Here is a 263,765-nt window from a genome sequence, read left to right as displayed (position 1 = left end):
GGACGCATGTGGATTCTGCTGAATGAAGACATCAGGTAATCTCTCACAGTTCTCTTGTTTATCCTGTGGTGTACAATTACTTTTCAAAGCCATTCTGCACGCTATTTTAATAATCCGCATGCTGCATGGAGAGAACTTGGCATCTCTTCAAAAACTGAACTAAAGAAATTATGTTAAAATTAAGGACGGTCTTATACTCTAGGAGTTGCTTGGCCCTTAACAAATCCAAAACCTCCATTGGATCCCAATCAAATTTCAGGATTTTTGTCTGGAGACTTTTGTCGTTCTCAATCTTTTTGGCTCCAAGGTCCCCCATTGTCCACAACATATTCAAAGACTCCATAACTTTTTCAGTTGTTAATGTTTTACTGGAAAATGGTTTTTAAAAACAAATGCAGTCAAAAATTATATAAAATATTTTACAGTTAAGCACAGCTAGAAATATATAATATATATATATTCATAATTATTAATCATGTTAATTTTGATAATTTATGTGATTTTTAGGTCTAGGAAGCACACCAGTTTCTTAAACCCGTTGTAAAGGGGGTGAATAATAAAAAAATATAAAAAAATTATTAGATTTTATTTTATGTTTATTTTGGCTTATACTGGCTTATTACTGGTACTATTAGTATATAATAGTACATATATATATATATATATATATATTTATTTATTTATTTATTTAAATAAAAAAAAAATGCTTGTAAGTAGGCTAGTAATCATTACTAATTAGTGCAGGTATTATTTTTGAGTTCATCAACAATTCTGTCACCCTCATGTTGTTGTTCTAAACCTGTAATGTATGTTTCTTTCTTTCTTCTGTGGAACACAAGGTGCTATTATTATTATTATTATTATTATGCAGAATAAGCCATTTTAGTAAAAACTTTTTCTTTTCTTTTTTTTTTTGTATTTGAGGGAGAATTATGCAATGGAGGTGGAGGCTGTCAGTCACTAACAATCTGCTCTACGTGTCTTTTGTTTTCCACGGAAGAAAGAATGTCGTACAGGTTTGAAATGACAATTTGGTTTGAACTATCGCTTTAAACGCAGGACGCTAAGCCCCGCCCACTCATACACTTCATGTGTGACTGATGGAATGATTTCTCCAGGTAAATCTCACCTGGACGGAGGAGTTTTGGGATTTTCTCAGGGATGTGGAGTGACTTAACAGCTATTCATCAGTTTTCGAAGGAATATGACTTAATCATCAAAATTAAAACTCTGACCTGCAGCTTTAGTTTGAGTTTGTCGACAATGCAGACGCGGTTTAGTTTGATTTGTGTCCTTTTGTTCTTCATTGCAGGTAAGTCAAAATCAAATCTCATCATTTATACCTATAAATGAATATATTATTATTCATTTTATTGTAAGTGACAGTCTTTAACATAACTCAGACTGAGTAAAAAGCTAATTCGTCTATTATTATCACGATATCAATACGCAGCACATTTACGTTGTGACACATTGCATTTCTACTATGGCAACGTCATAACAACGTAGAATTGTAAGATAATGGTCTTGTTTATGGATTGTGATACTGGTTTACTGGAAATGGATAATATAACTAAAATTCAAATTTTATTTGGAAAATTTCATATAGCCTACATAAAGAAAAATGTATGATAATAAAGTCCTTCTGAAGTGAAGTGATGCATTCGTGTAAGAAAAATATCCATATTTAAGAGTTTATCGACTAAAATAACTAGCTTCCGGCAGACGTTTATTTACCCATTAAATATGGATATTTTTCTTACACAAACGTATCGCTTCACTTCAGAAGGCCTTTATTAACCCCGGCGTAATCATGAATGGGTGCGCTTTGATAGACTTCCAAAGACATAGCCATTCACTGCCATTATAAAGCTTGGAAGAGCCAGGACATTTTTTAATATAACTCCGATTGTATTCGTCTGAAAGAAGAATGTCATATACACCTAGGATGGCTTCAGGGTGAGTAAGTCATGGGCTAATTTTCATTTTTGGGTGAACTAACCCGTTAAAGGCACACTATGCAGTTTCCGTTTTTCTCAAACAGTGTGGAGTACTTGTGTTTAAAGGCACACTGTGGAGAAATTGTGTTGTGGCACTGGGTCGTCTGATATCCCTCAGGACTACGTGATGAATACACCTCACAACACCTGAGTTCAGCTGGCAAACTAGTTTGTGAGGCAAGCTAGGGCAATAAAACATAATGCAAAAAACACGTAACAGCTCTGATATTCGAAAGCTAGCTAGACATATGTGGAAATTATTGGACTGGTCTAATTATCAGCAATGGATGAATGAACAGCATGTAAAAAAATGACATACTACAAGCAAGCGCAACAACATACAACATAGAATGCAAACAAGTTTACAAATAAGAGATTTATTTACTGGCCACTTCATGCGTTTTCTCAGATCGGATTTCTGATTTATCAAAACAATTCCATTTACACCTGGTCACATAAATGTGTTTTTGCGAAACGGATTTAAATCCGATCTTCAATTCTCGCGCTATATGCAGATTTAATGGAGTGCACGTCACCGAAAGCAACAGATATGAGCTGCATTTTAATGATCATCAGCTAAAATTTCAAAATCAAAGACCGCAATAAGAGAGAGCAGTAACAGCCCTGGTAAGATCATTTAGTTTCTTTACTTTTAATGATGATGATTGTGTGATAAGCGTCTGCGACTTACTTTCACTTTAATTTGCGATAGTTTGCACGGTGGCTTGATGAATCGATCAGCTGCGGTAATGCGTGTTCCAGTAGCGTTGTCATATCTAGCAATAAGATACGCTCTCACACGTTTTTTTTTTTTTTTTTTTTACATTTTTGGGAGGAGTACAATTTACATATGTGGTTTCAACAACCAGATGCACACTTGTCCAGTGTCGTCTGGAATGCGACTCAGACCTCCTCCTGAAGTGGTTTGAGCGGTCGGATTCAAATCCGTCTTGAATGCGTTTCGGAGGACATTTACACCTGGTCTTTTCACGATCAGATAGCTATCCCATCTGAGAAAACGCATGAAGTGGCCAGGTGTAAACAGCCCCATGACAAAAACATACGCACGAAAGCCGAAAACAAATGTTGGTTGGCCTCTCACGTCCATAGACAGTATATAAACGCTCACGTCCAAATTTGAGGAAGTGGTGGGGGAAGTGACGTATGCCGTAAAGCAGTCGAATTTTGTAGTTCTTTTTGTGCTCTGCCATGATTCACGTCTGAAATGCGAGCTAGTGTCTTCCAGAGAGGCTCTTCATATGCATAGATAGAATATATAAAGGCTAGATGTCTCGTGCGCGCTGCTGGCCAATGGAGGTCGACGTCCGCACGTGGCGGCCATCTTGCCACAGTGTGCTCGCTCACTCGTTTAATGGTGCATGTACTTTTAAATAACCATAACTTGCTCAATTTTCTACCGATTTTCAAACAGTTTGGTTTGTTATAAACGTCAGAGATGTAGTTATGACACTGCATACATACACTGCATACATATGAATAATTATAACATACATGTTCAAGCATTCGTAATTATAGCCACGTTAATAACGTTTGTAAGAAACCAAACCGTTAAATCCGTCAAGATTTCAGTGAGATAAGAGGATTTGTGTGCATGCTGATCATTCACCTTAATTCACAGCTTCACTGTGACAAGATGGCCGAACGGTGATGCCGGAAGTGACTGCGCCATAAGACATCTGGCGTTTATATATGATATCTATGTTCATATGTTGTTGATGTATGTGATGTCGTGCCGTAAAGCAAGTCCGTGATTCTGAGATCTCGCCCCCCCCATGGCTGGTTTTGTTTAAAAGTACCAATTCAACGTTGTTGACAAATTTACCCACTTTTTGAATAACATAAATAATCACATTGGGATGTAATGGTTAAGGTAATTTAATGTTGTAGATTTCAGGGTTAATCTGTACATTGAAGAAGCAAAATCTTAGATGTTTTTACTTGTACGCTTGAAACACCCACAACACTGTAACATCATGGCAGAGTTTTGCAAGAAGAATTATTGCTCTTTTTTTTGTCCCCTAATACTATAGGTAACGTATGTTATCTGACCATCTCACCCACGGGACCCGTATCGGTTGAAGCTCTTGTGGGCACCAATGTGACGCTCGGTGTGTCTCACGCTGGTGTCTCTTTGCCTGAGGTCATGTGGTTTATGGGAGACCGTCTGATCGCCAGATGGACCGTTGGTGACGACTCACTTTCAGGTGTTGATTTAGACGTTTTAAAACCAGAACAGGACGGATCCCTCACCTTCAGAAATGTGTCCCTTAGTTATAATGGGACATACACTGTGGAAATGACTAAAATCGGGGAGGCAAAGGTCAGCGCTACTTTTGACCTCTTTGTTTACGGTGAGTATGGAGAGTATGGCTGAGAATACAGTATGTGTGTGTGGTAACATTATAATTAGCGATAGACAGTTATTGATTGTTTATATTTGGCTGTATTGATCAATAACTGATTAACAAAACCTACTGGTTTGAACGTGTAGCTAGCAGCCTTGTCAAATAGATTTTTTTGGATAAGTATTTTGGGTAATACTTTATTTTACAGTGTCCTTGTTACATGTTACATGTAATTACCATAGTAATAACAGTAAATGATGCCTAATTACATGCAACTAACCCTCAACCTAATCCTACCCTACCCTAACCCTATAGTAAGTACATGTAGTAACTTAATATTACTCAGTACTTAAATATATAACTACACTGTAACAATGACACCTTAAAATAAAGTGTAACCATATTTTGTAAAGCGAGTGTTAAAAATGTAAATTTCTCAAGCAATTCAACATAAATCAAACAAAAAAAGTACAGTAGCCTAGTTTGAACCAGTGTAAGTTTTAAAATAAATTTTACACTCCTATGGCCAACTTTCCTTACCAAAATGTTTTTAAATCAAATCATATTTCAAGCGATTCAAGCCATCATGGCGAACAGCGCTCATCTGAATTGTCTCGGCTGAAGGAAATAATCCATTATGTATCGGCTTTAATACATCAGCCTAAATTTTCTTATCGAGCCGATTATAATAACATATAATAACGATATAACACAAATAACGATACCAATATGTTGGCCGATATATCTTGCATCCTTAATATGTTCATGAATAAAATTAAGTTTTTCCTCTTTGTCGCCATCTCTGTTCGAAATCTGCAATTGCAGTTATTCGCGGAGTTATCAACTGTACGTGGGTTGTGCCTCGGCGCGGCACAGCGCGGATGAATCCGATGTTTTGAGGGGAATGTGCGGCTGTCAGTCGCCGCCGGTGTGGATCCTGGCATTCGCAATCACAGATTCTACTTTTTGGAAGTATGACCAACATAATAATTTTCACCGGAAAATGTCGTCTGAACAAGTAACATCCACTTGTTCGACCAACTAAGGGAAGAAAGCATTGCAGTAAATCACGCTGATTAAATCTAACGATTGCTTATCATATCGCGTCAAACTGTGCAAATTATACTTTGTTTTCAAATTGTTAATGTTAACAACATCAGCATTGCGTGACTAATGCTCTTCCGATATTATCCTTGTTTTCGCATGGGCCGGTTGCAATCTCTTTTTTTCTCCGAAGTCCGAAGTCTTTCGCGTTTGTTCGGGTGAATCTCCAGTTGTCACTTTCTGGATCCGCCATCAAACTGATAAGTCTAATTATATCAAGTGCTGTGAGAAAAGGCTATAAATCTCCACCTCCAGCATCCTCACACGATGACTAGCCGAGACTCTTCATTATGTGGACAGATGTGACGTAATGACACAAAGACATGCTCGAATTTCCCGCGGAAATCCACTTAATACCACTGGAATTAAAAACATTATTACAAGCTTACCGTTCTGAATCGAGCTAAGGCAAGCAGAGTTTTGAACACTGGCTGGTTATGTACTTTTGCTCAATTTTATTTTGGATAATTTTTAACCCAAAAAAGCTACGGACTGCAGCTTTAAGCAATAATTATTTTAAAGCACTTATATTGAGCCATCGCTTCTCCTAAAGTTTCCTTGTCCTTTCCTTTCCTTGTGAGTTGGTAAGTGTGATTAATTTCCATGAGTCTCTTTCTCAATAGATATCCTCATGAATGCATCCCTGCACACTGATTCAGATGATGACGCCGTTGAGGGTGAAGCGAAGTTCACCTTGTATTACAGCACAATGCGAGGGGAGGCCAAAGAGGCGAGGTGGTGTTTTAATGGGCTCCAGGTAAAAAATGCATCTCGTTATTCCATCGCTGGAAAGAAACTCACGATTAACCAGCCCAGTAGGAGTGACGCGGGTCGCTACTCCGTATTACTAACCAACCCGTTCAGCAATGAGACGCTTCACAGGAACATCACGGTGCTGTGTGAGTATATATGGGAATGTTTATGACTCTAGGATCTTGTTACCTTAGGCAGAATGTCATTAAGATGCTTCTACTTTCCCAACAGTAGCCCGTTTCATTTCCCACATCTTATGTTCCCTCTTTTGCTGCCCTTAGATGGACCAGATAAGCCAGTTCTCAAGGTCAGTCCCACAAAAGCAGTCTTTGTTTCGGGAGAGTCTCTGTTCCTCTCCTGTCGGGCCGAGGGTGAACCGGCCCCCTCCACATCGTGGTTTTTCAATGGCGAGTCTATTGCAGCGTCTGGAACCGGAACAGTCCATCTCACCAATCTTAAGACGAGTCAAAGTGGCGTTTACACTTGCGTGATGGTCAACACCAGAACTAAGGCCACACTTCAGAGAAACCTCACTGCAATTATCTATGGTACGAGTTTGAAGTTCAGATTTAAGGCGAGACACGGCAGGCAAAAACATTTTCTTTTTTTTTTACTGGTCAATTTTGAGATTTTTCGATATTTGTCTTCAATAATATGTCTTCTGTCAGACTTGTGGTGAAAAAAAGTCTGAAATACACATTTAGGTCTTTATTTTACTACACTTTGTCTGTTTGCGTCTGTAGATTTCTCATAAATTCAACAAAAGTTGGCGTTCTTAATCAACATGCTGCTCCGCGATCTCTGTCTGCACCGTCATCACATACACCGCTGGAAAGCTCTCTCTCTTCTGTACAATGCTGTCAGATCCAAATATGGTAATTTCCTTTTTATCAGCAACCAATCGTGAAAGTAAAAGGGCTGAATGCGCAATCTCACTGGCTGATGATCAGAGCCGGACAGTAACGGAGTACATTTACTTGAGTACAGTACTTAAGTACAATTTTGAGGGATCTGTACTTTACTCAAGTATCATTTTTGGGGAGTACTCATGACTTTACTCAAGTACATTTGAGAGGCAAATATTGTACTCTTTACTTTACATTTCTATCCATAACTGTGAGTACCTGTTACTTCTTCTTCCTCTAAAAAAAAAAAAAAAGGAAAAAGAAACATCTCGGAAACCCTCAATTTGTTGTTTCCCTCTCAAATGTGATTGGATTGTGCAGGCGCCACTGATTGGGACAGCCTATCAGCAATCACCTTCAGCTTTCCGCCAAAGTCAAACTCCATGGTCAGATTTAGATAAGAGACGAAACCATGGACGAAACAATGGATGAAAACGCAGCAGGTCCATACTCTCGGATTTTTTTCCCCAGGATGGTAGGGGAAGACTCATGAATATTCATTAGGGAAGTCATCCCTGATTGGTCTTAACCCCAGTGACGGGTAGGTTTAGGGGCGGGGTTAGGGAGGTCATAAGACCCCCAGTGACGGGTAGGTTTAGGGGTGGGGTTAGGGGTAGGTCATCAGACCAATCAGGGATGACTTCCCTAATGAATATTCATGAGTCTTCCCCTACCATCCTGGGGAAAAAAATATGGCATCCCGGGAATGTGCCAACCCGTGGCCCCACCTCGCCAGACTATTTCAATTTTCTGAACAAGTTAATGATAGTTTTCGCTTCAAGTGTTTGCTGTGTTTACCAATGTAAGCACTGTGGCAGTAGTAATGCAATATTTAGAAAATGTACTCTTGTACTCTTGATACTCAAGTACTTTTAAAAACAAGTACTTTAGTACTTTTACTTAAGTAGACATCTGACTGTAGTACTTTTACTTGTACTTGAGTAAAATTTAGCAAGGGGTATCTGTACTTTTACTCAAGTAATGAAGCTGTGTACTCTGTCCGCCTCTGCTGATGATAAATCTTTAAAGCCCGTTTTCTCAAAATGACTTTTCTCTCATTCTCCAAGTCCAAAATCTCCACTTCAGCAGCACCGATATACACCAAACTTTCCAGTCTTGTACCTAGTTATATTATGAAGACATTTACAGAGGGATTTGTAAATATATTATTCCTAGCCTGAGTTATATAACATTTTATTCCAAAAAACATGGCGAAAATCATTTTTTTAAGGCTATTGACAGTATATTCTGAAACAAAAGTAGATATCCATGAATCCCTCTGTAATTTTTTCCCCATCTAATATGTGAACACAATGAAAAAATAATTTTTAACCTGGCTTTATCCAATACTCAGATTTCGTTTTTTTAAATATATGCAAATTAGCGCATATTTAATTAGATATTGCCTAATTTGCATATTTAAACATTAAATTACAGAAAACTTGTAATACATTTTTTTCTCATCTTAATGTAGGTAATCAACTGGGAAAGTTTCATGGTGATATCTGCTAGTTAAAAATTTTAAAACATCTTCGGATGGCTTGATATTTTTTCTGCTGACGGTGTTTCAGACAAGAAAACATCCAAAATATACATTTAAGTGTTTATTTTATTTTATTTTATTACATTTTACAACTTTATCTTTAAAGGCTGTGAGTTTTTTTTTATCTCCATGTCAGCTGCACTTACATACACCAGACTTTACAGTTTTATTCATATCTATATTCCGAAGGGTTTTAATAGAGTTTGTTCATATATCATTCGTCTGATTTATATACAATTTTAATCCTAAAAACATTGTGAAAGTGTATTTGTTTTCTGGCTGTTGACAGTAGTTTTTTAGGCTATTTATTGGGTGATGAAAAGAGATCCAAAATCCTCTCTGTAAAAACCTTTTTATCAACAAAATGCCAGTAAAAATCAGTGTTGGCGAGTATATAAAACGGTGTCAATCACCAATGCAAAATTGTGAGAACGTGGACGTAAACAAACGTGAGCGACGCCAATTTCAAGTCTTGCCAATTTAAATATTCAAGCTCAAAAAGATGCGAAAGGGAACTTGCGTCTCTGACGGCGAGAAAATACTAAGCTCTCTTTTTCTTGCGCTTGAACAGACATATTCAAACAAAATTATGTTAAAATGCCTGTCTTGGCAAGTATCCTTGTAAACATAGTCAGTTATGTCTTAACTGAACGTAAAAAGCTGAGAAATAAAACGCATATGTAACAGTTTTAGACTGTGGCTGTCAAATGCAGCTTTGCGGAGTTCAACAGCTGTGATATAAACTAAAGGCTATTGGCTGTTTTTAAAAAGGGGAAGAGTTGCTCGATTTGCCCTGTCCTGTCTTCCTATTTCAGTGGAAATTACGTCAACATTGAATAATGCTGCAAAAACTTTCAATGGGATTTTAATTTTAATCAAACAACAAAAGACAAATAACTATCACTTATTGCTCTTGACTGAATAACTTTTGTAACTTTAATAAGGATTAATCTATGTTTCATGGCTGGTAAAAAATATATATATATGGCTGGTGTGACAAAAAGTGAGACCTAGTCAAGTTATGGCTTTGAGAGATGTCTTCTACTTTACATTTGGAACAAATCAGATACTGTTTGAAGGGAAAATTTGAGCAGTTTGACAAAATCTGGTACCATTTTAGCTGTTATCTAGAAACCATGTGGATTAATGCATCTTTTTGTTAATGTAATGTTTTAACATTGCTTCATCATACCTTTTCAAGTCAATGTAAACAGGTCGGGTATGGGATGGTTTGTTTATATGTTTTTTTTATTATTATTATTATTTGTGAAGAGACATCTGTAAGATTGTAAAAAAAAATAATAAAAAAAATGTAATTGTCTTCCAATAAAACTTACTTGACAAAAAAGTAAGACCTGTGTGAAAGGGATAGACTTACAGCCTCGTTTCCATTCCTGTCTAAAATTAAATCTGGCGCTACCTTGGCTAGTCTTTTAGGCAAGTCATTTAAAGTTAAACCAGTCTGTTCATATGTTAGTCAATACGGATATGCTCTTATCAACTCTGCTTTTCATCCTGGCAGAGGCTCCCTGTGGCGGGCCGTCGTGTTCGGTTCAGACAGTGAATGGAGCATTGCTGCAGTTCCTCTGTCTGTGGCCAGGAGGCGCTCCAGAAGCACAGGTGTCTTTCCCCGGCCTGAGCCATAATGCCAGTGGATACGGCAATTACAGCATCACTATAAATGACACTCAGAGATTACATGGACAAGAAATCATCTGTAAAGCTGACCATCCTCTGAATCAGACACAATGCAGTGTCATTCCCCGTAAGTCATGCTCTGTTTCTCACGTACATATCAAATATCTATGGTGCAAATCAACTCTACTTGGAATTTTCTTGTATTTTTAGAAGTTATTTTATGGTGAATATGAAGCAGAATTAATTTGTAACAAAATAATTAATATTGCAAATTTAGATGATGAACTGAGTTGTAGAAATCACTCTTTTACTCTTGCTATTAAACTTTGTGTTCTGCCTACATAGGCAACATCTGAACTGAAATGTAACCTAATAAGTGATCAATTTTCCATATGTCGTTAAAATAGTGCACAGAAAAATTTATTCAGTTTTAATAATTGCAAACAAGTTTTGTTGAAGTGTGTTACTAAGCTACACAATACCCTAATAAGAATAAAAATACATTGCACACACTTATTGGGTTACAATTGTGTATTGTAAAAAAAAAATTGGTAACACTTTATTTTACAGTGTCCTTGTTGCATATGTTACATGTACTTACCATAGTAATAACAGTAAATTATGCATAATTACATGCAATTAACCCTCAACCAAATCCTAATCCTACCCTAACCCTATAGTAAGTACATGTAGTTGCTTAATATCACTCAGTACTTAAATATATAATTACACTGTAACAACCAAAATTTTCAATGCATTTTTATTTTGAATGAATTAAATGTATAATTAACATTTATCTTGCTTCATCCACTTTGGAGGCCCATACCTGCAGAAATTATAAATAAATAAATATTTTATATTACTGTGTATATATATATATATAAAATATTTATTTATAATTTCTGCAGGTATAATTTCTGCAATATATATATATATATATTGATGTCATGTAATGATGTTGCAGGGGCTCCTGTGGATTTTCTGCCTGTAATTTTAACCAGCATGAGTGAAGATGAACGGACGATGGTTGTGATCCACTGCTCTGCTGAAGCCACACCTCAAGCCCTTGTGCGCTGGATCAAGAATGGAGACCGCTTGCAAACTGGGGCCAAATACCAGATCAGTGCAAACACAACTCAGCTGTTTATTCACGATTTCAATGCCACTTCTTCAGACCTGGACACCTACACATGCACTGCCATCAACCCTCTCGGAAACACAACCGTGGACACGGCGCTGCTCGGTATGGATTTATCATTAGCAAAAATGAGTTGTTTGAGCTTTCAGATGTCTATACCACTTAAAAACTTGACCAAATGCATTGTGAGCTTTAGGCCAATATGGAATCAGTCAGAAACAAAATATATTGACCGTGCAATTCAGAAGTAAGTTTTTAATTATTTTTTAAGAAATGAAAACTTTTTTCAGCAGGGATGCATTAAATTGATCAAAAATCACAGTTTCCACAAAAATATTAAGAACTGTTTTCAACACTGATATCGAGCAGCAAATCATCATATTATAATGATTTCTGAAGGATCATGTGACACTGAAGACTGGAGTAATGATGCTGAAAATTCAGCTTTGATCACAGGAATAAATTACACTTTACAATAAACATCAATCAGCTATTTTAAATTGTAATATTTCACAATATTACACTTGATTTTAAGGTGCCCTTGTTACAGTGTAATTATATAATTAAGTCTGAGTAATATTAATTAACAACGTACTTACTATAGGGTTAGGGTTTGGTTTAAGTTAGTTGCATGTAATTATGCATAATTTACTGTTATTACTACAGTAAGTTAATGTAACGTGTAACAAGGACACTAAAATTAAGTGTATTTAATTACTGTATTTTCAATTAAATAAATGCAGCCTTGGAGAGCAAAAGAGACTTCGGAGCTTCCCAAACTTTTGAACACTAGTGCATGTCTTTGAATTCTATTAATTCTATTCTGTTCATCCACAGTAAATATTGATAGTTGTGTTTCTTCTCAAAACATGCAATTTCAATCTTTTTTTAAGGCCCTCAAATCTCAAATTCAAGTGTTTCCCTGAGTGATGATCAAACAGAAGTAACTCTAACGTGGCATGTTCCTCTCACCTCTGTTATTACAGGTACATGCAAATATTCACAGGTTGCATCCATTCTAGCTTTGTTTGATTATTAATTAACATGTCGTTTGCATTTCAGTGCATATTAAAAGGTTCATTGTACTTTTGAAGGCTTTGATATCCAGATGAAGGGCCCAGAGCTCTCAAGCCCGTCTCAACCCAAACGCAGCATCATGACAGACTTCCACACCATCCGACTGATGCCGGCCTCGGCTAGAAACACAACCGTCTCAGGAATCGACCCAAAATCCCCTTACTACTTCAGGATCATCCCTAAAGCAGGCAGAACCGCAGGAGAACCGTCACAGCAGCATCGGATCGGACCAGGTGACATGAATCACAAACTGAATACGCTTTAAAGAGCTCACCTAAGCATGAATTAATTACATTTTCATTGAGCTTTAGAGATAAAAGAGCTTTATATACTATGGAAAAGGCATATTTCGGCACTGATTGTTTTATCTATCGGATGCCGCTTTTTGAAAAGGCTGTTATTGAAAAATAGAGCTGTTAAATATATATATATATCAGTCCAAAAGCAAACTTGTGTGTTTTTGCGCAGCTAAACCTTTTTGCAATGAGGCCATTTTCATTAAAGTCAGAGGCAATAATACTGAAAAAACAGCTGTTTAATTTAAGCATCAGAGAGAGGGTGAAATAAAAAGGCCATGAAAAAATAAATTATAACTATTTGGACACAGAAACACATTTATAAGTGGAACTCGGGAAAAAAGGTTTGTTTTTGAAAGAAGTCTTATGCTCAGCAAGGCTGCGTTTATTTGATCATAAATACAGTATAAACTGTGAAATATTATCAAAATTTTAAATAGATGTTTTCTATGTGAATATAGTGAAATGTAATTTATTCCTGTGATCATAATTGTCATCCAACAAGCTTTTCGAACCTTTTCAGTCTGGGTTTAGAATGGGACACGGTACAGAGACGGCCTTGGGTCGTGTTATGAATGACCAGCTTCTCTCAGCTGACTCTGGAGCCTCTACGATCTTGGTCTTGTTAGATCTCAGTGCAGCTTTTGACACAGTGTGCCGTTCTATCCTGCTAAATAGGCTGGAGAGTCTTACCTCACTGATCATTTCCAGTTTGTTGTCTTGGGAAACAACAAATCTGAAATTGGACAAGTCTGCCATGGTGTTCCTCAGGGATCTGTCCTGGGTCCCATATTGTTTAGTGTTTATTTGCTTCCTTTGGGACAAATAATTAGGAAATATGGTTTTGGGTATCACTTTTATGCTGATGATACTCAAATTTACATTTGTTGTTTTGTTGATGTTGTTGTGTTGTTGTTGATGATGTTGTTGTGTTGTTGTTGATGATGTTGTTGTTGTTGATGATGTCGTTGTGTTGTCAGCTGCTGGACTCAGTGGAGCCTCCATCGCTGGTTTTGCTGCTGGAATCCCCTGTGCTGTTCTCCTCCTCCTCGTTCTGCTGGGCTTCATCTACTGTGGGACTCGTGGTGAGCGATGCTTCCTCAACTCTCTGTTGCTCAACTGATAGAACATGGCGCCTGCAACATCAAGGTCATGGGTTTAATTCCCAGGTAACACATACTGGCAAAATGCATGCCTTGAATGCACTGTAAGTCACTTTGGATAAAAGCGCCTCCCAAATGCATAAATATAACAAATCAGCCAATACTACTACTAATAATAATGAAACATTTCTGTTTTAATTATTATTTGTTTTGTAAATATCGAGTGTTACCATTTAAGTTAATGTTTAATAAGTGTGTGTGCTGTATACATTTTTACAGTGGCTTCAAATGCATCTCATAGGATCTGAACTAATACATGAATCTGTTCACTGTTCACTGACTCTTTTCCCCAGCAGAGCGAAGCCCCAGGTATCCTGTATCAAGAGCAGTGGAGAAGGTAAGAGAGACCATTCTTGTGTGATAGTGAGGCTGTTCTTCACCTTCTCTTGTAGAGAAGGTGTATGGTAATCATACCATACTTTTCCACAAAACTAAATGATAAAGTTTGCAGAAAGTTATCCTCACACCACGCACCCACTAGCACATTTTAGTACCTGGTGTGAGGATAACTTTCTGCACCTCAATGTTTCAAAGACTAAGGAACTGGTCTTTAGCTCCCCAAAAACACAGATCCATGCTTCTACTGTAGCATTACCATTAAAGGGGTGGTATAATGCCCTTTTCATCAGATGTAAAATAAGTCTCTGATGTCCCCAGAGTGTGTTTGTGAAGTTTTAGCTGAAAATACCCCCACAGATATTTTTATATAGCGTGTGAAAGTTGTCACTTTTTGAGGGTAAGCAAAACCGTTTTTGTGTCTGTGCCTTTAAATGCAAATGAGCTGCTGCTCCCGGCACAGGGGGCGGAGCTTCAACAGCATGCACTCACACACACATGCACTGAAAATTTCAAAAACTTTTAGCCTTTTATGTTCAAACCGGAGTCAGACAATGATGGAGAGACTCAAGAAGAAGTGACAACATGTAGAAGCAACAGGACATTTCTGAATGTTTAGTTGATGAATTTATGTAGCTAATGTGGAGTTAACTATCTTCTAGTCATTGATTAGCATATTCTGTCTTGATAATCTATAAATCCTGTTCCCGGGGGCGGGGTTTATGTAAATGTTAGGGTTGGTGATGTCATTAACCCGGGAAGAATGTGGTGTAGTCTCTACCAGCCGTTTGTTGTAGTCCTTAAAAAGCGATTTCTTTAAAAGCAAATATCTCCCTTTGCTTTGAACTTTGAGCGTCGTAACTTTGCAGATGTTGTTTATGCTCAAACAGCAACATTACACACTAACTAAAGTTAGAAAAGTGAAATCATAATCAACCACCCCTTAAACGGAGAGATAGTTGAAAGGGCAGAGTATTTCAAATATACTAATACTGGAAATATGCTAACACAGGACAGTGGTCGTGGGCGGAGCATGAGCAATATGACATCACATTGCTCAGAAAATCCAAACAGCTTGATTATTGAGAGTGTTTACACTTTTTGAGGATTTTAAAAAAAGGAGTGAATGGATTTTTTTCATTGTATGGTGGTTGTGTCCACACACTGCAAAGACACATTTATATGCAGAGTGAAAAGTGAATTTTGCATCCGATGACCCCTTTGAGTGTCTTCCTCCTCTCTTCAGGTTGTGGTCTGTCGATCTACTCTGAAGCCTGAGAATCTGCTGCGAGGACGACTGAAGCCTCCTCCTGAGTACACACTCCAGCAGGTACAGTACCTGTCCATCACAATCACTGAACCTGACGCCTCTTTAGTGTTCACTGACTGTTTGTCCTGTGTTTTTTCACATGGTTCAGCCTGAGCGATCGGGTCCTTTGCCTTCGGTGAACCCGTGTGTGAGAATGGCCACCACAGTGTGAATCTGAGTGAGTTCACCCATAACCTATAGTCTTATCGCACATCCGGATTTTGCCGAGTAAACATGTTCCTGGGTCAACATATTTTGCTGGTACTGGAACATTATTCTGGTCTGAAAATTGTATCCTGACCATATCCCTACCCCTAAACCTAACCCTACCCATGAGTTATCCCGGTAACACTTTATTTCACAGTGTCCTTGTTACATATGTTACATGTACTTGCCATAATAATAACAGTAAATTATGCATAATTACATGCAACTAACCCTCAACCAAATCCTAATCCTACCCTAACCCTATAGTAAGTACATGTAGTTGCTTAATATTACTGAGTACCTATATAATTATACTGTAACAATGACACTTTAAAATGACACTTTCCTAACCAGATGCAATGCGATAAGATTCCAGTGGAAAAAATGTGTCCACACTAGAAGTGACGCGACTGCGAGATGCATCAAAATCAATCAAAACCCACAACCAATCAGAACAGCGTGTGGGCCGAGTCAACCAATCAGAACAGCGTGTGGGCGGAGTCTCGCGGCGAGTGCACAGCACCAGAGAGTAATCTTGACAGCACTCGCAAGAAAATGGATAAGTAGCTACATAATCAAATTCACAAATATTACACCATTTAAACGTTATTAAAAACACATAGGCTACTGAGTTACTAAAACAATCTTTGTCAAAGAATACACTTGTGTGTTGTTCACAGTTTGAACGTTCTTGTTTCCATTTGTTTAATTTCAAGATCTGAGGTGAATTATCCATTGTTGCTTTTAAAGTTACAAAGCTGGAGCACTAAATCATATTCAAAGTCACATTACACGCTTTTAACATTTAATAAAGCACATAAACAGTACCTGAGATTATCATTGCCACACTTTGTGTTTGTTGTTCCGGTGCGACGTCGCAGAAAAATAGAAACCGTTTCTAAAATATAATCGTAGCGTGTCGCCGTCGCGGCTGGATAGGACAAACACTCTGATTAACATGGAAAAAATTATTTTATCGCGTGTCATCTCGTCACATGTAGTTAGGACACGGTGTAAGCCTAAACTTTAAACTGTAAACTTTTCCCTCAAATCTGATTGGTTGATTGGAATGTTGATCCAGGAACATGTTGCACTTGGTGAAATCAGTTTCTGCAGTCTTATCGGTAACACTTTACTTAAAGGAGTCATGACATGGATTTTCTTTTAAGGTTTGTCAGTAAACGCACACTGTTGCGATTGGCTAACGTCATCGCAAAGGAAACAGTATCAACGCTCACTCGCAATTGAACGTGTTTTGAAAACATTATCCATATGAAACCGTCATTTACAAAGCATTATGAAATCATTTACTTACAGTTTTTGATGAAGCTGCTGTCAGATCCAATACAGTTGCTTCTTCATCTGTCAAGAAAAGTTTCTTTGTGAACTCTCCATTACACTGTGCCTCGCTGACAAAATAAAATGCTCCGAACAAACATATAATCCTCTGATGCCATCCATCATGGCATTTAAATAAACCGTCCACTTGCCGTTAAGCGACTGAATGCCAGTGGGCGGGGCCTATGATGTGATGATGTATAACTATTGGTCGATGTCTTGCTCTGGAGGCGATGTTTTTGCCCATGTGACGTCACAAATCCCACAATATCCGAACGAGTCGTTTTTGGAGCTTGATTAAATAAATGCTTTGTTTATAATTAGGAGGACATTTTAAACTATGAAACTTGCAGGATGAATGGTACAAAGACCTATTTTGGGTCCTATTTTAACGATCTGAAACGCAAGTATCAAACGCGAAACGCAAGTAACTTTGTGGGCGGATCTCGCAAATCTAAAATGTGTTGGTCTGAAGTAGCTTCATTACTCATAGGTGTGGTTTTGGCGTAACGTGAAATAAACCAATCAGAGCGACATCTCACATTCCATGATTTCTGGTGAATATTGTGGAAACTAATTGATGCATTTAGATAAATATATTTCATACATTATAGCATTATAATACAACTTATTAGACCTATATATTTATAGAATAGCAAAGTAGGCCTAATCAATATAACGCACAAGACTGAACCACATAGATGTGAAATATAAAGGCTATCATGATCATTTTGCCAACAATGAACCATGGATTTGTTTAGTTTATAATACGTTTTATTTTTAACTTAAACAAATACAACATATAACATTCAAAACTCATCGGCTTAGACTGCATTTGAAGAAAAATAAACACAACAGTTTTCTGTAGCCTTGTGCGAACTTATTCAATAGAATTAGACTTCTAGAATGTTCTTTTCAGTGCAAAAAATAATATTTTTAATTTAATTAGACAACATTTTAAGGAAGTGTAGTGCAAATATCTTTATATAATTATACTTACATTATAGTTAACTTTCTTTCCAGTGCAAAACAATAATACATAAAAAAAAACAGCTAATAAAGAAAACATAAAATATTTCACTCAAACACTGCATTCAAGCAATACAACACGTATATTTGTGCTCTTTTCTTTTTCGCCGGCTGCTCGGAGAGTCATTTTTACATTTCCCGCTGTTGTCACTTGTCGTCATCGTTGCTACGATACGTGACTCACAATGACTGAAACGACCAATTAAAAGGGCATTCTCTGATGATGTTCCAAGATGTTGAAAACGCTACGCTGATCATAGACAAACAGGGGGAGAAATTAATATCTACCGGACCGTCTGGGTTTTTTTCTTATCATAGCCTACAAATGTCTTTGTTCATAGTCTGACATGTGTCTGTCATGGATTTGCACTGAATTGATTCTCAAAAATACGGAACAAAGTGTGTTCCGTATCAGTTCAATACGGAACAAGGCTTTTATGTGTCAAATACGGGACGATTCCATATTATGCGGAACGGTTGGCAACCCTAGGTTCACAGCCGAGGAGACCGACATTCTCGTCAGGGCCGTAAAACACAGAGAAGTGATATTGGGGATGGAGAAACACACCCAAATTAGCTTCGGTTAAACAGGCATGTGATAATTTTGGTAAATGTGTAAGCTAGATTCATGCCTATTTTTTCACATCTTCATGGACACAACAATGATTTCCCTCGTGTGGAATATTTTTCCTTGTAATTGCAAAAATGAAAACTGCTGCTTCTGTGTAGATGAGAGAGGCAAAAGTGTATGCGCATTGTGCACACGCTACATTATGGCCAAGCATGCGCCCTTAAAATAGCATCTGAAAACGCGCCACTGACTTTAGACGAGGTTTCTCCTGGTCTGTGGTGGGATTGTTTTCTGAAACTGCAAAATAGCACCAGGGAACGTTTGCGCCGGAACACGCCTCCTCTTTCCGCTGAACCGCCCCCGGGAGCGCAAGTTCATTCCCTAATTTACCGACGTGCGTCTGTGGAGGGGAAAAGTCCGCTGTACGTCAGGTGCAAAATAGGAATGATACATGCGTCGTGTACAAAGTCAATTGCTCTGGGTGCAAGATAGAGCCCTATTTGTCAAAAGATCAAGGCAAATTGGATTTCTCATGTCATAACCCTTTTAAAGCCTATATATATATCATGGGCGTCGGAACCATTGTATATGGGTGGGACAAGACCCACCCACTTTTTAAGACCAATGATATTGGACCCACTTACTTTTACCGTCTCTGATTCAGCGCATTTGTCTTTTCATAGCGCTGTCAGTCAAATCCAATTATTAGGGAATTCCCTAATAAATTAAACTCCGCTGAATCGCTACATTATATTTCTCAACGAGCCGCAACTGACGAAAGTAACCGCCCGTTGTACCTTTCCAGTCAAATATTACGTTGCAAACATCAATAACAGCTTTAAATTGTCATTGCTGGCAGATGACCATGGTATTAGCGGGATAATCCACGGATAGCTGTGCATTTAATGCACGACTTGGAGGCAAAGAACCGCCCGACGTGAAGTGGAGTTTAGTTTACTTGTTTTAATTAAAAGGCACCAGAATGAAATGGTATTTACTCCAGTAACATTTTTCTGGGGGAGGACCCACCCACTTTTTTTTTTCTTCCGACGCCCATGATATATATGATGCATTATGAATGTATTTTTAATGCATTAATTATGTCTTGTAATGCACCGTATAATGCATTGTATGATCTATATGAATAATTGTAACGACACCGTTATAATACATTATATTATCTTTTCACTGTTACTCCTTTAGAAAGTATAATTTATTACAACAATGCATGACAAACAACCAATTTAACAAGGAATCTACGAACATTATGATGCATTTTAAATTTGGTTACAATTATTTATGAAAAGACATAATGCGTTATAATGTCGTTATGAATATCTTCATAATGTATTATACGTAAAGTAAAGTGTTATCATCTTATCTAATACATTTATTAATGTGTTGCAGGCCAGATTTGAACAAGCATCACCCACATGAGCATCTCAGCTGCTGCTGCAAAAAAAATGGATTTGTTCTTTAATTCTAACTGTATTTTAATTGCACCTCATTAGTATTTGAGCAATATATCAAAATTACAATGTTTCTGTAATTTATTCTGAAATAAGAAGTATTAATACAAACTTTTATTTAGCAAGGATGCATTAAATTGACCAAAAATCACAGTAAAGACATTTATAATGTTAATTTTAAATAAATGCTGTTCTTTTGAACTTTCTATTCATCCATGTTTCTCGATGATCAAATCCTCATATTAGAATGATTCCTGAAGGATCATGTGACACTGAAGACTGGAGTAATGATGCTGAACATTCAGCTTTGATCACAGGAATAAATGACACTTTACAATAATATTCACATAGAACACAGCTATTTGAAATTGTAATAATATTTCATAATATTACTGTTTTTACTGTATTTTCATCGAATAAATGACTTTTTTCAAATAACATTAAAAAATGTGTAATACGTGATGTGACACAATCACAGCCAATAAGAACATTTTTATTTTATATTGAGACTCAAACTTTGCTCAAATTTGTCAAGATGCCAAAGTCTGCGATGAAAACTCTGAGATCTCAATATAAACTCAAACATTTCTCATCAAATGACTGGAGCTGCTGTTTGCATTCATGTTATAGATCCTCTTATATGGACTTAATTGTATTCATTTTTATTTCTCCTAGGGTATTTTTTAGGAAAGACTTCTCTTTCCTTCTATTTAAATTTATTTCCTATTTCCAAACTTTCCTCCATACAAACTTATTCTCTTCTGAACGATGAGACAAAAATAATATGCTGCACTGCAAAAAAAAAAAAGAAAAGAAAAAGTCTTGTTTTCCTGTATGAATATCTAAAAACTCTTAAATCAAGATACATTTTCTGTAGAAGCAAAATGGCTGAAGATATTAAGTTTAGTTTTTTGAACAATTGATCAAAATGAAGCGAGTTTGTGCTTAAAACGAGAACAAATATCTGCCAATGGGGTCAAAAAAATAAACTCATTAAAAAAAAAAAACGAGATTATTTTTGGCAGATATGTTTTCTTGGTTTAAGCACAAACTCACTTAATTTTGATACGTTTTTCAGAAACAAGACTTAATATCCAAACTAATTTTGCTTCTCAAGTAAATTTATCTTGATTCACAAATGTTTAGATATTAGTACTGAAAAATAAGACAAAAATACTGAGGAAGAAAGTCATTTTTTGCAGTGCTGAGAAGGTTTTCTTGTTAAAAATTTCTTTTTTTTATTGCTATTCAATAGCACCATTTTCTTTTCTCATGCACAAAAAAATTCGACTCTCATTATCACATCAATGTCATTGCGGTGCAGCCAAAAAAGAGTAATCAACGTTTTTTTTTTTTTTTTTTTTAAATAAACAAATTTACACAGAAAATAGCCATCGAATAAACAATTTACAATTCTCAAAAGGCAGATGTAGTTGCAAAGTACAATAAGAAACAGCAATGAAGTCTCAAATCAAATATACAATCACGAAGGGCAAGGGAGAGAAAATAAATGAGTTAAAATAATCATAATAATCATAAAATAATCATATTTAAATAATTGAAAGAACAACATTTATAGCAAAGTGAGTTATTGCAAGGGGTAGCAGTAGGGCACATAGGCTACTGTAGTAGCTTTATCATTTGAAAGGGTTCAAAGAGAAGAAGCAAAAGCTTTAGTAAAATGAGGAAAGGGGTTTTCAAAAAATCTGCGTTTATGAATGAAGTATTTAGCAAGTTCAGAAAGGTTATTAACCTGAACAATCTTTCTTAAGTACACCAAACTTAATTTGTGATGCGAATGAAAATCCTCCTGCGTCCGCTCGTGTGTGTGTGTGTGTGTGTGTGTGTGTGTGTGTGTGTGACCAGCAGCAGCTGAATGAAAGTGTGCGCTTCAGCATGTTGCATTGACCACAGCAGTACTGCAAGCCTCTGCACATCACAGTTCCAGAACGGCCAATACAACAACAAAAAGAGTGTCAAAAAGAGCCTTCCCCCTCCAAACCCGGCGCTCACGTGCCTCCACTCCATCAAGCTCAAGTGCATTTGTTCTGTGTGGCTTGTGTTAAAGGATTTTGCCACCATCAACAGAAAAGCAGAGAGGATAACTTTTTGGAATTTGGCCGGGCGGCTCCTTTCTGGCGTTACGCTCGCTGCGGGATCCCACTCTCTCTCTCTCTTTCCCTCTGGGAAGGTTCATTTATCCTGAAGATCTCAGGTAAGAATCCCTCCGACTCCTGAGACGAGAGTCACGTTTGTGATGCTTTTCAGGATTAATGTGAAAGTCTTCTGACCATCAAATATTTGCACAAATATAATTTTTTGCAGGTCAAATTAATGTGGCCGTTTACATTAATTCTTTGTTTCATTATTTATTTATTTATTTATTTTCAGCTGTGAATTTTTACCTCTGTTTGAAGACAATGTCAAGGTCAGAGTTTTACAATGCATGCAAGTTTCATCTTGAAATGCATTTGTGACAGTTTTATACCATGTTACTGTAAATGCTTTTGCGTTTTTATATGGTTTTATAACCATAGGCATCAGTCGTTTCACATGTGCAGAACTTACGCTTTAATGCAAAAGGAAAAGTGTTTTTTTTTAACAGGTGATGTTTCCATTTTGCATCCCAAACTTCTAGAAACTGTAGATTATATATTCACCATGTTAATCTAGAGATGTAATATTATTCAACATTTTAACCTTCTGACAAATGTAACATTTAGGGGGGTTTTTTATCATTTTTTACTTCATTGGACTTCATTTGGCACTTGCTATGTGAACACACACACACACACACACACACACACACACACACACACACACACACGATCATGGACATGATTCGGAAAGGTTAAATGGTCCTGAAAACACTTGTGCTCCTCGCGGTCGAAATGAGTGCATTGCAAATTTATCTTTGTTATCTTTATGTTTTCTTTATTAAAAGTAGAATTTATTATCTATTTTGGATTTTGGGGTGTAACACTTTATTTCGATGGTCCACTTTAGACATTCACTAACTATAAGTAACTCCATGTCAACTATCAGTCATTAGAGTATTAGTAGAGTCTGCTTAATAACACTTTATTTTGATGCTCCTCAACAGATATTCTACTTACTATCAGTAACTTTACAACTACATGTCAACTTATTCTACTAACCTGCACTTTATCACTCTAAAAATGCTGGGTTGTTTTAACCCAATTTTGGGTCAAAATCAAATATGGACAAACTCAAACATTGGGTTAAAAAAAAAAAAAATAAAAAAAAATAAATATATATATATATAAAAATTTTACAAAAATGTAATCCAATGTCTGGGTTTGTCCATATCTGACCCAAATTTGGGTTAAAACAACCCAGCATTTTTTAAGAGTGTAACCTACAGTCTACTAATACTCTAATAAGAGTTAGTTGACATGTAGTTGTGCAACCAAGTCAAGTGTAAGCATGAAACATGGCAAGTGTACGTTCTTGCTGGTTTTGTCCTGTATAAATGTTGCTTGTGTGTGTGATTGACTGTTAGTGTTTGGTCTCAGCGCAGCTCCAGTGTTCCTCAGGATGTACAGCTTCATGGGAGGGGGTTTGTTCTGTGCCGTCATGGGCAACATCTTGCTGGTGATCTCGACGGCGACGGACTACTGGATGCAGTACAGACTGTCCGGCAGCTTCGCTCACCAGGGCCTGTGGAGATACTGCATGTCTGGCAAATGCTACACACAGACCGACAGTATCGGTGAGTGTGTGTATTGATTTAAGGCCTGGATCATAGTGTCACTGACTGTTTTCAAACACGTTTCCCATAATAACAATGTATGCAAGTTTCTGAATTCTACATGTCGCCCCTTTAAAGTCTTAAAGTCCCCCTGTGGTGAAAATCCAGCTTTTAATGTTGTTTATGTGTCTATGTGGTGTTTTTAATACGCTTTAAGACAAACCATGTGTAAATTCATAAGTCGACACCATTGCTGAGTATTTTCTCCTTAAAACTGCAGTGAACCAAAGACAGTCTCAAAAACACGCTTTGAAATCGCTGGTGTTTCTGACGTCACAAACTACCTTGTAACCAATCAGAGGTGTTTCGCAAAAGCATCGTTAGCCAACTATGTTCGCAAGTTCCATCGTTATCAGCAGTTCAACAAGTCGGTGTTTCCCGAAACCATCATTCTAAAGAACATTCGCAAACAGAATCACAAAGTGTGTTTGGAGCGACAGCTCTCGATCTGTGATTAGAAGCAGAGTTTCTAGTTTGCATGACGTGGACTCAATAAATCCTGATCTTGAGCAAAATAAGCAAGCTGACATTCAGTACAACCTGTGTCTTTTATTTAGAATACATACAAATGTCATTTACGCCTTTTAGTTTGTCAATAGATTTAAAGCGTCATTTTTGAAGAGTGCGCATGTGCGAACAAGCTCGACTACGTAAGAACGAGTCTATGATTGAATCTGGAAATAAAGCAAAATAACTGAGAAAAATGAGAAATAGTCCTCAGATGCATGTCCGTAATTTATAGCAAAACATCTTGCATTAATTCGATCTCAAACAGATTCATTAAAAAAAGTTATTACTCCACCACATGCGTTACATCATTAACCAAAGGTGGTTGAACGACCACTTTGCGACATTGTTTCGGGAAGCAGTCGAGACTCGCTAGTTGATTTCTTCAACGATGCATCGGACTAGTGAAGCATTGAGTTGCGTTGTTATTCGGGAAAAGCTTTCCAGGTCAACATGTGATCGTCAACGAGTGGATCTCTGAGCTGCTGAGTGAGTGGAGGCGGGGCTCATTTGCATATTCATAGAAGAGTGTATACTTAATGGGGCAATGTGCCTTATTACATTCAAGCTATTTTAAGGCATGAAGAATTTTTTTTTCAAGGAAAAAACTTTTAAATATGCAATTTTGGTGATCAAAGATGAGTTTTAAGGAATAAAATCATTGATAACAGGGGGACTTTAATAGAAAAATTAAAGTAAGCTGGACTAAAACAAACTAAAGCATTATTATTCCATCTTCCATTTGCAGTTTCCCCAACTTTAGGAAGTTCGGTACAAAACATTGTGGGAAAAGTCCATGTTCCTCCATCAGTCTAAGCTTCTGTGTCCATCTCTCTTTGTCTCTCAGCTTACTGGAACGCAACCCGGGCCTTCATGATCCTCTCGGCGATGTCGTGTTTCGCGGGAATCATCGCAGGCATCCTCTCCTTCGCTCACTTCTCCGCCTTTGAGCGATTCAACCGTTCCTTCGCTGCAGGAATCATGTTTTTTATTTCCAGTAAGTCTTTCCCTTCCAGTGTCTATTGGCCGACTCGTGTGAGCTGACATAGTCAAATCAAAATTTACTCAGATTTCTCACATTAACACAGTAACACATAAACATTTCTCACATTAACACAGTTTATTCACTATAGTTTAGAAAATGGCAACATGTGACAGGAACTCAGCGTTATCAGATCAGTTGATATTTCATTGGTTTTGTCCATCCTTCTGTTAGACTGTCTCACAAATGAATAGGCCTTTATCTAATTTCCTGGTTTCGGAACGTTCGAAATCGCCAAGCAGTGCACTCGCACTTCCGGTGGTTACTTAGTTACCTTTAGATAAAAAAGTAGGTCAGTAAACTTAAATAAAATCGCGATATAGACCAGTGTCTGTCAATATTAAACTGCATAAAGACTATTTAAATAGGAATCATGCATGTTCTGCGTGTCTCTGTGAATGAATGGCACAGACGCGCTGTTTCATTTAGGGGAGACCGGGGACAGTTGCAACACTTTTTGCATTTCTCTCAGTTACTCAGAGACTATTTGGACTAGACCAACCAAATTTGTATATATTAAACTTGCATCTGTCTGCTAATTACCCATACCATTTAAAGATGATTATATATGACATATCGTTCACAGTATTAATTTGAATGGAAGAAGTCAGATGTTGCAACTGACCCCAACCCAGGGGACAGTTGCAACACAACCATGGGACGGTTGCAACATGTTAAAAATACCTTAAATTTCACTAATTAACTTAAGCTTTTTGTCTCAATGAGCATAGAATTCTGAAAATATGAACTGTTTTAGGCCTACTATAATATTATAGTATTATTTATTTCAATAATATTATTATAGCTTATAATTTATTTATTTAGTCATATTTATCAAATAACAGTTAGGGGAAAGTGGGGTGAGTTGTGCCAGTTTTTACTCAAAGTGACTTTAAAGTGAGGCCATGGCAGTAATGCCTTCAACTTAAGGGATGTACATATATTTCAGGATGTGGTGCATCCCTGAGAACAATAACTTTGGATCTGAAATAAATTGTTTCAGAAATATAGCTCTTGGGAAAAAAGTGGTCTCATGGCACAACTTGCCCCTGGTGCGGGGGAAGTTGTGCCTTTGGGGGAATACATTGGGGGTAAATTGTGCCAGTGATTTCTGAAGTAAAACAGAACATTTTAATGTTATGAACTGTAATGCTATATGAAAGCAAGATAAATTCAATACAAAATTACTAATTTAAGGTTTATTTAGATATTGTCACCCTGGAATACCATAGCATGCGTTTTTCCTACTATGGTCAATAGCATAGGGATTTTGTATTGAACATAACTCTGGATCACAGTGTCATAGAGACAAGGGGGCGGGCTCATTTTACTCAGACGACCAATCAGTCTCTCAGGATCATTGTGAAGCTATCAAGCTATGCCCTAGCAACCATTTAGAGCACCATAGCAACACAATATATGATATTTGTGAATCATTTCAGGCAAAAAGGCTTTGGCAATAGATGCCTGTTGACATAGCGCTGTCTGTCAATTATGTAACATATACAGTCGTGGTCAAAATTGATGGCACCCCTGATAAATATGATAAAAAAGAATTGAAATTGGGGGGTAAATCACATTATGAAATAAATGTTTTTCTCCAAAACACGCTGGCCATAATTGTTGGCACCCCTAGAATTTTTTATGAGAAAAATATCTCTGAAGTATATTCCCATTAATATTTACCTTTTTTAGCACACCAGGGTGACTAGGAACATGAAAGCTATGACTTCTTGTTTCACAGGAGTTTAAATATGAGGAAGCACAAAGGCCAAATTACATCTAAAGAATTGAAAATCCCCATTTTGACCATCAGGGCAATAATTAAGAAGTTATAATCAACTAAAGATGTTACGAATCTGCCAGGAAGAGGACGTGTGTCTATATTGTCTTAATGCACGGTGAGGAGGAAAGTTTGAGTGGCCAAAGATGGAGAATTGCAGAGATTACTTGAGTCTTGGGGGTCAGAAAGCCTAAAAAAAATGATCAAACAACCCCTACATCCCCACATGTTGTTTGGGAGGGTTTCAAGAAAAATCCTCCTCGCTCCTCCACAAATGAACTCCAGCATATTCAGTGGTCAGACACGACTGGATCTTCAAAAGGGACCGGATTCTGTGGTCAGATAAAACGAAAAAAAGGGTTTTTTGGCAGCAAACCCAGCAGATGTGTTTGGTGCAAACAGGGATGAAGAGTACCCCATGCCTACGGTTAAATATACTGCTGGATCTTATATGTTGTGGGCCTATTTATTTGCTGGAGGTCCTGGACATCTTGTTCAGATACATGGTATTATGGATTCTAGCAAATACAAACAGATAAAAAATCAAAACCTGACAGCCTCTGCTAGAAATCTTATAATGGGCCGTGGTTGGATCTTCCATCAGGACAATGGTCCAAAACAAACATCAAAATCAACACAAAAATGGGTAACTGAGCACAAAATGAAGCTTCTGCCATGACCGTCCCAGTTCCCTGACCTGAACCCTATAGAAAATGAGTGGCTGAACTGAAGAGAAGAAGCACCAACATGAACTTGTGAATCTGAAGGATCTGGAGAGATTCTATATGGAGGAATGGTCGCTGATCTCTGGTCAGTTATTCTCCAAACTTATCAGGCATTATAGGAGAAAACTCAGAGCAGTTATCTTGGCAAAAGGAGGTTGCAAAAAGTATTTAATAACAGGGTGCCAACAATTATGGCCAGCGTGTTTTGGAGAAAAACATTTATTTTATAATGTAATTTACCCCCCACTTTCAATTCTTTTACTTCAATGAAAGGTTAGATTTTTGTGAATTTTTTGTGAAGGATAAACAATGCAGATTTATTTTTTACAGACATTGTTTATCATATTTATCAGGGGTGCCATCAATTTTGACCACGACTGTAATAATAAAGTGACTAGGCTAATTTCGAAACATCCTATTGTGACATAGGCCACTTAAAAACGGAATAAAACTTCTCTTTAATAACATAGTGCAAACTCAAAACTGAAATCAGTGTTAGCTAAATTAAACAAATAGCAGGCAGGCCTAAGTCAAACAATGATGAGGCATGACCATCTCCTCACTTCTCAAGATTATCCCCTGTGAGTATGTAGGTCTAGGTGGTCTGGATCTGGCACAACTTAACCCAGGCCCTTTGGCACAAATCACCCCAGACCCACAAGTTTGAAAAACTAGCATGATCCAGCAGTTAAGAGCTAACATCATGCTAACTGTATAGACTCATTGTGTAGACTACTAAAGCACTAAAATGTTTGAAATGTTTTCAAACTTGTCTATAATTGTTCAGACACTACAATCAAAAAACCTTAATCATAGAAATTTTACTTTGAAAGGGAAAAAACAGTTTTTTGCACTAAAATGTGCTTAACTCTCATGCCATGTGTCTCTCTTCTTTGGAGGACGAGTAAAAGTGATTGCTTTTCAAAATTATGTGGTCACATGACCAATTTCTTCTATGATTTTCCAGAAACAAGGGTGGAACTACTTCCCCCCTGGCACAAATCACCCCACTCTCCTCTATTGAATTTTGTTTATTTATGTGTAGAACATAGGCCTACATATATTCAGTGTGCAGGTGTTACAGATGCTATTCAATCTCTCCATATTTCAGTGCCAGACAGGAAGAACTGAACAATTTGCAATGCAACAAACTTTTATTAAACATGCAATTTATAACTTGCTGCGACCGTCCCCAACACTATCAGCCATGACAGAACATCATGTGCCTGCTAGACACACTGACTAACCATGTTAGTCAACCATGTCACATGCTAACCATGTCACTTAGAAGTCAACAAAACAATAATTCAAACTAAGTAAGTTTTGATTAATTCATACAAAATGTCAGGACAGTATGACAAAAATATATCTAATGAAAAAATGTACTTTCATACCTCAAAAACAAGTTTTGTTCAATAAATGCAGCAGCAGAGGTTGAATATGTCTACTGTCTTTTTGGTGGGGGGAGGGTCTAACTGTGCATGTGCAGTATAAGTGTCATCACTCTAGCTTGTTTCTGATTGGAGAAAAATGACATATTGCAACCATCCCCTGTTGCAACTGTCCCCGGTCTCCCTACCACACACACACTGAGGCATGCATGACGCTCGCGATGTTTTCAGCCTATACGAGGACATTAATGCACTTCATCAACACAGCCGCTCTGAGAGTCACTTCAGCAGCATTTTAGCTTCATTTGAGAAAAACTATCGTCATATTATAAAACACAGAGACTCAAAGGTCTACACCAGGGATAGGCAACTCCGGTCCTGGAGGGCCACTGTCCTGCAGAGTTTAGCTTCAGCCCTGATAAAAACTCACCTGCCTGTATCTATCTAGTAATCCTGAAAACATTGATTGCCTTGTTCAGGTGTGTTTAATTAGGGTTGGAGCTAAACTCTGCAGGACAGTGGCCCTCCAGGACCGGAGTTGCCTATCCCTGGTCTACACGGCAACCCGTCTAAATAAAAGTTTGGTTTAACCTTTGAAGAAAGTTTTACTTAAATCATTACATTTTAAATAATTGGTTATAGCCTAGTAATTTAATTAAACCATTAAAATGGAATCAAGAAAACTTAAAAAAATAAATAAACTTTTGGGAGATGCGAGAGCGCAGCAAAGTAATCCAGTGATAATTAACAGGCAGTCATGGTGAACGCAATAACCGGAAGACGCAAGTACAATTCAGCAATTTTTCGCGGCTACTTCCGGCGATCTATTGCGATGTGATGAAGGCCTATTATGTTGAATATCTGTCAGTTGTTAAATTTAACTACACAATTAGATAATACCAGTTTAGCTCAACCAATCACCAAGCCATGCTTCATTTTGTTCAGTCTGTGTGTAAAAAGGTCGCATTAGCAATTAAAGAAAAAACACTTCAGCAAAACATGCTCAGGTCAAAGTGTCCGAATACATTTTGGTCCCAAATTTGTGTAAATTTTACTGGTAGTCACTGTATGAAGAATTTTTGGGTATAATATGTCACAGTTTACTTTATCATGCTCTCCTCACTTACAAGTGTCCTGCACTCACTAGAATCACAAATGATAGGCCTACCTTGTTTCTGAATAATTTTTGGTCATCTAAACCGCTCGGTCTCATTTATTTCTCCTCCAGCACTCTTTGTTCTGCTCGCTATGGCAGTCTACACCGGCGTGACGGTGAACTTCCTCGGGAAGCGCTTTGGTGACTGGCGTTTCTCATGGTCCTACATTCTGGGCTGGGTCGCTCTGCTCATGACCTTTTTTGCAGGTCAGTAATGATTTTTTCTGACATCTGATATCCAACATGTGCTGTTGATCTCATGGAACGCATGTGTTTTGTTTTGCAGGAATATTTTACATGTGTGCCTACAGAATGCACGAATGCCGGAGAGTGGCCGGCTCTCGCTAAAACAGAAGAGAAGCAAACACCGTGTCTAAACATGTATATACAGGTGTTTGGTTATCTGATCCCACTTAAAAAGGTGCCTGAACGATCCTTCTGGTTTTTCCCGCAGGATTTCTTTAGTCTCTATCCCAATCATGCACATTTGAGGTTAAAAATAATTCATGCAAACCAGAATAAAACCGAATCATTGTTCATGCAGAGACAAAATTTCAAATAAAATCTTTCATCATTTGAACTCATTCTGTTTATTCACTGTTTGACAAATTAAACTTGAAAAGCAGAGTTCACCAAAACAGACTTTGAATGTTTAAATAGTTTATACAGCCCAACATATAGCAACCAATGAGAACAGTTTGTGAAACTTTTCTGAAACAGAGGAGTGTATCATTGTGCTCTTTTTCTAAGAAGAAACTATTTGGTCTCCTTATTCATTTCTTTCCTATGGGTACAGATCTACCTTAGTTGATTTGAGGATAAACATACACTGTTTTATGCGTTACATTTATCAAAAGTGTCTGTAAAAACATATATAATGTTACAAAAAATATATATTTAAAATAAATTCTGTTCTTTGGAACTTTCTATTTATTAAAGAATCCTGAAGAAACAACGTATCAGTTTCCACAAAAATATGAAGCAGCACAACTATAAGAAATGTTTCTTGAGCATCAAATCATCATATTAGAATGATTTCTGAAGGATCATGTGACACTGAAGACTGGAGTAATGATGCTGAAAATTCAGCTTTGCTTCACAGGAATAAATTACACTTTACAATATACGAACTTGGAAAACAGTTATACAAAATGTTACAAAATATTACTGTTTAGTAAAAATATTTATTAAATAAATGTTGCATTAGTGAGCAGAAGAGACTTACAAATCTTACAATTTCTTCACTGGCCTACTAGTACAGGAAGATGAAAAAGGAAAATAAATTGTGATTTACAAGAAGCCATGACATAGTGACATTCAAATGCAAAAGCTGTTCATGTTGATATAATCTTCAGTTCAGTGTCGTTGCGCTTATTTTTCTTATGCCTAAAACACCATTTCTTGAGAAAAGCGATCGTCGCGCTTTCACGGAAAGTGGAGGATGAGAAGTAGAAGACGAATGGGTCGAGGCATGTGTTGAGCGTGCTGGGCAGGAGTGTGTAGTACCTCCACAACGGGCTGTTGTTGGTGCTGAAACCCACCAGATGGGACAGGTTATAGGGCAGAAAACAGAGTAAAAAGATGGTCAGCGTGCACAACGCCATCCCAATGGCCCTTTGCTTTTTCACTTTGGCTATGTGAGGCCTGCTATACAAGATATAGATGCAGTTAATATAGCAGAAGATGCAAACTAAGAGCGGTAGCAAGTACATGACCACAAAAAACTCGAAACGAACTGGTAACAAGATCTTCTTTTGGTTCTCGGTGAAGTTCTCATAGCAGACGGTTTTGGGTTCAGTGCGGTTCGGCTGTGGCATGTGGACGATGATGAATACGATGCTGCAATGACCGGCACTGAACAGCCAGATGAAGACGCTGCAAACCGAGGCATAAAGAGGCTTTCGCATGAGTCTGTATTTGAACGGAAAGGCCAGTCCTAAGTAGCGATACACGGCTATAGCCATGAGCAACAGGGAGCTGGTGTAAATCGTGGTGAAAAAGAAGAAGGACGCGATCGAGCACAGGGTCTGGGATAAGTACCAGTTCATTCCTACAGCAGCTTCATACATCTTGAAGGGCAGAAAGAAAAGGAAGACCAAGTCGGACGCCGTCAGGTTGAAGAGAAGGATGTCATTCGGACTGGGTTTGTCACCGAGTTTCTTTATGAACGTGCACATGGCCAGGAGATTGGCCGGCAAGCCGATTAGAAACGTCACGATGTAGACGGCTAAAATGACCCAGTGGTTTGTCATTTTGCATGTGAAAGGACTCTGAAAAGTAGCAAAAAGAGATTGACATTTATCATACAACTTATATGAGAGTTAAAATGCAACATTTATAGGTACTTTTACTTAGATTATGATTTAGCCAACACTATTGATACTGTGGCTTAAAAATAAAAAAATAAAAGAAATGTGACTTTGAGGCATTTTTAAATGTGACCATCATGTCTAAATGTTTAGGGCACTATGATCATGCACAGGAGAAGTTGCATTACAAAAAAAATAAATAAATAAAAAATAAGCCATGCCCCTTGGTTTTGTTATCTAATAAAATTACTTGGATTTATTATTTATTTATTTATTTATTTGTTTAGCTTTTTTCAATTTCTTGTGCAACTTCAGTGCAATTTTTTCTAAAAAAGTAACACTAAAGAACAGCCATAATGCCCTAAAAATATATTCAGACATGAAAGTCACGCTTAAAAAAATGTCAGAAAGTCATTGTACTAGATAAAACCAAATGTAATATTTACTTTTTTTTAGTGCATTTCTCTAGAAGCTATGTCATTCAGACTCGTACAAATACATTTTTGAGAGGTATGTTTATTTGAAATTAAATTGTTGTTTCAACACAAAGGAAAAGTCACTAATATGAAAACTGAGTAATAGTCGTCTGTACTTACCACAAAAGTTTGCTTCTTAGATTTAGTATGATCATAGACGTCCCTTGAGAGTAGTCAGACTGAGCACAGTTCACTGCACAGGATGATTAAGAGCAGATATGTGTCTTTAAGATTGTAAGATTACGTGACTGTAGGTGTATTACAGCAGACAAAGCTAAAATTTAACTATTGCATCTGAATTCAGGAAGTGTCCACTATCTAAACTCGTAGGAGTGTAGTTACGTAATACAAGATGGCGCCGCGGATGGCTGCCTCGGTGTGGAGCTCTCCAGTTATTGTGTTGTTTTGTTCTGCGTTTAGTCATTCTTTTCCTATCAGTTTCAGTTTCACCAAAGACGAATTAGGAAACAAACACCAGACAACTTTTTTACAGATTTTGATTACTCAGACGTTTTACTGGACATTCTCGTTGGAGGGGCAGCGGTGTTGTTCAAACGCGCGGTCAGACGCAAACACGGGAAGCGCGCCGGCGCGCTGGTTAAACTCCGCGAGCGCGGCCTCCGCACTGCACTCCCCAGTATTCATCTTGCGAATCTCCGATCTCTTACTAACAAAATGGACGAACTTCTTCTCCTCACCCGCACTAACAAGGATTTTTTAAACTCCGCTGCTCTGTGCTTCACTGAAACCTGGCTGAGTGAAGCCATACCGGACAACGCACTACATCTGCCGGGCTTCCAGGTGTTCCGAGCGGATTGCATCGCGGAACTAACGGGGAAAACAAGAGGTGGTGGATTGTGTTTCTACATTAACGAAAGTTTGTGTTTAGATGTAACAACACTGAAGAAGATGTGCTCTCCTAATTTAGAGGCGCATTTCATAAACTGTAAACCTTTCTACTCGCCGCTGGAGTTTTCCTCATTCATTCTCGCGAATGTTTATATTCCTCCAGATGCGTGTGTGAGCGCGGCGCTACAACAGCTGGCTGAACATACAGTGAGGAAAATAAGTATTTGAACACCCTGCTATTTTGCAAGTTCTCTCACTTAGAAATCATGGAGGGGTCTGAAATTGTCATCGTAGGTGCATGTCCACTGTGAGAGACATAATCTAAAATAAAAAATCCAGAAATCACAATGTATGATTTTTTAACTATTTATTTGTATGATACAGCTGCAAATAAGTATTTGAACACCTGAGAAAATCAATGTTAATATTTGGTACAGTAGCCTTTGTTTGCAATTACAGAGGTCAAACGTTTCCTGTAGTTTTTCACCAGGTTTGCACACACTGCAGGAGGGATTTTGGCCCACTCCTCCACACAGATCTTCTCTAGATCAGTCAGGTTTCTGGGCTGTCGCTGAGAAACACGGAGTTTGAGCTCCCTCCAAAGATTCTCTATTGGGTTTAGGTCTGGAGACTGGCTAGGCCACGCCAGAACCTTGATATGCTTCTTACAGAGCCACTCCTTGGTTATCCTGGCTGTGTGCTTCGGGTCATTGTCATGTTGGAAGACCCAGCCTCGACCCATCTTCAATGCTCTAACTGAGGGAAGGAGGTTGTTCCCCAAAATCTCGCAATACATGGCCCCGGTCATCCTCTCCTTAATACAGTGCAGTCGCCCTGTCCCATGTGCAGAAAAACACACCCAAAGCATGATGCTACCACCCCCATGCTTCACAGTAGGGATGGTGTTCTTGGGATGGTACTCATCATTCTTCTTCCTCCAAACACGTTTAGTGGAATTATGACCAAAAAGTTCTATTTTGGTCTCATCTGACCACATGACTTTCTCCCATGACTCTTCTGGATCATCCAAATGGTCATTGGCAAACTTAAGACGGGCCTTGACCTTCCGTGCCATGCATGATTTCAAACCATGACGTCTTAGTGTATTACCAACAGTAAACTTGGAAACGGTGGTCCCAGCTCTTTTCAGGTCATTGACCAGCTCCTCCCGTGTAGTTCTGGGCTGATTTCTCACCTTTCTTAGGATCATTGAGACCCCACGAGGTGAGATCTTGCATGGAGCCCCAGTCCGAGGGAGATTGACAGTCATGTTTAGCTTCTTCCATTTTCTAATGATTGCTCCAACAGTGGACCTTTTTTCACCAAGCTGCTTGGCAATTTCCCCGTAGCCCTTTCCAGCCTTGTGGAGGTGTACAATTTTGTCTCTAGTGTCTTTGGACAGCTCTTTGGTCTTGGCCATGTTAGTAGTTGGATTCTTACTGATTGTATGGGGTGGACAGGTGTCTTTATGCAGCTAACGACCTCAAACAGGTGCATCTAATTTAGGATAATAAATGGAGTGGAGGTGGACATTTTAAAGGCAGACTAACAGGTCTTTGAGGGTCAGAATTCTAGCTGATAGACAGGTGTTCAAATACTTATTTGCAGCTGTATCATACAAATAAATAGTTAAAAAATCATTTTTTCAATCAAATTTTTTTAGATTATGTCTCTCACAGTGGACATGCACCTACGATGACAATTTCAGACCCCTCCATGATTTCCAAGTGGGAGAACTTGCAAAATAGCAGGGTGTTCAAATACTTATTTTCCTCACTGTATAGCTGAAATGGAACAAAGGTACCCAGACTCTCTTTTAATCATTCTTGGGGATTTTAACAAAGCAAATCTCTCCCGTGAACTGCCAAAATACAGACAGCATGTTACATGTCCTACCAGAGACAGTAATATATTGGACCACTATTACACCACGATAAAGAATGCGTATCACTCCGTCCCACGGGCAGCTTTGGGGCTCTCTGATCACTGTTTGGTTCATCTTATACCAACCTACAGGCAGAAACTGAAATCAGCTAAACCTGTAATAAGGACTGTAAAAAGATGGACCAACGAAGCAGAGCAGGATCTACAGGCCTGCTTCGATTGCACTGATTGGACTGTTTTTGAAGCTGCAGCCACCGATCTGGATGAGCTCACAGATACTGTAACATCATATATCAGTTTCTGTGAGGATACATGCATTCCTACCAGGACATTCTTATCATTCACTAATGATAAACCATGGTTTACTGGGAAACTCAAACAGCTTCGTCATGCCAAAGAGGATGCTTACAGAAGTGGGGATAAAATCTTGTATAACCAGGCCAGAAACAAACTGACAAAGGAGATCAGAGTTGCTAAAAGAAGCTACTCTGAAAAGCTGAAAAAACAGTTTTCAGCCAACGACCCGGCATCAGTCTGGAGAGGCCTGAGGAACATCACCAACTACAAATCACCATCCACCCCATCTGTGGAGAATCAACAACTGGCTGACACTCTCAAAAGCCGCGTTTCCACTGTCGGGCCAGGGCCGGGCCGTGCTAGTGCGTGCCAGTCGCGTTTCCACTGTCACTTCCGGGGCTTACTCGGGGCCAACGGCCAGGATTTCTGGCCCGTTGAATACCTTGGGCCAAAGCGGGCCAGCTCGGGCTAGAGGAGTGGTTACGAACAGAGGCGGGAGACGGCAGCGCCGGATAATTCTGTCAGCATTAAAGACTTTTAAAATAATTTAACTCGCGTTCATGTTTGAATGCCTTCTGTTTGTGATGCAAAAGTCTATGCGCGCTAACCGTTACCATAGTAAACATAGTAAACATTTGAAGATACGCATAGTAAAAAAAAATATAGTGAACGCTTGAAGAAATCAGACCAAAGGCTATCACAGTCATGTTTTTATTTTATCTGTCAGTAGCCTACGTCTCGTCTTTTTACCGGACTATCATAAAATAAAGCAACTTTTTTTTTCTGGAGCTTCCTCTGTTTCTCTGACTGAAAATATCTGTATGGGAGTCGAGAGAGTGCTAAAGCTCCTCAGGTCGTATTTTTGGTGGCATATATTTGTAGAAATTATCATTCTTTCTAAATGTGATGTAAATATGTCCTGTAACCAGATAAACAGAAACAGACGTGACTGAAGAAGTAAGTGTGTCCTCTACCTCTTTCTTTTGTGAAATAGACCTAACGGTAATTTATTTCTGAGTGACTAATGTGCAATAATTTTGACATAAATTAATTATGATCAGTGTATCACTTTTTATTGTAAACCTGTGGTAAAACACCGATGCTTGGGTTTTAAATATTTAAGTAAACAACAAAAATGTCAGCAAACGGCCGCTTTTATCATGTTCGTTTTCAACGCTGTTTCCAGTGATTTCTGATTAGTTTTCTGATAAAACTTCCATTTGCTGGTGAAATGATGGGTTAGTGTGACGTTGTTCCAGAGAGGCGTGTTATGGGCGTGTTTTAGTGAAGCGCTGTGGAGCTTCTGGCCCGACAGTGGAAACGCAGGCCCGGTGCTATTAGCCCGAGGCTATTAGCCCGGCACGGCCCGTTTAAAGCCCTGGCTCGCACTGGCCCGACAGTGGAAACGCGGCTAATGCATTCTATTGCAGGTTTGAGAAGCCCAGACTCACACCTCACACCCGCTCTGATGTGCACTTCACACATCCACCATCACCTCCTGCAACCCCTCTCCTCCCCCCTTCTGCCATCCAACCTGAGCTTAAGGTCTGTGTGGAGGACGTGAGCCGAGTCTTCAAAAAACAGAAGACTAGAAAGCTTCAGGCCCAGACGGCATCTCATCTGCTTGTCTAAAAGCCTGCGCTGACCAACTGGCCACAGTCTTCACGCAGATCTTCAACAGATCATTGGAGCAGTGTGAAGTTCCCTGCTGCTTCAAACGCTCCACTATCATTCCGGTTCCCAAAAAAACTAAAATCACTGGACTTAATGACTACAGACCTGTCGCTCTCACGTCTGTGGTCATGAAGTCGTTTGAAAGACTGGTGTTGGCCTATCTGAAGGACATCACTGGACCCCTGCTGGATCCCTTTCAGTTTGCTTACAGAGCAAACAGGTCTGTGGATGATGCAGTCAACATGGGACTACACTATATCCTGCAACAAACTCACATCCAGGACCCTCAGCATCAGCACTGGTGCCCCCCAAGGGTGCGTTCTCTCTCCACTGCTCTTCTCCCTTTACACTAATGACTGCACTTCTAAAGTCCCCTCTGTCAAGCTCCTGAAATTTGCAGATGACACCACTGTCATCGGTCTCATCCAAAATGGTGACGAGTCTGCTTACAGACTGGGGGTTGAACAGCTGGCTGTCTGGTGCAGCTATAACAACCTTGAGCTGAACACGCTCAAAACAGTGGAGATGATCGTGGACTACAGGAGAAAATCCCCAGCACTCCCCCCTCTCACCATCATGAACAGCACTGTGGAAGCAGTGGAGTCATTCAGGTTCCTGGGCTCTACCATCTCTCAGGGCCTGAAGTGGGCAAATCACATTGACTCCATTGTGAAAAAGGCCCAGCAGAGACTGTACTTCCTTCGCCAGCTGAAGAAGTTCAAACTGCCACAGGAGCTGCTGATCCAGTTCTACTCAGCCGTCATTGAGTCTGTTTTAAGCACTTCCGTCACTGTCTGGTTTGGTTCAGCTACCAAATCGGACATCAGGAGACTACAACGGACAGTCCGGACTGCAGAGAGGATTATTGGTGCCCCCCTGCCAACCCTCCAGGACCTGTACTCTTCCAGAGTGAGGAAGAGAGCAGGTAAAATCATCACAGACTCCACTCACCCTGGACACCCCCTGTTTGAACTGTTACCGTCAGGACGGCGACACAGATCACTGGCCACAAGAACATCCAGGCACAGGAACGGTTTCTTTCCACAGGCCATTTCCCTTCTGAACACTTAACATGCCCCCCAAGGCATATGCCTGTAAGTGCAATACTCCCACTGTCTAGTGAAATATTCTCTAACTCAGGTGATATTTATATCTATATTATTCATACTACTCAAAATACTGTAAATATGTTCATAATCTGTAAATGTTTATTCGGACTAAACCCAACTGTGACCCTAATTTTTTACTTTTATACTATTTTTATTTATTTTTTATATATTTTATTCTTAGAATTTGTATTACTATGTTTCTTGTTGTATTTGTATTTGTATATGTGCACTGGAAGCTTCAGTACCAAGAACAATTCCTTGTGGGTGCAAGCACACTTAGCAATAAAGCTCTTTCTGATTCTGATTCTGATCTGAGTGCAAACATGCATACCTCACAAACATGGTTAGATATCAAAAAACACATGAAAATATTGGTTGATATTTTGTTTTTGCATCGGAAGTATTTTGACATGAAACATTGCTTTTTTTGTCAACGCTTGTAAAACTGTGAAATTTTTTTTTTTTTTTTTTGCATCGATACCAGCATGAAGGAACATGCAAATCTTGCAAATTTATCTTTCACATTCTCACCATTGTCTCACCATCATGCATGACAGGATCACCATGCATCCGTTTATGATATGAGATAAAAATAGGCTGAACTCAGTCTGAACGACTCGGTTACTCACGTAACCTCGGTTCTCTCTAGATGAGGGAACGAGTGTTGCGTAAGCTAGCTTACGCTACGGGAAACCCCTTTTCTTGAGAAGATTGAAGCCAAAAATGATCCTTAATTTTTCTATAATTTAAAACGCATTTGCTGCAGCGAGCAGACCTAGGCGAGGTAGCTCGCACAAAATTCCAGAAGCTCTTGAAGGAAGGAGAGAACCTCCGTTACCCCCAAGGGGCAACATTCTAATCTGAAAAATGCATAGACAGTATAAGAAGACAAGAAGACAATCTCAATTGAGACAAGTGAAGCCCATTTTTAGCGATTTCTTAGCACTTCCTTTCCTGACGCGCAGACTCAAACCGAGCAAAGCGTTACACGGACCACGTGAGCAACCCGTCTGTCTTCTAGTAGCTGTGCCAAGAGAAATCTGAATCATTCCCTTCCGAATCTTGCAGAGACGGAGAGTGTGAGTAGGAGCTGTACATGAGCTTGGAGCAGGAGCAACTTTTGCTAGGTATTCTGATTAATTATATTGTCATTTTGCCTCCACGTCCCCCCGATTGCCCGCGAGCTTCTCCTCCCGTCCATACGGTAATCTCTCTACTGTGCGACAGAGAGTCGCGTGGTTATGACGCAATCGTTAGCCTACTTTTACAAAAACTGCTTCTACGGGGCCATAACATAAGCTACAAGGTAATGGAGCATTTTATACATTGTCGTGTTTCTTTAGAAATAAATAATGAACAAATGGAGTCTTCAAACGCCTCAGATGTAAAGTTATTCGCTGTCAAAGTGACGCCAAAATGAATGGGAGTCAATGGGATGCTAACTGCAGGTGAAGTTCTGCTACAAGATGGTGGCACGCGGCCGGCTTCAACTTCCGGTCGACTTCCTTCCCGCCTGGAAAAATGAAGCCTACCCGGAAGTGCGAAAAACTGCAATACATTGAAAATCCGCTAGGGGCAGGTCCCAAAAGGGAGCAAATGTCCATAGATGATAGACCCCATGTTAAAATGTCCGTTTTCACAGCATAAATTCATGTTTTTACAGGTTGGTCCCATGGACTTTTATTGTATTTTTCGATAGGTTCCGAGTGCCTGACAACTGTGGGGGGGGTGAATTTTTTTCTAACTCGTTAGTTTAGATCGTATTTAGATATAAAATGTATGACAAATAAGGGCGTGGTTAACTTTGGTTGACAGCTTGATTGACAGCTGATAACGAGCATAGGCTGCGCCAAGGAGAATGACAACATAAGAAGCGCCATTTTTTAATATACAGTTGAAATATAATACTACTGTTTCTGTATCATGAAATGTAGTTTTAAGAGTTTTTCAGGCGAGAATGTAGTTGTTTAAAGCTCAAATCTGTGGTTTATTTATAAAGATTTATGAAAATTTTATCCAGGTTGTGAGATCCAACTGTGCTAGAGCAACTCAATCCAGCACAACTATAAGAAATGTTTCTTGAGCATCAAATCATCATATTAGAAATATTTCTGAAGGATCATGTGACACTGAAGACTGGAGTAATGATGCTGAAAATTCAGCTTTGCTTCACAGGAATAAATTACATTTTACAATATACGAACTTGGAAAACAGTTATACAAATTTTTCCAAAATATTACTGTTTAGTAAAAATATTTATTAAATAAATGTTGCATTAGTGAGCAGAAGAGACTTACAAATCTTACAATTTCTTCACTGGCCTACTAGTACTAGGAAGATGAAAAAGGAAAATAAACCTTGTGATTTACAAGCCATGACATAGTGACATTCAAATGCAAAAGCTGTTCATGTTGATATAATCTTCAGTTCAGTGTCGTTGCACTTATTTTTCTTATGCCTAAAACACCATTTCTTGAGAAAAGCGATCGTCGCGCTTTCACGGAAAGTGGAGGATGAGAAGTAGAAGATGAATGGGTCGAGGCATGTGTTGAGCGTGCTGGGCAGGAGTGTGTAGTACCTCCACCACGGGCTCTTGTTGGTGCTGAAACCCACCCAATGCGACGTGTGAAAGGGCAGAAAACAGAGTAAAAAGATGGTCAGCGTGCACAACGCCATCCCAATGGCCCTTTGCTTTTTCACTTTGGCTATGTGAGGCCTGCTATACAAGATATAGATGCAGTTAATATAGCAGAAGATGCAAACTAAGAGCGGTAGCAAGTACATGACCACAGACAACTCTAAACGAACTGGTAACAAGACCTCCTTTTGCTTCTCGGTGAAGTTCTCATAGCAGACGGTTTTGGGTTCAGTGCGGTTCGGCTGTGGCATGTGGACAATGATGAATACGATGCTGCAATGACCGGCACTGAACAGCCAGATGAAGACGCTGCAAACCGAGGCGTAAAGAGGCTTTCGCATGAGTCTGTATTTGAACGGAAAGGCCAGTCCTAAGTAGCGATACACGGCTATAGCCATGAGCAACAGGGAGCTGGTGTAAATTGTGGTGAAAAATAAGTAGGTCACGATCGAGCACAGGGTCTGGGATAAGTACCAGTTCATTCCTACAGCAGCTTCATACATCTTGAAGGGCAGAAAGAAAAGGAAGACCAAGTCGGACGCCGTCAGGTTGAAGAGAAGGATGTCATTCGGACTGGGTTTGTCACCGAGTTTCCTTATGAACGTGCACATGGCCAGGAGATTGGCCGGCAAGCCGATTAGAAACGTCACGATGTAGACGGCTAAAATGACCCAGTGGTTTGTCATTTTGCATGTGAAAGGACTCTGAAAAGTAGCAAAAAGAGATTGACATTTATCATACAACTTATATGAGAGTTAAAATGCAACATTTATAGGTACTTTTACTTAGATTATGATTTAGCCAACACTATTGATAGAGTGGCTTAAAAATAAAAACACATAATAAATAAATAAAATTGACTTTGAGGCATTTTTAAATGTGACCATCATGTCTAAATTTTTAGGGCACTATGATCATGCATAGGAGAAGTTGCATTACAAAAATAAATAAATAAATAAGCCATGCCCCTTGGTTTTGTTATCTAATAAAATTACTTGGATTTATTATTTATTTGTTTAGCTTTTTTCAATTTCCTGTGCAACTTCAGTGCAAATTTTTCTAAAAAGTAACACTAAAGAACAGCCATAATGCCCTAAAAATATATTCAGACATGAAAGTCACGCTTAAAAAAATTTCAGAAAGTCATTGTACTAGATAAAACCAAATGGTATGGTTTATTTTTATTTCATTTTAATATTTACTTTTTTTAGTGCATTTCTCTAGAAGCTATGCCATTCAGACTCGTCCAAATACATTTTTGAGAGGTATGTTTATTTGAAATAAATTGTTGTTTCAGCACAAAGGAAAAGTCACTAATATGAAAACTGAGTTATAGTCGTCTGTACTTACCACAAAAGTTTGCTTCCCTGGTCTTCTTAGATTTAGTATGATCATAGACGTCCCTTGAGAGTAGTCAGACTGAGCACAGTTCACTGCACAGGATGATTAAGAGCAGATATGTGTCTTTAAAATTGTAAGATTACGTGACTGTAGGTGTATTACAGCAGACACAGCTAAAATGCAAAACATGTATTGCATCTGAATTCGGGAAGTGTCCACTATCTAAACTCGTAGGAGTGCAAACATGCAAACCTCACAAACATGGTTAGATATCAAAAAACACATGAAAATATTGGTTGATATTTTGTTTTTACATCGGAAGTATTTTGACATGAAACATTGCTTTTTTGTCAACGCTTGTAAAACTGTGAAAGTATAAATTTTTGGTCTTACCAAGTTCCCTTGAGATTATTATTATTATTTTTTTATTATTTATTTTTTTGCATCGATACCAGCATGAAGGAACATGCAAATGTTGTTGAGTTTATTTATCTTTCACATTCTCACCATTGTCTCACCATCATGTATGACAGGATCACCATGCATCCGTTTATGATATGAGATAAAAAATAGGCTGAACTCTAAATGATAGATATCAGGAAGAAAGGGATTTGCATGCAACCTTTTAATAATTTTAGCTGAATGATGTCAAAAAGACTCTAAGGGTCAGACATTTTTCAGGGCCCTGGATGTTTCATATTCAAAAAGATCCATATAGTGAACAGTGGTGGACAAAATCAACTACTTAAGTAAGAGTACAGACACAAATATATCACTACGGCAGTGGGGAACATACATGGGCATTAATTTGCGTTATTTTAACATTATGTTTTTGCCTAAAGCCCCGTTTAGACCATAAATATCTTGACATAATATTCTTTTCTAGGCCTATAAATGTAGTGCCTCTTCAGACACTTTAGTTCGTATCTTTTAAAAAAAAACCTTTATATTTCATTAAAGTGCTATTCATCCAGTATTTGTGTGATATGCATCTTTATATTGAACCTCAGTTTTTGGAATTGTGACATTTCTATATGACAATCAAGCAGATATTGAACTTCAAATCTCATTACTGCAACGCAAACAATGCCATTCTCATTACTGTAATGTGAAATATATATATATATATATATATATATATATATATATATATATATATATATATATATATTATTCAAATAAAAAGAATGATGCATCATGGTAGCATTTTTTTGTTGTCCTTGTTTGAATTTATGTTGGCCATAAAATCCTCATCTATTATATATATATATATATATTCAAATATTCTGCATCTTTAAACACAAAATAAACAGCCAACGTTAACAATGTGTTTGTGACTATACCATTGCACATTTCAAGGCGCATGTTAAATGGAAAAAAGAAGATTTTTTGAAATAAGATTTTCAAAGCTTGTCCAAAAATCTCAAGATGAGATTCTTATTCACCTGCACACAATTTTCACATCTCTTGTAATAGTTTGCACTCTGAGGTCTATTTTCTCACTGTTTTCTGCTATATTATTCAAATGCGGCTCTAAACTTCGGCTCAAATTGATGAAAGGCAAGCACAATGAATGTCAGTGTACAGTAGCCTAAGTTGCTCATAAAATTCTGTAAATTGTGGCGCCACTTTATGCAAAACTGTTTTTATGAACGGTTTCGTAGTCGTGAAAGAGGCCCAGTGTGTTAGAAGATGAGCATTGTGAGCATTTATTATGTGATGCACCTTTAATATCTGTTTCCATCTCTGCAGACACGAGTTAATGCAAGATCTGCAACATTCTTTTAAAGGTCTAAAAGGTGTCAATACATTCTATTTCTATCTGTCTTTAACATCTGACCAGTCATGCTGCCCTATAGCCTTTACACCAAGTATGACATTATGGATATAAGACTGTTTGACCTTTTCTTATCAGACCAAAACATATGTTTAGGAGGGTGTAAGTTTCCTGCACTGTAAACATAATCATAATTTTGACTTCCACATAATTATCAACATGCCAAAAAGATGCATTGTACTGATCATAGCTTAAGGTCTTTACTTAAAATGAAAAATTTATATTCACCGAACATATTTAATTGTGCGCTCAGTCGACGTGAAAAATCTGTGTTGGCTGAACAAATCTTAACTACAATACGCTGATTTCACGCAGCCGCCATTTTGAAATCGAAAGTGAGGCTCCGGTGGGAAGAACCCCGGAAGTAAAGATAAACAACAATGCCTTTGGACTACCAACCTGAAGCTGCTGCCTCGATTTACACTATTGGATGTTAATATCCAATATAGGATATGTATATAGTTTATTCCTGCTTCTTTTTTACTTTCTGAATTATATTAAAAAATATATATTTTATTTATAAATGAATTTCACTGTATATAGTCTAAAGTATGAAATAAATGTATGTACAGTTTTAGAATTGACACAACATCATTAAACACAACAATACGCCATCGCATTCACGACTCTCCTGTGATTAAAGGCGACACTTCCGGTTTTCTTCCCACCGGAGCCTCGCTTTCGATTTCAAAATAACGGCTGCGTGAAATCAGCGTATACGCATGCGCAAAATGTGCCTAAGGAAAAACCGTTGGTGGAGAATTCAAATTTCAAATGCGAACGCGCGGGAGAGAGAGCGGAGCCAAACCAGCCGGTGCTGAAGACGGAAACAACCATTATTCCCAAGAAGAGTCAGAACAAACACAGATATTCATCGTCACAAGTTTCAAGATGTTATGGTGACTATATTGAGCACTTAAATTATTATTAAATTAAATTACTTTATGGACCTGGCATAAAGTGTAAAGCGTATTTTCAATTTTGTAAAATCGCGAGTTCATGCATTCATTGGTTTCATGATGGTGTTTTCCCGGTTACCACATTATCTGATGGTAGCCAATAGTTTATTTTCCTCATGTCATATATGTCTAAAATATGGTTTGTTAGACTTCTGAGATGTATATCAATTTGTGTGATATTTGTGAACACAGTGTCATAGTTTGCAGTTGGCGTCGGCCTGTTTTCGGGTCTTATTGCCTTGTCAAATTGGTGAAAATCCAGCTTTTAATGTTGTTTATATGTCTATGTGGTGTTTTTAATATGCTTTAAGACAAACCATGTGTAAATTCATAAGTCGACACCAGTGGTGTAGTGGTAAAAAAAGAGGTGGGTAAACTATAAATTCTGGTGGACCACGACGTGGTCACCCGGTAAGGTGGGCCACTGCCTTCCGGTGTATGTGTATCCTGATGACATCGCTATGGGCTATCATTTGATGGTACTATCAAGGGTATCACTGGTTGTTCCCTCATCATAGGTCACACAATCACTATTCAATTCATACATTAATCTAAGTTCTTGTTAAAGAGACTCAAAAAGGAATAATATGGTTGAAATTGAAGTTTACTAAATGACAAAACAGAGAGAACAAAAATATTTAAGAGAGATCGAGATGGAGACTTATATCCAGGGCTTCCAATGCAATGCACTTGTGCATAATGATTAGGGATTTGGGATTATTTTCATAGTTGATTAATCTGTTGAATATTTCCTCGATTAATTGATTGTTTGGTCTATCAGAAAAATGTGGATCAGTGTTTCCCTGTAGAGGGAAAAGTCTTAAACCTGGTGCAGGCTTGATTCCCTCTGAATCTCTTGAACAGTTGGGTTTTGACATGCTCCCTACATTAAACCAGCTGCCTGTAATGAATAAAAACAACTTTTTTTGCATCATTTTAATGATTTCCTGTTGCGGCTGCGATCAAGTTTCATTCTCGCGCAGTTTGTTTAGTAACTTCACGAGCGTGTGTTTTCTGCTACGTGTGTGCGCCGTTCTCTTTGTTCCGTGTGTGTGTGTGTCGGCGCGCTGCGCTCATTGCTCCGTGTTTGCGCGCTGCGCATTCTGCTCTAGTTAACGGCCCAAATGCTCGAATCATGTGCCGATCGGCGATCACGCACTGGAAAAGCAAAGTCCGCTCACATAACGTGAAATTCAGAGGTGGATAAACGCAATGTAGAGGTGGATAAACGCAATGTAGAGGTGGATAAACGCACTTTGGAGGTGGGCAAACGCTATTTCCAAATTTTGGGAGGTGCGTAAACGGCGTTTACGTGCGTTTAGCCTCCACTACATCCCTGGTCGACACCATTGCTGAGTATTTTCTCCTTAAAACTGCAGTGAACCAAAGACAGTCTCAAAAACAAGTTTTGAAATTGCTGGTGTTTCTGACGTCACAAACTGCCTTGTAACCAATCAGATCAACGTGTGATGGTCAACGAGTGGATCTCTGAGCTGAATGAGTGAGTGAGTGGAGGCGGGGCTCATTTGCATATTCATTGAACCACTTATACTAAATGAGGCAAGGGTGTCGAGTTACATTCAAGATATTTTAAGGCATGAAGAATTTTTTTTTTTATATATATATATTTTAAAATATGTCATTTTTGTGATCTAAGATGAGTTTTAAGGGATAAAATGATTGACTACAGGAGGACTTTGATATCAAACACGTCAAGCTTGCCATTTTCTTATTCATCCATTCATTTTTTTTATCGCTCTGTCAGTAACTTCAAGCAGTCCTGAAAAGCTCAATATAATTACACACCACAGAATAAACAATAAAGAAAAATCTACATGGACTGACACAAGTCTCATCGTCTTTTATAATAAGTAACATCTGTTCTGTCACTTGCCAAATGAGATGCAGGGGAACTTTGTCATTAATGTTAACTTTTTATTTTTATTTGCAGGTTTTTAACCGCTCTTGAAAGTGTTCTTCACCACATCAATATCCTATGCAGAAGACTTCTTGAATGTATTCATTTTTTTCCGTATTTAAAATAAGGTATTTTGTTTGACTATAGACTACTGTGAATTACTGACAATTACTGAACAAACACAGAATATTGTTAAACGTGAATATAGTTTGCAAATGTGTACATTAAACATGGATTCCATATGTTTAGATGCACTATAATAATGTGTGAATTTCTGTATTTTTCTTTTAGGCACAGAAGTGTTGCACTAGAGTTGAACTGCTTACTGTGTGTCATTTTCATACACTGTAAAAAAAAATCCTAATTTTACAGAGAATAACTCTACATTTTTTAGAGTATTTTTCTGTAATTTTAAATTATATTCAAAACTCTGTAAAATTACAAACAATATCTGTAAATTAATTATTTGACTGTTAATTTAAGGATTATATCATTAATGACAAATTACAGTAATTCTTATTTTTTTTCACAGGACAATTACTGTATTATTTAAACAGTATTTTTCTGTTTTTTTAAATTACATACAAAGTTGTGTAAATTTACAATAAAATTATGTAATTAAATATGTAGCTCATTATATTAAAGGTTTATATCCATACTAACAATCTAACATATTTCCTTGTCATTTTAAAGTAAATGTTATTAGTTTTACATTTAAGTGTATTTTTACATTTTAACTCTGTAATTCTGGATACAAATTTAATGCAAGCAAACTGCACAATTATTGTTAAATTGATCTTGCTGGTCAGACAGCAGGCCAACAGGGTTCATGATGGAACATGTGGTGTGTTTAGGTCCTCCTGGGAAGTTTGTATTCATGAGGTTTTATATATTTTTTTATGTTTTAAATTAATTTATGAAGCCATTACATATTATATTGTTATATTATAATGCTCATATTTTGTGCAGGCATTAGCTTACTTCATTGTAAATAGAAAAGCCTGACAATGTCACTGCTTTAAGTATTGTGGTATTCCTCAATGTTTCTCACTTCAAGATCAGGGTTAAAGAAAATTCTGAGCTTCCTACTCATATTTTCATCTTTGTCGTGGCGTTCATGTGCGTTCAACTCGTAAATACGATCTTTATGACATGACTTGAATCCACCAATAGCTCTAGCTTAGGGACAGTCCATACAAACACTCTTTGCAAAATTACATTACAGACTGTCTCAGTGAGAAGTTCTTTGTCCTGTATCAACGCTAAACGGAGTATCCATGCTGTTAAATAAAAGTCTGTAGACAAGGGTTAGGGTTAGAGTTAGGGTTAACCTTAACCCTTAATTTCTAACCCAGCCCCGGTTTCACATTAATGGTGTGCATCTTGAGACAAAACAATGACACTGACATATTTTAAGATAAGTTAGTGCAAGTTGCTTTCAGGTAAAACAGCTCAAACGTGCATTTTAGTCTGGGACTACAGGCTTAAGCCTTGCCAGTGAAACCCGGGGTATATGTTGTAACTTGTATAGAATTATGCCAATGTTAGCAAAGTGTTGCGTTGGACAGAGGATTAACCCTAAACCAACAGGTTGTGTAACAGTGCCACACAGGGTGAAAACCAAGACATTATTAGGCATAAGAGTGTTTCTAAAGGAAAGGTCAATAATTTGTTAAAGTGCAAAAGGGTCATTATGGGTCACATGGATGTAACTCCAATGTCAGCCAGAGTATACCAATCCATTAGTTTTTCATATAGGTCTAGCCTACATACAGAATTTTATATGAATACATATGCAGTGTTTGTTCTGTTTAATATAGCCTATAATCTGTTTGCTCTGTTAAACTGCTGTTTAGCAGAGCAGTGGTAAATATATGTTGTTATATATGGTATATAAGTTATTGTAAGTTTAATTTTTAATCATGCACTGCAATGAAAACACCATTTAACCAATTGAATAAATATAACAGCCAGCCTACAAATACAACTAAATAAATAGCACGTGTATATTTTTTCCTATTTTTTCTTTTAAAAAATGTCATCTTTTCTTGTAATTGCAATGTTACACCACACTATTGGCTGGCTCTCCGAGTTGTTTTGAACATGATTGGTTATTCTGACTGTCATCCAGGAATCTGGCCAATGACAGCTATGCGCGCCTTTTACAGGTCAAGTTTGAATTGAATATCCGTCTGTTGCTCTGGATCTTCAGTACTAGCCTATTCGGTTTTGTGGCTTTTATATTGTTTAAAACATGGATTTTTTTACATCGGACTGCTACATTTTTATTTTGAGCGAGTTGCGGGATGTTAATGAAGAACAAACAAGGAATATGGACAACGCATTAACAACGTGTAACGGACATATTGCAATCTGCGGAAGGTAAATAACTTTTTATTTTATAAAAACAATTCTGCTACATCAAAATATAGTGTGTTAAATTGAGAATCTAAACGCGATTAGAGCAATATCGATATTAGTACATGTTTCAATGTATTAGGCTATGTTATGTGTTGCTAGCATGTGTAAATATTGTCAGCTAACGTTAACTTAACGTTATAGTTTTTGAAAAGAAAAAAACTCAGCATAGGAGCTTTACAATGACTGAGAACATTGTCTCTTTAGACAGAGAGGAACTCGAACCACACTATTTGACTCTAGAAGAATATGCAAACTAGGCTTTTGAATCATGTTGATCGTGGGATATAGGCCTAACGTTACCGATCAGTCATCATAATAAGTATATATTATAAACATAAATAATTTTGGAGTTTGTGAGTAAAATTTTGCAAGCTTTCGCAAATGCCTCTGTTAGTAAGTAAATACAAATAGCTAATATTGCTGTGTATGTGTGTGTTTCCCTCATGATCCAGGAATATTGGGAATAAATATGATCCAGCCACATGATCTTCAGATGCGGTGAGTATTGTCATAGTAAAATACACGTGAAATAGAGACAGAACATGTAAAGTCTGCTCAAAGGCACACTGGTTCAAACCCTCCAGACAATATTTTACCTATCTTCTTGAGTTCACAGGCCTAGCTGACCCAAAAATAAATGTCCTTTCAAAATGAAAGTATTTTCAAACCTGTATGACTTACTTCTGTGAAACACAAGAATGTTGGGAATAAAACAACATTGGAACCCATTGTATGAAAAAAAAAAAGAAGAAAAAAAAACAGTGAAGGCATTTCTCAAGATATCTTAATTAAGGTTCTACAAAAGAAATTCATGCAGTTTTGGAACAACATGGAGTAAATAGTGAGAGAACTCTATTTTTTGGATGAGCTGTTCTTTTTAGGACATGTTCCCAGGGTCCTTTGCTAAATTAACCATGGTTTTTATTATAGTAAAAGTTTAGAAACCATGTTTTTATGGTGGATTGATTACAATACTTTATTACCATTTGGTAGCAAAACTATGGTTGATGTTAGTAAGGGTTCTACAGATTTATATAACACTTAAGGAACACATTAAAAAATGGTCCTATGTCACCCAGATCAATAGTCTGTTAACACACAGGTAATAATTAACGCACTTTTTAACTTTTTTTTTAATATATTTTTTAGATCAAGCATTGGAACAATGTTTACGGAGCAGAACAGGCACCAACAGAGAAACAAGCCCATCATTCAGTAGTAAGTATCCACTGCAGTATATAAAACAAAAAAAGTTATCTCTTTTTTTCTCCCTCGTGCCATCCCAGATGTATATCTGACTTTCTTTCCACAGAGATTTTTTGAAAAATTATCCATTATTGTAAGCCAATATAATGCAAGTGCATGCTCCAGAAACTACATACAGCCTACAAACAGCTGCTGTGTTGTTCCAGGGCTCGCAAAATTTCAAAATCGCTGGTAGCCCTTCGGGCAGGCACTCTTCAGATTTTGGTAGCCCGAAATTAATTTTACTAGCCCATATAAAAAGACTACAATTTTTAATGTAGAATATTGGTTAGGAGTCAAAACAATGAATCAAAAACTTTTTCAAAACACAAATATCAACAAATATGCATCTGGTTCTAACTGAACTGAAATTTGTGTGACCAGTATGGAACATGAATCAGTCATGTCTGTGGCTTAGCCCCCAATGAGGGTATGATAAAAAATAAGTAACTCTTTAGTTTAGGGTCTAATACTCACTATTAACTTGTTTCATTAATATGCAGATGGCAGGGTTTTTTCATCACTGAGGTCCCGAATGTGAGATATGCTAGTCAGGGGGGTCGGGGGCACCCCCGAGAAATTTTTTATTTCTCTGATCTACATATGTGCATTTTAAGATGTTTTGAAGGCCAAAAAAAAAGGATAACAATAGCTTTAAAACCATGTAAGTGGGCAGCTGATTATTTTTCTCTCCTCATCAGCATCACACTCCTATTCTCTTTGTTTTTATCTTGCTCTGTCTCTTCCCCTCCTAAAGCTGAGCTTTGACTGATATAGGCTTTTCATTTCTGTCTGTCAGTGAAGTAAACAAAGGGTCAACTGATTGATTTATGAATCATTTTCTCAGATGCATTAATTTACTGAAAGCTACCAGGAAAGCTAGGTAGCCTAACTAAGTTTATTAAATTCATTCACAATATGTTCACATTCATTATTGATCTTATTCCTAATACAGGGCTGTAGACAGGGCTTTATAATCAAAGAGGTCCTACATTTAAGGTTATTAGGGGGTTCAAATTTTTTATTTCTCTGATATGTGCATTTCAAGACGTTTGAAGGCCAAAAAAGGATAAGAAATAGCTTTAAAACCATGTCAGCAGGCAGTAGATGATACCTGCTCTTACTTCTTATACATCACTCTTTCTTTTTCTCTCAGTCTCCTCATCTTGCCCTGTCTCTTCCCCACCTAAAGCTGAACTTTTTTAATTAACTGAAGGCTACAAATTGTATATTAATTCTCAAAGTGTACACATTCATTATTCATCTTGTGCCTAACATGAAAACGGCTTTGTTAATGCTCTGTTAATGTCTCCTCACAATGACAGTAAACTAATTGTCACATTACATAGGCCTATTTTCAGTTCAAAATGGCGAAATTCGACAAAAGTATATTCATTTGCCTGATTATTTTTGTCATTCGTTTCACATTTATGACCTAAAAAAGCTGTCAAATATGAAATGTTTAGTTTAGCTACTTGCATCTTATCTCGCACTTGACCGTAAACTGAAGCGTCGAGTCGCTCTGATCAAATTCGCGCTCAGCAGCTTCTTGTGAACATAAAGCCCGCCTACTTTGATTTGATTGGTCATCTAAAATTTTCTGACATTGACGAGCACCACAGACCAATGAGTGACAGACCAATGAGACTCAGGTGAACACACACAAACACACACACACCCTGTCCTCTGTTTCTGACGTTCGCTCTGCTCGGCGCCGCTGCGGATTGAAGATGAAGAACGCGCTGAATCTGATTATAACAAGACTGAAGCGAACACTATTTCAGATAGCCCGTCGGGCAGGCCGGTTATGCTTTTTGGTAGCCCGACTGGAAAACACAATAGCCCCGGGACGTCGGGCAGGCGATTTTGCGAGCCCTGTGTTCACACAGGACGTTTTCTGCACTTATCATGTGAGCTTTACAATGCTCTTGGATTATTGTCAGGATGTGTGTTTGGACCATTTCGACCTTCAGCATTTTGTTGTCTATTCACTTGCATTATTCGACACACGAACACAAGAGATGGATAATTTTTCTAAAAGTCTAGTTTATTTTTTCAAAAATTTGTGTTCATCTGAAGAAAGAAAATCATATACCTTTCGGACGGCATAAGGGAGAGTAAATGAGGGGAGGATCCCCTTCCACAAATGCGTTAGCAAAGGGTACATGCGATGGTAAATTAACTGAAGTAATTTTATCTTATAGTAATTTTATTTTATATTTATAGTAATGTGACCTAGGATGACAAGTCCCCGTGATTCATTTTAAAACTAGATATGGTGGAAGAGTTCAATTTAACAGAATAATTTGAGTTGTTTGTTTGGGTTTGCTATATTACACACATTTTCATCATACATTTCATATAAGGTTTAAATAATTTCCATAGGTAAAACTATTAATACGTTTAGATACGTTAAATGTAACTACCTGCAGGGTTCAAAGACGTCAAGAACACACAAACTTAGGTACTTTACACAACAACGATGTACTAAAAACAGAAACGTTTTTTCTTTGTACAGATGACAATGTTATTAAAACGATTCCCGTTCGCACAGATCGGCGAAAACGTCTAAATCGCTGTTTTATCCATGCCACAAAGTAACTGGTGATGCCACTCTGTAAAGAAAGACTACATGCCTGTGCACATTCGTATTCACACGCATGCCTATAGACTAAACACATAATACGCATATGCATGCCTTTACCGTTTTCACAGATTCACATTTCAGTAGTTTAGACCGAGACGATTTTAGTTGGAAACTGAGTCGTGTAAACGGCCCCTTACTAATTAAAAAACCCCAGGGCATAGGGATGCTCACTTTTGATTGGAATTTACCCACTGTCATGCAGATTATAGCTCAAACCCTAATTAAACTGACCTGAACCAGCTAATCAAGATCCTCAGGATAACCAGAAACAGTTTGGAGCTACACTCTGCAGGACACTGGCCCTCCAGGAGTTTGGCACACATGAACTGAAGGGATAGTTCACAGTCAGGCAAACAAGAAAATTCTCCCAAATAATTTACTAATTTACCCTCATGTTGTTCCAAACCTTTATGCATTTTTTGGTTGCCAACATTCTTCAAAAATATCTAATTTTAATGCATGGTTTGAAAAGACATGATGGTGAGTAAATGATGACAGAATTTTCATTTTTGGGTGAACTATCTCAAGTACTTTAATAATCTCACACAATGAGAATATACCTTTTTTTTTTTTTTAAACACACATAATATATTTAATTCCCTGGAGGATGAGAGAAAGACCCTCATTACCCATATCACAGCAGTCTGAAAACACCTCCAGTTAATACAAATATTGTTGGTTTTATTTTATAATACAAATTGGCATTCTAGGCGTTTACCTTGCAATGATACCTCTGGAAAAGAATGTCCATTGTTGTGAATCTACATGTTCCTTCTTTTGGTGATGCACATTTTTCAATCGGACATAAGTTTTAGATACCAGACAAATCAGAAGACAAACAGACAATTTAAATAAAAATGAAATCATCAATTGAAATCATTTTGAGAGAATCATAGTGTGTCCTTTTTTTTTTCTTCCCAGATGCACCAAGCTGATTACTGGCCGTTTGCTGGATTGCTGTTTATTTGCTGTATCTGTCACTTCTGGTACACTTTTGTTGTATGTTTTGATTTAACTTATTAATAAACTTGTATAGTAAGGAATAAGGATTCTGAATGTAAAGAGCATATAATATTTAATATCAGAACTATGCAGAACTATGTGACCCCCAGGGGTCTGAATAATTCCATTTTATTTAGATTTACAAGTTTACATTGTTTAAATACTATTCAATTATATGTAAACACAAGTGCTGCAAATTAAAGTTTGAGATGATTTTAATCAGTTTTATACAGTTTTTTTTTACAGACTTATTTTGTCTTTTCTTACATTCTTGAGCACGTCTTGACAATTTATTGAATGTGTTTGATCGTTATAATTTAGGAAAGATCTGTTAAATAACAGTGTTTCTCAGTAGAACTTTTAGTGCCGTCACTTTATTAAAGGTGTTTGATTGTAATAATTTAGGAAATACCTGTAAAATAACAGTGTTTCTCAGTAGAACTTTTAGTGCCATAACTTTATTAAAGGTGTTTGGTCATTATAATCTTGGAAAAATCCATAAAATAAAAGTTTTACACTGTAAAAAAATAATTGTAAAAAAAAACGGTCAAATGACGGCTGCCAAACAAAAACCGTAAAATTAAGGTAAAATATCTTCATTCAAACAAGGAAAAACCTGTAAAATAACTGTTTTTTTCTAAAACTTTTAATGAAAAATTCTGTAAAATTATAGTTTTTGCACTTTATTGGAATTAAGATATTTTACTTTAATTTTACGGTTTTTGTTTGGCAGCCGTAGCTGCCAGTCATTTGACCGTTTTTTTACGATTATTTTTTTTACAGTGTAGGCTACATCGTAAATACGAACTTCCCATGAGGACCGAACGCACCATAACAGGGAACGTTCTCGGAACTTTGCCAAGGTTCTCTCAAAGTTACGAACAAACGCCTTACAGAAACTAGATAATTCAAAGTTATCTGGTCTTTATTAATGTTCTCAAAACATTAGCCTATATGTAGACCCGGCTAGGTCTCCGCTGGCAGATATATATAGATAATCCTCTGATAGGAGTGCTCTGGAAATATTGGAAATATTAAACAGAAATCATCGACGCAGGATAACAGTTGCTCATTCTCCATTCATTCCCAGATTCCCAGAGTGACGCTGCTGGTGGGTGCTGCCACCCTGTGTTCATTTTATGAAACAGCATGTCATTGTGTGCTTCTTTGTAATCTCTCATTAGTATTCAATTCTATAAATCAGAATAAAATAAAATACGATTGCAATAGAAGGAAAGGAAACAAAAAGTAATAATCTCAACAAAAAATTTATTTTGTTAGTGTCACATCCACCCCGACAAACAAAAATGGCTCCCGACATTCACAAAAAACTCCTTTTTTTTTCTTTTTTCTTTTTTTCTAATAAACTTGTGTGGTGACTGGCATGTAATATGTGTAGGGCATGTACATTTGTGGTGCGTAAGGAGCAGGTAGGATGAACTGTCTGGTTATGTGTGGGATGAAAGGTAGGGGGGCCGAGGTAATCCATGAGGAAATGGAATCTACATGGGTTTGTATTGAAGGTTGGCCCAGTGACTCATAAGTGAACATCGGCCTCGGTCTCCTCTCTCTGGCCGACCTCCTAACCTCTCTGTGTGCATCTTCTGCAGGCCAAGTCATAATAGAGGTATAACTCGGTCTTCCCTCCTGTACTTTTTCAGCATGTCCATTTTTCTCATCCTCTCCAGGCTGAGGTAGGTAAGTGACATCAGGTTGTTCACTTGTCTGTGATTCATCTCCCACTAATTCCACTTCTCTGTCCTTTGAGCTTTGTTTATCCTCTTTTACAGGAATGTTTTGTTCGTGCTCTCTTTCAGGTAGGTTTGTCTCATCTGTGTGTGTATTGTCTCTTTCAGGTGTCTCTCGTCCATCTGGTAAGTATGTGTCCATAGGTTCGGTTTCTCTCATCGGTTATGTATTTGGACATTCTTTGTGGGTCATGGTCGGTTTCATTGGAGTCTGACCAGGCACTGTTTCAGGAGATGACTTTGACACTGGACTTTGCTCTCTCCCTGAGGCCGCTGATCTGCCATGTCCAGCTTGATCATTTTCCATCCTGACTACAGGTGTTCTCAGCCAATAACCTCCTGTCCACTCATCATCATCATCAGTGTCCGGTATTCCATCATTGTCAGCAGAGCTTGCCCTCTGTTGAGGTTGCTTTTGTCTCTGACGGGGAGTTACAACAGAGTCAGCTGACTGTGCTGGGCTCTCAACAGGCAAGTCATGTACTAACAGCAGCAAGTTTCTGTGTATGGTTCTGTTCCTTGCATTTGGGTCTTTCTCAGGATGAATGACATACCGGATTGTCTGAGATTTGCTCCTTCACCACATAGATCCTCTTCTCCCAGTATGAGCGTAGCTTACCGGGTCCACCTCGCTCACCCAGCGCGGGTATAAACAGGAAGCGGGCGCACGCACACATTGTCTTTCACTTTCGGAGCCGAGCTTCTGTTAGAGCTTCTATAAGACTGCTGTATATTGAAGACTTCAAAGAAGACTCTCTATCCAGTGTTGGTGTGATGGCGTGATCAGCGGTGGCCACGAGCATTGCAGCTCACAACTGCTGTTTTCACAGCACTACAGTTCTGTGTGTGTGTCTGTGTGTGTATGTCGGTTCGGTGGGCGTTTCCCCTGTGTTTATACAAACACCGCGGCTACCCCTGGGAGCCTCAGCACTGAGAGAGTTATTTAAAAAAAAATGTTTTCACTAAAAGAGCAACACAAGTGTGACCCTGCATCTTTTTCGAAATGTCATTCTGCTTGTGCATTTCTGGATGCCGTCGTTCCCTGGCGCCAGCAGATGGCCACAGTAGTTGCCTCTCGTGTTTGGACATTCAACACACTGAGGCAGCTTTTGTGGATAGTTCATGTTCCCATTGCGGGAATATGACTGTCACAGCGCTGAGATCGAGACTCGCCTTCCTAAAGGGAGGTGCAGTCCCCTCGCCTATGCCCCGATCTAGCGTCTATTCTGCCCCGCAGAATAGACCTACTTCTGTGCATGACCAGGGTGATCTGAGGATTACCGTGAGGGCTTCCCCGCTGAGACAACCTCCCCTCCCTCACGCCTCACAAGCGCTGCTGCCATTGGAGCCCCTTAGTGAACGACTTGGTCCTCCTCCTGGATGACCAATCGTTTCCTTTGGGGCTCCAGCTGACGATCAGATGTCGATCGCAGCATCGGAGGGGGAGCTTCAGTCCTCTGGAGATGAAGACTCGGCTGCGTTACCCCCCTCGGGGCGTGTAGCGTTGTCCGAGACCGATACAGAATGGGCAGCTATGCTTTCCCGGGCCGCTGAGAAGGTCGGGCTTGTGTGGAACCCTCCACCACGTCCCGAACCTTCTCAGTTGGACGATTGGTTTCTCGGGGCGGGCCGCGCTGGTTCTCAGTGCGCCGCCCCGGTACCTTTCTTTCCGGAGGTGCATGAGGAGCTTTCTAGGACATGGACGGCACCGTATAGTGCCAGAAGCCGTCCTAGTGGCTCCTCTCCCCTCACCACCCTCGACGGCGGGGCAGCTAAGGGGTATGTGGATATCCCCCCAGTGAAGCGGGCTGTTGCGATGCAGTTGTGTCCAGCGTCCGCCGCCTCTTGGCAGGGTAATCCACGCCTCCCGTCCAAGGCCTGTAAGTTTTCGTCCGGTCTAACGGCGAGGGCTTACAAGGCTTGTGGACAGGCTGGTTCCACCCTCCATGCCATGGCGCTCTTGCAGATCCACCCAGGCGCTCATGGACATGAACGAGGGTGGTTCTGACCCAGAGCTCCTCCGGAAGCTCCGTGTGGCAACCGATGTCACCTTGGTGGTCCAGGAGCGCCACCTTTGACTTAACCTGGCTGACATGAGGGACACCGATAAATATCGGTTCCTGGATGCCCCTCTGTCCCAGGATGGGTTGTTCGGCGACGCGGTCGAGAGCTTCGCCCAACAGTTCTTGGCCACACAGAAGCAGACGGAGGCCATTCGACACATCCTGCCCCGGCGGACCGCTGCTGCTCCCACCCGTCCGCCGGCCGCAGACCCTCTGTCTACTTGTCGCCGAGCAAGCTGCAGGAAGTTGACCCCGCCCGTCCAGGCCGCTGCCAAACCAGGAGGCAAGCGACGGTGCAAACGACCCTGAGACGGGCGGCCCAGAGGTGGATCAAGTTGCTCTTCAGGAGATGGCGAACGCGCCACTCCTTCCCCCGGTGGAGGGCCGGGCGGAGAATCTTTTGTTTCCTTTTCTTTATGTTCTGCCACTGACCCACGGGTCAGTGGTACCCACATTTTCAACAAAAGAGCAATTTCTGAAACCTCTGGGCCCCAAGAGGGTGCGCTTGGCGGTCGACGACGCTATGCCTTGTCACCCCCAAGCCCCTCTTTCATCGCCAGCAGGCAGCAGTGGCTGTGTTCCGGACGCACTGACGGCTCCACACACTCACTCTGTCCTTCGACGGAAGCAGGTACGTGTTGCACCACACACTCAGACCCCACTTCGTGCCGCTATGCCATCCGAGTCGGGTCCCTGCATTCCGCCGCTCTGCCCCACCCCGGGTACGTCTGTGGTGCCGTTGGTCCCGCTTGCATGGTGTCTGGGAGCCTGGCTAGCGGTCCCCAGCCCGTCTCGTTGGTTCATCCATAATATCAGACTCGGCTATGCGATTCAGTTCGCCCGGTGTCCCCCTGTTTTCAAGGGCATTCTGTTCACCCGTGTTCTGGCGGACAATGCCACTGTGCTCAGGGCAGAGATCGCAGTCCTACTGGCGAAGGACGCGATCGAGCCGGTCCCTCCAGCCGTTATGAAGACCGGCTTCTACAGCCCGTACTTCATTGTACCCAAGAAAGGTGGTGGGTTACGACCAATCTTGGACCTGCACGTCCTGAACCGGTCCCTTCACAGGCTACCGTTGCTTACACAGAAACGAATTTTTCGCGATTCTCCCTCGACACAGACCGTTTCTTCGCTTTGCGTTCGAGGGACGGGCATATCAGTACAAGGTCTTACCCTTCGGGCTGGCTCTGTCGCCCCGCGTCTTCACGAAAGTCACGGAGGCAGCCATTGCTCCCATGTGCGAGCGTGGTGTTCACATTCTCAACTACCTCGACGACTGGCTCATTCTGGCCCAGTCGAGAGAGCAGTTGTGCGAACACAGGAACATGGTGCTCAGTCACCTCAGCCACCTAGGGCTTCGGGTCAACTGGGAAAAAAGCAAACTCACCCCCGGGCAGAGGATCTCTTTTCTCGGTTGGACTCGGTCAACATGACAGCGCGCCTCACCGAGGCCTGTGTCCAGTCAGTGTTGAACTGTGTGAGCACGCTCAGACGCAGAACAGCGGCACCACTGAAACTTTTTCAGAGGCTCCTGGGGCATATGGCATCTGCAGCCGCGGTAACGCCGCTCGGATTGCTTCATATGAGGCCGCTCCAATACTGGCTCCACGATCGAGTCCCGAGATGGGCGTGGCAGAGCGGCTCGTGCCGGGTCCAAGTGACTCCACACTGTCGCCAAACTCTCAGCTTGTGGTCGGACCCTTCGTTCCTGCGGGCTGGTGTTTCCCTGGAGCAAGTGTCCAGGCACTCTGTGGTCACCACGGATGCCTCTGCCACCGGCTGGGAGGCCACGTACAACTGGCATGCAGCTTCAGGTCTGTGGACGGGGCCTCAACTGCATTGGCACATCAACTGCCTTGAGTTGTTAGCAGTACGTCTTGCGCTGAGCCGCTTCAAAACGCAGCTACTAGGCAAGCATGTACTGGTCCGTACAGACAGCACTGCGACCATTGAGTACATCAGCCGCCAAGGTGGTGTACGCTCCCGCCGCATGTCAGAACTCACCCGCCATCTCCTCCTCTGTCTCACTCAGGCACGTCTCACTGCCAGTTGTTTTATTCCCTGACACAGCTGGCCCCGGGGCCTACGCAAGTATGCGTTTCCCCCAGTGAGCCTTCTTGCACAGACCTTGTGCAAAGTCAGGGAGGACAAGGAGCAGGTCTTGCTAGTTGCGCCGTATTGGCCCAAACGGACCTGGTTCCCGGAACTAGTGCTCCTCACGACAGCCCCTCCCTGGCCCATTCCTCTGAGAGAGGACCTGCTCTCTCAGAGACAGGGCACCCTATGGCACCCACGTCCAGACCTCTGGAAACTCCATGTCTGGTCCCTGGGTGGGACGCGGAGGTTCTAGGTGACCTACCCCCCGTGGTAGTTGACACATCACTTCCGCTAGAGCCCCCTCTACGAGGCGCCTCTATGCGTTGAAGTGGAACCTGTTCGTTGACTGGTGTTCTTCTCATGAGGAGAACCCCCGATCTTGCTCGATCAGAGCCGTGCTTTCCTTCCTGCAAGAAGGGCTGGAGCGAAGGCTGTCTCCCTCCACCCTTAAAGTGTATGTTGCCGCAATTGCCGCACATCACGATGCAGTTGAAGGTAAGTCATTGGGAAAGCACGACCTGATCGTCAGTTTCCTGAGGGGGGCGAGGAGACTGAATCCTCCTCACCCACTCTCTATACCCTCTTGGGATTTGTCTCTGGTCCTTTCGGCACTTCAGAGACCACCCTTTGAGCCTCTGCAATCAGCTGAGTTAAAAATCCTGTCCTGTAAGACAGTACTCCTGGTTGCAATGGCCTCTATCAAGAGGGTAGGGGACCTGCATGCATTTTCGGTCGACGAATCGTGCCTAGAATTCAGCCCGGGTAACTCTCACGTGATCCTGAGACCCCGGCCCGGATACGTGCCCAAGGTTCCTACCACTCCCTTCCGGGACCAGGTGGTGAACATGCAAGCACTGCCTTCGGAGGAGGCCGAACCAGCCCTGGCTTTTCTCTGTCCCTTTCGCGCTCTGCGTCTGTACGTGGACAGAACGCAAAGCTTCAGGACTTCAGATCAGCTCTTCGTCTGTTACGGAGGCCAGCAGAAGGGAAAGGCTGTCTCCAAGCAGAGGATGGCCCACTGGATAGTGGATGCCATCGCCTTGGTTTACGAAGCCCAAGGCGTGCCCTGCCCGCCTGGGTTGAGAGCCCACTTCACTAGGGGTGTCGCTTCTTCCTGGGCGCTGGCACACGGCGCCTCGCTGACAGACATCGGTAGAGCTGCGGGCTGGGCGACACCTAACACGTTCGCTAGGTTTTATAGCCTACGTGTTGAGCCGGTTTCTTCCTGTATGCTCGCTTCAACTAGCCGGTAACACCGAAGTTCCCGCTCTAGTGTCGGCTTGCTGCGCCACTCCCTTCCTCGGAACGGATACGTGCGCTTTTTGCTCCAGTCGAGTTCCCCACTTAGGCGAACCCTGTGAGTTCCTCCGCACCCCTCTGGCAGTCGGACGTTGCGGAGCGTCTGACGCCAGGTTTAGTGCTCATATGCTTGTGTAACTTGTGCTAGGCTGGGTTCCATATGTGGTGATCCCTGCGGCGATCCAATATGCGTATTCTTCCACGACCAGCTCCCTGCGGTGAGCCCGTGTCTTTCCCTTGGCAGAGTCTGCTCAGCCGTCATTGTCTGGTTTAGCCTCCCCCTTTCAGGCTGGAGCCACCCCAGTGACATTCCATATGTTGCACTGCCCCTTCAGCCAGTCCATATGTGTATTCTCCACATGGTACCTCCCTTCGGGCAGGATGTGGCTCCGCAGCGTCCTTCTCCCCTGGAAAGGCACGCTTTCTCAGTGTTATCCAAGAGTTCCACTGTGTGGGGTATAACGGAACAGCAGTTGAACTCCCTCTACGCAGGTCTTCCGCCCCAGCCAATTGGGGGTCTGAGAGTCTTGCGTATGGCGCTGGATGTGGCAGCAACCGTGGCGTTTTCTAAGGGATCCCAATTACGTCGTCACGTCGACGTTACGTCGAACGTGAGCGACTGAAAGGGAACGTCTCGGTTACTAATGTAACCCTCGTTCCCTGAAGGAGGGAACGGGAGACGTAACGTCCCGTCGCCACCGTTGCTGACCATCGCTGCATGGCCGTCACAATCTCGGCTCCTCAGCGAAAAACAATGTATGCGTGTGCCCGCTTCCTGTTTATACCCGCGCTGCGGGGCGGGGCGCGTGACGCGATTCACGCACGCCAACGTTCATTGGCTCGTTCTGTAGACACTCGAAGTTGATAGGGCTCCCTGAAGTGATCCCAATTACGTCGTCACGTCGATGTTACGTCTCCCGTTCCCTCTTTCAGGGAACGAGGGTTACATTAGTAACCGAGACATTTATGCATTACATTTATCTATAGTGTCAGTAAAAACATATATAATGTTAATGTTTGGAACTTTCTATTCATTAAAGAATCCTGAAGAAACAACGTATCACAGTTTCCACAAAAATATGAAGCAGCATAACTAAGAAATGTTTCTTGAGCGTCAAATCATCATATTAGAAAGATTTCTGAAGGATCATGTGACTCAGTAATGATTGACTGGAGTAATGATGCTGAAAATTTAGCTTTGCTTCACAGGAATAAATTACACTTTACAATATACGAACTTGGAAAACAGTTATACAAAATTTTACAAAATATTACTGTTTAGTAAAAATATTTATTAAATAAATGTTGCATTAGTGAGCAGAAGAGACTTACAAATCTTAAAATTTCTTTACTGGCCTACTAGTACTAGGAAGATGAAAAAGGAAAATAACCCTTGTGATTTACAAGAAGCCATGACATAGTGACATTCAAATGCAAAAGCTGTTAATTTTGATATAGTCTTCAGTTCAGTGTTGCACTTTTCTTATGCCTAAAACTTTTCTTCAGAAAAGCGATCATCGCGCTTTCACGGAAAGTGGAGGATGAGAAGTAGAAGACGAATGGGTCGAGGCATGTGTTGAGCGTGCTGGGCAGGAGTGTGTAGTACCTCCACAACGGGCTCTTGTTGGTGCTGAAACCCACCAGATGGGACAGGTTATAGGGCAGAAAACAGAGTAAAAAGATGGTCAGCGTGCACAACGCCATCCCAATGGCCCTTTGCTTTTTTACTTTGGCTATGTGAGGCCTGCTATACAAGATATAGATGCAGTTAATATAGCATAAGATGCAAACTAAGAGCGGTAGCAAGTACATGACCACAAAAAACTCGAAACGAACTGGTAACAAGATCTTCTTTTGGTTCTCGGTGAAGTTCTCATAGCAGACGGTTTTGGGTTCAGTGCGGTTCGGCTGTGGCATGTGGACGATGATGAATACGATGCTGCAATGACCGGCACTGAACAGCCAGATGAAGACGCTGCAAACCGAGGCGTAAAGAGGCTTTCGCATGAGTCTGTATTTGAACGGAAAGGCCAGTCCTAAGTAGCGATACACGGCTATAGCCATGAGCAACAGGGAGCTGGTGTAAATCGTGGTGAAAAAGAAGAAGGATGCGATCGAGCACAGGCTCTTGGATAAGTACCAGTTCATTCCTACAGCAGCTTCATACATCTTGAAGGGCAGAAAGAAAAGGAAGACCAAGTCGGACGCCGTCAGGTTGAAGAGAAGGACGTCATTCAGACTGGGTTTGTCACCGAGTTTCCTTATGAACGTGCACATGGCCAGGAGATTGGCCGGCAAGCCGATTAGAAACGTCACGATGTAGACGGCTAAAATGACCCAGTGGTTTGTCATTTTGCATGTGAAAGGACTCTGAAAAGTAGCAAAAAGAGATTGACATTTATCATACAACTTATATGAGAGTTAAAATGCAACATTTATAAGTACTTTTACTTAGATTATGATTTAGCCAACACTATTGATAGAGTGGCTTAAAAATAAAAAAATAAAAGAAATGTGACTTTGAGGCATTTTTAAATGTGACCATCATGTCTAAATGTTTAGGGCACTATGATCATGCACAGGAGAAGTTGCATTACAAAAAAAAATAATAAAAAAATAAACCATGCCCCTTGGTTTTGTTATCTAATAAAATTACTTGGATTATTTATTTATTTATTTAGCTTTTTTCAATTTCCTGTGCAACTTCAGTGCACATTTTTCTAAAAAGTAACACTAAAGAACAGCCATAATGCCCTAAAAATATATTCAGACATGAAAGTCACGCTTAAAAAATTTTCAGAAAGTCATTGTACTAGATAAAACCAAATGGTATGGTTTATTTTTATTTCATTTTAATATTTACTTTTTTTAGTGCATTTCTCTAGAAGCTATGTCATTCAGACTCATCCAAATACATTTTTGAGAGGTATGTTTATTTGAAATAAATTGTTGTTTCAACACAAAGGAAAAGTCACTAATATGAAAACTGAGTTATAGTCGTCTGTACTTACCACAAAAGTTTGCTTCCCTGGTCTTCTTAGATTTAGTATGATCATAGACGTCCCTTGAGAGTAGTCAGACTGAGCACAGTTCACTGCACAGGATGATTAAGAGCAGATATGTGTCTTTAAGATTGTAAGATTACGTGACTGTAGGTGTATTACAGCAGACACAGCTAAAATGCAAAACATGTATTGTATCTGAATTCAGGAAGTGTCCACTATCTAAACTCGTAGGAGTGCAAACATGCAAACCAAACAAACATGGTTAGATATCAAAAAACACATGAAAATATTGGTTGATATTTTGTTTTTACATCGGAAGTATTTTGACATGAAACATTGCTTTTTTGTCAACGCTTGTAAAACTGTGAAAGTATAAATTTTTGGTCTTACCATACAAGGGTATATACAGTTCCCTTGAGATTATTATTATTATTTTTTATTATTTATTTTTTTGCATCGATACCAGCATGAAGGAACATGCAAATGTTGTTGAGTTTATTTATCTTTCACATTCTCACCATTGTCTCACCATCATGTATGACGGGATCACCATGCATCCGTTTATGATATGAGATAAAAATAGGCTGAACTCTAAATAATAGATATCAGGAAGAAAGGGATTTGCATGCAACCTTTTAATAATTTTAGCTGAATGATGTCAAAAAGACTCTAAGGGTCAGACATTTTTCAGGGCCCTGGATGTTTCATATTCAAAAAGATCCATATAGTGAACAGTGGTGGACAAAATCAACTACTTAAGTAAGAGTACAGACACAAATATATCACTACGGCAGTGGGGAACATACATGGGCATTAATTTGCGTTATTTTAACATTATGTTTTTACCTAAAGCCCCGTTTAGACCATAAATATCTATTGACATAATATTCTTTTCTAGGCCTATAAATGTAGTGCCTCTTCAGACACTTTAGTTCGTATCTTTTAACAAAACCCCTTTATATTTTATTAAAGTGCTATTCATCCAGTATTTGTGTGATATGCATCTTTATATTGAACCTCAGTTTTTGAAATTGTGACATTTCTATATGACAATCAAGCAGATTTTGAACTTCAAATCTCATTACTGCAACGCAAACAATGCCATTCTCATGTAATGTAAAAATTTGATTTCCATTGATCTTCAACATATATTGCAAAGTAATGTGTCACATGTCTATATTGTGGAATGTGAACAGGATATATGTATGTTTGTACATCTGGCGTAAGCAAGACACACACAGTAAGACAAATGGTTCAGCTAGATTTGGCCGTGCTGGGTGAGTGGAAAACTACAGAGGAAAGACCTTGAAGAAGGAGTATAAGAAGGGAATTTCCTGGGCTGGTGTCAGGTCTTGCTCACGTCACGGGTTTGCTGCTGTGATTTTGTGACTAAGCCTCATGGAGGAGAATAAATATCTTTTAAAATACAATTTGATTCTTGGTGTCTCTTATGCAGTGATGATGATTGTTTAATGATTGTTTGTTTGCCACAACACTCATTACTGTAATGTGAAATAGCCTATATATTATTCAAATGTTGTCCTTGTTTGAATTTATGTTGGCCATAAAAACCTCATATATCTATTTTATTTTTTCCTCACTGTTTTCTGCTATATTATTCAAATGTGGCACTAAACTTCGGCTCAAACTTGTCAGTGTGCAAAGCTGCTCATAAAAACATCTGTAAATTATGGCACCACTTTATGCAAAACTGTTTTTATGAACAGTTTTGTAATCGTGAAAGAGGCCCAGTGTGTTACATGAGCATTGTGAGCGATGAGTATTGTGAACTGACAATTGCTACCAAACACAAAACATTGGTGGTGTATGTGAAAATATTTCTATTCAAATTTATTTGATTTATTATTTTTATTGTCTTTTATTTGTTTAACTAGATGTACCGCATGGCGGTACAAAATATGACCGCTGCTCAGGCCTGCACTGGCTTTCCACAAAAAGAAATGACGTGGAGCAATTTGGCTGTATTGCGTGTTTATGTATATACCTAAAAAAAGTAGTAGTATGTGCATGTCTGTCTGTGTGTGTGTGTATGTGTGTGTGTTTGTGTATGTGTGTGTCTGTGTGTGTGTGTGTCTGTGCGTGTATGTATGCGTGCGTACATGTGTGTGCGCGTGTGTGTGTTTGTGTGTGTGTCTGTGCATGTGGATTTGTATGTGTGTGTGTATGGGTGTGTGTCTGTGCGTGTGGATGTCAGTGTGTGTGCATGCTTGCGTTTGTTTGTATTCCTGCATGTGTGTGTGTGACAGTTAGGGTTGCCAACTTCAGAAAAGGAAAATGCGGGACAATCGTGGTTATTTATAGGAAAATGAGGGACACTCAAAATATTTGTACTGTATCACACAGTGTACGTCATTTCAGTGTCTGCAGTTAAGTTTGTGTTTAAAAGGTTATCAGACATAAACACATTTGTATTGCTTAACCTATTTATGTATTTAATTCTAAAAATAATTTTAATGTCATACATGAAAAAAGTCACATTACAAACAAACCATAGTTCAAAATAACAGCATTTATCTAAAATAGAAAGCTTTTTTTAAAATTATACACTAGGCTTACAGTTCAAAAGTTTGGGGTTAGTAAGATTATTTTTTGGGAAAAAAAATAAAGAAAGTAATTGCCTACTTTTATTCAGCAAGGACGCATTACATTAATCAAAAGTGACAGTTAAGATAATGTTACAAAAGCTTTCTATGTACTTTCTAAAAGCTTTAAAACATTAATAATAATCCTAAATGTTTTTTGAGCATATTATTCCCTCAGGTAGATTACATGTTTTCTTGCGTGGCTGGATGTTAGACTCGTGAACAATAATCACGTTGTTTGCATTCGCCAATATTGATTAGCCGAAATCAAAACGTGGACAGTGAAAGGAAATTACCGTTAGCGCGAGACGAGTCCGGCTTGAAGCGGAAGCGACCAGACGGCAGAGGATGTTCGCAAATCAAACAATGATTTGTCTCAAAACAGTGATTAAAAAAAGCTGTGATTGGATGATGACAGGTGTCGGTGATCATTCTCAAGTGTCGTGGTCAGCACTGCTGCTGTTGCTGTTGTATCAGTCAGTGGTTTATCAGCTTGTCAAAAAACGGGACACGGGAGGTCACGCAAGGGACAAATAAATTAGGCCCAAAATGCGGGACGTCCCGCCTAATTCGGGACAGTTGGCAACCTTAGTGACAGTATCATCCTAAACCAGCAACCCTTCGCTCAACACCACCATCTACAGGCCGATGAGTGTACAGTCACTAAATGTGCACATAAATGAATTTATTTTATACCCCCCCATGGATGAAATTCTATGAAACTTAGCATACCCCCAGAGGATGTCAAGTTAATCATACACATGAAATATGGTGCAGTTCTGAACATCTCAACTGAAGATAGGGGCGATTAAAGCAGAATAATATTGCATTTTCATTTTTTATGGGAGGGGCGCAAATCACAAATGAGTGATTATGGGCTAGGTTGATGTGGGCCCTTAAGAGCAACATACCATAAAAATTTCTTCATCCTCGGTGCCACGGTTCAGGTAGTTATTTAGGAAAAACTTCATTTTTTGGGTTTGGGGGGGCCCAGCGCGGGGGGGGGAGTGGCCCCCGGGGACCAAACGAAATTTTTCCGTAAAAGTCTAGTGGGGCTACATGCCCACCAAATTTCATGTTCCCCGGTGTTTCGGTGTCCCTGGTATAGTTGACGAAAAATTCAGTAGATGACAAAAAAAAAAAAAAAAAAAACTTTGACAATCCCTATATGACCGCTTTCGCTAGCTACGCTAGCGGCGGTCATAATAATTTCCATAGGTAAAACTATTAATACGTTAAATGTAACTACCTGCAGGGTTCAAAGACGTCAAGAACACACAAACTTAGGTACTTTACACAACAACGATGTACTAAAAACAGAAACGTTTTTTCTTTGTACAGATGACAATGTTATTAAAACGATTCCCGTTCGCACAGATCGGCGAAAACGTCTAAACCGCTGTTTTATCCATGCCACAAAGTAACTGGTGATGTCACTCTGTAAAGAAAGACTACATGCCTGTGCACATTCGTATTCACACACGCATGCCTATAGGCTAAACACATAATACGCATATGCATGCCTTTACCGTTTTCACAGATTCACATTTCAGTAGTTTAGACCGAGACGATTTTAGTTGGAAACTGAGTCGTGTAAACGGCCCCTTACTAAGCATATATTAAAAAACCCCAGGGCATAGGGATGCTCACTTTTGATTGGAATTTGCCCACTGTCATGCAGATTTTAGCTCAAACCCTAATTAAACTGACCTGAACCAGCTAATCAAGATCCTCAGGATAACCAGAAACAGTTTGGAGCTACACTCTGCAGGACACTGGCCCTCCAGGAGTTTGGCACACATGAACTGAAGGGATAGTTCACAGTCAGGCAAACAAGAAAATTCTCCCAAATAATTTACTAATTTACCCTCATGTTGTTCCAAACCTTTATGCATTTTTTGGTTGATGGTGAGTAAATGATGACAGAATTTTCATTTTTGGGTGAACTATCTCAAGTACTTTAATAATCTCACACAATGAGAATATACCTTTTTTTTTTTTTTAAACACACATAATATATTAAATTCCCTGGAGGATGAGAGAAAGACCCTCATTACCCATATCACAGCAGTCTGAAAACACCTCCAGTTAATACAAATATTGTTGGTTTTATTTTATAATACAAATTGGCATTTTAGGCGTTTACCTTGCAATGATACCTCTGGAAAAGAATGTCCATTGTTGTGAATCTACATGTTCCTTCTTTTGGTGATGCACATTTTTCAATCGGACATAAGTTTTAGATACCAGACAAATCAGAAGACAAACAGACAATTTAAATAAAAATGTATTAAGCTTGTTTAAAGGAAACAAAAATAATTGAAATCATTTTGAGAGAATCATAGTGTGTCCTTTTTTTTTTCTTCCCAGATGCACCAAGCTGATTACTGGCCGTTTGCTGGATTGCTGTTTATTTGCTGTATCTGTCACTTCTGGTACACTTTTGTTGTATGTTTTGATTTAACTTATTAATAAACTTGTATAGTAAGGAATAAGGATTCTGAATGTAAAGAGCATATAATATTTAATATCAGAACTATGCAGAACTATGTGACCCCCAGGGGTCTGAATAATTCCATTTTATTTAGATTACAAGTTTACATTGTTTAAATACTATTCAATTATATGTAAACACAAGTGCTGCAAATTAAAGTTTGAGATGATTTTAATCAGTTTTATACAGTTTTTTTTACAGACTTATTTTGTCTTTTCTTACATTCTTGAGCACGTCTTGACAATTTATTGAATGTGTTTGATCGTTATAATTTAGGAAAGATCTGTTAAATAACAGTGTTTCTCAGTAGAACTTTTAGTGCCGTCACTTTATTAAAGGTGTTTGATTGTAATAATTTAGGAAATACCTGTAAAATAACAGTGTTTCTCAGTAGAACTTTTAGTGCCATAACTTTATTAAAGGTGTTTGGTCATTATAATCTTGGAAAAATCCATAAAATAAAAGTTTTACACTGTAAAAAAATAATCGTAAAAAAACGGTCAAATGACGGCTGCCAAACAAAAAACGTAAAATTAAGGTAAAATATCTTCATTCAAACAAGGAAAAACCTGTAAAATAACAGTGTTTTTTTCTAAAACTTTTAATGAAAAATTCTGTAAAATTATAGTTTTTGCACTTTATTGGAATTAAGATATTTTACTTTAATTTTACGGTTTTTGTTTGGCAGCCGTAGCTGCCAGTCATTTGACCGTTTTTTTACGATTATTTTTTTTACAGTGTAGGCTACATCGTAAATACGAACTTCCCATGAGGACCGAACGCACCATAACAGGGAACGTTCTCGGAACTTTGCCAAGGTTCTCTTAAAGTTACGAACAAACGCCTTACAGAAACTAGATAATTCAATCAAAGTTATCTGGTCTTTATTAATGTTCTCAAAACATTAGCCTATATGTAGACCCGGCTAGGTCTCCGCTGGCAGATATATATAGATAATCCTCTGATAGGAGTGCTCTGGAAATATTGGAAATATTAAACAGAAATCATTGACGCAGGATAACAGTTGCTCATTCTCCATTCATTCCCAGATTCCCAGAGTGACGCTGCTGGTGGGTGCTGCCACCCTGTGTTCATTTTATGAAACAGCATGTCATTGTGTGCTTCTTTGTAATCTCTCATTAGTATTCAATTCTATAAATCAGAATAAAATAAAATACGATTGCAATAGAAGGAAAGGAAACAAAAAGTAATAATCTCAACAAAAAAAATATTTTGTTAGTGTCACATCCACCCCGACAAACAAAAATGGCTCCCGACATTCACAAAAAACTTCTAATAAACTTGTGTGGTGACTGGCATGTAATATGTGTAGGGCATGTACATTTGTGGTGCGTAAGGAGCAGGTAGGATGAACTGTCTGGTTATGTGTGGGATGAAAGGTAGGGGGGCCGAGGTAATCCATGAGGAAATGGAATCTACATGGGTTTGTATTGAAGGTTGGCCCAGTGACTCATAAGTGAACATCGGCCTCGGTCTCCTCTCTCTGGCCGACCTCCTAACCTCTCTGTGTGCATCTTCTGCAGGCCAAGTCATAATAGAGGTATAACTCGGTCTTCCCTCCTGTACTTTTTCAGCATGTCCATTTTTCTCATCCTCTCCAGGCTGAGGTAGGTAAGTGACATCAGGTTGTTCACTTGTCTGTGATTCATCTCCCACTAATTCCACTTCTCTGTCCTTTGAGCTTTGTTTATCCTCTTTTACAGGAATGTTTTGTTCGTGCTCTCTTTCAGGTAGGTTTGTCTCATCTGTGTGTGTATTGTCTCTTTCAGGTGTCTCTCGTCCATCTGGTAAGTATGTGTCCATAGGTTCGGTTTCTCTCATCAGTTATGTATTTGGACATTCTTTGTGGGTCATGGTCGGTTTCTTTGGAGTCTGACCAGGCACTGTTTCAGGAGATGACTTTGACACTGGACACTCTGTGGTCACCACGGATGCCTCTGCCACCGGCTGGGGGGCCACGTACAACTGGCATGCAGCTTCAGGTCTGTGGACGGGGCCTCAACTGCATTGGCACATCAACTGCCTTGAGTTGTTAGCAGTACGTCTTGCGCTGAGCCGCTTCAAAACGCAGCTACTAGGCAAGCATGTACTGGTCCGTACAGACAGCACTGCGACCATTGAGTACATCAGCCGCCAAGGTGGTCTACGCTCCCGCCGCATGTCAGAACTCACCCGCCATCTCCTCCTCTGTCTCACTCAGGCACGTCTCACTGCCAGTTGTTTTATTCCCTGACACAGCTGGCCCCGGGGCCTACGCAAGTATGCGTTTCCCCCAGTGAGCCTTCTTGCACAGACCTTGTGCAAAGTCAGGGAGGACAAGAAGCAGGTCTTGCTAGTTGCGCCGTATTGGCCCAACCGGACCTGGTTCCCGGAACTAGTGCTCCTCACGACAGCCCCTCCCTGGCCCATTCCTCTGAGAGAGGACCTGCTCTCTCAGAGACAGGGCACCCTATGGCACCCACGTCCAGACCTCTGGAAACTCCATGTCTGGTCCCTGGGCGGGACGCGGAGGTACTAGGTGACCTACCCCCCGTGGTAGTTGACACCATCACTTCCGCTAGAGCCCCCTCTACGAGGCGCCTCTATGCGTTGAAGTGGAACCTGTTCGTTGACTGGTGTTCTTCTCACGAGGAGAACCCCCGATCTTGCTCGATCAGAGCCGTGCATTCCTTCCTGCAAGAAGGGCTGGAGCGAAGGCTGTCTCCCTCCACCCTTAAAGTGTATGTTGCCGCAATTGCCGCACATCACGATGCAGTTGAAGGTAAGTCATTGGGAAAGCACGACCTGATCGTCAGTTTCCTGAGGGGGGCGAGGAGACTGAATCCTCCTCACCCACTCTCTATACCCTCTTGGGATTTGTCTCTGGTCCTTTCGGCACTTCAGAGACCACCCTTTGAGCCTCTGCAATCAGCTGATTTAAAAATCCTGTCCTGTAAGACAGTACTCCTGGTTGCAATGGCCTCTATCAAGAGGGTAGGGGACCTGCATGCATTTTCGGTCGACGAATCGTGCCTAGAATTCAGCCCGGGTAACTCTCACGTGATCCTGAGACCCCGGCCCGGATACGTGCCCAAGGTTCCTACCACTCCCTTCTGGGACCAGGTAGTGAACCTGCAAGCACTGCCTTCGGAGGAGGCAGAACCAGCCCTGGCTTTTCTCTGTCCCTTTCGCGCTCTGCGTCTGTACGTGGACAGAACGCAAAGCTTCAGGACTTCAGATCAGCTCTTCGTCTGTTACGGAGGCCAGCAGAAGAGAAAGGCTGTCTCCAAGCAGAGGATGGCCCACTGGATAGTGGATGCCATCGCATTGGCTTACGAAGCCCAAGGCGTGCCCTGCCCGCCTGGGTTGAGAGCCCACTCCACTAGGGGTGTCGCTTCTTCCTGGGCGCTGGCACACAGCGCCTCGCTGACAGACATCGGTAGAGCTGCGGGCTGGGCGACACCTAACACGTTCGCTAGGTTTTATAGCCTACGTGTTGAGCCGGTTTCTTCCTGTATGCTCGCTTCAACTAGCCGGTAACACCGAAGTTCCCGCTCTAGTGTCGGCTTGCTGCGCCACTCCCTTCCTCGGAACGGATACGTGCGCTTTTTGCTCCAGTCGAGTTCCCCACTTAGGCGAGTTCCTCCGCACCCCTCTGGCAGTCGGACGTTGCGGAGCGTCTGACGCCAGGTTTAGTGCTCGTATGCTTGTGTAACTTGTGCTAGGCTGGGTTCCATATGTGGTGATCCCTGCGGCGATCCCATATGCGTATTCTTCCATGACCAGCTCCCTGCGGTGAGCCTGTGTCTTTCCCTTGGCAGAGTCTGCTCAGCCGTCATTGTCTGGTTTAGCCTCCCCCTTTCAGGCTGGAGCCACCCCAGTGACATTCCATATGTTGCACTGCCCCTTCAGCCAGTCCATATGTGTATTCTCCACATGGTACCTCCCTTCGGGCAGGATGTGGCTCCGCAGCGTCCTTCTCCCCTGGAAAGGCACGCTTTCCCAGTGTTATCCAAGAGTTCCACTGTGTGGGGTATAACGGAACAGCAGTTGAACTCCCTCTACGCAGGTCTTCCGCCCCAGCCAATTGGGGGTCTGAGAGTCTTGCATATGGCGCTGGATGTGGCAGCAACCGTGGCGTTTTCTAAGGGATCCCAATTACGTCGTCACGTCGATGTTACGTCGAACGTGAGTGACTGAAAGGGAACGTCTCGGTTACTAATGTAACCCTCGTTCCCTGAAGGAGGGAACGGGAGACGTAACGTCCCGTCGCCACCGTTGCTGACCATCGCTGCATGGCCGTCACAATCTCGGCTCCTCAGCGAAAAACAATGTATGCGTGTGCCCGCTTCCTGTTTATACCCGCGCTGCGGGGCGGGGCGCGTGACGCGATTCACGCACGCCAACGTTCATTGGCTCGTCTGTAGACACTCGAAGTTGATAGGGCTCCCTGAAGTGATCCCAATTACGTCGTCACGTCGACGTTACGTCTCCCGTTCCCTCTTTCAGGGAACGAGGGTTACATTAGTAACCGAGATATTTATGCATTACATTTATCTATAGTGTCAGTAAAAACATATATAATGTTAATGTGTGGAACTTTCTATTCATTAAAGAATCCTGAAGAAACAATGTATCACAGTTTCCACAAAAATATGAAGCAGCATAACTAAGAAATGTTTCTTGAGCATCAAATCATCATATTAGAAAGATTTCTGAAGGATCATGTGACTCAGTAATGATTGACTGGAGTAATGATGCTGAAAATTTAGCTTTGCTTCACAGGAATAAATTACACTTTACAATATACGAACTTGGAAAACAGTTATACAAAATTTTACAAAATATTACTGTTTAGTAAAAATATTTATTAAATAAATGTTGCATTAGTGAGCAGAAAGAGACTTACAAATCTTACAATTTCTTCACTGGCCTACTAGTACTAGGAAGATGAAAAAGGAAAATAAACCTTGTGATTTACAAGAAGCCATGACATAGTGACATTCAAATGCAAAAGCTGTTAATTTTGATATAGTCTTCAGTTCAGTGTTGCACTTTTCTTATGCCTAAAACACCATTTCTTGAGAAAAGCGATCGTCGCGCTTTCACGGAAAGTGGAGGATGAGAAGTAGAAGACGAATGGGTCGAGGCATGTGTTGAGCGTGCTGGGCAGGAGTGTGTAGTACCTCCACAACGGGCTCTTGTTGGTGCTGAAACCCACCAGATGGGACAGGTTATAGGGCAGAAAACAGAGTAAAAAGATGGTCAGCGTGCACAACGCCATCCCAATGGCCCTTTGCTTTTTCACTTTGGCTATGTGAGGCCTGCTATACAAGATATAGATGCAGCTAATATAGCAGAAGATGCAAACTAAGAGCGGTAGCAAGTACATGACCACAAAAAACTCGAAACGAACTGGTAACAAGATCTTCTTTTGGTTCTCGGTGAAATTCTCATAGCAGACGGTTTTGGGTTCAGTGCGGTTCGGCTGTGGCATGTGGACGATGATGAATACGATGCTGCAATGACCGGCACTGAACAGCCAGATGAAGACGCTGCAAACCGAGGCGTAAAGAGGCTTTCGCATAAGTCTGTATTTGAACGGAAACGCCAGTCCTAAGTAGCGATCCATGGCTATAGCCATGAGCAACAGGGAGCTGGTGTAAATTGTGGTGAAAAAGAAGAAGGACGCGATCGAGCACAGGCTCTTGGATAAGTACCAGTTCATTCCTACAGCAGCTTCATACATCTTGAAGGGCAGAAAGAAAAGGAAGACCAAGTCGGACGCTGTCAGGTTGAAGAGAAGGATGTCATTCAGACTGGGTTTGTCACCGAGTTTCCTTATGAACGTGCACATGGCCAGGAGATTGGCCGGCAAGCCGATTAGAAACGTCACGATGTAGACGGCTAAAATGACCCAGTGGTTTGTCATTTTGCATGTGAAAGGACTCTGAAAAGTAGCAAAAAGAGATTGACATTTATCATACAACTTATATGAGAGTTAAAATGCAACATTTATAAGTACTTTTACTTAGATTATGATTTAGCCAACACTATTGATAGAGTGGCTTAAAAATAAAAAAATAAAAGAAATGTGACTTTGAGGCATTTTTAAATGTGACCATCATGTCTAAATGTTTAGGGCACTATGATCATGCACAGGAGAAGTTGCATTACAAAAAAAATAAAATAAATAAACCATGCCCCTTGGTTTTGTTATCTAATAAAATTACTTGGATTATTTATTTATTTATTTAGCTTTTTTCAATTTCCTGTGCAACTTCAGTGCACATTTTTCTAAAAAGTAACACTAAAGAACAGCCATAATGCCCTAAAAATATATTCAGACATGAAAGTCACGCTTAAAATTTTTTCAGAAAGTCATTGTACTAGATAAAACCAAATGGTATGGTTTATTTTTATTTCATTTTAATATTTTCTTTTTTTTTGTGCATTTCTCTAGAAGCTATGTCATTCAGACTCATCCAAATACATTTTTGAGAGGTATGTTTATTTGAAATAAATTGTTGTTTCAACACAAAGGAAAAGTCACTAATATGAAAACTGAGTAATAGTCGTCTGTACTTACCACAAAAGTTTGCTTCCCTGGTCTTCTTAGATTTAGTATGATCATAGACGTCCCTTGAGAGTAGTCAGACTGAGCACAGTTCACTGCACAGGATGATTAAGAGCAGATCTGTCTCTTTAAAATTGTAAGATTACGTGACTGTAATCACGTATTACAGCAGACACAGCTAAAATGCAAAACATGTATTGCATCTGAATTCAGGAAGTGTCCACTATCAAAACTCGTAGGAGTGCAAACATGCAAACCTCACAAACATGGTTAGATATCAAAAAACACATGAAAATATTGGTTGATATTTTGTTTTTACATCGGAAGTATTTTGACATGAAACATTGCTTTTTTTGTCAACGCTTGTAAAACTGTGAAAGTATACATTTTTGGTCTTACCAATACAGTTCCCTTGAGATTATTATTATTATTTTATTTTATTTTTTACATCAATACCAGCATCAAGGAACATGCAAATGTTGTTGAGTTTATTTATCTTTCACATTCTCACCATTGTCTCACCATCATGTATGACAGGATCACCATGCATCCGTTTATGATATGAGATAAAAATAGGCTGAACTCTAAATAATAGATATCAGGAAGAAAGGGATTTGCATGCAACCTTTTAATAATTTTAGCTGAATGATGTCAAAAAGACTCTAAGGGTCAGACATTTTTCAGGGCCCTGGATGTTTCATATTCAAAAAGATCCATATAGTGAACAGTGGTGGACAAAATCAACTACTTAAGTAAGAGTACAGACACAAATATATCACTACGGCAGTGGGGAACATACATGGGCATTAATTTGCGTTATTTTAACATTATGTTTTTACCTAAAGCCCCGTTTAGACCATAAATATCTATTGACATAATATTCTTTTCTAGGCCTATAAATGTAGTGCCTCTTCAGACACTTTAGTTCGTATCTTTTAACAAAACCCCCTTTATATTTTATTAAAGTGCTATTCATCCAGTATTTGTGTGATCTTTATATTGATGCATCTTTATATTGAACCTCAGTTTTTGAAATTGTGACATTTCTATATGACAATCAAGCAGATTTTGAACTTCAAATCTCATTACTGCAACGCAAACAATGCCATTCTCATGTAATGTAAAAATTTGATTTCCATTGATCTTCAACATATATTGCAAAGTAATGTGTCACATGTCTATATTGTGGAATGTGAACAGCATATATGTATGTTTGTACATCTGGCGTAAGCAAGACACACACATTAAGACAAATGGTTCAGCTAGATTTGGCCGTGCTGGGTGAGTGGAAAACTACAGAGGAAAGACCTTGAAGAAGGAGTATAAGAAGGGAATTTCCTGGGCTGGTGTCAGGTCTTGCTCACGTCACGGGTTTGCTGCTGTGATTTTGTGACTAAGCCTCATGGAGGAGAATAAATATCTTTTAAAATACAATTTGATTCTTGGTGTCTCTTATGCAGTGATGATGATTGTTTAATAATTGTTTTTTTTTGCCACAACACTCATTACTGTAATGTGAAATGGCCTATATATTATTCAAATGTTGTCCTTGTTTGAATTTATGTTGGCCATAAAATCCTCATATATCTGTTTTATTTTTTCTCACTGTTTTCTGCTATATTATTCAAATGTGGCACTAAACTTCGGCTCAAACTTGTCAGTGTGCAAAGCTGCTCATAAAAACATCTGTAAATTATGGCACCACTTTATGCAAAACTGTTTTTATGAACAGTTTCGTAATCGTGAAAGAGGCCAGTGTGTTAGATGAGCATTGTGAACTGACAATTGCTACCAAACACAAAACATTGGTGGTGTATGTGGAAATATTTCTATTCAAATTTATTTGATTTATTATTTTTATTGTCTTTTATTTGTTTAATTATTCCTTTTTTTAAATCTTATCAATCATTTCTTTATGAGTTCTCATTGATAGCTATATATTCATTTATATCATCATTAATTGTAATATGTTGCATTATTATTAATTTACAAGTAATTTATTTCTATAATCATTTCCATTTACTATATTAATGCTGTGATATGTTTGATTACTTCCAAATGCAAGATCTTTGGTTATCACTATAAGAATGTGTGAACTTCTGTATTTTTCTTTTAGGCATTTCAGTGTGTCATTTTCATAGACAGCGTCTTTGGTTTTATATTAGATTTGTTTTGTTTTTTCAATCAATTTTTACATTATATTTTCGGTGTTTTTTATGTAATAATGCCATTTTATTGCAGCGCTTGTTGTGACTTTTGTTTGTGTGTGATAATGTCCCAAGAAAGATCAGTGGAAAAAGCGAAACTCGAGCTCATCATCCTTGCGCGTGTGTTTGAGTAGTAACCTTGGTAACCGAGAACGCCTCAACATCGCGTCGTCTCATTGGTTGCTGTGTGTGTCTTCACATTCCTGATTCGAGCTTCTGTGTGTTGTCTTCTCGAAATACATACCTAGAGAAATATATGACGACCTTCAGCTATGCGATTAAACTACCCTTAATATTCCTGATCCACACAGGTGAGAAAATACATCCAGCATGATATAAAACCGTTAAATTTCGTTCAGTCAGTGGCTTAAAAAAGTATTTGGACACCTGAGTCACACTTTAGCGAAATGTCTGAATGTTTATGCTTTTGATAAAATACAAACACAACTGGCATTTATTTTAAATAAAGATAGCATATGGACACTTTTCAAGTAGAATATTTAAAATAAAATAAAAAATAGCTAAGAAGTTTTATGTCTTTGAAATGATAAAAGCGACAGAAATGGAGGTTGTTAAAAACATCGGACACCTGTGTCAGACTGATGACGCGTTTTAAAGGTCATCAGCATCGCAAATCCTGCAACGTTTTTTTTAATGTTCATTTAAAAAAAAGAAAGAAAAAAAGAAAAAAAAGAATGTACATTAATTACACTATAGGCTACTTAATATTACATTGCATTTGCATCAAATTACAAAAAAAAATAATTAGTTAACGCTGCTGTGGGAGTGACGGTAACAATTGACATCTTTCTCTCTTCTGACTGCCTTTTTTTTTACTCTTTTTGAAAGTCTTAAACACTATTGTGGAGTTTCTATTTGAGCAAATTGGAACACAAAAATATATATTTAATGTAGTCTCTCATTACCGCTAGCTGTTTACCCAACTATGACGACTGACTTCTGAGAAACTCGGAAATGTGAAAAATGTCCATAGGCTACTTATAGGTATTTAGGGTATTTAGCAGTGACAGTGTCAATTTTTCTTTCTTTTTTTCTTTTTTCTTTACAACAAAATAAGCTAATTTTCTCTTCAAAATATGAAAGCGTTGTAATTAACACGTTTGCAGTGTCTTCATAAATTAATTAAAAACATTAAAAAGCAAAACACACCTGATGCACATTGCTTTTGTGTGTAGTTAATTAAGAGAAGGTAGCCTACACCATATATACTCCGACGAAAGATTTTTTTGTTATTATACAGAATTCAAGTACAAACAATTATGGCATAATTCAACAATAATACATTATGTTTTTGTGTTGATACAGCACTTAGAAGAATGAACAAAACAGAACCAAATAAAAGAAAGAAAAATAGTAGGGGGTGAGGGTCTTAGTCTAATAACATAAACAAGTCCAAAACGGAAAGAAGTTTTAGGGCATTTCTGTCCGACATCCATACAAATAGCTTCAAATCATTCTTCCATGCTCAGGCGGAAGTGACTTGAACGCACATAACGTCGTAAATACGAACTTCCCATGAGGACCGAACGCACCATAACAGGGAACGTTCTCAGAACTTTGTCAAGATTCTCTCAAAGTTACGAACGCTCTCCAGAAACTAGATCATTCAATCAAAGTCATCTGGTCTTTTTTAATGTTCTCAGAACATTAGCCTATATATCGTTCATGGAAAGTTATTTTTTTTTCCCTGAAACGTTTTAGTTGGACGTTCATCTAACATTTTTTAATGTTACTACTTGTTTGTTAATAGATAGAATGTTAATAGATAATTCAAAAGTAACATTCCCATAATGTTTGCAAAACGATAAAATGGAATTTTCGTGTTCCTTTAACTTTTGCATAAGCAAGTTTTAAAACATTTAGAAATAAGGTTTTGATAACTTAATATGAACGTTAGTAAAACGTTCTGAGAACATATTTTTGATTGATGGGTGATTCAAAGTATATTTCAAAAAATATATTTTTTTAATTTTCTTTTCGAAGCCACTGTATGTGTCAGTTATTATTGTTTTCCTACGGTTTTGGGGCCCTTAACATGCTCAGAAACACTCAAAACTTTGTACTCACATCGGAATCGTCTGCCATTAGGGCTGGGGCCAAAGCTGGTCTCCGGGCGTGGTGGAGGGGCTCTACAGCGCCCCCTTTAAAATAGTTTAAAAACTTGGTCCATATATCATACACACTTGCATGTATATATATGAAACTCGGTACACATATAGATCTTATTGAGTTGAACAACTTTCAAACTGCAAGTCATATGTTACACCCAACAGGAAGTCAGCTATTCAGAGGTTTGTGAAAAGTGCATGCGCTGAACTTTTTAATACTCCTCCTTGGGAATTCATGCAATTGCCACCAAACTGAGTCAACATGACATAAAAAATCGTCTAAATTTAAATGATCTCATGCATGTGGCTATTGTGTTTCATGTTCATAATGGCACCAGCTGCTGCAGTAAATGTGGCATCTTCAAATAACTTTGACATAGTCCTTTTTATATTTACCCGGTTTAAATGCATGTTGCCCATCATGCATGTATACTTTCCCTAAAGGACCCAATCATTGTTGCTATATTTTTATTTGTTTGTGTTATTAAACATTTTAAGTAATAGCTCACCCAAAATGTATTTACTCACCCTCATGTCATTCCAAACTTGGATGCTGTATTTTAAATTTTTTGATTGATTTGAAGTTTGTAGGAGGTGGTATAATGCCCCTTTCACAAGATGTAAAATAAGTCTCTGATGTCCCCAGAGTGTGTATGTGAAGTTTTAGCTCAAAATACCCCACAGATATTTTTATATAGCATGTTAAAATTGTCACTTTTTGAGAGTGAGCAAAAACGCACACATGCACTGAACATTTCAAACCTTTTAGCCTTTTATGTTCAAACCGGAGTCAGACAATAATGGAGAGACTCAAGAAAAAGAGACAACATGTAAAAGCAACAGGACATTTCTGAATGTTTAGTTGATTCATTTATGTAGCTTATGTGTAGATAACTATCTTCTAGTCACTGATTAGCATATTCTGGCTTGATAATCTATAAATCGTGTTCAGGGGGCGTGGTTTATGTAAATTCTAGGGTTGGTGATGTCACTAACCCAGGAGGAATGTGGTGTAGTCTCTACCAGCCGTTTGTTGTAGTCCTTAAAAAACGATTTCTTTAAAAGCAAATATCTCCCTTTGCTTTGAACTTTGAGCGTCGTAACTTTGCAGATGTTGTTTATGCTCAAACAGCAACATTACACACTAACTAAAGTTAAAAAAGTAAAATCATAATCAACCACCCCTTTAAAATGGCCTTTTAAACATAATCTAAGTATTTATCATGCTTTTCTCGTCTGACTGGGCTGCAGACATGAGTGTAACGGTCACCAGCTGGAGTGCCCTTGAGAGCCACCAGAGGGCACTCCACATAAGACTATTATCACTCACAAACTACATTTCCCAATACTCACTGCCCGGACTCATCACTTATCACTGATCACATTCACCTGTACCTCATTCACTGATTGCATTCACCTGTCTCATCCTGTTAGTCTGTCTATTTATACCATGTTCATTCATTCACTCACCGCGAAGTCTTGTTGTACTGTTAGTCTGCATTTCCGAGCATTTTCCCTGGTTTCTTGTCTGGTTTTTGAATTTCTCGCCCTGGTCCCTGGATTACTCTCTTGCCTCTGGTCCCTGGATTACTCTCTTGCCTCTGGTCCCTGCCTGTTTTGTTTGTTTTGTTTGTTTCTTTGTTTTGACTACCTGCCTGTGTATGACCCTAGCCTGTACTTTGGATTACGCCTCTGGATTGCCCCAGCCAATAAAGCTGCATTTGGATCTCCTACTTTGTGTCTCTGAGCAGTTCGTAACAGAAGACTTCGCCATACCCAGATCCAGCAGCAATGACAACATGGACCCAGTAACTAGACTCTGCTCCATCTTCCAGGATGGTCGCCCCATAGAAGACTATGTGGGTGAGTTTGTGGCTTGTTGCCACCTGGCCCCGCTGGACGACGGGGAACTCAAGGATTGCTTTTGGATGGGACTGGATCAGGACGTGAGTTTTTATTTGCCTGAGACTGACCCCAGATGGACTCTGGTTCAATATATAGATTTTGTTTTGCTATTTTGTGGGTCTCCCTTCATAGTGGGCGAGGTTGAGCCCGCACTTCACGTCGCTTCTGCTGATCCAGAGACCGTTCACGTCGCTTCTGCTGATCCAGAGACCGTTCACGTCACTTCTGCTGATCCAGAGACCGTTCACGTCGCTTCTGCTGATCCAGAGACCGTTCACGTCGCTTCTGCTGATCCAGAGACTGTTCACGTCGCTTCTGCTGATCCAGAGACTGTTCACGTCACTTCTGCCGATCCAGAGCTTCACACCAGTCCAGCCGAGCCTGCACTTCACGCCAGTCCAGAGTCTCCTTCGCCACTGGTCCCGCCCAGTCCAGAGTCTCCTTCGCCGCTGGTCCCGCCCAGCTCAAGGCCCTCTTCACCGCTGGTCCCGTCTAGCTCAGAGTCCTCTTCACCGCTGGTCCCGTCCAGCCCAGAGCCTTCATCGCTGGTCCTGTCCAGCTCAAAGTCCTCTTCGCCGCTAGTCCTATCCAGCTCAAAGCCCTCGCTGACGCTGGTCCCGTCAAGCTCAGAGCGCGCTGATCCTGATCCAGAGACTGAGTTTCACGTCACTTCTGCCGATCCAGAGACTGAGCTTCACGTCAGTCCTGCCGAGCCAGAGCCAGAGCTTCACGACAGTCCTGCCGAGCCAGAGCCAGAGCTTCACGTCAGTCCTGCCGAGCCAGAGCCAGAGCTTCACGTCAGTCCTGCCGAGCCAGAGCCAGAGCCAGAGCTTCACGTCAGTCCTGCCGAGCCAGAGCCAGAGTTTCAGGTCACGTCTGCCCGTCCAGAGTCTCGTCCCGCCGAGACTGAAATTGTTCCTGAGCCTGAATCTGATCCTGATACTGATCCTGACCCTGAATCTGTTCCTCTTCCTCTTTCTGCGCCTGTGTCCTCGGACAAGAGGGCTGACTCCACGCCTGTGTCTTCGGACAAGATGGCCGACTCCACGCCTGTGTCTTCGGACAAGATGGCCGACTCCACGCCTGTGTCTTCGGACAAGATGGCCGACTCCACGCCTGTGTCTACGGACAAGATGGCCGACTCCACGCCTGTGTCTTCGGACAAGATGGCCGAATCCACGCCAGTGTCTCCGGACAAGATGGCCGCCGCCGAGCCAGTGTCTCTGGACAAGATGGCCTCCACCGATCCAGTGTCTGTTCAAGTCACGTCTGCCGAGCCAGTGTCTCCGGACAAGATGGCCGCCGCCAAACCAGTGTCTCCAGACAAGATGGCTGCCACCGAGCCAGTGTCTCTGGACAAAATGGCCGCTGCCACGTCGACTGAGCCCTCAGCAGAGATAGCCGCCGACATGCCTGAACCTGAGCCCTCAACAGAGATCTGTCACGCTGTCACGCTGTCTGTTCCTGTCCTTGAGCCGGTCCCTGTGTCTGTTCCTGTCCCTGTGTCTGTTCCTGTTCCTGAGCCGGTGTCTGTTCCTGTGCCCTGGCCGCCTGAAGGGTCGTCTCCGCCCTGGCCGCCTGAAGGGTCGTCTCCGCCCTGGCCGCCTGAAGGGTCGTCTCCGCCCTGGCCGCCTGAAGGGTCGTCTCCGCCCTGGCCGCCTGCACGGTCGTCTCCGCCCTGGCCGCCTGCACAGCCTGCTCCGCCCTGGCCGCCTGCACAGCCTGCTCCGCCCTGGCCGCCTGCACAGCCTGCTCCGCCCTGGCCGCCTGCACAGCCTGCTCCGCCCTGGCCGCCTGCACAGCCTGCTTCGCCCTGGCCGCCTGCACAGCCTGCTTCACCCTGGCCGCCTGCACAGCCTGCTCCGCCCTGGCCGCCTGCACAGCCTGCTCCGCCCTGGCCTTCCGTCCTGCTGGAGTCTTCAGGTCCTCTTCCGCTGCACGGGCCTGGCCCTCCATCCCGCCCCCGGGTCCGCCTCCGCTCCACCTCCCTCCTGGACAGTTTTAGGAGCGTCTGGAATCCGCTCCTTAAAGGGGGGGCTATGTAACGGTCACCAGCTGGAGTGCCCTTGAGAGCCACCAGAGGGCACTCCACATAAGACTATTATCACTCACAAACTACATTTCCCAATACTCACTGCCCGGACTCATCACTTATCACTGATCACATTCACCTGTACCTCATTCACTGATTGCATTCACCTGTCTCATCCTGTTAGTCTGTCTATTTATACCATGTTCATTCATTCACTCACCGCGAAGTCTTGTTGTACTGTTAGTCTGCATTTCCGAGCATTTTCCCTGGTTTCTTGTCTGGTTTTTGAATTTCTCGCCCTGGTCCCTGGATTACTCTCTTGCCTCTGGTCCCTGGATTACTCTCTTGCCTCTGGTCCCTGCCTGTTTTGTTTGTTTTGTTTGTTTCTTTGTTTTGACTACCTGCCTGTGTATGACCCTAGCCTGTACTTTGGATTACGCCTCTGGATTGCCCCAGCCAATAAAGCTGCATTTGGATCTCCTACTTTGTGTCTCTGAGCAGTTCGTAACAATGAGAGTAATCAAGATTGTGCCAACATGCCTCTCCAAGACAGAAAGTCTAGAGGACCAAACAGATCACATCCAAAACCTAAAGACAAGTAAGCCATCACCGAAACTTTTACTGATGAGAATTTAGTTTTTCTGCTGATATTTATAAATGTCTTTTTAAAATCATTTTTAGGGAGCTTCTTGATCTCAAGAGACTTTTATCACTGATCAGAGCTCCAGTATCCAAACAGGTAACATCTAAATTTCTCAGTAAAGAATCACAAAATGTCTAAACCTTTGCCAATCAAAATCAGAATTTAATTGCAATTTGATTCTCAGTTAAATTCTGAATTGACATGAGTTTAGTTTCTCATTATCATCTCTGCTCCCCATCTCAGGTTTCATCTTTGAGTCAATCCAAGGGACGGAAGTCTCAGAACTCCTCAAATGTTCCTGACCACCGGAAAAACGGCACAGACACTGAAGCATCTGAGCTGGATAACTTCAGGTGCACAGTTTCCCATGTTATATGGTCATTTTGCTCTTATTCAGTTGCATTTTGTAATCAATTTTCATGTCGTTACCAGTGTGATTTACAGAAACCAGAGATGTTTTAGCGACCATCCACATCACACACTGTTCCTGGACATCTTCACTGCCTTGATCAATAACAGACTCGGTTGTAGGTCTGTATTCATGAGTATGATGCTGTATAGTAGTGTGTATGATGCTGCTGATGTGTGGTTTTGGATTACTGTAGACTAGTCTTATTTGTTTTCAGCGACTGGCTGGAAAAGTCCTCCTCAGACAGTATTTTAAGAGTTCTGAACTGCTTGAGATTGTTGATCAGGGATCCTCTTCACCAGGTGAGATCTAAAATCTTTGTTTAATATAAAAATGTATTAGAGTCATTCTGTGTCAACTCAACCAGAGGTCCCTGGCTTTTTTTTCTATGCAATTGTTTTGATGGTGGGAAACAAGATATATTTCTAGTTTCAACAATATCAATTCTTTTGACATTCCCCTTTAAATGCAATAAGTGTATAAGTGTGACTCACATTTGGTTTTTGACCATTGAAAATGTTTAAAATTCAACAATTTCAAAATGGACCCACATTGAGATACCCATATCTATGGGACTGAACGTACTTGGTTACTTACGTAACCTCGGTTCCCTTAGAGATAAGGGAACGAGTACTGCGTTGCAAACGCTGTGGGAAAACTCCTTTTCTCGAGAATATTGAAGCCTTTATTTTAAAACGCATTGCTGCAGCATAAGCGAGAGCATCAGGCTCGCGCGAGCTAGCTGATAGGCTATGCTGCATGCAACTGCACGAACCAATGGCGAGAGAGCAGAGGCGCACGAACCAATCAGAGAGCTTGGCGCCCTGCCATACTCGAGCGCGCCAGATAGGGCGTGGCAGAAGAGTATAAATACAGAGAAATCTCGCCATAAAACAGGTCTAATCGACTGAACGAAAATACCTGATGTTCGAGGATAGCACGGCAGGGCAACGCAGTACTCGTTCCCTTATCTCTAAGGGAACCGAGGTTACGTAAGTAACCAAGTACGTTCCCTTACGAGAACGTTCTCTCGTACTGCGTTGCAAACGCTGTGGGAACACTTTTTAAAACGCCGTGCTAAGTCTCGTGGCTACTCTAATCCAGGAATTTCCGGGATAGAAAGTAGCCAGAATACCACAGACCAGAACATCGGGTCTAAAGATACTTGGTGTGTACATAGGCTAGGGCGAAAGGGGCCAGCCCATGTAAAGTTCCCATACAACTTAGAAATTTAACCCGGATCGGAGAGCCGAGGTTAGATTGAGAGAACCCGTGCTTGTAAAGCAGGGACCTCTAAGTTATAAAATCTCGCAAATGTGGACGGAGCTGACCAGCCTGCCGCCGCACAAATGTCTTCAATAGAGACACCACTAGTCCAAGCCCACGAGGAGGCGATGCCTCTCGTGGAGTGAGCTCTGACACCCATGGGGCAAGGAAGGCCCAGTGAGGTGTATGCTAAAGCAATAGCATCAACTATCCATCTGGATAGCGTGAGTTTCGTGACCGGCAACCCTTTGGTTCGGCCCCCGAAACAGACAAAGAGCTGTTCGGACTGCCTAAACGAGGCCGAACGCTCCAAGTATAATCTCAACGCTCTAACAGGGCAGAGCGTATGAGCATCACTGTCTTCTCCCGAAACTGGGAGGGCCGACAGCGAAATTACCTGCGCTCTGAACGGAGTAGAGAGCACCTTAGGCACGTAACCGTGTTTTGGCTTCAAAAGGACTTTAGAGTCGTTGGGGCCAAACTCAAGACAGGAAGCGCTTATGGAAAGCGCATGTAAGTCCCCTACTCTTTTGACTGACGCCAGTGCCAGTAACAGAGCAGTTTTCAGGGAAAGGGACTTTAGGTCCGTGGACCCCAAGGGTTCAAAGGGGGGTCCCTTGAGGGCCCGTAGAACCAGAGAAAGATCCCAGGCCGGCACTGAGGGAGGCCGAGGCGGGTTGAGCCTCCTGGCTCCTTTAAGGAAGCGAACAATAAGGTCGCATTTTCCCAAAGAAGAGCCAGCCACCAAAACGTGAAAAGCCGCGATGGCTGCCACGTACACTTTGAGTGTGGACGGGGAACGTCCCGCGTCCAACAGCTCCTGGAGAAAGGAAAGAACCAACGGTACTTCACAAGAGTGAGGGTCGAGGTTTCGAGCCTGACACCAGCTGGAAAACACTGACCATTTAAGGTGGTAGAGACGTCTAGTAGACGGAGCTCTAGCCTCCAGAATAGTATTCAGGACGCCCTCTGGGAGGTCCTGGGGTAGCCGTTGAGCGGCCAGGCATGAAGGGCCCACAAGTCGGGACGGGGGTGCCATATCCTTCTGTTCGCTTGAGCCAATAAGTCGCTCCTCAGAGGAATTGGCCAAGGGTCTGAAACTGACAGCTGCATCAGCTCTGGGAACCAAGATTGGGACCGCCAGAGAGGAGCTATCAAGAGGATCGCACACCCCGTGTTCCTGATCCGTTCGATGACCTGAGGCAGCATCGAGACCGGAGGAAACGCGTAAAGGGGACGATTGGGCCAGTCGTGGGCCAGCGCGTCCTTTTTCTTCGAAAAGAAGATTGGGCAGTGACAGTTGTCTTCTGAGGCGAAGAGGTCTACCTCTGCCTGTCCGAAGATTTCCCATAATAGGAGAACTGTCTGGGGGTGGAGAGACCATTCCTCTGGGGGAACGTTGCCCCGAGAGAGCATGTCTGCTCCTGTATTCAACGTGCCCGGCACGTGAGCTGCTCTGAGCGAGCGCAGATTGGTCTGAGCCCAAAGTAGCAGCTGGGTAGCTATGGCGAGCAGATTGCGGGATCTGAGACCGCCCTGGCGATTTATGTAGGACACCACTGACATGTTGTCCGTCCGGACCAAGATATGGTGTCCTGCCAGGTGTGGAAGGAAGGTTTTTAGGGCCAGAAAAACTGCTCTCATCTCGAGGCAGTTTATGTGTAGGCGTTTCTCCGAGCTCGACCAGAGGCCGGAGGCAGGCCTGCCCTCGTACAGGGCTCCCCAACCTGAGTTGGAGGCATCTGTCGAAATGACCCTCCTTTCTGAGACCACTCCCATGCTCACGCCCTGCTGATACCAGCTGGCGTTCATCCAAGGGGCCAGTGCTAGAATGCAATGCTGGTCCACCCTGATGTTCAGGATACCTGTACGCCAAGCGTGAGGGGGTACCCGAGGTGCTAGCCACAGCTGAAGAGGACGCATGCGCAGTAGACCTAGTTGGAGTACTGAAGCTGCCGAAGCCATAAGGCCCAAAATCCTCTGATACGTTCGAAGGGGTACATGAGTGCCCTTCGTGAACGACGCGGCGAGCTGTTGGATTGAGAGAGCGCGGGTAGAAGTGGGCCACGCTCTCATAAGTACGGAGTCTAGAACTGTTCCCAGGAACGTGATACGCTGACTGGGGGACAGAATACTCTTGGAGAAGTTCACCCTGAGCCCCAGGCATTCTAAATGACTGAGAAGCCAGGCTTTGTGAGTATTGGACTCCGCCTCTGACTGAGTCAAAATGAGCCAGTCGTCGAGGTAGTTCAGGATGCGCATTCCCCGCTGTCTCAGGGGGGAGAGAGCTGCATCCATGCATTTCGTGAACGTACGAGGTGCCAGTGCCAGTCCAAAAGGTAGAACTGTGTACTGGTATGTCTGCCCCTCGAAGGCGAATCTCAAGAATGGCCTGTGGTGGGGGTTCACTTGGATGTGAAAGTACGCGTCTTTTAGATCCACTGAAAAGAACCAATCGCCTGGGCGAATTTGCGCCAGGATGTGTTTGGTTGTAAGCATTCTGAACGGCCGTGTCATGAGGGCTTTGTTCAGATGCCTGAGATCTAAAATGGGTCTTAAGCCGCCGTCCTTCTTCGGAACGAGGAAGTAACGGCTGTAAAACCCTGACTCGCTTAGTGCAGCGGGAACTCTCTCGATAGCCCCCTTTGCCAGCAGACCCTGTACTTCGGTGCGGAGGACATGAACTAGTGTGCTCCTTACTGAAGTTTGAATAACCGCTCGAAAGCGTGGTGGTCTGCGGGAGAACTGAAGCGAGTAACCGCGCTTTATGATGTTCATTACCCACTCTGAGACTCCGGGTATGGCCTGCCATGCCAGAGCCCGATGAACCAGAGGTATGATCATATCTGAAGACTGAGCGCCCGGAGACGGGGGCTCGACTAGACATGAAAGTGAAATTTTGCTCGATTTGTGCTTTTTGTGGGTCGCTGTTAAAACAGCGTTTGTGTGCAGAGGTGCATGACAGATAGCAGGCCCTATTTCTGCATTTAAAACTACTCCAGCCGCCTGAACTGAAGAGGGGGCTGTGAGCAGTGTTCGAGCGATCTTCGGGGCTGGTCCGGCCGCGGCGGGACATGAACCCCTCTTTCTGCCGGTTAGGACGGCTTCTTCGGCTCGAGGTCGAGCGTGAGCTTCGGTCTGGGTCCCTGGCGCTTAGGGAAAGGGTAACGTTTCGCTGGCTTTAAGCGCTGACCGGTCTCAGCCGCTGGGCGGGGCTGATGAACCTGAGGAACTGACTTCTCTGGCCGCGGCGCGCTCTTGGGACGCCGTGAAGCCGAGCTGGAGCGTTTGGGGAGAAAGTGCTTCATAGCACTAGAAGCCTTCTGTGCTTCGGTGAAGCGCTCCGCGAAGCCGCTGACAGATGGGCCGAAGAGACCAGATGTGGAGATCGGAGAGTCTAAGAAGGCGGTTCTATCTGCGTCCTTGATCTCCGTCAAGTTAAGCCACAGGTGGCGCTCAAGCACAATCAAACTGGCCATGCTGCGGCCGAGAGCTTGAGCGGTGGTCTTCGTGGCCCGAAGCGCCAAGTCTGAAGCGCTACGGAGGTCTTTCAGGGTGTCCGGGAAAGGGCCTGACTCATCCATGGAGCGGAGGAGTTTGGCCTGGAACGCCTGAAGTGTGGCCATGGCGTGAATCCCCGAGGCAGCTTGGCCAGCGGTGGCGTAGGCACGGGCGGCCAAAGCTGAAGTGGCCCTGCAGGGCTTAGACGGCAGCGTCATCTTAGACCTCCAACTGCCTGCAGTGGGAGGACATAAATGGACGGCGACCGCTTCTTCGATGGGGGGAAGAGACACGTAGCCCTTCTCTTCAGCGCCGTCGACAGAGGAGAGGGTGTGAGAAGCGGAAGTGCGCGTTCGCGCTGAAAAGGGCGCGCGCCAGCTTTTAGTGAGCTCCTCGTGGACCTCCGGCAGAAAAGGAGCGGCGCGCTGACGGGGGGCCTGTTGGCGGCCCGGCAGGTACCACTCGTCGAGGCGGCCTCTTGCAGGTTCAGCTGGGGAAAGCCAGTTGAGTCCTAGTTCGTCGACAGCGCGAGACATGACACGGAAAAGTTCGGCGTCGATGTTCGCACGTGTGTCAGGACGATCACTCAGAGAAGAGGGGGCGGGGTCCACAGAGCCCGACCATTCCTCGCTCTCGGATGCCGCCACAGAAACAGCGTCATCCTCATCCGCCGATCCGCCAAAAGAAACGAGTCCCGCCGCTTCGAGAGAGGGGCGTTGGTCGCTTCTCACGAACAGAACCGGGGATTGGGAGGCGGGTGAAGCACGCGGGGAGAGACCCGGCGTGAGCTCTTCAACCTCACCGCTTTCGGGGATCCTCTGATCTCGTCGCTTCTTCCTACGGGGCTCGTGGGGCGCCGAAGACGGAAGTGAAGCGGGTTCGCCCTCTGAAGTAGCGAGGGCGAGACGTGACCGGAGAACCGCCATGGTCATGCTGTCGCAGTGTGGACAGCCGCCTTTAGTGAGCGCTGCCTCGGTGTGCTCAGGACCGAGACAGACCGCGCACAGTGTGTGTCTGTCAGACACATGCAGGGAAACCCCGCAGGACTCGCAAACAGACATTTGAAACAACGCTGTTCGCGCGCTGTGAAAACAGCGGTATGCTCTTTTAGATAGTGCAAAAAGGATACTCGTCGGATGCCACAGGGAAACGCTCAGCCGGCGATCTGCGAGGATGATCTGCCAAAACCTGAAGCTGTTCCGCTGAAGGGCTTCTCAACGACGAGCGGCTTCTCTCTGGAGATTTCAGCGAAGAGGTGAGTCTCGAAGCTGAAGGAGATTAGATCTGTTTTATGGCGAGATTTCTCTGTATTTATACTCTTCTGCCACGCCCTATCTGGCGCGCTCGAGTATGGCAGGGCGCCAAGCTCTCTGATTGGTTCGTGCGCCTCTGCTCTCTCGCCATTGGTTCGTGCAGTTGCATGCAGCATAGCCTATCAGCTAGCTCGCGCGAGCCTGATGCTCTCGCTTATGCTGCAGCAATGCGTTTTAAAATAAAGGCTTCAATATTCTCGAGAAAAGGAGTTTTCCCACAGCGTTTGCAACGCAGTACGAGAGAACGTTCTCGTAAGGGAACCATATAGGGCCTTGAAAATAGATATATTAAAAGAAAATTTTGTTAATTACCAGAATCTAAAATTATATTGAGATATCTTTTTGAGTTACAGGCACGCAAACATTGGAAACACAATATCTATGACACTCAGACTATGCAATAGTTTTGATTAAAAAAAATACGAGATACATTATTTGTTCTTCAGCAGTTTGACAAAAAAAAAAAAACATTTTTAATGGTTTTTGACCATTCAAAATGTGGACAATTTAACAATTTACTCTTAGGGCAATATTGAGATCCCAATATCTCTGGAATTAGTTTTCTGACAAGTATCATGATTAAATGGTGTAATGCATTAGTTTCTAAAATGTATAAGAAAATTACAAATAAAAAACATACCACTCTGAAGCGTCCTGTGAAATCCGTGCTTGCAAGTTCCGTGCATGAAATCTGTTCTGGACGATCCTCTTGTTTGTTAACATTCTTAAATCTGAATCAGGTTTTAATTGGTTTAAAATTGATGGCATCCTTAATATTTACATCTGAGTACTAGAGCTTGTGGTTATAAGGGGGCGTGACATTTTCCGAATGTGCCAAGCGCTGCCAATCACAACACACTGGGCCAGCTAACCAATCATAATTCATATATCAGAAGGAGGGGTTTCATTGAAACTAACGACACATTTGAGCCAGACTGGGGAAAGAGGTGCTGTAATAATGTAAAATATGTAAAGAATAATGTATTTTTTGGACAATCAAGCATGAAAGCAGATTCTAGTACACCCAAAAAACTAAATCAAGACATTGTAAAAGGGCATAATAGGATCTCTTTAAGTCATTTTCACCCACCTGTAATTTGGCTTCAAACCTCTACAAAATAGTGGATTACTTAGTAAATATATATCCATGAAAATTAATATTTTGGCTTTCATCACTAGTTATGTTTGTCTTTCTTTGATTTTTTAACAAAATCAAAAATTTGAGCCTGGGAAGTTTCTGAACTTTGGTTGATTTGACACAGAATAACTCTATTATTATTTTACTTTATACATTTATATTACATAGACTTATAATATAGCAAGTGCTAATTATACCTGGGTGCAAATAGTGATTTCAAAATAAAAACATTGCTGTATATTTCCTCTTATAGAAAGTCTTCTTTGTACTGCAAGGTGCTGGGCAGCTCGCTAAGGTAAAGACATTCGCTATGTTCAAATGCAGAAATGCACAGCAGAATGTGGAAATTGATTGTCTCTCACTGGATGTTTTTCAGCACATGGAGTCGGTTGCCACTGTGTATCTAGAATGCAGAGAACAGACGTTGGAAAATGAGCAGCTGGTTGCAATGACATGTGAGACAGACATGCTACAGTATGTACAGCTTGGAAACAAGCCGCAAGAATAATGATCGGTTTGCTAAGCTTGTTTCCCACATCATTTGCTCTGCAGATATGTTTCAGAAGTTGTCTTCTGTTGAGGAACAAAGACAGTGGATTATTAATTGTGGTGCACATAAGGTATGTGTCTCTCAGTTATAGGCATCACGGGTAGTGCTCTTTCTCGGTTTACATCCTATCTCGCTGATAGACAATACTTCATTGCTTTCCATAACTTCAAATCTGCCACTTGTTCTCTCTCTCAAGGTGTCCCTCAAGGCTCTGTTCTAGGACCTCTTCTTTTCAATATTTATGTGTTAACCATTAGTCATATTCAGAGGTGGACAAAGTACACAACTTCCTTACTTGAGTGAAAGTACAGATACTACTGGTCAAATATTACTCTGTTACAAGTAAAAGTTGTAAAGACCGATTCTTTCTTAAGTAAAAGTACAGAAGTGTACTCGTTTTTAAAAGTACTTAAGTATCAAAAGTAAAAAGTAAATGTCAATGCATTGTTTTATTATTGTTGCATTGTTCTACATAATACTTACAGTACCTTATGCCTCTGAATCTATGCCTGCCTACCCTCATATCAATATCACATTTATTTCTAGAACACAGTTCCAGTAGTGGGATTGAATATGAGATTGAATGAGTGCACTCAATAACGTCTACAATGGTTTCGGACACCCAAATGGCTGTTCCCTCAAATAGTGCCCTTGGCTTAGTTTTTTGGCTTTAACGTCAACCCGACTTTCATTTCCAATCAAAATCCAACGTCTGTCCGACGTCGGGTTCTGACGTAAATCTGACGTCGGGTTTTGACGTCAACCCGACTTTCATTTCCAAACCAAAATCATCCCCTGACTGATGTTACTACTTTCTACTCAAGGACCTTGCAGAAATGTAGTGGAGTAAAAAGTATGATATTTGTCTTCTCTCTCTCAAGGTGTCCCTCAAGGCTCTGTTCTAGGACCTCTTCTTTTCAATATTTATGTGTTGCCCATTAGTCATATTATCCATGTTTGAACCTGTTTGAACCTGTTTCCGTGATTGAAAAAATACTCCATTGCTTTCCATAACTTCAAATCTTCCACTTGTTCTCTCTCTCAAGGTGTCCCTCAAGGCTCTGTTCTAGGACCTCTTCTTTTCAATATTTATGTGTTAACCATTAGTCATATTATCCATGTTTGAACCTGTTTTCGTCGCTTCTGCTCTTCCCCTTGACTCATTAAATGCCTGTATTGCTGACATCAAAATCTGGTTCATAATCTGCATAACAACTTTCTGAAATGTGATAATGATAAAACTGAGGTTATTGTCCCTCTTTGTTTGCACAGACCCTCGTGAAGCTGCTCTCTACGCGGGACAGTAGTGTAGTATTAGGAGCTCTCCTGGCTCTCACCTCACTCGCTGAAAGGTACTTGTATATTAGGAGTAAAAATTACATTAGCACAATGAGTTTAATCAATAATCCCACTTCTCATTTAGTCAAGAATGCAAAGAGAAGATCGGAGAGCTGTCTGTTGTGGAGCATATTCTAGTTGTATTACAAGAATATGACATGTTATCGAAAAGGTAAGTAGAGGCTCACTTGACAACTTGTGTTTTTCTATAACTTCATTTATCTTTTGCAGTTTTTCTGTGTGCTGGTGTCATGCATTTATTTACCTTATTATTATTGTAATTATTGCTATTTGCACATTACTTCTTGCAGCTGACTGATTTGATTTTAAACTACAGTCTAGCCTCTGGATATGTTACATTTGTAAAAAGTGTAATTGGAAATACATGAAGCAGTAACTTCTGTTTTTCAGGCGTACTTATGAGGAATAAAAATGTAGATTAAAAGTGCTATGTAAATAAAGGCGACTTGACTTGACTTCAGTGGGCCTTTAATTCATTTCTCCATGTGTGCATGATCCTCTCAGGTTGAGCGCGGAGCTGCTGAGGTTGCTTTGCTCTGTGCAGTGCATCAGGGAGCAGGTCCGCCAGTGCGACGGGGTGCCGGTGCTGCTCAGTCTCCTGCACTCGGAGCACGTGAAGCTGTTGAGGAGCTCGGTCTGGGTGCTCGTGCAGCTGTGCCAGGATCCCGACACCAGCGCTGAGATCCGGGCGTGGGGCGGCGTGCAACAGCTCCTGCGCATCTTACACGGGTGGGTCTCAATGCAGTCGGGTCACGTTTGGTTGAGCTCAAGCGGCAACCTTCCGGTCTCTCTCTTGAAACCCACACGGAAGTGACTTAAACTGCAGTTCATCGACTGGCCACTAGAGACAGGAGAGAGTCAATCCCATAGACCCGCATGTTAATATGCCCAACTTTACAGCAAAAAGGAAAGTGTTTACAGCCTGGTACAAAAAGTGGTTTTGGTCTATATAGCTAATTTAGCCCTTCATGACGACTGTGAGGGGGGTGAATTTTTTTTATAACTCATCCGTTTAAATTATATTAAGACTTAAAGTTCTGGATAATTAAGGGCGTGGCCACCTGAGTGACAGGTGGATTGCCACTGAAGTCACTACTAGCCGTTCGTCTACTGTATGTTAGTGTCACGTCACCTCAGCTAATCTGCCTCGCTGCCCAGTTTCGTTTATCGGGGAGTGACACACTGCCAAGATGGCGACGGCCGGCTCCGCCCCCTTTTGGGCTTCAAAAATGCTCTCCAGAAACACTACGGTGACGTCACGGACTCTACGTCCATATTTTTTTTACAGTCTATGGTTGAGCTTTAAATGCACTTTAGTTCACACAGATGTTCATGTCTTTCTTTCTTTAGTCGAAAAGAAATTAAAACATTCCAGGATTTTTCTCAACAGTGGACTTCTGTGGGGTCCAACGGTTTGAAGGTCCAAATGTCAGTTTCAGTGCACACTGTAAAAAATTAAACCGTGATTTTTACAGTAAAAAACCGGCAGCTGTGGTTTCCAGTACTTTACCGTCAAAAATACGGTAGCAACATTATTGGTTTTACAGACTTAACTTAAAATTTACAGTAATAAACTGTAATTCATTATCTGATATAATGTGAATTTAACGTCCTATATAAGTATTAATATCTGTTTTGTACCATTGTAATACACTGATAACCAACAATCACAGCAGTGATGAGAGTCACAAGATTAATCAAAGCTCATCACAAGCAGCTCTTCCACAAAAAATGTAATACTAATATAATAGAAGCTGCACAGTGTCATTCACACAAACATTAAACACCATCATGGTAACACACATGAAATTTAAAAAATGCGTTAACATTAATTTAACAACATTAAATGTAACATAAAACCCTAATGTACATAACTGATTAGAACAAACTTAGAAAACTATGAAGAAACATAGTTATATTTAACAAAAATAGATAAAATGTGGAGTGTCACGCAGGGAATTGTGGGAATGTCAATTTACGGTTTTTCACTGTAAATTATACAATTTGTTCTTTTTCACTTTCAAAAACTGTAAATTTAATGGTATTTTACAGTAAAATTACATTAAATGTACCATTAGATCTATCACAGTTATTTACCGTATATAGTATGGAAACTTTGTTAACCAATTAACAGGTTTTCACTGTAGCATTTTTACAGTCTTTTACCGTTAAAATCACAATAATTTTTTACAGTGAAGCTTCAAAGGCTCTACAGAGCTTCTATAAGACTGCTGTATATTGTAAACTTCAAAGAAGACTCTCTATCCAGTGTTGGTGTGATGGCGTGATCAGCGGTGGCCACGAGCATTGCAGCTCACAACTGCTGTTTTCACAGCACTACAGTTCTGTGTGTGTGTCTGTGTGTGTATGTCGGTTCGGTGGGCGTTTCCCCTGTGTGTTTATACAAACACCGCGGCTACCCCTGGGTGCCTCAGCACTGAGAGAGTTATTTAAAAAAAATTGTTTTCACTAAAAGAGCAACACAAGTGCATTTCTGGATGCCGTCGTTCCCTGGCACCAGCAGATGGCCACAGTAGTTGCCTCTCGTGTTTGGACATTCAACACACTGAGGCAGCTTTTGTGGATAGTTCATGTTCCCATTGCGGGAATAAAGGGAGGTGCAGTCCCCTTGCCTATGCCCCGATCTAGCGTCTATTCTGCCCCGCAGAATAGACCTACTTCTGTGCATGACCAGGGTGATCTGAGGATTACCGTGAGGGCTTCCCCGCTGAGACAACCTCCCCTCCCTCACGCCTCACAAGCGCTGCTGCCATTGGAGCCCCTTAGTGAACGTCTTGGTCCTCCTCCTGGACGACCAATCGTTTCCTTTGGGGCTCCAGCTGACGATCAGATGTCGATCGCAGCATCGGAGGGGGAGCTTCAGTCCTCTGGAGATGAAGACTCGGCTGCGTTACCCCCCTCGGGGCGTGTAGCGTTGTCCGAGACCGATACAGAATGGGCAGCTATGCTTTCCTGGGCCGCTGAGAAGGTCGGGCTTGTGTGGAACCCTCCACCACGTCCCAAACCTTCTCGGTTGGACGATTGGTTTCTCGGGGCGGGCCGCGCTGGTTCTCAGTGCGCCGCCCCGGTACCTTTCTTTCCGGAGGTGCATGAGGAGCTTTCTAGGACATGGACGGCATCGTATAGTGCCAGAAGCCGTCCTAGTGGCTCCTCTCCCCTCACCACCCTCGACGGCGGGGCAGCTAAGGGGTATGTGGATATCCCCCCAGTGAAGCGGGCTGTTGCGGTGCAGTTGTGTCCAGCGTCCGCCTCCTCTTGGCAGGGTAATCCACGCCTCCCGTCCAAGGCCTGTAAGTTTTCGTCCGGTCTAACGGCGAGGGCTTACAAGGCTTGGGGTGGTTCTGACCCAGAGCTCCTCCGGGAGCTCCGTGTGGCAACCGATGTCACCTTGGTGGTCCAGGAGCGCCACCTTTGGCTCAACCTGGCTGACATGAGGGACACCGATAAATATCGGTTCCTGGATGCCCCTCTGTCCCAGGATGGGTTGTTCGGCGACGCGGTCGAGAGCTTCGCCCAACAGTTCTCGGCCACACAGAAGCAGACGGAGGCCATTCGACACATCCTGCCCCGGCGGACCGCTGCTGCTCCCACCCGTCCGCCGGCCGCAGACCCTCTGTCTACTTGTCGCCGAGCAAGCTGCAGGAAGTTGACCCCACCCGTCCAGGCCGCTGCCAAACCAGGAGGCAAGCGACGGTGCAAACGACCCTGAGACGGGCGGCCCAGAGGTGGATCAAGTTGCTCTTCAGGAGATGGCGAACGCGCCACTCCTTCCCCCGGTGGAGGGCCGGGCGGAGAATCTTTTGTTTCCTTTTCTTTATGATCTGCCACCCACATTTTCAACAAAAGAGCAATTTCTGAAACCTCTGGGCCCCAAGAGGGTGCGCTTGGCGGTCGACGACGCTATGCCTTGTCACCCCCAAGCCCCTCTTTCATCGCCAGCAGGCAGCAGTGGCTGTGTTCCGGACGCACTGACGGCTCCACACACTCACTCTGCCCTTCGACGGAAACAGGTACGTGTTGCACCACACACTCAGACCCCACTTCGTGCCGCTATGCCATTCGAGTCGGGTCCCTGCATTCCGCCGCTCTGCCCCACCCCGGGTACGTCTGTGGTGCCGTTGGTCCCGCTTGCACGGTGTCTGGGAGCCTGGCTAGTGGTTCCCAGCCCGTCTCGCTGGTTCATCCATAATATCAGACTCGGCTATGCGATTCAGTTCGCCCGGTGTCCCCCTGTTTTCAAGGGCATTCTGTTCACCCGTGTTCTGGCGGACAATGCCCCTGTGCTCAGGGCAGAGATCGCAGTCCTACTGGCGAAGGACGCGATCGAGCCGTTCCCTCCAGCCGTATGAAGACCGGCTTCTACAGCCCGTACTTCATTGTACCCAAGAAAGGTGGTGGGTTACGACCAATCTTGGACCTGCGTGTCCTGAACCGGTCCCTTCACAGGCTACCGTTGCTTACGCAGAAACGAATTTTTCGCGATTCTCCCTCGACACAGACCGTTTCTTCGCTTTGCGTTCGAGGGACGGGCATATCAGTACAAGATCTTACCCTTCGGGCTGGCCCTGTCGCCCCGCGTCTTCACGAAAGTCACGGAGGCGGCCATTGCTCCCATGTGCGAGCGTGGTGTTCGCATTCTCAACTACCTCGACGACTGGCTCATTCTGGCCCAGTCGAGAGAGCAGTTGTGCGAACACAGGAACATGGTGCTCAGTCACCTCAGCCACCTAGGGCTTCGGGTCAACTGGGAAAAGAGCAAACTCACCCCCGGGCAGAGGATCTCTTTTCTCGGTTGGACTCGGTCAACATGACAGCGCGCCTCACCGAGGCCCGTGTCCAGTCAGTGTTGAACTGTGTGAGCACGCTCAGATGCAGAACAGCGGCACCACTGAAACTTTTTCAGAGGCTCCTGGGGCATATGGCATCTGCAGCCGCGGTAACGCCGCTCGGATTGCTTCATATGAGGCCGCTCCAATACTGGCTCCACGATCGAGTCCCGAGATGGGCGTGGCAGAGCGGCTCGTGCCGGGTCCAAGTGACTCCACACTGTCGCCAAACTCTCAGCTTGTGGTCGGACCCTTCGTTCCTGCGGGCTGGTGTTTCCCTGGAGCAAGTGTCCAGGCACTCTGTGGTCACCACGGATGACTCTGCCACCGGCTGGGGGGCCACGTACAACTGGCATGCAGCTTCAGGTCTGTGGACGGGGCCTCAACTGCATTGGCACATCAACTGCCTTGAGTTGTTAGCAGTACGTCTTGTGCTGAGCCGCTTCAAAACGCAGCTACTAGGCAAGCATGTACTGGTCCGTACAGACAGCACTGCGACCATTGAGTACATCAGCCGCCAAGGTGGTCTACGCTCCCGCCGCATGTCAGATCTCACCCGCCATCTCCTCCTCTGTCTCACTCAGGCACGTCTCACTGACAGTTGTTTTATTCCCTGACACAGCTGGCCCCGGGGCCTACGCAAGTATGCGTTTCCCCCAGTGAGCCTTCTTGCACAGACCTTGTGCAAAGTCAGGGAGGACAAGGAGCAGGTCTTGCTAGTTGCGCCGTATTGGCCCAACCGGACCTGGTTCCCGGAACTAGTGCTCCTCACGACAGCCCCTCCCTGGCCCATTCCTCTGAGAGAGGACCTGCTCTCTCAGAGACAGGGCACCCTATGGCACCCACGTCCAGACCTCTGGAAACTCCATGTCTGGTCCCTGCGCGGGACGCGGAGGTTCTAGGTGACCTACCCCCCGTGGTAGTTGACACCATCACTTCCGCTAGAGCCCCCTCTACGAGGTGCCTCTATGCGTTTAAGTGGAACCTGTTCGTTGACTGGTGTTCTTCTCACGAGGAGAACCCCCGATCTTGCTCGATCAGAGCCGTGCTTTCCTTCCTGCAAGAAGGGCTGGAGCGAAGGCTGTCTCCCTCCACCCTTAAAGTGTATGTTGCCGCAATTGCCGCACATCACAATGCAGTTGAAGGTAAGTCATTGGGAAAGCACGACTTGATCGTCAGGTTCCTGAGGGGGGCGAGGAGACTGAATCCTCCTCACCCACTCTCTATACCCTCTTGGGATTTGTCTCTGGTCCTTTCGGCACTTCAGAGACCACCCTTTGAGCCTCTGCAATCAGCTGAGTTAAAAATCCTGTCCTGTAAGACAGTACTCCTGGTTGCAATGGCCTCTATCAAGAGGGTAGGGGACCTGCATGCATTTTCGGTCGACGAATCATGCCTAGAATTCAGCCCGGGTAACTCTCACGTGATCCTGAGACCCCGGCCCGGATACGTGCCCAAGGTTCCTACCACTCCCTTCCGGGACCAGGTGGTGAACCTGCAAGCACTGCCTTCGGAGGAGGCAGAACCAGCCCTGGCTTTTCTCTGTCCCTTTCGCGCTCTGTGTCTGTACGTGGACAGAACGCAAAGCTTCAGGACTTCAGATCAGCTCTTCGTCTGTTACGGAGGCCAGCAGAAGGGAAAGGCTGTCTCCAAGCAGAGGATGGCCCACTGGATAGTGGATGCCATCGCCTTGGCTTACGAAGCCCAAGGCGTGCCCTGCCCGCCTGGGTTGAGAGCCCACTCCACTAGGGGTGTCGCTTCTTCCTGGGCGCTGGCACACGGCGCCTCACTGACAGACATCGGTAGAGCTGCGGGCTGGGCGACACCTAACACGTTCGCTAGGTTTTATAGCCTACGTGTTGAGCCGGTTTCTTCCTGTATGCTCGCTTCAACTAGCCGGTAACACCGAAGTTCCCGCTCTAGTGTTGGCTTGCTGCGCCACTCCCTTCCTCGGAACGGATACGTGCGCTTTTTGCTCCAGTCGAGTTCCCCACTTAGGGGAACCCTGTGAGTTCCTCCGCACCCCTCTGGCAGTCGAACATTGCGGAGCGTCCGACGCCAGGTTTAGTGCTCGTATGCTTGTGTAACTTGTGCTAGGCTGGGTTCCATATGTGGTGATCCCTGCGGCGATCCAATATGCGTATTCTTCTACGACCAGCTCCCTGCGGTGAGCCCGTGTCTTTCCCTTGGCAGAGTCTGCTCAGCCGTCATTGTCTGGTTTAGCCTCCCCCTTTCAGGCTGGAGCCACCCCAGTGACATTCCATATGTTGCACTGCCCCTTCAGCCAGTCCATATGTGTATTCTCCACATGGTACCTCCCTTCGGGCAGGATGTGGCTCCGCAGCGTCCTTCTCCCCTGGAAAGGCGCGCTTTCCCAGTGTTATCCAAGAGTTCCACTGTGTGGGGTATAACGGAACAGCAGTTGAACTCCCTCTACGCAGGTCTTCCGCCCCAGCCAATTGGGGGTCTGAGAGTCTTGCGTATGGCGCTGGATGTGGCAGCAACCGTGGTGTTTTCTAAGGGATCCCAATTACGTCGTCACGTCGATGTTACGTCGAACATGAGCGACTGAAAGGGAACGTCTCGGTTACTAATGTAACCCTCGTTCCCTGAAGGAGGGAACGGGAGACGTAACGTCCCGTCGCCACCGTTGCTGACCATCGCTGCATGGCCGTCACAATCTCGGCTCCTCAGCGAAAAACAATGTGTGCGTGTGCCCGCTTCCTGTTTATACCCGCGGGGCGGGGCGCGTGACGCGATTCACGCACGCCAACGTTCATTGGCTCGTTCTGTAGACACTCGAAGTTGATAGGGCTCCCTGAAGTTATCCCAATTACGTCGTCACTTCGACGTTACGTCTCCCATTCCCTCTTTCAGGGAACGAGGGTTACATTAGTAACCGAGACATTTATGCATTACATTTATCTATAGTGTCAGTAAAAACATATATAATGTTAATGTTTGGAACTTTCTATTCATTAAAGAATCCTGAAGAAACAACGTATCACAGTTTCCACAAAAATATGAAGCAGCATAACTAAGAAATGTTTCTTGAGCATCAAATCATCATATTAGAAAGATTTCTGAAGGATCATGTGACTCAGTAATGATTGACTGGAGTAATGATGCTGAAAATTTAGCTTTGCTTCACAGGAATAAATTACACTTTACAATATACGAACTTGGAAAACAGTTATACAAAATTTTACAAAATATTACTGTTTAGTAAAAATATTTATTAAATAAATGTTGCATTAGTGAGCAGAAGAGACTTACAAATCTTACAATTTCTTTACTGGCCTACTAGTACTAGGAAGATGAAAAAGGAAAATAAACCTTGTGATTTACAAGAAGCCATGACATAGTGACATTCAAATGCAAAAGCTGTTCATTTTGATATAGTCTTCAGTTCAGTGTTGCACTTTTCTTATGCCTAAAACACCATTTCTTGAGAAAAGCGATCGTCGCGCTTTCACGGAAAGTGGAGGATGAGAAGTAGAAGACGAATGGGTCGAGGCATGTGTTGAGCGTGCTGGGCAGGAGTGTGTAGTACCTCCACAACGGGCTCTTGTTGGTGCTGAAACCCACCAGATGGGACAGGTTATAGGGCAGAAAACAGAGTAAAAAGATGGTCAGCGTGCACAACGCCATCCCAATGGCCCTTTGCTTTTTCACTTTGGCTATGTGAGGCCTGCTATACAAGATATAGATGCAGCTAATATAGCAGAAGATGCAAACTAAGAGCGGTAGCAAGTACATGACCACAAAAAACTCGAAACGAACTGGTAACAAGATCTTCTTTTGGTTCTCGGTGAAGTTCTCATAGCAGACGGTTTTGGGTTCAGTGCGGTTCGGCTGTGGCATGTGGACGATGATGAATACGATGCTGCAATGACCGGCACTGAACAGCCAGATGAAGACGCTGCAAACCGAGGCGTAAAGAGGCTTTCGCATAAGTCTGTATTTGAACGGAAAGGCCAGTCCTAAGTAGCGATACACGGCTATAGCCATGAGCAACAGGGAGCTGGTGTAAATCGTGGTGAAAAAGAAGAAGGACGCGATCGAGCACAGGGTCTGGGATAAGTACCAGTTAATTCCTACAGCAGCTTCATACATCTTGAAGGGCAGAAAGAAAAGGAAGACCAAGTCGGACGCCGTCAGGTTGAAGAGAAGGATGTCATTCAGACTGGGTTTGTCACCGAGTTTCCTTATGAACGTGCACATGGCCAGGAGATTGGCCGGCAAGCCGATTAGAAACGTCACGATGTAGACGGCTAAAATGACCCATTGGTTTGTCATTTTGCATGTGAAAGGACTCTGAAAAGTAGCAAAAAGAGATTGACATTTATCATACAACTTATATGAGAGTTAAAATGCAACATTTACTTTTACTTACATTATGATTTAGCAAACACTTGATAGAGTGGCTTAAAAATAAAAAACATAAAAAACTAAAAAGGCATTTTTAAATGTGACCATCATATCTAAATGATAAGGGCACTATGATCATGCACAGGAAATGCATGATCATGCACAGGAGAAGTTGCATTACAAAAAAATTATAAAATAAACCATGCCCCTTGGTTTTGTTATCTAATAAAATTACTTGGATTTATTATTTATTTATTTAGCTTTTTTCAATTTCCTGTGCAACTTCAGTGCAAATTTTTCTAAAAAATAACAGTAAAGAACAGCCATAATGCCCTTAAAATATATTCAGACATGAAAGTCACGCTTAAAAAAAGTCAGAAAGTCATTGTACTAGATAACAAAACCAAATGTAATATTTACTTTTTTAGTGCATTTCTCTAGAAGCTATGCCATTCAGACTCGTCCAAATACATTTTTGAGAGGTATGTTTATTTGAAATAAATTGTTGTTTCAACACAAAGGAAAAGTCACTAATATGAAAACTGAGTTATAGTCGTCTGTACTTACCACAAAAGTTTGCTTCCCTGGTCTTCTTAGATTTAGTATGATCATAGACGTCCCTTGAGAGTAGTCAGACTGAGCACAGTTCACTGCACAGGATGATTAAGAGCAGATATGTGTCTTTAAGATTGTAAGATTACGTGACTGTAGGTGTATTACAGCAGACACAGCTAAAGTTTAACTATTGCATCTGAATTCAGGAAGTGTCCATTATCTAAACTCGTAGGAGTGCAAACATGCAAACCTCACAAACATGGTTAGATATCAAAAAACACATGAAAATATTGGTTGATATTTTGTTTTTGCATCGGAAGTATTTTGACATGAAACATTGCTTTTTTGTCAACGCTTGTAAAACTGTGAAAGTATAAATATTTTGGTATTAGCAATAGCCTACAGTTCCCTTGAGATTTATATATATTTCTTTTTTCTGCATTGATACCAGCATGAAGGAACATGCAAATGTTGTTAATTTATCTTTCACATTCTCACCATTGTCTCACCATCATGACAGGATCACCATGCATCCGTTTATGATATGAGATAAAAAATAGGCTGAACTAGGGTTGTTTTTGTTTTTGCATGATTTTCCAGCGCTGTTTTTCCTTCATATTTAACTGAAATTTTTAACTGTAAAAAAAAAATAATCTTGCAAATAAGTGTATTGTGATTATCAAAACATTTTAGTAACTGAATTGTATTAGGTTTAGTGACAACATGTTAGCCTACAATGTTTATATAAGCTACAATTTCTGGTAAGCTACGTTTTTTTATTATTGCTTGAAACAAATTTCAGGATTTCAATTCAGTTCAATTCTTGTGATTTGATTTAATTGACTGATTTGGATAAATATTAAGGTACACAAGATAGGCATTAATTTTTCTCAAGAAAAAAATCTCACCTAATGCTGTAAACATACAGAGAGCCTTATCAGCTGGTAGTATTATTTAAGGTTAAAAATAACTTTATTTAACTAATTAAATATGCGTTTTTTATTATAATAACAACTTTATTAATGATAAGTAAATATAATAATTATGTAATATAGTAGCCTACACATGTTTAGCAAAATACTCTCTATAGCTCTTTTTTTCTAGCCAACTAACGTGCTATATTATGGTCATCAAATGGCTTTCCTGAGGTAAATGTTATGTGACAATTGTTCTCCAGCTGTTTTATTGACCCTTTCCGTGGTTGAAAAACACCGATTGATCGATATTATGTATGATGAATATACATTTCGGTAAGTTGTCAGGCTACTGTTTCTTTTAACATTGTTCATTCGTGTTTATTTACTATTAGCTATGATCGGTTCACGTGCCGCTAGGGATCTTTCACGTCACATTTACAAACGCCAAAACAGTGTTTATTGTTTGAATTTAGTAATAAAATTTAGAGATGTTCCGATACCCTTTTTTCCTTCCCGATACCGATTCCGATACCTGAACTCAGGGTATCGGCCGATACCGAGTACTAATCCGATACCTGGGTGTGTATCTATACAGCTGCAATTCATACTAGCCATTACATATAGAATTATTTTATAAAAGGTATTTTAGTTTTACAATATAACTGTATAAAAAAGTGCAACAAATAAATCTAGGAATCTAAAAAATGATATAATAGGGGTGTAACGGTCCACAAATTCACGGTTCACGGTTCGGTTCAATACCATACACTGGTGTAACGGTTCGGTACGTTTTCAATACAGCAAAAAGAAAGAAATGGCAGAGAAATTTCCTCGATTTACATTTTTTATTTATTTATTTTTTATTAAAACTAACATTATAAAGTATGATCATTTTTTACTTTGAGCAATGATGGAGCTATACTTGACATATAGAACAAAAACAGCTCCTTATAAAAAAATGAAATGTAATATTGTAGTAACGTTAGTTATAAACAAAGGTTTATTTTATTTCAGATTAACATTTGAGGGCAGCAATTTTATTCATAATGTCAAAATAAAACCAACGTAACGTTACTTGAAAGCACAATGTTCCTGGTTTCCACGTCAGCGATGTTTGATCCGTTAATAACGGAGAATGTGAATGCTTCTCACTAGATCTCGCAGCGATGTTAAGTTACTTCAGTGGCGAATTCAAAATGCTTTCTTTACTGGATCTCTTAGCGCTGTGTAGTAACAGTGTAGCTTGATCACGATCGGCTCGCGCTGCATTGGTCCAAACTGTTTAATGGTCCGTGAATCACAAAATAACGAGTAGCGCAGTTTTGTTCCATTTTCATTACGTTTGCCATTTGATGTTGGGCGCCAGCGTCTCTTACATTATGCGTTTGCCGCGCGCCTACATTTGAAAATTTGCGTTTTCATTTCTTCTTCGCTGCTCTAAACAGTGGTTGCTTGTGGCAACAGCACAACTTCCTGTTTTGCCACAAGCAACCACTGTTTAGAGCAGCGAAGAATAATTGGTCTCCGATTTGCAGCGTTAAGCAAAGCTAGCGTGCATAACTAGGTATTGTTTAAGAAAATGGTATCGGATCGGTACATGGGTAGATGTACTCGCCGATACCGATGCCAGAATTTTTATTGGTATCGGCGGCATTTCCGATACTTGTATCGGAATCGGAACAACCCTAATAAAATTGACAGAATCTGAGAGCTGAGATTTTTTTAATATCATAAGTAACCTGCTCTGTCTAGTCTGTCGGTCTCCGTGTCCTCTTTGCTTCGTGAGAGCGTGTGAAAAGTGTCAATTGCGCGTGGCAGCTCTGCAGTAACAGTAAAAGGAAACGGTTTAATTTGAAACCAGGAAATTCTACTTTAGAAGTACATTTTCACAAAAAAAACGGGATGGGTGGCAACGCAAGGCTGAACTCAGTCTGAACGACTCGGTTACTCACGTAACCTCAGTTCTCTCTAGATGAGGGAACGAGTGTTGCGTAAGAACCGGGATGGGTGGCAACGCAAGGCTGAACTCAGTCTGAACGACTCGGTTACTCACGTAACCTCAGTTCTCTCTAGATGAGGGAACGAGTGTTGCGTAAGAACTGTCTACGTTCCGTGCTGAGCTCCAGCTAGAGAACACTGACCATTTGGAGGCGTACAGCCGCCTGGAAGAGGGCGCCCTGGCCTCTGTGATTGTGTTTAACACTCCCTCTGGGAGGTTAACGGGTACCCGTTGATAGCCCATACATGCAGGGCCCATAGCTCGGGATGGAGATGCCAGAGTGTGCCTTTGGCCTGAGAGAGGAGGTCCCTCCTCACTGGAATCGGCCATGGGGCTGTTCCCGGTGGCTGCATCAGCTCCGGGAACCACACTTGGTTCATCCAAGGTGGGGCTACTAGGAGCACAGAGCATTTGCTCTCCCTGATCCTGTTTGATAACCAACGAGATCGGAGGGAACGCATAGAGCGGGCGGCTGGGCCAGTCGTGGGTCAGCGCGTCCCTGCCCTTCGTAAAGTACGTTAGGCAATGAACGTTGTCTTGTGACGCGAAGAGGTCGACCTCTGCTCTGCCGAAGGTGTTCCATAACAACTGAACCACATGAGGGTGAAGGGACCATTCCCCTGGGGGAACGTTGCCCCTGGATAGCATATCTGGCCCCAGGTTCAGAATGCCTGGCACATGCACTTCTCTCAGCGAGCGCAGGTTGTGCTGAGCCCACACGAGAAGGTGTTTTGCCAAGGTGTAACATTGCCAGCTTTGAATGACGCCGCTAGGTGCTGTATGGAGAGCGTGCGCTGTGACGTAAGCTGTACTTTCATTGGCACAGAGTCTATTTCTGTTCCCAGAAAAGAGATTTTCTGGCTGGGTAACAGCAAACTCTTGGTCCAATTGACTTTGAGACCCAGGTTTTCTAAATGGCTGAGTAGCAAAGCTTTGTGCGTCACCAGTTCTGTCTCTGACTGAGCTAGAATTAGCCAGTCGCCTAAATAGTTCAGTATTTGCATGACCTGTTGTCTCAGGGGAGCGAGCATCGTGTCCATGCACTTCGTGAATGTACAAGGTGCTAAAGACAGGTCGAACGGAAGGACAGTGTACTGATAAGCTTGACCCTCGAAGGCGAATCTCAAGAATGGCCTGTGACGGGGCGCTATTTGTATCTGAAAATATGCGTATTTCAGATCCACTGATATAAACCAGTCCCCCGGGCGAATTTGCGCGAGGAATATTTACTCTTTATTTCATCTGACTCCATAAATGAAAGGTTTTAATAATATCTGTGCCTCACTTAAAGTGAGCGAATGTTTGACTATTCCTTTTAACCATTAAATGAACAATGTCAAAATCAGTTAGAATAATCACATGTAACAGTTTAATATTTCAGATATCAGAGATCAATTCCACAATCAATTCAAACATCTAGAACATGGTTATACATTGGTTACACCAAATAATCTTACCCAGCTTGTATCTGAGATAGAGAGAGAGAGAGAAAGGGAAAGAGAGAGAGAGAGACCACCTATTCAATCCACGTCCAGCTAAGAAGAGCCCGAGAGACGGAGACCACCTTCCTTTATCCTCTTTGACCAGGTGACATGGGGGAGACCACCCTCAAATGGTTTCTAACCAGTTTTCTCTAAACTTCTATAAACCTTATTTCCTTTTATTTTATCTATCTGGATATGAGATATCTGTACCACTTACTTTGAGACATTTCAAATGACACCAAAAACATAACAGTCAATGATAAACATTCACATTAAACCATGTTCTTGTGTGAGTTCTTAGTTGTTTCTGAGACGAAGTGAGGTTGTATGGGAGATGTCGAATGTTAATTAGCCAACAGGGCCCTTTTGTCTAATAGACCAGGCACCAACCAGTATTTTCAGTCTTACACATGGAATTACGTGTGGCTGATTTACACATGATACACTTGCCGTGTGACGGGGAAGTGCTTTATTGATGGGGGCCCTGCGTGTGTGTGTGACACTGAATGGGCAGTGTTTATGAGTAGGGGTGAGCACTGAATAGTGGGCACAATTCCTACATATAAAACACAGTTGGCGTAAGCCGGATAACAAACAGACATTTTGCTCTTTTTGAGATTTATGTGGGTCGCCGTAAAAACGGTGTTTGAGTGCAGGTGTGCGTGTTGTGTAACAGATTTGAGAACTGCAGTATATACATCTCCAGTCGCCTTTGATGCGGGAACCGGCCGGTAGTCCGGTCTCGGTGGGACTTAACCGTCACCGTCTTCCCTCCGTGGTCAGGAGGGTTTCGGAGGCTCAGGGTTCAGCAAAATCTTGGGCTTGGGTCCCCGTGAGGGAGGCAGTCTGCGGCTATCCGCGTCCTTCATCTCCATAAACGTCAACCACAAGTGACAAGCCACAGTGAGAGCCGCCATGTTTCTGCCGATCGCCTGGGCGGTGGTTTTCGTCGCTCGCAGGGCTAAGTCAGTTGCGCTGCGTAGATCTCTGAACGCCTCTGGGTCCGGGCCAGCCTCATCCATACAACGGAGAAGGTTGGGTTGGAAAACTTGAAGCATGGCCATAGTGTGGAGTGCTGATGCAGCTTGACCGGCGGCGGCGTAGGCGCGACCAATGAGAGCTGACGTCGTTCGGCAGGCTTTAGACGGGTAAGCGGCCTTAGACTGGACGGACAAAGGTGCGCAGACACAGCTTCCTCGATAGGGGGAAGACGCTGCTGGTAACCCTTTTCCTGAGCGCCGTCGACAACGGAGAGCGTAGAGGAAACTGAAGTTTTGAGCCTGGCAGAAAAACGGAGCCTTCCAGGATTTAGATAACTCCTCGTGAAGTTCAGGTAGAAACGGAGCGGGCCTTTTCTGCGGGGCCGGGTGGCATCCCGGCAGAAAACAGCCATCTAGTCTGTTGAGTGCAGGCTCGTCAGGAAGCGACCACTCGAGGCCGAGGTCTGCCACGGCCTTTGTGAGCAGGTGGAGAAGTTCCGCATCCACAATGGCTCTCACTCTAGATGGGGCGGGGGCCGGAATAGAGCCCGACCAGTCCTCACTTCACGAAGCGACGAGAGAGCAGCTGTCTTCATCAGCGTTGTCACCGTCAGGTCCACCAAACGTGATGGGAGCGGCAGCGGAAACAACCATCCGTGAAGGACAACTCAATCCAGCACAACTATAAGAAATGTTTCTTGGGCATCAAATCATCATATTAGAGTGATTTCTGAAGGATCATGTTACACTGAAGACTGGAGTAATAATGCTGAAAATTCAGCTTTGAACACAGGAATAAATTACATTTTACAATATACGAACTTGGAAAACAGTTATAAAAAATTGTAATAATATTTCACATTATTACTGTTTAGTAAAAATATTTATTAAATAAATGTTGCATTAGTGAGCAGAAGAGACTTACAAATCTTACAATTTCTTCACTGGCCTACTAGTACTAGGAAGATGAAAAAGGAAAATAAACCTTGTGATTTACAAGAAGCCATGACATAATAGTGACATTCAAATGCAAATGCTGTTCATTTTGATATAATCTTCAGTTCAGTGTCGTCGCACTTAGGTTTTTTTTGCCTAAAACACCATTTCTTGAGTAAAGCGATCGCTGCGCTTTCGCGGAAAGTGGAGGATGAGAAGTACAAGACGAATGGGTCGAGGCATGCGTTGAGCGTACTGGGCAGGAGTGCATAGTACCTCCATGACGGGCTGTTGTTGGTGCTGAAACCAACCAGATGTGACGTGTTAAAGGGCAGAAAACAGAGTAAAAAGATGGTCAGCGTGCACAACGCCATCCCATTGGCCCTTTGCTTTTTAACTTTGGCTATGTGAGGCCTGCTATACAAGATATAGATGCAGCTAATATAGCAGAAGATGCAAACTAAGAGCGGTATCATGTAGAGTTGGGGTACTCGAACTCGGACTCGGACTCGAGTCCGGACTCAAGTCCAATTTTGAATGAACTCGGACTTGTCACGCACTCGTATGAATGTGTACTCGGACTTGACACGGACTCGGACATTTTAGACTCGGAAAATTTGCCGAGTACAGTCGAGTCCGGGCACTGGAGGACACAATATTATTCAAAAACGAAACGAAACGAAACTGCTTACATTGTGTTGTGTCAGTGTTGAGCATTGTAGCCAATCACAGATATGTATATTAAGCGCATGAACACAGTGGCCAATCAGAGGCGTTTTGAATCACCATGCGGAGAAGTCACTCAAAACGTATGTTCAGAATCAGCGCGAGTTTTATCCTTTCGCAAATCTCCTCATAAACAACAAAGTCTTGGCGCGATATAAATAAGAGATTCGCTGTGCAGTGCGGACAACTTCAGTGTTTATGACGAGAGTTTCAGTGAGAGTGCAGAACGCGGTAAGTAGGCTAAGTGATGGCTTAAAGTGAGCGCTATTGACAATCTAAATAATATATTTTTTCATGCTTGTAGAGGACCAGTGGTTACGTTCACACTGTAAATTAAAAAGAGTGATAACTGCATTTAAATGTGGGAGAGAATCCGCAGAATTTTAGTCCTGTGAGTCATGAAATTGTGATGATTGACACAGTAACCATAGCAACATGAGAACGTGATAACCAAAGCAACATTTTGGCGTCTTATAATGTTATGATTTTTGTTACATTGATTTAGCCTACACTTTAGTCATAAGTTTACATACAGCTTGCAGAATCTCCAAAATGTAATATTTATTTAATTTTTAATGAGGATGATCATAAAAACATTGTTTCTATTTATTACTGCCCTGAAAAATCTTTTTCACATAATGGATGTTTAATAGCCTAGTCCACAAGAAAAAATACAAACACAAAATACAAGACAAATTACATAGGCTTGATTTTAATATTGTGTTTCATTACCTGAATGATCCACAAGTTTTTTTTTTTTTTTTTTTTTTTTTTTTTTAATGGTTGTTCATGAGGAAAAATCCTCCAGCTCCTGCACATTCTTTGCTTTTCCAGCATCTTCTGCATATTTGACTCCTTACTAGCAGTGACTATGATTGTGAGATCCATCTTGTCACACTGAAGACAACTGATGGGCTCATACACAACTATTACAAACCCTGCAAACATTTAGTAATGCTCAAGAAGGAAGCAACCATTAGGAGCCAGGGGGTGTACATTTTTGAACTGGATCATTGGTGTAAATTGCTCTTATTTTATTTAAAAATTAATTAATTAATTTAGTCCTGCCATTTAGAGGCTAAATAAGATATTAGCATGTAAAACAAAATAAGATAATCAAAATAAATAAAAATTAAAAAATCAACGTCATCTTGCTCAAAAGTTTACTCCTGGCTCTTAATGCATCGTGTTATATTCTTGAGCATTACCTTGCAGAATCTGAAAGATGTACGATAGGTAAACGTATGACTGTAACTATACATTGGAATCATTTTGTAAGGTTTAACATATTAATTTAAGAGCTCAGTGTTGAGACCTTTCACTGGAATTTGATTGACATGCGATCTGACCAATGCAGATACCTGCCATTTTTGTCCGACAAACAAACCAAACCAGATAGTAGATTAGTCATTGGACTTGAACTTGAAAAATGCTGTGTATTGAATTCTTTTTGCAGTTCTGATGTTCATTCATGTTTAATTCGTGCTATAACTAGAAGATATTATCAGTTCATGTGCTGCTTGAGTTGAGGCCTATATTAAAGCACCACAAAACGGTGTGTATTGTTTTAATTTCATAAAAATTACAAAATTTGAAAGCTGAGACTTTATTTCATACCAGAAGTAGCCTTGTCTTGTCTGTTGGCGCATTGTCAGTGTCCTCTTTGCTCCGCAATATATATTTCACTGTGTGAGAACATATTTCCGGAGTGAGAGCGGAATGGCTTGTCGGACGTAGCGACAGTAAGAGGGGCGGGTCTTTGTGAAAGGTCAATTTAAAACTATTTAAATCTTTGTGGACTCGGCCGGACTCGACTCGGACTCGGATGTTAAGGACTCGGACTCAAGTGCGACTCGGCCCTCTTTGGACTCGGACTTGGACTCGGACTCGATTGTTAAGGACTTGGACTCGACTCGGACTCGACAATGGTGGACTCGGACCCAACACTAGTATCATGTACATGACCACACACAACTCGAAACGAACTGGTAACAAGACCTCCTTTTGCTTCTCTGTGAAGTCCTCATAGCAGATGGTTTTGGGTTCAGTGCGGTTCGGCTCTGGCATATGGACGATGATGAATACGATGCTGCAATGACCGGCACAGAACAGCCAGATGAAGACGCTGCCAACCGAGGCATAAATAGGCTTTCGCATGAGTCTGTATTTGAACGGAAAGGCCAGTCCCAAGTAGCGATCCACGGCTATAGCCATGAGCAACAGGGAGCTGGTGTAAATCGTGGTGAAAAAGAAGGACATGATCGAGCACAGGGTCTGGGATAAGTACCAGTTCATTTCTACGGTAGCTTCATACATCTTAAAGGGCAGAAAGAAAAGGAAGACCAAGTCGGACGCCGTCAGGTTGAAGAGAAGGATGTCATTCGGACTGGGTTTGTCACCGAGTTTCTTTATGAACGTGCACATGGCCAGGAGATTGGCCGGCAAGCCGATTAGAAACGTCACGATGTAGACGGCTAAAATGACCCAGTGGTTTGTCATTTTGCATGTGAAAGGACTCTGAAAAGTAGCAAAATGAGATTGACATTTATCATACAACTTATATGAGAGTTAAAATGCAACATTTATAGGTACTTTTACTTAGATTATGATTTAGCCAACACTATTGATACAGTGGCTTATGATAATAATAATAAATTGACTCATGTCTACATTTTTAGGGCACTATGATCATGCACAGGAGAAAAAAAATAATGTATAATAATAAAATAAACCATGCCCCTTGGTTTGGTTATCTAATCAAATTACTTGGATTATTTATTTATTTATCTTTTTTCAATGCAATTTCCTGTGCAACTTAAGTGCATATTTTTCTAAATAGTAACACTAAAGAACAGCCATAATGCCCTAAAAATATATTCAGACATGAAAGTCACGCTTAAAAAAATGTCAAAGTCATTGTACTAGATAACAAAACCAAACGGCATGGTTTATTTTTATTTCATTTTAATATTTACTTTTTTTAGTGCATTTCTCTAGAAGCTATGTCATTCAGACTCGTCCAAATACATTTTTGAGAGGTATGTTTATTTGAAATAAATTGTTGTTTCAACACAGAGGAAAAGTCACTAATATGAAAACTGAGTTATAGTCGTCTGTACTTACCACAAAAGTTTGCCCACGGAAGAAAACGGCTCCAGCTGTCTTGATGGTCATGACAATATGGCCGCATATACCTCCCGATTTCCTGGATCTTCTGCTCAGTCTGGCTGTTAGACTGCGGATGGTGTCCTGATGTTAGGCTGACGGTGACTCCCAGAAGGTTGAAGAATGACTTCCAGACCTGTGAAATGATTTGTGGACCTCGGACAGAGACTATATCTCCAGGGATCCCGAAGCAACAGAAGACTTGTTGGAAGAGGATTTCAGCAATTACAAACACAGTGGGTAGTCCTGGAAGAGGGATTCATTTACAGGCCTTGAACCGGTCCACAATCACCAAGACGCAGGTATTCGAGTCGGAAGCTGGAAGGTCAGTAATGAAATCCACTCCTATATGAGGCCATGGTCGAGTGGGAACCAGTAGAGGAACCAGTTTACCTTCCGGGAGTCGTCGAGGTACTTTAGCCATGGCGCAGACTGAGCATCCTTGCACGTATCAGGAGATATGCTGGGTCATACTGGGCCACAAGTAGCGATTGCGAATGAGAGAGAGGGTTTGTTGGCTGCCTGGGTGTCCAGAGCCCGGGGATGTGTGGACTGAGTCCATGAGGGACAGACGGAGACGGGATGGCATGAAGGTCCGTCCCTCAGGACCTCCCGGCGGAGCAGGTTCTGACTGGGATGTTTCGGCGATCTGTTCGTCCAGATACCACTGGATATGGCTTACGATGATGGCTGGAGGGAGGATTGGTTCTGGAGGATTGGATAAAGACTCTGGTTGATACAAGCGGGAAAGGGCGTCAGCTTTGACATTCTTGTCTCCTGGGTGGTATGTTACTGAGAAGTTGAAACGTGTGAAGAAAAGAGACCAACGGGCTTGACGGGTGTTGAGTCGTTTAGCATCTCGAAGATACTCCATGTTTCTGTGATCTGTGATAACACAGTTTCCACCTTCCTCTGGTCCATAGTAATGCCCTGTTGGATAATCATGTAACCCAGGTACAGGTACTGTCTTGTTGAAACTCACACTTCTCTAATTTCAGGAAGAGATGGTGTTCTCGTAGTCTCTGAAGGACTTGTTTCACATGATGGTGGTGCTCGGATGGAGTTGAAGAATAGATGAGGATATTGTCTATGTACACGATAACAAACTGATGCAGGTAGTCTCTGAGTATTTCATTCATAAAGCCTTGAAGACGGCGGGAGCGTTGGACAGTCCATAGGGCATGACCCTATACCAGGGATGGGCAACTTCGGTCCTGGAGGGCCACTGTCCTACAGAGTTTAGCTTCAACCCTAATCAAACACACCTGAACAAGCTAATCAAGGTCCTCAGGATTACTAGAAAATTATAGGCAGGTGATTTTTTTCAGGGTTGGAGCTAAACTCTGTAGGACAGTGGCCCTCCAGGACCGAAGTTGCCCATCCCTGCCCTATACTCATAGTGCCCGGCAGGAGTGATGAATGCCGTCTTCCATTCATCGCCTTTTCTGATACGAATTAAGTTGTAAGCGCTGCGGAGATCCAGTTTGGTGAAGATCCGAGCACCACAGAGTTGTTCCAGAGCAGCAGGAACCAGAGGAAGGGGATATCGGTATTTGATGGTTTGTGCGTTGAGAGTCCGGTAGTCAATACAGGGGCGCAAGCCTCAAGCCCTTTTTCCCACAAAAAAAAAGAAGCTGGAAGGGGAAGGGGTACCTGAATTCCTGACGAAGAGCCTCCTCAATGTACTCCTCCATGGCCTCCTGCTCCGGGATGGACAGAGGGTAGATCTTACCTCGCGGTAGAGTGGCCCCAGGCAGCAGGTCGATCGCACAGTCCCATGGCCGGTGAGGTGGTAGTTTCGTCGCCAGCTGTTTACTGAATGCATCCTGGAACGCCCGGAGGTTGGACTCTCAATGGTCGAACACACTTTGACCTTGGAATCAGAAGAAGATTGCTTGTGAGGGACCTTCTTGACGGAATGTAGACACTGAGAGAAGCAACTCCTTCCCCAACGATGGATTTCTCCAGAATTCCAGCAGACATAGAGACAGAGCGTATTTAGGCCACGCTCACACCCAGGGGGAAAACAATCCAACCGTCTCCATTGACTTTGCATTGTGAGAGGCTGCCTCCTTGTCATTTCTTGCTTCTAACAAAAGACAGAAAAATGCCTAAAAGCTGCTGTGTGACAAGGTGTACAGCAAACAAGCTAAAAAAAAACAGAAATCTGTTTTTATTAGCTCTCGACCTAAAAAAACAAGTGTTTAGGACATAAAAGTGGATACAGGCAGTTTAGACAGAGCGTCACGTGTCTCATTACTCTGAGAACTAACGTACGCCACTGGAGGAGTCCGTAATCGGCTACACAGGATAGTTTATCTTACAGAAATATAATATATAAAACTGACATTTGGATATTTGACTCACCAGTGACCAAATGTTTAACTTACTGCACACGTAGTGTATTTTTAGTGCATACTGAGTGTCAGGATCCCACAATTTACCCATTCGTTCCAGCCTGTATCCACTTTTATGTCCTCAAACGCTCGTTTTTTGGGGTCGACAGCTTATGAAAACTTATTTCTGTGTTTCTTAGCTTGTTTGCTGTACACCTTGTCACATAGCAGCTTTTAGGCATTATTCTGTATTTTGTTAGAAGCAAGAAATGACAAGGAGGCAGCCTCTCGCAATGTAAAGTCAATGGAGACCGTTGGAACTGTTTTCCCCCCCGGTGGGCGTGGTCTTCAGATTATGACGCGTTGCGCTCTGTCTCTATTGGGAGAATGAAGCTAAAGCCATGGGCGTCCCAGGATGATTTCTGCAGTTGAGCCCTCCAGCACCAAAAAGGATATCTCCTCTTCATGCAAGCAGCCGATACGAAGCTTGATGGAAGGGGTACAGTACCGGATGTGACCACGACCGAGCGGGTTTCCTAGGATGGAATGTGCCTGAAGAATGTGAGGAATGGTTTTCTGACGAACTTGCAGCTTGTGGAGAACGGTGAGGGAGATGAAGTTACCAGCTGCACCAGAGTCAATCAGCGCTTTCGCTGGAAGAAATTGTAGGATTGAAAATAATCCAAGATATTTTAAATGAACAAAGATATTTGCTTGACTGTTTTTCTATCCCCCTCTTCCTATCACAATGACCATTTGGAGTTCCTAAAGGCACAGAGGGGCTGATAGTGATCTAGGCTTGCATGCCAAATGTTTGTACTTTGGAGGTCGATGAATTGTCACACCTTCAGTACAGTGGTGGGAGTGTAATTATCTGATTGGTCAGTTTGAATGTCTCACATTTGGATTTTAGTCACATGGTCAAGGAAAGGATAAAACAAGATTGTAACTGTTGCTCTGTCTCTTTGATGCTCTGGCTATCTTCTTCTCTGGGTCCCTTTCTTGGGGGCTCCTCTTTTCTTTGTCTCTCTCTATCTCTCTCTCTCTCTCTCAGGTAACATTTTTCATATATGCTGGGTAAAATTAATAATATAAGTTATCAGCATCTCATGCATCTATTTTGTAACTATTTTAAGTGTAACCATAACCATATTTTGTCATTAAACCTTTTCAATTACAACTAATGTACTAACTAGTTTTGATTTGGTATTGACTTTGAAGTGCTACATATTGCAATACAATATCATCACTATCTATAGCAACGCTCTCCCACAAATATTAAGCTATTGTAACTGCACTTATTTCCATCGTTGGTATAAGTGGCAGTGGGTGGAATAGACAAGAAATGTGCAGGTTTCTACCATCTTGCCAATAACGTTTCTTTAGTCATTCTGCAGTTCTTGCAGCTTGAACCACTGCAGGAATTCCACCCTTACAAGATTGTTGCCATCAGATTTACTGTACAGGAGTAAGCTTCAATGCAGATATAGGAGGTGGTAATTGTACAGTACTCACCGCTGGTCGTGGTGGTCGAAGCGGACAGATGGTCAGGAGATGTCCATCAGCACCGCAGTATAGGCGGAGATGGTTATTTATACGCCACTGACGTTCGACTTGTGACAGATGTGTAGAATCTACTTGCATGTGTTCTGGTACTGGAGGGCTCATGGTGACAGGGGTGCGTGGAGGAGGCAGTGCAGGGATGTCGAGATGACAGACAGTGCTTCGTTGAGAAACTCTGATGGAGTGTTGAATGAAGTTTTCCAGGCCGATACCATCAACATAAATAGCCAACTGTAAGCGAATATCACTGTTCAACCCTTGCCGAAATGTGGTGATTAATGCTATTTCATTCCAATCACTATTTCCTGCGAGAGTGCAAAACTGTAGTGCATAATCAGACACAGAAGATTTCCCTTGTCGAAGATGATATAACTGATCGTGTACTGATATTGTGTTAGCTGATTGCAAAAATACTTCACGGAAGTGACTGGTGAAAGCAGCAAGAGTTTGTCTAACTTCTCCGTTGGCGTCCCACATCGCACGTGCCCGCAGAAGTGCACGGCCTGTAAGGAGGGAAATGATAAACACTATTTTGGCACAGTCTGTGGAACACTGTGAAGACTGCATCTCAAAAAATGGGGAACATTGAAGTAGAAATCCGCTGCACTCCTCCTCCTCGCCTGTGTAGGTCGCTGGTCGGGCCATGGGACTGACAGAGGCAGATGGCGAAGAACTGGTGACGGGTGGAGGAAGAATGCGTTGGAGCTCCTGCACTAGCTCGGTGAGGGAAACCGGTGATGAAACACCTGCTTCGCTGATGTCAGTTGGATCCTGCATTGTTGGTCTGGTCTTCTGTCAGGACAGAAGAATGCAAACAGGTAATATTTGTAAACGGGATTTATTGAACGTAAGATGTTATACAGCAGAAGAGCAGGTGAGTGGTTGAAGATTAATTAAGAGCACTGTTGGACTGAGTTTCTTATCTGGTTTTGGTTGTAGATGATGAAGATCTGAACAGAAGACAGATGAAGGCAGACTGGATCAGGACTTCAATAGAAGAATGGCATAAAGAGGTAAGTATAATCAAATGAAGAGTCAGGTAAGTCTTTCGGTGTGGAATGACGAGACCAGACAATGTAGTGCTGTTGGTTTAGTGTAGAGCTGTGGGCAATAGTTTATTTTCCTCATGTCATATATGTCTAAAATACTTTGTTAGACTTCTGAGATGTAATTTGTGTGATATTTGTGAACACAGTGTCATAGTTTGCAGTTGGCGTCGGGCCTGTTTTGGGGTCTTATTGCCTTGTCAAATTGGTGAAAAGAGATTTCCCAGATTTCCCCCCCATAACACTCATCTTAACGCAGAATAAAAAGTGATAACGCAATGCCACTTTTGCATTTTCTCTTCAGATCGTTTCCGTGTAAACATAGCCTCAATCTGAACTTTTGACTCACTGAATCTAAATGATTGCTATCAGGAAGAAAGGGATTTCCATGCAACCTTTTAATAATTTTAGCTGAATGATGTCATAAAGACTCTAAGGGTCTGACATTTTTCAGGGCCCTGGATGTTTCATAATCAAAAAGATCCATATAGTGAACAGTGGTGGACAAAATCAACTCAAGTAAGAGTAAAGACACAAATATATTACTACGGCAGTGGGGAACATACGTTGACATTAATTTGCATTATTTTAACTTTTAGGTTTTACCTAAAACCTGCCCCGTTTAGACCATAAATATCTATTGACATAATATTCTTTTCTAGGCCTATAAATGTAGTGCCTCTTCAGACACTTTTAACAAAACCCCCTTTATATTTCATTAAAGTGCTATTCATCCAGTATTTGTGTGATATGCATCTTTAAATGTAACCTCAGTTTTTGGAATTGTGACATTTCTATATGACAATCAAGCATATTTTGAATCTCATTACTGCAATGCAAACATTCTCATTACTGTAATGTGATATATATATTTATATTCAAATATTCTGCATCTTAAAACACGAAATAAACAGCCAACGTTAACAATGTGTTTGTGACTATACCATTGCACATTTTAAGGCGCATGTTAAATGGAAAAAAGAAGATTTTTTGAAATAAGACTTTTCAAAGCTTGTCCAAAAATATTCACCTGCACACAATTTTCACATCTCTTGTAATAGTTTGCACTCTGAGGTCTATTTTCTCACTGTTTTCTGCTATATTATTCAAATGTGTCTCTAAACTTCGGCTCAAATTGATGAAAGGCAAGCACAATGAATGTCAGTGTACAGTAAGTAGCTCATAAAAACATCTGTAAATTGTGGAAACAACCATTATTCCCAAGAAGAGTCAAAACAAACACAGATATTCATCGTCACAAGTTTCAAGATGTTATGGTGACTATATTGAGCACTTAAATTATTATGACCGCCGCTAGCATAGCTAGCGAAAGCGGTCATATAGGGATTGTCAAAGTTTTTTTTTTTTTTTTTTTCGTCATCTACTGAATTTTTCGTCAACGATACCAGGGACACCGAAACACCGGGGAACATGAAATTTGGTGGGCATGTAGCCCCACTAGACTTTTACGGAAAAATTTCGTTTGGTCCCCGGGGGCCACTCCACTCCTGTTGAGCGAAGGGTTGCTGGTTTAGGATGATACTGTCACACACACACATGCAGGAATACAAACAAACGCAAGCATGCACACACACTGACATCCACACGCACAGACACACACCCATACACACACATACAAATCCACATGCACAGACACACACACACAAACACACACGCGCACACACATGTACGCATGCATACATACACGCACAGACACACACATACACAAACACACACACATACACACACACACACACACACAGACAGACATGCACATACTACTACTTTTTTTAGGTATATACATAAACACGCAATACAGCCAAATTGCTCCACGTCATTTATTTTTGTGGAAAGCCAGTGCAGGCCTGAGCGGCGGTCATATTTTGTACCGCCATGCGGTACATCTAGTTATCCAAAGTTTTGCTTTAGGACCTGGCATAAAGTTTAAAGCGTATTTTGTAGAATCGCGAGTTCATGCATTCATTGGTTTCATGATCGTGTTTTCCCGGTTACCACATTATCTGATGGTAGCCAATAGTTTATTTTCCTCATGTCATATATGTCTAAAATACTGTTTGTTAGACTTCTGAGATATAATTTGTGTGATATTTGTGAACACAGTGTCATAGTTTGCAGTTGGCGTCGGCCTGTTTTGGGGTATTATTGCCTTGTCAAATTGGTGAAAATCCAGCTTTTAATGTTGTTTATACAGTGGGTACGGAAAGTATTCATACCCCCGGTAAATATGATCAAAAATGGCTGTTAAAAAATAAATCTTTCATTCAAAAAATTTGATCTTTCATTCAAAAAATTTGATCTTTCATTCAAAAAATTTGATCTTTCATTCAAAAAACAGGCAAAATTCTAACCTTTCATTTAAGTAAAAGAATTCAAATTGGGGGGGAAATCACATTATGAAATAAATGTTTTTCTCCAAAACACATTGGCCACAATTATTCATACCCTTTTAGTAAATACCTTTTTGCAATCTCCTTTTGCCAAGATAACAGCTCTGAGTTTTCTCCTATAATGCCTGATGAGTTTGGAGAACATCTGACAAGAGATCAGAGACCATTCCTCCATACAGAATCTCTCCAGATCCTTCAGATTCCCAGATCCATGTTGGTGCTTCTTCTCTTCAGTTCACTCTACTCATCAGGTCAGGGAACTGGGACGGTCATGGCAGAAGCTTCATTTTGTGCTCCCTAACACATTTTTGTGTTGATTTTGATGTTTGTTTTGGATCGTTGTCCTGATGGAAGGTCCAACCACGGCCCATTATAAGATTTCTAGCAGAAGCCGCGCGGTTTGGATTTTTTTATCCATTGATATTTGATAGAATCCACGATGCCATGTATCTGAATAAGAAGTCCAGGACCTCCAGGAGAAAAATATGCCCACAACATTAAAGATCCAATGGTATATTAAATTGTACACATGGGGTACTTTTTATCCTTGTGTGCACCAAACCCATCTAGCGTGTTTGCTTCCAAAAAGCTCTTCTTTTAGTTTTTTTTTTTCTAATAAACTTGTGTGGTGACTGGCATGTAATATGTCAAGGTCAAGGTCAAATTTATTTATAAAGCACATTTCCAAGCAGTCATTACTGCCACAAAGTGCTGTACAGAAATGAAAGCTTTAGCATAAAGTTCTGCCAGGAAGACTTAATTGGTGCGTCACTTGACCTTTTATCTATCCAATCACATTCCAACACTTGTGGTATAAAAGATCGGTACTTACTCATGTTTGAGTTCGCAGATGCTGACGCTCCAATTCGCCACCATCCTCCCCACCACCTCCAAGTCAAATCCTTCCCTCCATCCTCCCCACCACCACCAGGATGGTCCCTTCCATACCTCACAGGGGGTCGGCTGCGCCCCTGCCTTGGTCTTCAGGCAGGATATGCAGAGTCCGGACCCTCAGATTGCGAGCTACGGACGGGGCCTACGCCAAAGAATCTTATTGCTTGCTTGGTTGTTAATAAATGGATAATTGTCACAGTATTTATTCTCTGAGTCTTTCTGGTAGAAATTCATACCAAACATAAAAAACATACTAATTAATCAAAGAGAGAAATTACATAGGCAAAATGTCCCAATAATAATAGTAATAGTTAAAAACACATGTAAACATTTTTACAATCAAACATCACAATGTCACAGCTCATATTGTATTAAAAGATTTTTCAAAAAGATGAGTCTTTAAAAGCGATTTAAATGACTCAATAGAGCTAGCTTCCTTAATATTGAGGGGAAGAGCATTCCATAGCTTAGGTCCTGCAACAGAAAATGCTCTGTCTCCTCTGGTTCTCAGTCTAGATCTAGGACAGTCTAGAAGTCGCTGGTCATTTGACCTACAGTAAGTGCTCTGACTGGGGTGTGCATAGTCAGCAAATCTGCTAAATAAGACGGTGCTAATCCATTTAAAGATTTAAAAACAAATCATAAAATCTTAAAATGGATTCTGAAAGCAACAGGCAACCAGTGGAGGGACGACAGTACCGGAGTAATATGATCAAACCGTTTTTTCCCTGTCAACAGGCGAGCAGCTGCGTTTTGTACTAATTGTAAACGGTGGATAGACGACTGATCTAAGCCATAGTATAAAGAGTTACAGTAGTCCAAGCGATTTGTAATGAGGGCATGTACAACTTTTTCTAGTTGACTTTGCGGCAGGTACAGCTTCACTTTCCCCAACAGTCTAAGCTGAAAAAAGCTTGTTTTAACTACTGAACTAATTTGTTTCTCTAATTTAAAAGAACTATCAATAATGACTCCAAGATTTTTTACAGATGGGCTGTAATTAGGGAGTAATGGGCCTATAGCCCTTTTTAGACCTGAGATACCCGGCTTCCCCAAAATTATAATTTCAGTTTTTTTGTCATTTAAATGTAAGAAATTTAGTGACATCCAATCTTTTATTTCGCCCAGACAGTTACTCAGTGCTTCAATAGAATTGGTTTTAGAATTTAGAGGTAGATATATCTGGACGTCATCAGCAAAGCAGTGAAACGAAATTTTGTGTTTCCGGAAAATTGAACCCAAAGGCAGCATATACAATGAAACAGGACTGGGCCCAAGATAGAGCCTTGGGGCACCCCGCTATTAATTGGAGTATTCTTAGAGTAAAAAGGCCCGAAATTTACAGAAAAAGATCTGTCAGTCAGATAAGACTCAAACCAGTTCAGAGCTATGCCTTTGATACCTGCACAGGACTCAAGTCTTGACAGTAAAATCTTATGATCGACCGTATCGAACGCAGCAGTCAAATCTAAAAGCACTAACACAGCAGAGCTACCAGAATCAGAAATTAAAAGGAGATCATTAAATACTTTTAAAAGTGCGGTTTCCATACTGTGACCTGATTTAAAACCTGATTGAAATTTTTCAAAAATATTATTTGATTTAAGGTGCAGTAGAAGTTGCTTATAAACCACTTTTTCTAATATTTTAGATAAAAAAGGCAGCTTGGAAACTGGCCTGTAATTAGACAAGACAGAGGGGTCTAAATTGTGTTTCTTTAGGAGGGGTTGTACAATGGCCTTTTTAAAGGTTACCGGCACAGAACCTGTTAAAAGAGACATGTTTATCATATTTAAAATATAAAATCCAACAGTGTCAAATACATCTATAAAAAGCTTTGCAGGAAGGCAGTCCAATGAACAGACAGAGAGTCTTAAGCATTGGACCGTCTTTAACAAATCTGAAAGCGATATTGGGATAAAATTTTCAAATATGCCTAAGCATAACGGTATAACACTGGGATCTGGTGCAGTACAACATGTTAAAGCCCTAATACTGGACACCTTATCAGTAAAAAATTCACAGAATCGGTCACACAAAATGGTGCTAGGAATAATGCCGATGTGTTCAGGAGGGTTAATTATCCTATTTAGTACACTAAAAAGGACTTGGGGTTTATGACAGTTGTTTTGCACAAGGTTCGACATGTACTGGGTCTTAGCCGCTTTAACAGCAGACTGGTATTTGGACAAGCAATTTCTTAAAATCTCCAGAGAAATATAGAGCTTGTCTTTCCTCCATTTCCTCTCAGCACATCTACATTCCCTTCTGAGAGCACGAGTAATGTCATTTTGCCATGGCTCTCTATTTAAATTGGCCTTCTTGCTCTTTAGCGGTGCTACTGAGTCAAGAATTTCAGTACACGTAGAGTCAAATGAAGCCACCAACTCCTCAATGTCCTTAAATGAAGAAATGTCTCGGGACACTACTGGAGAGGTGTCAAATGCTGCAGCAAATAATGAAGCCGTAGATGAATTAATTATGCGCCGCTGACTCATAGGGAAGCACGACTTGCTTTGAGAGCACGGCAAAGAGACAGTAAATAAAACTGGCATATGGTCAGAAATACCTGCATCTGAAATGTCCTTTATGGACACATTTAAATTGTGTGACAGTACCAGATCCAGAGAATGGCCCTTGTTGTGAGTCGGGCCATTTACCGATTGAGTGAGGTTAAAAGAATCCAAAATGTTTAAAAAATCCTTGACCAAGGGCTTAGAAACACAACAAACATGAATATTAAAATCACCAACAATTAAGAAATGATTGTAGGTTAGAGCAATGCCAGCCACAAACGCCGAAAAGTCATTAAAGGGTAACTAAACCCTAAACCAACTTTTTTTATTTAATGATCTGTAAGAATGAGGCTTTATTAGTGCTGTTCATTGATTCGAGTAACTTTTTTGACATTAGGGTATAAAGTGTTTTAATTTTACAATATATGGTGTAAAAACGTCTGAGTGCTGCCCTCTTAAGGTTGAACGGTGGCTACTGCAGTTGAATTTTCCTATTGGATGTTGCGGTGGCAAGTGACGTAAAAGGTGGCAGGTGACGTAAGCAGGTTCCAGCTCTACCACGCCCCTGGTACGAGCTCACCACGCCCTTGGTATGAGCTAGCGCAGATTTATCTGTATTGTACAGTGGGCAGGAGGGTACGTAGGTGTAGTGTTGCTGGTTGCAACAGCACTGCTGGACTGCATAACTTTCCAGCAGACTTGGAAAATAGGCGCCAGTGTTTGCATGAACTTGGCCTGGAAGACCGTGAGTGTGAAACATGCATTTTCGCGGGATTTCTTCTCCAATGCAATCGAGGTGGAAATGGACTTCTCCACACAGCTCGCGCTGAAAAGCGACGCAGTGACAAACGCTGCTCCTCCTGCATGGACTCGACCACTGCAGCGGCGTCTTGATGTGAGTGATCATATTTAATCACAATTTATGGTTAGGCTAAAGTTATTCCTCTGGGGTCGACAAACGCGTCGGCGCATTTTGCTGGATTTTTTCACATAGCGGCAAAATATGAATATGCCTATAGAGAGAGCGTGCGCTATTGACATCAACTCGATAAAACCAGAGAATGATGGGCTCTGATAAAACTCATCAGATGCATGTACTTTACGTCGTCTTGCGACCCTGTGAGCAAACTCCATTTTAGAGTCTGAGTGACAGCAGGTCTCAGGTGCACGCCCCCCCCCGCTCACGGTTCGTCCCCTCTCTCTCCGCTGGGGTCTGCCCACTTTTCTAGCATTTTTCAAATATTGACAGTGGGTGGAGTCAGGCTCTGACCAGGGGTTTAGTTACCCTTTAATAAATTCCTTGTTAATTTTTGGAGGGCGATAAATAAGTGCACATGCCACTGATCCATGTAATTTAAGTTTAAGTTCAAAAAGTTGGAGCTCAAAGCTCTTATATTGATTACATGGAGTTTTTTTACAGTTCAGGCTGGATTTAAAAATTGTCGCTAGGCCTCCACCTTTACCCGTTGTTCTAGGAAAGCTAAAGAAAGAGCATGTCGGAGGAAGAAGCTCTGAGAAGGGGAATAACTCACCGGGTTGAACCCACGTCTCCGAAAGAAGCATACAGTCAAGCTCCCGGGATCGAAAAAAGTAATTTAACATAAAAGTCTTGTTAGACAATGATCTAACATTAATCAATGCCAAATTAAGAAAAGTGTCCTGTGTATGTGGTAGTTTGGCGCGAGCCAATGAACAGAGATTCATGAGATCCACGCCGCGCTTGGCCGTTTGTGAACGCCGGGGAACAAATTCCTCCACTGGCACACGCAGCTGATCCACAGCGATGACCGCTTCAGGTTGTATCGGGAGAAGCCACCTCCTCTTGAAGTCCAAAAGAGGACAGGCAGATGGTAAGAAGAAGTCGTGATGAAATCCCGGTCCATTTTTCCGCGTGGACCGCAGATATGCTCTCGCTCTTACAACCACACCACCTCGCTTTCTCCGCCTTCTGTGGCGTTTCCTCCGCGAAGCTGCACTGGAGGTAAGCTGCAAATACGCCGGCAGAGCTGGGAGTGTAGAAGGGAGTGCATCCGAGGACTGATTCCCATAACTAACATTCGTTATCCAAACAGCATGTTGATCACGAATAGAAAAAAGAGTTTGGCGATCGTATACAAACAGAGCTGCGACATTTTGATAACTTAAACTAATAATAACAAACAATAAACAAAATAAAACCGGGAGACGCTGCGCCGTGCACACTGCTGGCGCCATCTTCCATGTGTAGGGCATGTACATTTGTGGTCCATAAGGAGCAGGTAGGATGAACTGTCTGGTTATGTGTGGCATGAAAGGTAGGGAGGCTGAGGTAATCCGTGAGGAAATGGAATCTACATGGGTTTGTATTGAGTGACTCATAAGTGAACATCGGCCTCGGTCTCCTCTCTCTGGCCGACCTCTCTGTGTGCATCTTCTGCAGGCCAAGTCATAATAGAGGGATAACTTGGTCTTCCCTCCTGTACTTGTTCAGCATGTCCATTTTTCTCATCCTCTCCAGGCTGAGGTAGGTAAGTGACATCAGGTTGTTCCCTTGTCTGTGATTCATCTCCCACTAATTCCACTTCTTTGTCCTTTGAGCTTTGTTTATCCTCTTTTACAGGAATGTTTTGTTCGTGCTCTCTCTCAGGTAGGTTTGTCTCATCTGTGTGTGTATTGTCTCTTTCAGGTGTCTCTAATCCCTCTGGTATGTGTCCATAGGTTTGGTTTCTCTCGTCGGTAATGTATTTGGACATTCTTTGTGGGTCATGGAGTCTGACCAAGCACTGTTACAGGAGATGACTTTGACACTGGACTTTGCTCTCTCCCTGAGGCCGCTGATATGCCATGTCTAGCTTGATCATTTTCCATCCTGACTACAGGTGTTCTCAGCCAATAACCTCCTGTCCACTCATCATCATCATCAGTGTCCGGTATTCCATCATTGTCAGCAGAGCTTGCCCTCTGTTGAGGTTGCTTTTGTAACGGGGAGTTACAACAGAGTCAGCTGACTGTGCTGGGCTCTCAACAGGTAAATAATTTACTAACAGCAGCAAGTTTCTGTGTATGGTTCTGTTCCTTTCATTTGGGTCTCCCTCAGGATGAATGACATATACCAGATTGTCTGAGATTTGCTCCTTTACCATATAGATCCTCTTCTCCCAGTATGAGCGTAGCTTACCAGGTCCACCTCGCTCACCCAGCACAGGTATAAACAGGTTGTGTTTTTCTGGATGCCGTCGTTCCCTGGTGCCAGCAGATGGCCACAGTAGTTGCCTCTCGTGTTTGGACATTCAACACACTGAGGCAGCTTTTGTGGATAGTTCATGTTCCCATTGCGGGAATATGACTATCACAGCGCTGAGATCGAGACTCGCCTTCCTAAAGGGAGGTGCAGCTCCCTCGCCTATGCCCCGATCTAGCGTCTGTGCATGACCAGGATGATCTGAGGATTACCGTGAAGGCTTTCCCACCAAGACAACCTCCGCGGGCCCCACATGCCTCACAAGCGCTCCTGCCATTGGAGCCCCTTAGTGAACGTCTAGGTCCTCCTCCTGGACGACCAACCGTTTCCTTTGGGGCTCCAGCTGACGATCAGATGTTGATCGCAGCATCGGAGGGGGAGCTTCAGTCCTCTGGAGATGAAGACTGGGCTGCGTTACCCCCCTCGGGGCGTGTAGCGTTGTCCGAGACCGATCCAGAATGGGCGGCTATGCTTTCCCGGGCCGCCGAGAAGGTCGGGCTTGTGTGGAACCCTCCACCACGTCCTTAACCTTCTCGGTTGGACGATTGGTTTCTCAATCAGAGCCAGCGCGGCCCGCCCCGGTATCTTTCTTTCTGGAGGTGCATGAGGAGCTTTCTAGGACGTGGATGGCACCGTATAGTAGGGCTGTAGTACCCGAGTCCGGTCGTTTTTCTATGGTCTCGGACTCGCTGGTATTCGGACTCGGACTTGTCTCGGTCTCGGCCACTGGTCCTGCCAAATATGGCTTTTGGTCTCGACCGAGTCCAGGTTTCTTTATTATGTTCCCAGTAATAACGTATTGTTGTAGTATGCTTCCCGCAGACTTCCGCAGAAACCTCCATAGATGACGACCTTTCTACTATTTGCTACTGCAATACCGGCGCATAGCTGAAATAACAGATCCATCTATTTACTGCAGATCATAATATCAAATTGCTATATGGACTAGTGACTGTGAATATTAAAGACTGCTATCAAAGTCTGATTGTTCAGCGAGTCTCTGCAAATGAGTGCAGGTTCATGTACTACATGTACTCAAGTACACGTTCATCTTCATCGTCAGATACGCTCAGAAACCCATCAAAATAAAAGTTGATCTTTCTTGAGAAGAAATTATCACAGATATATTTTACTGGAGTGAAGCTATATTGTCATTTAGTTGCTCAAATGCTCAGTACTAGTACCTAGCAGTGGTAATAGTAGTGGGTTGGTGTTTGTATATCAGTTCTAACACTGCTATTATTAGGTATTAACATATGTCATTATTCTGTTTTCTTTAGATTAGAAGATTATATGATATCAAGGGGAATATTTATACTTAAAAATCCTGGGTATTGTGTCACTTTTTTTGCTTTTAGATCAACAAATAATAACCCAAAATTATTGTCTTGATAATGTCATGCATAATACTTTCTTTTTCCTGTCCTGTCCTGGACTCGGTCTTGACTCGGACTCAAACCTTTTTGGACTCAACTAGTCCTGGTCTTGGACTTGTCTCGGACTCGACAAAGGTGGTCTTGACTTCAGCCCTACCGTATAGTGCCAGAAGCCATCCTAGTGGCTCCTCTCCCCTCACCACCCTCGACGGCGGGGCAGCTAAGGAGTATGTGGATATCCTTCTGGTGAAGTGGGCTGTTGCGATGCAGTTGTGTCCAGCGTCCGCCTCCTCTTGGCGGGGTAATCCACGCCTCCCGTCCAAGGCCTGTAAGTTTTCGTCCGGTCTAACAGCGAGGGCTTACAACGCCTGTGGACAGGCTGCTTCCGACCTCTATGCCATGGCACTCTTGCAGGTCCACCAGGCCCAGGCACTCATGGACATGAACGAGGGTGGTTCTGACCCAGAGCTCCTCCGGGAGCTCCGTTTGGCAACCGACCTCGCCCTCTGGGCGAGGAAGGAAACCGCAAGTTCAGTCGGTCAGGCGATGTCCACTTTGGTGGTCCAGGAGTACCACCTTTGGCTCAACCTGGCTGACATGAGGGACACCGATAAATATCGGTTCCTGGATGCCCCTCTGTCCTAGGTTGGGTTGTTCGGTGACGTGGTCGAGAGCTTCGCCCAACAGTTCTCGGCCGCACAGAAACAGACGGAGGCCATTCAACACATCATGCCCCGGCGGACCGCTGCTGCTCCCACCCGTCCGCTGACCCTCCGTCTACTCGTCGCCGAGCAAGCTGCAGGAAGTCAACCCGCCCGTCCAGGCCACTGCCACGGGTCAGTGGTACCCACATTTTCAACAAAAGAGCAATTTCTGAAACCTCTGGGCCCCAAGAGGGCACAATTGGTGGTCGACGACGCTATGCCTTGTCACCCCCAAGCCCCTCTTTCATCGCCAGCAGGCAGCAGTGTCTGTGTTCCGGATGCACTGACGCCTCCACACACATTCACAACAGAAGCAGGTACATATTGCACCACACACTCAGACCCCACTTCGGGCCGCTATGCCGTCCGAGTCGGGTCCCTGCATTCCGCCGTGCTGCCCCACCCCGGGTATGTCTGTGGTGCCGCTGGTCCCGCTTGCACGGTGTCTGGAAGCCTGGCTAGAAGGACTGGCTACTGGTGAAGGACGCGATCGAGCCGGTCCCTCCAGCCGATATGAAGACTGGATTCTACAGCCCGTACTTCATTGTACCCAAAAAAGGTGGTGGGTTACGACCAATCTTGTACCTGCGCGTCCTGAACCGGTCCCTTCACAAGCTACCGTTGCTCACGCAGAAACACATTTTCAAGTGCATCCATCCCCAAGATTGGTTTGCAGCAATTGACCTGAAGGACACATACTTTCATGTCGCAATTCTCCCTCGACAGTTTCTTCTCTGTTTCTTCTCTTTGTGTTCGAGGGACAGGCATATCAGTACAAGGTCTTACCCTTCGGGCTGGCCCTGTCGCCCCGCAACTTTCGTGAATACGGCCATTACTCCCATGTGTGAGCGTGGTGTTCGCATTCTCAACTACCTGGCTCATTCTGGCCCAGTTGAGAGAGCAGTTGTGCGAACACAGGGACATGCTCAGTCACCTCATGCTCAGTCACCTCAGCCACCTAGGGCTTCTGGACAACTGGGAAAAGAGCAAACTCACCCCTTGGCAGAGGATCTCTTTTCTCGGTATGGAGTTGGACTCGGTCAACATGACAGTGCGCCTCACCGAGGCCCGTGTCCAGTCAGTGTTGAACTGTGTGAGCACGCTCAGACGCAGAACAGCGGCACCACTGAAACTTTTTCAGAGGCTCCTGGGGCATATGGCGTCTGCAGCCACGGTAACGCCGCTAGGATTGCTTCATATGAGGCCGCTCCAACACTGGCTCCACGATTGAGTCCTGAGATGGGTGTGGCAGAGCGGCTCGTGCCGGGTTCAAGTGACTCCGTACTGTCGCCAAACTCTCAGCTTGTGGTCGGACCCTTTGTTCCTGCGGGGAGGTGTTCCCCTGGAGCAAGTGTCCAGTCCCTCTGTGGTCACCATGTATGCGTTTCCCCCAGTGAGCCTTCTTGCACAGACCTTGTGCAAAGTCAGGGAGGACGAGGAGCAGGTCTTGCTAGTTGCGCCATATTGGCCCAACCGGACCTTGTTCCCGGAACTATTGCTCCTCGCGACAGCCCCTCCCTGGCCCATTCCTCTGAGAGAGGACTTACCCTATGGCACCTACAACCAGACCTCTGGAAACTCCATGTCTGGTCCCTGGACGGGACGCGGAGGTTCTTGGTGACCTACCCCCCACGGTAGTTGACACCATCACTTTCGCTAGAGCCCCCTCTACGAGGCGCCTCTATGCGTTGAAGTGGAACCTGTTCGTTGACTGGTGTTCTTCTCACGAGGAGAACCCCCAATCTTGCTCTATCAGAGCCGTTCTTTCCTTCCTGCAAGAAGGGCTGGAGCGAAGGCTGTCTCCCTCCACCCTTAAAGTGTAAGTTGCCGCAATTGCCGCACATCACAATGCAGTTGAAGGTAAGTCATTGGGAAAGCACGACCTGATCGTCAGGTTCCTGAGGGGGACGAGGAGACTGAATCCTCCTCACCCACTCTCTATAACCTCTTGGGATTTGTCTCTTATCCTTTCGCCACTTCAGAGACCACCCTTTGAGCCTCTGCAATCAGCTGAGTTAAAAATCCTGTCCTGTAAGATGGTACTCCTGGTTGCCTTGGCCTCTATCAAGAGGGTAGGGGACCTGCATGCATTTTCGGTCGACAAATCGTGCCTAGAATTTGGCCCGGGTAACTCTCACGTGATCCTGAGACCCCGGCCCGGATACGTGCCCAAGGTTCCTACCACTCCCTTCCGGGACCAGGTGGTGAACCTGCAAGCGCTGGAGGAGGCAGACCCAGCCCTTGCTTTTCTCTGTTCCGTTAGCGTTCTGCGTCTGTACGTGGACAGAACGCAAAGCCTCAGGACTTCAGATCAGCTCTTTGTCTGTTACGGAGGCCAGCAGAAGGGAAAGGCTGTCTCTAAGCAGAGGATGGCCCACTGGATAGTGGATGTCATTGCCTTGGCTTACAAAGCCCAAGGCGTGCCCTGCCCGCCTGGGTTGAGAGCCCACTCCATTAGGGGTGTCGCTTCTTCCTGGGCACTGGCACACGGCACCTCGATGACAGACATATGTTGAGCTGCGGGCTGGGTGACACCTAACATAACCTTTTATAGCCTACGTGTTGAGCTGGTTTCTTCCTGTGTGCTCGCTTCAACTTGCCGGTAACACCGAAGTTCCCACTCTAGTGTTGGCTTGCTGTGCCACTCCCTTCCTCAGAACGGATACGTGCGCTTTTTGCTCCAGTCGAGTTCCCCACTTAGGCGAACCCTGTGAGTTCCTCCGCACCCCTCTGGCAGTCGGACGTTGCGGAACGTCCGATGCCAGGTCTAGTGCTTGTATGCTTGTGTAAGTCCCTGCGGCGATCCCATATGTGTATTCTTCCACGACCAGCTCCCTGTGGTGAGCCTGTGTCTTTCCCTTGGCAGAGTCTGCTCTGCCGTCATTGTCCGGTGTAGCCTCCCCCTTTCAGGCTGGAGCCACCCCAGTGACATTCCATATGTTGCACTGCCCCTTCGGCCAGTCCATATGTGTATTCTCCACATGGTACCTCCCTTCGGGCAGGATGTGGCTCCGCAGTGTCCTTCTCCCCTGGAAAGGCACGCTTTCCCAGTGTTATCCAAGAGATCCACTGTGTGGGGTATAACGGAACAGCAGTTGAACTCCCTCTACGCAGGTCTTCCGCCCCAGCCAATTGGGGGTCTGAGAGTCTTGCGTAGGGCGTTGGATGTGGCAGCAACCATGGCATTTTCTAAGGGATCCCAATTACGTCGTTGTGAGCGACTAAAAGGGAACGTCTCGCGTCGCCATCGTTGCTGACCATCACTGCATGGCCGTCACAATCTCGGCTCCTCAGTGAAAAACAATGTGTGTGTGCGCCCGCTACCTGTTTATACCCACGCTACGTGGCGGGGCGCGTGACGCGATTCACGCACGTCAACGTTCATTGGCTCGTTCTATAGACACTCGAAGTTGATAGGGCTCCCTGAAGTGATGCCAATTACGTCATCACGTCGACGTTACGTCTCCCATTCCCTCCTTCAGGGAACGAGGGTTACATTAGTAACCGAGACGTTTTATGCATTACATTTATCTATAGTGTCAGTAAAAACATATATAATGTTAATGTGTGGAACTTTCTATTCATTAAAGAATCCTGAAGAAACAACGTATCACAGTTTCCACAAAAATATGAAGCAGCACAACTAAGAAATGTTTCTTGAGCATCAAATCATCATATTAGAAAGATTTCTGAAGGATCATGTGACACTGAAGACTGGAGTAATGATGCTGAAAATTCAGCTTTGCTTCACAGGAATAAATTACACTTTACAATATACGAACTTGGAAAACAGTTATACAAAATTTTACAAAATATTACTGTTTAGTAAAAATATTTATTAAATAAATGTTGCATTAGTGAGCAGAAGAGACTTACAAATCTTACAATTTCTTCACTGGCCTACTAGTACTAGGAAGATGAAAAAGGAAAATAAACCTTGTGATTTACAAGAAGCCATGACATAGTGACATTCAAATGCAAAAGCTGTTCATTTTGATATAATCTTCAGTTCAGTGTTGTCGCACTTAGTTTTTTTTGCCTAAAACACCATTTCTTGAGTAAAGCGATCGTCGCGCTTTCACGGAAAGTGGAGGATGAGAAGTAGAAGACGAATGGGTCGAGGCATGTGTTGAGCGTGCTGGGCAGGAGTGTGTAGTACCTCCACAACGGGCTCTTGTTGGTGCTGAAACCCACCAGATGGGACGTGTTATAGGGCAGAAAACAGAGTAAAAAGATGGTCAGCGTGCACAACGCCATCCCAATGGCCCTTTGCTTTTTCACTTTGGCTATGTGAGGCCTGCTATACAATATATAGATGCAGCTAATATAGCAGAAGATGCAAACTAAGAGCGGTAGCAAGTACATGACCACAAAAAACTCGAAACGACCTGGTAACAAGATGATCTTTTGGTCCTCGTTGAAGTCCTCATAGCAGACGGTTTTGGGTTCAGTGCGGTTCGGCTGTGGCATGTGGACGATGAAGAATATGATGCTGCAATGACCGGCACTGAACAGCCAGATGAAGACGCTGCAAACCGAGGCGTAAAGAGGCTTTCGCATGAGTCTGTATTTGAACGGAAAGGCCAGTCCTAAGTAGCGATACACGGCTATAGCCATGAGCAACAGGGAGCTGGTGTAAATTGTGGTGAAAAAGAAGAAGGTCACGAACGAGCACAGGGTCTGGGATAAGTACCATTTCATTCCTACAGCAGCTTCATACATCTTGAAGGGCAGAAAGGAAAGGAAGACCAAGTCGGACGCCGTCAGGTTGAAGAGAAGGATGTCATTCGGACTGGGTTTGTCACCGAGTTTCTTTATGAACGTGCACATGGCCAGGAGATTGGCCGGTAAGCCGATTAGAAACGTCACGATGTAGACGGCTAAAATGACCCAGTGGTTTGTCATGTTGCATGTGAAAGGACTCTGAAAAGTAGCAAAAAGAGATTGACATTTATCATACAACTTAAGTTAAATGCAACATTTATAGGTACTTTTACTTAGATTATGATTTAGCCAACACTTGATAGAGTGGCTTAAAAAAAAAAAAAAGTGACTTTGAGGCATTTTTAAATGTGACCATCATGTCTAAATGTTTAGGGCACTATGATCATGCACAGGAAATGCATGATCATGCACAGGAGAAGTTGCATTACAAAAAAAATATATATATATAAACCATGCCCCTTGGTTTTGTTATCTAATAAAACTACTTGGATTTATTATTTATTTATTTAGCTTTTTTCAATTTCCTGTGCAACTTCAGTGCAAATTTTTCTAAAAAATAACACTAAAGAACAGCCATAATGCCCTAAAAATATATACAGACATGAAAGTCACACTTGAAAAAATTTCAGAAAGTCGTTGTACTAGATAACAAAACCAAATGGCATTTCATTTTAATATTTACTTTTTTTTAGTGCATTTCTCTAGAAGCTATGCCATTCAGACTCGTCCAAATAAATTTTTGAGAGGTATGTTTATTTGAAATAAATTGTTGTTTCAACACAAAGGAAAAGGCACTAATATGAAAACTGAGTTATAGTCGTCTGTACTTACCACAAAAGTTTGCTTCCCTGGTCTTCTTAGATTTAGTATGATCATAGACATCCCTTGAGAGTAGTCAGACTGAGCACAGTTCACTGCACAGGATGATTAAGAGCAGATCTGTCTCTTTAAAATTGTAAGATTAAGAGACTGTAGGTGTATTAAAGCAGACACAGCTAAAGTTTAACTAAAATGCAAAACATGTATTGCATCTGAATTCGGGAAGTGTCCACTATCTAAACTCGTAGGAGAGCAAACATGCAAAACTCACAAACACGCATTATATGGTTAGATATAAAAAAAAAAACATGAAAAAAAAGTTACAATATTGGTTGATATTTTGTTTTTGCATCGGAAGTATTTTGACATGAAACATTACTTTTTTGTCAACGCTTGTAAAACATTGGTAACATTGTCATAACGCTCGGTATTACCAAAACAGTTCCCTTGAGATTTTTTTTGCATCGATACCAGCATGAAGGAACATGCAAATGTTGTTGAGTTTATTTATCTTTCACATTCTCACCATTGTCTCACCATCATGCATGACAGGATCACCATGCATCCGTTTATGATACGAGATAAAAATAGGCTGAACTCAATCTGAACTTTTGACTCACTGAATCTAAATGATTGCTATCAGGAAGAAAGGGATTTCCATGCAACCTTTTATTAATTTTAGCTGAATGATGTCAAAAAAACTCTAAGGGTCAGACATTTTTCAGGGCCCTGGATGTTTCATAATCAAAAAGATCCATATAGTGAACAGTGGTGGACAAAATCAACTTAAGTAAGAGTACAGAAACAAATATATTACTACGGCAGTGGGGAACATACGTGGACATTAATTTGCGTTATTTTAACATTATGTTTTTACCTAAAACCTGCCCCGTTTAGACCATAAATATCTATTGACATAATATTCTTTTCTAGGCCTATAAATGTAGTGCTTCTTCAGACACTTTAGTTCGTATCTTTTAACAAAACCACCTTTATATTTCATTAAAGTGCTATTCATCCAGTATTTGTGTGATATGCATCTTTAAATTTAACCTCAGTTTTTGGAATTGTGACATTTCTAAATGACAATCAAGCAGATTTTGAACTTTAAATCTCATTACTGCAACGCAAACAATGTCATTCTCATTACTGTAATCTGAAATATATATCTATCTATAAATTACAGAAACATCTGTCTGTGTGTCTGTGTGTCTGTGTGTGTGTGTGTGTGTGTGTGTGTGTCTGTTAACCGCATATCTCTCGAACCGTTAGTCCGATTTCAAATTCGACAGGTGTCTTGCCACGGGCACGAGTAAGTGCAGTGCCAAGTTTGACGTTGTTTGGATGAGAAATGCAAGACATTGTTTGGATGAGAATTGCAAAAGATATCGTTAAATATATCATTTTTAGAAGGTTGTGGTTTAAAAATAAACATTCTGACACTAGAGGGTTGTATCAGTCAAAGAAGCCCCAAGAAGGTTGTGGTTTAAAAATAAACATTCTGACATAAACACTCTGTCAGCTACACTGTTTACTTATGAATATTATAGTTTGGTTCCACAACGTGATAAATCCATTTTGATTAATTTGAGTAAAAATGTGTTTTCTTTACCAAGAAAGTGGCAAGATGAAAACCACTATTTTCTGTTTCAAACTTTCACATAGCATCTTTAGGTTATAATATCATAAAAAATTCAAATCCAGTTTTTGATTTTCAAAGATTTATTATAAAAACGGATTATTTTTTCCCAAAAATGCAATAAATTCATGACACTTTTTTTTCAAAATGCTATCATATTGAAACTGTTGAATCTCCTGAACTTTTTTGACGGCGATCAGCTCACAAAAACTGATTTTGCACGGGCACTTTGCACTGCTCCCTGAATCAACGCGCTTATTCATTTGTGGATGTAAACTGAATCTGTAAGTCAGCTATGCTGTTTACTTCTGAATATTATATTTAAAGGTGGGGTATGTAATTCTCTTTTTTGGCCATTTTTTCAAAATCACTTAAAATCCTATTCCTAACCCACTTACAGCCACTGAGTTAGAAGCACTGAAATAAAATAAAAAGCAATTTAATCATCTGTGGAACGGGCAGGACTCGAAAAACTCCAGCCAATCATTTCCAAGACCACCTAGAATCATTGGACAGTAAGTGCATCAATCAAACGGTCATACTATCCCCCCCTCCCCCTTCCATGTCCATGTTCTTCGAATGGGTGGAGTCAAAGGAAAGAAGGTAGGACCATTTGAGTTGTGTATTTTCAAAATCTGCCGGCAGTTTTGCAAATCACATACCCCACCTTTAATTCTGGTGCGCTTAACGTTATCGCTACTGTAATAGTAGCCTATGCTATTCACCAACTAAACATATCCTATTCAATGCGTTCAAAGTCTCTTTCACGGCCATCATTGGTAGTTGCCTATTCACAAACTGTTTGCTCAAGCATAGCGTTTTCTCTGAGTTCACGTTGTGCTTTCTACCATGCTCAAATAAAAAAGTCACTGAACTTTTGCTGTGTAATTGTAACAATGAGCACTCAAACACACCAAACCAACAATTACTAAAAACACACACAAAAACTGATTTTGCACGGGCATTTTGCACTAGTCTATCTATAAATTACAGAAATGTCTGTCTGTCTGTCTGTGTGTGTGTGTGTATGTCTGTTACTCGCATATCTCTCGAACCGTTAGTCCGATGGATTTCAAATTCGACAGGTGTCTTGCCACGGGCACGAGTAAGTGCAGTGCCAAGTTTGATGTTGTTTGGATGAGAAATGCAAAAGATATCGTTAAATATATCATTTTTAGAAGGTTGTGGTTTAAAAATAAACATTCTGACATAAACACTCAGTCAGCTACACTGTTTACTTCTGAATAATATAGTTTGGTTCCAGATCGTGGTAAATCCATTTTGATTAATTTGAGTAAAAATGTGTTTTCTTTACCAAGAAAGTGGCAAGATGAAAACCACTATTTTCTGTTTCAAACCTTCACATAGCATCTTTAGGTTATAATAATGTAGCAAGTCTAAAGACTGTTTATGTTCAATATCAGGTGCAATCTTGATGCATGTATTTTCTTTCATGTGTTATGTGTTCTGGTTTTGTGGGACTTTAAGGCGAGGGCTGTTCTTCTGATGAACGAGCCTGCGCAGTTATGCAGGGCGGGGTTGTACAAGAGGGAGTGCCGGAAGATTTGTGTTCGCGGTTCTGTTGTTATGTGAGGCAAGAGCATCGGCCACACAGGTGCTCACGTTAATAAAAGAGCCTTGGGACTATAAAAGTGAGTCTGTCATTTCCTCCGTTCGCTACAATAACATAAAAAAATTCAAATCCAGATTTTGATTTTCAAAGATTTATTATAAAAACGGATTATTTTTTCCCAAAAATGCAATAAATTCATGACACTTTTTTTTCCAAAATGCAATTAATCCATTGAATCAATATAAAAGTTATTTTTTATCATATTGAAACGGTTGAAATCAGCCATCGCTAAGAAATATCTCCTGAACTTTTTTGTTCAGCGATCAGCTCACAAAAACTGATTTTGCACGGGCACTTTGCACTGCTCCCTGAATCAACACGCTTATTCATTTGTGGATGTTAACTGAATCTGTAAGTCAGCTATGCTGTTTACTTCTGAATATTATATTTCATTCTGGTGCGCTTAACGTTATCGCTACTGTGTAAATGCTATTCACCAACTAAACATATCCTTTTCAGTGCGTTCAGTCTCTTTCACGAGCATCATTTGTAGTAGCCTATTAACAAACTGTTTGCTCAAGCATAGCGTTTTCTCAGAGTTCACTTTGTGCTTTCTACCATGCACCATCATGGTAGTATTTTTTTGTTGTTGTCCTTGTTTGAATTTATGTTGGCCATAAAATCCTCATATATATATTTTATAGATATATTAAAATATTCTGCATCTTTAAACACAAAATAAACAGCCAACGTTAACAATGTGTTTGTGACTATACCATTGCACATTTCAAGGCGCATGTTAAATGGAAAAAAGAAGATTTCTTGAAATATGATTTCCAAAGCTTGTCCAAAAATCTCAAGATGAGATTCTTATTCACCTGCACACAGTTTTCACATCTCTTGTAATAGTTTGCACTCTGAGGTCTATTTTCTCACTGTTTTCTGCTATATTATTCAAATGCGGCTCTAAACTTCGGCTCAAATTGATGAAAGGCAAGAACAATGAATGTCAGTGTACAGTAAGTTGCTCATAAAAACATCTGTAAATTGTGGCACCACTTTATGCAAAACTGTTTTTATGAATAGTTTCATAATCGTGAAAGAGGCCCAGTGTGTTAGAAGATGAGCATTGTCAGCGATGAGTACTGTGAACTAACAATTGCTACCAAACACAAAACATTGCTGGTTTAGCCTATGTGAAAATAATTGTATTCAAATTTATTCGATTTAATATTTTTGATTGACTTTTATTTATTTAATTATTCCTTTTTTTAATCTTATCAATCTTTTCTTTATGAGTTCTCGTTGATAGCTATATATTCATTTATATCATCATTAATTGTAATATGTTGCATTAGGCCTATTATTAATTTACAAGTAATTTATCTCTATAATCATTTCCATATACTATATTAATGCTCTGATATGTTTGATTATTTCCAAATGCAAGATCTTTGGTTATCACTGAATGTGTGCATTTCTGTATTTTTCTTTTAGACAGTTGAAATGCTTGTGTCATTTTCATAGACAGCGTGATTTGTTTTGTTTTTTCAATCAATTTTTACATTATATTCTCGTTTTTTAATGTAATAATGCCATTTTACTTCAACGCTTGTTGTGACTTTTGTTTGTGTGTGATAATGTCCCAAGAAAGATCAGTGGAAAAAGCGAAACTCGAGCTCATCATCCTTGCGCGTGTGTTTGAGTAGTAACCTTGGTAACCGAGAACGCCTCAACATCGCGTCGTCTCATTGGTTGCTGTGTGTGTCTTCACATTCCTGATTCGAGCTTCTGTGTGTTGTCTTCTCGAAATACATACCTAGAGAAATATATGACGACCTTCAGCTATGCGATTAAACTACCCTTAATATTCCTGATCCACACAGGTGAGAAAATACATCCAGCATGATATAAAACGTTACATTTCGTTCTGTCAATGGCTTAATAAAGTATTTGGACACCTGAGTCACACTTTAGCTTATGCTTTTGATAAAATACAAACACAACTGGCATTTATTTTAAATAAAGATAGCATATGGACACTTTTCAAGTAGAATATATAAAAAAAATCAAATAAAAAAAATAGATTAGAAGTTGTATGTCTTTGAAATGATAAAAGCGACAGAAATGGAGGTTGTTAATTAAAAACATCGGACACCTGTGTCAGACTGATGACGCGCTTTAAAGGTCATCAGCATCGCAAATCCTGCAACGTTTTTTTTTATGTTCATTTTAAAAAAATGTATGTACATTAATTACACTATACTTAATATTATATTGCATTTGAATCAATTACAAAAAAAATAAAAAATAAAAATAGTTAACGCTGCTGTGGGAGTGACGGTAAAATTGACATCTTTCTCTCTTCTGACCATAGATATCATAGCCTTTTTTTTACTCTTTTTGAAAGTCTTAAACACTATTGAGTTTATATTTGAGCAAATGGGAAAACAAACATATATATTTAATATATATATTGAAAAATGTACATAGGCTAGCCTACTTATAGGTATTTAGGGTATTTAGCAGTGACATTGTACGTTTTTTTATTTACAACAAAATAAGCTAATTTTCTCTTCACAGTATGAAGCGTTGTAATTAACACGTTTACAGTGGCTTCATAAATTAATTAAAAGCATAAAAAAGCAAAACACACCTGATGCACATTGCTTTTGTGTGTAGTTAATTAAGAGAAGGTACACCATATTGTTAAAACAGCCTGAAAAAATAGGCTACTATTTTTTATAGGCTGAATGTTACTACTTGTTTCAGAATGTTTATAGATAATTCAAAAGTAACATTCCCATAATGTTTGCAAAAAGATAAAATATAATTTTTGTGTTCCTTTAACTTTCCCATAAGCAAGTTTTAAAACCTTTTAAAAAAAACTTTAGAAATAAGATTTTGATTACTTAATGGGAATGTTAGTAAAACATATTTTTGTTTGATGGGTGATTCAAAGACATTGAGAAATTTAGTTTAAATACTTGGTCCATATATCATACACATGCTCGGTACACATATAGATCTTATTTAGTTGAACAACTTTCAAACTGCAAGTCATATGTTACACACAACAGGAAGTCAGCTATTCGGAGGTTTGTGAAAAGCGCATGCGCTGAACTTTTTAATACTCCTCCTTGGGAATTCATGCAATTGCCACCAAACTGAGTCAAGATGACATAAAAATCGTCTAAATTTAAATGATCTCATGCATGTGGCTATTGTGTTTCATGTTCATAATGGCACCAGCTGCTGCAGTAAATGTGGCATCTTCAAATAACTTTGACATAGTCCTTTTTATATTTACCCGGTTTAAATGCATGTTGCCCATCATGCATGTTTATTTTCCCTAAATGACCCAATCATTGTTGCTATATTTTTATTTGTTTGTGTTATTAAACATTTTAAACAATAGCTCACCCAAAATGTATTTACTCACCCTCATGTCTTTCCAAACTTGGATGCTGTATTTTTAATTTTTTGATTGATTTGAAGTTTGTAGGAGGTGGTATAATGCCCCTTTCACAAGATGTAAAATAAGTCTCTGATGTCCCCAAAGTGTGTGTGTGAAGTTTTAGCTCAAAATACCCCACAGATATTTTTATATAGCATGTTAAAATTGTCACTTTTTGAGGGTGAGCAAAAACGCACCGTTTTGTGTCTGTGCCTTTAAATGCAAATGAGCTGCTGCTCCTGGTACAGGGGGCGGAGCTTCAACAGCATGCACTCACACACACATGCACTGAACATTTCAAAACCTTTTAGACTTTTATGTTCAAACATGATTCAGACAATGATGGAGAGACTCAAGAAGAAGTGACAACATGTAGAAGCAACAGGACATTTCTGAATGTTTAGTTGATGAATTTATGTAGCTGGTGTGTAGTTATCTTCTAGTCAATGATTAGCATATTCTGTCTTGATAATCTATAAATCGTGTTCAGGGGGCGGGGTTTATGTAAATGTTAGTGTTGGTGATGTCACTAACCCGGGAGGAATGTGGTGTAGTCTCTACCAGCCGTTTGTTGTAGTCCTTAAAAAGCGATTTCTGTAAAAGCAAATATCTCCCTTTGCTTTGAACTTTGAGCGTTGTAACTTTGCAGATGTTGTTTATGCTCAAACAGCAACATTACACACTAACTAAAGTTAAAAAAGTGAAATCATAATCAACCACCCCTTTAAAATGGCATTTAAACATAATCTAAGTATTTATCATGCTTTTCTCGTCTGACTGGGCTGCAGACATGAGAGTAATCAAGATTGTGCCAACATGCCTCTCCAAGACAGAAAGTCTAGAGGACCAAACAGATCACATCCAAAACCTAAAGACAAGTAAGCCATCACCGAAACTTTTACTGATGAGAATTTAGTTTTTCTGCTGATATTTATAAATGTCTTTTTAAAATCATTTTTAGGGAGCTTCTTGATCTCAAGAGACTTTTATTACTGATCAGAGCTCCAGTATCCAAACAGGTAACATTTCAATTTTTACATAAAGAATCACAAAATGTTAAACTCTTTGCCAATTCAATTCAAAATCAACAATGTGATTCTCAGTTAAATTCTGAATTGATGGGAGTTTAGTTTCTCATTATCATCTCTGCTCCCCATCTCAGGTTTCATCTTTGAGTCAATCCAAGGGACGGAAGTCTCAGAACTCCTCAAATGCTCCCGACCACCGGAAAAACGGCACAGACAATGAAGCATCTGAGCTGGATAACTTCAGGTGCACAGTTTCCCATGTTATATGGTCATTTTGCTCTTATTCAGTTGCATTTTGTAATCAATTTGCATGTCGTTAACAGTGTGATTTACAGAAACCAGAGATGTTTTAGCGACCATCCACATCACACACTGTTCCTGGACATCTTCACTGCCTTGATCAATAACAGACTCGGTTGTAGGTCTGTATTCATGAGTATGATGCTGTATAGTAGTGTGTATGATGCTGCTGATGTGTGGTTTTGGATTACTGTAGACTAGTCTTATTTGTTTTCAGCGACTGGCTGGAAAAGTCCTCCTCAGACAGTGTTTTAAGAGTTCTGAACTGCTTGAGATTGTTGATCAGGGATCCTCTTCACCAGGTGAGATCTAAAATCTTTGTTTAATATAAAAATGTATTAGAGTCATTCTGTGTCAACTCAACCAGAGGTCCCTGGCTTTTTTTTCTATGCAATTGTTTTGATGGTGGGAAACAAGATATATTTCTTGGGTCAACATTATTCTTCTGACATTCCCCTTTAAATGCAATAAGCATCAGCTGTACAAGTGTGACTCACATTTGGTTTTCAACCATTGAAAATGTTTAAAATTCAACAATTTCAAAATGGACCCACATTGAGATACCCATATCTATGGGACTGAACCATATAGGGCCTTGAAAATAGATATATTAAAAGAAAATTTTGTTAATAACCAGAATCTAAAATTATATTGAGATATCTTTTTGAGTTGCAGGCACGCAAACATTGGAAAAACAATATCTATGGCACTCAGACAGATATGTTCTATGCAATAGTTTTGATTAAAAAAAAATACGAGATACATTATTTGTTCTTCAGCAGTTTGACAAACAAAAAACAAAACAAATTTTTTTTAATGGTTTTTGACCATTCAAAATGTGTACAATTTAACAATTTACTCTTAGGGCAATATTGAGATCCTAATATCTCTGGAATTAGTTTTCCGACAAGTATCATGATTAAATGGTATATACAGTATGAAGAGTTCAGATGCAAAAGCCTCTAAGTGCCATCTGAAATTTTCTTCTAGAATGATCATTTTTATCAAGCTCGTATATTTAAGTTCAATAATTTCACTTAAATGGCAATGCAAATTACCTATTAATTGTCATTTAAGTGAAATTACTGAACTTAAATATACAAGCTTTATAAAAATTATCATTCTAGAAGAAAATTTCATTTTCTTTTGCATCTGAACTCTTCTTCTTTCTAAAATGTATAAGAAAATTACAAATAAAAAACATACCACTCTGAAGCGTCCTGTGAAATCCGAGCTTGCAAGTTCCGTGCATGAAATCCGTTCTGGACAATCCTCTTGTTTGTTAACATTCTTAAGTCTGAATCAGGTTTTAATTGGTTTAAAATTGATGGCATTCTTAGTATTTACATCTGAGTACTAGAGCTTGTGGTTATAAGGGGGCGTGACATTATCCAAATGTGCCAAGCGCTGCCAATCACAACACACTGGTCACAGCTAACCAATCATAATTCATATTTCAGAAGGAAGGGCTTCATTGAAACTTACGACGTGTTCTGGCCAGACTGGGGAAAGAGGTGCTGTAATAATGTAAAATATGTAAAGAATAATGTATTTTTTGGACAATCAAGCATGAAAGCAGATTCTAGTACACCCAAAAAACTAAATCAAGACATTGTAAAAGGGCATAATAGGACCTCTTTAAGTCATTTTCACCCACCTGTAATTTGGCTTCAAACCTCTACAAAATAGTGGATTCCTTAGTAAATATTCATCCATGAAAATTAACATTTTGGCTTTCATCACTAGTTATGTTTGTCTTTCTTTGATTTTTTTAACAAAATTAAAAATTTGAGCCGGGGAAGTTTCTGATCTTTGGTTGATTTGACACGGAATAACTCTATTATTATTTTACTTTATACATTTATATTATATTGACTTATAATATAGCAAGAGCTAATTACACCTGGGTGCAAATAGTGATTTCAAAATAAAAACATTGCTGTATATATTTCTGTTTCTTCTTATAGAAAGTCTTCTTTGAACTGCAAGGTGCTGGGCAGCTCGCTAAGGTAAAGACATTCGCTATGTTCAAATGCAGAAATGCACAGCAGAAAGTGGAAATTGATTGTCTCTCGTTGGATGTTTTTCAGCACATGGAGTCGGTTGCCACTGTGTATCTAGAATGCAGAGAACAGACGTTGGAAATTGAGCAGCTGGTTGCAATGACATGTGAGACAGACATGCTACAGTATGTACAGCTTGGAAACGAGCCGCAAGAATAATGATCGGTTTGCTAAGCTTGTTTCCCACATCATTTGCTCTGCAGATATGTTTCAGAAGTTGTCTTCTGTTGAGGAACAAAGACAGTGGATTATTCATTATGGTGCACATAAGGTATGTGTCTTAAGGGTATGTAAGGTATGCTCTTTCTCGGTTTACATCCTATCTCACTAATAGACAATACTCCATTGCTTTCCATAACTTCAAATCTTCCACTTGTTCTCTCTCTCAAGGTGTCCCTCAAGGCTCTGTTCTAGGACCTCTTCTTTTCAATATTTATTTGTTAACCATTAGTCATATTATCCATGTTTGAACCTGTTTTCGTCGCTTCTGCTCTTCCCCTTGACTCATTAAATGCCTGTATTGCTGACATCAAAATCTGGTTCATAATCTGCATAACAACTTTCTGAAATGTAATAATGATAAAACTGAGGTTATTGTCCCTCTTTGTTTGCACAGACCCTCGTGAAGCTGCTCTCTACGCGGGACAGTAGTGTAGTATTAGGAGCTCTCCTGGCTCTCACCTCACTCGCTGAAAGGTACTTGTATATTAGGAGTAAAAATTACATTAGCACAATGAGTTTAATCAATAATCCCACTTCTCATTTAGTCAAGAATGCAAAGAGAAGATCGGAGAGCTGTCTGTTGTGGAGCATATTCTAGTTGTATTACAAGAATATGACATGTTATCGAAAAGGTAAGTAGAGGCTCGCTTGACAACTTGTGTTTTTCTATAACTTCATTTATCTTTTGCAGTTTTTCTGTGTGCTGGTGTCATGCATTTATTTACCTTATTATTATTGTAATTATTGCTATTTGCACATTACTTCTTGCAGCTGACTGATTTGATTTTAAACTACAGTCTAGCCTCTGGATATGTTACATTTGTAAAAAGTGTAATTGGAAATACATGAAGCAGTAACTTCTGTTTTTCAGGCGTACTTATGAGGAATAAAAATGTAGATTAAAAGTGCTATGTAAATAAAGGCGACTTGACTTGACTTCAGTGGGCCTTTAATTCATTTCTCCATGTGTGCATGATCCTCTCAGGTTGAGCGCGGAGCTGCTGAGGTTGCTTTGCTCTGTGCAGTGCATCAGGGAGCAGGTCCGCCAGTGCGACGGGGTGCCGGTGCTGCTCAGTCTCCTGCACTCGGAGCACGTGAAGCTGTTGAGGAGCTCGGTCTGGGTGCTCGTGCAGCTGTGCCAGGATCCCGACACCAGCGCTGAGATCCGGGCGTGGGGCGGCGTGCAACAGCTCCTGCGCATCTTACACGGGTGGGTCTCAATGCAGTCGGGTCACGTTTGGTTGAGCTCAAGCGGCAACCTTCCGGTCTCTCTCTTGAAACCCACACGGAAGTGACTTAAACTGCAGTTCATCGACTGGCCACTAGAGACAGGAGAGAGTCAATCCCATAGACCCGCATGTTAATATGCCCAACTTTACAGCAAAAAGGAAAGTGTTTACAGCCTGGTACAAAAAGTGGTTTTGGTCTATATAGCTAATTTAGCCCTTCATGACGACTGTGAGGGGGGTGAATTTTTTTTATAACTCATCCGTTTAAATTATATTAAGACTTAAAGTTCTGGATAATTAAGGGCGTGGCCACCTGAGTGACAGGTGGATTGCCACTGAAGTCACTACTAGCCGTTCGTCTACTGTATGTTAGTGTCACGTCACCTCAGCTAATCTGCCTCGCTGCCCAGTTTCGTTTATCGGGGAGTGACACACTGCCAAGATGGCGACGGCCGGCTCCGCCCCCTTTTGGGCTTCAAAAATGCTCTCCAGAAACACTACGGTGACGTCACGGACTCTACGTCCATATTTTTTTTACAGTCTATGGTTGAGCTTTAAATGCACTTTAGTTCACACAGATGTTCATGTCTTTCTTTCTTTAGTCGAAAAGAAATTAAAACATTCCAGGATTTTTCTCAACAGTGGACTTCTGTGGGGTCCAACGGTTTGAAGGTCCAAATGTCAGTTTCAGTGCACACTGTAAAAAATTAAACCGTGATTTTTACAGTAAAAAAACGGCAGCTGTGGTTTCCCGTCAAAAATACGGTAGCAACATTATTGGTTTTACAGACTTAACTTAAAATTTACAGTAATAAACTGTAATTCATTATCTGATATAATGTGAATTTAACGTCCTATATAAGTATTAATATCTGTTTTGTACCATTGTAATACACTGATAACCAACAATCACAGCAGTGATGAGAGTCACAAGATTAATCAAAGCTCATCACAAGCAGCTCTTCCACAAAAAATGTTATACTAATATAATAGAAGCTGCACAGTGTCATTCACACAAACATTAAACACCATCATGGTAACACACATGAAATTTAAAAAATGCGTTAACATTAATTTAACAACATTAAATGTAACATAAAACCCTAATGTACATAACTGATTAGAACAAACTTAGAAAACTATGAAGAAACATAGTTATTTTAACAAAAATAGATAAAATGTGGAGTGTCACGCAGGGAATTGTGGGAATGTCAATTTACGGTTTTTCACTGTAAATTATACAATTTGTTCTTTTTCACTTTCAAAAACTGTAAATTTAACGGTATTTTACAGTAAAATTACATTAAATGTACCATTAGATCTATCACAGTTATTTACCGTATATAGTATGGAAACTTTGTTAACCAATTAACAGGTTTTCACTGTAGCATTTTTACAGTCTTTTACCGTTAAAATCACAATAATTTTTTACAGTGAAGCTTCAAAGGCTCTACACGATCCCAGCCGAGGATTAAGGGTCTTATCCAGCCAAACCATCGGTCATTAATATACCATTTAACCACGAGTGCTTGTCTTGCATGACCACGTCTTCACGCATTACGTAATCACGTTGGAAAGGTCAGGTGGAAGCCTGACTTAGGTGGAAAATGTAGGGTAGGGAGAAAAAATCCATCGCATTTTCTCCTCCAACTTCAAAATAGTTCTACATCACTGTTTTACCTTTTATTTTAAATGGCGTTTGACTTTGCACGTTCGCTTTGTAAACACTGGGTCGGTACTTCCGCCTACATCACGCATGACCCTTCAACATGATTACGTAATGCGTGGCGCATTCCAACTAGAGCAAGACGAGCATTTGTGGTTAAAAAGTATATAAAAGTTTATTTTTTTAGAAAATGGCCGATGGTTTGACTAGATAAGACCCTTATTTCTCGACTGGGATCGTGTCGAGACTTTGAAGCTGCACTGAAACTGACATTTGGACCTTCAAACCGTTGGACCCCATTGAAGTCCACTATTGATACTTTGCAGTCACGTGATATCTGGCGGGCAACAAACGCGGTTAGTGCATCCAATCGCACAACAACTATCTGACATGTCATGTACACCTCAAAACACCAACTTTTGTATATTAAAACTGGCAACGTCCTGGCAAGATCCTTGATTAGTTTGCTGGTTTTCGTTGCTAGAGATTGACGTTCTTGCCCGCCAGCCAGTACAACTGACGTCACGTGCAAAGTATCAATATGGAGAAAAATCCTGGAATGTTTTCCTCAAAAACCTTAATTGCTTTTCGACTGAAGAAAGAAAGACATGAGCATCTTGGATGACGTGGGGATGAGTAAATTATCAGGAAATTTTTATTCTGAAGTGAACTACTCCTTTAAGTCATGCAAAACTTTTTGTTCCAGAGAGCGAGTGTATGTGTCTGATCGCTCCACCATTGACACGCTGTCCAGCGCCAACGCGTCAGGCCGGATTCACAGGCATCATGTGTCAGCGCAGGTGAGCCCTCGAGAGAACGCGGAGAACACCATCAATCTGCAGGCAGGTGAGGATGCACAGGAGAACACACAAGTCAATTGTTTCGTAGTGCTTACTTTTGGTCATGTGATACAATTAAATAATATACATGCCTTTATGAAAGCTTGTTTCTGCCATGGAATAAAAAAAATAAAAAAGGTGATTGTGACTTTTTAATTCACAATTCTGATTATTGTTTCATAAGGCAGAATTGTGAGAAAAAAAGTCAGCTCTTTATAACTCTATAACTCTATAACCCTATAAGATGAACGTGATTTCACCAAGTACCACATGTTCCTGGACCAACACCTTTGTTGATCCTGAAACAACTTTCCAATCAACCAATCAGATTTGAGGGACAAGTTTACAGTTGGACTAAATTTTGGGACAGGAATGTTATTCCAGGATCAACAAAATATGTTGATCCAGGAACATGTCATACTTGGCAAAATCACGGTGACCAACTCTATAACTCACAATTCTCGGGGGAAAAATGCCAGAATTCAAAGTAAACTCAGAAAAAAAGGTTAGAATTGTGAGATTAAAAAGTCACAATTACCCTTTTTAAAAATGTTTATTCCATGGCTGAAACAACCTTCCAAAGATCTTAGACTATATAAGAAGGTATAAAATATGCATTATAATAAAATTGATATTTATGCATCATAAAGCTGAATAAATAAGATTTCCACTGATGTATGGTTTTTTAGGATAGGACAATATTTGGTCGAGATACAACTATTGAACATCTGGAATCTGAGGGTGCAAAAAAATCTAAACATTGAGAAAATCTCCTTTAAAGTTGTTCATTTATGTTCGCAATTGTGCTGCATTCACTCACAAAAATAAATGTTTTATATATTTACGGTAGAAAATTTACTAAATATCTTCATGGATCATGATCTTTACTTAATATCCTAATGATTTTTGGCATAAAAGAAAAATCCATAATTTTGACCCATTCTATGTATTATTGGCTATTGCCACAAATATACCCGTGCGACTCGTGACTGGTGACGTGATCCAGGGTCACATATGACATCCTAAAATACATGAGGCAAATGATTAAACATCATGTAACATGTCGAGCATATTGAGATGCACAGTTTGCATCACTTGATGTAATGCATCTTCACTATGATGCCTCTGTAATGGAAAATATAATGCATCCATAAAAAATGAAGAATTGTCAGGTTTTATTTCAGGGTGACTTTAACAAAATACTGTAACAAATAAAATGAAATGAATTGCTCACTATTAGTTAACGTCAACTAATGAGACCTAATGTAAAGTGACTGCCAGTACATTCGGCATTGCCTTAAACTTTAGCAATTAACGAAAGCACTGACTCATCCCTGTTCCCAGCATGCTGTGCGGCAATCACCGAGCTTGTTTTGGATGATACGACAGCAAATAACGTGGTTCAGGTAGTCCACTTGTCTTTCTCTGTCAGATGCTTCTCTCGTGAATCAAAGACATCAGTGTGCATTCATCTCATATTTATATCCTCTGCATGCATCCATTCTGTTTCAGGAGAACGGTGTGTACATAATCGGCAAATTGATTTTGCCACAAAGCTTTAAAGAAGCTCCAGCAAAATCTCTACAGGTATGTCAGTCTAATGAATAAACTCACATTTCATACGAAATATACTGTATTACTATTTTAAGAATTAATATTACTGCTACTAGTACTAATACTAATAATAGTAATAACAATAATAAATGTGTGTATATACAGTAAATATAAAGGCTGCAGAAACTGCTCACTTTTAATTTTTTTATGAATGTACAATTCAGTATGCAAAGATGGATTCTTACGTCTTTAAAGCATCTTTTAATTGCAGCGTTACATTTGCAACTTAAAATGTTCTCTTAATTTCCCATAAGTATGATAATAATGTTGCTCCTTATTTTCTGAAGTGTTATGCTTTCAGGGCCTTACGATTCCTTTTTAGTATGGAACGCAATAGACATCACTTTAAAAGGTATTTTATTTTGAATGTATTTATTTTGTGGAAATGTATTAGATTGACAAACTTTTAGCTACATGAGGTGGTTTGTTTATTTGATTTATTTTAAGAAATTAATCAATTTATGATTTTTTTTTCTAAATGAAATGCTGTTTGTTTGTTCCAGACTGTTTTCTCCAGAGTTGTTTGAGATGTTTATCGATGTTGGGCACTATGTGAGAGACATTACTGCGTATGAACCACTGCAGGAGAAAATCGCACTCTTAACGGTAAGAGACTGAAGATGGTCTTCATCAGTGAATTACTCTGACATTCTGTAAAGCAATGAAATAAATGGAAGCATTTGCGCTAAAATAGTCAAAACTCTCTTATATTTTCTCTCTGGCATGTTATGACTGTGTGTATGTGTAGGAGGAGGAGTTAGATGTTCTCAGGGAAAGCATCGAGACGGTGAACCAGAACCGTCCTCCTTTGAGAGTGATCAACGGTTATGCGGTTTTGGACCATCTGGGCAGCGGTGCCTTTGGCAGCGTCTTTAAGGTGAACGTGATCTGTGCTGTTTATGTGTACTTTGTTAGTTACTAGTTAAATTGAGCCGTTCACAGGTGTTTTTGCTCCCACTCAAAGGTCCGTAAGCAGAGCGGACAGAACGTTCTGGCACTGAAGGAGGTCAACTTTCACAATCCGGCTTTCGGCAAGGACAAGCGATCCAGAGACAGCAGCGTTGATAAGATCGTGTCTGAGCTGACCATCATTAAAGAACAGGTGAATAATGCATTCTCAGAACAGGTTTTCCTGCTTGAATGTTGATTATTTTCCTCATATTCTCCATTGTTGCGGCTCCTCTCTTCCCAGTCTGTCAGTAACGCTCTGTTTACTTCCTGTCTCTATGAAGCCCCGCCTTCTGAAAAGCACACTGTGCTCTGATTGGTCGGCTGGAGCAGTGTGTTGTGATTGGTCGAGCGCTTCGAGCATGTTTGGGAAATGTCCCGCCCCTTACCATAACCGCCAGTTTAACACACTACTAACTAACTCAATCAGGCCCCGCCCCTTTATTCTGCGTATGAATTATTATAATGAGGAATATTGTGACGTGTTCATTCCCGGAAGAAACTCAAGACTACAATGGAGGCGTTTCAGGGAGTTCAGAAACACTGATATAGAGAATAACTGGAACTTTGCAGAGCTTTTTCACCTGCCAAAAAAAAAGACTTGCATGAAAGTAAAATAAACTTTATTTTTAGAACATTAATAATTAGCTTGCTCTGTAAAAGTAGTAGTTATGTATAATTTCCACAGATTTTAATTAAAAAAAAATGTGTTTAAAGGATGATTAGGATTATAGCATTACTGCATTTTTACATAATTTAAATGTGATTTATTGTCATGTAAACAATGACACAATTAAAACAAATTTCATTAGGCAAAACATAACTCCTTGTATTCATCCTTTGACATTAGAGTGAAATATGACCCTGATATTCTCACAGGAATCGGAAAGCTGTCATTTGTCATTCTTAATTTGTTTCAGATGTGTCATCCAAACATTGTAAAATACTTCAAAACATTTTTAGAAGGTACGTACTCTTCTGTCAAATATATATATAAATTGTATTATACTTATGATATGCATGTAATGAATTGAATCTGTACAACGGGGTCCAAAATTCTGCGTCTCAGACTTTTGGTCCCCAAAGCATATGTGTATTATACAGTGTATATATATATATATATAAAATTTACAAGTGTTTTTGTCCTGGTCTCAGCTGATAAACTCTACATCGTGATGGAGCTGATAGAAGGAGCTCCGCTTGCTGAACATTTCAACTCTCTGAAAGAGAAACGGCAGACGTTCACCGAGGAGAGAGTCTGGAACATATTCATACAGGTGATGAGGAACTCTGAGGAAATATGAATAAAAATGATCAATTATGCTCATACTGAAGCTTCCATAGATCTGTCTGGCTTTGAGATACTTACACAAGGAGAAGCGGATCATCCACCGAGATCTCACACCCAATAACATCATGCTCGGAGAGAGAGATAAAGTCACTATAAGTGAGTTGATTTGAACTTTGACCTGTCCAGAGCATTATATGGGGAAATACACACAGATATACACTGGCGTTCAAAGGTTTGGGATCGGTAAGACTTTTTAATGTTTTTAAAAGATTTATTTTATACAAAGTACAGTAAAAACAGTAATATAGTGAAATATTGTTACAATTTAAAATAACTGAAAAAAGAACAGAATTGATTTGAAATTGAATCTTTTGTAACATTATAACATTATAAATGTCTTTAAAGTCACTTTTGATCTATTTAATGCATCCTTGCTGAATAAACATTCATTTCTTTCAAAAAGCAAAAGAAAATCATACTGACCCCAATCTTTTGAACGGTAGTTCGTAATGTTACAAAATATTTATTTCTGAAAAATGCTGTTTTTCTTTTAATTCATCTAAGAATCCTGAAAAAAAAATGTACACAACTGTTTTCAACATTGATAATGTAATAATGTAATAATATATATATACACATATGTGTGTGTGTGTGTGTGTGTGTTTAGGCAAGTTGTACACATAATAACCAATCTAATGTGTTTTCCAGCTGACTTTGGTCTTGCTAAGCAGAAGCAGGAGAACAGTAAGCTGACGTCAGTGGTCGGGACGATACTCTACTGCTGGTACGGAAATCCTCTACTGTCTTCAAACTCAGAAATAAAGAAATCTTTTATTTACAGTTCTCAAATACCTGCTGTGACCAGGTCAACATTTGATGGAGTTTGATCATTTTTGGCCCGGCTGTCATACAAAAAAAAAAAAAAATGAACACATGCAAAAACAAGAGAGAACCAACGAATATTAATAACTGACTGTTGTAATCAATGTACGATTTTTCTTGTGAGCTTTTTGTTTTTCTATGCGTTTTCTTGCATAATAAAATAAAACCTGTAGCTGTAGCTTCCCATTTTTGCCAAAATAATTTTGTTAACTTAACCAATTTTCTGTTTTTTTGTGTGTGTGTGTGTGTGTCTGTGTGCGTGTGTGTGTCTGTGTGTGTGTGTGTGTGTGTGTGTGTGTGTGTGTCTGTGTGCGTGTGTGTGTCTGTCTGTGTGTGTGTGTGTGTGTGCTTGTGAGTGCGCGTGTGTGTGTGTATCTGTCTGTGTGTGTTTGTGTCTGTTTTGTCTGTGTCTGTCTCTGTGTGTGTGTCTGTCTGTGTGTGTGTGTGTGTGTGTGTGTGTCTGTGTCTGTCTGTGTGTGTGTGTGTGTGTGTGTGTGTGTGTGTGTGTGTGTGTCTGTGTGCGTGTGTGTGTCTGTGTCTGTGTCTGTGTGTGTGTCTGTGTGTGTGTGTGTGTGCTTGTGAGTGCGCATGTGTGTGTGTGTGTCTGTCTGTGTGTGTTTGTGTCTGTTTTGTCTGTGTCTGTCTGTGTGTGTCTGTCTGTCTGTGTGTGTGTGTGTGTGTGTGTGTGTGTGTGTGTGTGTGTGTGTGTGTGTGTGTGTGTGTGTGTGTGTGTGTGTCTCTGTCTGCGTGTGTGTGTTAGTCCTGAGATCGTGAAAAGCGAGCCGTACGGTGAGAAAGCAGACGTCTGGGCCGCGGGATGCGTCCTCTATCAGACGGTCACTCTCACGCCTCCGTTCTACAGCGCGAACATGCTCTCCCTCGCTACCAAGGTGTGTGTTCCGCCACATAGTGAAGAAATCCATCCGAAAAATGCGTTGTGAAAGAATTCAGACATTTTAAAAGAACTTCCAGAGACTTGTCAGGTTGTTCAGAACTGATCGTCCTCCGTGTTCTTCATGTGTTCAGATTGTGGAAGCGGTCTATGATCCAGTGGAGGACACCGTCTCTGAGAGACTGACTGACATGATTAAATGGTATGATTCCCTTTCAGATCCTCGCACTCTGGAGGAACAGTAATTAAGTCTATTCTGCTCACCAAGGCTGTATTTCTTTGATCAAAATACAGTAAAAACATTAATATTGTGAAATAATATTACAATTTAAAATAGCTATTTTCTCTGTGAATATATTGTCAAATGTAATTTATTCCTGTGATCCTGTGTCACATGACCCTTCAGAAATAATTCACATATGATGATTTGGTGATTAATTATTATTGGTACTCAATTATTAATAATGGTTCTTATTATTATCAATGTAGAAAACTGCGTCATATTTTTGTGGAAACCGTGATACATTTTTTTTCAAGATTCTTTGATGAATCGAAACGTTGAAAAGAACAGCATTTATTTGAAATATAAATGATTTTCTGGTATATTTAAAAATATATGATATTAATATACTAATATCAATATATTAATATAGAAAATAGTCATTTTAAGTTCTAATAATGTTTCACAAAATTACTGTTTTTACAGCATTTTTTATAACAAAAAAAAACTTAATTGCAGAATAACAAAAAGGTGTTGGACATTTTATATTTATTTCTCTCCACCAAAATGAAGAGAAAAGGTTATTCATTACATTTGTAATTGATGCATTAGCTGTTTTTCACAGAGAATTATGGGAAATGAGGTATTGTTGCACAAGTCTGCTTCCTCATAAATAAGTCATATTTTCTGAAAGCATTTTTGTTCATTTTTAGTTTAGTTTTTGGTTAACAGTTTGTAGTTTTCAGAAGATGTTCCACCCTTATAGGACTCATTCTTGCTGGCTTTTGATCAGGTGCTTGACTCCAAACGCAGATGTGCGTCCTGACATCATCGAGGTCAGCTCCAGAATATCTGATATGATGATGAAGTTTGTGGACAGTCTCTGTGCATCCCATAATTCACTAGAGAGAAGGGCCGAGCGAGACCGGAAGAGAGCGCAGAAGTATTTCCTGGAGAGCAACAGGACGAGGATGTGCGGATCGCTGCGACAGGTTTGATCTGAGAACTACTGGACATCTCTGTTTATAACCCTGTTTTTTCTCTTTTGGAAACGATTCCGGCTGAATATTCTGTGTGTTTTGTTTTTGATTCAGAGCGTTGGCCTCACAGAACAAGATGGGCAATCACAAACACAGGGGTTTGAATCTTCTACATCTGTTTTAGCAAGTGGAGCAGAACTGAAGCAGAGTCAAGGTGACAGGCTGCATCTCATACCTGAACACATCAGTGCACTAGGCCTGTTTCACACTGAGTGCAATGGAAATGCACTGCAAAAATGTGAAAACAAACACTTCTAGCTGAGCATTTAAATCATATGAATAACTTAAATAGACATTAATAGTCACCACTTTGAGTTTAATCACAGTAAAGCATATCTATAGCAAATCTCAACTGATTGATTGCTTGTATCGTCACAAAATGTAAACAACAGTAGAGGCGAAAAGTGATGCCCGACCTATAGGATAATTCACTCTTTATTCAAATATTATTAAAAAAAATATACGATTTTATAAGCATATTGCGTAGTTCGCTTTAAGTCAAATGTTTTATTTGTGGTAATAATGCAATGAAACATGCCAAATTGTACCGACATAATTTTTGGCCAGGCTGTCATACACAAATAATTATGAACGCATGCAAAAACAATAGAGAACCAACAAAATATTAATAACTGACTATGTTGTAGTCAATGTATGATTTTTCCTGTGAGCTTTTTGTTTTTTTTATGTGTTTTTCTGCATAATAAAATAAAACCTGTTGCTGTAGTTTCCCCTTTTTGCCAAAATAAGTTTGTCAGATAAATACCAAGTTTAAACAGTAAAATGATTTATAAAATTGACAAAATTATTTCTTCCCTCATATTTAACATATTTAAAAATATATATTATGTATATAATAATGTGTTCGGCCAAGTTTCTGCATCTGCACACTTGCATTAAGTGTTTCTGACCCATATTTGTGTCTAAAACAGCATTACATGTGTCAGACCGTGTGTTAGCCTGATATCTTGAAAAACCTGGTCAGTCGTTGATGCTATAAATATATTGTAAGAGAGAAATACTTAATTTGGTCAATTTAAAAACACAGTGCTTTTTTCTCATTTAAAATGTGTAGATGTGTCGCAGTGCGTTGTGAAGAGTTCTGATGAACTGATCAGGTGAGTTTGCTCTATCTATCTATCTATCTATCTATCTATCTATCTATCTATCTATCTATCTATCTATCTATCTATCTATCTATCTATCTACAATGCTATGCATAAGTTTAGACACCCATGCTAAAGTTGACTAAAAAAAGGAATAAAAAAATCATCTTTTGGAAATTGAACTTAATGCCTTAATTAAAAAAATTAGGAAAAATCCAACCTTTAAGGACACCAATTTTCTTTGTGAATGAATAATGTATCGTAAATAAATAAATGTTCTTCCTTAAAATACAGGGTGCATAAGTCTGGAATTAAAATATTAAAATAGCCCCACATCATCACATAGCCTTCACCATACCTAGAGATTGGCATGATTTTATTTCAGTTAGCCTAATAGCTGGTTTGGTTTGCATTGAGAGATGATCTTATGGAAAGTACTCCATGCCAATCTCTAGGTATGGTGAAGGCTATGTGATGATGTGGGGCTATTTTAATATTTTAATTCCAGACTTATGCACCCTGTATTTTAAGGAAGAACATTTATTTATTTACGATACATTATTCATTCACAAAGAAAATTGGTGTCCTTAAAGGTTGGATTTTTCCTAATTTTTTTAATTAAGGCATTAAGTTCAATTTCCAAAAGTTGATTTTTTATTCCTCTTTTTATTCAACTTTAGCATGGGTGTCTAAACTTATGCATAGCACTTTATCTATCTATCTGTCTGTCTGTCTGTCCATCCATCCATCCATCCATCCATCCATCCATCCATCCATCCATCCATCGCTTTTCTAATTCTAACATTTATAATATTGTTCAAATGATTTCTATTTCAAATAATTGCTGTTTGTGTTTGGCAGTGAGGATTGTCAAAAGTCAAAAGCACGACCAGGTAAAAAATCTCAGTTTTGCTGATAATGTGCACAATTATGAGATGCTCTTTGAATTTTGCTTTGATAAATATATTATTTGTAAAAGTAACAGTGTTCTCATCTCACAGAAAATCTCTTGTTTTTGTTTTTTCCATGTCCACAGGATCGGCCGGAATTTGTTTATCTCAGAGAAAAGTTCGACAAATTGATGATCCCAATCAGAGGCTTCTTGAACTTCTGCATAAGATTATATTCATAACTCAGGTCATTTGGAGTCTGTTTTCAGGCATTTTCCAGAATGTTTCCATCTCTTTTATTAATATTTTCTGTTTAGCTCCCACCAGCTCCTCAAAACAGCTTCAAGCAGCGAGCAATCGAGCGCTTCAAGAAGCCGCTGTTCTCGTACGGAAGCGATCCGTACAATTTGAAGGTGGAGCTCAATAAGGTACTTCATCTTATCTAATGCAACAACATCATTTTTTGTTTACGTTGTCTTGTCTTGACATTGTCGCGGTTTATTCTGTGAGCAAAAGTGCACAATAATAGGGGAGTTACTGGAATAAAGTGTAGATGATTTTGCATATTTTTGCCCTTATAAAAGATGTGCAGAACCACAACACCTAATGAATCTTTAGGCATTGAGATAAAATGGTAGTGAATCTTAATGGGGAATAAAGATGGAACATCTCCCTCTTGTGGATGTTCTAGTAAACTTCAATGGAAATGAATTAATTTGAGTGTGCTTTGAGTTGAAAACTGCTTTTCAGACGTTTCATTTGCACCCGTTCAGGTTCTTCAGGGAAGTCAAGAGCCGGTGGAGATGTCGTCAGCCAGCAGAGAGTGGTGGTCCATGATCCAGTCTCTCGGCTCAGACCCGTCCACTGCTGAGAACCGTAACTCAGATTCTCTCCTTCATTTGATTTGAAAGCATTACAAACTCCACTGAGTTTGTCTTATTTATTTTGTAGGGGAATCGGGTCACTCCAGTCTTCAAGACGGGCTCACCTACGAGGAAATACAGGTAGGGTTTTAAAATTTCTTGTTGTGCAGTACATTTTGCATGAATCATTTTAATATTATTATACTGATTTCTGTAATTTTATTATTAACCAGCATGGAATGTTCTTGAGAAATCAGTCGGATCCGTTGCTGTTGTTTTCCCTCCAAAATGATGTCACTGTAATTAAAGAACTGCCTTTTGTTAGTTAAAGTCAGCATGAAAAGAAAGTTGCCCTATTTTGGCGTATATCCGAGTTAAACGGCTTCTGGAACAAGAACAAATGTGGGCGGGGCTTGGTTTTGTCTGTGGGGAATTGATTGGATGGTTGTGTTTTGCTATTGGTGGATCTCATGTGAGTGACAGGTTGCTCCGCCCTCGTCATCTGAGAAGAGAAGGGGAAATTATTTTTGATTAAAGATTACGAGGCACATGAATTTAAAAAATGATGAGCATGGATACATATTAAACACGGCAATATTCCATAAAAAAATTCCATAAAATTATAAATTTTCATTTCATGGTGGCTTTAAAAGGAAAGACAAGATGTAAGGTGATATTGAGGACACAGAAACAGTTGATTAGCAATTAAATGAATATGCCCAAGAAAACATGCATATATTTTGGTTATAGAAAGGAAAAATTATCTTGAATATTTATGAATAAATTGTCAGTGCCAAGAGACATAAAATGAACTAAACCCAAACCAAAGTAGTGAAATTAGTCAATTCACCCTAGATTCACTTAATGGTCATTAAAGAGACATAACTAATATGTGACCCTGGACCACAAAACCAGTCACATGGGTCAATTTTTTTTTAAATTAAGATTTATACATCATCTAAAAACTGAATAAATAAGCTTTCCATTGATGTATGGTTTGTTAGGATAGGACAATATTAGGCAGAGAAACTATTGAAAATCTGGAATCTGAGGATGCAAAAAAATCGAAACATTGAGAAAATCTCCTTTAAAGTTGTTCATTATGTTCACGATTGTGTTGCATTCACTCACAAAAATAAATGTTTTATATATTTACGGTAGGAAATTTACAAAATATCTTCATGGAACATGATCTTTACTTAATATCCTAATGATTTTCGGCATAAAAGAAAAATGGATAATTTTGACCCATACAATGTATTGTTGGCTATTGCCACAAATATACCCGTGCGACTCGAGACTGGTGACGTGATCCAGGGTCACATATGATTTCCATGTTTTAAAGGTTGTGACTGTAATGTTATGTCGAGTGTGTGTTTTATAAGTTGTCAGCTGTGTGTTTTGTCTGGTGTTTCAGAGCATGGTGGAGGACGTGCTGGAGGAGAACGGCTATTACAGGTGATTCTGAATTTACAGTGGTGGAAGAACACAAATCAATTCAAAGAATTCTGCAAAAATAAAATGCATCACAGTTTCTGCAAAAATATGAAGCAGCATAACTGTTTTATTTTGATCAATGTTGTTATTATCAATGTTGATTATTTTCAACATTGATAATAATCATAAATGTTTCTTGATCATCAAATCATCATATTAGAGTGATTTCTGAAGGATCATGTGACACTGAAGACTGGAGTAATGATGCTGAAAATTCAGCTTTGATCACAGGAATAAATTACACTTTACTATATATTCATATAGAAAACAACAATTTGCAATTGTAATATTTAACAATATTACTGTTTTTTTTTTGTTTTTTTTTGTTTCACATAAATACAGCCATGATGAGCAGAAGAGTCTTCTTTCAAAAAATAAAAATAAATGTTTTGAATAGTTTTACAGCAGATTTAGTTCACAAGAAACTGATAGTCATGACCTAAATATGATTTTCGTTTACAATAATTAATACTAAAATCTGGCATAATTAACAGTGAAGTGAAGGAAAAGTTTCCCAAAAGAAAAATACTCTGATAAAGTACAGATACTCTTTCTCTGATGTGTGTGTGTGTGTGTGTGTGTGTGAACTGCAGAAGCGAGCTGGATTCAGGAGCAGGAATGAAGCGTACTCAAACACTCAGATCTGCAGCTCTTCAGTGATTGACAGCTGTCATCGTGTCTGGAGACGCAGCGGCCTCTCAGGTCAAACGTGACACATGCAAAGATGACCTTTATGAATCATAAGCTGATTATGTGCATCTGAAGAACACGTGTTAACCTGATGCTAGATTGCAATATGTCAATGCACGCACATAGATGATTTACCTCATTTGAATCTGTGCACTTTACATTTACATTTATTCATTTAGCAGACGCTTTTATCCAAACGACTTACAAATGAGAGCAATAGAAGCAGTTAAACTCACAGTAGGACAACAATATGACCCTTCTCACACACTTTAGTGTGTGTGATCTTCACTACTTTTTCTGGTTATTCTTTTTTGTTTGGACAAAACATACATATGAATTAAAATACAGTTTAAATATTAAAATTAGTAGTTTATTTTTTCCTAACTAAATGAATTTTAGACAATGTATTGCTCCCACTCAGGACATGTTAAAATAGACAGAGGAACACTTAACAAAATTCAGAAGATTTATATATATGTGTGTGTGTGTGTGTGTGTGTGTGTGTGTAGCCTTTATTATAACATTGTTTGTCTTTCTATATTTTATGGATGTTCAGTGGGGCCCAAAAAATGAAACTTTAACCCTGCAAAACAAAATAAAGTTTAAAACTGAAAAGAAATATTTAGTATTCTGTGCTATTTCTAGGACACTAATCAAATGTAAGAATACAAAATGTGTTGCTTCAATGCATTTAGGGGTGTGGTCCTGGTCAAGACAATCTCCTGAACTCCAAACTGAATGTCAGAATGGGAAAGAAAGGTGATTTAAGCAATTTTGAGCGTGGCATGGTTGTTGGTGCCAGACGGGCCGGTCTGAGTATTTCACAATCTGCTCAGTTACTGGGATTTTCACGCACAACCATTTCTAGGGTTTACAAAGGATGGTGTGAAAAGGGAAAAACATCCAGTATGCGGCAGTCCTGTGGGCGAAAATGCCTTGTTGATGCTAGAGGTCAGAGGAGAATGGGCCGACTGATTCAAGCTGATAGAAGAGCAACTTTGACTGAAATAACCACTCGTTACAACCGAGGTATGCAGCAAAGCATTTGTGAAGCCACAACACGCACAACCTTGAGGCGGATGGGCTACAACAGCAGAAGACCCCACCGGGTACCACTCATCTCCACTACAAATAGGAAAAAGAGGCTACAATTTGCACGAGCTCACCAAAATTGGACAGTTGAAGACTGGAAAAATGTTGCCTGGTCTGATGAGTCTCGATTTCTGTTGAGACATTCAGATGGTAGAGTCAGAATTTGGCATAAACAGAATGAGAACATGGATCCATCATGCCTTGTTACCACTGTGCAGGCTGGTGGTGGTGGTGTAATGGTGTGGGGGATGTTTTCTTGGCACACTTTAGGCCCCTTAGTGCCAATTAGGCATCATTTAAATGCCACGGCCTACCTGAGCATTGTTTCTGACCATGTCCATCCCTTCATGACCACCATGTACCCATCCTCTGATGGCTACTTCCAGCAGGATAATGCACCATGTCACAAAGCTCGAATCATTTCAAATTGGTTTCTTGAACATGACGATGAGTTCACTGTACTAAAATGGCCCCCACAGTCACCAGATCTCAACCCAATAGAGCATCTTTGGGATGTGGTGGAATGGGAGCTTCGTGCCCTGGATGTGCATCCCACAAATCTCCATCAACTGCAAGATGCTATCCTATCAATATGGGCCAACATTTCTAAAGAATGCTTTCAGCACCTTGTTGAATCAATGCCACGTAGAATTAAGGCAGTTCTGAAGGCGAAAGGGGGTCAAACACAGTATTAGTATGGTGTTCCTAATAATCCTTTAGGTGAGTGTATATACCGGTATATATATATACACACACCGTATATGCATGTGCATTGTTGTATATATATATATATATGTATATATATATGTGTGTGTATGTGTGTGTGGTAGTAGGTTCACAGCCCATTATGGCTTTTCAGCGTCCTCTAGTGGATAAGATATGAAGTGCAATAAAGAGGCATGACAACAAATGACAAGTAAATATTTATTTACTTTATAATGATATGTTTCAAATAGATATACACAACTATACATACTGCACTGTTATTTTATAAGGAACTGAAAAACATGGACACAGCAGAGCTGAACGCGGGAGTAGTACGTCATTTTCCTATTGGTTATAGGCTGAGAAATGTTCATTATTGTCAAGCTGTTTCCAAATGCATAGAGTAAACCGGGAGCAGTGCATCCCAAAATAACTGGGATTTTAAAATGGTTTCCCTGCTCTGCGATCATCACCGAGAAGAAAAACAAAACCCATGTCCGTAGATGTGGCAAAGAGTGATAAGGCAATCTGTACAAAGATCCATAAATATACTCCATCTCTTTCACTTGTGCACGAAGCGTACTTTTGTTCACGTCCACTATACATGTTTTCCGCTGCATAATGGAAGACTTATAACACCTCTCTGTACGTGGTCTATATAAAAACCTCATTTAAAGTGACTGCTCTCCGCCCGTGCACCGTTATTATGGTGTCAGGGGAGCATTAATACCCCATCTGTTCCTCGACACCTCGTGCAAAAGCATCGTCCTGTTATACAGGCTAAAACGATGCCAACATGCTGCTAGAAACAGACATACATTCAAAAAAATAATAATAATCACATCTTATATATATTTCTACAACACATAATCAATCTTTTAAAGAAGACTTACTCTTTTTGAACTAGATACGACGTAAAGCTGCTCTTATACGAATAGCCATGCGTTAGCAGCGATTGCACATAATGAAAAGACGATATGCTACTAAGGAAGAGTCTAGTGTTTTACCAAAAAAAAAAAGAAAAAAAGTGAAACGTAGACAACCTTTGCTTGTGCGTAAATGAGCAAAATCACAATGATATCTAATACAGCTTTCAAATCATCTGAAAGTTTCTGAATGCAACTCTTTATTCACAAAACGATCGAGTAAAAAAAGCCTGTTAAATACATTCAAGAGTAAAAATTGTACAGCCCAGATTGGTCAGACGGAGAGTAAAGGGAAGCACCGTTGTGTTTAAGGTTGTATTTTGAAGGCTAGCAGCTCCTCCGAGTGCATGTTATTGAGCGAGCGCAGTTCGGGAAGCTTTAGGAGAAGCTTGGTGAAGATGGCGGCTTCGTTCGAGTGGTTCTTCATGATCAGGTTCCTCAGAGCTCTGATCAGGGTCTCCTGAAGGGCCTCCACGCCACTTACGTTCTCGATGGCCGATCGGTCTGCAAGGGCATGCAGAAATGCTCAAGTTAGATGAAAGTTGCATGCTTGTAACCAATATTTGTGTGCCAATATTTATAAATAGCATAAATGTATTTTTTATTTACATACATTTTTTATTTTGGCTATAAATGTATTATAATTATAAATAATAAATTAATTGCAACATTTTATTCTTTATTTATATTAAATGTATATTTTTGTCTATAAATAGATTTATAAATTTAAAATAAATAATTTATAAATAATAAACTAATAGCATAAATGTATTTATTTATTTTGTCACTAAATGTATTTATACATAATTTATTAATAATAAATTAATAGCAAAAAATGTATTTTCTATTTACATTAAATTTATATTTTGTCTATAAATGCATTTATAAATTTTAAAATAAATAATTTATAAATAATAAATAGCAAAAATGTATTCTTTATTTACATTAATAATACATTTAAATGTGTTTATATATATTATTATTATTATGTGTTTATATATTATTATTATTATTATTATTATATAAATTATTATTAAAAATAATTTATATTAATTTAAATTTTAAAATAAACTTTAATTTTAGTTTAAGTTTTAGTAATTCTTGATGGCCGGTCTGCAAAAGCATGCAAAAAAATAAATAAATGTATATATACAACTTTTTTTATAAGAATTATTAAAATTACAGTATTTTATAATTATTAAAAGCAAAACCAATCTGTATCAATAAATCGTTTAGTATATAATTACATCTAAACTATAATACCCAATACGTGTGTGCTGTTTGCACTGATAGAAATTCAAGATTAAAATAAAAATTAAATATAAAATTGTATATAAAAAAATTAATACTTTTTTTTAGTTAAAAAAATAAATAAATATTTTTCTAAAAATAATTTATATTAATTAAAATAATCTTAATAAAACAAATAAAATAAAATAGGTTAATCTATAGTATTTAAATAAAAATGTTAATAAACTGCACGCTCATATGTTTTTGCACGCTGTACCTGCAGACACCAGCACCACCGCAGAGAACAGGCTCATCTCCTCCTCGTTGAGCTGCAGGACTGAGAGCTTCTCGCTGAACTCAAACATGCAGTTAAGAAGCTCTCCGGCGCCCATCGAGTGCAACAGATCCACACTGTACTTCGTCCCGCTGAGGAAGGTCACCGTGCGCTCCTTCACGTCGAACAACGGCACAAAACGCACCATCAGAACCTGAGCGGAGGGAAACAGGAGAACGTTATACACTGCGATTTATAATAGTCCTTTACGACTGTTGCTTGTCAAACATGATCATCACTGTAAGCCATGTCACACTGTAAGATCTCATTAATGTCACACTGTAAGATCTCAGTTGTCATTAATGTTGCACTGTAAGATCTCAGTTGTCATTAATGTCACTGTAAGATCTCAGTTGTCATTAATGTCGCACTGTAAGATCTCAGTTGTCATTAATGTCACACTGTAAGATCTCAGTTGTCATTAATGTTGCACTGTAAGATCTCAGTTGTCATTAATGTCACTGTAAGATCTCAGTTGTCATTAATGTCACTGTAAGATCTCAGTTGTCATTAATGTCACACTGTAAGATCTCAGTTGTCATTAATGTCACACTGTAAGATCTCAGTTGTCATTAATGTCACACTGTAAGATCTCAGATGTCTTTAATGTCACACTGTAAGATCTCAGTTGTCATTAATGTCACACTGTAAGATCTCAGTTGTCATTAATGTCGCACTGTAAGATCTCAGTTGTCATTAATGTCGCACTGTAAGATCTCAGTTCTTTAATGTCACATTGTAAAAGATCTCAGTTGTCATTAATGTCACTGTAAGATCTCAGTTGTCATTAACGTCACACTATAAGATCTCAGTTCTTTAATGTCACATTGTAAAAGATCTCAGTTGTCATTAATGTCACTGTAAGATCTCAGTTGTCATTAATGTCACACTGTAAGATCTCAGTTGTCTTTAATGTCACACTGTAAGATCTCAGTTGTCATTAATGTCACACTGTAAGATCTCAGTTGTCTTTAATGTCACACTGTAAGATCTCAGTTGTCATTAACGTCACACTATAAGATCTCAGTTGTCATTAATGTCACACTATAAGATCTCAGTTGTCATTAATGTCACACTATAAGATCTCAGTTGTCATTAATGTCACTGTAAGATCTCAGTTGTCATTAATGTCACACTATAAGATCTCAGTTGTCATTAATGTCACTGTAAGATCTCAGTTGTCATTAATGTCACACTGTAAGATCTCAGATGTCTTTAATGTCACACTGTAAGATCTCAGTTGTCATTAATGTCACACTGTACGACAGTCAAGACGCGTTAAAAACGTATGCATGCAAGAAAACTTGTCCATAGTTTTACATCATAAATCAATGACGTTCGGTGACGTTGGCTACAAAGAAATCTCTAAAGTTAATTTTGGTCATGGCTTGTCTTGAAAAACAAAGACAATTTGACGGCCGTCGTAGGAGAAGTCAAACTGCAGGACTGAGAGTCAAATCTTATGACAATAACAGAATTTTGATGGATTGAAAATTAACCGGCTGTCGGTGAACATGTCAAACTAACGATCAAAGACTTCAGATTTTAGCCTAGGATCAGAGGAATCTTTTGGGATTTGCAAAATTTGTCTCAGTCAGTCAAATCGTGGCCAAAATCGCACAGTGTGAACCGGCTTTAGGAGTCTGATGGACAGATTCTGCTGACTGAAATGCGCCGGGAGTCGTGTTGCTTTACCTCGAATGTTCCCGCCTTGAGGAGGTTAACCTGGTCATGTTGGGAGAGCTCCTGGAAGCCAGGGATCCGCTTGGCAAATTCCACGACTTCTCGTACAGCAGGGATGAAACTCTTGGAGAAATCCTCCCAGATTTCATGACCAGGCTTGCAGGGGTCGACGAAGGGGGAGACGCTCATGGGACACACCTGAGAGAAGACCAACAGAGTCAAATTTAGTGCTAAAATGGTTCTGTTTCTATTGGGCTGGGAATCATTGGTGTGCTATCATTGGACAGTGGCTGTCTCTCAATGTATTCTTCAGCGATCTTGCGTCCTTGTGTTCTCATACTACGTCATCATCAACCGTTGAAGTTCAATTGACCATTCGCAAAGACCCGCCCCCTTTAGTTACTGTTGCTATGTCCGACAAGCCACGCCGCTCTCACGCCACACCATGTTCTCACGCAGTGAAAAATACATTGCGGAGCAGAGAGGACACAACGCGCTGACAGACAGGACAGACCAGGTTACTTTTGATATGAAACAAAGTCTCAACTTTCAAATTTGGTAATTTTTTTACGAAATTTAAACAATAAATACCGTTTTGTGGCTCTTTAATGTGTCTGACAGATCGCTGTAGAGCCTCAGTTAAAGCTGCTCGTGAGACGATAGTCATAGATCTAGTTAATTTATAGCATCAAATAAACATGAATGAACATAAGAATGAATGTTGTTTTAACCGTGGAAAGACGTCAGGACTACACTCCGTTTTTCAAGTTCAAATCCTCCAACGTTAATCTACTAACTCAACTGACTTATTTGTCGGAAAAAAATGGCGGATTATAATTGGTCAGATTGTCTGTCAATCAAACACTCTGAGAAGGGTCAATTGCAATACTCAAGTGTGCAAGTACAGAGGACGCATGAAAGTCAGTGCCAAGATGTGTTGATATCGAGGATGCATCGAATGTAGACTTGAGAGAATCGAACCGTTAAAAATCCCAGAAGACTGACCTGTAACCTTTAAACTTCTCGGTTCACACTTAAGAGATTCCCGCTGCAAGCTCGAAATACGTGACAGCTCGTGAAAGTAAGTAGACATTTGTCCGTCTATTTTGCTTAATTTTAATAAAGTGACAAAGACCTTAAGAAAACGGCATATTTAAAAGAATCGTTTGAACATTGACAAAGCATATGTAACACACAGGCTACTCATTTTCATAAATGCACACGGTAATATAAAAAAGATATAAACTTATATGAGAACAATGTCTATAATATTATGAAAGAAATAGGTTGTGACATTTGTTTGTGATGTTATGTTGTTATGTTATATTTATTGTGCTTTAATCGTTAATCGCTATTTGCCGAGATGGTCAGTTAAGTTCGTTCTTTTGCATTCTTGGAATTATGGAATGTGTTCTTCGCAAAGAATGCAATCCCATAATGCATTGTGTCGAGCTTGAATTTTATTTAATTTTTTTACATTTATGAATGCATTAGCAGACGCTTTTATCCAAAGTGACTTACAAGAGGAACAAAAGCACCAGGTGAATAGGCTTGGTGACAACGATCAATCAGTTCCAAAAAAATTAATACTTAACCTGTGCTAATTGAAAGCAAAGAAGCTGAAAAATATTGAATCCAGTATTTGATGATAATATCTAGCACAATGAACGATTTACAAGCAACGATTTTGACCAGGAGAAGGATTTTCAACACAGCACAAGGCGTTAAGAAAAACAGTTTTTAGTAGTAGTTTCTTTAAACTTTCTTTAAACTAGTTTTAGTTAACAATAACACCACTGATCCTACATTATTATTGCTAATATTGATGTATAAAGAGTAGAAGGTCACTAACCAGATGTCGTCTGTTTCCCCCCGTCTGGAGTTTGTTTATGTTGTTCCCGTGGAAAGACAAGTTTTCCGGCTGACGAATGCAAGGGCTCTGAACGCACGGCTGGGTCACATGATACGCCGTCACATGTTCCCTGTAAGATCCAGGCGTTTCGGAGCCGGATGAGCTGAACATGAACAGATCCTTACGGGGAACGAGTCCGTTGCTCACCGAATCCTCCTCTCCGCTGTCCGAGGAACAAGACGAGGCTGTGTCCATGGGAGCGCTCGACTCCGAGTCCCGGGACAGATCCGAGGAGGACCGAGGAGAAGCCGGCGGAGACAGGGAAGCGGAGCTGCTGGTCTCGATGGCACACGGGACGTGAAGCATGTGCTGAAGCTGACTGTTGTTCATCATGTTATTCATGGCCGTCTGCATCTCCAGGAGCATCCGCTGCTTCTCCCGCTTCGGGATGCGTCCGAATCGCACAGCTGAAAAAAAGACAGATTGTTTATTGAATTGTGCCTTTTTGCATGTTCAACTTATTAGTGCGTTTAATGTTGCTGTTTGAGCATGAGTTATTCTCTATATCAGAGTCAGTGTTTCTGAACTCCCTGAAACGCCTCCATTGTAGTCTTGAGTTTCTTCCGGGAACGAACACGTCACAATATTCCTCATTTAAATAATTAATATGCAGAATAAAGGGGCGGGGCCTGGTTGAGTTAGTTAGTAGTGTGTTGAAACCATAGAGTGTAAAGAAATACGGATGTAGAGTCCGTGACGTCACGCATAGTGTTTCTGAAGATTTGAAAATCTGAAATATTTTTTGAAATATTTTTGAAGCCCAAAGTGGGCGGAGCCGGTGGTCGCCATCTTGGCAGCGTCACTCCCGGATAAACGAAACTGGGCAGCGAGGCGGATTAGCTGAGGTGACGTGACGCTAACAGACAGCAGACAAACGGCTAGTAGTGACATCAGCGGCAATCCACCTGTCACTCAAGTGGCCACACCCTTAATTATGCAGAACTTTAAGGCTTAATATAATTTAAACGGATGAGTTATAAAAAAATTCATCCCCCTCACAGTCGTCATGAAGGGGCTAAATTAGCTATATAGACCAAAAACACTTTTTGCACCAGGCTGTAAACACATTTTTTTCTGCTGTAAAGTTGGGCATTTTAACATGGGGGTTGATGGGATTGACTCTCTTTTGCAGCCGGTCTCTAGTGGCCAGTCGATGAACTGCAGTTTAAGTCACTTCCGTATTGGATTCAAGAGAGAGACCAGAAGGTTGCCGCTTGGTTGAAACTGGAGGTTATGGTAAGGGGCGGGACATTTCCCAAACACACTCGAAGTGCTTGACCAATCACAACACACTGCTCCAGCCGACCAATCAGAGCACAGTGTGCTTTTCAGAAGGAGGGGCTTCATAGAGACAGGAACTAAACAGAGCGTTACTGACAGACTGGGAAGAAAGGAGCCGCAACAATGGAGAATATGGAGAAAATAGCGTGTTTTTGAATATAATCAAGCATGAAAACCTTTCTAGTAGAGCCTAAAAACAAAATCAAGACTTTGAATAAGGGCAGAATAGGTCCTCTTTAAGATTCAATGCTTTGAGTTCTTCCCCGTTGAACAATTTTTCTGCTTGACTAGTAAAAAAGTTGTTGTGCAAGTCCTAATGTCAACATCACAAAAGCTTGAGCTCGTAAGAAAGAAGAATATGCTTGAAACTCACCGTCTCGCGACATCCCGACAGATAAACACTTCTTGAAGCGGCACTGCTGGCAGCGGTTGCGGTTTATCCGCACAATAGTGCAGCTTTCCGTCTTCAGGCATTTCTTATACTGAATATTCTGCTGGATGCTTCTTCTGAAGAAGCCCTGTAAAAATAATCAGTCCAATTATTCTCTAGCAGTGCTTAGTTTTATTTATATACTATTATAGTATTTATATAAATAATATTACGGGTCTGTTCCAAATACTACAAAGTAAATCAAGTTTGACTTGATTTGAAAGTATGCATGCAGTGCTGCTCTAGAATTTGGCTAAAAGGTTTGTTTTCGCATTGTGATCGTGCCAATGATGCCTTAAGATGCGCCATTACCTGTACGGTACGTGTTTTGGAACGGACTCAAACTGTTAATGGATCCTGAGAGAAGCGTGTCCTTACCTTGCAGCCTTCGCAGGCGTGAACGCCGTAGTGGAAGCCCGAGGCCACGTCTCCACACACTTTACACAGTAACACCATTCCATTGAGCTCTGGAAAATATGCATGTAAGAGTCAAATCCAGTGCACAAAAACATGCACAAATTGATTTCAATTATGCATTTCCTAGATTACAGAATGTTGTTATTGTTCGTGCTTGGTTACATGAAAATTGGTTATGCTGTATCTTAAATCTGACGATCTTGCATTTGTTTTATTGTAAATGCTTGATGAAGGTCATGGGACTGAAACATTGCTAAATGTTTTTTGCAAGTTGGGACAGTGTGTGGGATTTCTTTTTCTAGTTTATTGATACGCACCTATCAATTATTTGCAGATGTACTAGGTCAATTGTTTATTGACTAGATTACAATTATTGACTAGATGATAAAAAAAAAAAAATGCAATGTCAAAATGACTATTGAATCCCATATAAAGCTGATTCATGTAACTCACTGGTGATGCTGCTCTTGGCAGCGAGGCTCTTGTCGCGTGGGTGAAGGCGCTTCGACAGCAGGCCAGCGCTGGGCAGGTCTGTGATACGACTCGGTTTAGTGGGCAGAGGTGGGGATTGGCTGTTAGAGCTGTCACTCATGCAGGACTCAAGGCTGGAGGCGGAGCTTGAGGAGCAGACGTAGGCTATCACGCCTCCTTGGAAATAATAATAATAAAAAAACATTTAGCCTACAAGAGTATAGGCAGTTATGCACAGTACTAAACATGCACAAATTGATATACATATATGCAATTCCTAGTTAAAATGTTTTTAAAAAAATATTGGAAAATTCTTATTAATAATGAAAAAAGCAGATTTTAATACCCCTTTGTTTTAGTTTTTTGTTCTACTGGTCTAATAATGAATCTAATAATGTTCTTATTTGTATGGAATCTTGTTTCTGCCACTAATAAAAAGGTAATTACTTTACATCTTGGAATTTGGACTTTATTTCTCAGAATTCCGAGATTACGCCTTGGAATTCTAATTTTATTTCTCAGAATTCTGAGTTTACATCTTGGAATTTGGACTTTATTTCTCGGAATTCTGAGTTTACATCTTAGAGGTCTGACTTTTTGTTTCCGCCACGGAATAAAAAATTAAAAAAGGTTTAAAAAGTACTTCATATTGCAGCTCTATCACAACTTGGACTTTTCTCCAAATTGCAAGTTAATATCACAATTCTGAGTTTATTGAGCTTTTCTTCTGTGAACAAAAACTTTAAATTGTGAGATAAAAAGCTGCAGTTACCCTTTACATTTTTTATTCTGTGGCGGAAAATGAGCTTATTATATTAAAACCAAATCTTATACAGGCAAAAATCCCATTACAAATGAAAATGTACTGAAACTGTTATACTCGTGATACAGTTTATCCTGCTTCACTGCCTTTCATTCACATATTGTATAACTGCGTTATGTAAACTTACATCAATGGATCTATGCTATGGTGAAATCACAAGAAATATGCTTGCATGACTTTTTTTATTATTATATTAATTATATATTTATATAATCTTGTAAAGTTCCCATGTTGGACGAACTTCCCTATTTTAGACAGCTCATGGTGACCCAGTTTTAAATGAATGAAACGGCAAAGCATTGTTTAATTACACTATATAGACTGTAGCACTAGTACCATGGTTAAATTATGGTAATCATTGAGTATAATTTTTTTTTTTTTTTTTATTAAAATTATTATTATTTTTTTTAATTTATACCATCAATGTATTTTTATTGGGTTAAGCAGTCAAAGATGTACACTATATGCATACATGTGTGCATAAATTTTGTATTCTACACTAACCGGCTGTGCCTTCACAAACACAGAGTAAAAATGTGCTTGAGATTTTTTAAAAGGACATGGGAGGTTACCTAAATTACCCTTAGTTTCTCAGACCCACCCACACGTGGACCTCTCGTGTTTTGTACGGGAAGAATATCTAGGTCACTAGCTGTCTACTGCCTCCCTCACGTGGTACTGCAGAGTCTCGCGTCAGGGCAGTGTGCTAAATTATGCAACCGCCCGGTTTCGACCAATCAGAGATTACGCATCGGGCACGTCACGACCAATCAGCGGCCGAGCCTCGTCTCCTTGTACACACATGCACATGACTGAGCCATGTGAGGTCGAGAATTCTAGTACTTGGAGTACTGAGTGGGCGTGACGTCACGGGCACTCCTAACCCACATACACTGTTTGACGTGCACTACGTTGCAGCAATGCACTGCAAGCAATCGAAAGCATATCAAAGGCGCTTTAAATCACAAAATAAAATAGACACAAAATAGAATAAGATAAAATATACTTTGTGATACAGTAAAAGAGGCTTAAAGCTTTAATAATATGTCAGGGGGAAGATATTACAATAATTTGTACACATAAATCAGTAAAGATATGCACAACAGAATGAGGGTTAAATGTAGATTAAAAAATAAATGTAATTTTTTTTAAATCAAATATCAACAGCAACACATGCTATCAAATAAGATGACAAGATGACAAATAAGATTTCTAATAAAATTATTTTTATAGGGATTTCGCTCAAAATAGCTGATATTTGAGAGGAACTACATATTTTCAACATGTCTGAGTCTAGAAATCATTCTTATTCCTTAATACTTGCCGGTTTTTCCATGACAGTGGAAATCTTATATAGGCTATATCAAAATATCATCTGATATCATCACTGTTGCAATTGTAAACATTTCATTTCTTCAAATAACAGGAGTGGCCTGGTTTTCCTTATCATGCTAAACACGTAATACATAAAATTGTGAATTAATAACATAATAAATAATAAATATAAGCAATAATAATGACACGTCTTACCTTGCTTTGTAGATTGCATGTTTTCAGTCTTCAGACTCCTGATATCTATAATTATACCTGTCAGTAGTCTAATAATTCCAGCCTGAGCGCTTTATGTGTAACTCGAGCCGATCGGATCCAGTGTTTGTTCAGATCATTCAGTGTTTCATCTGTTCTCTCGAGCGTTCGACTCACAATGGAACGAAAGGAACTCCCAGGTCTCGCACGAGCACTCAGAACTCAATGTTCTCTCGCTGGTGTTTCCATCTCTGGCTCCTCCCCTTTAACCCAGTGACACACTTTCACCCTTCCAGCGGCGAAACCAGCGCATCGTATGGCAAGCCGTTTTAGCTTTTATTCATCACCAGGGTATGCATTCTTAATATCAACAATTTTTACTAGTTAAAATGCCAATCTTGATATCAGGAATTGCATTTCTATGGCAAGCCGTTTTAGCTTAAATTGTACCCAGCGTTACTCGTCGTAATTGCATTTTTACTAGTAAGAATTAAATTAGAGAGCTCTACAATTCAGTTCTTACTAGTAGCAATTACAATTAGAGAGCTCTCTTATTCAATTATTACTAGTAAAAATTACAATTACAAAGCTCTCTAATTCAATTCTTACTAGTAACAATTCCAATAAGAGAGCTCTACAAATGAATTTTTACTAGTCATATGTCTCCATTGACTTCCATTCATTTTTAATTACGGAGCTCTGCAATTCAATTATTACTAGTAACAATTACAATTACAGAGCTCTCTAATTGATTTTTTACTAGTAAAAAAAACGAATTAAAGATATGTATAATTGCAGAGCTCTGTAATTGAATTAAAGAGCTCTGCAATTGCATTCTTACTAGTAACAATTCAATTGTAGAGCTCCGTAATTAAAAATGAATGGAAGTCAATGGAGACATAGTAAAAATTAATTTGTAGAGCTCTCTAATTGTAATTGCTAGTAAGAATTGAATTGTAGAGCTCTCAAATTTAATTCTTACTAGTAAAAATGCAATTACGACGAGTATCGGTACAATTTAAGATAAAACGGCTTGCCATACATTTCAACTAAAAAAAATGTTAATTCTTGATATCAACAATTAAATTTCAACTTGTAAAAACTATAACTCTTAATATCAGTAATTGTATTGTCACTAGTTAAATGTCACCATAGGCCGCCATTCAAATTCAATTGTTGATATCAAGAATTGATTTCTTACTGGTTGAAATTCCAATTTCACATTATCAGAAATACAATTCTTACTAGTAAAAATCATAATTTTTAGATATCAATGATTGCGTGGTTAATAGTGCAAATGTCTGTTCTTGATATCAACAGTTGGAATTGCTACTTGTAAAAGTAGCATTTGTAAAAAAATTCAATGTACGTTTTTGATATCATGAATGTGATTGTTACTTTTTTTAAAGTCAACATGAAATCAAAATTGACATTATTTTAACGGAGTATTGCGATGTTTATTATAAATCATCCGTGCACATCATTATTGTTTTAAATTCATGTTCCTGGTAATCTTGAATCAGAATAACAGCATCTTCTCTTCTCTGATGACGAGGGCGTGGCAACCTGTCAATCACATGAGATCCACCAATAGCAAACCACAACCATCCAATCAATTCCCCACAGACAAAATCAAGCCCCGCCCAACATTTGTTCTTACTTGAGAAGCATTTCACTCGATAAACGGCACAGTAGGGAAGAAAAGTTTTTATTCAATAACACACAAGAATTACATTAATATATTACATTTTAAAATCCCCTTGTACTCAATAATTCAACCTGTGTTTTTGAGACTGTCTTTGGTTCACTGGAGTTTTAAGGAGAAAATACTCAGCAATGGTGTTGACTTTGTACATGGTTTGTCTTAAAGCATATTAAAAACACTATAGACATATAAACAACATTAAAAGCTTGATTTTCACCACAGGGGGACTTTAAGACTTTATCTTTACCTATAAAATGCTGTATTTGTATTGTTTTCCTTCAATACATGTATTCAGCTATTTACTAAGTTCAACTACAACTACTACTTTTTTCACTGCCAGGACAAAGCATACAAGAGCCATAAATGACAGAATCATAAAATATGGTTTTGATGGTTATGGAACATGGTCATGAATCTGATTGGGTTATTTCCAAAACAATAACCTGACTTAACAAGCTACTGTAAGCGTCTGTTGTAAGTAAGTCACATAATGTACTGTACACCACAGCCTGAACATTTTTTTTTCTAATCAGATCCCTGTTTGGAAGAACTCTAGGACACGATGTCCTGTACTCTACAAACCCAGAGGAGAAGGTGTGGTTAAATGCACCAGATCAACAGCTATTACGTGCCGTTTCACCACAACCTATGAATTATTACCCAGATCTTGGATCTTTATCGTAGATAATTGACTGCATTAATCCGCATATCTCAGGCTGCAGTGAAATCCCTGGGTTATAAATGTACACGCTGAACAGATATGTTTAAATATAGGCTACTTCTCAGTTTGATTTCTCATTTCCATCAGATACAGCACAATAAACAGAGAGTCATACTGGCATCTAGTGGACAGGCTAGATCTCTACAGTCTTCCTTACATGGGTGAACCAGTGGGAAACAGGTGACTTGAAGTTCTCAGAAACTGGTATTATCATGACCCTGGCCTGGGTTGTTTGAACGGGTCATCAGGTGTAGAAGCCGTCGGGATTACAGATATCATTGCTCTATTATTAGATCATGTTAACCTTTAATAAGCATACACTTTATTGGAATCATAATGATTATTAAATGTACATGTTAAAAATCATACACTGGAATCTAAATGTCTGAGACTATATTAAAAGGTGTGATTTGCTCCCCTTTAAATCTGGAAGTTTTAGGATTTTGGAAATGTCAGAACAAAGAATGGTTCCGATGTAAAATAAATAATACATGTTTAAGATTCTGCAACAGGTCATTCATCAAATGTAAGTAAATTAGTTAAATTTACTTTTCTTGGTCCTTCAGTCAGAAAATTAAATGTAGGCTAATCTGTGTTATTTTATATTAGGCTATATTATGTATTAATATTTTGAGTAAGGTTTTATTTTGTATTAATTTTAAATTAAATTTTAGTAGGCTAATTCTGTAATGTGCTTTTGCCAATTTTTATCTTTTTTTATATTTCTATGTAGCTTTAATTATTTTGTATTTATTTCAGTTTTAAGTAATTTTAGTACTTCAACCTAACCTTATTCACATAGGGTTAAGGAAAGATGAGTAAATAATCCCAAAATGTTATTTTTGGGTGAACTGTTCCTTTAAGACAGCTGGCTGTAACTGGACTGACCTGAATCAACCCGAGTAAATGAGTTTGACATTTTATGATTAGGGGTGTGAAATTTGCGATGATTGACCAACTTTTTGGCAGTTGTGGTGAGAATGTCTTGCTCATCATTATAGTCTCCAACAGCTGATGGATGTGATGTGTGTGAAAGGTTAGTTTGTAGAACAGACAAGAAACTTCATATCATATGATTTTACATAGTAAATGAACTGTGAACTCCTGACTAACATAAAAAACCAATAGGAAGATTTCCTAATTTTAACACTGTGGATCAGACAATGACATTGTATGATATATTAACCATTTTGGTTGATGTGGGCTGAGATCATACGATTGTAGGTTATGTTAACTTAATTGTTTATTAGACGACGAGCCGATCGCTTATCGTGATTTTACAAGTAACGGGTGTTCTGCTTAGGCACCATTTTGTGGTCAAAATCATAGTAATAGAATACACCAATGTAAAATAAATAGTACAATTTATTAATAATAATAATAATAATAATAATAAGAAGAAGAAGAAACAGTTTTCGCTAAGTGGGCTTTTTTTATGGTTGCTAAGCAACGTGGCAACGGCTCCTTAAAATGCGCAGTCACAGGTGCTCGTCCAATCAGAATTTAGAGCGGGAACTGTGAGTTTTAAATATTGTAAAAAAAAATTGCGTTTTAGTAAAACCTGACTAGCTTGGTGTAGTTAATATTAATATAATATACTACCGCTAGAAAACTTACTTTCATAATCGTTTTAATGACATCTGTTCAGTGCCTGCTTTGTGAGAGTGAATTTTGCTGGAAAGAAGACAGACATTTGTAAGTTTATACAATGATAAAACTGCTTGACAAATGAGTAACAATATAATAACAAAAAAATCCATGATAATTCACAAGGTAACTCATGAATCAAAAGAGTTATTGGCTATAGGGAAGGCCGTGGTTGGTTTACACCATTTTATTTCAGTGAATATTTTACAGGTTGTAAATATGTTTATGTATGCATGAATTTATTTATTTAAATTAGAATTTCTGTATGTACACAAACCTTAAAGACAATGAAGATTTTTGCCTTTACTGACCAGGAAAAAGATAATTGTTGACCTTTCGTGACAACATGCCCCTATAAGTTGTTACATGCCCCTATAAGCAGCCTAATACATGATTTCAGCTAAATCTACACAGTAAAACTAATACAAAACACCAGTCCATCTCAAAATTTATCTTGAAATGTTAGTTTGGTGGACAGAATTTACATATTTATTTGAATACCTACTTAAAAAAATCAAAAACAAAAAACAATTTACATAAAATGCAGATAAGCCAGATATCATCCTAACAAACATTGCTAGTTAGGAGACAACTAGGTGAGATTTTATTAAAGAATAAAACATTTGTGACTGATGCTGAGCGCACATTAAAACAGTTGTGTTAGCAGGAAATACCGCACAATGTAATTATCTTGAAATATTAGTTTGGAGGACACAATTTACATAAATTATCATTTGTGTTTCAGTATTTAAATCCAACATACAAACTACTGCAAGAGAAAACAAGCATTAGCTAAGATATTATTATAAACGGGTAAACCAATGTTAGTAAGTGGAAAACATACATGCATTTAAATAATTCTTCCTAGGCTTGTGTGAAAAGCTGTCCTGAAAGTCTCTGCTTTTCCTTCCAGGGAATCGGATCAATCAGGCCCAGATTCACATCAGGAGATCTTCAGGAGAACAGGTAGAGCATGAACTCTGATTCATTCATTTGTAACGTACTTGTATGCCATTATCGCTTCACTAGCCTTAATTTTGACATTAAAATGTGGGGGAAACTTGTGCATCTTAATGAGAAAATTAAGCTTTCTCTGCTTCGATGCATGTATAGAGTTCTTGTAAAATAACAAAAACATTTTGTGAAAATAATTCCCCAACACGTCTCTACTCTCTCAAACAAAAATCTGCATAAAAATACATAAAATAAGATTTGATGTGGTGCAAATAGCAGAATACGTGAGTTTGCAAACCTTGGTCTGATTGCCAAAATATTGAATGTTTGATAATATTCCTAGTTATTTCCAAGGATACTTTTACTGTAACTTTGGATAAAAGCACCTTCCAGAAGTGGCCAAAAAGTGATGTCTGTCCTAGGAAAATTGAAAATCACCCTTTACTCAAATATTATTAAAAATGCATATTGCGAAGTTGTGCTTGGAGTTGATTGTTTTATTTGTGATAACGCAATGAAACATGACAAATTGTGCATCATAATTTTTACCCAGGCTGTCATACAAAGAAATTATGAACAATTTATTTTAAGGTGACATAGTTATATTGTACCTACGCAGATAAGTACTGAGTAATATTAATTAACTACATGTACTAACCATAGTATCGGTTAGGGTTTGGTTTAGGGTAAGTTACTTGTAATTATGCTTGTAATTATATATATATGAAGAGTTCAGATGCAAAAACCTCTAAGTGCCTAAGTGTGTATATTTAAGTTCAGTAATTTCACTTAAATAGCAATGAAAATGACCTATTAATTGTCATTTAAGTGAAACTACTTAACTTATAATGATATAAGTTATAAATCATAAATATAAGAGCTTGATAGAAATGATCATTCTAGAAGAAAATTTCCGATGGTACTTAGAGGCTTTTGCATCTGAACTCTTCATATATATATATATATATATATATATATATAGATTTGTGTGTGTGTGTGTGTGTGTGTGTGTGTGTGTGTGTGTGTGTGTGTGTGTGTATGTGTGTATATATATATATATATATATATATATATATATATATATATATATATATATATATATATATATATATATACACATATATACACATACACACATATTTATTTATTTAAATTAAAATTTTATTTATTCTCATATTTTGATGGTTTAATCAAAGTTGTAGGGTCATTAAAATCTAATATCCCGTCCGGACATCACTTTTGGTCACTACTGTACAAACCAGAGCTCTTGCATGACACATTTATTAGATAAAACAAGTTAAAATGCATAAGATATAATGCTATTTTTTCATCCATGTGTGTACCATAAAAAAAATAATAAAAAAAATCAAACTAAATCAGCTATTTTTCTAACATTTTTGTCCAAATCAAGAGAGCAGGACTGCTAATGCTAAATATGAGAACTTGAAGCATGCAAATAAGAACTGTGTAATTGCTGACTTTAAACAAGTTATTATACACTATTCTACACTTTTGAAAAGAGAAAATGTGAATCTGTTAACAAGATTCTGATCAGCCAATGCCGATAATCCAGATATCATTCAGGCAAACATATCAGGCCATCACTACTAGTTTTTTTTATTAAAGAACACCAATTTTGCAGCGTGACTGACGTTAAAGGGTTAGTTCAGTCAGTAATTACTCTCCCTCATGTTGTTCCAACCCCGTAAGACTTTCGTTCATATTCGGAACACAAATTAAGATATTTTTGATTAAATCTGAGAGCTGTCTCACTCCTTCATATGGGATTGAAACTTGCCGGCCCAGAAAGTTAGTAAAGACAATGTTTTAAATAGTCCAAGTGACTACAGTGGCTCAACCTTAAGTTTATCAAGTGATGGGAATACTTTTTGTGCGCAAAACCCCCCCAAAATAACGACTTTATTCAACTCTTCATGTTCTTCTGTGTGTCTCTGAGTGAGTTCACGTAGTGTATCAGCGCAGCGCTTCTGGGTTGTACGACAGAACGCAGGCTCACTATTGGCCAACATCACACACATGACCAGCGTCGGCCAATAGTGAGCCTGCGTTCTGTCGTACAACCCAGAAGCGCTGCGCTGATACACTACGTGAACTCACTCAAGAAAATGAAGAACATTTTTTTTGCGCACAAAAAGTATTCGTCGCTTGATAAACGTATGGTTGAGCCACTGTAGTCACTTGGACTATTTTAAACATTGTCTTTACTAACTTTCTGGACCGGCAAGTTTCAATCCCATAGAAGCCTATGGAGGAGTGAGCCAGCTCTCAGATTTAATCAAAAATATCTTAATTTGTGTTCCGAAGATGAACGAAAGTCTTACAGGGTTGGAACAACATGAGGGCGAGTAATTACTGACAGAATTTTCATTTTTGGGTGAACTAACCCTTTAAACCGCATGTGACAGAAGCGTAACACTAGAGAGAAAGGTCAAACTGAAAACACATGCACTGAACACATGACACTACATACAGTAAACGACAATTCAGCCACAGTGTTTATTTATGGTGTTTTTCATGAAGCAAGTGCACAACAGTCCGTTCTGGCCAGAGGTGGCATGTAGCAATATGTACACGTTTTTTTTTTTTTTGTCCTTTTAATTTTTTTAAATTCACAAGCAAACCTATCGTCGAGTGGCTGCCATGACTTTGAGTTTAAAAAATACATACAAACAAAACAAGAGGGCGAAGTTTGAAGCTGAATGGATGCGATCCGACATCCGCTTACATGCATGGAAATATTACTGACTTCTAACAAAAGGAGAGAGAGGAGAGAAAAAAGAAATACACTATACAGTGATGAGAAAAACAAATAGTTCATAAGCTGTATTTGTTCCTGATGCCACTTAAAAAGAAAGGATATACATACATTAAGTTGAAGGACAATAATAATAATAATAATAATAATAATAATAACAATAATAATATTCCTTTTCACCTACAGTAAGGTAATTCAAACATTCAGATAATTGGAAAATAAAGTCCCAATCTACTCTTTGTATAAAAAGAAACTTTCAAGTCAACAAGGAACAAAGGACAGTTTTCTTCACAGAAAGGTCTACAGGAAGTTTGAAGGAAGAAGGGCCAGATCTATTGTTGCACTTGGTGTGTGTGTGTGTGTGTGTGTGTGTGTGTGTGTGTGTGTGTGTGTGCTTTCAGCAGACAGGGAGAGGTAGAGGCACAGAAGGGCTGAGGGCTGAGGGGGGGTATAGTGTGTGTTTGTGTCGAGGAGAGAGGGGTGATACTGGGCGCACGCTTTATGTGGCGTATCTCTTCGTCCACTGTTTAGCTATTCTGTCATGTTCTGTTCTGTTGGTCAAGTACTGTGTGGCGATGCTCCCAACCAGAGGATCCGCTGCGGACAGCAGAACATTCGTCAGCAAAACACATTTATCTGCTACTTACGGGATACACTACTGCCTATACTTGGGGTTAATGAGTGATACACTCCCCTAACGTGTGTCAAAAGTTTGGAAATGTTTAAAAAAAGGTCATGGTTTTGAAAGACAGCTCTTATACTCACCAAAGCTGCATTTATTTAAACAGGAATACAGTAAAAATAGAGAAATATTATTAAGGGATGCACGATACGTCGGACACCATATCGGTATCGTCTGATATACGTGACCCTAGACCAGGGGTCTCCAACACGTCGCTCGCGAGCTACCAGTAGCTCGTGGCCTGATTGGAGGTAGCTCGCCAAGTAGTCCAGTCATTTTAAGCCAAAATGGGGGTCAACCTTGAACAAATTGCAACAGAAGCAAACTCAACTGATTTTGTATCCTCAATATGTCCTGAGTAAGGAAAAAAAAAGTCCAGAAGAATCCCATTAGGGGAAAGTTTCGAAAAAGACCCAAATATAGCCTATTCATACGCCTATTACTTCTTTTTCTTACGTGAATAGGGTAAAAAATTTAACCTTTAGATATCACCATGAAAATTACTGAGTTGATTACTTACATCAAGACAAACAAAAAATGTATTACAAGTTTTTTGAAACTGTTTGTTAACATGGACAAACGGTGCATAATCTAATTACGTATGTGCTAATTTGCATAAATACCACAACAGATCTAAACATTGGGTATAGCCAGGTGAAAATATCTTGTTGAAACTTGTTGACACATAACTGTAAAATACTTAATGTTAAGGTCTGGATGGAACCCATTTAGGCTACCCATGAGCATTAATACATAGAGGCAGGAAGAAGTACTTTAGAAACCAGCCTTTATTAATTATTATTGCAGAGATGGGGTTTGGGGCTGGGTCTGTGGGAACTTCTTTGTCATTGTGGAGACGCAGAGCATGGTTGCATAGGAACGACAGACGCCACGGGATAATCGGACCGAATTTCACTATTAATAATAAAAGATAAGCTAATGTGCATTGTAAATGTCAATAATTTATCTTTTTTGACTCATTCTTTTTATAAAAATGATTTAAAGGCTGAAATATGCAAGGTTTATCTTTTTATAAAAACTTTTTTGTCAAAACTTTATTTGAACTTGCATGTCAGTAGATAACATGTTGCAAGACACTTTTAAAATCTGGCCATCATTTTTAATGTTATTATTTTAATGTAAACAAAAAGTGCATATTGATAAGTTTATTTGTTATTTGCTGGTTTTCGACATAAAACTTGGTGAATTGATTTTATTGTGTAGAATTAGTACTTTTTGAACAGGATTCTGTGATATAACAGTGATCATTTTGGTCACTATAATCATGAAATGAAATTTTCATGCCATTTCATCTCTAGTTATCATGCACTATAAAATCAACTATAATTATGTGTATTTACAGTATAATATGCAAAGTAAAATTTTTTTTACATCTCTGATTCTGTTATTTTCTCTGATTTTCTTAAGGGTGACATATATAGGCCTACAAAAACGATTTTAGGTCTAAAACAGTTTGGATAGTTGTTAATATGAGAGTTATGAGACATTATTTAAAAGATTTAAGTATTGTATTACATGAGTAGCTCTCGTCCACTTTCATTTTTAAAAAGTAGCTCTCAAATGAAAAAAGGTTGGAGACCCCTGCCCTAGACCATAAAACCAGTCACATGGGTCAATTTTATGAAATTGACGACAAACTAACATCACTGTTTTCCCCCCTTGTAAGTTTTAAGTGTCGTACCGCAAATAACATAACACATCTGTTATAAAACCTTTACTTCCTATTTCGTTTCAGTTCCCCTTTAAAAAGGAGCAAAAACTATTTTCAACATTGATTTCTGAAGGATCATGTGACACTGAAGACTGGAGTAAAGATGCTGAAAATTCAGCTTTGCATCACAGAAATAAATTACATCTTAAATATATATATTCACAAATGAAACGGCTATTTTAAATGGTAATAATATTTCACAATATTACTGTAATACCAGTTACCGCGCGAAATAAACATGAATGAGCCTCTGAAAGTGTGTTAAAAGGTAGAGTACAACATATCGAAGTCCGTATCATGTGACATGCTCAATCAGTGTTTCAACCGTGGAAAGACGTCAGTAAATCAGCTTTTAAACAATGTCATGTAACGTCACATTTACCTCAGAAAAACCATATCCAGTGACCATAAACTCGTCAGTCAGCGAGAAGAATTAACTCTAGAGAGGAGCATTTTGCTAAATATATGCACCATATTACATATTCATTATAATTTTTAATGTTCTTCAATTTTTAATGCATGTTTGAATAAATCTGGCAGGTTTTTATGACAGCCACCATTTAAATGTTTATATTTCATATAACTTTATTATTATAAAAATAAGTAAAAGTGTATTTTAAGTGTTTGTATACAAATCAGTTCATTTTTACCTTCAATATTATAGTAGAAGCCTACAGGCTACAACTGACTCCCATAGTTTACAATAATAGTTAAGAGATTTGTTTTCCTTGAGAAAATTTGCAATGTATTATCCTGATATCCAAAATAATCAATATTGAATCGAATCGTAATCGAATTGCAAGCTTGTGAATCGAAATCGAATCGAATTGTGAAATGTGTCAATACCCAGCCCTAGTTTTTACTGTATTTTTGATCACATAAATTCAGCCTTGGTGAGCAGAAGTCTTTCAAAAACATTGAAAAAATAAATAAATAAATGTAGTTTCCAAAATTACTATCCAATGGCGATTCTATTGCCGAAGTGTGTGTAGAGGCTTGAGCCTGGAGTGTTTGAGTCTCACCTGGGTTACAGTCTGTGAGGAGAGAGCAGATGGACAGCAGCACCTTAGAGATGGTGAGAGCGGGACTCCAGTTGTCCTTCAGGATGTCCAGACAGATCACGCCCTGACTGTTGATGTTACAGTGGTAGATCCTCGTGCGGAACGTTACCTGGGAGAGGACGAGAAGTTAACCGGAAGGCTGACAGGATTGATATTGAAGTCTTCTGCTACTTTTAATTCGTGAGGACATTAGTGCACCATGTTATTAGTTGATGCATGCTAACCGCTAGCCAGGGTTGTTATAGTTAAAGGCCCACTGAAGTGCTTTGAAACGCACAAGGCGGGACTCACTCCCCTTTCACTCACAAAAATTAATGTTTTATATATTTACGGTATGAAATTTACAATATATCTTCATGGAACATGATCTTTACTTAATATCCTAATGATTTTTGGCATAAAAGAAAAATCCATACAATGTATTGTTGGCTATTGCCACAAATATTCCAGTGCGACATGTGACTGGTTTTGTGATCCAGGGTCATATTTAGGTTGTGCGCGAATTTGCCAGATTGTGGTTGGTATACAATATCCGTTACAACTTCACACAAAGAACCGGCCTGCAGGATGGGTAATTGTGCCATGCAAACTGCAAATTTTATGTGTGTGTTTTAGCAGTAATAATAATTTCTTTGAATCTCCGATGTGAGAAAACAAGCGACACCATCAGAGCACAGTGAATTCCCCACCGGATCTTTTCTGTGGGTAATATCTGAGGTCATGCCTCACTAAAAGCATCTTATACGCAGGAAACCTGTCTCTGTATGAACTACAGGAAGTAAAAAAAGCATCAGCATGTTCGGTGTGTGTGTGTGTGTGTGTGTGTGTGTGTGTGTGTGCGCGCGCGAGACATCTGTGTGCATGCCTGAGGCTTTCAGGGCAAACCTTTAATGGACCTTGACATTCCTTGCCTTGAGATTCATGACAGTTTAATTGCCACCAGAACAACTTCCTTCATCCTGACAATCTACAAACCCACAAGAGCCCAAAGAACAAACGCATATAGGACATAATGTGGCCGTCTGCAAATGAACATCCTACTTTACACAGAGTTTAGAGAGAGATTGAAAGCGGTGTTACAGGACGACGACAACACACTCTGGGAAAAACAAATGCATCTGATGGGGGCTGGAGAGAGAGAGGGAGAGAGAGGGAGAGAGAGAGAGAGAGGGAGAGAGAGAGAGAGAGAGAGAGAGAGGGAGAGAGAGAGAGAGAGAGAGAGGGAGAGGGAGAGAGGGAGAGAGAGAGAGAGAGAGAGGGAGAGGGAGAGGGAGAGGGAGAGAGAGAGAGAGAGGGAGAGAGAAAGAGAGGGAGAGAGGGAGAGAGGGAGAGAGAGAGAGAGAGAGAGAGAGAGAGGGAGAGAGGGAGAGAGAGAGAGAGAGAGAGAGAGAGAGAGAGAGAGAGAGAGAGAGGTGAAGATTTGTGCATCGGTTTAATGTTTTAAATTCCAATTCAGCTTCTGAATGTGAACTGAAAGTAGATATTGTAATTTGAAGGAGGAAGTAGAATTTGAATATAATAAAATTCATATAACTGCTGTAAGAGCAGTATTTAAATTCTTTTCATGTATTTTTTTAGCATGAATCACCCACAATTATCCATGTAGATCTGTATAAATTACCCATGTTATCATTTTAGTCCAGCATTAGTTTTTATTTTTATTTTTCAATTTATATAAAATAAAAAAATGTGTGTATATGGTTTCATTTAACTTAAAAATCGTTTGACAGCCATATATAGTTGCTTTTTTTTCCATTTTATATAAATTGTAAAATTAAACGTAAAAAAATAAATGATAACATGGGTAATTTATACTAAAATACATGAGTAATTATGGGTAATTCATATTTAAAAAATGAAAAATAATGATTAAAAACTGCACTTACAGCAGTTATATATTATAATACAATATAAAGTTATATATATATATACACTTAGCATTTATATATTATAATATAATATATATATAACTTTATATTATATTATAATATATAACTGCTATCATATCAACTGCTACATGTTATCATTTTGTTTTTTTACGTTTAATTTTACAATTTATATATATACAAAAACAAAACAAAAAAACACACAACTATAATATTGAATCATCACTAAAACAGATCCAAACAATAATCAGTGATCAGCGTTTCTCTGAACAACACACAACGGTGTGTTTGAACAAATCAAATGAATGATTCAATTCACTCAAAATATCAGTGCTTGAATGAATCGGTTCAGTAAACGAGTCAATCACTCGCTCATTTTCACTTTGGTCACTTCTCACCACCTATTGGCTGAAGACTGCAACTTCATTAGTTGTTGACAGATATGGATTTATTTTTTATTTGGCTGAAAGATGGTATGTGTATATTGATCACACAACATGTACCAAAAATCCCCCCTCCCTCCCCCCAATTAAAACCCCATATTGGTCATCCACCAAATTCAATGCGTATTTATATGCCACATGTTTCTTTGCTCTTACCTTGGGGGGTTTAAATGGGTAGTCAGGTGTAAATGCGATGTCAAGGAAAAAGACGCCTCCTTCATACACAGAGCCCGGTGGTCCCAAAATAGTTGACCTCCATTCATAGATGTTGTCTCCTTTGGGACCGGCGCTGTTGGTGTGAACAAAGCAAAGAGATTCGAGAAGTTAAACAGGGCCATTTCAGGAAGATAAATCATCATTAATTCATGAGTGAAAAGCCAACAGGGAACAAGACATTACAGACACACAAGCACTGGCCTCACACTAAACGGGACTTAAAACCAGATTTACAAAAGCTAGACCATTATAGAATCGAGTAGACTTGGATAACGCCCAACTACCTCACCATATGATGAATTACAAGGACACTTCAGGGAAAGAAATGACAACATGATGTGGAGAATAGAGAGATTGTTGTAGAGGTCATGACCAAGAGGAGATAACACACCCACAGTCGACAGCAATGTGTCAGACTGCCTTATAATAAAATGCTCGTAGTAGCGATGGGCGATATGGATTTAAAACTACATCACCATATTTTTCTGGTATTTATTGCGATAACGATATCAATGACGATATAAATACAGTACCGTTCACCATTGTTTGAGCTTTAGAAACACAAACACTGATATATAAAGTAAAATGTACCCATCATCAAATAGGCTCCGATAATATACCAATTACATAAAAGAATAAACAATAAGTAAAAATCCAAACACCAGCCCTTGCAGAAATGGAAAAGTTGCAGATATACACACACGTTTCTTCTGTATAATGTTTAAATAGTGCAACTGAACACACAATAATAATTACACAATAATAATTCAAATCAATTACAAGTTTGAAATGTAAAAAACTAACAAGATAATAATACTACTATGAATTCTACTACTAATAATAACAATATAAACCGCACTGAGGATTGATGAGCTGCTGGGTTCATGAATATTAATCACATCTGCGTTTGTGCATAAGTTTCTGCTTGCTCATCAAGGATGAATAATTCTAAATGAACATTATTTTTCACAGGAAAATGCAACAAATAATATAGTTTACATGTAGCACGTCAATTCTGCGTGGTGTGTGAGACTCTCTCTCTCTCTATGAGTGTGTGAGAAACACTGAAGCGACGGCGAGTCGTGCGCCTCACACTAGTGTCTACTGTGCGTTAAATACACTGCATTCATTGAGATGAACTGAAATAGTTGCGATTGACGGAGAGCGAAACTCAGTGTTCGGCGAGTGGAAATATATCCGTGTACCAGTTCCAGATTGTAGAGCGATTAAAGCTACAATATGTACGATTTTTGTAATAAAATATCCAAAGATCACTTGCAGAGTGTGATATATCTCCTGCAGTTGTGTACTTACAATATCCCAAAAGTTCCCAAAGATTTTTAATTTCAGAGAAATTCCCATTTTAAATAATGGCTCGTCCCGGTTCACTTGTCGCCTGTCAATGACGTAATATCCGCGTTATCCCTGGTTTCCGCTCGTACTGCCATAGTAACCATGGCGACAGACGCATTACGTCTAGCGGCGCGCTCACGCTGTTGTTGTTTCATTCAAATATTATGGATCATGGCAAGTAGACTTTGGGACAAAAGGAGAACTAAAACGAGGATCAATATCAATGTGGCGTTTTCGAGATGCCGAGAGCTAGCGTCCGCGGCTAACTTCGACTTGACAGACGCGCAAATGTAGAGATGAGCAAATGTACATAAAACCAATCAATGTTATATAGCTCAACATGATGAAATGTTAGAATATGATCAGTGTGTTATTCTAATGTTGATCTAGCTCACTGCTAGTCTCATACAGACAAACTAACACACAGAATAACATTATAACTTTTAACACACTCAAATGCAGTTTAGTGTGATAGTGTAGAGCAAGTGAAACAGTGCTGCGTTCCCTCACAAGTTTCATTCATCTAACAAACTGCCCTGTGTGAGTATTATTCAGCACTAGCGGGTAAGTTAGTTCGGTAGAATTAAATATCCTCATTCCTTTATATCCGCGGGACGTGCGTTTGGCGCTGATATCTGTCTCTCATTAGCACTCGCGCCTAGGGCTGGGGCGGTTACCGCATTACCGCAATACCGCGGTCACATGGTGCCTACCGCGGGTCTGAGCTCGTCACCGTCATCACCGCAAAAAAAAAAAAAAAAAAACATTGGCCTGCACATGTGTGCACGTTGTGTCTAATTACATTGATTTTAATGACATGGATTGTGTCTAATGACATTGTGTCTTACATAAGTTTTGTTTAGAAAACCTTGAATCCATCAAAAGATGGAGCACATCCGACCTTTCGCGAGTTGGGGAGCGCAATGTTCCATGACACATAATAACATTCCATTCGTATTGACTATTAGGCCTATATGCGAGAGTACCTACAGACATCCCAAGTCTCCCAGAAGTTCCGGGAGTCTCCCGCATATTAATAGCGGCTCCATGATGCCCGCAAATTAGTTAAAATCTCCCGGAATCTAGAGCGAGCGAGCAAGAGTGCGCATGCGAGACAGAGACTGTGTTACAAACCGTGTAGCGCGCGCACAGCAGAGAGGGAGAGGGAGCGAGAGAGAGCATCCTGATTGGCCCGTTTCGGTAAGTCAACCAATCAGTTGTCAGTGTGGGTGGGCTTTTATTTCTTCTTCTCTGACTGCGCCCAAGTGGACGAGGCATTTTATGCTTGACGCGCTCGCCGTATACCAAAACCATCAGGAATCAGCAGTGAGAAGAAGTAATAAGGTACACTCGTGAATGTTTATTTTAGAACAACACTTTAGTACACCAAACTACAAAAGAATCGTGTAAGCAGTAAACCTTGAGATTATTAGGCTACCTGTGACATTAGAAACGTAACCTACAACTTAATTAACGTTATCTTACATACAACATTTTCATTTAGTTTTGTGAACATTTTTATAAAACATGGCTATTTATTTGTATTTAAAGGGCTTATGTCTACTATTGTAGGATTATTTTGTTTATTTAAGCAACTAATTTGGGGGGGGGGGGGGGGGGGGGGGTTGATTTAAAGCGGTTTACCGCTATACCGCGGGAATTTCTTGCTTTTCAACCGCGGTAAGAAAAAATCCATACCGTCCCAGCCCTACTCGAGCCCTGCTACATTCCACAGTCATGTTAAAAACATCAATGTATTCACTCATCTATAAACATTATTAGATACTTCGGCATGACGGCAAGTTCCATAATTCCGCTTATGCGTCATCAACCTACGCCTTTGTCATTGTAAGAGGTTAGTGACAAAAAATAATTACATATTGTAGCTTTAACTCTTCCGTCATTGTTGTTGTCGATCTGCACGTGAGCTACGAATGGGCCACAAACAAATACGTCATCAACTAGGCTTTATCGTTATTATCGCGGGAAGACTAATTCTTATCGTGAGGAGAGTATTTACCGGTATATCGCAAACGATAATATAATCGCCCATCCCTAGCTCGTACTGCAGAATCTAGAAGCTTCAAACTTGCAATTTTTATCCCTGGTTTCACAGACAAGGGTTAAGCTAGTCCCAGACTAACATGCATGTTTGAGCCGTTTTAACTGAAAGCATATCTTAAAATATGTCAGTGCCATTGTTTTGTCTCAAGATGCACACCAGTAATGTAATGTAATGTTTTTCTACGTCATGTTTATAAAAGCTACTTAAATGTCCTAATTGAATTTAAGGTCTAATCCTGGCCTAATCTAAGCCCTGTCTGTAAAACCAGGCTTTAATGTAATAAAAGGTCTACCAGATGAAATCTAAGAAACAATGGCTTGTTTTCTTCAAACGCATGTCTATTCCTCCGACTGACTGCTACATTAATAATGCATAAAATAAGAGTAAATTCCCTCTCACATGTGCTGGAATGACGGAGACAGCTGAGCAAAAGATGGTGAAGAGAGGAAAACTGATGACTTTAGAGCACATCTGTGAGCTTGTTTGTCAAAGGGCTGCTGGATTCCCCGGTGATAAGTGTCTTATTGAAGATTTACGACTTCGTTCGGTCAAGTGTTGTATCTGTGCCAAACAAGCAGACTGGGATCAGATCCAGCCCATAATAATAAACAAGTCTTAGATCTTCACTCTGTTAAACAGCAGCAGATCCACTCGAATGTGTGCTTGTGTTTTGAAGGGCGGCCTGTCCCGGCCCAGGGTGCATTCAGGGTGTCCGCGGGGTCTTAAAGTTGATAAATCAATTTAGAGAACATTAAGGCCCTTAAAAAGTATTAAATGCCATTTTCCAAGGTATTAAAGATGCATTGTGTAACATTTAGGAGGATCTGTTGACAGAAATGCAATATCATATTCATAACTATGGTTTCAGTGGTGTTTAAAGACCTTACATAATGAACCGTTATGTTTTTATTAGCTTAGAATGAGCCATTTCTATCTACACACACCGCGGGTCCGCTTACATCGACATGTTTCTACAGTGGCCCTGAACGGACAAAACGCGCTTCTTACTGTTGTTCTTAAGCTAGCTAAAGTCTGCGAATAAAACACTGACACAATGATGAACAAGTAACAATAATATTTTACTGAATAATCAAGTAAACCTAATTTCTTAATTTATCTTTGTAAAGAAACCTCATATTTTTCCTGTCGGCCACCGTAACTTCTGTTGGTTGCAATTCACAACCTCACCACTAGATGCCACTAAAAATTACACATTGCACCTTTAAATTTTGTAACAACCTTTCATTATGTATATTGTCCAAAGAATCGTATTGTCAATTAATTATCTTTTGCTCCGTTCCCACCCCTTCTGAATTATGTTGCATTGATAAGGAATTATCACAAACTAAGACTGTTCCTACAATCAATATATAGTAAATATAAGTTTAAGTGACCTGGTTAAATTTTTATGACACTTTATTATTGCACCAATATGAAATTTCTCTGCCGATACCGATAGCAGATTATTCGGAATGATATCGGCGATGATGATACCAATAGTTAGATTTTTCTTAACCCTTTAGATGCTGTATTCATTTTACCGTAACTCTTCAACCAATCAAAACCATTCAAATTGCCCCTGACAGTAGACAACATGCACTTTGACAATATACGGCTTATTACGGTAATTTCATGCTTTCCGTCTGCAAATGACAGCAGAACGGGAAGGAAGGATTTGAACAGAGAGATACGACGCGCGGCAGGTTAGAGTGTTTTGGATTGCATAAAATAATAAAAGAAACGAACAAATACATGGCGAAAGAAGTGTTAGACAGCAGAAGAGGGGATTGGGATGATTTTTAATGAAACTTGGGAAGCGGATGGCATTACTCTTTCACGTATCTAAGCATGTGTGCATGTGCATGAAAAAAAGTGTCCTAAATGAAAACTGTGCAACCCAATGTCACAAAAAAGACTTGTATACATGTATTATAGTTCATTTTTCAACTTTAAAGTGTTAGTTTCTTTCATTCATGATTTTTTCTGTTTTTTTTCTAAATAAAAATCAGTAAATTTATTCTTGGTTTTTTTTAATTTTGTCTATTTAAATTCTATTTACAAGCTCACCACACACAATAATGGTCAATAACTGTAATTTGCGCTAATTTAAGATAGCGCATTGTTTTAGAATTGTACAGTCAAAAAATCTAAATATGTGAAAAACACCTATTTTAGCTTCAGATTCTAAAGGGTTAAGAAAAAAAAAAAAACTTCTCCCATATAATGCTGCAAACTATACAGGGAACACTCATTTAGTACACTATAATATTATAGGTTAAAAATAACCACAGAGCTATTATATTAAACTGCTATTTATTCCCAGGTATAATATTGATTTCAAATACAGGCTGAAATGTTTGTAACTTGGGTAAATGCAACATTAAGCGATATACATAAGTGAAATGGCCGATAGCGAAAATAATAGCTTTTATCAGCCGATACATCGGTGCATCTCTACAATTTATATATTTATACATCTCAGCAGCACACCTCTCCTCAACAAGACTTGAGCTCAGGGTTCTGCAGGAGGACACACACTGAAGTTTAATACTTTAAATGATCTGGAAAAAAATAAAATAATAATAAATAAATAAATAAAAATCACCAACTGCAAGTATGAGTAATAACACTTTCCTTCGCAAACACCACTAATTATACACACACCCGTCTTCTAGTGAATGCTGGTTTCCTGAGTAAGTTACAATAAAGTGAGGAGATACTTAAAATTACTTAAAATTGTATAAGATGATGAGCAGTGCCGGTTACTTTCTGCGAGTGTCGGATGTATTACAGCCATAAATCAGAAAGCAGTCGCCAGTGACGCTCTGTTTAGTTCCGGTCTCTATGAAGCCCCGCCTTCTGAAAAGCACACTGTGCTCTTATTGGTCGGCGTGAGCAGTGTGTTGTGATTGGTCGAGCGACCAAATGTCCCGCCCCTTACCATAACCGCCAGTTTAACACACTACTAACTAACTCAACCAGGCCCCGCCCCTTTATTCTGCGTATGAATTATTTAAATGAGGAATATTGTGACGTGTTCGTTCCCGGAAGAAACTCAAGACTACAATGGAGACGTTTCAGGGAGTTCAGAAACACTGATATAGAGAATAACTCAGACCTTTTTCATGCTCAAACAGCAACATTACAAACTAAAGAAAGATGAACACGTTAAAAAACAAAAAAAACAAAAACAGTGTTTGCTCAAATCACTAACCCATGAACAATAAAAATAGTACTAATAATCTGATTTACACACAAGCTCAAGTGTGCTTGAACCGGCAGTTTGTGGTTATTCTAGTAAGCTTCTCATTTCCTGTAAATGCCCACTTGCTTTCAATGTTGTGACCATTAACTGACGGCAGGTGCCAGCGGGCAAAACCTCTGTTCGGATCCGATGGTGCAAAGGCTTCTGGGTACGTGCCAGAGCTGACGGTTGCCTGGCAACAACCACCCCCTCCCCCCTCCACGACAACCGGCCACGGCGCACGAGTTTAAACACTGCAGTTAACAGACCTTGTTATTGAGCTTTCAGCTTCCTATTGAGAGAAATGCACCGGATAAGCCATTCAACTTTTAAACCTTGAATCCTGAGTGCTTATCTACGGAAACTGAAGAAAAACATACACTGCATTCAGTTTTAAACCACTATACTAATAACACAAGTGCTGCTGGACAAATAGCAACACATTAAAAGTAAAAGCTGACTAACAAAATTAGCTTAGAGACTGAAATAACAGCTGATCATTTTACGTTATAAAATATATATTATTATAATTAGTGCTGTCAAATTGATCTAACTTTTATTTTAGATTAATCGATTTGACAGCACTAATTATAATTAGGGATGGGCATTTTTTAAATAATATTGTATTCAAATATTTGGGCTCATAAAAATAGAATATTTGTTTATTTAAATGACGTTTAACGAGAAAGACATTAAGTTTTTACGTTTGTCGTCACCATTTCTGACAAGCTTATGATTAGGCAATATACACAAGCGTTATAGCTTAAGTTTTTTTTTTTTAGCTGAAAACATTAAACAATATGTGTGAACAAAAAATATAAAGTAACAACAAAAGTTATTTTTTCGCTGATTATATCGTTTTAACAGACAAAAACACGCAAAATGCAAAAGACACTAAATTTTTAAATAATAGATATCACCATGAAACTTCCTCAGTTGATTACTTGCACAAGTATATAAAAAAAATGTATTACAAGTTTTTGAAATTTGTATGTTTAATTATGCAAATTAGGCATTATCTCATTAGATATGCACAATTTTGCATATATTTTCGGTAGATAGATCTGAACATATGACAAAGCCAGGTGCAAAATTCTTTTTTCATTTTGTTTACACACAAGATGAAGGGATATATGCTTTCATTACCTTAAGAAATCAAAATATACTGTCCATAGCCTTGAAAAATAGATTTTTGCCATTTTTTTTATTTATCAAAATGTCACATAAATCAGGCCAGGAATGATTTATTAACAAATCCCTCTGAAAATATCTTCAGAATACTGATAAGTGTATAACTGGAAAGTTTGGTGCTACACAGGCTTCTTTCTCATTTTGAGAAAACGGCATTTAAAGAGTTAAACAGCTCTAAATGAGATTTCGTCGTTAGCTTTAAATCCCCCTTTGGACATTGACGATTGGTTACTGATAGAAAGGAAATACCCATGGTTGGGTTATATAGCGTTGTGCAGGAGACTCAGAGCTTTACAGCGATACCGGTCATGACAGACTTCAGTGAACAGACGGATCTCGGCGTGTCGCGTTGGAATGCTGACTTCTTGGTAAATTCGGGAGAAACTTACAGCCGCAAGTAAACAAAAAGTAATAAAATAAACAACTTAATGTATATTTTCAACGTTTTCTTTATAGCAGCTTGAAAGAACACATATTGAAGGAGTAAACTAGCCCAAAATCTCAATCAAAACTGACCACTGCATGAAAAATCTATGTTTTTGCCTGCCGTGTCTCGCCTTAAAACGCATGGGACAGTATAATGAAAACAGGATCCGTGCACTAGCTCTTAAAGTGACAGCAGCCATTGTGTCTGTCATTAATTTAGTTGTCAAAACAACAAAAGATAGCTTTACTTTGAAGGAATCTGGATTATAGTCTATGCATTTAATTTAGTCAGGACTAAAATACTACCCAGTGTTAATGTACATTTGATTACTTTATTCAGTTTCTGTAGTATTTCTGAATACTAGTGCTAAACCTATTCAAAACCTTCTCTCTTTATTGGTAGGCTATCTTTATTGTATTTATTTGTGCTACTTTTTACAATTAAATTCAAAGACTGAAATCTCAAAAGATTACAAATGCATTAATGCACTTCATATGTCAGGATGAAGCGTCGTCGAGAATAACGGCTTCAGACAATCGCTTCACGAGCGTGAGCCACGCTACACAATACCAACACACAATTCTCCGGCTGTATGATGAAGCTAATCGAGACGTTCTGCTGTCACTCTCTTCGGCACAGAGAGTTTTACTCTTAAAGGGATAGTTCACCCAAAAATGAAAATTGGTTATATTAAAGGGGTGGTTGATTATGATTTCACTTTTCTAACTTTAGTTAGTGTGTAATGTTGTTGTTTGAGCATAAACAACATCTGCAAAGTTACAACGCTCAAAGTTAAAAGCAAAGGGAGATATTTTCTTTTAAAGAAATTGCTTTTTAAGGACTAAACGGCTGGTAGAGACTACACCACATTCTTCCCCGGTTAGTGACATCACCAACCCTAAAATTTACATAAACCCCGCCCCCGGGAATGCGATTTATAGATTATCATGACAGAATATGCTAATCAATGATTAGAAGATAACTACACATCAGCTACATAAATTTAAACATAAACAAAAAAGTTTTTGAAATTTTCAGGACACGAGCTCTTGAAGCTCCGCCCCCTGTGCCGGGAGCAGCAGCTCATTTGCATTTAAAGGGACAGACACAAAAACGGTGCATTTTTGCTCACCCTTAAAAAGTGACAATTTGAACATGCTATATAAAAATATCTGTGGGGTATTTTGAGCTGAAACATCACACACACACTCTGGGGACATCAGAGACTTATTTTACATCTTGTGAAAAGAGCATTATACCACCCCTTTAAAAAATGTCCTGGCTCTTCCAAGATTGATAATGGTAGTGAATGGCTGTATGTCTATGGAAGTCCATCAAAGCGCATCTATTCATGATTAATATGTATGTGTGTGTGTGTGTGTGTGTGTGTGTTTATTATATTATATATAAAAATCTCTGATGTCAGTGTTGATATACTAAGTGCTCAGGGGCGAACAGTAGATGAGCGTTTATCCTTGCGCAAGCAATCTCAAAAATCACACCTGACAAACAAGAGAGCTGCCATCACTGACAACCGCCTCCGTTACCGTGCCAACCGCATCCACTGCCAAAATCACCTCGCATCCGCCCGAGCCAACGGTCCATCGCTGCTCTTTTCCCATGCAAACGCTATTTAATGCCATGTCAGCATCTAAGGCTATCTTCATCATGGCAAAAATTAAATTACAAAAATGCAAAATATCTTATAAATACAATAAAACCAAGCAAACAAACACAAGTCATTATAATTTTTTAATTAACATGATTAAAAAAAAATCTTTTCAGGCATAATCTTACTAAATAAGCCCTTAAGTGAAATAACTTCATAAAAGAGCATTCTACTTGTATTATCCAATAAAATATGTGTAACAGAGAGGGGAATCTTACAAAACATGCATAAAGTTGGGTCTTCACCTTTAATCAAAAAAAGCATGAGTCAAACTTGTATCACAGAGGAAGAAAACCACAACCTACTTCTGTCTGAAACCACACAACATCTCCTCGTGACTCACTGTACAAGCCGTCGACTAAAAGCTCTTCAAAGTTTGATGCTCCGGCTCACGGCAAATGGGCTAGTGTTACTCACAAATCAGAAGAACATGAAAACACACTCGACTAGCGTAGCCGCTCAGTGTGTCAGAGATGAAGTTGCTGGCAAAATAAAATTAAACATTGCAAAATTATTTTAATGTGTTTTTTATTTGGCCATTAAAGGGATCGTAAAATCCTGTCATCATTTACTCGTGGTTTTAAACCTGTATCACACAAACGATGATATTTTGAAAGTACAAACAATAGCAGATGACAATTTTCATTTTTGGGTTAACTATTCCTTTAAGTTTCTATTTTAGAGTTGATAGATTCATGGATTTAATCTCAATCATTTTACATGCTTATTACAGCACGTCAAAGTTTCTGTTATTTGATCATCAGCTGCGATTTTATGCATAAATTAGTTGTCAAGTGATTTATTTTTTTATTTTTTTAATCTAATTAATTAAATGATGTGGAGATTAATTAAATCGCAGATTAATCACACATCAAATTTGGCTGAGAAATTACCCCCAAAAGATCATTTAAAGTCATTATTGTGTTAAATGAGAAAAGCAGCAAATAGACATTATAAAAAGTAGCTTTAGAAATAAATATTTGATTTGATTCAACATAGAAACTAACTGGAGTTCATTGATCAAATGAATCAATTCCAAACTGAATCAATGATTCAAAATCAAAAATATCCATGAAAGTCTCTGTGAGGGATTTTTAAATACATATATGTTCATTTTCATGCTTTTAACCTAATATCAAGATAATTTCCTTTTAAATGGCAGAAAACAAACCACATAATAAACTAAATGTAATTATGAAATTTTATCTTGAGATAATCATTGTGCAGGATTTATTAACCACAGCGTTTATTCAACATACAAGTAGTTATAGTCGTCTCTGCAATTTAAACTGGGATAAATAAATAAAAAATGCGATTACATGATTTCCACTTTGAATAATCTTTTTTTGTGTTTATACTGGCCAAACGTGAGCTTTCGTGATGAACTGATTCAAATCTACAATCAATGAGGGAAACGAGAGTAAAAATGTTTGCCTTCCACATCCTACAGTTTAATTATTTGCTCCCATAAAACAACATACATTGTCCTCTATTTGCTTGTGTACCTCTGCTTTACTGAGCATGCAATTACTGCTTAAAGAAAATGCCATGCAATGTGAAATAATGTGTGATTATTAATGTGTGGGCTGCAGGCAAGGTTGCGCGATGTGTCAGTGTGCAAAGCTAATTAGCTAACACACATTCATAGCCAGAAGGTCAGAGCGGGAATTCAACAGAAGCTCCTCCAGGCACAGAGATAATCGGGTATAAAAAGAGCAGATTTTAACGTAACACTTCTGACATGTTTAATCAATGACGAATTTAGGCATTCAATTATGACACTCGTTCACGGCGAGACAGAAGTCAATAAAGATGAACTGCGCTGTACACCTGAGAGACTGTAATAAGATGATGTAATTTACTCACATTCACGTCATTCCAAACCTGTAGGAAAACAAGCGGTTTTGAGGAATATCCCGATCATCCACATAATGAAAGTGAATGGAGACTTTTAAATGAAAAGAGGCACTATAGATGTAGTCCTTATGACTCGATTGCTTTGTGTGAGGAACTGATGCAAGTTAGAAGCTGGAGCTCTCAAATAAGATACGGCACCACTGACGTCGAGACACGAAAACCAATAGTGTTTGGCATCCTAAGTGCCATTTTTATATATTAAAGAAATATATATTAAAGTCCCCCTGTAGTCGATCACTTCATCCCTTAAAACTCATATTTGATCATCAAAATGACATATTTAAGCTTCATGCTTTAAAATAGCTTGAATGTAACTCGACACCCTTGCCTCATTTAGTATGCACAGTTCTATGAATATGCAAATGAGCCCCGCCTCCACTCACTCACTCAGCTCAGAGATCCACTGGTTGACGATCACACGTTGATCTGATTGGTTACAAGGTAGTTTGTGACGTCAGAAACACCAGCGATTTCAAAGTGTGTTTTTGAGACTGTCTTTGGTTCACTGCAGTTTTAAGGAGGAAATACTCAGCAATGGTGTCGACTTATGAATTTACACATGGTTTATCTTAAAGCGTATTAAAAACACCACATATAAACAACATTAAAAGCTGGATTTTCATCTTGACTTAAGTATTAAAACTGTATCTTACCAACTAGAGTTCACCATCAGTCTGCTTTTGCAATAAATAATGTGTTTTTCAGCATGTCAAAGTTTCTGTTACTTGATCATCAGCTGCAAATTTATACATATATTAGGGATGATTCATTAAAAAAAAAAAAAAAAAAAAAAAAAAAAAAAAAAAAAAAGAATTACATTATGTGGCAATTAATCAATCACAAATTAATCACACATCAGATTTGGCTGATAAATTACCCCCCAAAATATCCTTTAAAAATGAGAAAAGCATTAATAGATATTACAAAAAGTAAATATTTTATTTGATTCATCATAGAATTAATTAAACAAACATTCAGGCACCAATGGCCATGACAGAAAGTAAGTCATATAGGTTTGAAACGACACGACTGACTAAACGTGAAGAACCTAAAACTGCCAGTGGGTGGCGGTAAATGTCTAAATGAGCAAGTCATTGAATCATTCATTTAAACGGCTGATTCATTCAGGAATGAAGTAAATGGCTCTCTTTATGAACGAGTCATTGAATCATTGGTTCACCCGATTGATTCACTCACTACGCGGATTAATTCAGAAATGAAACTCGCCGTTCTGCTCTGGCTCTACAGGTAATATTATTTTTGTTGGCAAAATTGAGACAATAACAAAACAAACAACACTATGTCTAAAATAAAACACAGTAATAACTTATTTATTAAACTTGCAAATCAATATACATGATATTGCACTCGTTACTCATGTGATATTGCTTAACTATATGATATAAATACGAGACAAAACAAATTGGTATTTTTGCCCATATATCTTGAATTTTATACACACACACATATGCATATATATATAGTGTGTGTGTTTATGTAAGTGTAAGTGTGTGTGTGTGTGTGTGTATGTAAATGTGTATATGTATGTATATATGTATATGTATGTGTGTGTATATATGTATATGTATATGTATGTGTGTGTGTATATATGTATATGTATGTGTGTGTGTATATATGTATATGTATGTGTGTGTGTATATGTATATGTATGTGTATATGTATATGTATGTGTGTGTATATGTGTATATGTATATGTATGTGTGTGTGTGTGTATATATGTATATGTATGTGTGTGTATATGTGTATATGTATATGTATGTGTGTGTGTATATATGTATATGTATGTGTGTGTGTATATATGTATATGTATGTGTGTGTGTGTGTGTATATATATATATATATATATATATATATATATATATATATATATATATATATATATATATATATACACACACACACACATATACACATTTACATACACACACATACATATACACATTTACATACACACACATACATATACACACGTTACATCTAGACAAATTATATATACATATATACACACATATACATACACGCATACATACACGCATACATACACATATACACACACATTATATATACACACATACATACACGCATACACACACACACATTATATATACACACGCATACATACACATACACACACATTATATATACACACATACATACACGCATACACACACACACACATTATATATACACACATACATACACGCATACATACACGTACACATTATATATACACATACACTATATATATACACACACACTATATATATACATACATATACATATACACACACACACACACGCATACATAAACGCATACACATATACATACACACACATTATACATACATACACGCATACAGACCTATAATATACACAGAAGCTGAAATTTTTATGCATCTTTTGTCCATTCTTCACACAAAGCCTGAAATATAGTGCCGTTGTTGTAGTTGGACTTCCTGCTATAAAAATGTCAGGTTGTAACTTTTATTACATATAGAAAAGAACAGCCTGGATATTCCTGGGGGGGGGATTTCAGGAAAAAAAGAAGAAAAAAAAGCCATACAGATTTAGATCAACATAAAACAGCAAGTAAATGATCACATTTCTATTCCCTTTAAATAGTTGTTCCCATGTATATAATCAGCATCTCCATCCAGAGACACATTATCTGCTGTGGTTGAGCATTTCTCTGCACACTCTTCTGTAATTGTGTATTCATTCAGTTAATATGGTCTATTATGCAGTGCTGTGGTGGTTATCAGAACGGGAACTTAATGAAGCAATCTTCCCTTCCTCTGACCGTGAAATACCCCGGTACCAATTACGGCTGAGTCGAGTCCGTCTTTGCTTTCTCTGATGATACGGCTTCTTTAATGACACCATCCAGTAGCGCATCCCGCATACAAATACGCAAGCAATTAGTGCCGAAACGAGCGCTTTAGAGGGAAATATTTGCTCGATCAGGGCCCAAGTGAATATCCTATTACAGGGGGTGTTTTCACATGACACAATAGAATTTTCCAAACGGTTTATTCTGCCCGGATACGGAATTCTGACTCACAAAAGTTCCACTATAGAATCTTTTCAGTGCTTCGACTGCTCATGTAATCTGATTTCCACGCAAATCTATTAGAAATGCCACGGGGGTCAATATTAAACTTTGAATTTTAAGAGTTATGCTGCATATCTAAATCAAACCACCCTGAAGGCAGCGAACAGTCATGCTCGCCTAAGGCCGTCGTCTATGAATAATGCATCATGGATAATTATAATAATAAACAGGCTTTGCATGAGTGCTACTACTTCTGAAGCATAAAATGCATGCAGCCGTTGAGCAAATTGCCTCTAATTCTCCCCGAATTAAAACCCGTTGAATGTAAGAATATGGTAGTGAGGTAAAGTGAATTCATCATCCTTCCGCTTTCCAGACAAGAAAACTAAAATGCTTTCATAGAAAAGAAACTCTGAGAGGGATGAACCAGCTAAACCAAGCACAATTTTATTATTAGCAATTGAAACTACATTAATATGCAGCTGTGATCCACTTATAACGTGATCTAGAATAGGAGCCTGCATTATTACAACAGGAGAGAAACACCTCGGCTGCGAGTCAGGATAAACACTGCGGTGTGTTAAATAAACACGTGGTGTTTGGATAACACTTAAATAAACAGGTAGCTAATGTGATATTGTAAGTGAACGACGATCACAGAGACAAATCCCTCCTTCCCGTTTGTTCGCGTGTTAAAACATGATCCCAGAACAGCAGGAGATGCCAAACATTTCCTGCTTTCAAGACCGAAGTATTGGAAACGACTCCAGATCAAACAACCGTCTTTCCACACGGAAAACTCTTCATGACTAATTCATATCAGGGTGTTTCTTCAACTACAGGCACCTTTATGCTGCAGACGGCTTGATTTTTATTGAAAACATTTTTTTTTTTTTTTTTTGGATCAGACTAAAATTGTCTTGAATTTTTTTTCCATGCCTTTATTTATTTTTGCTACTTTTCAAATGCTTCCGACTCATAGCTTTTATTGCTTTACCCTTTAAGTTCACAACAGCTAATAAACAAATCATGATCAATGTCACTTGCAAAGAGAAGAAATATAATAATAATACAATTATTATTATTATTTTAATATTAACATCAACAAATAAAGCAAATTATTCAAAAAGTGATAATATTTTTAAATGCAAGCACTGAAATTAGCCTATAAGCAAGGAAGGTGTTGAACATTTTATGTTTAAAATGTCATTTTCATCAATAGACTTGCATGCAAAGGTCAAAAAACACTTAATTTTCTCATAATATACATTGCACATCACCTTATTTCTCAAAGTTTGAAAATGGTTTGTTCTAAGATTCAGTCTCTCTAAACTCCTTTCCAGAGCCTGCTTTGCTCTGATTGGTCAGACGGCCCACTCTGTTGTGATTGGTCGCCTGCTTACACAGCATGTCTGAAACCAAACGCCCATATATGGATCTTCAACTGCAAATCTTCCTCAGCTCTTGATATGAACAGTAACGATGGTGTTGTTTTTTTCCCGTATCAATTCCAGTGCAAGTCCTCATCTTTTCCAACATGGAATTGTAGTGCAGAAAACAGCGTCTTCTCGACAGGAACAACACGAACCAAACTCTTCCAGTCTCAGATACAACTACAGTGTTTGAGGGCGGGGCAAAGCAGAAGCTGTTCACCGGCAGCCAATGAAGACCACAGGATGGCATTATGCAAATTTGTTACATTGTTAAATCAGCGTGTCTAAGGGCCCTTTCACACCTGCCTTGTTTGGTCCGGATTTTCTGACTTTTCAGTTTGATCCGAATCAAAGTTACAGGTGTGAACCCTCCCGCGGACCACGGTCCGGACCAAACAGACCAAATTTGGTCAGACGAAAAGAGGTAGTCTCAGTCCGGATCAAACTGAACAAAGGTTTGGTTCGTTTCTAGTGTGAGCGCATTTTCTGTTTGTTTCGGACTTTCAGACCATTTACAGGAAGTTCCGGTGGTTCCCGCAGGATTGCTCGCTCTTCTCCTCCTTTCCTGCCGGCGACAATAAAATGTTCGCACAACGAGGACGTTCATTTGGCGAATGTGAACTAGCCTCGAGTATAGCTGGTGCTGCAGGGAGTAATGCTGTAATAATAACAGTATAGTGGCAACGATATGCGTCCGTTCATTCATTCTTGCCAACGTGTTTTTTTTTTCATTCTTGTCAAAGCTTCCCGCCGAATTGACAACACGCTGACGTCAGACACACGTCCGTTTACAAACTAGTGTTGTCACGATACCAAAATTATTGTTTCGATACCGATACCAAGTCAAGTATTGCGATTTCGATACTTTTTCGATACTTTTCCTGAAAAGGGAGAAACACTCTCAAATATCATTATGCTTTATTTTAAAACCGGGACAACATTCTAATCATATAACACACTAATAAATGAACATATGAACAGCAGATATATTAAACATTTGAACAAAATATGAAATATCAAAATATAAAAAATAAATTAGAGCAAATTCAAGGTAAAAAAAATTATAAATTTAGCAGCATTATCTCATTTATCATAAGAAACATAAGAGCTTTATCTTGATTCTGAACTTTGAATAAAAATATGAACAGCGATTATATTAAACAATGTTTAATATTGGTAACATATGATAAGCCTCATTGGTGATATATTTGGCATGTGGGGAGAGAGTTGTGGAAGGCCTATACTTCATGTTAAACATAAATATATAGCAGCAAAGACAACGTCGGCAGTGTTGACGGCAAAATAGGCTACAGAATAATTCGTTCTGTATTGAGAGGTGCAATATTTGAAAAATCGATAATATTTTTTTAAATTACATTTATATTGTATTTATGTCAAATCTTTCAAACATGAAAATGTCATTTATTAATATGTATTCGTGTCAAAATGACATAGAAACATCTTTTCCTATTCTATTTTGCCTGGAAACGCTTCCAACACGCGTGCGTTTCTAGCATGCACGCGTTTTCCGCGCGTCTCGAGCTGCGCCCAGACGCGTGTGTCACGCAGGCAGTATCGATACTAATAAATTAAGGAATCGTGACGTTTTTAATTTCCGATTTACTTTTGAAGTATCGGTGCACCGTGCAACAGAGCAAGGTAGGCAACGTACTTCCATATGTCACTCCTCGCGTCATCTTTTTCTACGAGTCGTGGACCACTTGTGCTCGCACATGCAGCCATCTCGCTGTAGTGTTTTGTCACATGACACTGACAGCGGCAGGTTCTTTGCTGCATGCGTCAGGAAAAAAACACAGATGTCCACAGGGAGGCGTTTTTTTTTTAAGTATCGATACTGATCAATTTAGGTATCGTGACGTTTTTAATTTCCGAGTATCGTGATACTTTTGAAGTATCGGTACACCGTGCAACACTATTACAAACCAATCAATGTCAAGATGCAGCCCACATAGATGACGACAGGACGCAAGTACATCATGTAAAGTGCTTTAGTGCGCTCGCATAATTGCAATGTGAAACCAAACCAAAACTTACCGAATGTACAAAAAGTATCAAAACATGAACTTTGGTGCGGACCTTGGTGCAAAACGTCTGCAGGACCAAAAGTGCAGCTGAAGAAACACCCATCATGCCTTTTGTCTGGCCATTAGGAGAACCAACATTTCCCTTTTCTGTCTGATTTTCAATTCAGTATCACAGCCTTTTATCAGAGTCTCGGGTCCACGATGGAGGCCTTCGACACAGATGATCAAGATAATTTCTCGGAGGCCGCTCTGCCCTCATGAATATGCATATCATCCCTGCTGCAGTTAATGGTCAGAGGGTGAAAAATGACTGGCGCGGATTCCCTCGGGACCATAATGCTAATCAACAGCAGATTCATTCCCGGGAAGGAGAGGTGACATTCCCATCAGCTGCTGAGGCAAGCAACTTACAGAGAATATCACAGCGCAGAAACATGTAGGGCAAGTCGTATGAAACAAAAATTGTACGTGATAAATTAGATATTATGTGAAAGAGTTCAGATGTAAAAGCCGCTAAACGCCACCACCGTCAAAAATGAAATGATAGTTAGGGAATGCTCTCCGCACATGGTATCAAATACATGGTTCATCAAATACTTTCGCTTCAAATCCGCTAAATCACAACGTCAGCCCATTCAGAAATACCGGTTCGTTGGCAGAAACCGCTAAACACCAGCAAAATCCTCTAAGTCCACAGAAACCAATCAGAAGACGCGGATCGAATCATATGATTTCAAGATGAATGACGGCGTGCGTATGAGCCGGCTTTCAGTTGACGAGCAGCAAGTTATCATCATGTTTTGTCCATCGTTACAGTGACACTGACAGGATTTCATGAGTAGCAAGTATTAAACACAACATTGTTCCTTGTGCTGCTGTAAAACTCTGACAGAAACGGACGCGGCAGTCGCTTATAGCTTATGGATCAGTTTGAACTCTGCTTTTATGTCTTCCAGTTGCATCTTTAGTGATTTTGCAACTATTTACTGTCTTGTTGTACAAAAAGGGTGGACTTGGAGGGTTGTGCAAAAAAAAAAAAAAAAGCACACGCATAGACTTCGCTAATTTTGCAGCATAAGACAAAAAAATTGTTAAATACAAATGAATTGACTAAAGTGAAATTTTTTAAAATAAGGCATTTCAATAACTGACTAATAACCTTTTCATTGCCATTAAAGAGAAAATTACTTAACCTAAACATTAGAGCCTGATTAAAAAAAAAAAAAAAAAAAAAAGCTAATTTAAAAGAAAACGTCAGACAGACGGACTTAGAGTTTTTTTTTGCATCTGAACTCTTCATATATTGATTGCAATTTTAAAGGTTCCCAATTTTGTTTTGGAGACCTTCTACAAATATCGAAAAACAAAAACTAACAGACAGACAAAAAAATAAAATAATAATTCTCATATTATACATTGCAGATCACCTCATTTCTCAAAGAGTATAAAAAAAGTTAGTTTGAAGAATCAGTCTCTCGATCTCGGAAACTCCTCCTTTCCTAGAGCTGCTCTGCTCTGATTGGTCAGACGGCCCAGTGTGTTGTGATTGGTCGAACGCTTACAGCACGTGTCAGAAACTAAACGCCTACTATCATATCCGAATTTCAGCTCTTCCTCAGCACTTGATATACAGTGATACGAACAGTAACAATGGCGTAGTTTTTCCCGATCAATTCGAGCCCGAGTTTCATCCTTCTGAAGCGGATTCACAGCAGAAAACTGCGACTTCTCGACATGAACAACACGAACCAAACTCTTTCAGTCTCAGATACAACTACAGTGTTTGAGGGCGGAGCAAAGCAGACGCCGTTCACCGGCAGCCAATGAAGACCATGGACTGGCATTATGCAAATTTGTTACATAGCAGGAAGTGAAACTGGAATTGCTGACGACTCGACTCGCCAGTTCAAAATCGATTCTTTCTTTTAGGAGACAAAAACTTGATTAGCCATACACTTTGATCTTTAAAGCTTTGCAGAGCTTTTACATTCACAAACGGCTACATTACACACTGCATGAAAGCTAATATTCAAAAAAGCAGAATAAGGGCAAGTATATATATAAGTTCTTTCTTATAAGAAAATGATACCTTTAATAGATTAAATGCATTTCTGATTTGTTGGTATATACGTTTAACACACTAAACCATCATAACACCTAGCCATAACAAGCTGTCTAACACCGTGTACTAACCAGACGCAATGCGATAAGATTCCAGCGACAAATAATTTGTCTGTCCACACTAGACGCGATGCGACTGCGAGATGCGTCAAAATCAATCAAAACTCACAGCCAATCAGAACAGCGTGTGGGCGGAGTCAGCCAATCAGAACAGTGTGTGGGCGGAGTCTCGCGGCGAGTGCACAGCACCAGAGAGTAATCTTGACGGCAATCGCAAGAAAATGGATAAGTAGCAACATAATCAAATTCACAAATATTACACCATTTAAAACATTATTAAAAACACATAGGCTACTGAGTTACTAAAACAATCTTTGTCAAATATTACACTTGTTTGTTCACAGTTTGAACGTTCTTGTTTCCATTTGTTTAATTTCAAGATCTGAGGTGAATTATCCATTGTTGCTTTTACAGCCACAAAGCTGGATCACTAAATGATATTCAAAGTCACATTACACGCTTTTAACATTAAATAAAGCACATAAACAGTACCTGAGATTATTATCGCCACACTTTGTGTTTGTTGTTCCGGCGAGACGTCGCAGAAAAATAGAAACCGTTTCTAAAATAGAATCATCGCGTGTCGCCGTCGAAAAAAAACATGGAAAAGATGGTGTAACACTGACAAGTCTGTCACCAACACAGATGCCCTGCCGCCTGACCACAATTACCTCACGCAGACTGAGTTTAGCCGTCCAGCGAGGCCTGCTGGTCCTCGAGACTGACGCCGTCATTCACTCCCTGTAAAACTGCAGCTGGTTCCTCAACGCCTTACAACTCGCAATATGCAGCCCGGAAAAAAAGTGTTACAGTATTTATTCCCGGACCTCAGCATTCAGTCTCAAACGGCGCCTGTGGTTCTCTTTGTTGACGAAATCCTATTACTGTCGGTTCAGCTCACAGGCACAAAAACCTGCGCACAAATATCAAAAGAACACCTACAGCTTTCTTCTGGAGCCGGCGTAAACTCGATATCAATTTGGAGACCGCTCTTATTGATACGGGAAGAGTTGAATAGAAAGCAAACCGCTCAATCCTCGCTCGTATAGTGAACAGCTTACAAAGTAGAAATGATGTATTATTACATTGGTGCATCACTCGTCGTCGGGCAGAAGCAGGGACACATTTCTCAGGAGTGAATGAAGTTACAGGATAATAAAAAAAGAGAGAGTGAGAACATGATATGATCCATAAGAACATCCCTCACTGTCATGATGATTCCTAGAAGTAAAGATTTTAGTGTTTTTGCTCCAAGCTATATATGCGCTATGACTCCAGTTACAGACATTGATTTATTCTGAAAATATCTTTATCCAACAAAATCAATGTCTTAATCTAAATAGAAATAGGGCACTTTGGATTGAAACTCCACACATTACATTTCTAAGTGATCAGGACTTACTCAGATTTTTTTACTCAGCAGCAGCAGATGATAAAACGGGGGTTTAAAATAAACCCAATTTATTTGTGCGAAATTGAGTAAATATTACGAATCAAGTCATGAATTATTTTATGATAAATTATTTTATGACATCGGCCAAAGCATAACTGCCTGTGGATGCATAATGTCATATAACTGTAGTAAACCTGCTGTTTAGAAAATAAATATATATTTTAAACATTTAAAAAAATATAAATGTTAAAAAAGTAGCATCAGCAGCAACAACAACAGCATTACAGCAACAAAAATAAAAACAATTATAAATAACTAAATCATATTTTATTTCATAAAACCGTATTATTTAGCCCTAATGTCATGATGCTCTCTAGATATTGGCCATTAGAAAACAAAACACAACATAACCGCAACTAAAACCAGCACATCAACGCCTTGGAAGTCACTCAAAATGCCTAGCGAGATCTTAATCTAAATAGATCCGGGCAATACAAAGGAATTATCCAATCTCTCACATGACGCTGTTCAGGATCGCTCTGAAATTTAGTCTCTGAACGCAAGGGCTAGTGGGTAATTATTCTCTTGATACAAACATGAGGGCAATGAATGACAAAGCCAGTTCCAGTTATGTGCTTTATTATGGTCTGGCTTTTCCTCGGCGTCCCCCCGGGAGTCCCAGTCACTCTTCTCACCGCCAGCCTGACAGCCTCATCAACACACAATAACCATTATCCTCTCTCGCCCATTATCTCTCTCTCTCTCTCTCTCTCTCTCTCTCTCTCTCACACACACACACACACAAAGAGCAGCCCGTTTAGAAACACCACACGCTTACCTGCAGTTCGGTGGAGGGTCGAGTGTGATTTCTGCAAGCTCCTTCTGAATCCTGCAACACAAGAAAGCATTTATTTATTCAACTGAGATGAGAAGGCCACGCTATGGAAGCTTGTTTCCGCCACAAAATAAAACATTTTAAAAGATAATTGCGACTTTTTATCTCACAATTGCGAGTTTACATCTCGCAATTCTGACTTTCTCAGAATTGCGAGATATAAAGTCAGAATTCTGTATATTGTATTAAATAAATACATTTGAATTCTGACTTTTGACTGAATTTTTTTCCTCGTAATTGCAACTTTATATCACGCAATTCTAACATCTTTTCTCAGAATTGTGAGATATAAACTCCAATTCTAAGGAAAAAGATACATTTTTTTTTTACCTCAGAATAGTATATATCTCACAATTCTGACTTTATAACACGCAATTGCGACTTTATTTCTCAGAATTGCGACTTTATATCTCAGAATTGCAACTTTATATCTCGCAATTGCGACTTCATATCTCGCAATTGCGACTTTATTTCTCACAATTCTGAAAAAAAAGTCAGAAATGTGAGATAAAAAGTCGCTATTATTATTTATTTATTATTCAGTGGCGGAAATAAGCTTCCATATCACGTGCACTAAAACTTAATTTTATTCTGTACACGGTTTATTTACAAGAGCGACAACCACATTTTGCAATCAAATTCTCTCCCGAAATTCAGCTGCATTTACATAAAATCATCCATTGTTTATTCATCTTAGTTCATATTAATTTCAACGTTTACTAATACGTTATTACAATCAAAGGTTGTGTTTGTTAACATTAGTTAATGTATTTACTAACAATGAGCAATACATTTGTTACAGTATTTATTAATCTTTGTTAAAAATCCAGCTGTTCATTGTTAGTTCACAGTGCATTAACTAATGTTAACAAACACAACCTTTGATTGTAATAACGTATTAGTAAATGTTGAAATTAATATGAACTAAGATGAATAAACAATGGATGATTTTATGTAAATGCAGCTGAATTTAGGGAGAGAATTTGATTGCAAAATGTGGTTGTCGCTCTTGTAAATAAACCGTGTACAGAATAAAATTAAGTTTTAGTGCACGTGATATGGAAGCTTATTTCCGCCACTGAATAATAAATAAATAATAATAGCGACTTTTTATATATAAAAATATATAAAGTCGCAATTCTGAGAAATAAAGTCGCAATTGCGAGATATAAAGTCGCAATTCTGAGAAATAAAGTCGCAATTGCGAGATATAAAGTCGCAATTCTGAGAAATAAAGTCGCAATTGCGGGATATAAAGTCAGAATTGTGAGATATATACTATTCTGAGGTAAAAATTTTTTTATCTTTTTCCTTAGAATTGGACTTTATATCTCACAATTCTGAGAAAAGATGTCAGAATTGCGTGATATAAAGTCGCAATTGCGAGGAAAAAAAGTCAGAATTCAAAAACACTTTTCCTTATTGTAAAGTGTTACCAATCACTCTAATGTGAATGAACTGAACTCACACATTACACGTCTTCTGTCAAAAATGCACTCAGGTTAAACCAGAATTTCGATTTCCCTTCGTTTTTTTAAATGCATTTAAAAGCAGTTTCTCGTGGCCTCATAAATTTCACAATTTTTAAAATGCATATTTACACACTTCAAGTCATTTTCTGCGAGCGATACCTGTTGTTATCTCCGATGTTTAAAGTGAGCCAAGGCGTATGAAATCAAGCAGGGTTTTTTTTTTTTTAATTCCATAAAACGTGACTCTCACACACACACACACACACACACACACACACACACACACACACACACACACACACACACACACACACACACACACACACACACACACACACACACACACACACACACACACACACACACACACACACACACACACACACACACACACACACACACACACACACACACACACACAGTGACTGCGACAATGCCTGTTACTTAAACGCACGTTTCCTTCAACAGGAAACCATACATCATCAAAACATCAACCATGAGTAGTGGGCTGCAGTTTGTGGGCGTTTAAGCCGCACAATATCATTGAAAAGCATGATTAAAAGAGTAAGTTGTTCATATGATAAAGTGATTTATGACACCAGACAAAAAGTAACTGCTGTGCATGAATAAATGTCAATATATAATAACTGTAGTACATACTGTTTAAAACCAGGCTTGGGAACACACACACACACACACACACACACACACACTCTGAATTTATTGCATAATATATTATAATGAATTATATATATAGTTTTGTTTTCTTGTTATATTGTAATTGCATACATTTTGAGTTTTATAGTCTGAATTCATTGCATTATTTGAATGCAATAAAAAAAATTCCACTCAGTTCGCATCTATAATTGCATAAATATTCTTTTAAAAAAACTCATTTTTGGGTGAACTATTGCATTAACAGAAACAGACCAAAGTCTTTCAGTGCAATCTGAGTCGATTCTCATCTAATCGCACAAGCTAATCGTTTTGCTGTTTTTGGCCTCAAAATGAACAGCTTTCATGAACAAACACCTTTGATGTTAATGTCTGAATCCCGAGGCTTCCTGAATCGTGTAACATCAAGAAGACTAAAAACATCCGCAGTCCAAATGGGAATGTTTGGATCTTGATATGCTCTCAAACAGCAGAAGGAACAGGATTCTGCAGTCGCGGTTATAAAAAGCACTGTCTCCCAGCAAAGCTTTGCTCAACTGATTGCATAATGCCATCATACTGCAGTCGGGGCCTTCAGAGGATCCACACATGTAGAGAACAATAGAAGTACGATACAGTCAGATGTATGAGAGATCCCTCTGGTGTAAAAGCATCCTAACATGTTATTATGTTTGCAAGTTGAAAGCTTTGACATTGAGAGGTTTACACGTCTGCAAAAGAGAGTTTTCTTATAATACAGACCAATGCATCTCAACTGGTGGGTTGTAGGCCTTTTATCTCAGGGAAAACCAACCATGTAATCATGCATAGTTAGGTTAGTGAAGTAAATAACCCAGTAAACAATTACCGTCTTTCAACGTTGAAATATGGTTGAAAATATGTCGGTTTACGACGTGATTTCAATAAGTAGTTTCGGCTACGTGTTTTCTACTGGTCATCTAAGACAGGATAAGTCTGTTATACATGCTAAAATAACAGAGAAAAACAAACAACCAAACCATGTTCATTACTATCTCAAATAAATTGAAAGTTTTACATATTCCATCAAGACGTTGAAGATCGACCAGTTTTCAACGTTGAAAAGTCATAATTAGACGTTGAATATTTACATCTATTCAGTGTCTAATAGATTAATTTTTTCTAGCTGGGAAGCTTATCAACTCACTCAAATACAAAAAAAAGGCAAAACTATGCACCTAAAAGCCCATTTGCACTCTTTCAAAATGGTTTGAACTCAAGTTGCATAATGCAAAACTAATTAAGACAGCAATTTGCTACATTTCTACAGTAAAACCATATTGAAATATATTCCAAATCTTAAAAAAAAAACAAAGACTACCAAAATGATTAGATGTAAGTGAACACTTACTCAAACTGTTGAGGTCCATTCACATCAATGACGATAACTATATACTGGCCTTTAGTCATGCAATTATGTTACCAACTAGCTATACAAAAGGGGACAAGGAATAATATTGCTCTGTAATGCAAGCATGGGCCATATGTCATATACGGCAGTGAATTCTGTAACTCGTATTATAAGGACATTTTACAAATGAAAACCTTGTTGTTTGTGTTTCTAAGGATTTTGATTTGAGTGTCTTAGGCCCGTTTTACACCTGGTATTAAGATGTGTTTTGGTCGATCGGATCACAAGTGACCGACAGGTGTAAACTGGGTCTAAAACGTTTTGAGCTTGTCCAATGTCGAACAATTTCAGAGGTAGTGGAAAACGCATTGCTTTCATAGTGTAAACGCTCATGTGGACGAATGTGTTCGGACAGCCACAAAAGAGCGTCTTCTCTCCGTCTACTGATGTAATGCGTAAACATTATGAGAAGCGCGATAGCCAGGCGGGTTTAAACTTTATCGGCTGGAGACCTAAGTTAGTTTAGTTTAGTTTATTAGTTTATTTGAGCAGTAAACATTCTGCTCAAAAGGAGTGGGCCGAAGCAAAAGAGCTTATAAGCGCCCACCCCCAAAATTAATACAATAAAAATACTCATTTCACAATAGTACAAAGAATCATAGTGCAAAAGCAACAAAACAACAACAAGGAAACCACAACAACAAAAAAAAGAGAGAGAAACAAACAAAAAAACAAACAAAAAAATGGATTATACACACTTTCAGTATCTGATAATGGTAGAAATACCCCTAATGGCAACTCATTTCTTCTTCTCTATACTTTTCAAAAATCTTTTGTTTATATTTATATTTGAACAGATTGATGTTTGGACATCTTTTCATCTCCATCTCTAAATTATTCCACAATTGAACCCCATTAACTGTAGGGCTAAAACTTTTCAAAGTTGTGCTATGTTTCTGAATCCTAAAGTTTAATTCTTCACGTAATTCATAATAACCAGTACGTTCCTGGAACCTTCTTTGTATTTGGCTTGGTAACAATTTGTGCCTTACTTTGTATAGCATCTGTACTACTTGAAACTCAACAATGTCACAAAACTTCATGGTTTGTAATAGGGGTGTCGCAATATACCGGTATTGACGATAATCGTGATATTCAAAGCATGAAATATCGACATCGTGTTAATTTAGAGCAATACAATATACCGGTATTGGCGATATTGGCGTTTTCTAGACGCAGCGCTCGTCCGCGCCCGCGCAGCTAGAGTGAAACGCTCTGTCCACACCCGAAAAAAGTAAGCTGAGCTCGCCAGTATTAACAACAGAGTTCGTCGGCTTCAAAGAAAACAGCACCTTAGAGGTGGTCGCACACCGGACGAGAAGCGCAGCACCACGTCTTTAAAATTCGAACACATTCTGTATGAGTGTACACACACCGGACGAGAAGCACAGCGCGGCTTCGGCGTCTGTCCGCGGCGCCCAGCAACGGCTCAGGACCTTGTTCAAAATCCTGCCGCGACACAGAGCGCAGAAAAAAGTGTTCAGATCACAGACTCAGCAACTATTGTATTTAATTGTACAGTATAATCATAACATAGTACAGACATTATCTCAATTCCATAATGTCCTTAAACATAATGATATTGCTGGCCATAAACTGAGAAAGTGCGTGTCCGGTGTGCAATACCTCGAGTTGTCAGACGCGACGCGGCTATTATTTTACTAATCATCATGGAATGGGAAACGAGACATTAGCCTAACTGTTAACAGGGGGTTTCTGTGTTCATATATTTAATAAAGGGTGATTATTAAAATTAAGAACTCCGTTTTCTTTACTCATCTTATTTTTGTATTTGTATTTGCACTTGATTTTTTTATTCAAATCTATCTGCATGACATTATTGGCGCCAGTGCAACAACAGGTTTAAGAGCTTTTCAGTTCTTCAGGAAACCTTCAGACAGTGTTTGGCTTCAGTTTGAAACCATATAAACTTCACATGCTTGTCTTCCTTCACAAAAATTTGCCATAGATTGAGTACGCAAGAAGTAAAAATGCATGTGCCTTATGTTTATCAGTATCCTTATGTTTGTTGGGTAAAAAAGAAAAACTATATAAATAAAGTAAAAATTAATTTGACTGATAACTACCCTCTAGATTCTATAGATATCGCGATATATCGATATCGTGAATTCTTTTGGCCACAATAACCGTGGTGTGAAAAATCTAACATCGTGACAGCCCTAGTTTGTAAGTTAAAAGATGTACCAAGTACAATGTTCTTCACCGTTCCTGATTTCTAACACACACTCACAGCGTTCGGCTGGCCTTGAGGCTGTCAGAGCAGAAACTAAAGCTGATGCTCTGTGTGTTTTTCTGTTGTCTCCAGTTCGCATTTATATGTAACTTGCATGAGCTTATTTTGTCCATTAGATCGAAAGATCTGAAAAACCCATACATTTACGCACCCATAGACCCTTCCCTTGAAGAAATCAGGACAGAAGCGGTTGAAAGTGGACAAAAGAGACGGATTAAAACACCAGGTGTAAACGCGAATGTCTACTTGTGATCCGATCGACCAAAACGCATCTAAAAACCCAGTGTAAACAGTGTGTCTGTTAGGCACAACAAGTTACATTTGCTAGTGTTTTGGAAGACTGACTTGATTTGAGACATGCATGATTTGTTTTAGTGCATTTTGAATGAGAAATTAACTTGTTGGTTAGCAGAATTGTGTGAAGGATTTTGCAAAAGCGACTCGAGGATTGAGAAATGTGTCCTAACCATAGACTGTAAAAAACAATATGGATGTGGTGTCCGTGACGTCACCGGTAGGTTTCTGAAGAGCTTTTTTGAACCCACGCCCTTAATTATGCAAAACGTTAAGACTTAATATAATTTAAACGAATGAGTTTAAAAAAAAATCCCTAATTTAAAAAAAATTAGCTATATAGACCAAAACCACTTTTTGCACCAGGCTGTAAATATATTTTTCTGCTGTTAAAGGGTTAGTTCACCTAAAAATGAAAACTCTGTCAGTAATTACTCTCCCTCATGTTGTTCCAACTCCGTAAGACTTTCGTTCATCTTCGGAACACAAATTAAGATATTTCTGATTAAATCTGGGAGCTGGCTCACGCCTCCATAGGCTTCTCTGTTATTTCATCTGCCGGCCCAGAAAGTTAGTAAAGACATCGTTAAAATAGTCCGAGTGACTACAGTGGCTCAGCCTTAAGTTTATCAAGCGACGAGAATACTTTTTGCGCGCAAAAAAAAAAAGTCTTTATTCAACTATTCATGTTCTTCTGTGTGTTTCTGAGTGAGTTCACGTAGTGTAACAGTGCAGCGCGTCTGGGTTGTACGTCAGAACGCAGGCTCACTATTGGCCGACGCTGGTCATGTGTGTGAGATGCGTGTGACGTACAACCCAGAAGCGCTGCGCACAAAAAGTATTCTCGTTGCTTGATAAACTTAAGGTTGAGCCACTGTAGTCACTCGGACTATTTTAAACATTGTCTTGGCTCTCAGATTTAATCAAAAATATCTTAATTTGTGTTTTGAAGATGAACGAAAGTCTTACAGGGTTGGAACAACATGAGGGAGAGTAATTACTGACAGAATTTTCATTCTTTGGGTGAACTAACCCTTTAAGTTGGACATTTTAACATGGAGGTTGATGGGATTGACTCTCTTCTGCAGCCGGTCTCTAGTGGCCAGTCGATGAATTACAGTTTAAGTCACTTGGATTCAAGAAATCTTAACTAATAAGATCCAGATCCTGAAGCAAAACACCAATCAAACAGACTGGTTCGTTACCTCTTGGCACTGGTGGAGAGTTTGGCTGCAGTTTTACTGGAGATCTTGGTCTCCTTCTTCTTGGGCACGACCAGATCTCGCTCCTGCTGAGGAGGTGCCGTCTCTCGCTGCTCGATATCTGAACTCCCTCCGCTGGTGCTGGGGCTGTCATCTGGTCTCTGCACCTCACTAGACATCTTGGCCCTGGACAAACAGCAGGATTCACACACACACACACACACGATTACATTAGCAGACCGCCGGGTGAAGTCACTGGGGTATGAAGTCAATAGTTGTCTTAATTCCAGCTGCGCTGAATAATAAACCAGTGATTCCAGCGAGTAGAGGCAGAGGAATCGGATTAACTCTTAATAAGAGGTTTTTTTTTACTCTGTAAAACTAATTTTAGGCCTGAATATTGAGCTGTAATTCATAAACAGCACAAAAACAATGAATTTCTGTGTAAATCATTCATGAAAAACAGATCACACTCCATTTGACGCAACAATGGTTTTACAAACTATTTTTGTTTCCTATTCACTTTCTTAACGCACGTCGTTTCTGGGGCTTCATGCATAAAACAGTGTTAGCGATGTTTTCAGATTTATAAAAATCCCAGTCTGTGGAAGATGAAAATGAATTCCCACAAAACAGAATTGCTAAAAGAATGAACAACCTTCTGTGTTTAAATCGCTCGTAAAACATGATGTTGTCACTGCAACAATTAATACGAGAATGATTTTACAAAACGATTCTGCTTTTCTTTCCCGAATCTTTCAATTTTAAGAACTTCAATGCATGTTTCTGGTCTTATTGAGCACGTTATTACAAACAACAAAAATATGTTAAGTGTTAAATATTGAAATGCACCCACTTTTCACAATACAGTCAATATTCAGCAGATAAAACCATGTGTTTCACTCAGAAATGCATCAAATTATGAAGTTAAAGGGTTGTACACAGCATTATACACAGACTTCAATTGCATCCTTTTAGTTAGAGTAAGATTGTCACCATAATGTTGACCCCACTTTTCATTCAGGAGGAATTTAAAGCAGGCATTTCCGGTACGGTCGCAGGAAAAGCGCACAAATTAAATAACACTCCAAAGACATTTGATCACAGTCGAATCATGATTTAAGATGTTTATCTGATCTGTGATGCGACGACGACGACGAGGAGGAGAAATTCTTTCAGATGTTGTCAGGAGGTACGACAGCAAGGAAAACCCTCTGATCACAGGCTTTAAAAGCCACACGAGTCCAGCTAATAAACACCTATGGATTCTGCGCTCTCAGCACAGCATTTAAACCAACATAAAAGATGCATGGTGTGGAGAATAGAGAGATCTCACTTCAAAAGATGCCCAAGATTCCCGAGCCGAGGCATTCATGCGAGTTAGGTCAACGCCGTTTCAGATCCGAGTCATCTAAATGATCTCAGATACACCAACAGGAAGGTATTAGCACTTCTGAGAGTGGATTTTACGGGTCAACTCGTTTTGTGATAATGTGGGAAATGAGTCATAAAACATTTAAATTGCAGCGTGCAACGCAGTCAATGCCAGAGAGTTAATAGCTCTGGGTCCAAATACAGTCTTTTATCCCACAATACTCTCCGTTTACAGTCCGGCTTGAGTTATTTGCCTTCAAATACAGCGCGTTTCATTCCAGTCGCCGATAAATCACATCAACGTGTGAGTCTCAGATTCTGTTTGGCGACCTTTAGTCCCTGGTTCACTCATTCAGGGGTAATGGATCTTAATGCTTAAGATCTGCACTGAAATTGAAAGGCTAAACCTCACACGACCTACACGGTCCTTTAGTACACACACACACACACACACACACACACACAGTAAGAGTAAAATTCATCATGTTATGCATTAATCATTTTAAGTATGCAGAAATACCTCTTTGGGGTGAAATGAAACAACCCCAATTACTTTAATGCACATTTCTGGTGTTACTGTGCACATTATTCCAAATAAGTATTTTTTTAGGTGTTTATTTTTGGGATCCCAAAGTACACATTTCACATTTGCTGTAAAGGCATTAACGATGCGTAATGAGGATTTGTATATTTTGTGCTGTGCGTGTACATAAGAACATACACTGCCTGGACAAAATTTAAATAGGCAAATGCTTACAAGTTTATGATTGGATCATTATTGCAGTGATTATTATGTTTCTAGCATGTTTGGCAGTAATCCTAACTGATGGAGTGTGTAGCTTTTCATTTCTTAAACAACCATGTAGGAAGACACATCATGGCTATAATCCAGGATGATAATGCCAAGATTCATCAGGCTCAGATTGTGAGATAATGAAGAATAATTTTCACACATGAATCCAGAGCTTAAATCCATTGAAAGTGTTTGGGATGTGCTGGAGGAGACTTTACACAGTGCTGGACTCTTGCATTGGCAATACAAGATCTTGACCAAAAATTGATGGAAATAACATTTATTTCCCATCAATTCTTGTCAAAATCAATTAGATTTAGAGGAACTGTTACCAAACATGCTGCTAATCACTGCAATAATGATCCAATCATAGACTCTTAAGCATTTGCGTGTCTTTTTTGCGACTTTTTTGGTGTGTGTCTGGCCAGTGTATTTAGTATATTTACATAAGGCACCACCAAATTACAATATAAGGGTAGCGTTTTAAGTCCACAAACATAACCTTTAGGGGTGTATATTTTACTGATAAAATACAAAAATATACATAAATATGTAGGCTACTTTGCAATTATACACACATTTTCCATCTAACAGAACAACAGAACGCTGTCAGCACATTATCAAGGGCTTTCTCCATTTTAAGTACACATAGATAGCCTCACTGGCAGTGTATATCTAGTGTATACTACAATGTGAAGGAGATCATTGAAGCATCTGTCAGACAGAAACCCCGCTGTTGCCGCATCTGCACGCGCGCGTTATTCAGGAGCGTCTATTTATGCGGGAGGCCGCGAGCGCCTCTCGTTCCCGCAACAAAACACACGCCGATCGAACGCACCCGTCGAACCGCATCGAGCTTCCGCGGGGATATTTTCCAAAACGAGAGGGGGAAACAATGTAACGATTCACCCATGATGACCACGATGAACAACTGCCTCGGCACAAAGGAAGAAGCCTCGTCCCGCACATCCCCGCACACCGAGGGGGGAAAACAACCACTTTTGCGGGACATTTAGCGAGTTTTCCCGCACGGTCGAAGGGCTCTGACGGACATGCGAGGATATTTACCTGCCGAGCGGCCGTCGATGTGGCGTCCCGATTCGCTTTTTCTGGATGATACCGTGTAGTCAGAGTCGGGCCGTCCGCTCGTTCTCGTCTCGTCGCTATTTAACTGAAGGTAGCAGAAAAAAAGCGATTACAGAAACTGAAGCAGCCGGACCGCCTCTACGCGCGCTCCCGACATGGTAGTGCACGCGCAGCGCGTGCGCTTTCGCGTCCGTGTGTGAGTGTGAAATTGTGAGAGGAAATATTTGTAACGTTTCCTCGCTTATCTAGGATATCTCTCTAATAAAGAGGCTTCATAAACTAGTTTATTGAAATGTAAAATTAAAATATTGGAAATTTAAACAATACCTGCCATGACTAAAAAGTAATTTCCTTCACGATAACATTGTAAAACTGCGGTAACAGCCACATTCATCACAAAATAAAGAAAACAAATTGACTGTACTATTTGAAGGAGATTCTATATTATTTACTATGATCTTACCAACAGTCAATAGCCTATTAGTAAATATTATTAATGTTACTAATATAATAAATATTAGTAACAATAAGGTTCCATGATATATATATATATATATATATATATATATATATTAATTTAAATATATAATACACACACTCACACACATTATATATATTATAGGCTATACACACACACACACACACACACACATATATGATATATATATATTATAAACAAACTTTTATGTTAGATGCGATTAATCGCAATTAATCAATTTGACACTCATTTTTATATTGTAATTAATTCTTTTAACTCATACTAGTTGAAAAGAAGTTTCACTATATTACTAACAAAAATTACAATTGTTGATGTGGTTAGAATAGCATGGTTACTTTGTATGATAAATGCTGTCATAGCCAATTTGTAATGAATTTATTTAAAAACAAAAAAAGGATCATACACTCTTAAATTCTTTATCGGCATCATTGTTTCCATGAATAACCTTTAATGTCCATAAAATCTTTCAGACAAAAAAGGTTCTTTAAACTGAAAAAAAGGTTCTTCAAGATTATTTAAATGATCAATTCTTCACACTAAGAAAAAAAATGGTTATTTTATTAAATAACTGAAGAGTTGTTTATTGTACTATTAATCTGTTTTTGTTATTCTACCAAGCAAATCTATGGTAAGTCCCCATTTAGATGTTGCTGTGGGGTGTAATTTTACTAATGATTTAGTATGATAAAGACCACCAACACATTTTCATTCCTGTCTATCATTTCATGTCACTTAATCTGTCCATTTCATTTCACTTGGTTTGGGCTCAGAGTCTCCATTGTCTTTGCAGGGTTTTACAAGCTCAAGTGGAAACTGAAAAAGAGCAACCTGAGAGGAAAACAAACAAGACGGTCTGAACGATACGAACATTTCGCTTTAATGACAGACAAAACATGATGATCATGTTCTCCAGTGTGATCTGAGATGATCCAAAAAAAAGAGCATCTTGAGCTTCAAGGGAAGTAAGACTTTCTGAACAAAGAGTTGCATGATCAATGTTGCTTATCTGATTATTTTAGGTTGTAATGGCACACACACACACACACACACACACACACACACACACACACACACACACACATAAAGGATTCTGATTGTGATCTCAGGCACTGTATATTATCAGACATCTATAAAAAAAATCTTCATCTTCAGCCTGTGATCATTAAAGCAGACTAGTATTTAATTTTGCTTTATTGTGACAATCAATTTCAACGCCTAGATTTCCAGACGATTGCATAATAATGACCTGCAGCATGCGAACGACTGTATTTACAGTGTGCTTTTCATTGCTCTAGCCACTTGAGGCCTGTTGAATGATGAAATCGGGTCTCTCTCTGTTGCTCCGGGGCTTTGTGTTGCTCAGGGGCGTCCATCAGATCAGCATGATAATATGGCAGCCGGGGACCCGTGAGTGTGTGTGAGAATAGAGGAGGCTTCAGTCTCAGCACTTCCGCTCTCACACCCTGTCAGGGCTGAAGGTCAGGGCCACACTCTGTGCCGAGTGCCTTTGTCATGCTAATGGAGGGTGTAAACGCTAGTCGCAGCGACTACCCTTCCCTTCACCCTTCTGGTGATCCAGCTTTCTCTGTAGTTTACCTTTAAACATCAGGGCCTCTCCATCACTGGATGCTTTTAAATCCAGTTTAAAGGCCTATTTTTACTCTCTTGCGTTCGAGTGATGTTGGTTTTGTATTTTAAATTAGTTGGTGTTCTACGTTATGTATATACATTGAATGATTTTGATACTTGATTTTTATCTCCATTTCTGTTTTTATTTTTCCTACTCCTTTTCTCTTTATTTTATTTGTATTGATTTATTTGATTGTATTGTAAAGCACTTTGGATCAACTACGGTTTTGCTCTATAAATAAAACTTGACTTGACTCGTCCGTCACCCATCCAGCTGCACATTTACACCCCAAAAACAGATTTCTGTGTTGAACCGCGCTGCAGTGGTGCCACCATTTCCGGGTACATTGTTTGTTTGTTTGTTTATTTTATTTATAAAGCACAATTAAAACAAGGTTATGTTGACCAATGTGTGGTACAATCACACAATAAGACAAACCTAATTGAACCATTGTTCAGTTAGGTAAAGAAACAACACATCAGTGCATTTGTTTACATATCCTACTCTTAGTTTTATTTTATTTCTTCTTCTTTTTTTACATATAGTTTAAAATGTTTTATTTTAAAATCATCAAAGCCTTCACCAATGTACTTTTAAAGTCTCCCCGTAGTCAATCACTTTTTTCAACACCATTGCTGAGTATTTTCTCCTTTCTTCACGTCTCAAAAACACGGTTTGAAATCGCTGGTGTTTCTGACGTCACAAACTACCTTGTAACCAATCAGATCAACGTGTGATCGACAACGAGTGGATCTCTGAGCTGAGTGAGTGAGTGGAGGCGGGGCTCATTTGCATATTCATAGAACCGCATATACTAAATGAAGCAATGGTGTCGAGTTACATTCAAGCTGTTTTAAGGCATGAAGATTTTTTTTCAAGGAAAAAATGTTTAAATATGTAATTTTGTTGATCAAATATGAGTTTTAAGGAATAAAATTATTGACTACAGGGGGACTTTAATGTTTACTCTCTGTTATTAAGAATTTATCTTCTTCATCCTGCCTTTCTACCCACACCCCGCTTGGATAACGTGACGGAAGAACCAATCAGATATGGATTATGCAGCAATGTTCGCTGCGTTAGCCCGGGAAGGGCTTTCCTTTTTGGAATATTTCATTAATTTTTGCACACTCGCCCAACAGACTGCCTTTGATGACGGGACACTTAAATCACTATATTGGATTGGGGCAAATAACCACCAGCCGCTCGACCGACGAGACATGATGGAGGGGATGGAGAGCATGCACCCCCAATCCAAACCCACATCAGCAACCCCCGAACCCAGCCAAACGTCGCCCACGGATGACAAGCTTTTGCTTTCCAACCCTGAGCCTGTGCCCACGAATGATCCTGAGCCCCAACATGAGTCTGACCAGGTGTGTGAGCCGGCAACATCCGTGACAAAGGGAGAGTTGGAGGTGCTGGACATTGAGGTTTGGCTGTTGATTGGGAGACAGAGATTGTGCAACCCACCTAACCCCGCCCGATATTGTCTTCATCACCGCTTGTCCTGCCCAGCAATATAAATGATAATAATTAATAATTTGTTACGTTTATATAGTTCTTTTCTAGGTACTCAAAGCACTTAACATATGGAAAGGGGAATCTCCTGAACCACCACCACCTGGATGATGCGACGGCAGCCATATTATGCCAGAACACACACCACACACCAGCTTACTGGTGGAGGAGAGACAGAGTGATGAAGCCAAACAGTATATAAATTGGTATGATTAGGAGGCCATGATGGATAGAGGCCAATGGGCAAATTTGGCTGGGATGCCGGGGTTAAACCCCTACTCTTTTTCCAAAGGACATCCTGGGATTTTTAATGACCACAGAGAGTCAGGACCTCGGTTTAATGTCTCATCCTGAGGACGGAAATAAATGTATCGTCATCCTGTGTAATTGTGTTGTGGTCGTGGACCCCACCCACTCTCCCTCTCTCGCCTCCTTTCCCTCATCCAGTCAGTCTGTCATCCCTGCCTTCACTGCTTCTCACCAACCCCTCGCCTTCCCATCGCTGTGCATGTGGATGAGCCTCCGAGCTTACGGTCACCAGCTTCATCCGAGCCAGTCGATCTGTCGGCTCCGCCAATAGACTGTAAAGAAAGGTTTGGACGACGCACCTTCACTCTTTTCCACTGTAGTAAGTGAAAGGTTTGGACGATGCACCTTCACTCTTTTCCACTGTAGTAAGTGAAGCCGCCAGTGTCCCAGTATGGCGCTGGCATCTTGAGTCTCGAGTCTGAGTGCGAAGTGGAGCTGCGATATCAAAGTCCCGCCCAAAGTCCCGCAGAATCGGTTAGTACAGTTTACTGCAGAACAACTCATTATGTAGGTGTGAAATAAACAGTTATGGAAATTTAGAAATTAAAGTTTAAGCTATAATATCCTCCCGAAGATATCGAAAAAAGTCTGTTGGTGCCTCAGTGACTGTCACTCAGAAAAGCTGTCAATCATGATGTCATACTCCCCGTTTTTATGGCATGGCATAAATGGCAACTAACTAAAACCAAACTTATTTAAAGAACGAACTCTTGAACTAACATCAACATGATAAAAACTGCTTAAAATGACAGAAACCATCTTTGTAATAAAATTATTTGAAGTGTAATTTGATTTAGTTTGTCTCACGTCCATTACATTACATGGAGAAGGCCTATACTATACTTGTGACCTATACTGCATCTAGCCAACCGGGGGCGATCAAGACGCTTTGGCTTCACTTTTCAGGACTCATGCTTGGCTCCGTCTTGGTTCCTCCCTCCCTCAGCTCCACCAGATGCCGTCGTCCTTACGGTTCCACCAGATGCCGTCGTCCTTACGGTTCCACCAGATGCCGTCGTCCTTGTAGCTCAACCAGATGCCGTCGTCCTTACGGCTCCACCAGATGCCGTCGTCCTTACGGCTCAACCAGATGCCGTCGTCCTTACGGCTCCACCAGATGCCGTCGTCCTTACGGCTCCACCAGATGCCGTCGTCCTTACGGCTCCACCAGATGCCTTCGTCCTTACGGCTCCACCAGATGCCGTCGTCCTTGCGGCTCCACCAGATGCCGTCGTCCTTGTGGCTCAACCAGATGCCGTCGTCCTTACGGCTCCACCAGATGCCTTCGTCCTTACGGCTCCACCAGATGCCGTCGTCCTTACGGCTCCACCAGATGCCTTCGTCCTTACGGCTCCACCAGATGCCGTCGTCCTTGTGGCTCAACCAGATGCCCTCATCCTTACGGCTCCACCAGATGCCTTCGTCCTTACGGCTCCACCAGATGCCATCGTCCTTACGGCTCCACCAGATGCCTTCGTCCTTATGGCTCCAACAGATGCCGTCGTCCTTGTGGCTCAACCAGATGCCGACATCCTTACGGCTCCACCAGATGCCTTCGTCCTTACGGCTCCACCAGATGCCGTCGTCCTTGTGGCTCAACCAGATGCCGACATCCTTACGGCTCCACCAGATGCCTTCGTCCTTACGGCTCCACCAGATGCCTTTGTCCTTATGGCTCCAACAGATGCCTTCGTCCTTATGGCTCCAACAGATGCCGTCGTCCTTACGGCTCCAACAGATGCCGTCGTCTTTACGGCTACACCAGATGCCTTCGTCCTTACGGCTCCAACAGATGCCGTCGTCCTTATGGCTACTCCAGATGCCTTCGTCCTTACGGCTTCACCAGATGCCTTCGTCCTTACGGCTCCAACAGATGCCTTCGTCCTTACGGCTCCACCAGATGCCGTCGTCCTTACGGCTCCACCTCTGTCAGCCGTCACCCTGCCTGCGCCGCGGACTTTCAAGTCTCTCCACCCCTTCGGCTCCACAGGCTCCTCCTTCATTCTGACTCCGCATCGGTCCTCAGACATGCTGGTTCCTCCTCGGACACTCATCGCTGCGGCTCCGCCTCGATCTCCAGGACCGCCGGTGTCGGTTTTCCCCATCTGCTATCCGTCTGCCCCGTGGGCTCAGCTAACTATGGCTTCATCTCCGTCTGTCATCTGCCGAAACTTCATCCTGGCTCACTGATCCATCGACTCCGCCGTGGGCCTTCATCCTGACTGGGTTCTGGACCACCACCAGAATCACTCATTACATCCTCACTTCTCTGGCTTCTTCCCCCTTCAGTGCCGCCCTGGGTCATTCCACGGGGACTTTGTTAATCACCAGTCCCTCGTCCGCCTCCTGAACCACCTCCTCTTCCCGGAGGGGGGGCGTTCTGTAACCATTATGCTTAGATTTGGTTTGTTTTCATTGTTTAGTCTTTCTGTTCCGTTCGTTAGTTTTCCTGCCATCATCAGTTACCATGGACACGTTAATCACCACAGCTGTTAATCTTATATTTTCATCATCTCAGTGTATTTAGTTCTCTGTTCGTTGGTGGTTCTCATTAACATCTACTCTGAGTTCTCAATATATATATATATATATATATATATATATATATATATATATATATATATATATAATATATAAATATATATATATATATCGTTTGCATTGCATATTTAATTATGACACTTGCCTGGTTTGATGTAAGTATAGCAAAAAAGTGAAGAATTAACAGTTTACATTTTAGTCTTTTTCTCACACACAGTTATCGTTTGACTTCATATATGGAATATAGTGCATGAATTGTATAGACAGCATTTATGAGAATTTTATGGTGTGTTTTTTTTTGTCCTTTTAGGAGCTTGACAGGTGACCTATGCATTTGAGAGAAAAAAGAGCAGATCGACATTCTGCAAAATATCTCCTTCCTATGTTCCACGGCGGAAAGAAATTCACACGTGTTTGGATCATGATGGTGAGTTACGTTTCCACACCTCCATCATTGACTCATTGATACTGGGAAACTATGGGATGTATTACAGCACTGGTTTTTATTAGACACGCCTTGGTGAGGAAGGTTTTAGATTTGCGGCTGGGTGAGAAGAGGACAGACCTACACACACCTTCTGTAAACTTTATTAGCAAATACATGGAAATGACGAACAAAGCAGGGAGCAATTAATGGATATCATCTTTTATTTCTCTCAAACAAAGCCATGTGAGGAGAAGCTTGATATTTATTTTAACATGCGTCCTCAACCCCAGCCATAAACCTCTGCCAAAATAAGAGCGCCCATGTTTCTATTAAAAATACCAGAGAGCGGATTTCATGGGGCTTATGTGTTCAGTCATGTACAAAGAGACCTGTATTAAGAGAGTCTCCTGAGGCGTTTTGCGGGTAATGTGCTCATTTGAGATTGTTCCAGACCCTACGGACAAAGGAAAATGCCTGCCTTTCACAATGCAATGGCTTTACGGTGTAGAAAATGTTTAAATGTTTACTTTGTGTAATGACTGAACAAAGCCATAAAGAGTACGTTAATGAGTATTACAATAATCTTGAATGGTTTTTGTTAGTTTGCATTGGCACAGATGCATTTACCTGCGCTGGAGTCAGTGAGTCTGGAAACACAAGTAAGGCTTAATGAGAAATCACTGTGGAAATTTAAAGCACTCGAGGCTGTGCATTACAGTCATTTTACTTAAAATGCCACAGAGTGGCTTTTTTGATTTTTATAAAACAATGGCAAAAGCAATTTAATAAAAGATACCTTTGTTCATTAAAGTCCCCCTGTAGTCAATAATGTTATCCCTTAAAACTAATATTTGATCATCAAAATTACATATTTTAACTGAATCTGCATGCCTTAAAATAGCTTGAATGTAACTCTACACTCGTTTAGTATACGTGGTTCTATGAATATGCAAATGAGCCCGCCTCCACTCACTCACTCATCTCAGAGATCCAATCGTTGACGATCACACGTTGATCTGATTGGTTACAAGGTAGTTTGTGATGTCAGAAACACCAGCGATTTCAAACTGTGTTTTTGAGACTGTCTTTGGTTCACTGCAGTTTTAAGGAGAAAATACTCAGCAATGCTGTCGACTTATGAATTTACACATGGTTTGTCTTAAAGCATATTAAAAACACCACATAGATACATAAACAACATTAAAAGCTTTAAGTGCTGTTCATCCTACAGTTTAACTGAATGAGCTGTAAACTATATCAAACAGAGACAACATATGCGTTCTGTTTGTGGTCTGTTCTCCCAATTTAATTTACAATATATCCCATGAATAATTCACTGGAATGCACTAAGAATCTCTCAAATCCTCACGTCTTTTTCCAGGTTTGTTTTCACACGCATGCTTTAAAAAGCAATTGTCTCCCCTTTTCACTTCTAATCCATATCAGCAGTGTTTACTGGAATGTTTCTGAAGCAGGTAAATACAATATTTATTGTCACTTTGAAATATTATCACTCAAGATTTTGGGGTTATTCATGGTCTGTTGTTGTAGTAATTTGATAATGCTTTTACACTTTTCCTTTTCCTTAACAAATGTCCTTTTAATGTTCGATGGTTGAAGGGTGAGAAGAATAATGTCATCACACCCAGTTTTTGAAAATGCTGATTATTGCGTCACCTTTCACTGATTGTTTACAGTTTAACCAAAGTTACTCAAGCAAGGCGTCATTAGATGTGGGAAAAAGGTGGATACGGATCAAATTGAAATGGTTTTATTATGCGACTGGAACACAAGGTGGCGCTCTAACACTGTCAGTGTCTGATTCCTCTTGTTTGCAGGTTTATCCGGTGTGATTGAGTCATTAGGCTCTCAGAAGGTCTTCCCATGTTTCACACCATCTACAACACTGTCATATATATATATATATATATATATATATATATATATATATATATATATATATATATATATCCATACATAATTTATTAAATAAATTAATACATATTATATGAAATTATATATATATATATATATATATATGCATACATAATTTATTTAATAAATTAATACATATATGAAATATATATATATATATATATATATATATATATATATATGCATACATAATTTATTAAATTTATTAATACATATATGAAATATTATATATATATGAATATATATATATATATATATATATTTTATTATTATTATTATTTTTTATTTTATTTTTTATATTTATAAATACAGTATATAATTGAATCAATTCAAATTTCTTTGTCAATATTTATATTCATATTATAAATGTATCTGAAAACCATGTGGTGGACATTAATATTGGTAAACTTTTTGACAGTATTAAACTTGATATTTAAACTTAATAAAAGAGATTCACCAAAGTAATATATTTTGCATATCAGGGAATAAATGCACTTAATTAGTTCAAATTAATAATGTCATTATATGTTTTGCAACAAAATGTAAGATACATATACCTTAATATAGGCTAATTATTTTTAAACATTAATTCTGAATATAATCTGGAATAGCCATATATATGTTGTGTATTGAATAGCAAGTTTAAGAGTAAATTATAGTATAAAATTAAGTTATTATTGTAAAAAAGTGTTATTTAAAATGACAGTGCACTTATAGAAGTTATACATTTATTTGAATTAATTACATTTTAATTCTACTTCCTTAAATTCTAATCTGCACTTACAGTTCTGAATCCTGATTGGCCACTTCAATTCAAATTCAGTTCACAAAAAAATCAATTGTAACATAAAAGTCATTCTCAATTTAATAGTGACTGGCGCACAGGCTTTGATTGAGTGGCGACAAACGCTTGAACTCAAGACAAACACATCAGCGGGAGCTTGTTTCTCTCGTCTGCAGGATAAAAGCAGGCGTTGACGGTAATGTGGCTCTTTGGAAAGAGAAATGAAAGCTTCTTACCAGGGAAACTTTGCTCTGTTGTCTCTCGGGAGGAATGAATCTGTCACTGCTGTCGCTGTTACTTGATTTTATGAGATAATGCCTCTTCCCTCCCCAAACAACTCCAACATGAAAGTGCTGGAAGGGAGTTTTTTATGGATCAGCTTGCAGAAAATGTACCTATCCTGCCTGACAGGAGCCAGTGAAATATGTGTCCTGAGAAATCACACCTGTCTGTGACAGAACGAGACTCTCTAAAGCTCAACCTGACATTATTGTTCAGCCAATCAGAGGAGTCCGAGGCACTTTACGCCTGTCAGTCATGTTGAGCATTCGGGTTTGAAAGACTTTTGCAGCCTTTCTGACATCTTGACAATATGACAAATGTGTTAATCAAATGTAATTTATTCCCAAATATGTGACCCTGGATCACAAAACCAGTCATAAGTCACACGGGTGTATTTGTGGAAATATCCAACAATACATTGTGTGGGTCAAAATGATCGATTTTTCTTTTATGCCAAACATCATTAAGATATTAAGTAAAGATCATGTTCCATGAAGATATTTAGCAAATCTCCTACCGTAATTATATAAAACATTTATTTATGTGAATGAATGCAGCACAATCATGAACATAAATGAACAACTTTAAAGGTGATTTTCTCAATGTTTTTTTTTTTTTTTTTTTGCATCCTCAGATTGTATCTCAACCAAATATTGTCATACCAAACCATACATCAATGGAAAGCTTATTTATTCAGCTTTCATATGATGTATAAATCTCAATTTCAGAAAATTGACCCATGTGACTGGTTTTGTGGTCCAGGGTCACATATAATTTAGTCCACATGTTCAGGTCACATTGCACCCCACAAATTATGCATAATAAGAAAGAACATTTTGCAAAAAATTAAGCATATTTTTTTAAGAATCTTGCATAAATTAATCAGACCTTAATTTTATGGCAATTAAGTGAAATTTTCCCACAATTTTCTGAGTTTTTCTGTAATTCCCATTATTATTAATGATAAGTTAAGCAGCATAATTGTATTGTAGCAAAGACACTACAATATAAATTACTGTGATGTGATATGTTTATAATTTTTCAAATTAATCATGATGATTTTTTGCATTGTAGTGATGAAATATGGGGGGGGGGGGGTCGCAGTCGCAGTGACACTGAGGATTTGTAACTTTTTGTCCTGAAAGCGTCTCTGATTCATGATTGTTTCAGTAAAGCCTCCTGAGTGAAACCATTATTTTATCCAGGCATACGTTTGTTTGTTTTGAAATGGCTTTTTATGTGCTGTCACCGTGACGGAGCATCTCATTTCTGCTCTGGTGAGTGTGAAATAGAGGAATATGTGCAATATTTTCTATTTTCAGTTTTGAAGGATTCCAGTGTTTAAGGTAAAGTGATTTCAATGTATAATATGAATTCCAATATGTTACTTAAAAACATGAACTGAATAAATGTTTTGATTAAAGATAAAATGTAATTTAATTATAATAACTTTTTTTTTTATCAAGACTTTCCTTTTTTAACAAAAGTTAGAGATGGACTGAAATGGTACAACTGCATACAACATTGGAAATATAAGACATCAAAGTAAGTGACTTTGGTGCAAAAATACATGGCATACACAAATATTGGTTAAAATAGTCCATTTTCAATTACAACAAGTGTAGTTTATCACATTAATGACAGACTGTAGACACGTCTCACAACAATAAAGCGGCACAATACTAATTATCAACAGCATTTCTTAAAAATAAATGAAATATTGTGTTTTGATATTCAGCATTTTCTTTTTTTGGGGGTTTGTCATTTTAAAAAAGGACATTTTAGATACAGTGTAATGTTTATCCAGCAGAGAGCAGTAGCGCATTGGAGCCAAAGTCATGATTCTCTTCACTAAATTAAAACTAAACAACTTTCCAATATGTTTATTTGCTTTTGTTGAGTCTGTTCGATGGTAGCAGATTAAAATGCATCACAGTTGCAAAGCTATAATCCATCTGTCTTGCCTTTTGAACTTTCACATGACCAAATCGCAACTAAATTCGGGAATAAAAAAGGAAATCTAATTTAAAATAATGGCCTCATTATGCCACTCTCCAAATGCTTAAATTGCAGCTCAGGTACAGCAGAATAACAGTAGTGCACTTGCAGCTTATACTCTTTTAAAACCCATTTCATTGCACAACTTCTGTAAACTGATTGGCAACTGTTATTTTCTTCTCCACCAAGTAAAGCCATCAGCCAGCCTGTGCTCAAGTGAAGAATGGATTTGAAAAAATAAATAAAAATAGAAATCTCATTTTGCTCAAAATGGGGGCATTTATTTTACAGTCCAGCACAATTCCAATAACGTGAGAATGGTTTGCTGAACACCAACACATTCCTGTTTCAGGGTCATATGAGGGCTCTGCTGACATTTCACTGCGCTATTTATTGATGTAGGCCAAAATCTCATTCTCGTCCGTGGATTCGACATGTTTATAAGAATGAAATGCAGTCAAAAGTGGACACTGGAAATGCTAATAGCTAAAGATATGGAGTATACACAACGGTTACCTCTCATATTGTGCATCAAACATGTCTCTATGGCTCTGTTCCAAAACCTAGTGTGCCGCCTATTGCCGTTAGACGCATATATATGATATATATTGTATATTTATAGCATATATGATATATATTTCAGTGTAATTAAAAACTGAATACTTGACCCAGTGTAATGTATAAATACATTATACATATACACTGATGAGGTGAAGCGAATATTATTGATCATCTCCTAACAAGGCTTCATATTAAGGTCTGGGTTAGATTAGATGGAAAGCAAATCAGTTCTCGTAATCTATGGCTGCACCTGAAAACTTAAAGTCCCCCTGTAATCAATATTTTTATCCCTTGAAACTCATATTTGATCACCAAAATTACATATTTAAAAGTTTTTTCCTTGAAAAAAATTCTTTATGCCTTAAAATATCTTGAATGTAACTCTACACCCTTGCCTCATTTAGTATATGCGGTTCTATGAATATGCAAATGAGCCCCGCCTCCACTTACTCACTCAGCTCAGAGATCCACTGGTTGACGATCACACGTTGATCTGATTGGTTACAAGGTGGTTTGTGATGTCAGAAACACCAGCGATTTCAAAGCGTGTTTTGAGACCGTCTTTGGTTCACTGCAGTTTTAAGGAGGAAATACTCAGCAATGGTGTCGACTTATGAATTTACACATGGTTTGTCTTAAAGCTTATTAAAAACACCACATAGACACATAAACAACATTAAAACTTAATTTTCTCCACAGGGAGACTTTAAAAATGCTGCCTTCGGAGAACTCATTCCAAGAAGGCATCAAGGCACGTCCGAATCCAATGTTCACTTCACTTACTGTCTGATAACCTTCATCTGATCGATTTTTGAAGGCAGTATAGCTGAATCCTTCCCTGCCTTTGATATCCCACAATCCTGTGCTTTCCAGTCTGTGACAGTTTTTTATTTTATTTTTATTTAACCTTTATTTAACCAGGAAAAGTCCCATTGAGTTACAGTAACTCTTCTCCCAGGGAGTCCTGGCCAAGATAGTTGAGCTAGATAGTTGAGCAGTTGAGCTAAATAAAGAACAATGGCGTCTGAAAGTTGCAGTTGCTGGTCAGTTTGTGTGTAAATGTACGTTTTTGACCAACGTTTTGTCATTTCTAGTGAGAAATTACTATCATAGTAATTAAATCTTCACTTAGTTTTCACCAAAGCTCGCTCTATTTTGCTGTAGATCATAAAACCATTATGCTGCCTCAGAAGTCTGTCTGACATCAGTTTCGTGAGGCACCTCAAACGCTGCAAAGTCATTGGCTATAAGGCAGCAAGGCAACAAGTCAGCTGTCTATACGTTGAATGTGTGTTGAATGTGAAACGGATCACAAAATTCACGGTTCGTATCATTTACGGTTTTTGAGCCACAGATCGGATAATTTTTCGGATCGGCAAAAACAACTTTGCTTTTCATTACTTAAAGCTCACTTGAAGTTCTTCGATAGCTATACTACATCAAAAACTACTAGCTTAACTGATAAAGTTCACACATTATTTAAAACAAGTGAACAGACAGTAATAAAATAAGAACAAATACACAAATTACACACGCAGAAATAAATACTAAATAACAAAGTCTAACAGTAGGTACAGAAATTAATAATTAAGCCTAAATGTAAAATAATACGATTTGTTCACTGTAGAAATTAAATGTAGTTTCGGTTCAATGCGGTTATCCGGACCACACCTATTTCTGAATTTTTTAAACAAATTAGGACATTTTTTAAACATTGGGACATTTACCCCCTTAGTATTGGTAGGTTTAGGATTAGTTGTGGGGGAGGGGTTATTTACGTGTGGTCACGTGTGGTCCGGATAACCATATAGAGAGCCTAAGTCCCTCCCCTTCCGGTCGACCACCATGGGACCTTACTTCTGAAAAATATTGTATGGTAGTCAATGGCGCGAGACAACAAATATTTTGATCTCGTTTGAATTGTGCCCTGAATTACACATATGATGTTTGTCAATTTAAAAGATACATTTTAAAGTCAAGAAAGTCGCAGTTTGATGTAAAACTGTAGAGGTATAAGACTGTGAAAATAGGTAATTACAGAGACTACAAACCCAAAAGGTGCACATGTGACGTCATACCTTTTCTCTCAATGAATGAAGCTAACTTTACTGAAGCTAACGTCTGTCTGTTTCTATAGTCTTACGTTATAATCGTAACGTTACGCCGTCATGCCTGAGTGTTTTGTACCAGACTGAACACATACGAGCAACGGATGGTGACGTACATAGTGCGAGACGAGAGATGTAGTTCATTGAGCGATTTTCACATAAAACTAACTGTTACTCTTCTGTTTTATGACAAACTGCGACTTTCTTGACTTTCATAATTATCTTTTAAATTGACAAACATCATATGTGTAATTCAGGGCACAGTTCAGACGGAATAAAAAGATAAGTTGTCTCTCGCCATTGACTACCATACATATTTTTTCCGAAATAAGGTCCCATGAGCCGGAAGCGGAGGGGAGGGACTTAGGCTCTCTATAGTACCGTAGTTTCATCTTTGTTAAAGCTGTATTTTGTTGTTTTATTAATATTATAAACAGACAACAGCAGGAATATTAGGCTGCTGTCACTTTAAGACCGACTGCGCGGACCGAAAAAACTGACAAACATCCGGTTTCTTTCTCAGCTGGACACTTACGACATAAACGAGAGAATACTTGATGAGACTGGCATTTAGACGGGTATTTTGCCATAATTTTGTTTATGTGTCCGTGAAAGAGGAATCAATTCGGTGTTTGAGAGCTCGTTCTCTCTCTCTCTCTCTCTCTCTCTCTCTGCGTGCGGTTATGCGCACAGATAATGCGCGAGTCCCGATGTTCGCCTCCTTTTCTGCGTTTAAAATTGCTTGAATGTGTAAATTGGCAAGACAAAACACGTCCAAATTATAAACTTTCATTCTATGATGGTTAAATTGAGCAGTTAATCCGCGAATCACACGGGGCCTGGTCCGTCCGGATCACGGATCAACTGAGATCCGTTCCACCGCTAGTTCAATGCAGGAGAAATGGGCAGGAATAAAGATCTGAGGGACTTTGACAACTGGGTAAGAGTGTCTCTGAAAGGGCAAGGCTTGTGTGTGACTTATTTAGTGACACACAACAACCCATAAACCGACACGCGACAGGTTTGATGCACGAGAGCAATGAAGTAATGAAGGCTATCCCGCCTGGTCCGAACCGAGATCTACTGTGGCATGAGTCTCACAAAAATTTTAATGATGGTTGTGGTAGAGATGTGTCACTAATGACCCTGTCCACCATTGAAAGTTTTATTTTACATCACGTGGACGGTCTACCCAAACATTGTCCTTCATGACACTAGTGACACTATTTACACTAATAAATAACGCGCGATTAGTCAACTAATCGCTTAAATGAGTCGACTAGATAATCTTTAGTCGAGGGCAGCCCTAGCGTATATGTTCAGATGATCTTTTATACATGTTTTATATCCCTGCATGTTTCTACTAGGCTCCTGACATCAGTTAGAGTATTGATTAGATTGTTTATAAATTACTCAGCTTATCTAAATGTAAAGCACTTGGTTTTACTTCTGATATAAGCAATGCCAGACATTTTGCCTTTGTAGTTTTGCGATACAGGGAGACTGAAGACTGCTTAATAGAAATAAATAATTAAAAACCACTGCATCAAAGGGTTTCCTTCTCAACACATGCTTGGGTTTCTTTTAAGTGCGCCGAATAACAATTTAAGATAGAGGTCTTAAAGTTTATAAGGGCCAGTTGTGGGGATAAAGTCTCTTTATGGGGCTTTATATAAAAGACGTTGCCAGAGCTGAATATTACAATGTCAGATAATGTTTTCATGTGGACCTAGAGGGAACAGTTTGCATATTTTGATCCGTACACTGAAGAAAGAAAAAAAAAAAGATAGTTATTTTAACAGTAAGACTGTTAATTGGTTAACAGAAAGATTCCGTATATACGGTAAATAATTTACTGTAATTTTACAGTAAAATACAGTTAAATTGACAGTTTTTGGAAGTGAAAAAGAGCAAGTCACTGTATAATCGTTTTTGTTTTAAGAGATGAGGAGGTATTTGGACACGTCCCGTCAAATGAAACGTCTGATTTAAACGAACCTAAAAGCTCAGTATCTTCAGGGCATCTTTCTTTCTTCAATAGAGCGGATCAGGTTTGTGTTCAGAGACAGACGGATAACACATTCGAGAGATAAAGTAGATGATATCTTCGATGATGGTGCTCTTTACTCTTGCTAAATGGCTTGGAGAGCGCGGGGAAAGTTCAAACACACATTTATCTGGCTTAGACTGGGTCTCGAGGCTTTGAATAATGAATGCATGTGTCTGTATGCGTTTCTGAGTCCGTCCTGCGGGGGAGATGGTGGAAACCCCGTTTAACGTTCATCACGCCCTCATAGAAAATGTACATTTGAGCCGCTGAGCGTCACGAATGTTTGTTTTTAATCGCTCTTGAGGAATGTGTGTGTCTAATATTCCGGGGCCCATTAGCAAAAGAGCCATTAGCTGTAAATTGCTAATAGAAATGTCATGAACTGTGTGTTTTTTTTAAACATAAAATCATCTTTTATTTCATCCTATGGACTAGTTTGGAGAATTACAGGTATATGTGTTGTTTTGTAAGTGCGGCTGCCCTTTAGCTGGTCTAGACACATTGTAAGGCTTTTTGTCTTTGTTTCCAAACCCTGTCAAACATATAATGGACGCAAATCAATGTTTGAGGCCTTTTGTCCCCTTAGTCTGTTAAATAACATAATGTAGTCCATAAATTAGCATCATTAGTCTCCAGTAACATTACTGAAATTATATTGTGTAAATGGGAAGATTTGTTGCCATGTGTAGTAATTATAAACTTGCAAATGAATTTTGTATTAGTCAAAGAGCTTTTCCCCATTGCAATTAATTCAGGGTGTATTTACTGCGCGGAACTCATTTCTTATCGAGTATCCGAGCAAACATCAGACTTTCAGCTTCAGATTTTTAGAGCCGTTTTGCCAGTTTCTTCTCATTGACTCGAGCGCTGACTATTGTGTGTGCTTCACCCCAGGTTCAACTTCATTTCCGCTGCAAAACTCTAGAAGTGTCGGCTTTTCACATTTGTGCCAAGTTTAGTTGTCAGCGGGATTTAAGATGAATTAAGAGAGACTTTTACTCCCAGAGGAGTTTGTGCCAAGTCCCTCGAGATCCAAACCTGCGAGGTCAGCTAATCCAGTCCTGACACAAGACTCACGAAATCTAGATTGCCAGAGGGCTGAAGATTCCTCGGTACTAGTTTAATTATATATATATATACTGTCACTTTTAATCAATTTTAAAAGACCTTGCTGGAAAAAAAAGCAACCTTACTGAAACCCAATCGTTTGATCCGTTGTGTATTTTTTTTTTTTTTAAGAAATTAATACTTTATATATAAATATAAATGTTTAATAAAGTATACAGTCAGTATTGGGGAAGTTGCTCTAAAAAAAAAAGTGATTAATTACTAGCTGCTAATTACATCTTCAACCGTGTAATTAGATTACTAATACTCTCTAAAAATTATTGGATTACTTATAATTACTGTCTAAATCCCATATCATCCTCGACCAGTTGAACAATTCAAGGATAGACATGAAACTACCCTTTTTATTCTTTCAAATAAACAATATATAATTGCACAAGTTATTCTTGAACTGATCAACGTGTGTAAAGGGAGGTTATATTAAAAACATACATTTGAGCATTCAATTTTGATGTTAAATCCACTATTGTTTACTGTAGTCCATACAGTATTTAATGCAATTACATCAGAAGTAACTGTAATTAAATTGCAGAAAAATTAAGACTTTACTTAATACCCTTACTTTACTTTTTCAAGGGATAAGTAATTAAATTACAGTAATTAGATTAATTAGCAGACGCTTTTATCCAAAACGACTTACAAATGAGGAGAGCAATAGAAGCAATCAAACTAACAACAGGACAACAATATGCAAGTGACCCCTATATTCAGAAGATTTTTCTTTAAATTATGCTTTTGTTAAGCAAAGACAAATTAAATTGATCAAAAGTGGCAGTAAGGATATTTATTATGTTACAGTTTCAAATAAATGCTGTTCTTTTGGCATCATGTGACACTGAAGACAGGAGTAATGATGCTGAAAATTCATCTTTGATCACAGGAATAAATTATTTTTCATCAAATATTCCAATAGAAAAGTGTTTGTTTCAGACTGTAAAAATATTTCACAATATTGCTGTTTTTTTCTGTATTTTTGATCAAATGAATGCAGTCTTGGTGAGCAGAAGAGACTCAAAAAACTTTAAAAAATAGTTTTAACCTTTGAACAGTACAGTATGTGCACATGTATTTAAATAGTCACTAAACTATTTCTGGTTGAAATAAATGTTCTTCCATGGCATTAGGCTATAAATTCTTTTTTTGTTCTATTTTTAACAGGGATACATTAGCCTGAGGAAGTGCACAGCGAGTGCCAGCAGGCCTTATCATCTTAAAAGTAGGAACCGTCTGATCTTGATCTTGACCTTGAGTTGATCTGAGCTGATGGATGGACTGATTGGAGATACTCGTCTCTGCTCTTCATTTCCCAGGGCGATGGGAGAGTCGGTCCCACCGTTACCTAACCTGAGTCATGCAGATGTTTCGGTGAAGGGAAAGGTAAGAGACGGGGTGGGATCCGTGTGTGTGATGTGTGCAATTAGCTTACATTTACATTTATGCATTTAGCAGACGCTTTTATCCAAAGCGACTTACATTGCATTTCAAGGTACACATTTACATTCTTATCAGTTCTTGCTTTCCCTGGGAATCGAACCCATGACCTTGACGTTGCAAGCCAGTGTGCTACTGTTTGAGCTACAGGAAAGTCTGGAAGAGAAAACACAAGGGGAAAGCTTAGAGAAAACACAAGTTGTTGTCCCCAGATCTTGGGGTTGTGTGACAGGAGCGCGCATCGATCTTCTGTCGGAGAGAGAGCGGAGACTGCAGATAATTGACCTCAGAGCGTCCGCTCTCTTTGCTGAAGGACAGTTTGCCAGAGAAGGCTTTGTGCAAACACACAATGGAAAAATAATTGATCTGTATTTCAACTGCATTTCTAAATAAAATCAGCAAGTGCGTATGCTTCGCTTGTTTATTTTTTAGAAATTAAATGGTTAATCCAATGAACAGCAATGGATGTATATGTATGTGTGTGTCTATCTATCTATCTATCTATCTATCTATCTATCTATCTATCTATCGTCTGTCCGTCCGTCTGTCCGTCCGTCCATCCATCCGTCTATCGTCTATCCATCCATCCATCCATCCGTCTATCGTCTATCCATCCGTCCGTCCGTCCATCCATCCATCCATCCATCTATCTGTCTATCGTCTATCCATCCGTCCATCCATCCATCCATCTATCTGTCTATCGTCTATCCATCCATCCATCCATCCATCTATCTGACTATCGTCTATCCATCCGTCCATCCATCCATCCGTCTATCGTCTATCCATCCATCCATCCATCCATCCATCCGTCTATCGTCTATCCATCCATCCATCCATCCATCCGTCTATCGTCTATCCATCCGTCCGTCCATCCATCCATCTATCTGACTATCGTCTATCCATCCGTCCATCCATCCATCCATCTATCGTCTATCCATCCATCCATCCATCCGTCTATCGTCTATCCATCCGTCCGTCCGTCCATCCATCCATCCATCTATCTGTCTATCGTCTATCCATCCGTCCATCCATCCATCCATCCATCTATCTGTCTATCCATCCGTCCATCCATCCATCCGTCTATCGTCTATCCATCCATCCATCCATCCATCCGTCTATCGTCTATCCATCCGTCCGTCCGTCCATCCATCCATCCATCTATCTGTCTATCGTCTATCCATCCGTCCATCCATCCATCCATCTATCTGTCTATCGTCTATCCATCCGTCCATCCATCCATCCATCCATCTATCTGTCTATCGTCTATCCATCCGTCCATCCATCCATCCATCTATCTGTCTATCGTCTATCCATCCGTCCATCCATCCATCCATCCATCTATCTGTCTATCCATCCGTCCATCCATCCATCCGTCTATCGTCTATCCATCCATCCATCCATCCATCCATCCGTCTATCGTCTATCCATCCGTCCGTCCGTCCATCCATCCATCCATCCATCTATCTGTCTATCGTCTATCCATCCGTCCATCCATCCATCCATCTATCTGTCTATCGTCTATCCATCCGTCCATCCATCCATCCATCCATCTATCTGTCTATCCATCCGTCCATCCATCCATCCGTCTATCGTCTATCCATCCATCCATCCATCCATCCATCCGTCTATCGTCTATCCATCCGTCCGTCCGTCCATCCATCCATCCATCTATCTGTCTATCGTCTATCCATCCGTCCGTCCGTCCATCCATCCATCCATCTATCTGTCTATCGTCTATCCATCCGTCCATCCATCCATCCATCTATCTGTCTATCGTCTATCCATCCGTCCATCCATCCATCCATCCATCTATCTGTCTATCGTCTATCCATCCGTCCATCCATCCATCCATCTATCTGTCTATCGTCTATCCATCCGTCCATCCATCCATCCATCCATCTATCTGTCTATCCATCCGTCTATCGTCTATCCATCCATCCATCCATCCATCCGTCTATCGTCTATCCATCCGTCCGTCCGTCCATCCATCCATCCATCTATCTGTCTATCGTCTATCCGTCCGTCCATCCATCCATCCATCTATCTGTCTATCGTCTATCCATCCGTCCATCCATCCATCCATCCATCTATCTGTCTATCGTCTATCCATCCGTCCATCCATCCATCCATCTATCTGACTATCGTCTATCCATCCGTCCATCCATCCATCCATCTATCTGTCTATCGTCTATCCATCCGTCCATCCATCCATCCATCCATCTATCTGTCTATCGTCTATCCATCCGTCCATCCATCCATCCATCCATCTATCTGTCTATCGTCTATCCATCCGTCCATCCATCCATCCATCTATCTGACTATCGTCTATCCATCCGTCCATCCATCCATCCGTCTATCGTCTATCCATCCATCCATCCATCCATCCATCCATCCATCCATCCATCTATCCGTCTATCGTCTATCCATCCGTCCGTCCGTCCATCCATCCATCCATCTATCTGTCTATCGTCTATCCATCCGTCCATCCATCCATCCATCCATCTATCTGTCTATCATCTATCCATCCGTCCATCCATCCATCCATCCGTCTATCTGTCTATCGTCTATCCATCCGTCCATCCATCCATCCATCCATCTATCTGTCTATCGTCTATCCATCCGTCCATCCATCCATCCGTCCGTCCATCCATCCATCCATCTATCTGTCTATCGTCTATCCATCCGTCCATCCATCCATCCATCCATCTATCTGTCTATCGTCTATCCATCCGTCCATCCATCCATCCATCCGTCTATCTGTCTATCGTCTATCCATCCGTCCATCCATCCATCCATCCGTCTATCTGTCTATCGTCTATCCATCCGTCCATCCATCCATCCATCCATCTATCTGTCTATCGTCTATCCATCCGTCCGTCCGTCCATCCATCCATCCATCTATCTGTCTATCGTCTATCCATCCGTCCATCCATCCATCCATCCATCTATCTGTCTATCGTCTATCCATCCGTCCATCCATCCATCCATCCATCTATCTGTCTATCGTCTATCCATCCGTCCATCCATCCATCCATCCGTCTATCGTCTATCCATCCGTCCGTCCGTCCATCCATTCGATTAACTGTGAAAGTTTATTTATATATATATATGTGTGTGTGTGTGTGTATATACATACATGCAGTATAATGTCATTTATAAATGTAAATGTGTTATATAATTTATAATTTATCATGCATATTTACATAATGTAAATTATAATTTTATGCAATTGTTTTGAGCCAGATAAATACCTTTACAGTCTATGATAAATACTTGAAAAAAGAATGACAATATCAATGAGGGTACATGCATTAATTCATGCATATTTATAAGCTAAATTATACATACAAATGATATAAAACATGCATATTTACAGTGTAAAATATTATTATTTAAAACATTTAAATATTAATAAATATATTTACATATTAAATATTCATAAATATGTGTTTGAGACAGATAAATACTTAATACTAGAAGAAAAAAATGAGGGTACATTCTTGCATATTATTATACTTTCCAAATCATCATCATTAATATTTCATTTTTGGCTTCGCTAGGTTTGCCAGACACACATACGAGGAAATATTCCATCTTTAACAGGATTTTTTGGGATGCTTGGATCACTATAATAGGACCTGTAGAGAAGATAAACAGCCGAGACAAAAGAAGTGGCTTCTTCCTGAACTCTTTCCGGGAAGGTATGTGCACATCTGCCATCATTTGTTCCATCTCTGGAATATTTTCCCTCACACCTTCTCTAATTGTCCCATTCCCACTTTGCCACCTATAAAGTTACCTCTTAAATTATAAACAGTCTTGAACTTGGCAGGACGTTGTGACCATATTTCTGAAATGAAAACCACCGGGACAGTTTTAGTTCAGCATTTAGTTCAATACATCATTAACATTTTCAAAGTCATTATAGTTCAACTAGTCAGATAGTTCTGTTCATGTGTGTTTGGCCAATCAGAAGATCTCAATATGCACTAGCAATTTTTTTTCCACATTCATTTTATATCAACAACTTTCTCATTTGTGTCTATTTTTATTATTATTTATCCTCCTCATTACTTTCCACACATGCCAGCATGACGAAATTTACTAGTTGCCATATCAACACTATAGAGAAAAAATTGTGCCAAAATTAAAAAATATTTAGAAAGATATCACTGAACATTTATTTAACCATAGCTAAAGTTAATTTCTTTCTTAAGTTATTTTTCATCTCTGTTTTTTGTGTTTATTTAAAATTAGACAAATCTGATATTATTTTAATCTTATATCTGTTATTTAACAGTTGAGATAATTCTTTAATGCTAATCTAACCAGAAAAAGACACTAGCCGGGTTTAAAGCCCAGGTGGGGCATGTTGTCACACTGCATTACAATGAGCCCCTATTAGAACTATTATATTCTATACTTTTATGAATTATATTGAGAAACCATGAGAAAAGGGTGAATAAAGACTGAGAGTCAATGTTCAGAAATGATTAATTATTATTATGTTTTGAACTATGCTGTATAGCTGTGTTTTGCGGTGTGTTCGTTGGTCAAACTCAAATTACTTAATTTTTTATTTATTAAAAAATGCCATTATTTTACATGAAAAAGTTAATAATTTTATTTTATAGACAAAATATTTTAGTTTGTCTTGTATATATATTTTTTGATTAGATCAGATAACATTTTAATCTGTCACATGCTCATGTTACAAAGTGCCTCCCCTATGGGGCATGTTGTCACATTTAACTTCCACTCTTTCAGGGTAAATCATGAAAAAAGTAAACACTGTATTCATGAAACAAAACCACAAAATTGTACTAGACATGTGTGAAATGAGTGTGTGGGGAAAAAAAAAAATACCCCGAACCCCAAGTGAATTTACACAAACTGAGAAAGTCAAAAAGTGTTAGTTTGTGCCTCGCTCGCCCATTCTTGAATGACGCATAAATGAGAAAGAACAGCCTCAAAGAAATAACATTTTCGTGCGGGCAACCCTGAGGCTGCATTTTCCTCCTGTTCCATTTCCACAGGCTGGTGTTTACCGAAGCAATTCAGGTTAAGTGCTTTTGTTGAAGGGCACAGCTGCCCCATTCCCACCTGGGAAAAGAGGTAATGCAATCATGATCTCCTTGCCAAGCTATAGATGCGAAGTGAGCTGTATGCTATCAGAAAGCTTCGTTCGTTGAAAGCCAGAGTTCTTTAGAAGACGTTGGTGACGTGGCTTTAGTTCCCCCCCTCCTGCCCCCATAGAGCTGAAGACAGTGGAGATAATTGCATATTGATAGCCAAGCTATAATTAATGATGATGAGCTCAGAGGCGATGCTCTCTGCTCTGGATCCCATCCGAACGCAGGCCGGGATTATGCCAAAGGCAAGTGGCACAGTTTGATTCGGTAACTGCACTGAATTAAATGGTCAATAGTTCAGGAGGTGCTTTGCGAGATGAAGTCAGGCCTGTTATTGATTCCAGAAATCGATTTATTTGTTATTGGCGAGGTCTTGAATAGGTACAGCTGGACTGATCAACAAAGACATGTTGGTTTTCTTTTCTTTCTTTGTTTTGTACTTTATTAAGCCTTCTAATTCAATACAGTTGTGTTTGCATTCCATTCCACCACGCATAAATAAATAATAATGATAACCATACCTATTATTATTATCATCATCACTGTTTTATTGCTCAATTACAACTGTGTTTATTTCTAAAATATATTTGGAAACGCACAAAAAAAAAAAAAGAAACTCTCCCTAATGATACTTTCTTCACGAGTTTTATATGCCATTAAAGGGTAAATAGACACTTACGCTGTTTTTAATTTCAAAATTTGAAACAGTTTTCTATGTTGTTCATTTGAATGAATCGCTTCATCCTAAACGGTTCTTTCTATGTTGCTTCGGAGAGTCAAATTCATTTTAAAGAATCACTTCATCCTATTTAGAGAGTCAAATTCATTTTAAAGAATCACTTCATCCTAAACGGTTCTTTCTATGTTGCTTTAGAGAGTCAAATTCATTTTAATGAATCGCTTCATCCTAAACGGTTCTTTCTATGTTGCTTTAGAGAGTCAAATTCATTTTAATGAATCACTTCATCCTAAACGGTTCTTTCTATGTTGCTTTAGAGAGTCAAATTCATTTTAATGAATCGCTTCATCCTAAACGGTTCTTTCTATGTTGCTTTAGAGCAGGGTTTCTCAAACTCGGTCCTGGAGGGCCACTGTCCTGCACAGTTTAGCTCCAACCCTGATCAAACACACCTGAGCAAGCTAATCAATGTCTTCAGGATCACTAGTAACTCACAGCTAGGTGTGTTTGATCAGGGTTGGAGCTAAACTGTGCAGGACAGTGGCCCTCCAGGACCGAGTTTGAGAAACCCTGCTTTAGAGAGTCAAATTCATTTTAATGAATCACTTCATCCTAAACGGTTCTTTCTATGTTGCTTTAGTTTAGAGAGTCAAATTAATTTTAAAGAATCACTTCATCCTAAACGGTTCTTTCTTTGTTGCTTTAGAGAGTCAAATTCATTTTAATGAATCGCTTCATCCTAAACGGTTGTCTGTCTCTCATATAGTGTCGGAAAAGCATTCATCGAGTTCCTGCAACACATAATACATTCTAGAAATATTCTGTTGCTATGATTTAACTTAAATGTAACTTTTTTTTGTACCAGAATAATTCAAATATATTGCACTTTTTAGCAGCTTAGTTGCCGTTTGTTTTTTAGATTTATGACCTGCTTGATTTAAAGATCTATAAATGTCCGAGTTCATGTATATTTAATTTTTTTTGTCTGATCATTTATCATGCATATTCACAATAGTCTCTTTGTTTGACTCAATGATGCCGAGATCTCAGAGCTGTATATTAGCACTGAAACTGAAATGTTGCAGTGGAATCATCCCTAGTGTGCACAGATATCTGGATGTGATATGTCTGGACTGGTGTGTATCAGGTAATGTGTGTGTGTTTGTGGGCCCGTGGGGGGCAGCGCTGTGTGAGAGTGATGGTCCGTGTCTACAGGACTGCAGTGAGGACAGTGTCAGCGTGACTGATGCCGGGAGCTCGGAGACGGGCTGTGTTGGAGCTAGTGGAGCGTGTAATGAACGCTAACTCACTCTCCGCGGTTCCTCTTCCTCACATCCCGGTACGGTTCTCCTGGGCCAGGTACACACGCTGAATGCAGAAGTGTGTTTTAATGAGCTGTCGTGTGTATACGACTGCTCTGCTCATCCAATCAGAGTTTAGAGTTGTAGCTGTCTGTTTTATGATATCAGTTTTACTATTTTGAGTCGTTGTAACTCAAGTGTTTCATTTCATTTCAATTTGATTCACATTTATTTATATAGCGCTGTTCATAATACTTATCATTTCAAAGCAGCTTTACAGAAAACGCATGTCTACATTACAATTTAGAGAGATCTGTTATCAGAGGTAACTAGCTAAGTTATGTATTTCAGAAATGTACATATACAAATCACACAGTTAGCTAAAAATGTATTAATTTAAACAATGTAATAATTTAAGGCAGAAACAATGAGCTCATTGAAGTAATGAATACTTGATTATGACAAAATTGTAGCATTGGTGCATTGTTTATTCAGTGTTTTTGCACTGATGCCAGATAATTAGATTTTTGGTTTGTGTTCATCAAGTTCAATATTAAATCGAATAAGCTTTTATTCCTAAAGTACAAGTAGGCATATTTGGTTCACTTGATTATATGTGACCCTGGATCACAAAACCAGTCATGAGTCTATTTGTGGCAATAGCCAATAATACATTGAATGGGTCAAAATTATTGATTTTTATTTTATGCCAAAAATCATTAGGATATTAAGTAAAGATCATGTTCCATGAAGATATTTTGTAAATTTCCTACCGTAAATATATAAAACATTTATTTTTGTGAGTTAATGCAACAAAATCGTGAACATAAATGGACAACTTTAAAGGCGAACAAACCTTGTGACTGGTTTTGTGGTCCAGGGTCACATATAGCCATTACCACATAGTTATTTATTAAATAGACATTTTTCTTTTGGTTTCAGCAAAATAACTATATTGGTAATTAATAATAACGGTAATAATAATAATGAAAACCATCAGACTCATACTAGTCTCATACCTCAAACCCATAAAGAAGTTCGAAATACATGAGCAACTGTGTAGTTGTTAGCGAACATCCCGACACCGTCCACACTGTTGAGAACGACGTTTACATGAATATGTAAATATGTGCTGCGTGCTTTCCTCAATAACAAAAAAACAACAACAAAAATGACAGCGGTGAGAAAAGAGCAGTTAAGAAAGCATCTGATCATATCAGTGTGGATATGTTTGCACAAGCTCTCCAATTCAGCACATTAATTTATATACCACTTTGTGCAATAGATTGCTTTAAAGCAGCAGCTTTACAACATTAAACATGGAAAAAAGTGTCAGTAGCTGCGTTTCCATTACCCTTCAAATTGCGCAAATTGAAATTGCGAATTGAAAATACGCCCAATGGAAACACGTCAATTTTGCAAAAACTCCCATTTATCGCAAAAAAGTTTTTACACTTGAGGAGGTTTTTCAGGCAATTCGAAAAATGAATATTTCGCAAAACTGCAATGGAAACAGTTTTTGTGCATTTACAGGTCACCTGACGTAGATGACGCGGTGTGTTTGGACAGAATACGAGACGGAGTTCTTTATTAAATTGATAAAAGACAAAAGAATTACAGGAATAATGGATTCTAAACCTCAAATAAATGCCACAATCAAGACCTCGGAGCAGAAATGAGGGAGAAAAACCCAGAAACTCCTCATATGTGCCGCTCACAAGGATAATAAGGGTCTTTCCTTACCATTAATGCTTGGAAAACACACATACGTCTCCTTCCATTAATAATAATAATGTCTAGTGCGGTACGTGGCTGTGATATATATATAAACTTACCAACGTCCTTTGCCATGATTTTTGGAATGACTTATCGCGAGAGGAAAAAATGACGTTTTAGTCGCATAACATCGGTTAATAGAAACGCCGTAATTTCGCAATAGTTTTTTTTAATCGATATCTATCTATAAATTACAGAAACGTCTGTCTGTCTGTGTGTCTGTCTGTCTGTCTGTGTGTGTGTGTATCTGTTAACCGCATATCTCTCAAACCGTTAGTCCGATGGATTTCAAACTCGACAGGTGTCTTGCCACGGGCACGAGTAAGTGCAGTGCCAAGTTTGACGTTGTTTGGATGAGAAATGCAAAATATATTGTTAAATATATCATTTTTAGAAGGTTGTGGTTTAAAAATAAACATTCTGACATAAACACTCAGTCAGCTACACTGTTTACTTCTGAATATTATAGTTTGGTTCCAGAACGTGATAAATCCATTTGGATTAATTTGAGTAAAAATGTGTTTTCTTTACCAAGAAAGTGGCAAGATGAAAACCACTATTTTCTGTTTCAAACTTTCTTTCACATAGCATTTTTAGGTTATAATAACATAAAAAATTCAAATCCAGATTTTGATTTTCAAAGATTTATTATAAAAACGGATTATTTTTTTCCCAAAAATGCAATAAATTCATGACACTTTTTTTTCCAAAATGCAATTAATCCATTGAATCAATATAAAAGTTATTTTTTATCATATTGAAACTGTTGAAATCAGCCATCGCAAAGAAATATCTCCTGAACTTTTTGTTCAGCGATCAGCTCACAAAAACTGATTTTGCACGGGCACTTTGCACTGCTCCCTGAATCGACGCGCTTATTCATTTGTGGATGTTAACTGAATCTGTAAGTCAGCTATGCTGTTTACTTCTGAATATTATATTTCATTCTGGTGCGCTTAACGTTATCGCTACTGTGTAAATGCTATTCACCAACTAAACATATCCTTTTCAATGCGTTCACAGTCTCTTTCACGGGCATCATTTGTAGTAGCCTATTCACAAACTGTTTCCTCAAGCGTAGCGTTTTCTCGGAGTTCACTGTGTGCTTTCTACCATGCACAAATAAAAATGTCACTGAACTTTTGCTGTGTTATTGTAACAATGTGCACTCAAACACACCAAACCAACAATTATTAAAAACACACTTAAAAACTGATTTTGCTCGGGCATTTTGCACTAGTTTAGAAAAAATTGCAAAAGTTTTGGCGAATCTTTAATGGAAACGCGCCTAGTGTTGCTTTCAATTAGAATTAAAAGTTCAGTTTCGACTATAAAGAGGCTCTCCATTGTGTTCATTTTTTCATTTGTGGACATCTGACCTTGACGGAGTGAACCGGAGAAGATTTCACATCAAAGAAGGCGGAGCCTCAGAGCCACACCCACTTATTACATCATCACCACAGACCAATATTAGTTCAAAGGTGTTTACCAGCCGGAGAGAACATTTCCAGAAAGTTCGCTTTTAACTCCTGAAACTCCAAATAAATTTCTATTTGGCCTGATTTTGACCGACGTCACACCAGTTTGTTCTTAGATTTCGCTTGAAGTATATCATTGCCTTGCATGTCAATCAAACCTTGGTTCTTGTCCAGAATCTGTACACAAGACTTCATATCGGTAGTCAAACATCTTGCTACATTACACTTTTTTCTTCTCTGTTTGTCTCCTCTAGTGTGACCTTGTGACCAGTGAATGGTGGGCTCACCGTGACACTTCATGCTGGTGGTGTCAGCAGAGATGATGCTTGGCCTTCAGTCCCAGATGGCTCCCATATGGTTGAACGCACCTTTAGCTTCTGTGATTGATATACTCCCTCACGGTACACACTACACCCTCTTCCTTGCATATTCATTCAGTATGTTCTTGTTCTTAATAATACACACGCACACACACATACACACACAGTCTGGTTCGCTATCTTTGTGGGGACTCTCCATAGACGTAATGGTTTTTATACTGTCCAAACTGTACATTCTGTCCCCTTACACTAACCCTACCACCACACACACACACACACACACACACACACACACACAGTCTGGTTCGCTATCTTTGTGGGGACTCTCCATAGACGTAATGGTTTTTCTACTGTCCAAACTGTACATTCTGTCCCCTTACACTAACCGTATCATCACTTACACACACACACACACACACATAGTCTGGTTCGCTATCTTTGTGGGGACTCTCCATAGACGTAATGGTTTTTCTACTGTCCAAACTATACATTCTGTCCCCTTACACTAACCGTATCATCACTTACACACACACACACACACACACATAGTCTGGTTCGCTATCTTTGTGGGGACTCTCCATAGACGTAATGGTTTTTCTACTGTCCAAACTGTACATTCTGTCCCCTTACACTAACCGTATCATCACTTATGCACACACACACACACACACACACACACACACCCACACACACCCACACAGTCACACATAGTCTGGTTCGCTATCTTTGTGGGGACTCTCTATAGACGTAATGGTTTTTATACTGTCCAAACTGTACATTCTGTCCCCTTACACTAACCCTACCACCACACACACACACACACACACACACACACACACACACACACACACACACACACATAGTCTGGTTCGCTATCTTTGTGGGGACTCTCCATAGACGTAATGGTTTTTCTACTGTCCAAACTGTACATTCTGTCCCCTTACACTAACCGTATCATCACTTACACACACACACACACACACATAGTCTGGTTCGCTATCTTTGTGGGGACTCTCCATAGACGTAATGGTTTTTCTACTGTCCAAACTATACATTCTGTCCCCTTACACTAACCGTATCATCACTTACACACACACACATAGTCTGGTTCGCTATCTTTGTGGGGACTCTCCATAGACGTAATGGTTTTTCTACTGTCCAAACTGTACATTCTGTCCCCTTACACTAACCGTATCATCACTTACACACACACACACACACACATAGTCTGGTTCGCTATCTTTGTGGGGACTCTCCATAGACGTAATGGTTTTTCTACTGTCCAAACTGTACATTCTGTCCCCTTACACTAACCGTATCATCACTTATGCACACACACACACACACACACACACACACACCCACACACACCCACACAGTCACACATAGTCTGGTTCGCTATCTTTGTGGGGACTCTCCATAGACGTAATGGTTTTTATACTGTCCAAACTGTACATTCTGTCCCCTTACACTAACCCTACCATCACTCTCACACACACACGCACGCACACACACACGCACGCACACACACACACACACATTGTTTACAGGTTGAAACTTTTCATAAGCGTCCTTGCTGCATTGACAGGTTTGCGTGATGAATAGTCGAGCGCTTGTCATTACCCGTGGTGTGTGTTCTGTTCTCCAAGCGCGTTTTAAATACAGCTTGCGTCAAGCCAAAAGGTTCCTCCATTCATCTGCAGTCACCAGAAGCCCTGTGAAGTGCTGCACTGGGAAGAAAACGTGCAAAGGAGGCAGAGACCACATTATGAGCAGCAAAATATATGACGTGGTGCTGCAGGAAATAGGCTGTTCTGCACAGTTTGGGGGAGTAACCAACTAACTAAAAAACTCTACATATTCAGTAGCTTGACAGTAACTCAGACTTTTGAAAGACCAGTTTCAAGGTAATTTTTCCAAACAGTATCAATAATCATACGCATTCTCTTATATGAAGCATTATGAAGTCCAATTTAATTGAATGAAGCTAACTAATATAACATAATATAATCACGGTCGGTAATAAATGCAATAAAAATGCAGCAGTCTTTATTTACAAATAAACCAATCTTTCCAGAACAGACTCTCAGGAACAGGAACGGGACGGGAACGGGAAGGGGAACAGGAACGGAACAGGAACGGAACGGAACGGAATTGAACAGACCAGAACAGGAACAGGAACAGGAACAGGAACAGGAACAGAACAGGAACAGGAACAGAACAGAACAGGAACGGAACGGGAAGGGGAAGGGGAAGGGGAAGGGGAAGGGGAAGGGGAAGGGGACGGGAACAGAACAGGAACAGAAAAGAACAGGAACAGGGACGGGAACGGAACAGGAACAGAACAGAACAGAACAGAACAGAACAGGAACAGAACAGGAACGGGAACGGGAACGGGAACGGAACAGGAACGGAACGGAACGGGACGGAACAGGACAGAACAGAAAACTGACAGCAAAATACTACAACAGAAATACAAACATGAATCACACAACACACAACACATGACAATAATATAATATAATATAATATAATATAATATAATATAATATAATATAATATAATATAATATAATCATGAAGTCAAAATTGGCAATTCTTATTTTCTATGGAATATTGCAGTATTTAAATGATTTATTTGTGCATGTCATTTTTTAATTTGATGTTCCTCATAATCTTGAATCAGAATAACTTCCCCTCCCTCTTGCAGCATCTTCTCTTCTCTGATGATGAGGGCGGGGCAACCTGTCACTCACATGAGATCCACCAATAGCAAACCACAAACCTCCAATCAATTCCCAATGAACAAAAGCAAGCCCCGCCCAACATTTGCTCTTGTCTGAGAAGCCTTTTCACTCTGATTTACGACACAGTAGAGAAGAAAAGACTAGTGCAACTTGTGTTTCATGCTGACCTTAAAGGAGAACTCCGGTCAATTTTAACATTGAGCTCATTTTTTTGTAAATTTGGAGTGCTGTCAATACAGAGAACAACGACAAAAATCGGTGTTGCCTACACCATGTTATCCTCTTTTTAAAATTTGCACCCTGTTGACTTCAATGGGGCAAGTTTTAAACCTGCTTTTAGCCTCTTAACATCCTTGATGTGTCATTACAAGTGCACAGCCAATGTGAGTGATTCCTTCGGAGTGAACACGGGTGAATCTGACTGCAGTAGATGTGAAAGATATTAATAAAAATGATGTTATTTCAGCCAGCGCTCATACCTGTGTTTACATCCTGTTTTCGGTCGAAGTCCATAGTAATCGATTGTCGAGTTCACGCGCATAGGTTTAGTTACCTATGATCACGCGCGTGAACTCGACAATCGATTACTATGGACTTCGACCGAAAACAGGATGTTCCAATTAAAATTGACCGGAGTTCTCCTTTAATATAGTACATTAGGACTGTCAGTTCGAAGTCACAAATTGACTTGGCAAATATCACTTGCTTGTGGCTTGACAGGCTCAAAAGACTCAAAGTAGCTGGCTCTACAAATAGTTGTAGGGTATAGCAGGCATTATAGCTGAGTGATAAATTACTCCTGGTTCTGATCCAGAGGAGGATGGGCTCATTGTTTCGAAATGGAAAAATGAGCAATGGAGTATTTAAATGTTCTCACGCAAACGCAGATGATAAACATCTGGACTCTGTGTTAGTTCTACGGCTCCTCCAGCTTGCTCTTAACGTATATATTAATGTCAGTTAGTTTAACACATGGCTTGTGAAACTGACTGATGAATTGTCCTCATGTAAGCTATATGCAGACCAGAGCGCCTGTTGTGGTTAGTTAAGATGACTGTGAGCTTTGAGCTTTCCCAGTAGAGGTCTGTGACCGCCGCAAGACGCTCTGCTCGTGTTTTACATGCTGTCTAACCAGGTGTGATCTGATATATGGCGACAAACGTAAATTGAATCTCTCCAGTGTTAATGTGAGTTTTTGTTCTAACCATCTGGGACACGTTTGTAAGCCGCTCAGTTTCTAGCCCTGCCCGCAATGAAATCCCATGGTTCTGAAACAGCATCGTCAAAATATTTTCTGATTGGCTTTGATTTGTTGCTTTTCAATTCCCTTACAGATTAATTCCTGGGGCGTTATTTATAAAGACGTGCCTATAATGATCCTAAATGTAAATGTACGACAGTTTCCGAAATGTTACTATAAAACGTCCATATGCACAGAAATGCATCTCTCTTTATAAATCACAATTCGTCTTCAATTCAAGCTCAGTTTGTATAGCACTTATCATCAATGGTCAAGGAAATCCCAGCACGCTTTCCTAAAAAAAAAAATATGTGTAAGTGTCCGGGTTTCTGTACAACACATTATTATTAATGTCAGGAAATCATTCATATAAATGTATTAAGTTCAGTGATGTGATTATTGAAAAGCAGTTAAAATATTGCTTATTTGTGCATATAATTTAATGCATATCATGATTGCCTATTTATCTAACTGAATTTTGCACACATATTCTTCAGTTGGCATCACGTTAGCGTATGCCTTTATAAATACTCACTTTAGACGTAGGATAAAATCCATGATATTTAGGATAAATACATGCATTTTATAAACGAGGCCCCGCTCTACTTTTTATTTTTATTTTTCATGTCGAATTTCCTTTTTTTGGGAACTCTGAAAATGCATAAAATCATGCATGTTTTTGGTTGTTTTACTTAGATTTTGATGCCTGTATATTTCTTGATCACATAGAAGAGCCAGTGTCCGAATTTCATTAACAAAAAAGAAAAAAGAATGGCGTCCATCGCACATTGGTGCTGGAAACCTTCTCATGCGAACAACTCATCAGTATTATCTCGGGTTGGCGTTATCGTTATGACAGAAAATCTCAGGGAGATCTTTAGACAAATGAGTGTTCTTTCCAGCCCCGCTCCGAAGTCCTCCATGAGATTAATGCGATCCCTTCAGGAGGGTTGAGGGCACCAGGATGACAGAGTAATTGCTCCTCTCCGTTCCCGGTGCCTGCAGCAGACTCATATAATCGTATAAATATTATATGGACTGCATTATCCTTAGTCCTTTGATTGTCATATTCAACACGTAGTGGAATATGAGATATGCTTTTACTCGTCCAGAGGGGTCATTCCTGTTCTGAGGAACGTTCTGAGCTGTAGAAATAAGTTTAAAAGTGACTAATATGATTTTTTGTCTTTAAAAATTGTGAGTTTAATATGTTATCCAATATATTAAGACATATATTATAGGGACTGCACAGCATGAAAGACCTACATATGTTTAATAACCTCAACGGTAGATAAAACCCGAAGCCGTTCACCGTATTCCACTCGCTCGGCATGTTATCAGATCTTTTATTTAATTGGCCGGTTTTAAATTTCTCTGGCACTTGCTGTGAGGCTTTTAACCCAGGTATCGGTGTCCTATAGCTCTGCGCCGGGCGAGAGAGCATCCATCAACCCTGCGTACGGGATGGGAAACCTTTAGCTCACCGTCTCCATTGTTCTGGGAAGGTCATGTGCACCGGTGTGGAATGAGAATGGAATGAGATGACAAGGCCGAGAGATAACACACAACTGAGGGGAACCCGGGTCACGGCACTTTGTTTTACTGGATCTTTAACACTCAGGACAGGCCTATGAGAGCTCACAGCAACTCTACTCACTTTAAAGGTCGCTTTGTTGGTTCTTCCTGGAAAATTAGCCTGGCAAACATCAAATGATCCTTATAAAGACTGGAATAGCCATGCATTTTTTTTTTTTTTTCTGTTCTTGCTTGTCTTGATGGTTTTATGGTGTTTGTTTGATTGTGCGATGTGTATTATTTTCCCCCCAGAAATTTCTGAGAAAGAAATCTACTTTTTCATGATGCCTGTTATCTGTAGTCATGGTGACTGTTTGCATAATGCATGCGTCGCACTCGGAGTCACACAAGAGCGCGGTGCAGGTGTTGATTTTAGCAGTCAAAAATGTTCTCTGACTGGATTTTGTTCACAGAAATGGTAAAACGTGCAAAGTGAAAAGGGCACAGAGATAAAATACCAATATTCTACTGCTGTTTCCAAAATTACTACTATTAAAACCAACCCCTGCCAGGATTTGGTGATCTTGCAATCACAAGAATTAATGCAAATGCAATCCATTATTAATCAACATTCATTATTCGCGAAAGCTTGAGGCTTCATCTTATTTCCGCAATATTTGTGCATAATATGAAATATTAGCATAACAAGTATGATATAAGCCTCAGCATAAGCCTTAACTGCTAAAGAAATAATGGTAACACTTTATTTTCTTTTTCTTATTATTAATTATGAATTATAGCCCCATTTATACTTTATAAGTATTACTATTCTATAAATATATTTATAAAGACTCATTAAGACCTATACTGCATTATAAGAACAGTTTTATATTATTTTTATAATTACTTATAAGTCATGCATTTGCTTTTTCAATGCGCATAATCCATCATACACTGATTTATAAATGATCAAATATAAAATAGTTCCAGAGACACTTGTTTGCTGTGCCAATTAGTTATCAATTATGTCTTTAATAATGGCTAATGTTTGCATTAGAGGTCATGAATGGTAATTTGGATTTGTTAAAATTTATATCTCAGCCATTTGCAAGGTATTTCTTATAGCAGTTTGAAATTATACTTTAAAACATATCGTTGCAGTGTTTTACTATATGTAACATTAAAAAGTTTTTTTTTTTTCCCAACTGTTTATATTAATGATTTCTGTTTTTTCTTTATTATTTTATTACAGGAATTATTGTTCATTAGTTACATTTACAAATAAACAACTTAAAATGTATAATGAGCACATCTTCATGATTTGGTTTAGGAAAATTTACTTAAAACCACCAGTGATGCATTTAGTAACTGTAATAACAATATGTTTACTTGTTTGACAGAAATAAATCTGAATTACTAAAAAGTCATTGTAACTAAGGTAATGATGCATCTTTATAAATACATTCATAGAACCATATGACTGACTTATTAATACTTATAAATGAGTGTATAATGGAATATGAGCATGCACATTGAAAAAGCACATGCATAACTTAGAAGTAATAATAAAAATAATATAAATGTAACTACTGTATAACTGTTCTTATAAGAGTCTTTATACATGTTTATAAAATAGTAATACTTAAATAAGTATAAATGGAGCTATAATTCATTATAAGCATGGTCTTCATAGAAAGTGTTGCAGAAATATTTGTTTTCCTGTGAACAAAAGTTCAGTTTGTTTTCCTTCTTTTCTGATTGATTCATACACAAATGCATTTGACTTTGTTTTCTTGCGCCCAAATATTTATATGCTGACTTTTCAGTTGCACAGTCAATTTCACATTTTTAAATTTGAATCTGATTGATAGCAAAAAGTAAATTGCAATGCAAAATTGAAAGTGGAATGCAAAAGTAAGGAATTAGAATAAAAATGCAATTCGAAAATACAAAAATATATCGACTGGAAACACTTTTTCAGCCAAACTTCACGTTTCACTTACACTTTTATTTCAAATGTATTTTAAAATATCTTCATTTGTGTTCCACAGAAAAAAGAGTTACATGAACGATTGAAATGATATTTTTGGTTAACCTGTCCCTTTATTCATATATTTAAATTTTAATTCATAATCCTTTTATTGTGGCCAGCTCAAATTTACACAGTCACTGACACTAATTAAATATTGATAGTTGGTGAACATCATTGCAAGTTTGATATAATAAGCCGCCACATTCGATCTGTCCTGACATCATTGATGCAGAACATTAATTCTCACCAATAGCATTATAGTTACTGGAGTTTGAGCTAAATAAAGTGGATCTTCCTCATTCCTCTCAGTTTGCCCACGCAAAAGTTGCTCTTGCCGGATTGTTTTTTGGGGTTACAGAACCGAGGAAATTCAAGGTCTCAGGGCGAGTTTACAGTGAAAGCCTGGCCTTAATTAGAAAAGGATGATGGGAGGCAGTGCAGAGAAAGAGGCTTGGAAGGCAAAGATTTGCACTGGGATCAAAGGGTAGATGAGGGATGACAAATATCCGAGAGCCAAAGACTGCTGGAATTCCATCTAACCCTCGGGAGACGGGAGACTGGGGGGCCTATCTATTCGTCTTCCATTTTTGCAATGCTTTTCTTGTTTGGCGAAACAAGACAAAACATGAAAATAAAAAGCAGGTGGACTTTACTTGCTTAAAAATCCTAACAATCTGTCAAAGCGTAGCACTGATCTGCATCCAGAACGTTTCTCTTATGTATTGACGGATCTGGTGTGGTAATTATCAACTCATCTTCTCCGTATGCAAGAATTCGCAATCAACAACCCGCTGTATTTCTGCGAGGCAAATCTGCATATTAATTTGCTAATATCCTCCCTCTGTTGACTGTTGTTCACTTGTTGACTACCAACAGACGCTGAATGCTGAATGCAAAGTGTGGCCCAAAAAAACAGGAAAGCGAGTCTCTAGGCTTTTCCTGATTTCAAACATGCACGCTCCCGTCGGCTTTGGGAAAGCATCCCAGCTCCTTCACTGCAGGACTCCTGATGGTTCACACACTTCATCCGTCCAAGACTGGGTGGTTTTTTTTTAAGAGAGAATTCACTGTGCTTGAGTTCTAGAAGACCCAGGCGTCAGATAAAGACAAACCTCTCTGAAGACGTGCCAGAAATGTGACCGAGCTTTGTTAGAGGAGCGCTTACTTAGACAAATGACGTTTTGGATGGGATTAGGAATATGGAATTGATCTTTGGTCTTGTTTATAGTTTGGGCCTTCACTCTATAAAACACTGGGTTAAAAACTACCCAAACACTGGGTTGTTACGTCTGACCCAGGATCTGGGTTACACAATAACTACCCAAACACAGTGTTGTTACGTCTGACCCAGGATCTGGGTTACACAATAACTACCCTAACACAGTGTTGTTACGTCTGACCCAGGATCTGGGTTACACAATAACTACCCTAACACAGTGTTGTTACGTCTGACCCAGGATCTAGGTTACACAATAACTACCCAAACACTGGGTTGTTACGTCTGACCCAGGATCTGGGTTACACAATAACTACCCAAACACTGAGTTGTTACGTCTGACCCAGGATCTGGGTTACACAATAACTACCCAAACACTGGGTTGTTACGTCTGACCCAGGATCTGGGTTACACAATAACTACCCAAACACTGGGTTGTTACGTCTGACCCAGGAGCTGGGTTACACAATAACTACCCAAACACTGAGTTGTTACGTCTGACCCAGGATCTGGGTTACACAATAACTACCCAAACACTGGGTTGTTACGTCTGACCCAGGATCTGTGTTTCACAATAACTACCCAAACACTGGGTTGTTACGTCTGACCCAGGATCTGTGTTTCACAATAACTACCCAAACACTGGGTTGTTACGTCTGACCCAGGATCTGGGTTACACAATAACTACCCAAACACAAGGTTGTTACTTCTGACCCAGGATCTGGGTTACACAATAACTACCCAAACACTGAGTTGTTACATCTGACCCAGGATCTGGGTAACACAATAACTACCCAAACACTGAGTTGTTACGTCTGACCCAGAATCTGTGTTTCACAATAACTACCCAAACACTGGGTTGTTACGTCTGACCCAGGATCTGGGTAACACAATAACTACCCAAACACTGAGTTGTTACGTCTGACCCAGGATCTGGGTTACACAATAACTACCAAAACACTGGGTTGTTACGTCTGACCCAGGATCTGGGTTACACAATAACTACCCAAACACTGAGTTGTTACGTCTGACCCAGGATCTGTGTTTCACAATAACTACCCAAACACTGGGTTGTTACGTCTGACCCAGGATCTGGGTTACACAATAACTACCCAAACACAAGGTTGTTACTTCTGACCCAGGATCTGGGTTACACAATAACTACCCAAACACTGAGTTGTTACGTCTGACCCAGGATCTGGGTAACACAATAACTACCCAAACACTGAGTTGTTACGTCTGACCCAGAATCTGTGTTTCACAATAACTACCCAAACACTGGGTTGTTACGTCTGACCCAGGATCTGGGTAACACAATAACTACCCAAACACTGAGTTGTTACGTCTGACCCAGGATCTGGGTTACACAATAACTACCCAAACACTGGGTTGTTACGTCTGACCCAGGATCTGTGTTTCACAATAACTACCCAAACACTGGGTTGTTACGTCTGACCCAGGATCTGTGTTTCACAATAACTACCCAAACACTGGGTTGTTACGTCTGACCCAGGATCTGGGTTACACAATAACTACCCAAACACAAGGTTGTTACTTCTGACCCAGGATCTGGGTTACACAATAACTACCCAAACACTGAGTTGTTACGTCTGACCCAGGATCTGGGTAACACAATAACTACCCAAACACTGAGTTGTTACGTCTGACCCAGAATCTGTGTTTCACAATAACTACCCAAACACTGGGTTGTTACGTCTGACCCAGGATCTGGGTAACACAATAACTACCCAAACACTGAGTTGTTACGTCTGACCCAGGATCTGGGTTACACAATAACTACCAAAACACTGGGTTGTTACGTCTGACCCAGGATCTGGGTAACACAATAACTACCCAAACACTGAGTTGTTACGTCTGACCCAGGATCTGGGTTACACAATAACTACC

General features: G+C 39.7%; 12 protein-coding genes and 1 long non-coding RNA gene across 13 annotated transcripts; 4 read left to right on the top strand and 9 right to left on the bottom strand.

Annotated features, from left to right (window-relative positions):
• Window positions 1-1,263: 1,263 nt before the first annotated feature.
• On the top strand, window positions 1,264-15,742 carry vsig10l (V-set and immunoglobulin domain containing 10 like; the record flags this gene model as incomplete). Its single annotated transcript, XM_084090002.1, has 11 exons — window positions 1,264-1,312; window positions 4,052-4,372; window positions 6,094-6,369; window positions 6,505-6,771; window positions 10,194-10,436; window positions 11,274-11,552; window positions 12,341-12,433; window positions 12,542-12,757; window positions 13,801-13,905; window positions 14,277-14,320; window positions 15,566-15,742. The coding sequence occupies 11 exons, from the start codon at window positions 1,264-1,266 to the stop codon at window positions 15,740-15,742; spliced, it is 2,070 nt and encodes a 689-aa protein (XP_083946128.1).
• A 6,531-nt stretch (window positions 15,743-22,273) lies between these two features.
• Window positions 22,274-31,198, top strand: lim2.5 (lens intrinsic membrane protein 2.5). The gene is made up of 6 exons (XM_084087934.1): window positions 22,274-22,457; window positions 22,634-22,670; window positions 23,779-23,975; window positions 25,369-25,518; window positions 30,691-30,825; window positions 30,905-31,198. Exons 2-6 carry the CDS (start codon window positions 22,663-22,665, stop codon window positions 30,964-30,966), a joined length of 552 nt encoding a protein of 183 aa, XP_083944060.1. The 5' UTR covers window positions 22,274-22,457; window positions 22,634-22,662; the 3' UTR covers window positions 30,967-31,198.
• Window positions 31,199-31,952: 754 nt separating this feature from the next.
• On the bottom strand, window positions 31,953-33,595 carry LOC311067854 (free fatty acid receptor 2-like; the record flags this gene model as incomplete). The annotated part of the gene is made up of 2 exons (XM_084090001.1): window positions 33,524-33,595; window positions 31,953-32,888 (listed from the first exon to the last, which is right to left on the bottom strand). Exon 2 carries the CDS (start codon window positions 32,868-32,870, stop codon window positions 31,953-31,955), a length of 918 nt encoding a protein of 305 aa, XP_083946127.1. The 5' UTR covers window positions 32,871-32,888; window positions 33,524-33,595.
• An 8,028-nt stretch (window positions 33,596-41,623) lies between these two features.
• LOC311067853 (free fatty acid receptor 2-like) lies at window positions 41,624-42,541 on the bottom strand (the record flags this gene model as incomplete). Its single annotated transcript, XM_084090000.1, has 1 exon — window positions 41,624-42,541. One exon carries the CDS (start codon window positions 42,539-42,541, stop codon window positions 41,624-41,626), a length of 918 nt encoding a protein of 305 aa, XP_083946126.1.
• Window positions 42,542-50,108: 7,567 nt separating this feature from the next.
• On the top strand, window positions 50,109-55,334 carry LOC311067889. The gene is made up of 4 exons (XR_014603294.1): window positions 50,109-50,292; window positions 50,784-50,829; window positions 51,481-51,549; window positions 55,145-55,334. It is a non-coding gene; the product is annotated as an uncharacterized lncRNA (long non-coding RNA).
• Window positions 55,335-63,893: 8,559 nt separating this feature from the next.
• LOC311067852 (free fatty acid receptor 2-like) lies at window positions 63,894-64,784 on the bottom strand (the record flags this gene model as incomplete). The annotated part of the gene is made up of 1 exon (XM_084089999.1): window positions 63,894-64,784. One exon carries the CDS (start codon window positions 64,782-64,784, stop codon window positions 63,894-63,896), a length of 891 nt encoding a protein of 296 aa, XP_083946125.1.
• Window positions 64,785-75,572: 10,788 nt separating this feature from the next.
• LOC311067851 (free fatty acid receptor 2-like) lies at window positions 75,573-77,228 on the bottom strand (the record flags this gene model as incomplete). The annotated part of the gene is made up of 2 exons (XM_084089998.1): window positions 77,124-77,228; window positions 75,573-76,484 (listed from the first exon to the last, which is right to left on the bottom strand). The coding sequence occupies exons 1-2, from the start codon at window positions 77,166-77,168 to the stop codon at window positions 75,573-75,575; spliced, it is 957 nt and encodes a 318-aa protein (XP_083946124.1). The 5' UTR covers window positions 77,169-77,228.
• An 8,692-nt stretch (window positions 77,229-85,920) lies between these two features.
• On the top strand, window positions 85,921-163,669 carry nek10 (NIMA-related kinase 10; the record flags this gene model as incomplete). Its single annotated transcript, XM_084088016.1, has 33 exons — window positions 85,921-85,982; window positions 86,066-86,123; window positions 86,271-86,380; window positions 86,460-86,558; window positions 86,654-86,738; window positions 93,908-93,949; window positions 94,031-94,109; window positions 94,207-94,274; window positions 95,477-95,556; window positions 95,628-95,714; window positions 96,068-96,292; window positions 151,034-151,173; window positions 152,511-152,572; window positions 152,679-152,753; window positions 153,068-153,132; window positions 153,284-153,386; window positions 153,529-153,657; window positions 153,745-153,882; window positions 154,649-154,694; window positions 154,884-155,005; window positions 155,073-155,175; window positions 155,728-155,803; window positions 156,662-156,791; window positions 156,928-156,995; window positions 157,807-158,005; window positions 158,108-158,207; window positions 159,129-159,171; window positions 160,021-160,052; window positions 160,196-160,296; window positions 160,367-160,477; window positions 160,823-161,053; window positions 162,330-162,370; window positions 163,003-163,669. The coding sequence occupies 31 exons, from the start codon at window positions 85,921-85,923 to the stop codon at window positions 160,955-160,957; spliced, it is 2,973 nt and encodes a 990-aa protein (XP_083944142.1). The 3' UTR covers window positions 160,958-161,053; window positions 162,330-162,370; window positions 163,003-163,669.
• LOC311066708 (free fatty acid receptor 2-like) lies at window positions 103,813-104,709 on the bottom strand (the record flags this gene model as incomplete). Its single annotated transcript, XM_084088017.1, has 1 exon — window positions 103,813-104,709. The coding sequence occupies one exon, from the start codon at window positions 104,707-104,709 to the stop codon at window positions 103,816-103,818; it is 894 nt and encodes a 297-aa protein (XP_083944143.1). The 3' UTR covers window positions 103,813-103,815.
• Window positions 110,516-114,877, bottom strand: LOC311067840 (free fatty acid receptor 2-like; the record flags this gene model as incomplete). The annotated part of the gene is made up of 3 exons (XM_084089988.1): window positions 110,516-111,278; window positions 111,818-112,142; window positions 114,349-114,877. 3 exons carry the CDS (start codon window positions 114,875-114,877, stop codon window positions 110,516-110,518), a joined length of 1,617 nt encoding a protein of 538 aa, XP_083946114.1.
• On the bottom strand, window positions 135,612-136,511 carry LOC311067414 (free fatty acid receptor 2-like; the record flags this gene model as incomplete). Its single annotated transcript, XM_084089254.1, has 1 exon — window positions 135,612-136,511. The coding sequence occupies one exon, from the start codon at window positions 136,509-136,511 to the stop codon at window positions 135,612-135,614; it is 900 nt and encodes a 299-aa protein (XP_083945380.1).
• A 1,432-nt stretch (window positions 163,670-165,101) lies between the features above and the next one.
• On the bottom strand, window positions 165,102-176,173 carry nr1d2a (nuclear receptor subfamily 1, group D, member 2a). Its single transcript, XM_084089275.1, has 8 exons — window positions 175,934-176,173; window positions 173,563-173,757; window positions 173,071-173,159; window positions 172,636-172,780; window positions 170,922-171,388; window positions 169,082-169,267; window positions 167,330-167,540; window positions 165,102-166,326 (listed from the first exon to the last, which is right to left on the bottom strand). Exons 1-8 carry the CDS (start codon window positions 175,950-175,952, stop codon window positions 166,130-166,132), a joined length of 1,509 nt encoding a protein of 502 aa, XP_083945401.1. The 5' UTR covers window positions 175,953-176,173; the 3' UTR covers window positions 165,102-166,129.
• Window positions 176,174-183,455: 7,282 nt separating this feature from the next.
• Window positions 183,456-223,387, bottom strand: ube2e2 (ubiquitin-conjugating enzyme E2E 2). The gene is made up of 6 exons (XM_084089274.1): window positions 223,201-223,387; window positions 219,969-220,151; window positions 212,583-212,633; window positions 189,694-189,826; window positions 187,170-187,317; window positions 183,456-184,330 (listed from the first exon to the last, which is right to left on the bottom strand). The coding sequence occupies exons 2-6, from the start codon at window positions 220,142-220,144 to the stop codon at window positions 184,233-184,235; spliced, it is 606 nt and encodes a 201-aa protein (XP_083945400.1). The 5' UTR covers window positions 220,145-220,151; window positions 223,201-223,387; the 3' UTR covers window positions 183,456-184,232.
• Window positions 223,388-263,765: the final 40,378 nt, after the last annotated feature.

Source organism: Abramis brama, assembly GCF_963993115.1.
Source record: "Abramis brama genome assembly, chromosome: 17".
Classification (NCBI taxonomy): domain Eukaryota; kingdom Metazoa; phylum Chordata; class Actinopteri; order Cypriniformes; family Leuciscidae; genus Abramis; species Abramis brama.
Note: the sequence above shows the minus strand (reverse complement) of the source record. Positions and strands in the feature narration are given on the sequence as shown.

Excerpts from the sequence above, each read along its gene's own strand:
- lim2.5 (XM_084087934.1), top strand. Across the intron at positions 23,976-25,368 it reads CACACAGACCGACAGTATCG|CTTACTGGAACGCAACCCGG; the intron begins GTGAGTGTGTGT and ends TTTGTCTCTCAG. Across the intron at positions 30,826-30,904 it reads GCTCATGACCTTTTTTGCAG|GAATATTTTACATGTGTGCC; the intron begins GTCAGTAATGAT and ends TTTGTTTTGCAG.
- nr1d2a (XM_084089275.1), bottom strand. Across the intron at positions 172,781-173,070 it reads ACGCCTGCGAAGGCTGCAAG|GGCTTCTTCAGAAGAAGCAT; the intron begins GTAAGGACACGC and ends TTATTTTTACAG. Across the intron at positions 167,541-169,081 it reads TCAAGGCGGGAACATTCGAG|GTTCTGATGGTGCGTTTTGT; the intron begins GTAAAGCAACAC and ends CCCTCCGCTCAG.
- ube2e2 (XM_084089274.1), bottom strand. The coding sequence starts at position 220,144 with ATGTCTAGTGAGGTGCAGAGACCAGATGACAGCCCCAGCACCAGCGGA. Across the intron at positions 212,634-219,968 it reads CTCTCCACCAGTGCCAAGAG|GATTCAGAAGGAGCTTGCAG; the intron begins GTAACGAACCAG and ends CTTGTGTTGCAG. Across the intron at positions 187,318-189,693 it reads ACCCATTTAAACCCCCCAAG|GTAACGTTCCGCACGAGGAT; the intron begins GTAAGAGCAAAG and ends GTCCTCTCCCAG.